At 42.7% G+C, this 280,403-nt stretch overlaps 4 protein-coding genes, 2 non-coding genes and 2 pseudogenes across 14 annotated transcripts; 7 read left to right on the top strand and 1 right to left on the bottom strand.

Moving 5' to 3' along the window:
• The first annotated feature begins 11,875 nt into the window (after nt 1-11,875).
• HAAO (3-hydroxyanthranilate 3,4-dioxygenase) lies at nt 11,876-24,781 on the top strand. The gene is made up of 10 exons (XM_067703136.1): nt 11,876-12,113; nt 13,037-13,115; nt 17,858-17,941; nt 18,237-18,343; nt 20,878-20,967; nt 21,307-21,350; nt 21,636-21,781; nt 23,599-23,667; nt 23,856-23,938; nt 24,037-24,781. Exons 1-10 carry the CDS (start codon nt 12,034-12,036, stop codon nt 24,113-24,115), a joined length of 861 nt encoding a protein of 286 aa, XP_067559237.1. The 5' UTR covers nt 11,876-12,033; the 3' UTR covers nt 24,116-24,781.
• On the bottom strand, nt 23,049-191,987 carry MTA3 (metastasis associated 1 family member 3). 8 transcript variants are annotated; one of them, XM_067703128.1, is made up of 18 exons: nt 191,899-191,987; nt 190,181-190,248; nt 181,083-181,176; nt 144,304-144,430; nt 127,548-127,611; nt 126,405-126,522; nt 114,811-114,913; nt 110,599-110,698; nt 90,332-90,520; nt 76,659-76,733; nt 74,732-74,790; nt 68,755-68,879; nt 66,615-66,766; nt 64,903-65,125; nt 57,191-57,277; nt 54,040-54,186; nt 26,721-26,861; nt 23,049-23,470 (listed from the first exon to the last, which is right to left on the bottom strand). In XM_067703128.1, the coding sequence occupies exons 1-18, from the start codon at nt 191,924-191,926 to the stop codon at nt 23,325-23,327; spliced, it is 2,046 nt and encodes a 681-aa protein (XP_067559229.1). In that variant the 5' UTR covers nt 191,927-191,987; the 3' UTR covers nt 23,049-23,324. The 8 variants fall into 8 exon arrangements, 7 of the variants coding, with proteins under 7 accessions (XP_067559229.1, XP_067559235.1, XP_067559228.1 ...); XM_067703134.1 differs by lacking the exon at nt 23,049-23,470 and adding an exon at nt 25,624-26,538; XR_010934065.1 differs by lacking the exons at nt 23,049-23,470; nt 26,721-26,861 and adding exons at nt 34,556-39,852; nt 40,649-40,722.
• Nucleotides 26,884-28,579, top strand: OXER1 (oxoeicosanoid receptor 1). Its single transcript, XM_067703135.1, is given in 2 exon segments — nt 26,884-27,141; nt 27,144-28,579. Coding segments are annotated over 2 exon segments (1,077 nt in total). The 5' UTR covers nt 26,884-27,032; the 3' UTR covers nt 28,112-28,579.
• LOC137205766 (hepatic leukemia factor pseudogene) lies at nt 45,353-46,051 on the top strand (annotated as a pseudogene).
• LOC137206261 (U6 spliceosomal RNA) lies at nt 115,429-115,538 on the top strand. The gene has a single exon (XR_010934577.1). It is a non-coding gene; the product is annotated as a U6 spliceosomal RNA (small nuclear RNA).
• LOC137205767 (tropomyosin alpha-3 chain pseudogene) lies at nt 182,992-185,101 on the top strand (annotated as a pseudogene).
• Nucleotides 191,988-234,515: 42,528 nt separating the features above from the next.
• Nucleotides 234,516-258,852, top strand: KCNG3 (potassium voltage-gated channel modifier subfamily G member 3). Of its 2 annotated transcripts, none has more exons than XM_067703917.1 (2): nt 234,516-235,811; nt 258,207-258,852. In XM_067703917.1, the coding sequence occupies exons 1-2, from the start codon at nt 235,147-235,149 to the stop codon at nt 258,850-258,852; spliced, it is 1,311 nt and encodes a 436-aa protein (XP_067560018.1). In that variant the 5' UTR covers nt 234,516-235,146. The 2 variants fall into 2 exon arrangements, with proteins under 2 accessions (XP_067560018.1, XP_067560019.1); XM_067703918.1 differs by having other exon boundaries at nt 234,516-235,778.
• Nucleotides 258,853-264,219: 5,367 nt separating this feature from the next.
• On the top strand, nt 264,220-264,323 carry LOC137206278 (U6 spliceosomal RNA). Its single transcript, XR_010934593.1, has one exon. It is a non-coding gene; the product is annotated as a U6 spliceosomal RNA (small nuclear RNA).
• Nucleotides 264,324-280,403: the final 16,080 nt, after the last annotated feature.

Raw genomic sequence — 280,403 nt, forward strand, 5'->3', positions numbered from 1 at the left:
AAAATGTTTAATTTACTTTAATTATGTAAGGGAAAAGCATGCTTTGTTAACAATAACTTTTAAAAGAACATATATCATATTGGTCTTAGGACAAATGTATATTAAAATGTATGAAATTTAATGACTCATTGTAGCATCAAAAATAGACACAAACTGCTTTCCTAAACGAATGTTTAGAATTTGTGCTTTTTGCACTTTAAAAAACTGGTTTATTTTTATTCCTTTCATGGTTTTGTGTCTAAATGATGAGCTAAAACAGAAGGGTTCTGGCTGCTATATGTAAGCACCATTCTGCAAATAACATGAAGAGGGTATGGTTGGTCTTCATCCCTAATAACGAAAGACCAAATTGGATATAATGATCACTATATTTTCTCTTTTGGGCTTTTGTTTCTGACATACAAGATATTTTGATTAGCAGAATGCAATTTGCACGTTTAGTAAATGAATATCATCTTGAACCAAATTTGTAGAATTTTCAGTATATGGTCTTCTTTTACTTTATTTCAGCAAACTTTTTATGTGTTTAGCCAGCGTTCCATTATGGCTGTATATGAAGCAGTATATGACTTTTAAAAGTTGCTGTAGAGGAGTCACAAGTCACCTACGACCCACCTCTTCAGCTGAGTCATACGCACACTTCTTGTATGCAGGGACCACTGCAGGTGCTGGTCAACAGGCACTGAGACGCTCCCCAAGTGATCGCATGTTGATGGGGCAAGAGGTTGTCTGAAGAATTATTTTAATTATTACTTTTCTAAGTAGAAATTGAAAAGATACTCTGCCACCTGTAACAGTGAAGACCGTCTTGAATGTCTTTCAGAACTCCTAGGATTTGGCAGTGTCTAAGATCCCTTCCTATCCTAATAGTCCATGATCCTCACCAGCACCACGTGGAGAAATGACCCTTTATTTTTCCTTAGGAGGAGAAAGATGCGTAGGTCTTAAGGCCCAAACTCTAGGAAAGTATGATGCAGATTTGAACCAATTACACATAGGAGTGGAACATGATGATACTTTGGGAATCACAGATTCCCTTCACTCTGGACTGAAGCTGAAATGAGGACATGGTGAGAGCCTGTCAGAGGAGAAAAAGTCTTAAAGATTGGTAACGTTCAGTGTTGAGGAGAGTGTGAGGAAATGGACACTGTTCAGGGTTTTTGTTTGTTTGTTTTTAAGTCAGTTTAGTAGAATCTATCAAATATATGACCTTTTACCCAGCAGTTCCACTTCTAGGAATCTCTCCTATAGAGACACTGTACGTGGGAACAAGTATACCGTAGGAACAAATAGACTGTATTTCATCAAACCTAAGTGGCCATGACCTGTAAAATGTGCCATCACTTTACGTAGCGATAAGAAAGATGCTGCCGTCTTAACAATGACACTGTGCTTGCATGTCAGACTTACTTTATGCTTATTAAAAGAGCTCTTTTAGACAGACTCAGATGTACATTTTTAAAATCACATATTACCCTTGAGAACTATTGCTTTTGGTTCGGCTCTTTCAGCCTCAGTTTCTGCCACCTCCAAACCGGCCAGCGCTGCAAGGGGGAATCAGGCCGCCACGCTCACCTCAGTGCCCTTGTCTTCTCCCTGAATCTTGTGGCTTCTCCACACCTGGGCTGTCTTCAAGCAAGTTTGTTTGTGTGTATTTATTGTGTCTCTGGCGACTATCCGTGGGAATACTATTGTCTACGTGACCACACACTTCCTCCTCCCAACAGGGACATTTCTGAGAGAGAGGGGCGTAGGGGTGGGTGGCTGTAATAATACGGGCTCAACGGGCACGACTAGTGACTACAGCGGACCGCCGGGAGCACGGGACTGCCCTAACCACAGCCCCCTTCGTACCGCTATCAGCACATGAAACATAAACAGGAACCACTCCCAGTTAAACGTCGTTTAATTATGAGGACGTTGACGGGGTGTGCGCCTGTTGTGAACTTGGTGCTTCTTCAGCTCCAAGTACACCGTCTCTGCCCTGCCCTGCGATCGTGCCAGCCAGCACCACGCTCGCGCCGCGTCAGGGGGAGGCGTCCGCAGAACACTGAAGGGCCTTCTCCCCCTCTTGCCAGGGCTTTGCTTCCGGCTTCTACTGCACAGCTGCCGCTTCCGGTCAGGCTCGGCCATCACCGTTTCCTGCTCGCCAGCCCCAGCCTGCAGCTCCTCAGCAAACTTCTCCCGCCACGCCCCCACCCATGAGTTCTGAGCCTCAGCTGTGGCAGGGAGCGAGTTTATCCTTCCGTGGGTTTTCTGTGTCACCTCTGGAGGTAGTGGCTGCTCCCTTTATCCGTTATTCCTGTGTCCCTTAGAGTCCCGTTGACCCCTCTTAGTAGGTAGTCCCCGTTAACTGGTTGTCAACAGTTCTTCATGTTGAATTTTCCCTGTTCAAAGTACTGGTGTGGTTTCCGCTTCCTGACTGGATCCTGGCTGGATCCTAATTATTTCTTTCACTTGTCATATGAGAACAAAATCTTTCAAAGAATATGGAGAACATGGGGGTAGGTGGGTAAAAAATAACGCACTTACACAGCACTTACCATGTGCCCAGCACGGTTCTAAGAACTTTACACCTTATTAACTAATTTAATCCTCATGCCAACCCTATGAAGTAAGTAGTAGTAGTATTTTCTTTTACAGATGAGGAAACTGAGGCACAGTGGGGTTACCTAAGTAAGTGGTAGGACCAGTTTTCAAATACAGATGGTAAGACTCAGGAGTCCATGCCCTTCCAGAGTACAGTGCTCAGTTCGCCTTGGAGAAAGAGACCCATGAGGGGTCACCCTCAAGAGAGGCACTAATCAGGGCTCACAGAGACCCCACATGATGGTGGCCAAAGTGTTCTAACTTGAAATATGGGAAAGACCAGATAGAACTACGACCCCTAGAGAGATGAAAACTGGGATCCAGGTATGCTGGGGCACCCAAATAAATGCCCAAAGTCCTCCTGCTGAGAAGATGGGGTACAGGATGACAGGTCTTAGAGACTAAGCACAGATAATGATGGGGTCTTCCCTTTGAGAGGAGGAAGGAAGAGTCTTAGCAGAGGCACCTATGGAACTCTGGAGTTTCAGTAACATTCAGGGCTGTCCTTAGGTCAAACTTTTGGAGTGAGTAGGAAAACTCACCCTGTGCGGTTGAAGAAAGATAAGGAACTGGAGTAAAACAACCTTTGTTCATATCTCTGTTTAGCCAACAACTGACTGAGTGGCTTCAATAATATTTCTTTACATGTATACACCGCAGTTGCTTAGCCGTTCTCCTATTAATGGACATCTTGGGTTATTTCCTGTTTGGAGCTATTATAAACAAAGCTGCTAGGAGCACTCTTTTACAAGTCCTTTTGTTTTAATTTCTTTTCAGTAAATACAGGAGTGGGACTGCTGGGTAGTGCAGCCAAAGAAAAAGTGTACAATTCAGTGGCATTAAGTACATTTATATTGTTGTGCAACTGTTACCACTATCCATCTCTAGAACTTTTTCATCATCCCAAACTGAAAATCAGTACCAATTAAACAATAAACTCTCCATCCCCCTTCCCTCAGCCTCTGGTAACCTTTATTCTACTTTCTGTTTCTACAAGTTTGACTATTCTAGGTACCTCATATAAGTGGAATAATCCAGCATTTATCCTTTTGTGTCTGGCTTATTTCATGTAGCATAATGTTTTCAAGGTTTATCCATGTTGCAGCATGTGTCAAAATTTCATTCCTTTTCTATTGTATGTATACACCACATTTTTTTATCCATTCATCAGTCAATAGACACTTAGGTTGCTTCCGTCTTTTGGCTATTGTGAATTATGCTGCTATGAAGATGGGTGCACAAATATCTGTTCAAGGTCGTGCTTTCACTTCTCTTGGATATATACCCAAAAGTGGATTGCCACATCATATGGTGATTCTGTTTAATTTTTTGAGGAACCATCATACTGCGTTTCACAACAGCTGCACTGTTTTACACTCCCACCAGTAAAGCACAAGGATTCCAATTTATCCACATCTTTACCAACACTTATTTTCAGTTTGTTTGGGGTTCTTTTTAGTAATAGTCATCCTAACAGGTGTGAAGTACTATCTCATTGTGGTTTTTATCTTCATTTTCTTAATAATTAGTGATGTTGAGCATCTTTTCATGTGCTTATTGACCGTTCGTGTATCTTCTTTGGGTAAATGTCTATTCAAAATCTTTTGCCCAATTTTAATTAAGTTGCTTGTTTTTTTGTTGTTGAATTTTATGAGTTCTTTGTATATTCTGAATACTAATCCCTTACTAGATATATTATTTACAAATATTTGACCCATTTTGTGGGTTGCCTTTTCAGTCTCTTGACAGTGTCCTTTGGTGCACAAAAGTTTTTAATTTTGATGAAGTTCTATGTTTAGTTTTGTAAGAAACTGCCAAACCCTTATTTCCAAAGTAGTTTTGCCATTTTATACTCCCACCAGCAATGCTGATCATTCCAATTGCTCTGTATCCTTGTCAACACTTGGTGTTCACAGTCTTTTTAATTTTAGGCATTCTACTGGGTGTGTAATAGTATCTCCTTGTAGGTTTAACTTATATATCCCTGATGACTAACGGTGTTGAGCATTTTTTGACGTGCTTGTTGGCTATCTGTGAATCTTTGTGAAATGTTTGTTCAGATCTTTCACCCATCATTTTGTTGTTTTGTTTTTGTCTTTTTTGTTTTTTGGGTTTTGATCATTTTTTAAATTAAGCTGTAGGAGTGGCTGATATTTCTCAGTTTCCTCATCTGTAGGTAGCAGGTATGAATTCCGCCATGACACCTGGGCTACAAGAAATGCCAAGCTTAGCCACTGTCCACACAGCCCTGGACTCATAAGAGCCCACATATGTCCACTCCTGTCCAAGGCATGTGAGATCCATGCTAGGAAGAATGAGGGGGATGCCACAGGATGTTGGGGGATGCGGTAAGAGGGCAGTGGAAGTGTCTAACAGAGTGATTTGAAGGGAAGTAGCATTCATGGCCCCTGGCAAAGAGGGAAAAGAAGACCAGCAAGCTAAAGAATATTATCTCCACGGGAGGAAGGAGGGAGGGAAGGGAGGGGGGAGAGCTCACTGGCCCTGGAGCCAGAAAAAAATGGAAATGTAGCAGACATATAAGCCAAACTGAAAGCTCATAGCAGAGCTGGCCTGTGAATGTCTCCCTGAGGACTTTCCACCTGTGAGGTGACAGGGAGACATAAACTTCCTGCTCTATTTGCAGAGAGCCCTGAAAAGCTGACAGTGACCAGCATGCAGTTGCAGGGCGTTCTTCTCAGCTGCCCTGCCCTGCCCTGTCCAGTGGGGTCTTAGCTGCAGTTACTGGCTCCATCCCAGGGCCAACAGCCAACTATGATCACATTAGAGAAGTAGTATATTGGAGGGTATATCCGTTTTATTATTTGATGCCCCGATTTTAGAACCTAACCCTCCCTGAGTTGCAAATCACAACCATAAAGAAATCTTTTAATACAGAGAATTAAGCTTATAAAAGTATATTAGGAGACAGAAATCATGCCAGTTGTTTAACAAAGAGAATGTAATACAGAGAACTGTTAACTAGGTTTAAAGTTGTTAACTAGTAACTGAAAAGTCAGAAAAAAAATCTGCAGTATCACAGAAGTAGCAACTGTAAGAAGCAGTTATACCCGCTAGGGCTGAGGGAACCAAAGAAGAAGGTGAATTACTAAACCTTGGAAAGTGGAGGATGACTTCTGCAGAATTGAAACTCAGACCTCTGACAGGGCATGCCAGCTTTTGGAACTGGTAACTCTGATGGGGTCACTTTAAAGCTGATTCTGCGAGAACTGGAAAAATTGCAAATTGGATTTAGAAATTGCCAGGGGAAGAAGCCAAGGTGATGAGCCCAGGAGCCACAGGCAGCCAGGAGACAGGAAGCAACCAGGAAAGAGCAAGTCCCCTCTCCTTTCTCCATCCCTGCAGTCTCCCTCTATTACCTCCACTTTGCAGGGGTAACAGAACCAGCTGGCAAAGCATAAATGGAGTTTGCAGAATCCCAGGCCCTGCATTATAATGCAGAGTATAGAAAGTGAGTTTGGAGCTGAGAGACAGTAGCTTAATAATTGGTTAATACATTAGAAAAACATATAAAAACATCTAACTCTTGCCTGTATAAAACTTTTAAATAATAATCTAAACAATATCAACATAGAAGTTGCCAGTAGGGAGTTCCAGCAGGAAGTTAAATCTTGCCCAGATTCTTTTGTCCTTGACTTGTTCTAGGGGTCGATACAGATGCTTATTAACAGTACACATTAGAAATTACAAGTTTACAGACATGCATGTATTTAAAAAATAACCACTAGGACTTTCCTGGTGGTGCAGTGGTTAAGAATGCATCTGCCAATGCAGGGCACACGGGTTCGAGCCCTGGTCCAGGAAGATCCCACATGCCGCAGAACAACTAAGCCCGTGCGCCACAACTACTGAGCCTGCTCTCTAGAGCCTGCGAGCAACAACTATTGAGCCCGCGTGCTCTAGGGCCCTTGTGCCGCAACTACTGAGCCCGTGTGCTGCAACTACTGAAGCCTGCGCACCTACAGCCCATGCTCCGCAACAAAAGAAGCCACCACAATGAGAAGCCCGTGCATCGCAACGAAGAGTAGCCCTTGCTCACCACAGCTAGAGAAAGCCCACGCACAGCAACGAAGACCCAGCACAGGCAAAAATAAATTAAATTAAAAATAAATTAAAAAAATATATACATATATATATAAGGCTTCCCTGGTGGCGCAGTGGTTGAGAGTCCGCCTGCCAATGCAGGGGACACGGGTTCGTGCCCCGGTCCGGGAAGATCCCACATGCCGCGGAGCAGCTGGGCCCGTGAGCCATGGCCGCTGAGCCTGCGCGTCCGGAGCCTGTGCTCCGCAACAGGAGAGGCCACAACAGTGAGAGGCCCGTGTACCGCAAAATAAATAAATAAATAAATAATAACCACTAGACACATAGGACTAGAAGGTAGAGGGGGGAATGGGTCAAAGAAAACTTAGTAAGTCAGGTGTAGTAGACATGGTTCACTACCTTCCAAGCATCATTTCCCACCTCCCAGTCATGAGGCAGAGTTTTATGTGAATATCCCACCCCACCCCCATGGCCACAGACTTTGGGGGAAGCCAACTCTGCCTCCAGTTTCAAGCACAAATCTTAATTTGAATAAATTAATCAGAATATCTCTCCCTTCACTCCAGTAATTGGTTCAGGTTGGGGCATGTGAAACTTGTATTGCCAGTAAACACACCTGGTTCTCACTTGGGGGCAATTTTGCCCCCCAGGGACATTTGGCAATGTCTGGAGACATTTTTGGTTGTCCCAACTCGGGGAGAGATACTGGCATCTAGTGGGGAGAAGCCATGAATGTGCTAAACATCCTACAATGCAAAGGACAGCCCCCTACAAAAATTATCCACCCAAAATGTCAGTGGTGCCAAGGTTGAGAACCCTTCATCTAAAAGAAAAGCTATGGATAGTTTCCATCTCTTGACCCCTCAGGGAATCAGCCTTGGGATGAAGCTGATGCTGCGGTTAGCAGATCTGAGGAACAGAAAGAACCAGGGTCTATTATGACACCACTAGTTCACAAGCTCATTCTTCCTCTGCATATCCAGTTATATAAGTCTTTAACTTTCTCTTGGTTAAGCCATTGTTTAACTGGGGCCTCTGTTATTTGCACCCATGAGCACCTTGATAAACTAAAAAAGAGATAATTTATGTAACACAGCAGGTTAGGCTAACAGAAACCTTTAAAACTACATTCCAAGCAGAGAATACACATTCACAAAAATTGACCATAGACTAAGCTGCAAAGGAAATCTTAACACATCCCCACTGAAAAATAATACACAGACCATCTTCACTCACCACAATGCAATAAAATTAGAAACAATAAACAAAACAAAATGATAGCTGAACAAAAATCAAAACAAAAAAACCCCCTCAAACCAACCGTATGTCTAGAAAATTTAAAACAGACTTGTCAATAATACAAGATAAAGAGATAGCAGGGCCAGAACCCAGATTTCCAAATAACCAGTACAGTTCATGACCTAGCCCTTTTATTCATGTTTGTTCTTAAACATTTGCTTAATTATATGAAAGGGAGGGAAAGCGGGACAGAGAGGCAGACAGAGACAGACCAAGGTGGGCTGGGATAGGGATCGGCTGGAGAAACTAGTTCTGTCCGTTGACAGATTGAAGAGATCAGACTGTTAGCAGCCAGACTCAGCGAAGCCTGGAAGTATCTACTGGCTTTAGTGACCTGGGCAGGCAACCACCATCCAGGGGAGAGCAGAGCCAGGCACCAGCAACCAGGACAGGCTCTGATGAGCTTTGGTCCTCGGGCAGCGACTGCTTCTTGCTCCACGTTGCACATGAGCTCCTGTGTGCAGAGAGGAGAGCTGGCTGCTGTGAGTTGGTAAGAGCCAGAAACTAGAAGGAGCCCATGGGTCAATAACTGGAAGGAGTCCGGGTGGCTGTGACTAAACAATGCCAGCACACCCAGAGAGAATTCGAATTGTTGACTTTCTGAACATTGGAGTCAAATGGTGCCCAGCATCTTTTCATATGTCTCTTGGCCATCTGTATGTCTTCTTTGGAGAAATGTCTATTTAGGTCTTCTGCCCATGTTTGGATTGGGTTGTTTGTTTTGATGATCTTAAGCTGCATGAGCTGTTTGTAAATTTTGGAGATGGTTAGCAGGGTGGAAGGGTGGGGGGCAGGGATAGTTAGGGAGTTTGGGATTGACATGTACACACTGCTATATTTAAAATGGATAACCAAATAACCCAATCAAAAAGTGGGGGGAAGATCTAAATAGACATTTCTCCAAAGAAGACATACAGATGGCCAACAAACACATGAAAAGATGCTTAACATCTCTAATTATTAGAGAAATGCAAATCAAAACTGCAATGAGGTACCACCTCACACTGGTCAGAATGGCCATCATCAAAAAATCTACAGGGCTGGGCTTCCCTGGTGGCGCAGTGGTTGAGAGTCCACCTGCCAATGCAGGGGACACGGGTTCGTGCCCCGGTCCAGGAGGATCCCACATGCCGCGGAGCGGCTGGGCCCGTGAGCCATGGCCGCTGAGCCTGTGCGTCCGGAGCCTGTGCTCCGCAACGGGAGAGGCCACAACAGTGAAAGGCCCGCGTACCGCAAAAAAAAAAAAAAAAAAAAAAAAAAAAAAATGTACAAACAATAAACACTGGAGAGGGTGTGGAGAAAAGGGAACCTTCCTACACTGTTGGTGGGAATGTAAATTGGTGCAGCCACTGTGGAGAACAGTAGGGAGGTTCCTTAAAAAACTAAAAATAGAGCTACCATATGCCCCAGTAACCCCACACCTAGGCAGAGATCTGGAGAAAACCATAATTCGAAAAGATACATGCACCTGATGTTCACTGCAGCACTGATTACAATACCAGGACATGGAAGCAACCTAAACGTCCATCGACAGAGGAACGGATAAAGAAAATGTGGTACATGTATACAATGGAATATTAGCCATAAAAAGGAACGAAGTATGCCATTTGCAGAGACGTGGATGGACCTAGAGATTGTCATACAGAGTGAAATAAGTCAGAAAGAGAAAAGCAAAGATCTTATAATATTGCATTTGTGGAATCTAGAAAAGTGGTACAGATGAACTTATTGGCAAAGGAGAAATAGAGTCACAGATGTAGAGAACAAACTTATGGTTATCAAGGGGGGAAGGTGGAGGGGTGGGACAAATTGGGAGATTGGGATTGACATATACACACTATTATGTATAAAACAGATAACTAATGAGAACCTATTGTTTAGCACAGGGAACCCTACTCAATGATCTGTGGTGACCTAAATGGGAAGGAAATCTAAAGAAGAGTGGATATATGTATACGTATAACTGATTCACTTTGCTATACAGCAGAAACTAACACAACATTGTAAAGCAACTATATTCCAATAAAAATTAATTTAAAAAATAAAAATAAAATGGATAACCAACAAGGACCTACTGTATAGCACAGGGAACTCTGCTCAATATTATGCAACAACCTAAACGGGAAAAGAATTTTAAAAAGAAGAGATACATGTATATGTGTAGCTGAATCGCTTTGCTGTACACCTGAAACTAACACAACATTGTTAATCAACTATACTCCAATATAAAATAAAAAGTTTAAAAAAATAAAAAGTAAAATGCAGGGTAACTGTCATTCTTTTCTTTGAACTGCATATCAGAACATCTGTTGGGCTGAAATCATGGAGGTTTTTTTTCCTTGTAGTGGGAAGTCATTCATGCCTTTATCCACCCACCCACCCATCCATCCATTTAACAAACATCCAATCATCTCCTCTGATTACTTGTAGATGAGAAAGACAAAGAATATGGTTTGAGTTATTTTGGTGCCAAACAAGATTCTAGAAAGAAATTGCTCAGAAAAAAAAAAAAAACTAAATAAATACCCAAAAAGAAAAAGGAGAGAGAAGCGGGGAGGGGAGGGGTATGTGAAGAGGAAACAGGAGGATCCCAGCAGGGGAGGGCAGGAGTCTTGTTTGCTATCAGACTGGGGTTTTTTTGTTTTTGTTTTCCAAGCTAAAAAATTTATTTTTTCAAAAAAATATATATTTATTACAGAAAATTTAGAAAATACAGATAAGCAGAAATATGAAGAAATCATAACTCAAAGATGACTTGCCAAAATTTTGGCACTTCCAGATTTTTTTCTATGAAAAAATATCTTTAATTCAAACTGCAAGTATTATCTTCAAATACAGTTTTTACTTAATAAAAGTAATTCGTCTGACTGGGTTTTGATTTGCACAAGGAGCCCCTGTGTCTGAGGGTGCTGAGAAAACCCGCCCACCCCAGGCAGCAGGGAGTGGCCAAGATGGGATGGGGACAGGAGTCGGAGGAGTTTCGAGTTTCTTAAGCTCTACAGTCTGGATGCTGGTGTCTGAGCTATGTTCCTTCTCCCCCACCCTCACCTCCCTCCTCCAACACACAGGCGCAATCTTCCTAAGAATTCTGAGTCGGGAAGAAAGCAGGTGTCCAATCGTCCTTCCCCCTCCTCCGCACCCACACAGGCAAGCATCGGGTCTCCCTGCGCCCCGAGGGTCCCGGGTTAGCGCCTCTCACCCCAGGCTGGAATCGTTAGCCCATTAGGTTTGTCCGCCCTCCGCACCCCGGATCCCAGATTCCTGAGGTCCGAGTGCCCGGTTCTTCATCTGTAAAACTCCTCATAAATTGTGGTGTGACTTGAATATGCCCCCAAGACACGAAAGGAGCTGAGAACAGTGCCAGGCACCTTGTCGGTGCTTTGTCCGCCACCTGCGAACGTAGGTGAATGGACGGCGCCCCCCAGCCCGGCGCAGCGAGTACCTGTCTTGCGTCCGGGGCTCCCAGCATTGCGCCCCCCGCTGCTCCTCCTGTCCTCTCCCGACCCAGCCACAGGTAGAGCCGAGCAAGCAGCCCCCAAGAAATCTGCGGACCCTGGCCCGACCTCTGTCCTCGTGAAAGGATAGGGGACTAACATCAATCGGGGCCTATGGTGGCCGCTATGCAACCCCGAGATGGCTGTGTAGACATTCCCAGTTTTCAGATGCGGAAACTGAGGCCCCAACCCAGTGCCAGCACCGCTGTATTCAGGCGCTCTGGTTTACAAACCCGCCTTCTCCCCCTCATAGGATTTCTTTGGGTTTCTCTGGGGCCCAGGCGGAAAGTCTGGGGACAAGGGACCAGGAAGTTTCTCGATCCTGTGACTTACGCCCGGATCGGGCGCCCTACTCCGGCGCGGGTGGGCGGGGCGCCCAGACTGTGCTGCGAGGCTGGACCAGGCGGCGCGGAGCGCGCGGGGGCTCCAGACCAAAGTCCGAGAGGGGCCACAGCGCGTCACGGGTGGTTGCCCCGCCCTTTGACCCTCGGGACGCTGATTAACCAGGCGGCCAATAGGCGGTCGGGCAGAGGCGCGCCCCTCCGACGGCGCGGAACACACGGCTCTGGAGCGCGGCTCCTGGGGGACCATGGAGAGCCCCGTGAGAGTGAAGGCTTGGGTGCAGGAGAACCGCGCCTCCTTCCTGCCCCCGGTCTGCAACCAGCTCCTGTGAGTCCCACGCACGCCCCCACCCTCCTGCCCTCTGTCCTCACCCCCTTCTCCTCCATCTGCACCCCTCAACCTCCAGCTCGGAGTTCGTCAACCCAGAAGCTTACAGAAAGGGGGATGCCATTCTCGTGATGTTCAGGGAAGGGTGAGGACGGGCTGTCCCGGGTTTCACCACCTTCGTCTGTTCCTCTTTCTGGTGACTGCGTGATGCCTTGACGTCTGAGGATGGCTGGGTGACGGAGACTAAAGAGATGCCGATGCCAGACGGCAGCCCTGTCCCCCTGGGCTGAGAAACAGCGCTCCAACCCCCACTGAAATTGGGGGGTGGGGAGGATACCCCAGAATCAATTGTAGAACGGAGGCCTGGGGACAGCCCAGTCGTACACGCACACTCCGTTCAGGAAGCTGCAGGCAGAGGGCGAAGTCAGAGGGTCAGCTCCTGCGGGGGGATCTCCACTTGGTGCTCTTCCCAGGCCCCGCTTTGCAGCTGGGCGCTCACAGACCCCCACCAGGCCCTCCCTGGCCACCTCTGCCCCAGCACCCAACAGGGCTGACCGTCTTCCTCCGGCAGACCTCTGAGGCCCTCCGCTGTGGACCCTTCACCTCCTTCCCCCTCATTCGCCTGGGTGGCCCTGCCTCGTGTGCGCCCCAGCTCCGGGTTCACAGTCCTGAGTTTGCTGGGTCCGCTGAACATCTCCAGCATGGCGGCTCCTCAAACCACACAGCTCCAATCACTAACACCTTGACAAGCCCGAGACTGCCAAGTGTTTTCACATCCTCTCATTTAATTCTCCAGTAGCCCCATGAGGTGGGATTTTTTTTTCATATCTTTATTGGAGCATAATCGCTTTACAAGGTTGTGTTAGTTTCTGGTTGTACAACCACGAGCTGGTTCAGGACCTCTCCCCTCTCATCCACTGCAGGCACCAGAAGCAGCTCAAAATCATGTTCGTCGGGGGTCCCAACACCAGGAAGGACTACCACATCGAGGAGGGTGAGGAGGTAGGCCGCAGACTGCCCCCCTCCCCCCCAACCCCGCACCGACCCAGCCTGGGGGGAGGGGACACTTCCCCTGCCAGGGCCAGAGCCTGTGGATGAGAGAGGCGGGTGGTCAGATGACCGATGGGTGAAGGGCGCACAACTGAAACCACAGGGTAAAACTGCTGCCTCCAAGTTGTGGGCATCCAGTGACACCCTTGACAACTCGGGAAAGAGTCCAGCCTCTGCGGGTGTGAGAGGCTCCAGCTGTTGGGCATCAGCCCCCAGGCACAGAGGCCGTCCATGCTCCGGGGGAGGATGCCCTGGCCCCTCACCCCCAAACCTGAGTAATGCAAGATTGGCCTCCAAAGTGAGACCCCCTCCTTATCTAGAGGGCTGGGAGGCCCCCTCCTTATCTAGAGGGCACAAGACACATCAGTTGCTAGGAGCGATTTGATGGAGGGGTGGGCAGGTGGGAGGGGGAATTTGTACTAAATACCCTTCTGTACCTTGAATTTTGAACTGTATTTCTGTGCTATCAACCCCAAGGTAAACAAACAAAAGTAAACTCAAAAAAAAAAGATGGGCCCCTTTGAGAGACACAGATGGGTTCCCAGCTATCAGAATCTCTGGTGGCAAAGGTTCAGTATGGGGGGCCTAATGCTGGGGTTCAAGGTCCGGGGTTCAGCTTGGTCACCAGCCTCCACCCCCCACCACTGGTGTCTCAGCCGCAGCCGGGGACTGGAGGGAACATAGGAGAATCACTCGCTTAACAAGCATTTGCCAAGCACCTAAGGCATGGGTGAGGACAGAGCGGGGAGGACCCCAGGCCAGCCAGCCCCTCACCTCTTCCCGTCCTAGGCCCCGCCCCTCTCCCGCCACCCACTTCTCACAACACACCTCACTGGAGGCCATTTTCCTCTGGAAAAAGTCAGCAGGAAAATCAAAACTACAGAGAGAAGATGGGATTGGATTGGGAGTGGCCCCAGTGGGGGAGATGAGGCCGGTCACAGGGTCTTTCCTGCCTGCCTCAGTCAGCCTCAGGACCCCCATCTTGTCTTCCAGGGGCTTCCACCCTGTGAGCCCAGGTCTCAGTGCCCACCTCTCCCGTCTCCCTCCCTCCTTCCTCCCCTTCTTGCCCCCTACCACCTCTGTCCCAGCCCCACCTCAAGGTCTCCCCAAGTGGATGGTATCCACTTAGGGGCCGAAACCAAACCCTGACTCAGCTGGGTCGCTGGCGGGTGAGGAGGGCTGGCTTGAGCAGGTGTCCCCACTCTGGAGGGACCCTCAGGTGGTTGGGAGGAATTTGGGAATTCCCATCAATCTGTGATGGCTTGGTCCTACCTGCGGCAGGGGAGAGTGCCAGCCACAGGCCCTGGCAGCCACAGGGCTGAGGGTCAACATCCTCTCTGTCCCTGCCTGTCCTTGAATCTGAGGAGAGTCCAGGGGCCAGGCTCCTCCCTGGTGAGGGAAGGGAGTCACTGAGCCAAATTCTCCTCCTGGCTGAACTGAGGCCTCTGCGACAGCCTTTCAGGTGCCCGGGCTCTACCCACCACACACACTCCAGTCACCTGACTCCTTCCCTTGGGGCACACAGGTGCGAGGGAGCCTGGGCTGGGAGTCAGCTGGACCCGGAGTCTGCCTCTTACCAACCATGTGATTTGGCAGGGCCCATCACATCACCTCTCTGAGACTGTTTCCTCGCAGCTCACGGGGGACACCGGCCCCTGGCCGGTGGAAGGTTGCAGTATGGGTAGGGTATGTGCACAGAGCCTGGCACAGGGTTTAGGTGCTTAATACACGTGGGTTCTCTGCACCCTCAGCCCCTCTCTGCCCTCGCCTGCCTGTAAGGCCTTTCCAGGCTGCGGAGGCCAGATTCGATTCAACAGCCAGTACGGTTCATCTTCTAGTTAGCCACAGGCCCCAAACATCATTTACTTCCAAACAGAGCATCATTCCTTTTGGATTGCCCGTGGCTGTTTGGGATTTTCTGCTGTTCAGGATCTGCACCTCTGCTCCAGGCTAGGCCTGTCCCTCATCACAGGACAGGCCTCTAAAATTCCACTTTCTAAGATTTCTTTCTAAGTTGTTGAATGGCCACTAACACCTTGTAGCCTGCCCAGAAAGGGCTTGACTTTGGCCCAGACCATCACTCCAGCCCTGCTGCCCACTCCAGCTTTCCCTGATATTTGTGGGGCCTAAGGGGTATGGCCCCCTCCCTAGAATTCTCTAGGCCTTTCCTCCTCTCCCCATAACCATGGAAGGACACCTCCCACATCTACAAACACATAGGGGCTTCCTCCCAGCTGAGGAGGGTTTGGGGGTAGTTTGCAGAATTGCTCCCTAGAAGAGCCTGATAAGTTTTTTCTTATTTGTTTTAAATAACTTGCATGAATTATTTTTAATAATAAAAGTAAATATTGTTTATTGTAGAAAACGTGCAGAATATAGGAAAGACAAACGTAAATGTATACCTCATTCATAATCCCACCACTCAGGGATGCCATGGTGAACACTGCCTGGATTATACATGTATGGCTACATAATTAGAAACCTGCTGGGTGTAGCTCTGAATCTTGCTTTCATATGATAACTTTAGTATTTTCCCATTTTATTAACGGTTATTCAGAGACATCGTTTTTAATGGCTGCATAATGTTCTCTACTTTGTCTCTATCATAAAATAGTGCCATTTCTCCTACTGCTATTATTAGCATTATTTTTGCTATCCCTTCCATCACTAATATTAATAGCTAGTAATAGCTAATATTAATAACTAAGTGCTGGGTACCTTTGTGTACAGCATCCTGGGCACACTTCACAGCAACATTCTGAGTAGATACTGTCATTTTATAAATGAGGAAATGAGGCACAGAAAGGCTAACTGAATTGGCCAAAAGTACACGGTGACCTGGCCGAGCTGAGGGCCAGGTGACACTGGATGCTATGCCTTTAATTACCATGTGCTGTGATAAAACAGCCATGTACGTCGGCCATGAGGCACGTGCATTTCTTAAGATTTTTTTTTTATGTGGACCATTTTTTTTAAAGTCTTTATTGAATTTGTTACAATATTGCTTCTGTTTTTATGTTTTGGTTTTTTGGCCGCAAGGCATGTGGGATCTTAGCTCCCCGACCAGGGATCGAACCCCCGCACTCCCTGCATTGGAAGGCAAAGTCTTAACCACTGGACCACCAGGGAAGTTCCGAGCCAGGTGCATTTCTGATTCACTGCAGCCACTTTCCTAGAGATGGAATGACTAGGACAAGCTGTAAGGTGGCCAACTGTCCTGGTTTTCCCTGGACTTTGACAGTTTCAGCGTGGAAGGTCCTGCATCCCAAGAAACCCTTACAGGGGTGTGAGCTGTGAAGGCTCTTCCTGCCCTTTGCCACATTGCCCTTCAGAGGGGTTGTGTCAGCTTGTCCTCATGTCAGACTGTAAAGCCACATTTCTCTAGTTTCCCTGAGCTCACTTGATTTCTTTTAGTAGACTCTGGGACAAGAACCTCTATCTCCTCTAACTCCTTACACGATAGTAATAATTATTACTAATAACACCTCTTCAGCTATTGGCTGGGGCTCTTAACACCCGTGCAATGTGTGACTGGTAAAGAGAAAATGTGTCTTCCTCCCCCTCCTCCCAGTGCCATGGGTAATCTCAGTAAACACGTTAATTAGGGACTTAGGATGGAATAAGAAAATGCGGTAGGAGCCCTGCGGCACCCGCTCCCCACCCCAGGGAGACAGCAGGGGGCGAGTGCTTCCATCCCCAGAGCCCCCAACTCATCCCAGCTTCCAGCATCAAGTCCACCATTTACATGGCCATTTATGTGTCCAGTCGACCCCCAGAGGGATTTGGACCAGCATAGCCCCATTCCAGGGCATCACTGTGGCCAGAGGAGCTAGCACTGGCTCCAGAGCTACACTCAGACTCAGGTCCAAACTGCTGCTCCAGGACTAACTGTGTGACTTTAGGCAAGTTGCTTCACTCTCTGAGCCTCAGTTTCCCTTTTTTCTTTTCTGCAGAATGGGGCTCATAATATTTTTGGAGGTTGTTACAAAGATTTCTGATAATGTACAGGCATACCTAAGAGATATTGCAGGTTCGGTTCCAGACCACTGAAAGAGAGCAAATATTGCAATAAAGTGAGTCACATGAATTTTTTGGTTTCCCACTACATGTAAAAGTTATGTTTACACTATACTGTAGTCTATTAAGTGTGCAATAGCATTATGTCTAAAAACAGTATACATACCTTAACTTAGAAATAATACTGTTGGGAAAATGGCACCAATAGATTTGCTCAATGCAGGGTTGCCACAAACCTTCAATTAAAAAAAGAAACGCAGTATCTGGAAAGCGCAATAAAGCGCAGCACAATAAAACACAGCCTGTCCGTATAGGAAAGTGCTCGCCCAGCCCCTAGGATGCAGTGAATGGGTAGTTCTCCTTACCTGGCTGATGGGTCCCTGAATTGTCCGCTAAGCATCTCAGCCAGCCTCCTGCCCTCAAGCCAGACACCAACTGTTACGTCCTGGGTACTTTGGTCATCACTTTAATGTCAAGGTATGATTCTCATGTGTCCCCAGCCCTTTTATCTGTGGCCTGTGTCAGGGGAGGCTGGGGCCTCATGCGAGAGTGACCAAGGTGCTCATGAACCCTGAGGCCTTCAGGAAGTTCCTCAGGTTTCCTGGTCAGAACTCAGGCCAAAGACCTGGAAGAGGGACTGGGGAGGGTCCAAGCCTGTCTGCTGTCCTTTGCCACAGGTGTTTTACCAGCTGGAAGGCGACATGCTTCTCCAAGTCCTGGAGCAAGGGAGACACCGGGATGTGGTCATTCGGCAGGGAGAGGTAAGGCTGGGCCCCAGAACAGGACCCCAGCATGCCCCCTCTCCTGGCTTTTGTGGTGGTCTTGTGCTCCCAGCCTCTTCCTGCCCTCCTACCTGCCCAGCCTGCCTCGGCCCCGTCCTCAGGCACTTCCTCCTCAAGGCTGTCCATCTCAGCACAGCCTGACATCTCCTCTAGTTCCCGGGTGGAGGCTTGGAAGAGAGGGGGCTGGGCTGGACTGTGGTCAGCTGGGGAGGCCTGGGACGTTGCAGCACTGAGGCCTCCGTGGGGGGCTGGCACCTTGTCCCCACCCCTGCAGATCTTCCTCCTGCCCGCTGGGGTCCCCCACTCTCCACAGAGGTTTGCCAACACAGTGGGGCTAGTGATTGAGCGGAGGCGGCTGAAAACGGAGCTAGATGCACTCAGGTAAATGGGCCTGGTCTGGGGGTCTGGCGCAGAGATGGGAGGGAAGCAGCAGGATCCTAGATAGACCCAAGAAAGCCACTCAGCCACCGAGAGGGTTGGTGGCAATGGGGATCCTGCATTTGCTGGCTGATGGGGAGGGATTGGGGTAGGTGGGAGGGTGGGTCTGATGATGCCGGGGAGGCGGGGTGTCCTCTGTGACCGCCTGGGAGCCCATCAGCCTGACACCTTCTGGCTGGGCCCAGAACATGTGGGATCTTAGTTCCCCGACCAGGAATTGAACCCACGCCCCCTGCAGTGGAAGCGTGGAGTCTTAACCACTGGACCGCCAGGGAAGACCCAGAACCTGTGCTTTCTGCACTGAGGTCTGCTGGGGAAGGGCAGGGGGATGGATGCCAAAGTCAAACCCACCTGGCCCAGGGCAGCCCGGAACAGTGCCTCCCACCCCAGAGCTGAGTCTCTGCCAGTGCGCCCCTCTTCTTGTTTCTCTACCCCAGCTCATTCCACACCCAGCACTGACATTTGAATAACACTTACTGTGTGCTGGGCACTGCTTTATGTGTATTTATTCCTTTAACTCTCACAATGATCCTATCCGGTGGGTACCGTTATGTACTTTACAGATGAAGAAACTGGGCCCAGGAAAGTTGAGTTTGCTAGAAAGTGGCCGAGCTGGCATTATAGAGAAATATGAAGTTAGGGCCGGGATAGCCTAGATGGGAGTGTGAGTAAACCAAGGAGGGGACGAATATGGGTGCAGAGATGGGTGCTCTGTTTCTATAGCAGATTTCTAGAACAGAGTTCCCATCGTGTTCCATTCAGTCACCCGATTATTATCCTCTGAAAGGAGGACTCAGCCTGTGGTTCAGGGGGACGCAGATTTTTCCAAAAGCTAAGCTATTTTTTATATTTTTTAACTAAGAAAATTAAAATTTCCCAGCAAGTTACTGAAATCAGAAAACTTTGTTATAATGGACATTTTAAAAATGTCCACATCTTGTGTTATAATGGACATTTTAAAAATTCTTCCCTTTTTTTCTAATTACCAAAGTCATACATGATCAATCTTGAAATCTAGAAAAGTACAAGAAAGCAAAATGAACAAAATTAAAATGACTTGTCAGGTAAAAGGGAAATTTGATAGCATGTGAATGATATCTCAATAAAACAAAATAAAGAGAAAACAAGCAGAAGAAAGTCATCCCGCCAATCAAAGCTAACAAAGCACTTAGACGTCCATCTCATCTTTCTTCTCCGCATATCTACACCTTACAACATTGCAGTCTTATTGCAAGCATGGGTTTCAGTTTTGTTTTTTTTTTTTACATAAAAAAACTCATGAGTATCTCTCATGCTATTCAATGCTTTGCAAAAAAACGCCATGTTAATGACTGCATACTAATCTACTGCAGAATAGTCTGTTGTAGAAATAGCTGCCTGGCCTTAAATTCGAAAATAAATTGTTGACATGGGGCTTTATATGGGGAGTCTTCAGTGATGGAGAGGACGGCGTCTTCAGTAACACTTTTACAGCAAATTCAATAACAGATTTCATCTGGCTGCTTTTGACCTTTAATAAAAGCCAGGGGCTCAACATTAAAATGCCACTCTGAAGGCAGTTCCTGGAGGGCATCGAGGTCCAGTTATGAGGCTTTCCAGTGGCCAGCTCCATCCCAGGATAGAACTTAGGGTGTCAGGCAGGGTGGATGCACTGTGTCTACAAACCATCGCCCATAAGCAGGACCACTTCTCTTTTTCAGGAGGAGCCGAAGAGCAGAGCTGGCCCGGCTCTGGGAGCTAAGCTTGGGGATTAGGCATTCAGTCAGTAGATGTGCTGCATACACAGGGCCCTGAGGCCCAGCCCCGGTCTGCCCCACGCTCCTCAGGCCAGTGGAGCCGCACGCCAGGCCGGGCTGCGGGCCTGGGTGGGCCTCAGGGAGTCTACTAGAGGCTATGTGTACAGGCGTATGGACCTTCCTCCAGAGAAGAGGCCCAGCGCTTTGCTCCAGTTCTCAGAGCCATCCATGACCCCAGAAGAAGGACCCCCTCATCTGGGGGACGTCTTCAGCACGTGCTCTGACCTAGAGTGCCAGCACACTAGGGCCCGGATCCGGGTCAGCCTCAGCTTCCCCTTTTGGAAAAGCATTTGTCACTGATGCTGTGTTTCTAAGACTGTCTCCAGTCTGCCCTGCTTCTGCCACTTAGAGGCTGTGTAATCCCTGCCAAGTTACCCAGCTTCTCCCTGAACCGCGGAGTTCTATCTACTTTGTAAATGGTCAAGTTTGGGGAACCAGTAAGAGCTATGGGAACGGGGTCGGTAATAGCCCACCCACGTTGGGGCCACACGGGGGCTCCTGGGAGAGCCGAGTGTGGGTGAGCGTGCATCGGCCACTAGGTTGCGCTAACAGGATGAAGCAGGCCGTCAGCTCTGTAGGGCCAGCCTGGGCCCGGCCAATCACAAGCAGAGCCAGGCCCGAGGGAGGCTGCCCTGAGGACGTCCAGGTGGGGAGCTGGGTGCCCACTTTTTGTTCTGGCAGGTACTACGTAGGCGACACCACTGACGTCCTGTTTGAGAAGTGGTTCTACTGCGAGGATCTCGGCACACAGTTGGCCCCCATCATCCAGGAGTGAGCCCCCCAGCCCAGCCCCTGCCCCTCGCTCTCCTGAGGCCCCATGCTCTGGCTGGGGAGAGCAGACCCAGCCCAGCAGTGCTCCTCGGCAGTACCTGCCAGCCTGGAACTATCAAGTCCAGGATTTAGGGAGAAAGTCTGCCCCTCCCCAGGGTGGAAAGCCCCCTGGGGAGGGGAGGGAAAGGATGGTGGATATACAACAAATTGTGTGAGGGCACCATGAGTGTGTGTGTGGGCTCCTGCACCCCGGAGTGTATGAGTGTGTGTGTGTGTGTGTGTGTGTGTGTGTGTGCACGCGTCTCACTAGCCACTACTCTTCCCCCTTTGTGCCTGCAGGTTCCTTAGCTCTGAGCAGCACAGAACAGGAAAACCCAACCCTGGTAAGGCGACTAGGAACCATCTTTCTCCCCTTCCCCCTCCCTCCTTTTCCGGAGGAGGGTGGGTCTTGGCTCTGGGTAAGCAGGGAGTCTCCCTTTGAGTGCTCTGCCCTGTACCCCAGGCACAAGAGGATGGCACCAAATAGTACCCCCCATGGCTGCTTGGTCCTTGAGCTGGAGCCAGAGCCCATTCCAGCCATTGGGAGCTGGGACCCCTGGGAACTGGGCCCTCTGGGGCGGGGCTGGTGGGGCCAGAGGACGCTGACCACAGCTGTGCTGTGGGTGCAGACCAGCTGCTCAAGGAACCGCCATTCCCCCTGAGCACACGGTCCATCATGGAGCCCATGTCGCTGGAGGCCTGGCTGGCTGGCCACCGCAAGGAGCTGCACGCTGGCATACCCCTCAGCCTGTTTGGAGACACCTATGAGACCCAGGTAACATAGCCCTGGGCCACCCAGGGCATCTGCCCAGCAGCCCCGGGAGATGGGAACTAATTACACATGGACACACACACACACACACACACTCACATGCCAGTCTTGGAGGTTGTGGACACAAGCATAGGTCTTCTTGTTTCCTCCCTGACTCTGAGAACGATGGCTTTGCTGTGAGTGGAAGCCCATGGAGGTTATGTGGTCCCCAGCAATCTTTCTTTGCCTTCGGAGTAGGGGGTTGCCGCATCCACTGAGAGATTCCTGGGGGTCTGGGGTCATCTCCCTGCCAGGATTTCCTGGGCCTTTGGCCAATCATAGCCTTGGCAGCCAGAAGGGAAAGAGATATTTGGGGGTGAGGGTTCGGTGGAGAGTTGCACAGAGAGAGACCCAAACAAGGCTTGCCTCCTTCCATTCAACATTTATCGAGTGCCTATTATGTTTCAGGCTTTAGTAGGAAAATAAGATAGAGTCACTGTCTCAGAGAGTGTATGGTCTAGTAAATGGAGAAGTTAATCAACAATTGCCACGATCATGTGATACATTCTTTGGTAGAGAAGCTACAGGAAGCCACAGGAGGATAAAGGAAGAACCAAGCTGTGAGGGAAGTCAGGGATGACTTCCTGGAGGAGGTGATATATAGGCTGAGTTTTAAAGCTATTGTAGGAGTTTGCAAAAGGAAGAAAGGGAGATGGAGAGCCCATTCCAGGTGAAGGAGAAGCCTGAGCAAAGGCATGGAGGCTTGAAACAGGCTGACATTGCAAACAGCTGATGTTGGGGAACCAGGACAGGGGAGTGGGGGCAGCAGATACAATTGGTAGATGGCCAAAGTAGCAGGCAGTGCCCACATGCTAGCAGCTCTCCTGGGCTGGGCAAGGTGCAAGGATGAATCCTGGAAACAAGAGAGCTTCACCCAAGTGCTGAAGCGGGGAGCAGGGGGCTGACCAGGCTACAGTGGTGTTTCAGAAAGATCACTGTAGCCTGAGTGAGGACTGGATCAGGAGGGCAAGTGTGGCAACAAGGAGACCTGACAGGAGGCTCACGTTCACTTGTGCTTTACCGTTTGCCACTGGTACATCCCTTGGAGTTTGAATTAGATACCCCCGTGGAGGGATGATCACTGGATGCAAACCTGCCCTAAAAGGCCCAGCCAGCCGAGCTCTGAGCTTACACAGGGCTGTAAGAGCCGGCGCGCCCCACCACGCCCCTCCCACCCCATTCTTTCACACCCGTCCTTCTCCCTGCTTCAGTTCACTCCAGCCAACATCTACTGAGTCCCACCCACTCTGGGCCGCTGGGAGCGTGGCCTGCACAGCAGCTGTGGGTTCCAGCTGATGCAGGTCAGAGTTGCTCGGCCTCCCTCTCGCTCTCATTCATCCTCTCCCACCTCCCTCCTCCTCCTCCTTAGGCCAGACTCCTAACCTCTCACGAGGAAGGGAGGTGGGCATCCTCTGGGGAGTTCATGCGTGTGTGCTACGTGCATCTGCACTGAGCCGTGTACACACACGTGCCTCGTGTGCCCCTGGTAGGCGTGCCTCCACATGGGTCAGCAGTAGTTGTGTCGTGCATCCGAGGGGCCAGAAATGTACGTGGATGTGGAGGGCAGGCACGTGTGATCCCCAACAGCAGGTGGCCAGGGGGCCCTGTGGCCTGGGCAGCCTTCCTCTCCAAGGCCAGCTGTCTGCTCCGCACCTGGAAATGAGGCTGTGTTGCGGGCCCCATCCCTGCCCCACGCAGGCCTGGTGTCTCGGGGCCAGGTTCAAGGCCATCTCCCACGTGGGGCAGGATGTGCCGGAAAGCTCCGTGTCACTTCCCCGCAGGTGATGGTCTGTGGACAAGGCAGCAGCGAAAGCCCGAGACAGGACGTGGACGTGTGGCTGTGGCAGTTGGCAAGTGGGCCCGGGGGTGGGGCGGGAGGGGCACAGCCTCCTGCCTGCCCGTGAGGACCAGGCTGCTCCTGGGGTGTCCACAGCCCGGACCGGCTCCCGGGCCTCCTTGCCAAGGCTGACTCAGGGACGCTCGGACAGGTGCCGCAGCCTGACAGCCTCCATTTGTTTCTCCTATTCCTCTTTCCTAGGAGGGCTCCTCGGTTGTGACGATGGAAGGACAGCGCCTGAGCCTGACCCCCGATGACAGCCTCCTGGTGCCAGCTGGGACCGCGTGAGTACCTGGGGAGGATTTACCCCCAACTGTGGGACTGCCCACCTTTCCCTGGGATCCCAGCCTTGTCTGAGCCCCGCCCACCTGCGTCGCCACAGGTACAGCTGGGAACGCGGGCAAGGCTCCACGGCCCTGTCTGTGACTCAGGACCCTGCCCGCAAGAAGCCCCTGGGGTGACCGATCCTCATGCTGCGGGCCCAGAGCTGCCACAGGTGCCCCCGAGCGCCACCCCTGCCAAGTAACTCTCCCAGCCCCACCGCTCCTACGTGCACTGCTGCCGAGTGACTCAGGGTCTCCTGGGCCGGGTCCTGGACATCACTGTCATCCATCCTCCTCCTGTCCTCTCCAGGACTGCCAGGTTCCTGGGGGCCTAGCTCCCCTTCACCCCTAACAGCCTTCAGCCCACTGCCCTGCAGGGTTCTGCTGGGCGGACTGCTCCCTGAGGCCAGGGTCCTCTCCATCTCTCTGTCCACAGGCTCAGCACAGCACTTGCCTGCTACCCAGAAGGTCCTTAGTAAAGGCTTCCTGACAGACGGGCACCTACGGGTCTGCACACACACAGCCTGTGATCTTTGCCAGACACCTGGTGCTCCCATGACTGTGTGCGTGTGCAGGGGGGAGGGAGATCTGGAGCGCTGGGTGACCGTGGACCTTGTGGAGGGTCTGTGATCGGGTCCCCCTGCTTTTAGAGAAGCCCTCATGCTCTGTGTGTGGCGCCTCCATGCGAGCTCCTATGCCTGTCCTGCGGCACAGCTGATGTCCCTCTGCCTCTTTCTCTTTCTCACTTACTCTTTTTACATAACTTTAAAATATAGCATCTGTTGAGGTTTCTCTCCCCAGTAACTGAAGTGACTTGTGCTCATGGTAGAAAACGTAGAAATACTAAAAACACAAAATCCCCCCAGCTGGAGTTAACCACAGTTAATACAGACATTGTGATGAGCCTTCAGAGGGGCGTAAAGCTGTTCAGGAGCTTGGCAGCAGGGGGGGAGGGCTGTCTGGCCTCCTCCCCCTTCTCCCCCCTGCTATGTACAGGCCCCCGTGGGGTCCAGGAGTGCTGGGAGCCCGGGACGCAGCAATGGGTAGAGACGAATCATGCAACCTGCAGAGGGAGATCTGGGCTCGGTTTCATGGGGCTTCAATGAGAAGTTGGTGAGGGGTCGCACGTGGGGGGAACTGAAGCTGGATCTGGATGAAACAGGTCCCTGGGTAGAGTCAGCGCTTCCTCCAGAAAACCTGGGTCTGAACCCTGCCTCCCCCGCCCCAGCCTGCCGGCTCATTGCTTTGATCCCCTCCACTGACAACGGCAAAGGAGACCCTGACTTTGCTGAAAGGACTTCCGGCCCTGAGGGATGACGGGACCTTCACCCACCTACCGCTCTAGAGGATTTCCTCTCCTACAGGCAATGAAGAAACACCACCAGCCTCCCCCTAAGCTTCCACCAGTTCAGGGCAGTGAGGGCAGAGGCTGGGCGTGTGCTCGGGCTGCAGTGATGTGTTTCTCTGTACAGGAGCTGAGGACAGAACACACGAATGTCTCAGGGAGGCCCCCTGGGCAGGGTGCACGTGGCCACGAGAAGGGCCCCCTAGTGCCAAGCGTGGGCCTAATCCAAGACAGAAAATCACGAAAGTTAGATCTCCCGTTTTTCTGAACACCGACTCTGTGCCAGGGAATTTGCTAGATGTTTTCACATATATGACCTCATTTAATCCTTACAACTCTCCAAGAAGGTGGCAGCACCCCATTTTACAGATGAGGCTCAGAGAGATTTGGAAAGCAGGCAGCTCTGTTTCCAGCCCAGGCTTGTCTGTATTCAAAGCTCAGTCTGGTGGTCCCACCACCCTGCACCCCGTGGTTATGGCCTATCTGCCCTCAGCCTTGGCCAGTGGGAGCCCAGGGCAGTGGAAAGCCCTGGAGGATCTGTGGGAGAGGGGCCAACGGCCACTGCGTCTGAAACCCAGAGACTCAGAGTTGGCAGCACGCAGTGCCCTGCTGACCACAGCCGTTTGGCATGGAGGCAAGGGGGCGGGGCGTGTCAGATCCTGGAGCCTGGAAGCACAGCCTCTTGGTGCTGTCCCAGGTTACCAGGAGCCCCGGGCCCTCATCTCTGCCCGCAGGCCTGGTGCCATGGGCTCATGAGAACACCACGCAGAGGGGAGCAGGACTCGTACCTTATCTGAAGCCAGCCACAGCTCCCCACTCCCCTCTCCGCAGGGAGTACTGGGTGATGGCCGGCTAAGCGGGGTGGACAGTGGCAGGGAACCTTGAGGACTCTCAGGATTGTTCTGTTTGTGGGAGAAGCCCCCATGTCCCCAGACCATGGCAGTAGAAACTTGGCAGGGGAGCCCTCTGCCTGTGGGATGTACTTCATCACGGCTGTGGACTCGGGACCATCACAGACTTTGGAAGCATCAGGAATCTGGGAATAACGACAGCAGGCTGGCGGACGTACAGCAGGCTGTTCTCACCAGGCTGTGAGCACGACGGTCAGGGTGTTGACTGGACTCCCGCCTCCCTCTCCCAGGACGATGTCTTGTTGGCTCCACAGTCTCTGCTGCCAGAGCTGGTGGGGGCAGGGAGGCAGCCACCCAGTCTGCGTCTATGATGGGGTGGGAGGGGTCCAGGGTGGTCTGCATGAACTGGAGGGCTCTGAGTTGCCAGGACAAGCTCCTGCCTTCAGGCAGGCCAATGCCTGACCACTCAGGGCTGTGAACACTCTCCCCAACCTCACCCCAGCTGGGCCTTCCTCCCACTTCAGGGTTTCTCTGAGCCTCCACTCACCCTGATGAGCCCTGCATCCTCCTCTGCCAGGGGCAATGCAGATTCCAACGGAGGCCGAGCTTAGAGACCTCACATGCAGGCCACTCGGTATGCGGGGGAGGCGGGGAGGGAGGGAGGGCAGGCTGCAGGGTTCCACTTTGCCTGCAAATAGGAACACAGCATTTCTCAGTGGCTGCGAGGATGCTGAGGAAAACCCCAGGATACTGAGTCATCGCGGTGGCCGGCTGATAGCAAGCACTAATCCTTGAACACTCTCGTGCAGGGGTAGGATGACGGTAGAAACGTCTCTCAGACCCACGGCGCAAGCAGCCCATGGAATTTCATAACCTGAGCTCTCCCTCTCCCCTTCCTTCCCTCTCTCCCTCCTCATTCCCTCCCTCCTCCTCGCCCTCTGCCTTCACCACTGCCTTGGGGTCACCTGGAGAGGCCCCGGCTCCTCCCTGATGGTGTCTGCCTTCCCAGCACCAGTCCTGAGCGTGGAATTTGTCCTGGGCCTGGTGGGGAACAGCCTGGCCTTCTTCCTCTGCTGCTTCCACGCGCGACCCTGGACATCCAACACTGTGTTCCTGGTCAGCCTGGTGGTGGCCGACTTTCTCCTGATCGTCAACCGGCCTCTTCGCGTGGACTACTACTTCCTCCACGAGACCTGGCGCTTCGGGGCCACTGCCTGCAAAGTCAACCTCTTCATGATCGCCACCAACCGCTCAGCGAGCACGGTCTCCATCGCGGCCGTCTCACTCGACCGCTACCTGAAGGTGGTGCGGCTTCAGCACGTGCTGAACCGGGCCTCCGTGTGGGCAGCCGCCCGGGGGGCCGGGTGACTCTGGGGGGGCATCCTGCTCCTCAACGGGCACCTGTTCCCGACCACCGATTCCAGCCACTCCTGCCTCAGTTACCAGCTGGGCACGAGCCCCTCGGCCTCACTCCCCTGGCACCAGGCCCTGTTCGTGCTGGAATTCTTCCTGCCGCTGGCGCTCATCCTCTTTGCCATCATGAACATCATGCTCACCACCTGGCGAGGCCCGGACGTGCGGGCGGGCCCGCGGAGGGCCGTGCGCGTGCTGGCCGCGGTCGTGGCCATCTATGCAGTCTGCATCTTGTGCAGTATCATCTTCGGCAAAGCTTCCATCGTGGCCTTCCGCCTGCACGCCTGCTGCACCCTGGACATCTGCTCGCAGCTCTTCCATGGCTCCCTGGCCTTCACCTACCTCAACAGTGCCCTGGACCCCATGCTCTACTGCTTTTCCAACCCCAACTTCCTCTGCCAGGGCCGGGCCCTGCTGGGCCTCACCCAGGGCTGGCAGGCCTCCGCCAGCGACGAGAGCACCTACCAGCCCTCTGCCTGGCGCCGTGTGCCCTCTGGGAAGGTGGTGGCCGCAGAGAGGCTGTAGGCAGAGGGGTCGCTGGAGATCTCAGAGGAGGGCTGACCAGGAAGGCCCTCTCAGGACGGGGGCCCTGCTGCGGTACCACAGGAGGGAAGACTGCCAGGCTCTGGGCTGGAGGGACAGGGTCACTCCTTGGACTCTTGCCAGCACAGGGTCCCTCAACCAACCGGACAAGGGACATCTGCAGGAGCCAGGTGGGTGGCAGGGAGAGAAAAGCGTCTTGGCTTGGAGTCGTGTGTCCCAGATGATGTCCCCAAAGCACAGAGCATGATGGCAGGTGGAGACAGGCAGGGGCTCCGGGACTCCAGCTCAGGCAGAGGGCCACACAGCTGCCCTGGCCCGGGCCGGAGCTGGAGGACTGTGAGAGCAGAAGTCTTGCTTTAGAAATTAGACAGCTGCATTTTCTGTCATCTCCAGTTTGTCTTTTTCAATACTAACAAACTTCCTTTTGAAAATGCAAGGCTGCCTCAGCTGTTCTAAGGAAAACCAGTAAGTTACCTTTGGGTCCATCTGGCTCTGGCATCAGGAGGGTTCAAAGCGAGTTCCCCAAGATGAAGGGACACTCTGGGGACAGAAGCAAGAACAGAAGCTCCCACATTGAGCCTGGAGCCCTGGTGTGCCCTTAAAGTCAGAACGCTTCCCTGGGAGAGGTCCTCAGGCTCACGGGATGGGCTGCCCACCTGGATCCCTGGGAGGCCCCTGACTTACTCTCCTGCGGGACCACGTGAGGATCTTCAGCCTGGGAAGTTACCACCTCCATCCAGTTCAGGCTCCTGGCTCGGCTTGGACCCCCTCCCCTGGCTTTCCTCAGCCCCAAGTACCCTTCTCTGGCCCTGGAACCTGTGGTGGCTGCCACCCCACCAGGATAGGATGCTGGATGGGGGCAGGGGTCTCCAGGTCACCAGAGCAAGCTCACCACCCTCCCCCAGGCCCAAAGCCATCTTGCCCATCTCTCCCCCTTCTGTTCTGTTCAATACGCCTTTGTCAGTGTCTGAGACCACCTGGGCTAACACATCTGTTGACCTGGGGCCCCCAGGCACAAGGCGTGCACTGGGCATGAATCAGGGGTTTCTTTGGCGGGGAGAGTGGTTGGCCCTGTTGTCCACAGCCGAAGTCATTGGGGGTGCGTGGCCTTCAAGGCTTCCGAAGGGCTACACAGAAGCCACTAAAGCCCCAAATATGCACCTCCTGAACGCCATGTGTCCCCAGCCCTAGCCGCCTCAGGAGAATGAACATCTGCCCCCAGTAGACATACGTCCTCCCTGCTGCAGGGGACAGAAGGGCCTGGGACTGGTTCCCTACTCATCACCCCAGCCACAGGCCTCTAGGCCTCAGATGCAGGGTCTGACGATGGGGGCCAAAGCCCCTCCCCCCAACTGTTTTAATCCTCTTAGTCCAACCCTCTGATATTGTGGACAGGGATGCCCTCCCTCTGTTAAAAGTCCTCAGGAGCGGTGGCCAAGGCCCAGGAGGGTCACCCACATCCCGGGAGGGAGGCAGATGGGTGCCGTGTGGATGCTGAGGTGGGAGACAGAACATATCAGGCAGAGGGAGGTGGCCTGGGGGACAGGTTGGATGGGTATTAAAACCTGGTGTGTCTCCGGCCATCTTCCCTTTTCTGAAAACTCACCAGCCGCTGTCAGAAACCCACAGAAATACTGAGAACCCAAACCAAGTGATGGAAATGGGTGTGCCGCCCAGGCCCCTCCAAGGGGGCTCCCCAGGTGTCTCTGCCCCACATGGCCCCCTGCTCCAGTCCTCCACTCCGCTGCCGCCTTTTTCTCGCTGGTAGAGCCACTCCTAGGAACTCCCCGCCTCGCCACCCCCTGCTGCCACAGAGGGGAGCGGGCCAATCCTGCGCCAGCCGGACCTGAGATTTGTCATTTCTAAGTCAGACATTCTTATGAGAGGTCCAAGCGCTCCTGGAGGCGGGGCGCTGAGCCCTTTCTCGCGGAGCACCCCCTTCAAGGGGCACTAACGTGTGTGCTGAATGAACACCAGGCACCTTCCCTCTGATACCATCTCTCCCCACGTTTGTACCTGCCTGGCTTCCGAGCAGCTGTAGGGGCAAATGGGGCTCCACGTACCATTTCCTTGGTCCTCCCTTCCCTGGGCCCTTCCCCTCAACACCGCCACCCCCTGCCCTCTCAGGAGCCGGGCTCACTCTCCCGACCTGACGTCAGGGAAATGACCAGATGGTCCCCGTGGCCTATGTGCACTGCTGTCTCTCCCCCTCGAGAAGTCCCAGGTAGAGGCTGGTCACAGGCTTTGGGCCCACACTCCTAACCCTCCCCGGGATCCTTCTTGCCCCTCAGCTCTCCCCACTGACAAGGCACTCTCTAAAGGGGGTCTGGGTGTCCCCTCACGGGAGAGAAGCGGGGCTTCAGGCTGCCTCCACACTCTCCTTGCATGGAAGGACCGCCTGGTCCTAACCTTGGTCCCAACCCACTGTACCCCTCCCAGGACTTGTTCTCCATGTGTGAAATGGGAACAGTAACCCTGGCCCTTGCTTAACTCCAGGGGTTAGAGATGGAAATAACTGATAAGCCAGAGCACTGAGTGAGGAAGGTAGTTATTACGGGGAGGGGGAGAGGACAAGGGGTGAGCGAGGATGGGGGGGGAGGGGAGAGGGCAAACTGTTGAAGCGCAGCGTTTTCTACTGGCGGGAGGGTACGGGCTGTGGTGGCACGAGGTGAGTGGGAGGCGGTTCAAGGCTGAGCAGAGACCCTATTCCCTGCATTTGGCGTCTACATAGCACTTTGGTCCCTGGGACGGGCTGCACTATTCGGTGAACATGTTGGGCAGCACCTCTCTCCCCTTCCTAATGTGACCCGCTGTCCCCTTGAGGGGTGAAAACCCGGCTTCCATGACTTTAACCCAGGGACTCGTGTGCAAGGGGTAGGCAGGCAGGGCTGGGCTGACAGGCCTGAAGCCACCAATCATCCAGCATTTGCTGGGCACACACCACGGCCCAGACCCTAAGCCACAGAGTCAGACGATAGGTCTCTGACCTTGAGCGCCGTCAGGCCAAGCCTGGGAGAGACAGACCTGCAAACGGATCAAATGCAGCCCAAGCCAGTGGGATTGCGAGGTAGTAACGCACCGATGACAGCACAAGAGCACAGGGGTTGGAGGGGGGGTGACAGGGGGCGATGCATGTGAGCCGAGTCTTGGAGGATGAGGAATGTAGCAAAGGGAACGGCATCCCTGGCATAGGGAAGGGCATGAACAAGGGCACAGAGCTGTGAGAAGACTCGGTGTGCAGGGAAGGGTGAGGAGATCACGGAGGCAAGGGAGGAGGAGGCCTAGGGACAGAGTTAGGAGACAGGCAGGAAAGACAGGCTGGGCCCTGCAATCTCAGGAGCCTGGGAGGGTCCTGCAGACAACCCCATAAGGCAGGAAAGGGAGTGTGTGTGAGGTTTTTAAGAAGCCGAGGATGATCTGTCTTGCATTGTGATCAGTTACTCTGGGAACAGTGTGGACAGACTGGTGAGGGGTGTGGGAGATGACCTGAGTAGGACCTGAGTAGGAAACGGTCTGTATTCCAAGCAAGGGCAGTGGCAGTCTGCAAAGGTACAGACAGAGAGGCACAGCCCACGTCAAGGAGAGAGGCAACTTTGTGGATGATGGGTGGACACTGACGCATTAAAGAAACAGGTGGTAGAGCAGGTTCATAGGAAAAGATACAGAGTTAAGACAAGTTGGAGGGGCTTGGAGGATGTGCGGGTAAACACGTGCAGCACCACACTTAGGGCTGGAGACTGGATTTCAGAATCTCCCTCTTACTGATAAGAGCTGACCTTATGGGGATGGATGGGGTCACCTGCGGGAGAATGAAGAGGACCAAGAACCATCCTTTAAAAAATCCCCACAAGTAAGGGACACACAAAAGAAGACCCAGTGAAGTGCCCAGAAGAAACCTTTAAGTAGGAAGAAAACCAGGAATGCAACAATAAAAAAGAGCATGGAAGTAAAAAAAAAAAAAAAAATTAAAAAGAGCCGTCTTTTATGAGGGTGAAAGCCGAACATAAAATACCCAGACAGGGGCCTCCCTGGTGGTGCAGTGGTTGAGAGTCCGCCTGCCGATGCAGGGGACACGGGTTCGTACCCCAGTCCGGGAAGATCCCACATGCCGTGGAGCGGCTGGGCCCGTGAGCCAGGGCCGCTGAGCCTGTGCGCCCGGAGACTGTGCTCCGCAACGGGAGAGGCCACAACAGTGAGAGGCTCGCGTACTGCAAAAAAAAAAAAAAAAAAAAAAACACCTAGACAGACTGCAGAGTGCCCCATGCAAGAATAAAGCATTCTCAAAAGTCCTAATTGCATGCTGAAGAAAGCTGATGTGAGAACCAAAGTATGTGTCTGACACTGTCTGGTCAAGCATCCTGGACCGACACCCTGGATTAACACTGCATGGTCTGTGCTATTAAAAACAGCTTTTCGGGGACTTCCCTGGTGGCGAAGTGGTTAAGAATCCACCTGCCAATGCAGGGGACACGGGTTCGAGCCCTGGTCCGGGAAGATCCCACATGCCACGGAGCAACTAAGCCTGTGTGCCACAACGACTGAGCCTGCGCTCTAGAGCCTGCGAGCCACAACTACTGAGCCCACGTGCTGCAACTACTGAAGCCCGCGTGCCTGGAGCCCGTGTTCCGCAACAAGAGAAGCCACCACAATGAGAAGCCCGCGCACCGCAGCAAAGAGTAGCCCCCGCTGGACGCAACCTGTGAAAACCCGCGCACAGCAACAAAGACCCAACGCAGCCAAAAATAAATAAATAAATTTATAAAATTTAAAAAAAACCCAGCTTTTCAAGAAGTCATAGATTGTTGTTTGTATAAAATTTAATTATATGCAAAACATGTTCTGTATTGGTTGTGGATTCATACATTTGTATTAATTGTATAAAATCATGCGTTGGGATGAGAAACACCAAATTAAGGAACGTGCTTACTTCTGAAATGGAGGGACACGGAAAGGGGGTATGCAGGTGACTACTACTGTATCTGAAATTCATCCCTGTAAAATATCTGGGAAAATGGCTGTAATATCTGAATGTTACTTAGCATTGCTCTGGGTAGAGAATAAAGGGGTCAATGTAATGAAGAGTACAAAGAAAAGTAACATGGGGACAACCGTGTCAAGCGCTCAAGAAAGCTCAAAGAGGATGACCAAAAGTCGTGCTGGCTTTGGCATTTAGGAGGTCTCTGGTGACCCTGTGATGGCAATCTCAGTGAGAGGTTGGGGTGGGGGCAGAAGGGAAGCCATATAACCCACTATAATGGGTGGAGGAATTAATGAGATTTGAAGGAATGGAGACAACTCTTCCCTCTTTCAACAGATTTGCTAGTAAAGGGAGATAAGGCTAGCTTCAGATGAAGCTGAGTAGAAGACAGATGTGGTGGTGGTTTGACGGTTCTGTGATGTTGACTGGACGGAGAAGTGTAACAGTATGAGGAGAAGGGAGAGAGGGTGAAGATGAGGAGGGAGGGGAGAGAATGATGACAGAGCAATCATAAACACTCTGTCCCAGGCCCCATGCTAAGCACTTCACACACACTAACTTATTTAGTCCTGTAAGGTAGATACTATGATTCCCATCTTACAAATGAAAAAAACTGAGGCACAGAGAGGTTGAATATCTTGCCCAAGGTCATCCAGTAGTAAGTGGCAGTCTGGCCTGAGTCAGGACACTCTACTGCAAGCTCCTAAGGAGGGTGGGGAGAGGAATGGATCCAACATGTGGGTACCAGGAGGGTCCTCTAGAGGCCGAGGGGCACAAGGGGAAGAAAGGTGAAGGGATCCTTGGAAGGCTTGGCTCTCAGGAGGTGAAAGCTTCAGGAGTAACAAAGGATTGGAACAGCTGGTTCTGGAAATAAGAAAACAAGCTCCTGAAGAACATATAAGTGGGCTGCTCAGTAAGAAGCCCAAGAGGCCTGGCGAGGTGGGTGCTCACAGCTCTACGGTAGCAACAGTGCCTGCAGGTTGGATGGTTTCCTCCAGCAACTCCCTGTAGTCCAGGCGCAAGATCAGAACAAATGGAAGATAAAACTTATCAGGAAGAAACCTCTTAAGAAGCTGGACCAAGGACTTCCCTGGCTGTCCAGTGGTAAAGAATCTGCCTTCCAGTGCAGGGGACGTGGGTTCGATCCCTGGTCAGGGAACTAAGATCCCACATGCCGCAGGGCAACGAAGTCTGTGCGCCACAACTACTGAGCTCAGCTGCCCCAACGAGAGAGCCCACGTGCCACAACTAGAGAGAAGCCCGCATGCCACAACGAAGACCCAAGCAGCCAAAAAAATAAAGAAAATATTTTTTTAAAAATGTTTGACCATAAAAACCCAGTCCTGAAGATGGATCTTAAGGCTGGTACACCTTGAGAGATAGTGCATGTGACACTCTATAGGTGAGCTTCCAGAAAGAGGGAGATATTTGGGTCAGGATAAAAAGTCTTTTTTTTTTTTTTAAGATTTATATATTATTTATTTCTTTATTTTATTTTTGCTTGAGTCGGGGCTGCGTTGCAGCACGTGGGATATTCGTTGAGGCATGCATGATCTTTCATTGTAGCACGTGGGCCCTTCATTGCAGCGCACGGGCTTCTCTCTACTTGTGGCATGCAGGCTCCAGGGCACGTGGGCTCTGTAGTTTGCGGCACGCGAGCTCCGTAGTTGTGGCACGCGGGCTTAGTCGCCCCATGGCATGTGGGATCTTAGTTCCCTGACCAGGGATTGAATCTGCGTCCCCTGCATTGTAAGGTGGATTCTTTACTACTGGACCACCAGGGAAGACCCAAAAGTCTTAATAAAAAGACACTAAGAACCACGACGATAGGGATTTCACGGAGGGAGCTGCTGTGTTCTGCCTTGAGGGTCCCTCTGCGTCCACAAAACCTTCCATGACCACTAGTCCAGCCTTGCTGAGCCCTCTCTCCTGGGACTCCTCCAAGTACCAGCACAGCCTTGCCTTACCTACAACCTTTTCTATTGTCCAGTAAACTCGCGTGTGTATGTCTTGCTTCTCTAGTAAAGCTCTTGAAAGAAACTTGGTGTATCTTTTTAAAAACACCTCTCACAAATGCCAGCAAACAAGGGTTGCAAACAGGCATACCTCACAAACAAAGGCTGGAGGGGTCCCAAGGGCGCCTATGATGGCCCTAGCACAGCAACTGAGGCACAGTCTACACTGCAGTCAAAAAGGCTGGAAACAACAAAATACTCAACAGAGAATAATTTCTACCAAGCGAGTTTCAGGGCCGGGCATTTAGATCAGCCTCCTGATAGCTTTTAAGTCAACTCAGACATGTTCGTTTCTGACTTTCAGAGCTGAGGAGGGTGAGATGCAGAAGAGGGTGCTGGGCTTCATCTGTGTGACATGCAGCTCCTGCGTCCACCTCACTGGCATGGGAGCCTTACTGGCAAAGCCCCAGGTGGGAGCACAGCACGCTCCCTCAGCTCACCACAGGAGCGGCCTGGCACACGTCCTCCGCCTGGCTCTAGGCACAGCAGCGCAAGAGTGAGAGATGGGGCAAGGTCTGCCTGTTGCTTCTCATACCTCCAGGCCTTGGGGACACGGTCAAAAGCCACCTGCTGGGGCAGCCTGGCCACATGAAACCTCCATGTCCTCGGGATGTGGTTTATGAGACAGCAGAAGAAAGTGCGGACCCTGGGGAAAGGCCTCTGAGCGGCTGGGGGGACATCAGATTAACCTGCCTGGCCTCAGAGCTACACAGGGGAGGAAGCAACTGATGCTGAGGGCTGGGGGCCTGCCCCTGCACCCAGCCTTATAGCTGAGCCACTGTCCCAGCAAAGGGCAGCATAAAACCAGATAGAATTTCCAGAAATTTATTGGAAACAGGATACAAATTGATTAGTAGATGGCATCTACTTACAGACAGACGGTCCACACTGTTAATATCACGCTCTGAGTGAATTATCCTGGGTAAATACTCATGACCACTGATGCATGGTCTGGGCTGGTGTTCTCTGGCAGGGAAAACCAGAGATTAGGGGAAGAGGAATGGGGAGGGGTAGGCAGAAAACTGGGATGCAGCTTTCCTGAGGGGAATGGTGAGGTGGGGCTGCTAAGTGGCTAAACCCCCCCAATGGAAAACTGGGACAAGTGTTAAGAATAAAGCCCCCCTGCCTCCCCAAAGTGCTTTCCTGCCTAGGCAGAGCGGAAGAGAAGCTACAAGACACATCTACCCTCACCAGGGTCTCAGGACAGCATGGGACATAAACACCAGGCTTGGACATGACACAGAGAGGACCAAGGCCATGCACGTCCTGGGCCTGTTTGCCCTCTGACCTGTGCCCCCACCCTCCCCTGCTCTGCTCTGAGTGGTGGGGGGCTGACCACAGGTTGCCTGTCCCCAGCTCCCAGGTCAGCTGGCTTCCAGCTGGGTTTAGCTAGCAAGAGGCAGCTGCAGAAATCTGGAGAGCACGAGGAAGTGAGAAGCCAGGCTATTTCTGCTCCCTCTCTGCTTGGGGGGGACCAGGCAGGGACCTGTTTCTGGCATGGACCATGCCTCTTCATGGCTCCAGCTCCCACCACATTGGCCCTCTGTGGTCCCAGGCCCCCACCAGTGGCTGTGACTCCCGAGATCCAGTAACATGGTCTCTCCCCTCTGTCCTACCAGCTGTGGTTCCCCATCTCAGCGTTGCCCCTCACTCCCCTGTCTGGCATCTCAGCTCTTCTTGTTTCTGTATTAAATGATTCCCTGGATTAAAACCCCTCTGGTTTTTTTTAAAATTTATTTTATTTATTTTTGGCTGTGTTGGGTCTTTACTGCTGCCTGCCGGCTTTCTCTAGTTGCGGTGAGTGGGGGCTACTCTTCGTTGTGGTGCGTGGGCTTCTCACTGCGGTGGCTTCTCTTGTTGCGGAGCACGGGCTCTAGGTGCGCGGGCTTCAGTAGTTGTGGCGCACCGGCTTGGTTGCTCCGCGGCACGTGGGATCTTCCCGGACCAGGGCTCCAACCCGTGTCCCCTGCACTGGCAGGCGGATTCTTAACCACTGTGCCACCAGGGAAGTCCCCAAACCCCTGTTTTAAATACACAGACTGATTCTGTTTTCCTGGCTGGAGGCTGATAGAAACCAGGCTGGGGACTGGGCACAGTTGTGAGAGGCAAAGCTGAAAACTGCTACGTCCCCCTCCCTTGCACCACCTTGGGGATGCAGGGGGGCGGGCGATGACGGGGGGAGAGGGAAGATGGCTTGCGGGCTTCTGCATCCCTGTCCTAGGGAGCACAGACCAGGCTCAGCACAGCACTCCTGTGCACGTCTGCTGGGAGCTGTGCAGACAGGTTCTGCATGTCACCCCACAAGCTCACTGCTCACAGTGGTGACACGCCACCGACGCCGACAATGGTGACACTGTGGCCCCAAGAAAGGGGGTGGCTGGGAAACCCTCTCCACGCCAACTGCTCAGGTGACAAAGGCAGATACTAGCGGCTCCTTGGTGCCCCTCGTCCATTCCCTGGAGGTTCAACGCTGGGGGACTTTCCAGAGGTGCAGTGAGAGCGCGAGATCTTCAGCATCCTCCCTGAAGGAGGACGGGCTGCGGAACCAGGGGCTTTTACTACACGGCGAAGGAAGAACTTCATGTGGCTCAAAATGAGCTGCACTTGTCCCACAGCTGAACATGAACTGGAACCGGGCTAGGCCTCCCTCTTCTTCCTTCAGACCCGGCCTGGCCCCGGTCTCCAAATCTCCTGGCCTGGGGAAGGAGGGCCTCCCCGCGACAAGCTGACAGCAGAGTCACGGGCGGCTAATTGCTCCTTTAACCACGAGTCACCATTTCATGTGGGTCAGGAGAGGAAAGGGAAAGGGTGAGGGAGTCATTCCACCTTCTATTGTCCATGTGCACAACAAGTCCAGGGCAGGGCACAGGGACACAGCTTTGCCGTGTCTCTTTCTTTAGAGGAGAACGTGGCACATGACAAGTGATGCGAGAGCTGGTTGCCTTCTGTCCCTGGGTCTTTTCAGAAAGAGCTTCTCTGTGGGACCCCGAGGGCAATGCCTGCCACCCTGCCCGGCTCGCCGAGCACCTCTGACACATGCCCACCCACGGGGCCCCAAGCCAAGAGCCGGAACAGCTCCAGGAGCTGGCAGTGGTGAGAATGTCCTCAGGGTCACCCCGCCAAAGCCTAAGATGAGAACCGACCCCTCCTGGGAAGAGGAGCCACGATGACCGCAAGGCTGGAAAGGGAAAAGGCAGCTCCAGCTCCGAGAGTCGCCCTCAGCCATCACACATCACATCCTCTCTGCTGAGCTGAACCCACGCTCTGAGGATCTAGGCATCTAGAGGGTCATCGTCATTTTAGGGATACCACACTCTGCTTGGGTGGCGGTGGGGTGTTCAGCGCAATTGGAGCCACTCTGTCCTGCAACCACCTGGCCGTGCGGGGCACCTACTACCAGCCACCCAGCTGTCTCCCAGCTGAGGACTCCAGGGATGCCTGGGAGGTCAAACTCCAGCTGTCTTTCACGCTGCTGGGACCCTGTGCCCTGCAGCCAGAACCTGCAAACAGAGGCAGGGGCGTGGCCAGACTCACACCTGCTCAGGGAGCCAATGGGGCACTAAGTTACTCCTGTCCCCGTGGCTGTGTACACAGAGCCGCAGAGCACTCTGCCTGTGATGCCAGCAGGGCCAGTGCCGAGCGCAGACAGTAGAAACCAGGTCGCAGGCAGGTCTCCCGGGACCTAGGCACAGGGGCTCACAGGTATGTTTGGGTTGGAAGGGTTGGTCGGGGGGGCTCATGGTGTCATACACACAGACTCACCTGCAGACACAGTTCTCTCACTTCACCCTCTAGGCCACACAGACTCCACCTGCTTAAAGTCTACCTGGGTGAATGCGACTCACAGAAGGGCCGACCTGGCTGCAGCTGCCCGTCAGCTGCTCTGGCTGTGAAGGAACAGGGCAGGACACGATGGCTGGTCACAGTGATACCCACACTCAGCTCAGGTTAACACCTGCTCTTGCTGGAGGTGCATGGAACCGAGCAGAATGCCAACTGCTCTCCAAAGACAAAGTACAGAGGACATAAAGAGTGCACAGGCTTCCCAAAGACGACTTTCTTATGTTTTGTCAGAACCGTAGGTAATTCTGTACCTTGGCGGGGGGGGGGGGTCAAATACAGGACGCCTGGGGTGAAGGACAAAATTTCCCCATTAAAAAAATGGGGAATGAAGCCTATTGAGGTCAAAGCTGAGTGACAGTGACAGCAAGGATGTGGGGAAATATCATGAACTGCATAAACACTGGCACATTTCTTAAGAAAAATCCATTCAGAAAGATGCCGTGTCCCTCGTGTACACATCCACACAGCTGATGACAGAGCTGAGCTGGCACATGCAGGGCAGCAGCGGCTCTGAGCCCGCAGCAGCCCCACTGCCCCAGGAGCCGCAGTGCCCAGGGTGCGGAGCGCCGGAGAAGCGGGGACGTGGAGTGGCTCCCTGAGCCCCTCGATTCCCCAGGCAGGTCCCCCCTGGGGCAGCGAGGTCTCTGAGAGGAAAGCAAGGTGACACTGATTCACACGAGGAGACACAGCCTTGGGGATGTACACTCCTGCAGTCTCTTCCCCTGCCCCATTGAGTCTCCATGGGGCGCGTGGAGGTCTCCCACTGAAATGCTCTGGGGAGGGGGCTGCCTCGTGGCACGGCCGTAAACATCAGCAGAACAGAGTAGCAAGTCTTGGATTATAGGATTAAACAGGGATAGCTCAGTCTGACACGCAGCATGTGAATTCTGGAAAAGGAAAGAAACAGGGTCGAAGTTAAACAGGTTCCGACGGCGGAGGCAAGGTAAGAGGAAGGGCGGATCAGGCCTCCCACCACCACCATGACAACCTTCAAGGAAAGGAGGTCGGGCATTGATTCAAATGAGAGCTCGCAATGTCGTTTAGGGGTGGACATAAGGAAAGTTTAATTGAGGCCAAGAAGATATGTGAATGACACTGAAGTACCTTTGAAGCTGGGATTTGGATGGGCAGGTGTAGTGGTTACCGGCAAGGCGCTGCAACACACCAGGCAAGTGCTGACATGCGTATCAGAGCAACATCACGGAACCTCTCTGACTGGATGCTGAGAAATGGGGAACACACCTGGCCTGCAGGAGGCACACCCTGATCCGAGGTAACCACAACTAATCATATGATGTGGGCACTCGGAGGCTAGGGACATATTTTTCTGCAGAAGGGGAGTGAACTCAAACACCCACAGTGTCACAGTGTCTGTCGTTCCCACCCCCTCCACTTGCCCCCAAACCTTCAACTCTCCTGTCCCAGAGCTGGGCATCCAGACACTCTCAAGAGAAACAAGTAAATGAAAAGGAGAAGTGCTGGCAAACTACGTCACCATCTGGTGTTACACAGTATGTTGTGAAAACTTCTGCTCGGTTATCAGGAAAGTGGCTAGGAGGGAAGTGGGGGGTGTCTGCTGAGATGGGATCAGCTGCTCGGGCCAAGGCAGGGCTCAGATACTCTCTCTCATCACACGCTCTGCAACCAGGAGAGGACACAGGGTTAGGACACAGGGACGCTCACCTTCACAGCCTCCCGCCATCCTGAGGAAGGTCTGCAGGATAGAGCAGAGCTGCACCTTCACTTCATGAGCCTTTCTAGAATAGGGGAGATATATGCACACAGCCTGGTATTTGATAGGGCTCAGCACATACGTGTTAAATTAAAACCCAGACAATTCAGTTCAGGACTGGGCTAACTTGCTTTATTGATAGGTTACGGAACTGCTTTATTTAACTTTCACCAGAACCTTGTGAGAGTCAGAAAGGTTAGGAAATTGCTCAAGGTCACAGGGCGAGTAAGTTGAGGAGTCAGGATTTGAACGCAGATCTTCTTAATTCAGGTAAAGTTTTTCCTACTACTCCAAGCCGCCCCATTCTCCATCCAACCCAGTAAGAGCATACTGCCCTCTTCAGTGTCTAAATTAAGGGTTATGTGTGTGTCAGTATCTCCAGTATCTCTCAGAAGCCTCTCTCTTTTTGTCCACCCCCCTATGGAATTAAGCCATCTGCCAGAAGAGTCGCTTGTAAATAGCTTTCCAAGCTTCCGACCTGCCATGGTAAATTACGCTTTCTTCTATCTGTGCTAAACTTACCTGCTCCAGGTTCAAAAGCAACCCTCTCCTCCCAGCAGCTCGGGATCTGGCGTCACACCTGCCTTCTCCACACTGGCCATGGTTTTAAGTTGAAATATGTCACCTCTTTGCATTCTGGGCTGAAGAACCCCAGTGCTTACCACCTGCCCTTGTACCGCTTCACGTCTCCCTGCTCAAAGCTTCCTCAGCCCCACTGTGCTTCCTTGAAGCAACGAACCAGAGCCACATGCAGGGTCCCAGATACATAGGCCCCCAACATGGCAGAGGGCCCCAGGAAAAGATCTATACCCATTCTCAGGTCTCCTTCCTAGATGATGTAGCCCAAATCATCTCCCTTTATGCTTATAAATAAATTCTCAAATGTATCAATCTACATATGCTACTTTGGTCTATACTATCCCTGATTCATAAGCACTTTTTTTTCCTTTTTTTTTACAAAATTCTCCCTTTTGGTTTGACTATTCAGAAGTACATAAAGTCCATGGCCTTGGAGATTCTGCACTCTATCTAACCAACTGATGCAATGGCAACAACCTTTTTTAAGGTTTCCAGCTACTGGCGTCTGAGTTAATTTCCCTCCCTTCTAAAACCCAGAGGAGAAACCATTATCAGGATTTTGGAGCCCAGAAAGCAGATAAACAAGTGACAACAGACTATGTACTCAAGAATTCCAAGGCTGAAGCTGGCAGTGTGAAAAGCTGAGAACCCAGTTTATACAAAGGAACTGACACCAGACACCTCTGGAAGTGGGGGAGGGAGACTGCAGTAAGGGTTAGTTGAAGGCTGTTTGAGAAGCTCTCCTGACTCCATACCCCTAGGCAACTGCCCACCTCCCATAAGTCTGGATGTTTATTCTCTAAAGAGGACCAAACAGAGGGTCTCAGGCCTAAGGGACACAAGGCACCAAGCGCAGTTGAGGGCAGAGCTACCAATCCCCAAACTGAGGGATCAAGTGAACACATGCCTACTGAATGGTGAGACCACCAGCCTTCTTCCCCTTGAGTTCCCAGAAAGCTGATGGCCAAAACTTTATTCTCTGGAAAACAGACTGCGCTGTGGTCTGAATGTCTGTGTCCCACAAAATTCCTATGTTGAAATCCTAATGCCCAGTATGATGGTATTAGAAGGTAGAGCCTTTGGGAAGTGCTTAGGTCATGAGGGTATAACCCTCATGAATGGGATTAATGCTCTTATAAAAGAGACCCCACATGTCCCCTAGCTCCTTTCATCATGTGATGACACAGCAAGAAGATGGCAGTCTGCAACCTGGAGCAGGGCCTTCGCCAGAACCCAGCCATGCTGGCACCCCGATCTTAGATGTCCCTGCCCCTAGAACTGTGACAAATCCCTGTTGTTTATAAGCCACCCACTGTAATATTTTGTTACAGCAGCCTGAATGGACTCAGATAGATGGGAAGAATCTTCTCTGGGAAACTTGACCAGTCTGTAGAAAAAGACCTGAAGATATTGGCATTGGGGCCACCCAGCAAACAGCTCGGCCTGATCACCATACTGTGAAGTGCACTATAGGCTCAAGCACAGAGATTTCATCTTATTTTAGTCTCCTACTCTTAAACATTATTACACAACCAAAGGTCATCAGGAAGAAACCTCTAACACAAATATTAGAGACAAAAACACACAAAGAGAAGAACACAAATTGGAAGACATAGATTACTCATGGAGAAGAAAACTCAAGAAACGAAAAACACTATCATTAATATCCTCAAAGAAGTAAGGAAAGATACAGTCTCCACAAAACACAAACAGCATACTATTAAAAATAGCTTTATAGGGTTTTTAAAATCTGTGCTGAAACAACATGTGCTGGCTTTAGAGATGTGATAAGAATCATTTTATTTTGAGTTTAATAAAAATAGAAAAATTCATTTATAAAACTAAAAACAGGGCTTCCCTGGTGGTGCAGTGGTTGAGGGTCCACCTGCCGATGTAGGGGACGTGAGTTCGTGCCCCGGTCCGGGAGGATCCCACATGCCATGGAGCGGCTGGGCCTGTGAGCCATGGCCGCTGAGCCTGCGTGTCTGGAGCCTGTGCTCCGCGGCGGGAGAGGCCACAACAGTGAGAGGCCCGCGTACCGCAAAAACAAACAAACAAACAAAAAACCTAAAAACAGATTGGGACTGACATATACACAATACTATATATAAAACAGATAACTTGTAAGAACCTGCTGTATAGCACAGGGAACTTTACTCAATACTCTGTAATGGCCTATATGGGAAAAGAATCTAAAAAGAATGGATATATATATATATATATATATATATATATATATATATATATAAAACAGATTTACTTTGCTGTACACCTGAAACTAACACAATATTGTAAATCAACTATAATCCAATAAAACTTTTAAAAAAAATCTTATTGTTTTCCAAATTATATATGAGGAGCAGCATAAAAAGGGAATTCTAGTAATTATGTATTTTCAGACTCAGTTCTAAAATAAAATGTAAACTTTTCTCTCCATAAAAAAATGCATACATACATACATGTACGTGTGTGTATGTCTGTGTGTGTCTGTGTATATGAAAAATAAAAGGCTATTTTTAAACCTTTAAAAAAGACTAAAAACAGGAGAAAAAGAAAACTGGTGTGTTCATATTAATATCAGACAAAATAGATGAATTTAACAGAAATAAAAAGGATCATTTCATAGTGATAAAAAGGTCAAAAAGACATAAAAATTCTAACTACATACTCAATAACATAATTTCAAAATTACATGAAGTAAAAATTGGCAGACTTAAAGGGAGAAATTAGACAAATCTGGTTTGAATATAAAGTTGAGTAAAGTAGTACTCTCCAGAAAGTAGAGAAAAAAGCTGCAGGGAAAGAAAACTGGAGAGAAACAAGAAGAAAATCGGAAGAGCAATGCAGGAGGCCCAACATTTTGCTCCTTTTTTCTGCTGTCTGGTCCCAGATGCCTTAAATGTAATCAGCCCTGTTTCCCCAGGACTCGCTCTTGGCCCAGCTCACTGACTGCCCCAGAGGGGTTCCTGTAGGCGCTCAGTGCCGCTGCAATCAGACCATCACGGAAAGGGTCTTCTCAGATATCTTCTTAGGAAGCTCCATCTAATAAAAAAGCTGCCTTCAAGCTTGCTCTTCAGTTTTACATTAATTACTTTTCATATTCATGGATATGTAAATAGTCGCTGATAAAAATAAATATTTGGTTGAGGGAGGAACACGCATAAATTATAACTCATGTTTTCTGAGCTTAAAGAGTGCTCAGTCATCTGGAAGGGAAAACAGGAAACACTGAAGGAAAATAATGAGCAAGGTTGGGAAGCTTAAAATAAACCCAGTGGGAGTCTCCAGATCAACTAGGCTGTGACAAATCCTTCCATTTTCATTGCCCCTGGGGCTCTGCAGATTCGGAAGACTTCTGCTCACTTCTTTACTGGGATCTAGAGACTGTGGGCGGCGGGGCCGGAGGAGCAGCGGCCCCCGGCGCAGGGAGGGAGGGGGGTGGGAGGGGGAGGGGGAGGGGGAGGGGGTGGGAGGGGGAGGGGGAGGGGGTGGGAGGGGGAGGGGGAGGGGTGGGAGGGGTGGGAGGGGTGGGAGGGGAGGGGGGAGGGGTGGGAGGGGGAGGGGGAGGAGTGGGAGGGGGAGGGGGGAGGGGGTGGGAGGGGGGAGGGGTGGGAGGGGGGAGGGGGGAGGGGTGGGGAGGGGGAGGGGGAGGGGTGGGAGGGGGAGGGGGAGGGGTGGGAGGGCCCGATGCGGCCGGTTGGTGCGGTGCCTTCCGCCCTCTGCAGCCGTCTGCGTCTTTTTTTTTTCCTTTTCGCAATTTTGAACATTTTACAAGACGAGGGGTTCGAGGCAAATGAGAGCATCCTGCACGTCGTCAAGGAGCCCACGGGCACTTGGCGCGCTCCCTGGGGACTGCACTGGGAACCTGAAAGTTTTTTGTTTTTATGCAGATATATTTATATTTTTATGCAGATGCATTTATAAAGACATAGGTAATTCTTTTTTCCTCCCTTGTCTCCACCGCCTTGAAAGCGAGAACTTTTGGCAAAGGACGGAGGAAGAAGCTCAGCAACATTTTGGGGGGAGGTTGGGGTGGGTTTTTCTTTAAGAAAAAAAAAAAAATTGAGTGCATAGCGATGGAGAAAATGTCCCGACCACTCCCACTGAATCCCACCTTTATCCCACCTCCCTACGGCGTGCTCGGGTCCTTGCTGGAGAACCCGCTGAAGCTCCCCGTTCATCACGAAGACGCATTTAGTAAAGATAAAGGAAAAGAAGCTGGATGATGAGAGTAAGAGCCCGACGGTCCCCCAGTCAGCATTCTTGGGACCCACCTTATGGGACAAAACCCTTCCCTATGACGGAGATACTTTCCAGGTGGAATACATGGACCTGGAGGAGTTTTTGTCGGAAAATGGCATCCCCCCAGCCCGTCTCAGCATGACCACAGCCCTCACCCTCCCGAGCCGCAGCCGGCTTCCTCAGCTGCCCCCTCCGTCATGGACCTCAGCAGTCGGACCTCTGCACGCATTCACTCTGGCATCCCATCCCCAAACTGCATGCAAAGCCCCATCAGACCAGACCAGCTGTTGCCAGCCAACCGCAATACTCCGAGCCCCATTGACCCTGACACCATCCAGGTCCCGGTGGGCTATGAGCCAGACCCGGCCGACCCTGCCCTCTCCAGCATCCCCGGGCAGGAAATGTTTGACCCTCGCAAACCCAAGTTCTCTGAGGAAGAACTGAAGCCACAGCCCGTGATTAAGAAAGCTCGCAAAGTCTTCATCCCAGATGATCTGAAGAGCACTGGAGGAAAAAGTACCCAGCAGATTTAAGTCACTGCTGTCATCCAATACCTCAGATTACCTTCAGTGATGGAGAATCATAAAATGTCCAGGTTTGGGGACTTCCCTGGTGGCGCAATGATTAAGAATCCACCTGCAGGGACTTCCCTGCTGGCGCAGTGGTTAAGAATCTGTCAGCCAATGCAGGGAACACGGGTTCAAGCCCTGGTCCGGTAAGGTCCCACATGCTGCAGAGCAACTAAGCCTGTGCGCCAGAACTACTGAGCCTGTGCTCTGGAACCCGCAAGCCACAACTACTGAGCCCGTGCGCCCGAGAGCCCATGCTCTGCAACAAGAGAAGCCACCGCAATGAGAAGCCTGCACACCGCAAAGAAGAGTACTAGCCCCTGCTCGCTGTGACTAGAAAAGTCTGAGCGCAGCAACAAAGACCCAACGCAGCCAAAAAAAAAAAAAAAAGAATCCGCCTGCCAATGCAGGGGACACAGGTTCAGGCCCTGGCTGGGGAAGATCCCACATGCCACAGAGCAACTAATAAGCCCGTGTGCCACAACTACTGAGCCTGCGCTCTAGAGCCTGCAAACCACAACTACTGAAGCCCGCGTGCCTACAGCCTATGCTCTGCAATGAGAGAAGCCACCACAATGAGAAGCCCCCTCACCGCACAGAAGAGACCCCTGCTCACCGCAACTAGAGAAAGCCCATGCACAGCAACAAAGACACAATGCAGCCGAAAATAAATAAATTTATTTTAAAAATAAAATAAAATAAATAAAAAATAAAGAGACTGTGTAGGGAGATGCCTAAATCAATTGGTTTCTGGAGTTGGTCTTTATTCCCCTGGGGCATCAAGATCTAATGCTGATGTCCCAATAGCTTTCTCAGACATTTGTGCCTGCTCTTTGGATGAATGAGTCAAACCTCTGCTGAGGAAGAACTGTTTCTCAGGGACCCAATTCCCTCCCTCTGCTGTCTTCCCTTTCCTTTTCCAAGCATCTACCCTTCCTGCCAAAATTGGGACCCAGCTATCAAGTCAGAGGTTCACTTTCTTTCTCAGAGGTTCACCTTCTACGTCACTGAGAATGGGAATACACAGGGATAGGTTGGTTAAAAAGGTTTCCTGTAATGACCCTTGCAGGTAAACAGAGACACTTATTGAGGAGGCCAGGGCTGGCTCTCACAGTTGACGGCCCTTGCGTAACTACCACGGACTTCAGTCACTCTTCTAAGACCTCCATATTGCTGAGAGGGTCTCAAACCTAGACCTCTTACAGGCTCACACACTAGCATTTTCCTCAGGGGTCAGGACAAGACTATTCTCCGGAAGAAACTGTGATATTTATTAGTAAACCCAGCAATGGTCCCAGGGGTGGCCCATTTGGCATCCTTCCAGAATGTGTCAAAACACCAAGGTGTTGATTATTCACACCTAAGGTACTTGGGTCTGTCTTCCTCTACAACCCCCGCTCCTATGGCTTCACAGTGTGAGAGAACATCCGCAGCCCTCAGAAGATGCTTCAGCAGTCCTTAAACTCTCCAGATACATTAGATAAGCTTCTATAATTGCTTCACATTCAACAAACTCTGGGCCATAACGATCCATTATAAAAACTGAAAAAAACTTGAAAGGGGCTTTCCCTGGTGGCGCAGTGGTTACGCATCTGCCTGCCAATGCAGGGGACACAGGTTCGAGCCCTGGTCCGGGAAGCTCCCACATGCCGCAGAGCAACTAAGCCTGTGTGCCTAGAGCCCGTGCTCCACAACAAGAGAAGCCACCGCAATGAGAAGCCCACGCACCGCAACGAAGAGGAGCCCCCGCTCCCGCAACTAGAGAAAGCCTGCGTGCAGCAACAAAGACCCAACACAGCCAAAAATAAAAAAAATAATAATAAATAAATTTATTAAAAAAAACAAAACTCCAAGGTACTTTGATATATTTAATCAGGTTATAACATTATACCTTGGGACACGAGACCAGAGGTGAGTCCAGGGGCACTCAATGTTCTTCCATAAAAAATGGTTTAGTCTTCTGAAATGACATAAAAATTTTGACAGAAGGCAGCCTGGGCCGAAGCATGCCGAGAAGCACCGTCAGCCGCTCCTGGAAGTCTATTTTTATTGGGATTTGTGAAGACAGCAGATGCATTCCCAGAGCTCTCTCACTGGTACAATGGCCCTCACCACCACCCATTTCCCAGGGTGGGAAACAAACAGTTGGAGCTGCTGAATCACTGATTTCAGAAACAAGTCATCAAAAGGACAGTCTTCACACACCAGATCATAATATTATACTTAGAGGCATCCACATTAGATACCCTCTTCATGGTATAAAGACATTGAGAAATGATGTTACTCAATGCAGAAAACGAATAAGAAAAATAACGATCTGCAGTATACTCACGTACCGCAGGGGAAATAAGCCAGAGGAGAGCAGATTAAAAAGAAGTTTATTGTACAATTCATCAACTTCCTCGCTCAGATGACCTGACTCTGTCCCACTGAAAACTCACCTCTCTTCTGAACCTGTTCCTTTGGTTTTCCTGACACACTGAGTCCTGCTTCAGCAGTACCCTTGGAACAAAAGCCATGCCATCTCAGAGAAAGGTTAAGAGCACCCCCAGCTGATGCTCCCTTGGTCTGTTATCACTACACAGCAGAAGCTATTCTCAAGGGTCCCCATCTGATAAAGATGGAGACATAGCAGGAAGTCCCCTCGTCCCTGTGCAGTGCAATGGAAGATCTGCTGATTGACCAACACTCAAGCATCTTGACAGCGGGTGGGGAGGGGATCCCAGGCATCTCCTTAGGGGGTCAGGACAGGGTGAGAGATGCCTGTACAGCCCCTCTGCCCCTCTCATCTCTGGAGTCTTTTCTGACCCAGGCTTCACTCTGAAAAAGATTTCGCTGCCTCAGGTGGATGGTGTTCCATCCCCTTTGCCGTAGGGTCTCTCATCACAGGAACCTGCAGGAAGTTGAATGAGCCCTCTTTAGAAACCTAATTTTGTCTTTAATACTCTTCTAAATAACTTAAGGGCAATTTTTCTTTATAGATACTGTCCCCTTTTATGTGCAAATATACATTGGAACATGCCGATTTACTTTCAAGCAAATCCAAGAGTCATTTTTTTGAGAATCATACCTTTAGGCAAGAAATCAATGTAACTATAAGGAAAGTATTGACATTTTATTTATATACAATTCACATATGACTAGAAAAACTTTGGTTGATATTGTAACAATTTTCAAAATAGAACATTAACAACAGTTCTTCTTTAAAGGAGGGGATGGAATCTTAACACTTAATGAACACCTACTATGTGTCAGAGTCAATGCTGGGAATATCATATAATTTAATTGAAACACATCTCACCTTTAAGTGATTGTGGCTTTTCTCTATTACTTTTTTCTCCCCTCTCTCTGACACTAATATAGCTCCTATCCCCTAAGTTCCAGAAAAAGGAGGGGGTACGATATGGGCAGAGGAGCTTCACAGAGGCAGGAGATGGAGGTGACGGCTTTGATTAGACAATAATGGCTTAAATTCGCAGTCTGAGCAAAGAAAAGTTGCTCTACATTCCTCTCTATACTTGCAGACACAAACCCATCTCCGATACACAGAAAACAGAAACATCTCCCAGGTACATGCTGTACTCAACACACAGATCAGGGATGCTTATTTACCCAGTGGAAACAACCTTAGACTTGGAGTTTATATCTCATCTCTGCTACTTGCTAGCAGTGTGACTTTGGGCAAATCCCTTCATCTCTTTGAGCTTCAGATTTTTTCATTATTAAAATGCAGGTTATAACACCTACCTCATAAAGTGTTTGGAAGATCAAGTGGTGTAAAGTAGGTGAAAATTTTTAATCATTATAACAACACCGTTAAGGCAAATGAAATCTGTACTTTACGGAAGAGGGGGAAAAAAAAGGTTAAGGAAACCAAGTGATTTACCCAAAGCCACATAGGAAATGATCAGAGAAGCCAGCAATTAATCCCTTCTGACTCTGAACAGTCAGATGTGCTTTCTTCCATGGCACAGACAAATTCCACCTCCCCTGCTGCCCTCCCTTTTGGGCTCTCAGACATGGAAAGTAATGCCTCTTCTATCCCCACTGATCTCAGGGCCTTCTCTCTTCACAGCCACCTGGTGTTAGCCAAAGTCAGCCAAATGTGGTAGATACTTGGTTGGCTGGCATTAGGAATGTCATCAAAGCATCTGTAAGTCAGAAAAGGAGACAGGATTTGGAAAGCATGTGGCACACCACTGGACCTACAGCCTGACAGGAAAGGCTGAAAGTTGGGGGACTGATACAGATCTGGGTAAGTCTACACTGACTCCAAAAAATGAGGCTTCTTGTGTATGCAGGTTTTGTTTTTTACCCTTGGAATTTAAGCTCCATTCACAGAGGCCTGTGTGTGGCTGGGTGCCACAGGTTCAGAGGACACAGAGTGCTGACTTCCAGCCCCCAGTCATACCAGGGCCTTTAAAGGACCAGGGCCAGGGCCAGGTGAAAGACAGTGAGTTTCAGGAGATAAGAAGGAGCTGTCCATCTTTTTTTTTTTTTAAATGTCAGGTAAAATCCTTTCTACCAGCAGAAATCCAGAGACTCTCTTCCCATTATGAAGAACCTCCAACTGAGGGTGGAGGCTGAGCAAAGGGGGCAAGCTGCTAAGGGGACAGGAAGCCCTAAAGCTGAGAGACCTGGATATTTCAGTACAATCAGGCTTTGCTTCCAGTTAGATTAGTTCTGCCCACCAACATCCTGTTTGGTGTGCTCATCTGTCTGACATGACAGCAGTGCTAACTGATTTTATTATTGGATCACACAGGGCAAAGCTCTTCCATGAATTTGTACCTATCAATTCCAGTGTATAATGGTATTAACTCTCCCATGAAAACTCACTATTAGCCTAACATTTTTTTCTAGTACTTTGAGTTCACCTTGGAAACTCACGTTAGTCAGGATCTTATATCCTGAGGAAACAAGAAACAAATGAATTATCCCAAGGAAAAGGTCCACAGGGAATACAAAAATGGGGACATTTTCTAAAATATGTGTTTCTGTTCCACTTCTGCCTCTCAGCTCCACGTCCGTCCACTTAAACTCAGCTTTGCGATTCTGGGTGGGGTTGGGACTCCGTAAATCCATTTCAGGTCTGCCATCCAGATCCCTGTTGCACCAGCAGGGGGTGCCCGAGGGCACCTACAAGGCAAGAGGCCTGCTCCTTCCTGCTCCTGCCAGCATCACCCCGAGGAGCAGCAGCAGTGTGTGTCAGTCCCCAGCTTGTCTTCACACTCCCAGAAGCAGCCGCATCACACTTTCTGAGTGATGCCAGCACCGACAGAGCAGCGCCCTTTCCTCAAGGGTCTGAGTTCCAGCTCCTTGGGCTTCTAGCTGTGATAACCCCAACTTGTCCCTGTTGCTCTCGCAGCTCTAGTGATGGTGGCTGTTTCCTGTCCCCCAGCCCATGCTCCCCATTTACCTATTCTGTCCTTCAATATCTGTCATATTGATTTCTGATATTACAAGAGCTGTTAAAATAACTTATGTAGTTTCTACCTTGCTGACTAATACAGCACGTTTGAGAGCCTCAACTTCATTTATAACAGTGGTTAAAAGAGCAGACTCTGGGGCTTCCCTGGTGGAGCAGTGGTTGAGAATCTGCCTGCCAATGCAGGGGACACGGGTTCGAGCCCTGGTCTGGGAAGATCCCACATGCCACGGAGCAACTAGGCCTGTGAGCCACAACTACTGAGCCTGCGTGTCTGGAGCTTGTGCTCCGCAACAAGAGAGGCCGCCACAGTGAGAGGCCCGCGCACCGCGATGAAGAGTGGCCCCCGCTCGCTGCAACTAGAGAAAGCCCTCGCACAGAAATGAAGACCCAACACAGTCAAAAATAAATAAATTAAAAAAAAAAAAAAAAGAGCAGACTCTGAAATCAGTCACACCTGGATGGGAACCCCAACCCATTTGCGGAGTACTTGGTAACTCTGGAAGAGTTAATTCACCTCTCTGGGTCTCATTTTTCTTAATCACTTTCATTTATTCAACTAACATTTACTGAGCACCCCCCAAGTTCCAGGCACTGTGCCAGGCAGTAGAGATACCATGTTATGCAAAACAGTTAAGTCCCCTGACCTGAAACCTTCTGTCAACGGAATCAGATGAGATAATGCAGGTAAGGCACATGTCATCAGCCTTCCTCTCTGTACCATGACAGGGTTTTGAAAAAAGTGTAACATCTAGGTCTCTTCAGAAAATGAGACAAGTGTCTGTTCCTCAACAAGGCTGAAGGATTCAGTCAACATAACACCAGGGATTCGTTGTGTGCCCTGTCCATTCCTCCTGTTCAGAGCAGAGAAGCAATGACCTTGCAAAAGTATTCATTCAGAAGGAAATGGGACAAACAGCCCTAGAGAGGAAACACTACATAATGGCATTTTTTAGAAATTCCAAAGAGACAGGTTCCTGTGATACAATGAAAGAACAAAAGGAGCTGCAATGCAGGAGTAGGACTGGGGCCCAGAATGACCATGACCATGGGGTGTGAGTGGAGAAAGAGAGTAGAAAGCTGCGTTCCAGCATCAGTCACAGCGAGAGTCTTTTTACCATAAAGAATATATAAATATCAAATAAACCAGAACTTACTTTCTGCAGTAGGACTATATACCTAGACAGTCCAGGGAGGTGATAAGATGGAAAAGAAAGATTCTTTATTCCATTTAAGCCTGAACCTAAAGGTCCCACGCTGTGGGCAAGGAAAAGCTGGAAAGAAATCCAATCTCCACAGTTTGACACAATCCTTCCTTGGACTTCTTCTGACTAGACATCAGGCATATTGAGGCAAGGATGGCCGATGTTCTCATTAGCGAGGAAGTATTTCTGCAAAACTACTGTGTAGCTAAATTCTTGAAAGCACAGTGCCTGGAACTTGGTGGGTGCTCAATAAACGTTGGTTGAATAAATGAAAGTGATTAAGAAAAATGAGACCTAGAGAGGAGAATTAAATCTACACCACATTGATATCCTATAAATGCAAACTAAACTCTTCACCCTCAATTTTTTATTCATTTTGACATCACCATAACTATCAAAAGTCATACGGAAGGAAAATAACGATGGGAAGTTATTACTAGAAGGTCTATTCCACATCCTTGCTCCAGGGCCTCGTTATAAATAATTTACTGTCAATGAAGGAATTTAGAGTCCCACAAGGCATGAAAAGCCTGGAGACAGTTTTATTCATAAATAAATGCCAACATTTAAACAATCAAGACATCTTCAAACTCCAGGAGTTGAAATCAATATTGAATATTGAGATCAACAATATATACTGCCTGGATGATTTGTTACACTTGTGTTTATAGTCTGAATGGGAAGATAATTCAGTTCCACCTGAAGAGCCATTATATGGCCAAGCCCAAGAGAAGCACTTTGCATAAGAGGTGATATCTCTCAGTTTTTCCATTTCAAACAAATTATTCTCTCTGTATTTAAGACATCAACCATGCAATTCTTTTCATGACTTGTAGTACTCTTGAGCAATTAAGAACATTTATAAGGTGAAAGAAGTCAGGGACAAATGCCAAATTTAAAATGATCCACAGAACACTGAAGAACCCCCAGACAGCACTGCTGTCTCAGACATAAGGCGAAATAATCCCTTCTGCTCAAGAAAACATATATGAGCAGTGAGTGTGCATCACAGCAAGAGCATTATCGCCCAGAAGAGGCAACTGCTAAATACAGACTTCATTTTCAAACAAGCCTCCTAACAGGAAATGTGAACCAAAAGGTCCCTTCTGAGGAGATGGAGAAATGTCACTTGGCAACATGTCTTCCCTGTGGCCCATGGCAGCCTTCCCTCATATCCCCCTTCCCACACAGTTCAATCAGGGCGTAGAAGAACCTGTTTGTTACACATTCCTGGACGTGGCAGACAACAGTCGGGAGCAGGCAAGGGCAGAGAAGCCCTGCCTACGGGATCAGCCCCCAGAATTCCTGGGCTTACATACCATCCAGGCCATTGTGATGACTGTAGTTTCTTTTCCCCAAAATGCTCAGAGACGTGTGATTCGGGGTGGTGAGCATCCGCTTGGTAGCTGGGGTTTGTAGGCTTGGTGTAGATCGAATTACATTAGGTTTCTTCGAAGGATGGATCTCTGACAGGGGGAAGAAAGGTTTCTCAACTCAGAACATGGTATTAAAAATCTGTGTGCACTTACATCGGCTAATAGGCACACATCTTATTCTTATTTCTTAATGAGCTAAGAGCCAGTTCCTTATGAACCAGCTTATTTTCCCAAGTACTTGCATAATGAATCAACTTCAAGTGCTGTTACCATGGCTTTATTTATCAAAAGGGAGCTGGTTCTGCCCCTGCTAGCTGAAGCTCTGAGCTTCACGTTGTTGAGTACAAGAAAAAAAAAAAAGAAAAAAGCCACTTCAGAAGGTCACTTAAACATGAGATTTATGAGGGGAATAAGGCATCTGACTCTTCAAGGAATTAGAAATTCAAAGGCTATCTGGAGAGGTAGCCTTAAAGAAAACTACCCTTGTGCTCCATCAAACCAGGAACATAGATAGCATGTAGCACATCTGGTGTGTGAGAGCTTTCTGAAAAAACAGGATTCCTCCTCTGGCTCTGCAACTAGGATACAGGACCAGGGTCAATCATTGCCAGCGAAAAACAATTTGATATAGATGAAATCTGACACCAAACTCCAAATACTAGAGTTAAGAAGTAGCAGACGATGGGACTTCGCTGGTGGTCCAGTGATTTAAGACTCTGCACTTCCACTGCTGGGCCGTGGGTTTGATCCCTGGTCAGGGAACTAAGGTCCCGCGTGGCATGGCCAAAAAAAAAAAAAAAGCAGAAGAAGAAAACTTTGACAGAGGATATATCACAAAACTGTAATATGCATATGGTACATGTGTGTTTATGTGAAGTATGTAGTTGTCAGTAGATGGACAGAAATTGCAACACTGTAGCAATTGGATTTAAGGACCTCAGTCTACCAGGCAACCTCTTCTCTAAAGCTAAACCTGCTCACTGATTCTGAGTCACTACCCAACATGCCAATCATGTACAAGCCACCCTGTCTTCCCAGGTGAGGGCCAGGATATCAGCCTTATTTACTGAAATTTAGGAAGGGCTGTTAGGAGTATTGGTCTGGTCAAAATCCTACACTTGCTGAAATTTAGGAATGGATCAGGTACTAACCAAAATACAGTGATTTTTTTTTCAACATGGTATTGAAGGTTTGCCAACCTCATATTTCATCACAACCTCCATACGCTATGCTCCATCAGGACCAGAAAACCTGCCTTCCTTGATCCGATTTTCAAGCACCTTTGTTCATCTAGTTCTCGTGGCCTCATAAGGGGAAAAACATTCTATCTATTCAAATACTACCTATTTTTCAAGCTTGAGATCAACTATTACTTTCTTCACATAAGTTGCCCTAACTCCCATCAGAAATAACTATCCCTTCCTCCAAGTGCCCAATGCTTATTACCTGTAATTCGTTTATAGGATCTAATCCTTTGCTCAATTGTTCTTACCTGTGTGCCTTCCCTGCTAGTTGAAGATTTTTGAGGGCAAGGTTGTATTCATCTTGGTGTTCCCCAAATCACTTAGTGAAGTGTCTTGTACATAGTAAATACTCAGAAATATGTTATATAGGGAAGTGGTTCAGTTAGTAAGGACAGCACTGCTTTGGGCTTATCTGGTAGAGACAAACCAATTTGCCCATAGCAGGAACACATAATTACCTATGGAAATGCTGACTAATATGCAATTATATTCTATTTTTTATGATCATAAACTTTCCCTTGCAAGGTGGGAGGGGCTTCTACAATTAGGCCCTGCAAGGGAACACAGATAGCAAACTTCAAGGATTTGATCACCATGAGCTAGGTCGTGCCTGTGATAACCATGTGATATTTTGGGGGGCTATCAAAGCAACTCTTTAGGCCCTGAGGAATAAAACAGGAAAAAAGGTGGCAAAATAACATCAAAGAAGGAGCTATGCACTTCTGACTCCTAGGATGCTCTGATGAGGACCAGATAATATACCAACTTTAAGGCTACACTTTGATTTTTAAAAGACTGGATGTCTTAAGTCTGAACGCTTCACAAATATAAATCTTTCTTTTTTTAAAAGACTGGATGTCTTAAGTCTGAACACTTCACAAATATAAATCTTTCACAAATATAAGTAATAAGGTTCAATGCAACTCTGAGAACATACTTCACTTTTACTGAGAAGATGAAAAAGCAAGAATATCAGAAGCATAAAAACATGCCATTATAGCTTCTAGGTATAGTAGGAACCATTTTAGCAGTCATTATTTTGTAAATTATTTATCTTAAAACTTTCCAAAAAAAAAGGTTATTGCCTAGTAATTTTATACTATTCCTAATTATATTTCAAAATGTAAATGGAACCATCATGTTTGGCGACTTCCAAGTTAAATAACATGATAAAAACCAGAAAGCAATACTAATGCTTTCCTTTCAAGTAACCTTAATTGGCACATTAAAGCTATAAATATTGTTTAAAGGTGGGTTAAAAGCCAGTTTTATCTGTTTTTTTTTTTTAAAAAAGTAAATAAACCAATCTTTCTCTATTTAAGGGGAGGGGTGAGGTGGGTTTGAAATAGTGGAAGGATCTAAATAAAAATATTAAGAATATTCATCGTTAATTTTATAATAACCTAGAATGGTGACAGATGGTAATTAGAATTATCACGGTGATCATCCTGTAATGTGTACAAATGGCAGATCACTATGTGGTGATCCTGAAACTAATATAACATTGTAAGTCAATTATACTTCAGTTAAAAAAAAAAATTCATCCTCTAATAATTCAGTGATTCTTATTTTCCTCTTTTTGCTTAATCTGTATTTATATCCATAAATATACATTACATTTTTATTCAATGATATTTTCAGAAAAAGTAAACCTATCTATATCTCTGTATGTTTTGTGTGTTTTGGTAATAAAAATAAGTTTCTGAAATAAAATAAACTGACTATATATATGAAGGTATCCAATTGCAGCTACTTGAAAGGCTTGCATTTAATTTAGGTATGTCAATTTTGAATAGCCGATTATAAGATACAGAAATTGTTGAGCTTTTCTTCTGTTAGGAAATACCCACCTAAATACCCAATGATACATGCCAGAGGTTTCCTAGTGCTTTTGCTTTTCAGTGGACTTCCAGATAGGTCCGCATGTCTGTCTGCATCTGAGGAGAAAGAGAAACACGGAGACAACCAATGAGGCTGATTTCTCTGCCTATGCTACATACACCGCAGAAATAAAATGTGCAAGTGGAAAACAGTGCAAAAAATCTGCCAGATTCCTCCATAATTTCCTTTGGGGCTTAAGAAAACCGTTTTCAGTTCTGGTTCAAATTACTGAATGGGATTTTACCTGGAGAATACTCACTTTAAAGTCCCTTATGAATGTAGCTAACACACATCTTACATGCACATGCTTTCTTTCTGTGCATGCTCATCTGTAAAATAGCCATGGCATTTCTACATTATAGTAGAAAAGCTTCCATAAAGTATGAGGTGTTATCAGTCCTAATGGAGGATAAATCTGGCATGGAAGACAAAAATGACAAAGGCAACACACTTGACCATCCCTGACCTAGATGGAGTGGGTCTCTATGGAGGAGTCTTCATCTATCGCGATTAAATTCAATTCCATTAGATTAGAGCTTCCCAAAAGTAAAAATGGGTCATTTGGTTTTATCACTAGTATTCTATCCTTCATATCCTACTATGATGTCATTAGTGCTGAGATTTAAAAGGTTACCTGTATGCAGACAGGTATTTCATCCAATAGTCAGAATAGTAAAGTACTGTGATGGATGTTAGTTCATAGAGGTCACATCACATTCCTCATACCCTACCATAAAACAGTTCAGAGAAAAATAAAGCACACAACACAAACACTCTCTGCGTTTTAATTTTTAAGCTCTCATTAGATGGAAGAGTAGATGTGAAACATGGCTGCCTCTCATACCAAAGAGTTAAGCAGTGGAGTCTGAAGCAACAAAAACAATGTGTATTGAAATGTTTTTTAAATTTGCAGATACTGTCATAAAGCTTAACAGAGTAGCTTTAGCAGATATGATTCTGCTATGTTTATGCCTTTTCCCACCTTCACATTTTTGACAAAAATGTCCTATAGATTTTCTGTGGCTGAGACCACATTTCTAGGCCTACATACAGGAAATTTTCTTTGACATCCACAGGGATTCTCTGCACTATTAGCGTTAAAATGTATAATTCAATCTGGAACCTCAAATGATTTAAAATTAAAAATTAACTTTTTCATTAGCTCTAGCCCTCTCAACAAGGAAACTCTTTTCCAATAACTATTAAACAGGAAAAGGTGGGAAAGCAGCATTTAAAAATATTGAAATAGACAAAGCACAAACTGCAGACAGCCTGGAATCTGAATATATATCCCAAGCACTGGCTAATTACTATGCAACCACTTGACAACTATAAATGGTCCAGTTTCTTTTCCTCCTACTCAGCTGATTTCCTTTGAGCAAAAAAAAATTACTAAGCTATTATGAAGCTTTTCACCTGTTACTGAATAATAGTGAAGATACAGTCAGAAATATAATAAGCGTATTTTGGAGGAGTAATCTAAACAAACATTAAAAAGCAGCCCAAACCCTGCAAGGATCAAACACCTGTCAAATCACTGTGTGCTAACAGTAATAATTCCTTCCTAGTATTACTAATTCACCAAAAATTCAAGTTCTGCTTAGGAAGAGGACAAGAGAAGAAATTTATTTTCTATTAATAAAATAAAGCTTGAATGAATCATCTTAGAATTTGCTCAATGTTTTGGACAAAAACCATTACTGTATTACTAGTAGTAAGATTAACTTTGCTCTTTATTCCAGTCTATAAGGCCCAAAGGAAAACTGCCAATGTGACTTCAAGTGATGAACTCCCACATGACTGTCACCTTGACAATAATCAACATACCCATCAAAGGAGTCACCAACACAATACCCACAGACATTTCACTTTATATTAATCAGCTTTTAATTTCTCACTAAATTAGTAGGATTAATTATGTAATGTTCCAAGTGAGAATTTACAGAGCACCTGAGTGGGAGATCAAAGCTTTTTAGAAGGATCCATATTTCATCAATCTTCATTATATTTTATAGGAAGTAGTTGGTGGCAAGAACTATCAGTCTCAACTGTGAATAAATTAGGATGAAAGGTGGGTGCTAAGACTACCGCATGACTGTTTAACATAAAAATTGCATCCATTCAGTGATTATACCGAATATAAATAGAAAAAAATAGTTTCTGTCCAGAAGAAATGATCATAAACATAGATGATCAGGTCCACATTTGAGTTGCTTAAAAAGAATCCTGGTCTGTACTCAAGACCAGGCTAGTGGTACCTTGCTCTCAAATTATTCATCTAACTATATTTAAAGAGATAATTAATTAGTACCCATTAAAAGCACACAGGTAAAGAAAGCAACCTGAGAAATGCCCGAAGAAACCAGAAGGAATCAAAATCTGGCCAGAGGGAGAGCATTTTCACCTCACTCAAATGGCTTGACTGAGCACGAGGCATATTTCCCTGGCTTCCTAGAGGATGAGCTATACCTCCCTGAGGTAAACCTGGAAAAAGTTATCTTTTTTTTGCAACTCATGGCTATCTTTCTAAAATGTTTTGGAAATATTAGAAGGGAAAATAAAACAGAAAATTTGCAGAAAGTACATACTGAATTAAAATTCACAAAAATATCTCACATGGGTCTTCAAAACTGCTATCAAAGTAAAACCATCCATAGAATTTTCTTACAGGAATTATAAAGGCATTTCTAAACAAGACATAAAACGCATGTGCCATTAAAAAAATTTTTTTAAAAAGATAAATTCAGCTACCTAAAAAAATCTGCTTGGCAAATACGTCAACAAAATCAAAGACAAAATGGGGGAAATATTTGTATTACAGATCAAGAGCTAACTTCCTTAAAATATAAAAAGTTCCCATGAGTCAGTAAGACTTTTAATAGAAAACAGGCCAGGGGCAAAAACAGTTGACAAAAAGGGAAATACAAATGGTTGTCAAATATATGCAAAATTTTCCACCTCATTCAAAATGAGAAATGCAAGCTAATATAACTTACATGTCACCCGTCAACTAGTTAAGGGTTTCAGAGATGGATAACACTGCTGGCAAGGTTCTAGAGAAACAGGCACTCTCTAGACACTGGTGGGAGTGTAAATCATAGTTTTTCTGAGGGCAACTGGGCAGCAACTATCAAAATTCAGAATGGAAGTTGCTTGACACAGATGTTTTACTCAGGGATTTAACCTGTAAGCAGCTACATGCACATTTCACACATCATTTTTTTTTTCTGCGGTACGTGGGCCTCTCACTGTTGTGGCCTCTCCTGTTGCAGAGCACAGGCTCCGGACGCGCAGGCTCAGCGGCCATGGCCCACGGGCCCAGCCGCTCCGCGGCATGTGGGATCTTCCCGGACCGGGGCACGAACCCGTGTCCCCTGCATTGGCAGGCGGACTCTCAACCACTGCGCCACCAGGGAAGCCCCATACATCAGTCTTAAATGATATCTGTATATTTGTTGCAACACTACTTGTAACAGAAAGGGATTGGAAACAACCTAATTTTTTTTTAAGTAGGAGAAGTACTGGCTCAAGTACAAAATAGACTATTATGCAGCTGATAAAAAAAGGAGGTGGGACTTCCCTGGCAGTCCAGTGGTTAAGACTGCACTTCCAATGCAGGGAGCACAGGTTCAATCCCTGGTTGGGGAACTAAGATCCTGCATGCCGCGTGGCCAAAAATAAATAAATACACTTTAAAGAAAAAAGAAAGAAAATCACCCCCCCCACACACAAAAAAGAGGATGTAGTTCTCAATGTACTGGTATGGCCTCCAAGATATGTTAAGTAAAAAAGGCAAGGTGCAGAACAATGTAGACATTAACATCTGTACAAAAACAAAAAATACACCTACTTAGTTTCTTAGAGATACACAGGATGTCTCTGGATACTTCAGACACTGATGACAATGGTTACCTCTAAAAGAGGTAGGAACGGGAATGGCGTTAAGATCTGTAACTACTTTCGTACCTTTAAAAAAATTTTAAGTATCCAAAGACAAATTTTTATTAAAATAATAAACTACCAAAATAAACAAGCCAAAACTGTTCTCCTAATGTTAGAACTTAAAATTTCACAAAACTTTATACAATTATTAACAGTAACTTTCACTGAGAAACCTCTAGAAATCTCATAAAATATATAACAAGTTTCTTCTTCTGAATATGGGCCCTTGGGATAATACTTCTGAAGTTGATTTAGCATCTTCAAACAGAAAAAAAGGGCTCCACGTATCCCTTGAAAACATTCATACTGGGAAATGGTGCTGTCATTCAAGTCTCGTGTGTTATCAACCCAGAAAATACTTAATTATCCATGCAAGCTACAGATGGGGCAGTTAAGTCATTTGGATCCATTTCTCTGGGGACTTTTGCTTCATCTCTGAAAGGCTGCTAATATACTACTTCTACTTAACCTTAGTCTCTGGATCCTGAGTCTCAAATAGAAGCCCTGTGCTCATCAGGTGTTGGGTGATTTTACAGATCTTTGACAAGTCAGTCATCCAGTAACTCAGTGGTAAAGTCTCATGATAGTAACAAAGGAGGAAAACCATCATCATTATATTATGGCTTTTTTTAATGAGGGGAGGGGTGTCAAGGGGAAGCAGGGGCAGGCTGTCTGAAACTTGATGCTGTTACAACCATGCAGTTGGTCTGCAAATCTTGTCAAGGACATCGTACTTTTCTTTATGCAACGTTTTGGGTTTTGGTCTAGCAATCCATTTTTCTTAAGCACTACCTACACGGTAGAACTGGCTCAGGCACTGTACTGATGTTAGCAATTTTTCGCGTGGACTTACATATTTACATACAAAGGTATACCATTCAAACAAATAGGTATTTGGGATTTGGTTTTAACAGTCATTTTTTACATCTATATCTATAAAACACATGTTGGTCATAGTGTATAGTTATTTCAAGTTTTAAAAAAAATTTTAATAGGAAATATATTCCCATGACTTTTTAATAGGAAATATATTCCTATGACTCAAAATCGAAAAGTTTCGAAGGATGAATAGTGGTAAGTCTCCTTCCCACCCTTTTCCCTCAGCCTCCCAGTTTCCCTTCCCAAAGGTATTACTTCTTACATTTTCCTGCGATGCTTTATGGACATGCAAAGATTCCCCTGCTCACTATACTGCATTCCTTAACACCAGTTTCTTAGTGAAAATAAAGGCCAGAGAGCACTGCTGTAACAAATTAAAAAAAAAAAAAAACTTCCTCTAAACAAGGATTAACTTGTAAGTCGAGATCTGAAAGTTATGACTGCTCTCCCCCATGTAACTGAGAATTTATCTCCTCAGTTCCCCACTTCTTCACTCTTCTGTAGTCTGATACCCCATCAACTCTGGCTGTGATACTGGCTGTGGTGTTGCTGCCAAGGCCAGGAGCCATGGAAGGGGTCAACTTCTATACTTCTTATAAGAGGAAGATTCCCAAGTTCACAGGCAAAACTAGTTTCCTTTTCCAATATTATAAAGAATTATTCTAAATGCATTAATTGGAGCTCTTGATCCATCAATATCTTTAGAATTACAAACTTTCACCTGATCTCAAAGTCATTCACCATCACGGAGGTTGTTAACTTTTTGGGGGAGGGACAGGGTCACCACTGCCTTTGAGAAACCAAGGAAAGCTTACCAAAAAAACCAAAAAAACAAATACAGCTTTAACCTCCCCCTGGACCATAAACATGGTTGCATACAGACATCGGGTTATTAACACCTAATCTTGCTAACAAGCCAAGATCAAGGAATCTGCTAAAGAGGTTGTGACAAGGTACAAATATAAGAAGGGAGAAGATAATGCAAGAAGCAATTAGATGCTAGGAAAAGAGTTCATTAGCTGCTTGCTGGGTGAGGGGACTGGGACTGAGTAGGTGGCTGCTGAAACTTTAATAAAGTTTTAAATTTCGAGGTAAAATTATTCTGAGAATCTGATTCTATGTGTAACTTGACCAATGAAGCTAAATACAAAATAAAATATGCTCCTTGACTCTCATCACAACAAAGGAGTCTGTTCTTTTATTACCATTATTATTATAGATATATGTTTGTAGAAATAAAATACAGGTAATTTAATCTCGACTCTTTTATAGTAGCATGGCCTTTTAACTGAGAAAAATTAAAATAAGGTGACACAAAAACATACTTCATTGAAGAATCATCAAAATAAAGACAATGTGCAAATTAACTGAGAAATTAACAGAAGCTTAATGAGAAACAGAAGCTTCCTCAGAAGCCAATTTAGTTGGTGACAGTTTCCTTTCCACTCATAGCAACAAAGATGATCCTGGAGCCTGGCCAATTTTAATGGAAGAATTTCATTCACTTTCTTTCTCATGTGTTTTTTATTTTTTATATTTAATAAATTATATATAAACGTATATGTTTTAAATCAGCTAAGCCGTATATTCATGGACATAAATATTTTCTAGTTCCTTAAAATGGTAAGAAAGTGATAACATAAATCCATGAACTCAGAAATGCTAGCACAAAACCTCAATATACATGCCTAAGTTCTCACATATACATGAGTTTCATGTAGCTAAGTTTCCCCTCCATGGGACGCAGAGATTACTTCCAATTTCTACTCACTTTACAAAGCACTTTTCTTCTTCTCATAAAGCTTTTACCTGTAAGTTTTAAAGCCTTTCAACTGTTCTGTTGAAAATTATCTTTAGGAACAAAAAACACTTTTCAATCATCACTCCTTTTACAGATACCCTCTTTAAATCAAAACGGAACATCTCATAATAAGAAATTTCTTATCTCACAGATAGAGTTATCTACTGAATGTCTTTAAGATTTCCTACCTGTTAAGCCAGACAGCAAGTTTTCTCATCCCATAGGGAAAAAAAGTTTCATGGCTCTAACATGCTAAACAGGAATGTAACTAAAAGTAGCAAGACTTAGAATCAGAGTTCACACACAAATTATGGACACATTTAGGGGTACATGGTAATAACAGAACAACCTGCAATTCATCGGTACATATGACCTTTGTTCTAACAACAACAAAAAAACATAAGCAAGACTGAATGTGTTGATAATGAGTAATAAAGTCATGTAAATGTTATGTAGTAATGTATATGGTATATGATTATGAAATGGAAACCAAACTGGACAAATAGAAAGAATGCTCAACCACAAATTCAGACACTAGCTTGTAAAAATTAAATGTGTTTTTCAGAAAATTCACCCAAAAAACTTTAAAATTCATTTATAATTTGCTAAATCTTCTAATTTGTTATGAAACACTGTGAATTTCCAGAATATTGTATGATAATTGTAAAAGGTTTGTGGGAAATTGAGAAGTTTACAAAGACATACAATTTCTCATTAGTGTAAATTGGCAAATTTTATTCTACCTTATAGGTAAAAATCCCTCTTCAATAAGGGCTTTCAGGTAATTCCATCACAAAACCCCACTGGATAGGATCACCTCCCACCAATCTTTTGCTGAGCACTGCTTTCTCACAAAGACTGCAGAAGTTTCAATGTTTTCAGGTTGGCATTATACAAATGGCAGCAGACAAAACAATGTTAAAAAAAAATAAACCAAATAAAAGGCTGTACACAAGAACTTATGTTTATTGCAAACAAAAACAAAAAGAGAGAGAGAGGGAAAGAGAGGAAATGGTCAGAAGCACAACATATAAGGTTAAGAATTTAAAAGCATCTTACATTCTGCCCTAATGGCAGCATAATTAATAGGAACAAACGGCCGTCTTGCTGCCTGCCGCAGCCGGAGGGTATTTTTGCAGACCTGACGAGCAAATTTTGTGAAATATGTAGTGTGAAGGAAGAAAGCTTGACGGGTCTTCACTGCAGACTTTGGGCTCCCAGTGTTTCGGACCGGCATCCCCTGCATGGCCTGGCGAGACATGTGACTTCGAACTCGAGGGTCCTATAAAATCAGACACCAACAAACATGTAAAGAACATACTTGTCAAAATATAATACTCCTCCCGGAGATGGAAACAACCTAAGTGTCCATCATCGGATGAATGGATAAAGAAGATGTGGCACATATATACAATGGAATATTACTCAGCCATAAAAAGAAACGAAATTTGTGATGAGGTGGACAGACCTAGAGTCTGTCATACAGAGTGAAGTAAGTCAGAAAGAGAAAGACAAATACCATATGCTAACACATATATATGGAATTTAAGAAAAAAAAATGTCATGAAGAACCTAGGGGTAAGACAAGAATAAAGACACAGACCTACTAGAGAATGGACTTGAGGATATGGGGAGGGGGAAGGGTAAGCTGTGACAAAGCGAGAGAGAGGCATGGACATATGTACACTACCAAACGTAAGGTAGATAGCTAGTGGGAAGCAGCCGCATAGCACAGGGAGATCAGCTCGGTGCTTTGTGACCACCTAGAGGGGTGGGATAGGGAGGGTGGGAGGGAGGGAGATGCAAGAGGGAAGAGATATGGGAACATATGTATATGTATAACTGATTCACTTTGTTATAAAGCAGAAACTAACACATGATTGTAAAGCAATTATACTCCAATAAAGATGTAAAACAAAAAAAAAGAATACATTTTTAGGGAAGCATAAAAAAAAAAAAAACTCCTTGCATCCTGTTCAAAGAAAAGCGCAGTTTTTAAGTCTTTCACTGAAGAATCTATAACTTATTACGGGGGAGAGAATTTAAAAGTACGTACTTTGGAGTAGGAGGTGGGGAGTAGAGAAGGAAACTGGGTGGAAGTAAGGGTGTCTGTGATCCTATATATTTTTTCTCCTAAATTGACCTTAACAATCCAAAATCACATTCACAACAGTAAAAAATTGCCAGAGGAGAGACTATTTTTTAAAAAAAAAATATCGAAGGGGGTCCTTAAATCTTGCTAGCTCTCAAAAAAGAACAACCTCCCTCTGGTAGACATAGGTGCTTGATACCTGCCATCTATGAGAATTTTACCAAAATCATATTTTAACTGTTGTTCACCTCAAGATTGAGCCCATGCCTTCTTGTCCCTCCTACGGTAGCCCAGGGACAGAAAGAATGCTCAGTTTGTATTTATTACTTTATGCAATAAAACACATTTTCAACAGTACCGAAAGGTTGCAAACTGTTTCCAAAAAAGCCATTAAAACCAGTATTTAATTTGTAAGCTCTCTACTCATGCTAACACCTCCCACACACATTGTTCTTCTTTTGAGTAATCTCTCAAGACCGATACTTTGAATACCTGAAAAAACTGGATTTGTCCCTGCCCCTATCTCCATACCCACCCTCAACGTTTCAGTACTACATTTAGCTATAATAGCTTTGTTTGTTTTTAACTTATCCTATACTGTACTTCTGTTTCCAAGGAATGATCCAGGCGCTGAAAAACACTACATTTCTCAACACTAAAAAGACTATTGCTTGTGTACCTCTGTAGCTGGGCTGGGAGGTAACTTCTCCTCTTCCGACTGGGTGGGCATTTTTAGGCCTCCGTATTTTTTCCAATAGAGCCAACAGGTTGCACATAACCTACACTGCATATTAGGTGGGCCCCAAGAATACCACTGATGAGACTGTGTAGCTAAAGACGGAGGAAAAATAAGAAAAAACAAAGAATGCAACATAACTTGTAATATCAATACACATATGGTCAAATATTTAAAAAAAATTCCAAAGCCATCTTTAGTTTACAATGTTATTTTTCTTCTTCCAGTATACCCGACAAACAGGAAAGTCTAATACATGTATGTATTTTTCAAGTGAGAATTCATTAAACCATTTATTTCTATAGATATCAAGTGCCTGTGGCCCTTACTAAGAGGGGCCATTAGGTGAAGAGCCCTATATTATACATTGTGCTGCTGAAGGAGTTTTTGTTGGTTCATTAAAAACATTTTGTACAATATTAAATATTAAAAATATTGTGTAAATTTCTAGAAATAAGTTATCAGAAAGGTATTATTAAACTAAATCCAGGTTTTCAAACCTGTGGTTCAGAAACTACCTCAGGCTTTAAAGTGCTTAGAGGGACCCCTCAGATAAAGGTAGAAGTCTGGCAGAAACAGGTATCTGTTTTCCATTCCTTTATTTTAATCAATAGATAAAATAATTATTTTACTCTCTCTCTTTAAAAACAGAATCCTTTTCCAGACTGTAAGTCCCTGTCAACTGAGCATGCGTAGCCAAGATCACGGCATGCTTAAGACCTGAGAGCTCGACTGATTCATTCCTGAGCGAAACACTACACACCTGTGTTGTTTTGCTCTGAAGTTTAAAATACTGCCATATAACATTTAAAGTATTCCCACAATGGATCTGAAGTTTAAGACAGAAAACACTGATGATGAACACTAAGTTAATAAGGTACATAAAATTATGATTCTGTAAGTTTGCCTAGGAATATCCTTCCCTTGATCTGTAAGTTACCTTTATCAGCTCAAAACGTTCAAACAGCACATCAGGGTGTCAACTAACACTTCATAAACCAATGTCAAAAAGAGAAGATACAGTGATCATTACAGTCAAACTCTTAGTTTGTTGAAAATGATACTGTGAACCCATCATGTATTATTTTGGGAGGACTCCTTGCAAATAGCAGCCTAAAAACCTTTCCTCTTGTAATTTAAAAACAAATAGTAAAATAAGTTGATTTTTTTTAAAACACAAATTTTAAGAATCCTAAACATTAGGCATGGGCCTATTTTGGATTCTGAACATAAAATTTCACTCATATTTAAATATTTATTTTCACCCAAATTAATCATGACATGTCATTTTAGTATGTCAACAAATGCCTTTCTCTTTATATAATTAACTCAAATTCAATGAAAGTGACAAACAGAAAACACCAAATTCTATCTTTCTATAAAGATAAAACTTATATGTATATTATAGTAAGATACATTTTATAATAGATTATTTAATACATGGACCTAAAATTAAAATTGCTTATTTGTCACGCACACATAAAAATGGTGAAATAATTATTTAAAGGGATATGTGAGACTACATATAACATGAAAGGGGTTTGTAAGGCAAAAATAAGACACATTAAGCCACTACCACTTGTCTGCAGGATTCTTCTTATTTTCATTTAAATATAAATGAAGTTCAAAATCTAATTGCCAACTCAAAAACAGTTACGCAATCCATGTAAAATTTTGACCAAAAGAATCTAATTTTCAGGCTTCCCTGGCGGCACAGTAGTTATGAATCCGCCTGCCAATGCAGGGGACACGGATTCGAGCCCTGGTCCGGGAAGATCCCACATGCCGCAGAGCAACTAAGCCCCATGCGCCACAACTACTGAGCTTAGCACACAGCTTAGCACACACTGCTCAACAAACCCAGGACACCACAGAAGCAAATCAAAGGAAACCCAATACCTAAACTCAGTGTCCAGGTGGAAGGTAAGGATGGGCACCTGTCCACTCTGAGGCTACATTATTCTGCCCTCTGCGCAGTGCTGACCTCTCGCACCTCCTGCCCGGCAGTGCCAGCACAATTCCCTGCCCTTCACCCACAACAGGCATCAGAGGAGCTGGGGAAGCCCTACTGGAGAAAACTTACCATAGCAGCTCTCACAGGCTCGCCCTAGGAGAGGGTTCTGCGGCTGGAATGCGGATCCCACGGCTCCATTCACAGCACCAGGTTTGCCATTGCTGGTGGATATTTGGTTGGGATTTGGTTTGCTGCTTTCAATGAAATATAAAGTGAAGTGATAAAAATGACTTGCATAACAAGGTAAAAGGCTCTACATTTCATTATTGATTTACCTTAACTACACATAAATAAACATTTGAATGTTTGGTGAAGAAGAAATAAACTGGTAAAAGTAAGGTGTTAAAATGAACCCAAACCACTTATCTTTACAAACCAACGTCATGTAAAAACTAATCTCTTGGGCTTCCCTGGTGGCGCAGTGTTTGAGTGTCCGCCTGCTGATGCAGGGGACACGGGTTCGTGCCCGGGTTTCGGGAAGATCCCACATACCACGGAGCGGCTGGGCCCGTGAGCCATGGCCGCTGAGCCTGCGCGTCTGGAGCCTGTGCTCCGCAACGGGAGAGGCCACAGCAGTGAGAGGCCCGCGTACCGAAAAAAAAAAAAACAATCTCTTAAGCCTGACACTCACAAAATAAATACACCGTATCTCTTCTCCACCCAAACACAATTTCCTTAGGACACCCTCTGATAAATTTGAAAGATACAATTTATTAAACTTTATCACCTATCATAAATTCTCCTGAGAATATAATTTTTGGATTAAATAATTGAGCCAAGGGTAGTGTGCTGTGTTTAGAGAAAACCACTGTCCCATTCCTGCTGCTGGTGTGACAGCTGCTGACTCCACGCATTGGCTCTCAAGGGAACTACACGAAAGCCACATGCCCAACAGAGACACTGTGGATATCAGCAAGGCATGTCTCGAGAGGTAAAAGTTAGCATTTCAGGAGATTGTGACCACCCGTGATTTCTATCATGTTTGAATATTTATGACGAAGATTAAGTAGCACTTGAAATTAGAAAAACCAATAAATGTATTTGAGGCATTTCTTTTTAAGAGGAAAAAGATATATCTATCAGATTTCCAGAGGCCGTAATTCCTCACAAACACGTAACCCAGATTGTCTTGGTACTTACTGAGCAAACATGGCTCACTTTTTCCCATCTGGGGTAGCCTAACTCCCCTGCTTATCAGCCATGCCTAAGAATACTGTACAGGTGTACATAGTGTGTCCTCAATACACGCATAACTCATTTAACATATATTTATTCAGCGCCCAGTAAACAAAAGTGCCAACAGCAAGGAGCTTGCATTCCAGAGGAGCTTTCATGTCTATTTGCCGGGCTAAAAATAAGCAAAGTAAATTAGCGAATTATTTGTTAGTAATGAATGCTGAATGACTAAATGCAGACCATACTCTATCTTCCTGTGGCTTGTGAAGTAATGAGAGTTCACAACTATTAAGACACCTGGAGTTTCAGCACAGAGTAGGCTTGTGAGTTCCCTTTTTGCTGTTTCTCATTCCCACACTTACATTTACCAGTGAAAGCCTAATATGTAAACTTGGCCTGATGACAAATTAAGATTTCTTTCTGGGCTTCCCTGGTGGTGCAGTGGTTAAGAATCCACCTGCCAATGCAGGGGACACGGGTTTGATCCCTGGTCCGGGAAGATTCCACATGCCGCGGAGCAGCTAAGCCCGTGCGCCACAACTACCGAGCCTGCGCTCTAGAGCTCGCGAGCCACAACTATTGAGCCCGCGTGCCACAACTACTGAGCTCACGTGCCACAACTACTGAAGCCCACACGCCTAGAGCCCATGCTTCGCAACAAGAGAAGCCAACGCAATGAGAAGCTCGTGCACCACAACGAAGATTAGCCCCCACTTGCTGCAACTAGAGAAAGCCCGTGTGCAGCAACAAAGACCCAACACAGCCAAAAATGATAAAAATAAATAAATTTTTTAAAAAAATAAGATTTCTTTCTGGCACTGTTACTGTAATTCTTAGCTGACGCCCCATCACCACCCCAGAAGAAATCATTTAACCTCTGTGTGCACTGAGGGCCCTATTCTATAAACAGGGCTATTATTTACACTTCAAATCTGTTCCAGCAATGTATTTTGAAGACAAATTGGTTTCAAAGACACATTTTAAACCAGACAGAACGTATTTCTCCTCTTACAGTTTTCAGTTGGAAAAGTACAAAATTAAAAGTGGTGATTCAGAATGACTAAGATTTCCAAGGGTATGTAAAAATATTTCTGATTTTTAAAATCTACTATACATAGAAAGAAGTGGTAGCCCCTTGAAGTCAAATGGCTGATAATGTCAGAAGGCTTCCTCCAAATAGGAACATTTCTGACATTTTACACAGGGCAAAATATATGTGTTAAGAGACCTAATACAAATTTACAGTTGAGCGGCCTGAAAAAAGAATGAGAGTAAACACAACTTCAGTTGTTCAACTGAATCTAGAATGTTACTTGACTGAATAAACCACTGACCTTAATTCTAATAATCACAAAAGGAAAATGAGCGTGCAAAGATGGAATATAGACAGGTGAACCAATCAAAACATGTTTTGCAAAACCAAGTACCTACAGGTTACTTCTCGGGGGACAAATGGTTAACGTCAATGTGACCATTTGAATAAAGACAAACATTTTTTTTTTAAGTTTTTAAAGCTGCATTATATGAAACTGCCCTTCCTTTATCTAATGCCCAAACCTTTCCTCCCTTCATCTATGCTCCAGATTGCAGCCCTCCTGCCCTCTGGAGAACTTTGTACACTTGATTCTCTTTCCTGGACCCTCCTCATTACCATGGAAACAGATTTCTCCATTTCTCCATATTTAAAAAACTCCCCCATTACTCTATCCAAACTCACCCCTCAATGCCAAGAACTCTCAACTGCCTTTTCCAGCCAGTTTTCCTGAGAGCTGCTAATCTTCACTGTCTGCAGCCCTTAGCACTCTATTAAAGATTACCATCGACCTCCATGTTGCTCAATTCCCTGGCTATTTTTCATTAGCATTTGACACCGTTAACCTCTTTCCCTCCTTGAAAGACACTCCTCTCTCAGGTTGTGTGATAATGCACTCACCTGGCTATCCTTTTTCAGCTATCATACTCTATCTGATATATTGAACAGATTTCCTCAAGTTTGGTCCAAGGCTCTTTTTTCTTATTACTCTAAGAAGTCTCATCCACAGTTTCAAGCACAATATTATCTGCTGATGAAGCTCACATACGGACCTCTAGCCCAGAACTTTCTCTTGAGTTTAAGACCAATATGTCTGACAGCATATTCAACACCTCTTTTTGGAGAAAACAAACTCAAAATGACCCAACCTGGTTCTCTGCCGCAGTTTCTCATCATGGTGAACAGCACGGCAATCCACCTAGTTAATTGAGCTAGCCAGAAACCTGGGACTCAGCTTGACATCTCCCCTCTATCTCTCCATACAAGTCAATCACCTCTAAGTAGCATACCATTTCCAGGCCACAGCTCCAGGTCAAGCTACTATCATCTTTCTTCTCCAAGAACTTTCATAATTGGTGTTCTTACATCCACTCCCCTGTTTCCCCATACCATTTTCCAAAATGTAGCCAGTAATCTTAAAGTACGTAGAAATTTAATCATGATACTTACTTGTTTACAATCCAATTCCACTGTTTATCAGATGGCTAACTCCTGGCCCTTGCCTACCGTATTGGCCTCCCATGGCTCACCACTCTCTTCATACCAGCCACACTGCCTTTCTCTCACCTCTGTAACTCTGTTCTGCCCCTTCCCATCTCACAATCCCATTGGCCTGGAAAGCCTCCATCACCTGAATGATCCCTCCTCTACAGTTCACTCAAACTCACCTCCACAAGGAATCTTTCCTGACAGCATCACCTGAGTGTGGTCCCCAGAACAAACTGTCACACCATCTCTTCTTCATCATCAGAGTACTCAACACACTGGGTGACTAGCTGTTGGGCATCTGTCTCCCCCACAATAGAACGTAGGCTCCAGAAGACAACGTGTCTTCTTAACTGATCTACCTCTAGTAGTGAACAGAGTGCTTTGCATATATATAGGAGACTGCCAGTCTCAAAAGAATGACAGTATAAAATAATTCTTGGGGATTCTCTGGTGGTCCAGTGGTTAGGACTTTGTGCTTTCACTGCCATGGACCTGGATTTGATCCCTGGTCAGGGAACTAAGATCCCACAAGCCATGTAGCACAGCATCCCCTCCCCCAAAGAACTTAATCTATTATTTGTTTTAAAATAATATTTCAGAGTTAATTGGGAAATTCTTCAAAGAACTCAGATTCTTATCCAACTCAACAGTACAGATTCATAACAGAATTTATTATGAATAATAAATTCATAATAAATAGAATTCATATATTCTATTTATATACATGATTTATATAACATTTTTTTAAAGTATGATTAGAAACTCTGTCTTGATCTTCAAAAGTCATTCACTTGGATCAGGGATTGGCAGAGTAAATGTTTTAAGCTTTGTGGGTATTATAATTTCTGTCGCAACCATTGAGCGCTGTCATTGTAGCACAAAAGCAGACAGAGACAATACATAAATGAATGAACATGGCTGTATTCCATAACACTTTATTTACAAAAACCGGTGGCAGGTCAGATTTGGCCCACATACTGGTCTTTGACTTAGTCTTTGACTTAGATCAAGGCTTAGATCAAGACTCCAAAGTCAATGCAAAACAGAATAGCAACAATTATCTGGGTTATTTGCTGAAAACTGGCTTAATGTACTTTTCCTTTGATGTGACAGCACTGCAAAGTATAAGAAAGCTGGTATGCTTGTTTTTGAAAATCTAAGACACATGAATCACCGCAGTGTTTTCTTTGGGGAGTTGTTCTTTTATAGATTAGTCAAATAAAACATATAATTTTCTAAAATATTAGAAACCACTCTGCAGGAAGGACATTACAGCTCTGAATAAAAATTATGGACCCTGTAAATTACATGTTATCTATCTTGAGATAAAAGATTCATAAGAAATATAACAATTCAGTGTCTATGAGGCCTCCTGTATATAAAAATATATCAAAATTCAGTAAACAAAAGGGGAGGTATAAAACAACTGTACTGAGCTCAGAGAGTGAAAAGGCTCGAATCAGTACACAGAACGCTGTAGTAAATTGCATTTTAATCCCCAAAGAACGTAGGATAGCACTATATACATGGTGCTCAATAAATTTTCCTGAACAAATGAACTGTCAAACTCATGACCTCAAAAAAAGATAATTCATTTAAAATGTAGCAAATGAAAAGAAAATTGGCATTCATTTTGATATGACAATGATTTCTAAACCAAAAGGACAATAATGATAGAATGCTAGGCATCTGAAACAACTGAAACCTATTCATTATTTATCCAATGATTTACAAAGTTTGGTTCTAATTACGTCCCCTAACCCTTTCCCCAAGCAAACAATGTAAAATTCTCAACCAAATAAACGACATACCTCAAAAGGGCAACACACATTACCCAAACAAAATACATTAAACAATACAGAAGTTTCAAAAGTTGCTAGCTTTCTGAAACACATTTGCTTCAAATAATATTTTCATAGGTTAGTTTTCTAACACTTTCCCTGAAGCTTTTTATTAATTTAAATTTTTTTTTTTTTTTTTTTTTTTGCCACGCTGTGTAGCATGTGGGATCTTAATTCCTGACTAGGGATCGAACATGCACCCCCGTGCAGTGGAAGCGTGGAGTGTTAACCACTGGACCACCAGGGAAATCCTCCCTGAAGCTTTGATGGCATGTTTCCTCTGGTCCTTTTGTTAGCTGACTTGGGGTTTCCCCCACCAGCCATTTTTACTTTCTAAAAAAGGTCATTTAAGTGGCACTAAAATGGAAAGCAAACAGTGCTTTGTAGTGGAAGAAAATAAGATACATAAAGAAATTCAAATTTGGCTGAAACTGACCAAAATGTACATATTTTGTTTTGAAGAGAATTAATACCATGGCAAATATTTTAATAGATTTCCATTACTTACTAAGTTGGGATATACACTTGTTTCAGCTTACTCTCAGCTTCTGCTGCTTTTAGACGTTTCTAATTCAAAAGATAGATAAAATATTTTACACATGATGTCGAATAATTATTACCACTTCATCTGCCTTAAAAAATTCACAGGAAAATAAAACATTGAAGTATACTTCAAAAATTGCCTTTTTAAGATGAGCTTTTCTTTCATGCACGTAAACTGCAATGGTTTGTAAGAAAAGATCACTAGATTCTGAGGTACAGAACTACAAGTATTAAAAACATTTTAGACACAAATTTTAAAAGTAAATCAATGAACAACTGTTTCCTATTCCTCCATGAGTAGATAAACAGGACTTATAAGTAACCATTTTTACTTTTCACAGTTTCTATTTTTTTCTTTTTTGACTTTCTCAGAGGGAAAAAAAATACATAACCTTTGCTTTTAGAAAATTATTCAGAGATGATTAGTTTCCAAAGTCCATGAAAGAGAAGGAGACAGTAACTAATCTAAGTCCAATTAAATACGCATGTACCCTCAAATGTTGGGAGACATGCAGTAAACTTTAAAGCTTGGCTGAACTCATGTCAGATTCTTAGGAACCAATTAGGAGCCAAATGCAGGGAAAGGAATGGGGAAAAGATTATAAAATCACATCCAGAGAGTGATCAACACAATAATAAATGCAAATAGGGAAGGAAAATAATGTATGGTAGATACTCAAAATGAAGACAAATCAGAATATAAGACAGCCCTCCATTTGCTCAATGAGAAGAAAACAAAAACATTTAAGGAGACAACTTAAGACTTTTAAAGAAGGAGTCCAAATTTGGGGAAATAATTTTTATCCAAATACTTTCAACCATCCTTGATGCCATCATCGCTACCATCTATCTTTAGGGACTCTTTTCACTTTGAATAACACAGGTTTTCCAGAGCACATGGTCTTCATGCTACCTAAGTTGTTTGAAGTAAGTATTTGGGGTGGTGGGGGGGTGGTGGTGGGGGAACAACTTTATTAGGAAAGCCAACAGGCGAGAAGATGGCAGACTAATGTCCTAAAGAACCATCTTGCCTGGATTTGGATGCTAGTTTGAAATGAGCACTTTCTGAATTATATATGATGTGATGCTGGGAATTTTTCAACAAGCCATGGGTATTTATTCACTATTCACAACCTCAACGACTCACTATGGTAATTTTTAAAGTGATCTTTAAATTGTATTTTTATAGCATCTAACACTTGCCACTGGGTGATCATATACTTAGGAAAAATAATGTCTGTGTTAAATATACTTGCCCCTTTACCAGTTCTGACATGTTAACTAGAAGAATATAATATACTGACTGAGGTCACTTGAGGAAAATGTACCTTTCCCCAAAAAGTAGTATTACTCAAAACAGGTAACTGAGAGAATTACCTCAATTTGGGACATTTGGGGAGAATTTACAAAATAAGTGATTCCCTGCTTTTAGAGATAATTTTGGAAAAAAAAGTTGCGTGCTTATGTACGAAGTATCAAACTAGCAAAGACTAACTACTACAGTTAAGGTCAAAGACTTAGGGGGTATAACCACAAAAATGTCTAGGAGGGTTCAGAAGATCTTTTACACAGTTTAAGTCACTCCTGTCAACTATACTCACAAAGAGATGAAGCACCAGGCACCTGCAAGGAAAATAACACCTCTCTATTGGTATCTTTCCCTGCTGTCTGTCCAAAATATTTATCATAATGGAATCGGAAGTAAAGAAAATACGAGACTAAAATCTTAAAATAATATGTTAAAGATATGAAATCATGTACTTTAAAATGGTCTAGAAAAGATAAAGCAAACAAAACAAATTTAAAACTAAGCATATTGCTAAGAAATATTAATGTATAAATAGAAAGTTCATTTTAATGCAATTGTATTGGTAGCAATATGAAAAAATTACCTGCTGCACATATCTGTCAGTAGTTTTCCACATGTAATAATATTCAATGATGCTAGTCAATGATTTCCAAGGGAGCTGAAAAAAAATTTAACATGATAATGAAAACAAGCTACCGTAGAAACTCTTTTCCTTTAAAACCACTTCTTAAAAATAAGGAGGTAATAATCCACATGGAAGATGCATTCTAGAAGAAATGTTTGAAAAACTGAAATTAATTCTGAGCAAAAGGGTCCCCAAACAAGTTCTATTCAGCTAGAGATGCACATTCCATTTCTCAACTCCCATTCTGTTAAAAATTATAAACCTTACGACTGAAAATATTTCATGACTTACTCAGTTTTTCTCGGGCTATAGGTGGGGTGGAAGTACAATTTTTAGAAATGATATTTTAAAGAATCTGGACTGAGTTCTTCAACTTCCAAAGATGCCACCTACAACTGGGGGTCATTGGTCTCTGGTATAATATTTCTCATCCTTTCCAAAACTGCTCTATTCTGATCTATTTTGTTGTAAATAAAATGAAAACCTAAATCTCTGAAAAAGAACATAGCCAAGTGTGGTACATACTAGAAAAATAGGAAGCTTGTCTGCTATGTTCCATAATTATTCAAAATGGCCAAATGAGCCTTTACTTATGAGACCCACAATGAAAGAATATATTTAATATGTCCCTCTGTAAAGGGAGATCTGTTAGTCTTCCAAGATGCAAATCAGGGCAGATCAAACAAAATGACTGATAACATTCGATTTTTAGCTGTCGTGGCAGATTTTACTGATCGATGACTCAGCACCCTCTGACTCCCAGCTTGCCCTAATGCACCACTGGGTTTAGAGTTAAAATAGTTCTTCCCAGACCCCAGTGCAGCTAGGGGTCTGTTTATGACCCACATGTACAACAACCATGCAATTCCTGTCATCTTCACATTTAACTCACCTGTTTGGTCTGAAGAGAAAAATAAATGGAGTTTAGAAAAAGGACGTTATTTTAAAACTTAACTGGGTGGCAACTTCAACAAATGTGGTCTCCTTACAGGAACAGATCGGCACAGCTGGCATTTGGATTGCAGTTAAAGCAAACATAATTTTCTCCCATTTAACAAGCAATCTAATGGAGCTGAAAGTGTCTGAGGGATGGCGTTAAGGAGCCAACTACAGCAACACCTCACAGGACAGCTGAGGCATAGTCTCCCAGGGTTTTAAGCAAGCCAAAACCTCTTATCCCCTTAATTATTCTTCTTCTGGGAAATAGGCCCGGGCATGCAATTTACCTGGAAGCCTGAGAAAAGAAAACCAAGTGACCCTGTAACCTGAGCTTCCTCACGAGCCAGATTTTATCCAAGCCATAAAGTCCTAATCAGCTGGACTCGGCACCAGCACACGCTCATCCAGGAGCAGTGTAGGTCACACTCCTGAGGTAGCATCCTTTCTCCCTCAACCCTCACTCAGCTTCCATGGGAGTTCTAACACGTCAACTGAAGAGGAAAAAATCCGAATGTGGCAGATGGCTCCGCATGATGTAGGGGCACCGACTGGAATTATACTGCTGCAGCATTTCAGCCCCAGGCAGGAGTGACTGTGAAGCCCAGTGAAGAAGGAGATCCTTTTGGAGGGCAGAACATTAGAGTGGACATCTGGTTTTCTACTTTGAGTTGCAAGAGAGATGGCCAGAGGTACTAATCCATACCCATCCATGGACAATGGTTATTTACTTGTCACAATGATCAGGGACTTGAAAGGAATGAGATTAGAGGACTGGTAACAATGATGCTTATAAAAGAGGTTTGTGGGTCAGACATCTGAGGGTGGGCCTGGCTGTGAGGATATTTGAGCCCCCATGGTCACAAAGGCTCCTCTGCAAAGGAGGTTTTTCACTCGTCTGCTGGATAAGATGATCCCTATGGCTATAAGCCAGCCTCTTTCCCTAGCTACCCAATGACTGCTCAAAGGACACGTAAACAAAATGGGCACACCTGTGGATGCCACCACAGGGATGTCCTCTCACCCATTCTGATCTGATTACTCCAACTGTCTAATCTGCAAAGAACAGAGTACACTGGGCCTCCAACATGGCACCATTCCTGGTAACATGTCAGTTAGATTAGACTCTCAGCAGTTACCTGTTTTCATTGAATGGACAATTATTCTAGATATGATTTGCCTTTTCTGTGCTATTGACTAGCAATAGCACACACAGACTTATGAATGACTTACTCCCACAAAACACTTCTTGTAACCCAGGGCCCACAACCTGCAAGAATGAAGGTTTGGGTCACCCCACCAGACTAAGAACTCTGGTCATCTAAGATACGAACGGGAGAACTGTGTGTGTGTGTGTGTGTGTGTGTGTGTGTGTGTGTGCGCGTGTGTGTGTGTGTGCGTGCGTGTGTGCGTGTGTGCGCGCGCGCGCGTGCGCGCGCTGTTCTATCCTGAATGACAATGAAGGCATCAGGAAGAACGGAAGACTAACGAAGCTATCTGTGTTTTCTTCCTTGCTCAGTGTAATTATTTTCCTTCTGCACCCAATTCCCTTTCTATTTTTTATATACGGTCTGTTGGTGGTGGTGTTTTTACCTTTATAATTTAATGCAGAAGTTACAAGCTATAAAGACAGAGTTGTGGCTAAAACCAGAAGAGGAATAAACAGCAACCAGAGATGGATGCTGTGACGTTAAATTTAAGCCTCCCCATTTAAGGAAATAGTACCATATTTCTAATGATTCAGGGATAATTACTATTGTTGTAAAGTTGATGTCTGGAAAGGAAGCATGTAGAGACGGCAAGGATGGATGTTAAGTGGTCAAAGAAGTGGGTGGTGGCATAAACTGTACACCCATTTCCAAACTACTTCCAGCTTACCTTCCTTGAAGCTCTAAATACATTTTCCCCAGACACTCTTGAACAAGGAATGCAGACATACAGGCCAGGTTTAGCCAAGCTGACAAATGTGAATGACATTTAGGTACAGGAGTTAGCAACATCAGAATAAGGCTGCATGCAGGGAGACTGGATAGTTCGGCAAGAACAATGGCTGGGATACCACGTTCTTCTGGGGCATGTGTGTTGACTTTTCTGCCATCCATGTTTGACATCATGGATTCCAAGCAGCAGAGGGCATGGGTCTTTCCACTGTTTCTGGAAGTGCAGCATCCAAACCTGGTTCTCTAGTCTTCCCAGAGATTTTATGAGAACCTAATATCCTATATGCCTTTCGGTTCAAATTATAGTGAAATCTGTACTTACCAACTAAGAACCCTGACTAATATAACCAAAGTATCTATCCTTTATTCTAAACTAGATGAGGTTGAGTTTCTCTCACTTATAATCAAAAGTACTCTAATACAAAAATTGGTAAAAAGTGAAGTGTTCTAAGAATAGACCCTAGATACGTGGCACTTACTGACAGAGTCAAGGTAGAACAGAATCATGCAAGATTGCTGAGTAGAGGTAGCAGCTGCTGTAGTGGGGCTCCTGCTAGAGCACTGCCATTGTGGGGTTAGATACTGCTCTTGGCTTCACAAGTCCTGTCTGTGAAGCATCGAAACGTGGATCCCTGGCTAACGTCTGTTAGCCTTCTGACAGCCTTTAATAAATTTCTGTCTCCTCCTAATAGCTCACTCAAATGGATTCTGTCGTCTCTAATTATGACTTGCTCAGTATCCTTTCCAACTTCCCTCTAGTTCACTTGCTTATGCTACAAAGGCCAGAAATCCAACGTTATATTTCCAAGACCCCCTTGGATTTATCTCTGCCAATCAGATGTATGTGTATAAGACAAATTCAGAAGTGAATTAAGCAGGCATAGAGTGGATGGTGCACAAGGGATCCATTTTGCTGCAGCAGAAGTAGGAGGCACAAAATTGTTCTAGAGCCAATGACGCTGCTAGAGGTTTCCTGATCTCAAGATCACGGCTAAAGTAGTGTGATCCTGGCCCAGAAGTTAACCCAGCAGCTTCTCAATTTCCATATGGGGCAGAGGTTAAGAGCTCACTTGTGGAACCATTTCTGTGGGACTATTCTGAGGTCCAGCTTGAGCCTACTTCTCCAACCCTATCAATGATTTTAAGCATCTAATTTCTAAAGTTAAATCCCATTCTGTTTAAAACAGCTCCAATATTTTTGTCATCTGCAACTGAAGTCTAAATGATACAACAGCCAGGAAATGCCCTTTGCTAAAAGAGTTTCTATGGCAAAGGACTCACTCCACTGTATGAAGAGGGAAGGACTTTGCTGTTTTGCACTTCGAATTTTCCAGGTTCCTCTGCATATTTCAGGTTCTGTTTAGGATGTAGAAATCCACAAGAGAATGTCATCCCCACTCCAAAGATGAGGAAAGAAACAGATAATTTATAAAACCACACCAACTCTTTAGTCCATCAGAGAGCTAAGATTACAAGACAATCAACTGAACTAAATTCCCAAGTCACTCCAAGGACAGACAGGACTCTAAGTATTTTTACTTTGGCAGAGCATAAAAGAAACAGGTGATGAACAACAAAAAAGTTACCAGATTATTAAAGGTCAACAGTGGGCTAGGACAACTGTTTAGCATCTGTGGAAGCTCTAGACACAAGCGGAATCCAAACACATTTGCCAGAGATCTCTATCAGGTGTCCATCAGAAAGAACTGAGCCAGTGGAGGAGACCTGAGAAATCCATAGGTGGGGGTGGAAATTTGAATGTACACAAAGAAATGAAGAGGGGCAGAAATGGTAATTTTTAAAAAATAAGTAACAATAAGTAAATAAACATGGGGGGGATTAAACTTTTTAAAAGATCACTGATTGCCTAAAGCAAGAAACATTAATAATGCACTGTGGGGCTTAGAACATGTACAGAAATAAAATGTATGACTACAAAAGCACAAGAATGGGAAGGAAGAACTAGAAGTGTACTGTTTCATGGTTCTTATAATCTATGTGATCTAAGCAGAATTTGATTGAAGGTAAACTGTGGTACATTAAAGATATATATTGTAAACCACTAAACAAAAGTTTAGTTAGTAAGCCACCAGGAGAGATGAAATGAGCATCATAAAAAATTAATCAAGAAAGGGGGTGGGGGGCTTCCCTGGTGGTGCAGTGGTTGAGAGTCTGCCTGCCGATGCAGGTGACACGGGTGCGTGCCCTGGTCCGGGAAGATCCCACATGCCGCGGAGCGGCTGGGCCCGTGAGCCATGGCCGCTGAGCCTGCGCGTCCGGAGCCTGTGCTCCGCAACGGGAGAGGCCACAACAGTGAGAGGCCCGCGTACCGCCAAAAAAAAAAAAGGAAAAAAAAAGAAAGGGGGAAGAGGGGCTTCCCTGGTGACGCAGTGGTTAAGAATCCACCTGCCAAGGCAGGGGACACAAGTTTGAGCCCTGGTCCGGGAAGATCCCACATGCCGCGGAGCAACTAAGCCCGTGTGCCACAACTACTGAGCCTGCGCTCTAGAGCCTGCAAGCCACAACTACTGAGCCTGCCTGCCACAACTACTGAGTCCGCGTGCCACAACTACTGAAGCCCGTATACCTAGAGCCCATGCTCCGCAACGAGAAGCCACCGCAATGAGAAGCCCGCGCACCACAACAAAGAGTAGCCCCTGTGCAGCAATGAAGACGCAACGCAGCCAAAAAAATAAATAAATTTTTTTAAAAAGTGTGGGGGGAGGAATAAAGGACAATGGGACAAATGGAAAACTCAGGGTAAAATGATGGATTTAAACTGATAATTATATTATTAATGATTATATTAAAGGCAAGTGGTCTAAACACTCTAAGTAAAAGGCAGAGATTGTTAGATTGGTTGGGGGTGAAAAGAAAATTCAACTGTATTCTGTTTACAAAAAGCCCACTTTGGAAATAAATAAAAGTAAAAGGATGGAAACAAAATATATCATGTAAACAATAAATCCGGAGTGGTCATATTAATAGGAGAAAAATTAGACTTTGTCACAAGGTATATTACCCATGGATAAAGAAGCATGATGTGAAGATAAAAAGGTCGAATCATCACAAGAATATAACAATCCTAAATAGGTATGTGTCCACCAACAGAGATTCAATATATTTAAAGCAAAAACCTAATACAATTGAAAAGAAAAATAGAAAAATCTACAATTATAAGCTAGAGACTTTTAATACTGCTCTCTCAACAAGTAACACAACAAGTGGGCAGAAAATCAGTAAGGCTCCAGAAGACTTGAACAACATTATCAATAAACTTGACCCAAGTAGCATTTATAGAATATTATACCTAACAGCAAAATATCTGTTCTTTTCAAGAGCACATGGTGCATTCACCAAACCAAACCATATACTACAGTAGAATCAATCAAGTCTTCAAAATGTAAAATTTATGTGTGTGTGTATGTGTGTGTGTATTTAACAAAGTATGTTTTCTGAACACAACAGAATTAAACCAGAATTCATAACCAAAAAATATATGGGGAAAAAAACCCTACAAATATGTGGAACTTACTTCTAAATAATCCAAGGATCAAAAAGGAAACCATAAGGAAAAATCAAGGAATGAAAATGAACACACAACTTATCAACCTTGGTAAGAAGATGAAGCTAAATAAAGCAGTGCACAGAGGGCATCGACACACCCCCTTTCCTCCATCAGATGTTCAGCAGAAAGAATTGGGACAGGGCAAGAAACCTGCCCATTGGTGGTGGTGTGGGTGTGCACAACGGTGATCTGCTGCCACTGGGGACCAGGCCAGAAAACCGCTTCCCAGATCCTTCTCTTAGATCCTTCTCTCATACAAAGCAAAAGTGTCTGCCACTGGAGACGGACTAGAAACCATCCCACCCCCAAGTCCCAGGCAAAGTGCGGTGGCCAGTGGAGGGGGACAGGAAATTTGCTCACATCCAAAAAGCCCTGCTAATAAAAGGCTACACAAAGCAGAGACCGGTTGCCACAAGGGAGCTGGGGGAAGAACAGAACTGCTGTGGGAGCTCCACCGCTGAGACTCAGGCACACAAATCCTACCAAAGTCTGGGGCAGGAACAGGACAGCTAAGAAACTCCCTGTGCCCTCACCGTGGACTTGCAACACCATACTACCACGGGGGAAGGGCAAAATGTGGAGACAGGCTCTGCAGTGCAAGGCCTGCTAAGGATGGGACAGGAACACAAGAAAAAGACCCTTCTGCTTTTCAGGCCCTACATTAAGCATAGGTAAGTCTATGAAGTCTGTGGACGTTCAGTTCACCTCCTAGTCATCCCACCAGCGAGGGAGGGACCCGCCCCTCAAGACAGTGGAAGGTGCTCAGACATACGACACATGACACTGGAGACAAACTAGATGAGACTGACAGCAGTTTATTAGTCACTTATACTCACGGTCTGGGGGAAGAGGACACTACACACCATGTAGGGCCACACAGGGGTTGTACTCGGGAATAGTGAGCCCAGTAGGGGCTGTGGAAGTGCGGCTTTGCGTAACAAGAGGGTGCGGTATGCCCTGGTTCCGAAAGAAGGTTCCCACAGGAGGATGTGATTGGCTTGTGAGAATAATTCCGCCTGCTGGCAAGGGAAGTGAAACCCATTAGGTTCAAGGCTGGGTGGGGGTGTAGGTGAATTAGCCAGGCGGGAAAGGATTTTGCATCTCCGGCAAAAATGGGGAGATTCAGTTAAGCTTTGGGGGCCCTGTGAGGCTCAAAGATATAAAGGTCATACATGAAATATTAAGCCTTCCAGTACAGTGGTACACTGAAGGTAACCAGAACAACAATGAGATCCAAACCTGGCCAACTAGAGACTATATTAATATACTAAAGGATCTAGTTGAAAAGGCAGACCGTGCACATGAATAGATGGGAAATTTATACAGAGATAAAAAGCATAAAAATAAAATATGACTGTTAGGAAAATATACCCTATTTGAAGAATTCCTTTAACAAGTTTATTGGTATACTGGACATAGCCAAGAAAAGAGTTAGTGCACTAGAAGACAGATCAATACCAATTATACAAACTAACACATAAACAACAAATCTCAGCTCTAGGAGACTCAGTGAACTACAAGTAGAATAATTATAAAGAAAAGCCTGCCAGGGCTTTTGGTTTACTACTACAGGTTCATACTGTAGTAGTAAAACAAAAGTAAAGGGAAAATCTTGAGCACAAAGAAAAAGAAACATTTACATACATAGGAACTTCTCATCAGAAACTACGTAAGCCAGAGAGACAGACATCTTTAGAATACTCAAAGAGGAAAAAAATTTTTAGCGAATTCTATAAAGAATGAAATCTCTCTTCAAAGGGGACAGTAAAGTTTTTCGGACAAGGCAGAAGTCATTCTCAGTCAAAAGCTGAATTCATTGTCAGCCAAGAGTATTAACAATAAATGGTTACATGAGATGCAAAGTTTCAAATTAATGATCTAAGCTCCAACCTTAAAAAAATACTAGGAAAAGATAAAAGCACAGAAGCTCAGAGCAAGCTGAAGGAAAGAAATAATAAACATAAAAGCAGAAATCAATGGAATAGAAAACAGAAAAATCAATCAAATCAAAAACTGGTTCTTGGGATTTCCCTGGTGGCGTAGTGGTTAAGAATCCGTTTGCCAACGCAGGGGACACAGGTTCGATCCCTGGTCCGGGAAGGTCTCACATGCCGTGGAGCAACTAGGCCTGTGCGCCACAACTACTGAGCATGTGTGCAACAACTACTGAAGCCCACGCGCCTAGAGCCCGCCCTCCGCAACAAGAGAAGCCCCCGCTCACCACAACTAGAGAAAGCCTACGCATAGCAACGAAGACCCAATGCAGCCAAAAATTAATTAATTAGTTATTTTTAAAAAACTGGTTCTTTGCAAAGGTCAATAAAATTGATAAACCCTTAGCCAGACTAATGAGGAAAAAAGAAAAGCTAAATTACCAGTATCAGGAATATCTGAGGGGATATCACTACAAATCCATCCCACAGAACTTAAAAGTATAATGAGACTATGAATAACTTTATGACAACAAACTAGACAAAATGGACAGGAAGAGATACGCCAGCAAGAGGAGGACATACCAGCCTTTGAAACCCCACAAAAAACGATAATTAGATAGCTATCAACAAATGAAAATTGCCCTGGGAAGATGCAAGAGTCAAAGAAGAACCTACAGCAACACAGTGCAGCAAAAAATGGAGAATAACTGCACAGAGAGTACACAGAGAGGATCACCGAGGAGATGGACTTTAGCTGAGACATCTGGAAACTGCTAAGAACAACGAAGGGTGGAGGCCATCAGTATAAGCCACACACTGGATACCACTGCAGTCACCAGTGGCCTGCTCTGCAGAGAAGCCTGGCAGCCCTGGTCACGGAGGACCTCAGGAGCACCCAAGACAGCTGCTGAGGAATCCCTACAGCTTGTACAGTAGGACTCTGTAGTGTTTGTTGGAGTGGACCTCAGCAGGCTCCTGTGCAGAAGAAACCGGCAGCTCCTGCCGCCGAGGTAATCAAGAGCCACTGCTGCTGCTGGCCTCCTAGAGAAGGAGACGCTGCTGTACTCCTTCCAGAAGATGTGCACACCCCAGACCCCAGAGCCCTGGCTGCTCGACATGCACTCGCTTCACAGGCACCAGATCATATGCTTCAGTCACTCTGTGAGCACACACACTCCACTCCCGGCTCAGGGGCTGACCCAAGCATGCCCACACCTCAGGCACCACTGCCACCATGAGGGCACTCCAAGCCAGACCCAGAGCCAAGAGACATCCCCTCGCCAATGACATACGCTGTGGGAGAAAGAGAGATCAGGAGGTCCCCAGCAGCCTTTGCCATTGAAGACCCCAACAGCCCTCTCTGTTGCAGCAGACACCTGCACCCTTGGCCGTTGCAATCTTTACTGACACTGACCTCAGCTGATAAAGCTGAATGCGCACTATGCCAATGGGCCTTCCCAGGAGCTAGAACCAATGCACCCCACTTGCCTGGTACCCTTGCACCCACCTGCAGGTGAAGGTCTTTCCCCACTAAGACCAGTCTGTAATGTCTGCTCAGTCAAATGCACAGAAATTAACATGAGGTTATGAGAAACATGGAAAATTAAAGAAACATGACACCCGCAAAGGAACACAGTAATTTTCCAGGAACTGATCCCACAGAAATAGAGATCTAGGATTTCCCAGACAAAGAATTCAGAATAATTGTTTTAACGAAGTTGAGTGAGCTACAAGAAAATGCAGATAGAAAACTCAATGAAATTAGGAAAACAATATACAAACAAAACAAGAAGTTCAACAGAGAGAAATCATTTTAGAAAACCCAAACAAATTCTAGAGCTGAAGAATACAATGAATTAAATGAAAAATACAAGGCAGATCATCAACAACAGACTTGATCAAGCAGAAAAATCTGTGAACTCAAAGACAGGTCCTTAGACATTATCCAGTCAGAGGAGGAAAGGATAAACAAAGACTGAAAAGAGAGTGATTCCAATTGGCAGAAAAAGAAGATCACAGCAGAAATAAATGAAGTAGAAACAAGGAAAACAACAGAAAAGATCTATAGACTAAGAGCCGGTTTTTTGAAAAGATAAGCAAAATTGACAAACCACTGGCTATACTAAGAAAAAAGAGAGAAGACTGAAATAAATAAAATCAGAAGTGAAAGAAGAGACATCACAAACGATATCGCAGAAATATAAAAGGATCCTAAGAGACTGCTATGAACAATTACATGCCAACAAATTGGATAATCTAGAAAAAATGGATAAATTCCTAGAAATATATAACCTATCCAGACTGAATCATGAAGAAATAGAAACTGTGAACAGAAGACTGAATCAGTAATCAAAAACCTTCCAACAAAGAAAAGCCCAGGACAAGATGACTTCACCAAACATTTAAAGAAGAATTAATGACAATGCTTCTCCACATCCTCACCAACGTCTGTTATCTCTCATTTTTAAAAAAATAATAGCCATCCTAAGAGGTATGAGGCAATATCTCATGGTGGTTTTCCCTGATGATTAGTGATGTTGAACACCTTTCTTGTTTGTTTGTTTTGACCACACCACACAGCATACAGGACCTTAGTTCCCTGACCAGGGATCAAACCCACGCCCCCCGCAGTGGAAGCAAGGAGTCTTAACACTGGACCACCAGGGAAGTCCCTTGAACACCTTTTCATGTACCTGCTTTTCACCAATGAGGATGATGTTAGCTGTAGGCTTAGCAGAAATTAACACTGTAAATCAACTATATTTCAATAAAAATAAATAAATAAATAAACAAACAAAACAAAGCCTAAGGATCTCAAAAAACAAACAAACACTCAAAACTACACAAAACACAAACCCTCTGAAGCGTTAGCCTCCTGATGGTCTATCTAAGCTTTTTGACACTGGCGGCCAATACCAAGCTCCAAAATACAACAAACCTAATGTGGACTGGCTCATCAACAAGCATTCTAACCACCTTCAGAAAAACTTGATCATGCCACAGATTTACAAGAATTTTGTTAGATCATGAAGGTAACAAAAAACCATTTAACAGCATTATTGCTGTGATACTCGTTTTCACACCGTTATTTTACCTTCTATGAATGCCAGCCTCTATGTCCAAGTATATTGCACCAAGCTACTGTTCAGAGTTATTTCCTAGTCCTGTATTAAGTGCCCAGGAAGGCTGTCTAAAAGTTTCACAGCTCAGTGTATACCCGTCAATCTGCTGTTCTCTCTCGTTACCAGATGAAATGGTCCAGATGAAATGCCAGTTAACTCCGTGAAGACACTCCTGAGTTGACTGGCACAACTAACAGTTCCCTTCCCACCACTTCCATAATACTCATTCTTACTACTGACAGAAGTAATTACAGTATATTTTATTTGAGGGCTTATCTTTCAATCTCTTGATCTTCACTATGAATCATTCCCTAAAGTAAGGACCACATTACATTTCTGATGCATGTCTAGTGCACACTTAAGGGCCTGGTATGTTGCAGGTGCTTAATAAACATTTGTTGAATTGAACTGAGTTCAGAATGATGATCAGGACATAAAATGAGCATGTCACACTCAGTGCAGGGAAAACTAGTTTCACTTTAGTACTTCTCATCTTCTACTCTTTTATCAGGCCTGCAGCCTTTGCTCTTTAGGGGGTTTTGTTTTTGCGGTTTCTATTTAGTGGTGTAGCTATATTAGTAGCATTGCACTGCTGTGTTATTCTGACCACCTGAAGCTAAATGCCACCAATGCATTTTAAATTCCCAGCTGCACACCCTGTAAATTGAAACCATGACATATAACAACCTGGGTGTCAGTAAAGTTTTGCCAAAACAAATGCCAGTGACACTAACAACTTTAATGATCATGTTTAGGATTTAGTATATCAACTCATATAGATAAGTAAAATTGTCCTTCAGAAATAATTTTAAAAAGATGCAACAACATAAAAGGCAGGATCCTAGCTCACATTAAATACTTCATAGGCTATAATGAGTCTATTTTCATAATTTTTAAAAAAGAATGGCTGCTGGGACTTCCCTGGTGGTCCGGTGGTTAAGAATCGGCCTTGCAATGCAGGGGATGCTGGTTTGATCCCAGGTCGGGGAACTAAGATCCTGCATGCCATGGGACAACTAAGCCGTGTGCTCTAGAGCCCGCTTGCCACAACTAGAGAGCCCATGTGCCAGAACCACTGAGCCCGCATGCTCTAGAGCCCATGCGCTGCAACTACTAAGCCCGTGCGCCACCAGAGAGAAGCCTGTGCACCGCAACAGAGAGCCTGCGTGCCGCAACTAAGATCTCACATGCCTCAACTAAGATCCTATGCACCACAATTAAGACCTAAGGCAGCCAAATAAATAAATGAATGAATAAATAAATATTTTTGAAAAAAAAGAATGGCTGTTATAGAAAGCTATTTATGAACTTCTCAAAAAGAAATTTCCCCATTTCAAAGAGACTGTAAGGTTAATTAAAGACAGCAATTCCATAAATACAAAGACAAAGGAAGTACATAATAGTAGACAAGATTACCTAGTATTTAAAATGCAAGTAAGATCCTGCATATCATCAAGAAGAGTAAAGATCAAAAACCCATAAAGCAAATTCTTCTGCTCTGCTTGATACAGGTCGTTTCTATAATAGAGGTCTGTATCAAATTCCAGCTCAATGATTGGTAAGATAACTAGAAAAATACCGAAGTTCTAAAAGACAGCAACAAGCTTAAAAAGCAGAGATCAGGGGGCTTCCCTGGTGGCACAGTGGTTGAGAGTCCGCCTGCCGATGCAGGGGACATGGGTTCGTGCCCCGGTCCGGGAAGATCCCACATGCCGCGAAGCGGCTGGGCCGGAGCCTGTGCTCCGCAACGGGAGAGGCCACAACAGTGAGAGGCCTGTGTACCGCAAAAAAAAAAAAAAAAAAAAGCAGAGATCAGAAATATTTAGTGCAAATGGTTAGAAAAGCTGTGCATATTTTTAACTTGGAACTCAGAGAGAGGTGAAGAGGATTAATTCATATTGCCAAGGTTTACAGCAAGAACTCAGGGCCTCCTGACCCTGGGTCTTACAATTACTGCTCAAGACAAACGTCAATTTCTCCCTCCACAACACTGGCCTGCATTCTACGTTGAGCAGATGAAAATTACTACGTCAGAGGCTTGCTAGATGAATAGTTTAAGATTTGCCAAATTTTTAAAACAGATAAAATATTCCCACCCCAACTTTTATTTAATTCACAATTTTCTACTTACAAAGTCTTGACGTATGTCGTTGAAGTCTTTGCCATATTTTTCCAGTGCCTCTTCAAATAAACTAGCTTCAGAGGCCGACCATTCTTCCATTTCATCTCTGCATAAAACAGGTCCCCCAAGTGGTACTAAGACACTAATTGCACTGCTCAAATCATAGCTGTGCCTATACAACGTATCCATAGCATGAAACTAAAAAAACAAAGAAAATGGAGAGAAAAGATCAGCCAGAAATGCAAACTTGCTAGATTATTTAAGAACAGAAATATTAAAATGCATGATGCACTTAATTAGCAACAATATACTTAGTATTTACTTTTTTAATAACACACAAAAAAAATTTTAAACAATGGATTTATGCAGTTATTTAAAACACCACGTATTGCTTTTAAGAACATGTTGATTTGTACCTTTTAAGGTTTTTCTTTTTTTTTAGAAGATGTTGGGGGTAGGAGTTTATTAATTAATTAATTTATTTTTGCTGTGTTGGGTCTTCGTTTCTGTGCGAGGGCTTTCTCTAGTTGTGGCAAGCGGGGGCCACTCTTCATCGTGGTGCACGGGCCTCTCACTATCACGGCCTCTCTTGTCGCGGAGCACAGGCTCCAGACGCGCAGGCTCAGTAGTTGTGGTTCACGGGCCTAGTTGCTCCGCGGCATGTGGGATCCTCCCAGACCAGGACTCGAACCCGTGTCCCCTGCATTAGCAGGCAGATTCTCAACCACTGTGCCACCAGGGAAGCCCTGTATTTTTTTTTAAATGCATTTGTTTGTTACAGCAACCTAACTATGAAGATCTAGGACCTCCAGGAATTAAAATGCGAACCCAGAAAGTTCCATCATCCTTTTGGTTAAAAGTGCCAGAGTCACTTCAGCTATTGTATAAGGTTGGCACAGCCTTCCTTGACAAGGGAAAAATATGTAGACAGAGGATGTATCAGAGTGAGAAAAAATATTCTCAGGTTGGAGCAAGAGAATGATATACTAAGAACAAGAGAAAAAACAATGAAACTGAGAATGGTGAAGACAAAATTACACATCCATGTTAAACAAAACAAAACAAACAAAATTATATATCCACGTAAAAACAGTAACTTGGTTGAAACTCTGTAAGACCAAGAATAGATGACCGGGCTTGCTTGGAACAGCTACCTGGGCCAGTGTGGATTTCATATATATTTCAAGGGTGAGTGATTTGAAAGGAGGAAAGATAGATTAGAATAATATAAGTGGCTTTTTTCAGAAGTACCTTGGGTCTAGCTTATTTTAAAAAGATCTATTCATAATATGCATGCGTATTTGTATGTGTAGCAGGAAAACTGATGAACAGGACAGTCAGTTGTGTCTGGATAAGCATATAGGTGTGGTACAGATTTGGTTGGTGATCAAATCCTTGCCAAGTGAGAACTAGTTCTGTTCAAACTTTCTAACATGTGAAAGCCAAGTTTTACACCTTTTACACAAAGTGTCTTCTGATAATTATTAAAAATTTCATAAATGAGGATAGAGTCACATCTATGTTTCTTAAAAATTTAGCTTATAAATGATCCCAAAATATCTGGTAGGGGACAGTGGACAGTTCCCCACTGGTACAAAAGCATAAAATAAGCTCCAATATCAACTAACATCTGTTAAAGAGAAAAAAATTATTAGCTAAAATACACATTAAAAGTATGTATTTATACTGTGATACATAAAGATGCTGAATATGAATTTGTTGACAGAGCTAAAGGCAGTAACTAACTGCTTTAACAAGGGCTGACATCTCCCCTAAAATAAATCATTGGATTCCATAAAACAAAAGCAAGTAAGGATTTCATTATCAATTTCCTAGTTATAATCACAGCTAAGACCATACTGACCATGTGCGGTCTTATGCTATATGTGTCACAGTCATGGAATAATAACTTCAACTTTCAAGTGAATTTCTTCTCACCCTTCTGCAGCAGGGGTTACAAAAATGTTAGAATTGATCTTGATTCTTCCTTTATGCTCTGCAAACTTCAGAATCAACTAAATTCCACGTCTGTAGCTAACCTCTCACTTGACAGATTCAGCAGTTTTAACTGTATGTTACAGTTACACACTCTTAACACCATCCCTGAAACTAAAAAACTATTGTTTCTAGATAACTGATCTATAAAAATGAACAGATCAACAGCATTGAGGGGTCCCTTCAAATAATAATGTATTTCCATAAACAACTATTTTTAAAACTCCTAAATTTACACTGGATAACTAAAAAAACAAAAGTATTCAAAATCAATAATTATACAAATTAACTGCTGCTGAGATTCCTCAGGAGATACAAGTAATTTTTATATTGAACAGGTGCTCTGAAACCAAAAGTCACAGAATTAAATGAGCTTTTCTCAGCTGTTATTATACCAACCACTCAAAGCGTGAATGGATTTTCAGTCTTTTGTTCATGGCAGATGAATGCAAATGCCTTCCTTATAGGCACTTTTTAAAATGACGATGGGCTGTTATCTAATGAGGCTTTGGTACTTATTATCTAATAAGTACCAAAGTAATATCCTAGCCTCTATAAGTGACTGTAATCAAAATCCCAAGTGATCAGGTTGTTTTTAAAGGTTCTGTTCTTTACAGAGTGTGTTTGTGTTACTGAACACTGAAGTAAGCATTTGCTTTTGAAAACTAGCTCCTGCATTGTGTCACAGATCAAATGGAAAGAGTGAGTCGGACTAAGGCTGACCACAGCTATGAAACCTCCATAGCCCTCACACTTAGACCGCAGCCCAGGGGAGAGTGCAGTAATGATCAGTATGTGTAGAAAATAAACATCCCAGGAGACACAGGTACTGTGGAATGCCTAAGGAATAATCCTGTTAAAAATCAATGGCCAGGTTTACAAAGGAAACCAGAGGATCACATTATTTGCTAGCAGTCCATATTAACTCTGTCTTTCTGACATACATAGAAGCTTCTTCTGAACGAACTTTTGTACAGTCTAATCCAACCACAAAAAGCTAATAAGTAAAACACAAAATATAGTTTCTAAAACAAAAGAGACAACATCCAGTGAAGACTCACAGAAATAAGCTAAGAAAAGACGTAGGAGTTTGACAATGTAACCAACAACTTACAGTTTATCAGTTAAGATAAAAACTCAAAGAGCTAGACATATAAGAGAACATACTGGCTGATTCCATTTTTATGAATTTTGAGAAAAATAACAATTAATTTACGATGAGAGAAGTCAGAATAATGATTACCTCAGAAGAGGGGATCATTGACTGGGAAGAAGCATGAGGGAACCCTGTTCGTCATCTACATCTGGGTGGTGGTTATATGGATGTAGACATATGTAAAAATTTATAAGCTGTGCACCTAAGTGTACTTAATACACTTTATTATATGTATACCTCAATTTAAAATAAGATAAAGAACTTGAAACTGAAAATCCTCCCTCCAGATAAATACTTTGCAAAGATATCATCTTTTCAATAGAGATATAGATACACATAAATCCATTCAAATCTAAATTTTGAAAATCATAAGAACTCAGCACAAGCTGTTCTCTCTGCCAAATAGTGGTGAAGGTGTTGTCACATTTCATCTCATTCAAAACAGATGGAGATGACAAACAGAAGTATTTTAGGAGAAAGAGTGACAATGAAATCTTGGCAGTGGAATTCTTATCTTTTGTTCATTAAGCAGAATCACACTTTGGTAAACTGGACTATTGTTTGGCAAAAATTCACTCCCTCTCCTGGACCTCCAAGGGAGCATATTCTTCCACTCTGCTGAGGTTGGGCCTGGCCATGTGACTTGTGTGGCCAACTGGCTCTTAAGATGTGTGACATAACAGAGCCTTGACATGAGCCTGTGCATTTGGACTTGTGCTACTGACTTCTGTCAACAGAGGATGAGAGATACATGCATCAGATGTGGACCTAACCTGCAGCTTCTCACCCGAATCAGCACAGTACAGTTCAGCAGAATCCTAGACAATCTGTACAGGGGTGCATGAGAAATTAATGTTTGTTGTTTATAAGCCAATGAAATTCTGGGCACTGTAATAGATACTGCATTTTCCCTTTTGAGAATTAAGAGCTTATTCACCCAATGCTTAGAAGTGCTGTGAGCAAACAGCCTACAGCGCTGCTCCTCTTTGGAATGATCTCAAATTCAGAAAGGTTCATCACCCAAGGTCATGCCCTCTTCCTGGGGCAGCCAGCATCCAATGATGCAGGAGGGTAAAGGGTGAGGTTTTCATTCACACTGTATCAGAGCCTACCTTCTCCCTCTGTTCAATCCTGCCTCCTTCCCTTCTCTTCCACAGGTGTTGATCCCAAGAGTACTCCCTAATAAACTTCCAGCATGCAAATCTCATCTCAGAATGTGTTTCCCAGGAACCCAATCTGTAACATGTGACATTATTTTTGGCAATGGCTAACTGATTCCCATATATATTCAATACTATTGATTTGCTCAGTTAAGAGTTTTACAAAAATTTTACATGTATAACTCCAGCACAAATTATAGCATTCAGACCATCAAATCTATTTTAAAATTAATGAGCATATGGTTTTTTCCAAGTAGAAATAGAAACTCTCATGAGTAAATCTCAAACCACGAGCAAGGCAAAAATTTTTATATATGAGAAGTATGCCATCCAGTCAATTTTTGCTTCAATGCACAGTACTCAAAGCAAAATCCCTCACTCATAATCAGATTTGTTGACTTGGTTGTCATTCACTAAAATCAATCTATAAGACACCCAAGAGCTATGTTCTTATGTGTACTCATACCTTTTGATTATTATCACGAGAAAGCTCCAGGGGCAGCAGGCCATAGTAGCCCCATGGCCCTAATGTCACTTCCAAACCTACCCTGAGCATAACTGTGGGTTCTTCCCCCCCAGCTCTGATTCCGGACACAAACCAGGCAAATATGAAATACAGCTATGTGGAGACACTGGAGAACAAGCAATGCAGGCAAGAAGGAGAGGCTAAGATAGTTCAGGAAGAGGAAGTATGAGAGATGCGCTTCCACACTGACCCGAGCTTTAACTTTGAGGTATTTTCTAAACTGCTACAAGAGAGAACAGACCAAACAGAAAGTTAGCTGTGACTAGGCTGAGGTGAAAGCGGGCAAGGCCTAGGCAGCACAGTCCTCAGGAGGATTATATTCCAGGCCCTAAAGGAAATCACGATATGTTAAAATAATTGGTATCATACATGCTCTCTGATCACAACCCCCAAAGCAATTAAGATAGATTTATTAATTTAGACAGAACCACATTTCCTTGGAAATTAACTCTCAATCAAATGCAAAATTATAAAGTAAATTAGGAAATACTTAGAACCAAGTGGTAAAGAAAATACTACATATAAAAATATGAGATACAGAGGGACATTTATAATCTTACTTACTAATAACAGAAAAGTAGATAAATGAAATTAATGGGCTAAAAATTGGTCTTGTAAAGCTGGTATAGTTAATATCAGGGTAAAGCCAAAGAAAAGTAGAAGGAAGAAAATAATAAAGAGCAAAAATAAACAGAAAACAGACATACAATAAAGGAGATCAACTAAACTAAAATTTCATTCTTTTAGACAGTAAAAGAGAAATTTCTGGCAAAACTATCAAGGAAAAAAATGGGAAATGACACATAAACAATAACAGGAATAAAAAGTTATTTATAACTACAGGCATCAAAAAATTTCCTAATTAAGAAATACTATCGCGGAATTCCCTGGTGGTCCAGTGGTCAGGACTCTGCGCTTTCACTGCTGGAGCCCAGGTTCAATCCCTGGTCAGGGAACTAAGATCCCACAAGCTGCACCATGTGGCCAAAAAAAAAAAAAACACCTATGAAAAATTGGAAAACCTAAGGAAAAATGGAAAATCTCCTGATGTAACTGACCAAAAGGAACTTTAATAGAATAAAAACTTACTCTAATTATTAATCAAATTATAACCACAACCCAAATGGAGGGACATGGTACAAAATAAATGGCCTGTGCTCTTCAAAATGCCACAAAAGAGAGAAAGAATGGTCACAAAAGAGAGAAAGAATGAAGAACCGTTCAGGATTGAAGGAAATTAAAGAGATATGACAAGTAAATGCAGTAAGTGATTCTCAAGTAGATCCTGGATGAGAAAAAAGAATTTTTTTCTCTTATTCTAAAGGATGTTACTGAGACAACTACGAATCTGACTAAAGCCAGATTTATAGTACTATATTGTTAGTGATATTAAATCGTTATAGTACTATTGTTATAGTACTATAACAATGTTCACTTCCTGAATCTGCAAATTGTATTGTGGTTCAGTGAGAAAATATCCTTGTTCTTTTAGGAAATACCTCCTCAAATAATACTTGGCAATAAAGGGACATCCATTTTGTAACTTACTCTCAAACTGTTCAGAAATAATAATAATATGTATACAGAGAAAGAATGATAAAGGAAACGTGGTAGATGTAAACATTTGGGGAATCTGGGTGAAGGGAATACAGGAAGTCTTAGTACTATTTTTGTATTATCTCAAAATACAAAAATAACAAGTTTTAAGAAATTATAACAATAAGCCTTCATTAACTCACACTTGTAAAATCCAAATCTCTTCACCCTAGACAAAGAAGTTAAAACAATTTTCATTGTATTTCTCCATAGTTCAATTCTATGGTGACTTTCTAATGTTTCTTATATTAGTTGTCAAATGCATGGGAGAAAAGTAAAGTAAAAGGCAACATACACCCAAAACAAAAAATAAAACAAAAACAAATTTAAGCTTAAATTTAAAAGAAAGAGATGGATAAACAGACCTTAACACAAGCAAACAATTCCCCCTAAGACAGTCTGCAGTGTCTCTAAGTCCATTTAATATCATTTTAAAATTCTTATCTGCAATACATCATCAGACAAAAAGGAAATGTGCCTAATGTAGAATATTATTGCCTTAATGATGTATTTAGAAGGAAGGAAAATTTCACGTTTCATACTTTTTACTGCAGTGGTAGTCCATTAGTTCAAATTCTAATTTTACAGTCTTGGAAACATGGATAGTACTCATAAGTTTTAGCAAACTGTGGTTTTTGTTTGTTTGTTTTGCAGTATGCGGGTCTCTCACTGCTGTGGGCTCTCCCGTTGCGGAGCACAGGCTCCGAACGTGCAGGCTCAGCGGCCATGGCTCACGGGCCCAGCTACTCCGCCGCATGTGGGATCTTCCCGGATCGGGGCACAAACCCGTGCTCCCTGCATCAGCAGGCGGACTCTCAACCACTGCGCCACCAGGGAAGCCCAGCAAACTGAGTTTTAAAAATTATGTGAATTCTCATTTAATCAATTTTACATTCATTTTGAAGACTAGATTTTTTTTATGTAAGCTGATGCCTAAAATGTTAATCAAAAGATTCATATATTCTGCTGAGTACAATTTATATAAACGATGTAATGACTATGATTTCCAAACTGTTCTAAATTCCTCAAAGCCCTAAATGAAGTGTGTGATTTGAATAGGAATCACAAAGAGATTGTGAAGTGCATGGTCAACAGCTGGCATTTTTACAAAGAATATCTGAAGAATAAAACTATTGTTGGTTAAATCAACTTTCTCTTATCAGAAGAATAAGTTAATTATCTTTTCTAAGGTCTTCTTGATGGGAAAATTTTTATTGTAAAAAGTATAGCTTGTTTTAAGCAGAAGATTTTAAACTGTACAGTGATTTCCTTGTAACAATTATATTAATATGTATGGTTAATTATAGCCTAATGACCATATTCAAACTTGATAACCTACTACAATGAGAATAAATATGGCATGAAAAAACCACTTTCAGACAATCGATAATGCTATAAAATCAGAAGAAAGTAAATGAGACTCAACAAAGACGGGGGAGAGGGGAATGCATCATTGTCATCAGCTCAACAATAACAACTAATATTTACTGAGCTCTTACATTGTGCCAGATACTGTTCCAAATGATCTCCAACTATTACCTTGTTTAATCCTCAAGTTGATATCAAAAGGTAAGTCAGAGACAGCCTTTCCCAGAGGCTGGAGGGGGACACTGAGGCACCACCTACTTTCTCTCCTAGTGAGGACAGGGCCTCAAGAGCCAGAAGAGCCCAGTGTTTGTAAACATTGCCTTCAATGAAGGTGCATAAACTGCTGAACGTAATTTCTTCTAGAATTTTGATGGAAGCTCAAAAAGACTTGTGACGTAGCAATAAATCAGTTGTCTGCCACCCAACCTGGACAGCCAATGGCACAGGGAGCTCTACGCTGCTCCAGAGAACGCAGGGGCCCAGGCCCAAGGCATGCTCTGGGGAGCCAATGCAGTTCCACCAAGTTCTATATGCTTGGATACATGTATCAGCAACTTATAGGGGTATGTCTGCATACCCTCTTCTTGTCAGTCCATAACCTCAGGGCAAATAGATTTTATTTCCACTGCAGATGAGGAAACTCAGACACAGGGAGGTTAAGTAACTTGCATAAGGCTATATGGATCAAAAGCTATAGCTCTAAGGGGAAAAACAGAATCATAAAAGTAAATCCATTGGTACACCAAGGTCCATAGCAGCATTATTCACAATAGCCAAAAGGTAGAAGCAACCCAAGTTTCTACTGACAGACGAATGGATAAACAAAATGTAATATACACATACAAGGGATTATTATTCAGCCTTAAAAAGAAAGGAAATGCCGACATACGCTACAACATGGACAGCCTTTGAAGATGTTGTGCTGAGTGAAATAAGCAAGCCACAAAGGGGCAAATATTTTATGGTTCCACTTCTATGAGGTACCTAGAGTAGTCAAATTCAGAGAGATGTAAAGTAGAATGGTGACTGCCAAGGCCTGGGGACTGTTTTAAGGATCTGGTTTTTTAAGGATCTTAGGTTTGTGCCCTAAGTGCAACTGAAAGCCACTAAGAGGATATAAGATAGGGGACAGCAAAATCAGAATTGCATTTTTAAAAGACCAGATATAATATGGAATTAGAGACGTTCCAGCATGCAATTTCCTCCCTACTAAATCAACATAGCCTGACCTTTCTTAGAACCAGAATTTAGCATGAGGAAACCTAAGTTTCTAGTCTTATAAGTTACTTAACCATTATCTCTAATATAGTCTATCCCAGAAGATTTCTAAGGCCCCCAAAAACTCAAAAAGCTTTTATCTAGAATCGTACCCTCCAACCTGCTTTAGTCCTCAGAGTCCAGACAAAAGAGAAATCCAGTATCTCTGCAATTACCTATTCTTTGAGAGAGAGGCTTTGTTCCAGCAATAGCTCCCTAACAGTGCACACGGCACTTGGCCCTTCCAGCCATGAACAGGAAGTAACAGGCTAGAAAGTCCAAGAACTACTCTTAAGTAACTACTTCAGGGTTTACTCTGTTCTAAGTAATTTTGTATCCATAATGCAGGGGGACAGGGGAGTGAATGTAAGGATTACTGAACACTAATTTCTTTTTCTTTGCAAATTGCACTAAGTATACTTCCCATTTTACTGAAACAAAGGTGAAATCTATGAAGCCTCTGTGGCTTTAATGTTTTAACAATTATAAATCTCATTATATGTCTTAGACTAGCCGTGTTTGAAATTCACAGCCCAGCTACCTGAAAATGAGGAAGTTATATCCAACAATCCTGCAGGCAGCTTAATTACCTGCTCCCAAAATATTAGTGGTGATTTGATAAGTAGCATATATTGTCTTGGATAAACAGATATGTCAGATAGGAATGCTGAAAGCCGACTGCAGTCCTCACAGGACAAGACACAGGGAAAATCACCTGTACAAGCTACCCAGGACCCAGCAGTTCCACAGCCCTGCCCTCTCCATGGTCTCCAGATCCATGGTCTGGTCACCTGATAGAGAAAGGTACTAACCTGACCTGTGCAGGCATGTGAACACTGAGAGAAAAATAAGACCCCAATTCTTCAAATTCAACTAAACAATGAATCCATTTTCATTTAATGGCACAAAACAACTTAGCAGCCTTTCATATGTTCTTCTTGGAAAACAATCTGCAAAACTCATCAACATATTACTAATTTTTAACCACTCCCATTCAGTTTTACAGAAATGCCTCAATATCTTATATTTTAACATCAAAGTAGAAGGCATGATATCACCAGGCAAACAGGATTAAAGGTGTAGGTCATGGCATCTGAAATAACAAGAGACAATGACTTCTTCCTGCTTTTGACTTCTAAAAGATGTCAATTTTATGCAACTGAAAATAATATAATCTCAACACAATAACATACAGAAAGAGTCCAAGTGAAGTTGAACCTAGAATAGTTAGAGCAGGAAACCAAGACCCATAAATGGTGACTCCCCTGGTGGCACAGTGGATAAGATTCCACACTCCCAATGCAGGGGGCCTGGATTCAATTCCTGGTAAGGGAACTAGATCCCACATGCATGCTGCAACTAAGAGTTCACATACCACAATTGAGGAGCCCATCTGCCACAACTAAGAGCTGGTGCAAACAAATAAATAATATTTTTAAAAAGACACATAAATTTTGCAGACAAAAGAAGAAATCTTGTGGACTTCCCCGGCAGGCCAGTGGTTAAAAATCCACACTTCCACTGCAGGAGGTGTGGGTTCAATCCCTGGTCAGGGAACTAAGATCCTGCGTGCCGTGCGGCGTGGCCAAAATAAAATAAAATAAAATGAATTTTTAAAAAAGAATAACGGGATTAGGAACCAAGACAGCAGAGTAGAAGGACGAGCTCTCACTCCCTCTTGAGAGAACACTAGAATCACAACTAGCTGCTGGATAATCATGGACAGGAAGACACTGGAACTCACCAAAAACGATACCCCACATCCAAAGACAAAGGAGAAGCCACAGTAAGATTGTACAAGGGGCGCAATCACAGTAAAATCAAATCCCATAACTGCTGGGTGGGTGACTCACAGAATGGAGAACACTTATACCACATAAGTCCACCCACTGGAGTGAAGGTTCTGAGCCCCACGTCAGGCTTCCCAACCGAGGGGTCCAGCAACGGGAGGAGGAATTCCTAGAGAATCAGACTTTGAAGCCTAATGGGATTCAACTGCAGGACTTCGATGGGACTGGGGGAAACAGAGACTCCACTCTTGGAGGGCACACACAAAGTAGTTTGTGCATCGGGAGCCAGGTGAAGGAGCAGTGGCCCCACAGGAGACTGAACCAGACTTACCTGCTAGTGTTGGAGGGTCACCTGCAGAGGCAGGGGGTGGCTGTGGCTCACCGTGGGGACAAGGACACTGGCAGCAGAAGTTCTGGGAAGTACTCCTTAGTGTGAGCCCTCCCAGAGTCCGCCATTAGCCCCATAAAAGAGCCCAGGTAGGCTCCGGTGTTGGGTCGCCTCAGGCCAAACAAGCAACAGGGAGGGAACGCAGCCCCACCCATCAGCAGACAAGTGGATTAAAGTATTACTGAGCTCTGCCCACCAAAGCAACAGTCAGCTCTACCCACCACCAGTCCCTCCAATCAGGAAACTTGCACAAGCCTCTTAGATAGCCTCATCCACCAGAGGGCAGAGAGCAGAAGCAAGAACTACAACCCTGCAGCCTTTGGAACAAAAACCACATTCACAGAAAGATAGACAAGATGAAAAGGCAGAGGGCTATGTACCAGATGAAGGAACAAGATAAAACCTCAGGAGAACAACTAAATGAAGTGGAGATATGCAACCTTCCAGAAAAAGAATTCAGAATAATGATAGTCAAGATGATCCAGGACCTCGGAAAAAGAATGGAGGCAAAGATCGAGAAGATGCAAGAAATGCTTAACAAAGACCTAGAAGAATTAAAGAACAAACAGAGATGAATACAATAACTGAAATGAAAACTACACTAGAAAGAATCAATAGCAGAATAACTGAGGCAGAAGAACGGATAAGTGACCTGGAGGACAGAATGGTGGAATTCATTGCTGTGGAACGGGTTAAAGAAAAAAGAATGAAAAGAAATGAAGACAGCCTAAGAGACCTCTGGGACAACATTAAACGCAACAACATTCGCATTATAGGGGTCCCAGAAGGAGAAGAGAGAAAGAGGACCAGAGAAAATATTTAAAGAGATTATAGTTGAAAACTTCCCTAACATGGGAAAGGAAATAGCCACCCAAGTCCAGGAAGTGCAGAGAGTCCCATACAGGATAAACCCAAGGAGAAACACGCCAAGACACATAGTAATCAAACTGTAAAAAATTAAAGACAAGAAAAATTATTGAAAGCAGCAAGGGAAAAATGACAAATAACATACAAGGGAACTCCCATTAGGTTAACAACTGATTTCTCAGCAGAAACTCTACAAGCCAGAAGGGAGTGGCATGATATACTTAAAGTGATGAAAGGGAAGAACCTACAACCAGGATTACTCTACCCGGCAAGTATCTCATTCAGATTCGATGAAGAAATCAAAAGCTTTACAGACAAGCAAAAGCTAAGAGAATTCAGCACCACCAAACCAGCTCTACAACAAATGCAAAAGGAACTTCTCTAAGTGGGAAACACAAGAGAAGAAAAGGACCTACAAAAACAAACCCGAAACAATTAAGAAAATGGTCATAGGAACATACATATCAAGAATTACCTTAAACATGAATGGATTAAATGCTCCGACCAAAAGACACAGGCTTGCTAAATGGATACAAAAACAAGACCCATCTATATGCTGCCTACAAGAGACCCACTTCAGACCTAGGGACACATACAGACTGAAAGTGAGGGCATGGAAAAAGATATTCCATGCAAATGGAAATCAAAAGAAAGCGGAGTAGCAATACTCATATCAGATAAAATAGACTTTAAAATAAAGAATGTTACAAGAGACAAGGAAGGACACTACATAATGATCAATGGATCAATCCAAGAAGAAGATATAACATTTATAACTATACATGCACCCAACATAGGAGCACCTCAATAAATAAGGCAACTGCTAACAGCTATAAAAGAGGAAATCGACAGTAACACAATAATAGTTGGGGACTTTAACACCTCATTCACACCAATGGACAGATCATCCAAAATAAAAATAAGTAAGGACACAGAAGCTTTAAATGACACAATAGACCAGACAGATTTAATTGATATTTATAGGACATTCCATCCAAAAACAGCAGATTACACTTTCTTCTCAAGTGCACACGGAACATCCTCCAGGATAGATCACATCTTGGGTCACAAATCAAGTCACAGTAAATTTACGAAAACTGAAATCATATCAAGCATCTTTTCTGACCACAACACTATGAGATTAGAAATGAATTACACGGAAAAAAACGTAAAAAACACAAACACGTGAGGGCTAAACAATACGTTACTAAATAACCAAGAGATCACTGAGGAAATCAAAAACTACCTGGAGACAAATGACAATGAAAACATGATGATCCAAAACCTATGGGATGCAGCAAAAGCAGTTCTAAGAGGGAAGTTTATAGCTATAGAAGCCTACTTCAAGAAACAAGAAAAATCTCAAATAAACAATCTAACCTTACACCTAAAGGAACTAGAGAAAGAAGAACAAACAAAACCCAAAGTTAGCAGAAGGAAAGAAATCATAAAGAGCAGAGCAGAAATAAATGAAATAGAAACAAAGAAAACAATAGCAAAGATCAATAAAACTAAAAGCTGGTTCTTTGAGAAGATAAACAAAATTGATAAACCATTAGCCAGACTCATCAAGAAAAAGAGGGAGAGGACTCAAATCAATAAAATTAGGAATGAAAAAGGAGAAGTTACAACAGACACCACAGAAATACAAAGCATCCTAAGAGACTACTGCAAGCAACTCTATGCCAATAAAACGGACAACCTGGAAGAAATGGACAAATTCCTAGAAAGGTATAACCTTCCAAGACTTAACCAGGAAGAAATACAAAATAAGATCAGACCAATCACAAGTAATGAAATTGAAACTGTGATTAAAAATCTTCCAACAGGGCTTCCCTGGTGGTGCAGTGGTTGAGAGTCTGCCTGCCAATGCAGGGGACACGGGTTCGTGCCCCGGTCCGGGAAGATCCCACATGCTGCAGAGCGGCTGGGCCTGTGAGCTGTGGCTGCTGAGCCTGCGTGTCCAGAGCCTGTGCTCCGCAATGGGAGAGGCCACAACAGTGAGAAGCCCGCGTACCGCAAAAAAAAAACCAAACAAAAAAACAAACAAAAAAATCTTCCAACAAACAAAGGTCCAGGACCAGATGGCTTCACAGGTGAATTCTATCAAACATTTAGAGAAGAACTAACACCCATCCTTCTCAAACACTTGCAAAAAATTGTGGAGGAAGGAACACTCTCAAACTCATTCTATGAGGCCACCATCATCCTGATACCAAAACCACAGAAAGATACTACAAAAAAAGAAAATTACAGACCAATATCACTGATGAATATAGATGCAAAAATCCTCAACAAAATATTAGCAAACAGAATCCAACAACACATTAAAAGGATCATACACCATGATCAAGTGGGATTTATCCCAGGGACGCAAGGATTCTTCAATATACACAAATCAATCAATGCGATAAACCATAATAACAAACTGGAGAATAAAAACCATATGATCATCTCAATAGATGCAGATAAAGCTTATGACAAAATTTAACACCCATTTATGATAAAAACTCTCCAGAAAGTGGGCATAGAGGGAACTCACCTCAACATAATAAAGGCCATATACAACAAACCCACAGCAAGCATCATTCTCAATGGTGAAAAACTGAAACCACTTCCTCTAAGATCAGGAACAAGACAAGGATGTCCACTCTCACCACTATCATTCAACATAGTTTTGGGAGTCCTAGCCACGGCAATCAGAGAAGAAAAAGAAATAAAAGGAATACAAGTTGGAAAAGAAGAAGTAAAACTGTCACTGTTTGCAGATGACATGATACTATACATAGAGAATCCTAAAGATGCCACCAGAAAACTACTAGAGCTAATCAATGAGTTTGGTAGAGTTGCAGGATACAAAATTAATGCACAGAAATCTCTTGCATTCCTATACACTAATGATGAAAAATCTGAAAGAGAAATTAAGGAAACACTCCCATTTACCACTGCAACCAAAAAAATAAAATACCTAGGAATAAACCTACCTAGGGAGACAAAAGACCTGTAATGCAGAAAACTATAAGACGCTGATGAAAGAAAGTAAAGATGATACCAATAGATGGAGAGATATACCACATTCCTGGATTGGAAGAATCAATATTGTGAAAATGACTATACTACCCAAAGCAATCTACAGATTCAATGCAATCCCTATCAAATTTCCAATGGCATTTTTTACAGAACTAGAGCAAAAAATCTTAAAATTTGTATGGAGACTCAAAAGACCCCAAATAGCCAAAGCAATTTTGAGGGAAAAAAACAGAGCTGGAGGAATCAGACTCCCTGACTTCAGACTATACTACAAAGCTACAGTAATTAAGACAATATGGTAGTGGCACAAAAACAGAAACATAGATCAATGGAACAAGATAGAAAGCCCAGAGATAAACCCACGCACCTATGGTCAACTAATCTATAACAAAGAAGGCAAGGATATACAATGGAGAAAAGACACCCTTTTCAATAAGTGGTGCATGGAAAACTGGACAGTTACATATAAACGAATGAAATTAGAACACTCCCTAACACCATACACAAAAATAAACTCAAAATGGATTAGAGACCTAAATGTAAGACCAGACACTATAAAACTCTTAGAGGAAAACATAGGAAGAACAGTCTTTGACATAGATCACAGCAAGATCTTATTTGATCCACCTCCTAGAGTAATGGAAATAAAAACAAAAATAAACAAATGGGACCTAATGAAACGTCAAAGCTTCTGCACAGCAAAGGAAACCATAAACAAGATGAAAAGACAACCCTCAGAACGGGAGAAAATATTTGCCAACAAATCAACAGAAAATCTCCAAAATATATAAACAGCTAATGTAGCTCAATATTAAAAAAAACAAACAACCCAATCCTAAAATGGGCAGAAGACCTAAATAGACATTTCTCCAAAGAAGACATACAGATGGCCAAGAAGAACATGAAAAGCTGCTCAACATCACTAATTATTAGAGAAATGCAAATCAAAACTACAATGAGGTATCACCTCACACCAGTTAGAATGGGCATCACCAGAAAATCTACAAACAACAAATGCTGGAGAGGGTGTGGAGAAAAGGGAACTCTCTTGCACTATTGGTGGGAATGTAAATTGATACAGCCACTATGGAGAACAGTATGGAGGTTCCTTAAAAAACTAAAAATAGAATTACCATATGATCCACCAATCCCATTACTGGGCATATACCCAGAGAAAACCATAATTCAAAAAGACACATGCACCCCAATGTTCATTCCAGCACTATTTAGAATAGCCAGGTCATGGAAGCAACCTAAATGCCCACTGACAGACAAATGGATAAAGAAGATGTGGTACATATATACAATGGAACATTACTCAGCCATAAAAAGGAACAAAACTGGGTCATCTGTAGAGACGTGGATGGATCTAGAGACTGTCATACAGAGTGAGGTACGTCAGAAAGAGAAAAACAAATACCGTATATTAACACATATATGTGGAATCTAGAAAAATGGTGCAGATGAAGTGGTTTGCAAGGCAGAAATAGAGACACAAATGTAGAGAACAAACGTGTGGACACCAAGGGGGGAAAGCAGCGGGTGGGTGGGGGTGGCAGTGTGATGAATTGGGCGATTGGGATTGACATGTATACACTGACGTGTATAAAATGGATGACTAAAAAGAACCTGCTGTATAAAAAAATAAATTAAATTAAAGAAAAAAAGAATAAGGGACTTCCCTGGTGGTCTGGTGGGTAAGACTCTGTGCTCCCAATGCAGGGGGACCGGGTTCAATCCCTGGTTGGGGAACTAGATCCCACGTGCATGCCGCAACTAAGAGTTCTCATGTGACATGCTGCAACTAAGAAGCCTGCATGCCACAACTAAAGATCCCGTATGCCTCAACTAAGACCCGGCACAACCAAAGTAAATAAATAAATAAATATTTAAAAAACAAAAATAAATTAAAAAAACAAATCTTCAGTGCTGCCTGATCCACGACAGACAACAATGATACTTAAACCCAAGCCATTTTAACAAGAATAAAACGGAAGAGGTAATCTAGTGGAGAAAACTCCTCAGCAGGAGTTAAGATCCAAATCCTATCTCTGAAACCAGGTTTACAAACAAGACAAAACAAAATTTCCTAAACCTGAGTATATTTTGGCTTAAAAAAATTTATAGTATAGTAAATAATTTAAGATAATGTAATTAAAAAGTGACTCCAAATTGCTAAGTATTAAAGGAACTAAAACAGAAGAGACGGAAACACTGGAGGGTGTGAAAGTACTAGAAGGAGCATAATAGGCAAGTATTACAAACAACACACACAAAATGATATTTAAACCAATTAAGGTATAAAGGTTGTATGCCCTTTAAAATGTTTCTTTCAGGGCTTCCCTGGTGGCGCAGTGGTTGAGAGTCCGCCTGCCGATGCAGGGGATACAGGTTCGTGCCCCAGTCCGGGAAGATCCCACATGCCCCGGAGCGGCTGGGCCCGTGAGCCATGGCCGCTGAGCCTGCGCATCCGGAGCCTGTGCTCCGCAACGGGAGAGGCCACAACAGTGAGAGACCCGCATACGGAAAAAAAAAAAAAAAAAGTTTCTTTTATAGTGGCCTTCACTAACAAAAACAAACACTGCTTCTTGAAGACTCTGCCCTCTTCCAAAAGAAATTCATCTGCCGTCCCAGCAGTCACCAGCAGTGGGAAGCAGAGAGTCGCTGCAGCTGTGAACCAAGAGCAAACACACCTGGCTCTTCACCTGTCAGACCCATCTTCAGGCAAATCCCAGCCCCAATTGTCACAAGAGCTCTATCCCATCTCAGGAACAGGCTTTGCACTCTACCTCCTCAGTGTAGAGGGAATTCGCTGGACTACAACAGAGATAGTACCCCCCTTTATAATCTGGGAAGCATTATCTCTTAAGAACGGTGTTAAGTCACAAGACACTGGCTACATAAGTAACAAGATCATGCAACATCATGCAACACTAGAAAAAAACTTTGCAGATTTTTATATGAAAGAGTGTTTATGTTATACTGTTAGGAAAAACATGGGGTAGAGGGGAGACAAAATATAAAACTCTATTTTAAATAACTTCAACTATATATTAAAAATAAAGTGACGTGGAACTTGTCTTACCAGCTATCGGAATTTATTATACTGTGGTGCTTTCACAGGGACAAACAGATCAATGAAACAGAAGAGAATAGATTAAGAATCCTAAGCATATCTAGGACCATGAAATAAGATAGAAGGGGCATTACAAAATCATGAGGAAACAACAAATTCAATAAAAGGTGCTGGAATAATTAATTTTCCATATGGAGAAAAACAAAATTAGACCCCTACCTCACTCCATTCTTAAAAATAAAGTCCAGATATATTTACAGTCTGAAATATGAATAAAACTTTAAAACTATTAGACAAAAATAGAATAATAATGTAAGTGAAGAATGGACAAAGGATACATGAATCTAAACTACAAAGACGAAAAAATCTGAAGAGCCAATATGAAAATATGCTTAGCCTCATTAAGTAATCAGGGAAATACAAATTAAAATGAGGCAGCAACAGAGGCCACAACAGTGAGAGGCCCGTGTACCGCAAAGAAAAAAAAAAAAAAAATATATATATATATAGTGGTTGAAAATCTGTTTAATCCAAAGAACTAAAATGTTAACATCTGCTTTAGGTGGCATTGCATACTATTTTATTATATCATCTTCTGTACTATTCTGTAATTTGCTAGTATATTATTTGCAATGCACAAAAAGTGGCTGAAAGGAAACATAAAATGGTAAGAATATTCTACTCTGGGTGATGAGGACAAAACTTTTTTTTTTTGGCTGCTGCTGTACTTTACTTTTTAAATTCTTAGTGTATAAGAATACACTAATTTTAGAATTGGAAAAAAATTTTTTAAACAGGTAGTGATTAGATTCCATGTAGTTCTGGTTCACATAAGTATCTGTTGACAGGATTTAAGGTTGTTACAAAGTGACACGTGTACTCTTGCATCTTCAAAAAAAAACACTCAAAGTGCTAAACAACCAAAATACAAACCTATTTTGAAATCCCTAAACTTTCATAAAATTTTAATGTACCAACGGAGAGAACAAAACTTGTTTCTATAAACAACATTCTAGTCTTTGAGAAAGGATAGAGAAAAGGGTTCCTTAAAGGCTATAGACTATTAATGCTTTCATCATCATCTATAACTGTACAAAAATACAAGAAAGAATTATATGAAACAAATTTGTTGTGCATTCTACTACAAGTTTTTACACTGTCATGATAAATATTCTGTGGAAAACATTTCAAATTGGAATATAATGAGAAAGTAATAAAACCTATCATTGTATTCCATTCCATCAGAAAACAAAATGCTAACTTTTATTACGTGTAATGAATATCAAACAACTTAACCTTGCCATACATCAGTTTCCTCATTTGTAAAATGAGCATCCTACCATGCCTATCTCAGAGGGAGTGGCAATCAATACAGTTAAGGAACTTCAACAGGCAAAAACATGCATGTCTGCTTTGCTGGAGGGTGCAGAGAAGGAAGCAAGTGCCAAGCCCGATGCCCAGCCACAGCAGGCATCAGTGGTATAATTAAGCTGAACGTGGGAAGCCTCATTTGATCACCAAGGGAAGAAAGGAAATAGCCTTAAAAGATAGCAACCATAATACAATGAAATAATTTAAGAAAACAGAACCTCTTTCTAATGAACAGACAAAAAAAAAAACTTTAAATATTTAATACTGACTAATGGCATGATAACAGAATAACTATAGCAATGGTTTCAAGAGATGGCTACTTTCACTTAAAAAAACTGTAGAGCACTATGTGTGAGCTACAACTATTTATGTAGTTTGGTGTAGATGGAATATAGCAAAAAAGCACCAAAGTGAAAACAGATGAATCAGAATATTGAATTGTTTTCCCCAAAATATTTTTTTATCATTTTGTACCTACTCTGTGATAGTCATTCTTACTTGTCCCAGCTCACAAACACAAGGGGTGACTTAGGAGTGAGACACTGCAGTTAATCAACCAGACAAGCCGAATCAACCTAACGGTCAGCAGAGCTTAGAGCCAGGAAGTCCTCACGTCTACAACATTGCTATATTGGCTTTTAAATTAAACAAGTAGCAGAAGAAATAATAACCCCCGAATTTCAAAAAGCATCTTACCAGGGTGATGTCTCGAGAAGCTGCAGCTGCACTCATATGCAAACTAGGCTGCCGTACAGAACTGCTGCAATCAAGGGCTCGGGCGAATGTCCCGACGGCACTGGATAAACCACACAAACAAAGAGGAAAGATTAAGGCACTGTTGTTTTTTTATCTTTACAAAAAACACATTTGGGTAGCAAATGAACAGTTGTAAAAGTCAAGCAAGTTCTTTGATGTTTAAGAATCAAATATCAGACAAAAAGTATTTTCTTTACGATTTAAGAATTGACAAGCCAATTCACTACACATATGTGTCATTACAATTAAATTAAGAAAAAGAGGGACTTCCCTGGCAGTCCAGTGGGTAAGACTCCATGCTCCCAATGCAGGGGGCCTGGGTTCGATCCCTGGTCGGGGAACTAGATCCTGCATACATGCCGCAACTAAGAGTTCGCATGCCGCAACTAAGAAGTCCGCATGCCACAACTAACACCACTGCAGCCAAAATAAATAAATAAATATATTTTCTAAAACAATTAAGAAAAAGAGGCTTGTGTGGCATAAAGAAGGGAAAGATCTATAATGAAATGCCATGGAATAAAGAAGCTGGTTTCCAAATGTGCTTAAAAAATGAGAAATAAATTTGATGCAGAATTTCACTATTATTGCAAAGCAAGTTCTGACCACTTTTTTAGCCCAAACGGTGAAATCCCAATAACATTTTTTCCTTGAAATGAGATATCATCAACTGCAGCAACCTCTTCTTTCAAGGACTCAATATATAACAGATTTCCAAAAAAAAACCCAAAAAACAATTACCACAACACTGATTTTCATTTAATGATTTAGAAGGCCTTTCCATACACAGAGAACCCTCACTTCAAGAAATAAAGTGTGGCCTCCGCTGGTGGCGCAGTGGTTAAGAATCCACCTGCCAATGCAGGGGACATGGGTTCGAGCCCTGGTCTGGGAAGATCCCACATGCCGTGGAGCAACTAAGTCCATGAGCCACAACTACCAAGGCTGCACTCTAGAGCCCGTGAGCCACAGCTACTGAGCCCACGTGCCACAACTACTGAAGCCCACGTGCCTAGAGCCTGTGCTCCGCAACAAGAGGAGCCATCGTGATGAGAAGCCCGCGCACCGCAACGAACAGTAGCCCCCACTCGCCGCAACTAGAGCAAGTCCGTGTGCAGCAACGAAGACCCAACGCAGCCAAAAATAAAATAAAATAAATAAATTAATTAAAAAGAAATAAAGCGTGAAATGAAGGTAAGGCTTCCCGCTTGTTGTCTGGGTTTTAAACATGTTAGCTGAGGAAGAGATTTTTTTTTAAGGTTTTAATTAAAATATAAAAACACATGCAAAAAGCACACATTGTACAGCTATTCAGTTACCACAAAGTCAATGCATCCATGCCACCAGCATCCAGGTCAAGACACAGATCGTGACAGCACCCAGAAGACTCTTCGGGTTCCTTCCCAATCACTACTTCCTAGTGGAAGGGAACCAGCATCCCAGATTCTAACATCAAAGATTAGTTTTGCTCAATTGAAAACTTAAACAGAATCACATGCTATGCACACTTTTCATATCCAGTTTCTTTTATTCAAAACTATGTCTGTGGATTCACCCGTGCTGCCTGCTGTGAATGAGCTGCGTTCGTTCATTTCCTTGCTGTGAGCATTACTTTGCACGATGCCCCACCCCCACCCTATTGTTGATGGACATGTGTTTCCAAGCTGGGGCAACTATGGATAGTGCCATTACTGCCATCTGTATATGTATCTTTTTGGCACACAGGTGTATGCATTTCTGCTGCATATATATTTAGGAGTGAAACTTAAGGGATATGTGTGTTAGATGACAGCAAACAGTTTTCTAAAGCAGCTGTACCAACTTGCACTACAACCAGCAGAATATGAGAGTGCTGGTTGTCCCACATCTTCACCAGTGCTTGGCACTGTCAGCCTTTTAAATTTTTTTTTTAATGTATTTATTTTTATTATTTATTTTATTTTTGGCTGCGTTGGGTCTTCGCTGCTGCACGTGGGCTTCTCACCACAGTCGCTTCTTGTTGCAGAGCATGGGATCTAGGCGTATGGGCTTCAGTAGTTGTGGCATGCAGGCTCAGTAGCTGTGGCTCACAGGCTCTAGAGCACAGGCTCAGCAGCTGTGGCACATGGGGCTTAGTTGCTCAGAGGCATGTGGGATCTTCCCGGACCAGGGCTCGAACCTGTGTCCCCTGCACTGGCAGGCGGATTCGTAACCACTGTGCCACCAGGGAAGCCCAGTCTTTTAAATTTTAACCATTCTGGTGGGATGTGCAGTGGTGCTTAACTGGGTTTAATTTGTATTTAGATTTTTTTTAAAAAAACAAAAATTGAAAAAGATACTAGGTGCTTCTCATTGGTGCCTCTCATGCTGGCTTCAAGAAAAAAGAAAACATGGCCCGTCGTAATCAGGAAAAGGAAAAAAACAATGAAAATCAAATCTGAAACTGCAAAATCTACTAAATAATACAAAATCCAGATAACCTGTCTGGAGTCTCTAGGGCAGCAGTTCCACCAGTGATTCATTTCCACTCCCAAATCTTCAGTCTCCTCTATTCCACTGACTGGCTCCTCCCCAACAATGTATATATATATCAAGTCTCTTCATCTAAGCAGTTAGTGGCTAGGCGTGTGGGCTCTGTAGTCTAAATGCCTACCCACCGATACAATGTATGACTTCCATGGTGACTGGCACTATGAACAGTGCTAAGGATGGGCTAAGACCCTTTTGTCCTTTGTATTATAAAAAACATTCGACAAAAAATTAGAGAATATAATGAAGATGCTTGTAATCATGTCCAAATCTACCTCATTCTAATATTTTGCCATGTTTGAAGCAACAAGTATATATTGTACAGCACAGGGCAATATAGCCATTATTTTGTAATAACTTTAAATGGAGTATAATCTATAAAAATACTGAATCACATTTTGCCACATTTGTTTTTTTCTTTTTTTTTTTTGGCTGCATCAGATCTTAGTTGCGGCACAAGGGATCTTTTGTTGCGGCTCACAGGCTATTTGTTGCGGTGCACGGACTTCTCTCTAGCTGTGGCACATGGCTCCAGAGCACACGGGCTCTGTAGTTTGCGGCACGCAGGCTCTCTAGTTGAGGTGCATGGGCTCATTAGTTGTGGGGCGTTCGGGCTTAGCTGCCCTGTGGCATGCGGGATCTCAGTTCCCCGAGCAGGATCAAACCCACGTCCCTTGCATGGGAAGGCGCATTCTTTACCACTGGACCCAGGAAGTCTCTTGGTTCATTTTTTTAAGGAAATAAATTTTATCAATACACATTCCCAGAACTCATACATATATGTATAATATGCATATGCATACATATGCCCATTAATGAAATAAGACAATTGTTTGCACATTGTAAAATGTTTTTATCAGTGACCATACTGTATGTATTCTTACTCAACACTGTTTTTGAGGTTTATCTCTTTGCTACATATAGCCCTAATTCATTCATTTTCATTGTAAAGTAATACTCCATTACTAAATATACCTCAATTCATTCATCAACTGCTTGCTGATGTACTTTTAGGTTTTTTCCAATTTTTCTGCTATTACAATGCTATGATAATCTCACTTACTTTGCAGCAATTCCCCCATGAACATGACTTACTTTTATAATTCAAAAAATAAAAATAAACTTCTGTCCACTCATTTTCTCAAGAAAAGGGGTTGGGGGGGGTGAGGGGGTGGGCAAGGCAGCTAGGGAGCCAGGCTTAGAACTCTCAAAGGACAGACTTACACCTAGCCAACAGACATTACTCACACGTGGGTGCAATTAGAGGAGCACAATATTACTGACACCTGAATAATCCCTGACTAGCTTAAAGGAGATCACTGCTTTAATTAAAGATATGTGATTTCGGGTGTTGAGTTTCTACTTTATACTTTTCTGTAGTGCTTACATTTTTACAAGGAGCATTTATTTTCTTAATCAGTAAAAATTAATAAATCTATTTTCATTTTTAAAACAGAAACTAATGATAATAAACCATATTATTTAGGAAGAGGTGTGATATATATTCGACTTTCTTACACAGTTAGAAAAAGAAAAATACAACCAATGAAAAATAGAACACAAAAAAAGGAAAATTCATAAAATTTCTATAAATTCTTTTATAAAAAGAAAAGACATCTCTTGACTCCACAGTGCCATACTCACCGTGCTACAACTAAAAATTGGTCAATCTGTCGATCTGTAAGTGGGCTATTTGGGTCCCAAACTTTCACTTCCAATTTTGACTGTTCCCTCTCATCTGATTCTCCTGTCCAAGAACAAAGAAAATGGAGTCTTGTTACTCACAAGGCACATACATTGTCACATATGATTGATGACTGAGGTCACCAAAGCATTAAAAGTATAAGGTAAATGTACATGGTTTGCATACATTCTATCAGACAGCAGATGTAGAACACTCTGTAAAGTGAACGCTGATGATAACACAGCCAAACCGACCATATGATGTCTTCACTTAGTCATTAACATGTCTTTCCTGTGTATTTGTATGCGTGAGGCCCCAAGCCTCACTAAGGGATACAGAGACAGAAAAGAAAGATGCTCAAGTTATGATAAAACTTACTCATAAATAACTATGATACACATGAAAAGAAACAGATGTCACAGAGACGTATAGATATGACCATAAGATCCTGAAGATTAGAGAAATCATTTCAGGCTAGTTAGGGAAGGATGTCATGCACGAGGTGGCATTCCTGCTAAGAACTGAAGGGTATGAATGCACTGGCAGGGGGAGAGAACTTAAAGTAAGAAATGAGAATGGTGCTCGCTTTGGCAGCACATATACTAAAATTGGAATGATACAGAGAAGATTAGCATGGCCCCTGCGCAAGGATGACAACACGCAAATTCGTGAAGCGTTCCATATTTTTTTGTGACCACCTAGAGGGGTGGGATAAGGAGGGTGGGAGGGAGGGAGACGCAAGAGGGAAGAGATATGGGGACATATTTATATGTATAACTGATTCACTTTGTTATAAAGCAGAAATTAACACACCATTGTAAAGCAATTATACTGCAATAAAGATGTTAAAAAAAAGAATATATCAGAACAAATTTGGCAGAAATTATCAAAAGACTGTTGTAAATAATAAAAGAATTGATTAAAATTTAAAAAAAAAGAAATGAGAATGTGAACAAAGTCATGGGGCTTTAAGATGTGGTAGAAAAGTAGCTAATTTTGTCAGGAGTACATCAAGGGGAATGAGAATAGATAGCTAAAAGAAGTGGGTTATGAAAATATTACTGAAGATTCTGCACAGATTTTCTGAATAGATTTTTATTTGGAGGTAATAAGCCCTTGCCTTTTTAGCAGTAGAGTGACAAAATCAGAAACAAATTTCACATCCAACACTTAGCAATGGAATAATTTTCTCTACAGAGATACATGATACAGACAGGGAGACATGGTATTGACAGTGACAATAAAGAGCTAAGAGAGAATATTTAGAAATGACAGTGACAGACTGGTATAATGGGTAGGTTTCCAGTCTTGAGAACTACATAGATAGTGTTGGCATTAACAGAAAGAAGGAAACAATCGAGAGGTTGAGGAAAAGACTGAGGATAATACAGGATGCTTTGTTTTAGGAACGTCTCAAGAGGAGATATAACCATCAGGCAAGACTCAATGTTAGGATAAAAGATGGTAATGGAAAACAGACTTGGGAGTTGATTGGATTCCAATTTACAGCTATGAATTTCCTATCAGGCTAGGAATTGGTTTGGGCTATGTTTTGGTTTTGATCACTGCATCTATAATATCAGGCAGAGAGTCTTGCACTGACTGACATACTAGGAGGCTGAACATCCCTTGGTGACTGATGAATCCAGGCTATAGGCTTATTAATGTGTTCCCTCCTAGAATGGGAGCAAGCAGGTACTGAGGCTCAAAAGGAGAAAGCGGGAGGGCAGAACCGGCCAGCCCAACTGCAGTCTCCTAAGTCAGCCACTGCCGTCAGGTAGGGGGCCTGCCCATCCTGCTCCTTGTTCAAAGACAGGTAGGTAACGAAAAAGTCAACTGCCACCCCCAACATAAAGAAGCACAAGCAGCCCAGAGTGAGTACTAGTCCAAAGACATATCAAGTGTTTAAAAGGATTTCGTTTTCCATTGTTTTTGCTTACAATGCATGTGACCACCTAGAGGGGTGGGATAGGGAGGATGGGAGGGAGACGCAAGAGGGAGGAGATATGGGGATATATGTATATGTATAGCTGATTCACTTTGTTATACAGCAGAAACTAACACACCATTGTAAAGCAGATATACTCCAATAAAGATGTTAAAAAAAAGATTCAATTGGTTCATTTTTAAAAACCATTTACAAACCCAAACGTTTGTAAACTGCATGAAACTTTTGAAAGGAAAATGACACAATTATACTCCCCAGTATCTCCAAGAAATACATGTTAAGTAGGATAAATAGTAAAATAGAAAAGAAATATAATAATAATTATCTGCATTTTTAAATAATACAAGATGAAATGATGATGCTATTCAGTATTAAGCCCCTTCTATTATATATTCTAGAATGTAAGGGTAAAACTGATATTTACTTTTCAAATTTAAGTCAGTTAAATTGATAAACTTCAATCCTATCCATACATTCTGCAGCATACAGAGGAAAGATAATTCAGTATAAGAATGCTAAATAAATTTGCTATAAACAATAAAACACTCCTGAATGCATTTCTACTAACAACTAAAACATACAATATCATGGGATGAGAACAAAAATAACAAGAACATAAAAAGAATACAGAATGTTCTATTCAAACAGTCACTCTAGGGAATTCCCCATTTTGGATTCATCATATCATATAATTACATTTATATCAATTTAATCACTTTTTCACAAGGGAAAAACTTTTAAGAAGCTCTGGAATCTGTATAATGCAAGCCTCAACTAAGCTGTCAGCACTCTGTAGAATGGTCTTGGGAAATGTATGAGCCAGAGACTGAACCAAGAAGAATTCTAGGCTCTGGTCATGTTCATTCCAGTCACTGCAATAATCTCACTTTCCTCCTCCATTTATGATAATCTGGGCAATTACAATCTGCTCTAGTCCCACACCAGCCCATGAAGCTCTCTCTCTCTGTGAATTCCTACCAAATGTATTTACCAACTACTTACACGATTATATATAGCATCCAATTTTTTGCTTCATACGTTCCTCTTCATCATTTTGAAGAAATGTAGATTCAACAATGATTTTATATGTGTTAGCCCTAATCCTTCAGCTATACTTTAAGATTTCTAGAAAATAATGGCAAAGTACTTCTTCAGTATACCCTCAAAGAGCACAGACCATTGTTCAAAGACTGAAGAACTAGGGCTGGATGGATCTGTCATCCTATAGACCCTTTGCTGGACAACTAGAAATATTCTTTGTTCTAAATATAATTCATTTTCTCTGTAACAACCATCAGAGTATATTATATTTAATTCAGAAACACAGAAGGCTGCCATTTATCACCATTTTTATTAATGTTCTGAAAGTTCTGGGCAATGTTTTAAGTGATGCATCAAAGGATAATAGGTTACAAGAAACAAATACTGTATGATATCACTTTATGTGGAATCTTAAAAAGCCAAACTCATTAAAACAGAGTAGAATGGTGGTTACCAGGGGCTGGAAAGGGGGTGGGGTGGAGGGGGATGGGGAGAGGTTGTTTAAGGGTTGCTCCAACTGCTAGGTAAGTAAGTTCTGGAGATCTAATGCACGGCACAGTGATTACAGACAATACTGTTATTATAAACTTCAAAGTTGATAAGAGACTAGATCTTTGTTCCCACCACAATAAAGAAGTGATAATTATGACACGATAGATAGCTAATGCTATGGTGGTAACCAACCTGCAATACCTAAATGTAATCAAATCAACAAATTAAACATACACAGTGTTATATGGCAATTATATCTCAATAAAAATAGATTTTAAAAATAAATTACAAGCAAGGCACAATAAAAAATGAATATATAAAACCCAATGGCATTCCAAAGAGAATGAAAACAAAAATGTAAAAAAAAAAAATCACATATATTATGGCAACAAAAATATAAAATACTAAGAAACAAAATTGGAAGTATGTTTATATAAAGAAATTACAAAACTTTCAGAGAACATAACATGACTTAAATAAAGAAGATTTTAAAATCTTAAGGCTGTCATTTTTGTACAAGTACTTGAAGTTAAATTTAACAAAATTTAGTTCTGAAAGCCCACAAAATAATTCAAATATTAATCTCTACAAATCAAAGAATATTACCATTATTAAAAGAGTAATATAAGAGGATCCTCCAAACTGGGTGGGATTATAATATATAGCAACAGTAATCAAACAATGTGGTACTGGCACAAAAATAAACAGAATCAAAACCACAGAAATAGACCAGGTAATATAATTCATATTTGAAAATTTAAATATTACTATAACTATGTAAATATTAACTAACATTTATTTAGTGCTTACTATGTCCCCAAAACCCTTTACAGTAGGGTTCCTCTCTACACAGTGTGCACTGTTGACACTTTGGGCCAACAACTCCTTGTCATGGGGGCTGTCCTGTGCATTGTACTATGCTCAGCAGCAGTCCTGATCTCCACCCACTAGAAGCCAGTAGCATCTCCCGCTCCACCCAGGTGTGGCAACCAAAAATGTCTACAGACATTGTCTAATGTCCCACGGAAGACAAAACTGCCCTGGGTTATGAACTACTGCGCTCACATGGTTGCAGCCGATATCTGCTTACACTTACTTGTTATGGTCTGGTGTTTTTAAGTTAATTAACATCTACCACATTGCGGAAAACACATTCTGCAAAATTACACACTTGAAAATAATAGTGTCTACGGAAAAACAGGACAAAAATTTTTAAAACCTAAGAACCAGAGCACTTAAAAAAAAAAAAAAGTAACAATCATAACAAAAATACCAACACAGTTAAATCTCCACTGACATTTGCACCAAGCACAAAGGTCAGTCAATCCTTTATCTTCTAAAACCCTGGACTTATGCTTCCTCCACCGAGATGTAGGTCATTGTGTAGTTTCAACAAAATAAAAAATAAAATCTAGGGTATAGGCTTTTATAAACACTGGGGAAGATATTTTTCATTCCTTTATCTGTAACTCTAAGATGCGCCATATACTGTTTTTTTTTTTCTTAAACGCTCTTCATCTGTGAGAATAACTGCTTAGAAAAGCCTCAGATGAACTGACAATTTCCACACTATACTGACATTTTTCTATTGACTGTATATGAGCTAATTCAAGTTTAAAAGGCATGTATTTTAGCATAAGAGACTATTCTAATTTAATTCTTTAACTTTCAAAGAGAGACACACCCTAAATTCCCAAATACAGACAGGAGTTACTTAATTAGGAGCAGTAGACAGTTGGTGGCCCGGGAGAAGCAACTGTAATAGCGAACACTGAGCAGCAGGTGCTGTGCTAAATGCTTTACAAGGGCTTCCCTGGTGGCACAGTGGTTAAGAATCCCCCTACCAATGCAGGGGACACAGGTTTGATCCCTGGTCTGGGAAGATCCCACATTGCACGAAGCAACTAAGCCCGTGCGCCACAACTACTGAGCCTCCACTATAGAGCCCGCGAGCCACAACTACTGAGCCTGTGTGCCATAACTACTGAAGCCTGCCGCGTGCCTAGAGCCTGTGCTCCACAACAAGAGAAGCCACTGCAATGAGAAGCATGCACACTGCAATGAAGAGTAGGCCCCGCTCGCCGCAACTAGAGACAGCCCGCGTGTAGCAACGAAGACCCAACATAGGCAAAAATAAATAAATAAAAATAAAATAAATTTTAAAAAATAAAAAATGCTTTAAAAGAATTACTTCATTTGATCATCACAACACTATGATGTATGCACATACATTATTACTCACTTTTTAAAGAGGAAGAAATGGGAACTTGGAGAGGTTAAATAATTTTCCCAAGGTAACTGAGCTAAAACATAGTACAGCCAGATTTTACCCAAAACTGTGAATCCAAAGTCATTTTTGTTTAATAATTTTTTTTTTTTTTTTTTTTTTTTTTGCGGTACGCGGGCCTCTCACTGCTGTGGCCTCTCCCGTTGTGGAGCACAGGCTCCAGACGCGCAGGCCCAGCGGCCATGGTTCACGGGCCCAGCCGCTCCATGGCACGTGGGATCCTCCCGGACCGGGGCACAAACCCGTTTCCCCTGCATCAGCAGGCGGACTCTCAACCACTGCGCCACCAGGGAAGCTCCCTTGTTTAATAATTTAATGTTATAATACTTTTAACAGTTACAAAGTTTAATATGTAAATAATTTCTTAAAATTCCAATTTTACAATACAGCTAAATAATAATTCAAAACTTACTACATATGACATCTTTTTTCTATGGAAAATTCTCTAGGTAGTTATTCAAACTCAAAAAAGATTTAAAATCTAAAAAACAAACCTTCACCTTCGCTTGCAAGCTACATACTGATCTTTCCAGATCTCAAGAGTTTGCTAGATGGTGGGTAGCCATAAATGAATTTTAAAATTCTAAAGCCACGAAAAAGAAATATTCACCAGCAAGACAAATGCCACAACAATGTCTTAAATTCATCAGGACACATTCACAAAGAAAGCAAGACTGTAATATATTCTGGCATGGAGCTGATGCTTCCACCTACTCAGGATATTAATTCAAGTTCTACATCCCATGCCAATGCAAATTGGAGTGGGGACTGGTCTAAACGTACCCACTCAAGAGTATCAAAAGGGTTAGTAAGCACAGACTGCATCAAGTCCTAAATATCTGTTCTTGAATATGATGTTTTCTATGATTTAATTCCCCAGCAAACAGGTACTGGCTGTGTATGAAAGTTTCTATGATGGCAGTGTCTGTGTTTTTCAAGTGTGGTTTAACTGCTGGAGTACGTATCTGCCACCCTACTCCTTCTTCCCAGAAAATATACTAATTAGAAGAAGGGGTTCTTTAAATCTTGCATCTAGTTGGTTTCCTGATTACAAGTGAAAAAAACATTTTGGATACGCTAAATGCTTTAAGTTGAAATAAGAGCCCAAAGTGACTTTCATTTATGTTGAAAAACACAATGTTTTTCATTGCTAAAGATGAACACGTATAAATAAACCTAACAAGTTATAAACTTGGGATTTCCCTGGTGGTGCAGTGGTTAAGAATCCGCCCGCCAGTGCAGGGGACACGGGTACGATCCTGGGAGGATCCCATATGCCGCGGAGCAACTAAGCCCATGTAGCACAACTACTGAGCCTGCGTTCTAGAGCCCGCGTGCCACAACTACTGAGCCCACGTGCTGCAACTACTGAAGCCCGTGCACCTAGAGCCTGTGCTCTGCAACGAGAAGCCACCACAATGAGAAGCCCACGCACAACAAAGAGTAGTCCTTGCTCGTCGCAACTAAAGAAAGCCTGCACACAGCAACTAAGACCCAAAGCAGCCAGAAAAAAAATAATTAAATAAAATAAACTTAACAAGAAATATATAAAATCTGTATTAAAACAAAACAAACAAACAAAAAACTTCCACAAGACCCAAAAGTAGCCTTGAACAAAGAGAAAGAATCCCTTGTGTCTGGATAGGATGTTTCAAAATCATCAATATGTCTGTCTAACTTAAAAATTAACTGCATCCCCAATAAAAACAGGAAGGAAGATTTTTTTTTTCTGGTGTTAGTCAAGCTTGGAAAAATAAGAGGGGAACTAGCCTCACCAGATATTAACACATACTACAAAGCCTCTATAATTAAAACATGGGTTACTAGAGCATGAACAGACAGACAGACCAGGGGAATAGAACAGAAACCTCAGAAGCAGACCCAATATTATAAAATAATCAATCACCTCCCAAAGTAATCTTAATATTAATACAATTTCAATCAGAATCCTAATGAAATCTGGAAAGGAAGACATTGACAAATTGATGATAAACTTTGACAGTAAGAAAAAAAAATCTCATCGACATGAGAACCCTGCCACAACCAAGAAATTTTAAAGAACAACTGAGGGGAAACTTACCCGACCATTAAACACATAAATAGATAAAATAAACGTGGATCTATCACACAATGGAATACTACAGAACATAATTTCGTGGATCTCTATACATATTTATATAACAAACACTCTGGGAGAACATGTTAAATTAATAACAGTGGTTAATAGTGGGTTCGAAGGGATGATCTGAGGGACTACTACTTTTTGTTTCCAATATAATTACATTTTCTATCACAATTCATACTGTTTGCAATAAAATAAATTTTAAGATTTAAAAAATGGGAAAAGGCAAAGGGAAAACAGTAGAGCCCCTTCGTTATACTATGTTACAAAGGGACTTCATCATAAGCGCTTCTAACTGCAAGGACTGGGGGTTTTGACTGTGCAATGAAGAGACAGGATTCTAATTGGCACAGTGGCCTTCAAGTTGATTCTCTGAATCCTAAGGTTCAGTAAGGTACCTCAAGAGACTCAACAGGGCCTTCTCTTCCACTTCACCCACAACAACCTGACTTTCTTATTTAAGGTCATACTGCGTAATAAGAAAGGGTTCTACTGCCTAAATAAAGTTTGTAAACCACCCACCCGGAAGACTACTAAGAGAATCGCAATGTTAAAGGCAATTAATACTTGTTAATGAATTATAAGATCTATTATATTAATGAATATTTAGTCACAACTGATGTAACTGCCCAAATGCCACAAGCTGTTAAGAATCTTTCCTTTTACCTGGAAGAAGAACCTCAAGGTTCTTACCCTCAAGAATTCAAATCCTTATTGAGAAGTACTGTAGAATAAATTATTGCATTTTATATATGATTTCGTTTCCTAAAATAATTTCGTAAATTCTAAGCTAGGTAGATATGCTTTCCAAATTACTAACTCTAACCAGCTTTATGCTTTTCAGGGGCAATATCATACGTAAAAGTTTTGCAGATAAGTGGGAACTCATGAGATTCCATGATCTGATTTTTATGCGCCCCCATTACTTGAAATATCCCAACTTTATTACTTGGTTCAGCATTTATCTTTACATGAGCAATACACAAAATTTTCTAGGCTTTCTATACACCTAGGTTTATGTCAGTGCTCAAGAAAGAACCAAACATAAAAAAAATAAATTAGGGAGTTCCCCGGTGGTCTAGTGGTTAGGACTTGGAGCTTTCACTGCCATGGCCCAGGTTCAATTCCTGGTCAGGGAACTGAGATCGTGCAAGCCACGGCGCACCCAAAATAAAAATAAATAAATTAAAATTAAAAAATAAATTAAAATACTTCAATAAAATATATATATAAATTTAAAAATCAAAAAAATTAAAAAGCACAACATTGTAAATCAACTATACTTCAATAAAATATATTTATATATATATATAAATTTTTTTCTTATGAAAAAGAGAGAGAGGACCACACAATCAACAGCTCAGGCAGTCCAAAATTTTAAAAGTCAAATAATAAAAATAGCACACAAGATTACATGAACGACACAGTCTGCAGAGTTTGACAAGGGGAGAGATCAAAGTTCAGGGAGGAGTTAACAAAGGGCTGCTTAGGGGATGTAGAACTTGGGTCAGGCGACAAGCACACATGAGCACCAGGGTCACTCCTGGCTTTTGACCTGTGCATAGATGAACTTGCTGAACTATCTCACTAAGAGTGTATACATCTGCCCCAAACTCAAAGAACTGTCACAAAAGAGGGTGAAATGTACTACATATAAATTATACCTTAATTAAAACAAGGAAAAAAGACACCTGTAAATAATTACTTGGAAGACAATTACCATTTTGTATAAAATTTCAGAAACACATGCCTTATGACTTAGTAATTTCATTTCTGGGAACATATTTTCCAGTTATATCCAGAGTACAAAATTATGCATTATATAAAGGATACAATGCAGCACTATTTGTAAAACTTAAAAATCAAGTGTTTTTAAAAATAAAACAATAAATATTTAGTGAACACTTACATGTAGTGATAAAAGTCTAAGATCAAACATTACGGACTATAAAACATCCAAAATTATTTCTGGAAGAAAAGATGGTTTGTACAGAACAGAATGCTAATAAACGCAATCTCTCAGCCTATAATAAACCGAGTCACTACTTACAATTTCTTCAAAAAAAACTTCTAAACACAGATGAGTGCAGACGTGGCATTCTGTTCTCAAAGCTTAGTCGTTACTGACTGACCTTTCCTTGTAATGAATTCATGAAAATGCAGAAGTCTGCAACCTGTTATTATTCACAGCCACCTCACCTACCCACCACTGACAATGACAACACAACTCTATCCTGAGTTGATTTAACTTTTCTGCATATACTTCCTATAGGTAAGGCAAGGTAAAGAATGCTAATTATATAAACCTTAAGGGATAAATTCTAAACTTCTGTATGACAAAAATTCTCAATTTCTGTATAACAAAAATAAATAAAACAAATTTAAAATCATTAACATTTTTTAAGTGAGGAGGCAGACAAAGGGCAAATACTTTTATATTTGTTTACCTTTAATATGCAAAATACTCTTGCCAATACATATAAATAACCAAATAGAAAATACACAAGAAATTTACAGAAGAGCAGTAACGGAAAGCATAAGTAACTTTTAAAAATTAAAGAAAAAGAAAAAAAAACAACAAAAAAAATGAAAAGCCAAGACAACAGTATCACAAAATGGGCAAGGGGGGTTCTTTAATAATCTAGTGGTGGAAGCATTTGGTTCACTCATATGAAAATTAACAGCCTTTTTGAAGGGCAAAGAAGCATTTTCAATATCTTCCAGGGAGCTATGCTTGAAAAATATTTACACAGCGTAAGTATATGTAAAGCTTTTCTAGAAGCATCATTTGTAATATCAAAAAATGTAAACACCTGAAAGTCTGTCAATAGGGTACTGGTAAAGGAAATAAATTGTGGCACATCCATGCAGACTTAAGAACTCTACAGTCACTGAAAAGAATAAAGCCACTCTGCTCATCAGGAAAGATGCTAAAGATACACTATTAACTGAAAGAAGCAACTGCAGAGCAACGTGCAACTTGCCATCCCACAAAGACCACACCTGAATGGGTTACGAGCCAGAGACTGTACCAAAAAAAAAAAAAAAAAAATACCCTGAGCAATATTAGTAATTAAATATGGGTTTGGAAAGAAGGAAAGGGGGTGGTGTTCATTTTCTATATTACACGTTTCTTTGTGTTTTATTTTTTAATGGTAAGAATGTCTTACTTTTGAAATCAGAAAATAAAGGTTTTAAGTATATAATTATGACAGAAGAAAGAAAAGTCTTGCTAGGAAGATCTGTGTTTAAAATGCAAAGCTCTGAATCTCTCTGGTATAGAAACTACGCAGATCTGCCAAAATTCCCACCAAAATGTAAATGTTCACTAGATTGCAAGGCTACCATAGAGAGATGACATGAAGGCACTCAGGATCTCAAGGCGTGAGCGTGTCACATTGAAACACAAGTTCAACAACACTAACATTCTTAAAGTTGTATTTAAAAGAAAAACACAGGCAGAAAACTCATGAAAGTGTGAAATAAAAAATGAATAACTGATCGATTAAATTATTTTTCATTGCCGTTTGTTGTATTTCTAAATTTGGAAGAGCCCGTTACTTTTAAACTTTAGCCTGAAAGTTGTTTCTTCCATATGAGGAAAATATTTGAGTTTCAAGGTACATTTGTTTTCATAGGATTTGCAACCCAAAGGAAAACATACCTTCTAAGAGCATTTCTGGAATGTCTGCTTGATATCTAGGTCCCACTCTGATTTCACCTTTGTCAGCTAACAGTGTTTTCACTGAGGGATCATAGACCAATGAGTAGAAAAAAGTATCCTGGAAAAAAAAGAAAAGACAGAAAATACCTAGGTAAACATAATTCCTTCTACTTTTTATAAAGCAATAAATCCAATGTCACAATAATGAAACCATAAAACTACAGAGTAGGGCTTCCCTGGTGGCACAGTGGTTGAGAGTCCACCTGCCGATGCAGGGGACACGGGTTCGTGCCCCGGTCTGGGAAGATCCCACGTGCCGCGCAGCGGCTGGGCCCGTGAGCCATGGCCGCTGAGCCTGCGCGTCTGGAGCCTGTGCTCCGCAATGGGAGAGGCCACAACAGTGAGAGGCCCGCGTACCGCAAACAAACAAAAAAAAAGAAAAAATGTCCCTTTAATTCTGTAAAAAAAAAAAAACCTATGTGTAATAAAGATTTTGGGAAAACAAACACTATGTAATTATAAAGCTTAAATACTGAAACATTATCAACAGTAAAATATTTTCCCCACAACACAAATGATAAAAGTCACATAAAACTACAAAATGTGGAATAGCCTTGCTTACAAGAATTTCCTCCCTTCAATGAAGTGCTTGCTCTAATTCAACTTGTTAAAAATGTTTAAAATGTTTCTTGAAGTTTACAGAAAAAAATATTTTTAGTTGACAAAGTTTATTAGGATTCCAAGGAAGAAAGCAGACCACCAATGGTAAAATCTCATCTGCAAACAGTCTAAAAGAAATGCTATTTATTTAAAAAGAAAAAAAAAGGGAGGAGGACCAAGTATACTGAAATCATTTATTTCATAAAGCCAAAAATAGTTCTTCCACTACCAACTAAATCACGTGCTATACTTTACAAGCTTTTCATTACCAAGCAAAAGAGACAGACAGACATGGGAGTTTTTGCCAACTTTTATCTCAGTTAACCAGAAAAATAAAATTAACTGAATGCAGTCTAGTCATTATACTTTTACCATAATACTGCTATCATTGTGCAATAATTTGTTAGAAGAAGAAATAATACAAAAGTATGGGCTTCTTATGAAATAGAGGGAAAACCAAAAACAAGTATAATTGTGAATTACCTCTTTATCAAGATATGACAATACAGACTCTGTCTCATTCAGAAGGGCAACACTGCATTTCCCCCTGTTGAAAGAGGAGAAAAGTGAATAAATAAAGGCCACCTCACCCTCACAGTGATGATATATACAAAGTTAAGAATATTCAAAATGTAAAGGTGGTATTAAGAAACTAGATGGCTTTTAGGAAAATCTATGTATGTATATACTTGGACTCTCTACCATCTTGGTTTTGTGTAACCTAAAAAATAAGGCTGTGTTTGCAGACATTTATTGAGAGGCTAATCTGGGGAAGGAACAATGTTAGGCAGTAAATCCTTGTAACATAAAACACTTTATAGGTATTTCCTAATTTTTCAAGAAAAAAAAGAAGAGTACAATGCAATATTCAGAATAAGAGCTAGTTTCTGAATCTGTAAAGAGTTAATATGAGGTAATTTTATACAAGGGATTTTCAAAGACAACACCATGCAAACCAATGCCTGAAATAACCTTCAAATTTTTAAAGTAGCCACTGCATATGAGAACCTAAAATAATATACATTCACATCAGGATTAAGTAACTTACCTTTATTGAAACTGTTCTAAAGACTAGTTAAAATTTAAATACAAGAAACTCCTGTAGAGCAAGGGGCAAATAAGATTCATGGACCTTGAAGTCTCATGGCATTTACCTTTGATAATAGCTGGGTGTATGCTTGGAAAAGAAATGTCTATTTTAAAAAAGGCTTACAGGACATGGAAGCAACCTAAGTGTCCATCGACAGATGAATGGATAAAGATGTGGCACCTATATACAATGGAATATTACTCAGCCATAAAAAGAAACGAAATTGAGTTATTTGTAGTGAGGTGGATGAACCTAGAGAGTCATACAGAGTGAAGTAAGGTCAGAGAGAGAAAAACAAATACCGTATGCTAACACATATATATGAAATGTAAAAAAAACCAAAAAAAGTTCTGAAGAACCTAGGGGCAGGACAGGAATAAAGATGCAGACGTAGAGAATGGACTTGAGGACACGGGGAGGCAGAAGGGTAAGCTGGGACGAAGTGAGAGAGTGGCATGGACATATATACACTACCAAATGTAAAATAGCTAGCTAGTGGGAAGCAGCTGCATAGCACAGGGAGATCAGCTCGGTGCTCTGTGACCACCTAGAGGGGTGGGATAGGGAGGGTGGGAGGGACATGCAAGAGGGAGGAGCTAAGGGGATATATGTATATGTATAACTGATTCACTTTGTTATAAAGCAGAAACTAACACAACACTGTAAAGCAAGTATACTCCAATAAAGATGTATGTATGTATGTATGAATAAATAAATAAATAAATAAATTTTTAAAAAAGAGGTAAAAAAGGCTTATCTAGACCTGAGAAAAATCAGGGTTATTCAGGTAGTTGTATTTATTACCACTTTTAAAATTATCCTCCCAGCTTGAAAACTTCAATATAGCTACAAATTTGACAGGAGAATTTTGATAGACTATTCAAGTTACAGATATTGGTCAGGGCTCACAAAATATTTTTTAAATGTCATAATATCATTTGATTTTCTAAACAAAAGTCACTACTTGCTCCCCATGAAATAGCCTGCAAAACAAATGCATCAAATATACATTAAATAGGAAGCTTGTTGTTAGATTATCAGAGTGAAATACAATTCAAAGGAAAAAATTACCAAAAGCAAAACTTTTGCAAAAGTAAAATATTAATACATAAGTAAAAAATTATAGTTTACTAAAAAAAAAAAATTATAGTTTACTAAACATTTTGCAACTCTATATTCCTTAAATCTAAAAAAAGATTTCCTCTCATCAAAACATCTTTCTCTGTTAATCATCTTAGGCTGTTACCACTTCAAAAGATTTCTCTCAGGGACTTCCCTGGTGGCGCCGTGGTTAAGAATTCACCTGCCAATGCAGGGGACATGGGTTCGAGCCTTGGTCCAGGAAGATCCCACAGGCTGCAGAGCAGCTAAGCCCGTGCACCACAACTACTGAGCCTGCGCTCTGGAGCCTGCGAGCCACAACTACTGAGCCCCGCGCCTAGAGTCCGTGCTCCGCAACAAGAGAAGCCACCACAATGAGAAGATCCTGCACCACAACGAAGAGTAGCCCCCGCTCACCACAACTAGAGAAAGCCCGCTTGCAGCAAAGAAGACTCAATGCAGCCAAAAATAAATAAATAAATTTATTTTTTAAAAAAATAAGATTTCTCTGTGAGCATGTGGTATTTCCATATTATCCTGTCAAATCTCTAATTTGATTACCATATTATCCTGTCAAATCTCTAATTTGATTACCAGGAGCTATTACCAAGGTTTTCTGCTTTTCTAATGTATTTTATTCATGCATATTACTGAAGCAGAAAAATTAACATTATTACTTCAATGCATATGTAAAGTCAACAATTACATGACAAGCTCTTACAAAGGACAGAATTACGAGCAGGGAAATTGCTCTGTTGCTGTTACCGCATCTACAGCTGCCATAGAAGAACCTCTTATGACCTGTGAATACATGCTCATACATGCAAGAGTGCTTAAGCAACAAACGGGATTTCCAAAAATAGTTTCATTTACTTCTCTTGCCTCAATAACTGCTGACAAAGCAGTATTTCTAACATTTAATACTTAATCACCTAGAAAAAATATTTTTTTAAGTTCTCTAAAGTCAGGTTTGTTTTTTTTTAAATGGAGAGGAGCAGATGCTGTAAATGTTATTCTAATAGATATCACTTGAATTTTATAGGATAACAGACACTGAAAATTCATTAAAAGAATATAGCATAGGGCTTCCTTGGTGGCGCAGTGGTTGAGAGTCCGCCTGCCGATGCAGGGGACACAGGTTTGTGCCCCGGGTCCGGGAAGATCCCACATGCCACGGAGCAGCTGGGCCCATGAGTCATGGCCACTGAGCCTGCGCGTCCGGAGCCTGTGCTCCACAACGGGAGAGGCCACAACAGTGAGAGGCCTGCGTACCGCAAAAAAAACCCAAAAAACAAACAAAAAAAACCAATATAGCATAAAGTTGCCTCCATACTGTCTGAAATGACAAAAGAATTTAATAACTAAACCATTATTTTCATATTTATATCAGGAGATAAGGAAACACTGATTATACTGTTTTAGAGGCACAACATGATTACAAAACCAATAGAAGGATAGATATCCTAACCAATCTAAAATATAAGTTATTTTTGGAAATGCAGATTTTATGCAAAGAGGAAAGGATAATAGGTAATTTTAGTACTTAATTTTTCTTTAATGTAGTATATTGTACCTTTTCCCCCATTAAAAATGAAAATGTGACACTTAAATTTTCATGTACATATATTAACAGCTAACAAAGTAAAAGGTTCAGTCAGAATTATTTTATGAAGTAAATATGAATATGTAATTAACACATGTACCACCACGCCAAGAGTTGTTGATAAAAGTAGTTTAAAAAGAGATTTAAAGTGTTGGCTTCCTTTATGCTGAACAAATCTTGGCTCACAGGAAAAAGCATGATAAATTTTAAGCTAACAGCAAACTAAAGGAACTATTATCAACTTCTGAATATAGATAACCCAATTGTTTTACCCTGAACCTCAAGCAATGAACCTAATTGTAACTTTGTACGGGGACAGATGATTACTAGACTTATTGTGATCATTTCATAATGTATGCAAATGTCAAATAACTATTTAGTACACCTGAAACTAACATAATGTTGTATGTCAACTATATTTCGATTTTTAACATATGCAAAAACAAACTATTTGCCAGTGTGGCGGGGGGAAGATGCTCAACATTCTCAGCCATTAGGAAAACGCAAACTCAAAACCACAGTGAGATACACGTCACAGAAAACCACAAGGATGCCTACAATGAAAAACACAGACAATAACTAGTGTTGACGTGGATGTGGAGAAACTGGAACCCTAATACTTTGCTGGTGAGGATATAAAACTGTGCAGTCACTTCTGAAATCAGTTTGGCCGTTCCTCAAAATGTTAAACAGAGTTGCCCTCTGACCCGGCAATTCCACTCCTAAGCGTGATACCAGAAAAGAAAACATACATCCACACAAAAACCTGTGCACGGATGTTCACAGCAGCATTATTCATAACAGCCAAGAAGTGGAAACAACCCAAACTTCCATCAGCTGATGAATGGGTAAACAAAACGTGTAGTTCTGGTCCAAGTCCAAAGGCCTGAGAACCAGGAGTGCTGATGCTGTAAATCCCAGTCCGAGGGCAGGAGACCGAGGTCGCAGCTTACTCAGTCACACAGGGAGAGAAGTCTCCCTTCCTCTACCTTTTTGCTCTTTTCAGATCTTCAACAGATTAAAAGAGGTTTCCCCCACACGGGGGGTGGGGGGTGGGTGTGCGCGGGGGGGGGGGGCAATCTGCTTTACTCAGTCTACTGATTCTAATAATCTCTTCCGGAAACATCCTCACGGACACACCCAGAATGCTTAACCAGATATCTGGGCCTCACATAGCCCCAGTCAAGTTGACACATGAAATTAACCATCACAATATCTCAATAATTATTAAAAATATATATAATATATATATATTATGCTTCAAAACTGTCAAGGTCATGAAAAACAAGGAAAGACTGGGATACACACCAGAGGAAACTATGGAGACATGATACCTAAATGAAATGTCAGAGTAAATCGTGAAACAAAAAAAGGACATCAGAAAAAGAATGGTACTATCTGAATAAAGTCTGGAGCTTAGTCAATAGTAATACATCTATGTCAATTTCTTGGCTTTGATAAAGATGTAATGATTCTATAAATCATCAACATTAGGGGAAACTGAGTGAAGAGTACACGGGAACTCTCTATACCATCCTTGCAGCTTTGTTTGTAACTCTAAAAGTATCCCAAAATAAAATGCTTATTTTTTTAAGACGCCCCCCAAAACAGGGGCATTTGTGTCATTGGTCTTATGAGTCTTATATTAGCCACAAACTGAATTCTGAGCATTTTTTCGTGTAAAGAACCATGCCTGGTTCTGTGACTGGAAATTCAGCAAACAGTTTTATACAGCATTTAATCCACGGAATACAATGAACAAATTTTTAAAAACTTAATGAAGTTCAAAGATCCAAAATGCTTTCATAAGATTACATTTCTCAACAGCAGCAATGTAAGATAGGTCAAATGAAAAGATTCAAAATTCTGAGGGAAATTATTTCCAAACCAGAAATATATGCCTAAACAAACATCAGTCAAGTGTGACAAACATTTTCAGATAAGCAAGAACTAAAATTTTTTACATTTTAGAAGACTAATCAAAAGGAAAGGCAAAACAATTATTAACTCCAAGGAAAACATGAGATTGTACAACAATGAATTATGTGAGGAATATTTATGCGTTCATAAAATACAGATTATTAAGTTAAATAAAATTGTGATATACTGGAAATACAAAGGAAAGGAAATGGAGAAGAGAAAGTGAAGAGAGATTTCTAAAATTTTTAGAAATGAACAGTAGCAGTATCAGAGTAGTATAAATGCCAAGGTCAATGTCAGAGAAGTTGCGTGAGTAGGTAAGACAGGAATGAAATGCCAAGAAGAGAAGTTTGAGCTTAATGTGATAGCTCAATGGATTTTGTGAAGAAGCATGACAAGCAGTGCTTTGGAAAGCCCCTTCCGTCTGTGGCACGTGGAAGAAAGCAAAGCAACAAGTTATTAACCCATGATCCTGGAGATCTGGTAACAAACATGAAAGAAACTATCAAAGAGGAATTCAAGGGGGAAAAAAATCCTCTCTTGGTGCCACCTTTCCCTTTTATAACTAGGAGAAAGTAGAATGTTCAAAAGAAGGTGCTAGGATTAGGAAGCTCCTCTTCTCCAAGACAGGATGACAAACAAATTGTTTTGATTACTAGGAAAATCTCACAAGCATTTCTTTCCACAACCATGTGGAACACCAGTACTCGGGACAATATGTAGGCTATCCTGTGATACAGCCCAATGCATTTCTTTCTTTTTTTTTTTAGTCTTTAAATTTATTTATTTATTTATGTCTGTGTTGGATCTTCGTTTCTGTGCGAGGGCCTTCTCTAGTTGTGGCAAGCGGGGGCCACTCTTCATCGCGGTGCGCGGGCCTCTCACTATCGCGGCCTCTCTTGTTGCGAAGCACAGGCTCCAGACACCCAGGCTCAGTAGTTGTGGCTCACAGGGCCCAGTTGCTCCGCGGCATGTGGGATCCTCCCAGACCAGGGCTCGAACACGTGTCCGCTGCACTGACAGATTCTCAACCACTGCGCCACCAGGGAAGCCCCAGCCCAATGCATTTCTGCATTATGACTTTAGTTGGAGAAGAAAACACTTCAACCCACAGGGTTGATCATTTCAAAGGAAAGATTATATAGTATAAACACAACATTCAAGAAAAGGTGTGCTAAACATGTAGACTTTAAAATGTTAAATTGTGATATGATTTTTCCCATTTCTATGTTCTTCCTCTAGTCCTCCTCTTCCTTAGCAATCCTAAGAGCCTAAGCGTACTAAGAAAATAACTATCTTTATGTTACATTCATCTCTTAAGCAGCACTACTTATAGTCTCAATAGCACTCTTCTGGCTAACTTAAATTTTGTTTACAGATACCAAGAAAATTGCAAAAATCTAACATCTTAAAATAAAAATACTGACACAATGAAATGTACAGGAAGAAAACTGCCTTTGTTTGAATTTTGTTTTAAAGATTCCAAGTAAGTTTCTTTAACGTTAGTAGCCAAACTGGAGAGAGACTGCTAATCCACAGTGGAGTTCTATTTTATTACTTGTATACTTAAAACTTAGCATTACTACTTATTTATCAATAAACATAAATCTGTAAAAATTGGTTTTCTCTGAAGATTTTTAAAAGGCCTCAACACAGACTTCCCTGGTGGTCTAGTGGGTAAGACTCCGTGCTCCCAATGCAGGGCCCGTCCCCCCCCCGCCCCCCCACCCCGTTTGATCCCCAGTCTGGGAACTAGATCCTGCAAGCATGCCACAACTAAGAAGCCTTCAGGAAGTGAGGGGGGAAGGGAGAGGGGAGGGAGGGAGGAAAGAAGGGAGGGAGGAATAAATATTTTTTTTAACCTTTAAGCTTTAAAAATAAATAAATAAAATAGAATAAAATGATCTACCAAATATCCTCACCATTGAGGCATCCCTGAAATTTCAGGATACAATGGATAAGAGAATTCTAAGATTTAAAAGCTGGAAAAAAACAGGTAATATGCAGAGTATGGAGAATCTATGTGATATAAAACTACTTTCAATGACAATAGATGTTTGAGGACAATGGGGTTAGTTATCTTCAACCCAAAATTAAATTCCAAGCCAAACTATGTATCACATGTGTAGTAATAAATTATCTATGAATTTCATTCCAGAAAAGCATAGGAAGTATTAAAAAATATGTAAAAGAGAGGCTGAGTCTGATAAAGTTGATAGCCTCTGCTGTAAGTTGTTATACACTAAAACATAAAACTAAAATTAAGAGTCATAACCAAAAAACACAGAAGCCTTCCAACTAGTATATGAAGAACAGTATAATTAGAATATCACCACTCTATAACTGTGATTAATGGAACTCCAGGCAATAAGCATCAAATAAATGCCAGTAACATCCAGAAATGAGAGATTATGTACCTCCTAATGTACAACACCGCCTATGAAGAAGTTTTTGTCTCTTGTACTTCACTCTTCCCCAAGGCAGGGCAGGAGGAATGAAGGAAACCACGTCCTCTATTACCAATTCACAAGAAATATGAGGGAGAGGGGAACGTGGTTGAACACAGGGGGATACAATCAGCAAAATCCAAACGGTGAGAAACAAAATCCTCAATTCATCAACAAAAAAATAGCGGGGGGGGGGGGGAGGAGGGGAGAGAGAGATAGGGAGAGACAAAGGGAAGCCTTCATTTATTTTCCCCTAGGGCCCCAACTGATTTGGCACCATATACTGAAAAGACCACCCTTTCTCCACAACACTGCAAAGGCACCTTCATCAAATATCAAGTTGTACTATATATGCGGGTCTGTTCTGGCTTTTCTATTCTGTTCCACTGGTTTATTTCACAATCCACTTACCTGTACTACCCTACATTAATTACTGTAGCTATACAAGTGTCTTAATATCGAATGATATAAACCTCTAACATTTTTGTTCTTCAAGACTGACTTTATCAATGGTTCTCAAACTTTTTGGTCTCAAAATCTTTATTTTTTTTTATTTATTTAGGCTGCATTGGGTCTTTGCTGCTGGGCGCGGGCTTTCTCTAGCTGCAGTGAGCGGGGGCTACCCTTCATTGTGGTGCGCGGGCCTCCCATTGCAGTGGCCTCCCTTGTTGCACAGTGCAGGCTCTAGGGTGCTCGGGCTTCACTAGTGGTGGCATGCGGGCTCAGCGGCTGTGGCTCACGGGCTCCAGAGTGCAGGCTCAGCAGCTGTGGAGCACAGGCTTAGCTGCTCCGCGGCACGTGGAATCCTCCCGGACCAGGGCTCAAACCCGTGTCCCCTGCACTGCCAGGTGGACTCGTAGCCACTGCACCACCAGGGAAGCCCCCTCAAGATCTCTTTTAAGTTCCTAAAAATTACTGAGAACCTCAATGAACTTTTGCCTTTGTGGGTTACATCTATCAATATTTACCATGATAGAAATTAAAACTAAAAATTTAACATTAATTAATTTAAAATAAAAATAAACATATTAGCAAATATTTGTTATTAATAATTACTATATTCCCCCCCCAAAATTAATGAGAACAGTGGCGTTATTTTACATTTTTACAAATCTCTTCAATGTCTGGCTTAACAGACAACTAGGTTTTCACATAAGTAACTAGTTTACTTCATTTTCAAAGAACATCCATCAAATACTCATGTCTCAATAACCACAGTTCGGGCTTCCCTGGTGGCGCAGTGGTTGAGAGTCCGCCTGCCGATGCAGGGGACGCGGGTTCGTGCCCCGGTCCGGGAAGATCCCACATGCCGCGGAGCGGCTGGGCCCGTGAGCCGCAGTCGCTGAGCCTGCACGTCCGGAACCTGTGCTTCGCAATGGGAGAGGCCACAACAGTGAGAGGCCCGTGTACCGCAAAAAAAATAATTAATTAATTAAAAAAAAATAACCACAGTTCATCTCTCAGTGGTTATTTCAGGCAAAAATGGTGTTCCATGAAAAAGGTAGCTAGTTTAGCTCATATTTCAAACAAGCCCATGAGTTTTTTCTCAAAATGATCATCACACTTTCATATGCAGCAGAAACGATTTATGCATGCTTCCCTTTTCAGCACATGGAACATTAAAAAGATGTGTAATCTCTTTTTTCTTCCAGTTTTATTGAGGTATAATTGACATACAGCACCATGTAAGTTTAAGGGGTACAGCATAATGATTTGACTTACATACGTCGGAAAATGAAGATGTATAATCTCTTGAAATAAGGGAGAGGTGATGGTTGCACAACGTTGTCAGTATACTGAATTTTTTATACTGAATGCCACTGAATTGTACCCTGTATACTGTACAGTGGTTAACATGTGTGAATTTTTCCTCAATTTTTAAAAAAAGGCATTTGAGACTTATTAAAATTAATAAATGGTACTGTTTTGCCAAGAACATTCTTAAGTGGAACTTGTCTTTTTTTTTTCTTTTCTTAATTGCAAATGCATACAGTACAGTGACGAATATAGCACAGTTTGGTGACACTGACGTGATTCCTGCTGACTTGGTGCCAGCAGTTTACCCACCACTGCTTTTGCACATGATTTTGCTTTTGCAAAATCAACATGGAGAAAAGGCAAATAACATCTTACTGTTGTTATGAGAATAGTTTTGATCTCAAAAAGGCCCTCTTGAATGGGTCTACAGGGACATCCAGAAGTACAAGAACCATGATTTGAAATGTTCTTGGTCCTTTTGATTCCCAGAGATTTTGGACTCAGCTTCTCAATTTATACACACATACACATACACAGACACACACACACATACACACACAACCCTGCTAAGCTTTTCTTTGGAATTACATTGAATCTTTGGATCAATTAGGGAAAAACAGACTTACTGTCATTTATTTACTTAATCTTTAATTCCTTTAGCAATACTCTAATTTCTGTGTGGAGTTTTTACACATCTTTCCCTTTTTTTAGACATCTTTTTTTTTTTTAATTTATTTTTATCTTATTTTTGGCTGCGTTGGGGCTTCGTTGCAGCATGCAAGCTTCTCACTGAGGTGGCTTCTCTTGTTGCGGAGCACGGGCTCTAGGCATGTGGGCTTCAGTCGTTGTGGGATGCAGGCTCAGTAGTTGTGGCACACAGGCTTAGTTGCTCCACGGCATATGAGATCTTCCCGGACCAGGGCTCGAACCCGTTTCCCCTGCGTTGGCAGGCGGATTCTTAACCACTGTGCCACCAGTGAAGCCCTGGACGTCTTTCTTTAGATTTATTCCTAGGTGTTTGATATTGTTTGATGATACTGTAAGCAGTTATCTTTTTAAACTTAATTTTCTAACTGACCTCTCTTCACACCATATGCATAAAACAGACCTAAATATAAAAGGTGGGATAGTAAAACTTCAAGAAAACATAGAAGAATATCTTCATGACCTTAATTAAGAAATCTCTGCCCATTATAAGATCGTGACACTTGGATTGGTTTTTGAATAAGCACTCTTTCTGAGTAACAAAATATTAATTTTTTGGTTTTTTGTTTGTTTTTCGCAGCTTACGGGATCTTAAGTCCTGTCCCATCCCCCTCCCCCCGTTCCCCCCCCCCCCCCCCGTCTCCCTACAGTGAAAGCATCGAGTCCTAACCACTGGACTGCCAGGGAGTTCCCCAAAGTATTCTTACTCTAGATTCATTCTGCTCCTTCATATATATCAAACCTATCAGGCATGTCTATTAATGTCTCAAGAATGGAATTTTTCCAGCCTTTATTTAACTGTCCTCCTCCCCTCCTCCTGCTGTTCCATCATTCATTTTCCTACCAAATTTCTCACATATTTAAAAACAAACCAACCAACCTAGAAAGAGCAAAGATGACAATAGCAGTACTGAAGAATAAGCATTGCTTAACGACAGGAAGCTGCACACAAGGAATGTAGCTCCTCTGCCATTGAGTAAACTCCAACAATGTGCAGCCCAAATCCAAAGAATACACATAAGATTAGGAATGAAAATGCACTGAAGATACACCAAAATGTCAGTGCTGCTTGGTGGAGGGATTACAGGGGTGTGTGTGTCTTTTTTGTGTGTTTTTCCCATTTCAACAATAAATTATAATTCTTCCATTATCATAAAATAAACAATAAAAGTTTACTTTTAAATTTTAATATGCAGTGATGGTGAGGAAACAGCAAAATGGGCATATTCATAATATACTGTGGTGGGAATATAAACCGACAGAATAATTCTTGAAGGAAACAGCATTTTGCAACAAAAACATTTGGAAAATGTACCCCTAAATTAGAAACAGGTCTGCTATCAAACAGTAACAGTAGCTAATGTTTCTATTGTACTTTACTACTACTGGGGAAGGGAGAATAAAGATGAGTTTAGTTTTTAGTAGATTCCCATCTATTCTGTCTTCATCAAAAACAGCCAGGTTGCCACGCAAGGCAGAGGATTAAAATGGATGCAAAACGGCATTTCCCCTCTCTAATGTCCAAATGTACAAACTTTTTTTTTTTCTCTAACATCTCTATTGGAGTATAATTGCTCCACAATGGTGTGCTAGTTTCTGCTTTACAACAAAATGAATTAGTTATATATATACATATGTTCCCATATCTCTTCCCTCTTGCGTCTCCCTCCCTCCCTCCCATCCTCCCTATCCCACCCCTCCAGGCGGTCACAAAGCACCGAGCTGATCTCCCTGTGCTATGCACTGAACTCCCTGTGCTATGCCGCTGCTTCCCGCTAGCTATCTACCTTACGTTTGGTAGTGTATATATGTCCATGCCTCTCTCTCGCTTTGTCACAGCTTACCCTTCTGCCTCCCCATATCCTCAAGTCCATTCTCTAGTAGGTCTGTGTCTTTATTCCTGTCTTACCCCTAGGCTCTTCATGACATTTTTTTTTCTTAAATTCCATATATATGTGTTAGCATACGGTATTTGTCTCTCTCTTTCTGACTTACTTCACTCTGTATGACAGACTCTAGGTCTATCCACCTCATTACAAATAGTTCAATTTCGTTTCTTTTTATGGCTGAGTAATATTCCACTGTATGTATGTGCCACATCTTCTTTATCCATTCATCCGATGATGGGCACTTAGGTTGTTTCCATCTCTGGGCTATTGTAACTAGAGCTGCAATGAACATTCTGGTACATGATTCTTTTTGAATTATGGTTTTCTCAGGGTATATGCCCAGTAGTGGGATTGCTGGGTCATATGGTAGTTCTATTTGTAGTTTTTTAAGGAACCTCCATACTGTTCTCCACAGTGGCTGTACCAATTCACATTCCCACCAGCAGTGCAAGAGGGTTCCCTTTTCTCCACACCCTTTCCAGCATTTATTGTTTCTAGATTTTTTGATGATGGCCATTCTGACTGGTGTGAGATGATATCTCATTGTAGTTTTGATTTGCATTTCTCTAATGATTAGTGATGTTGAGCATTTTTTCATGTGTTTGTTGGCAGTCCGTATATTTTCTTTAGAGAAATGTCTATTTAGATCTTCTGCCCATTTTTGGATTGGGTTGTTTGTTTTTTTGTTATTAAGCTGCATGAGCTGCTTATAAATTTTGGAGATTAATCCTTTGTCAGTTGCTTCATTTGCAAATATTTTCTCCCATTCTGAGGGTTGTCTTTTGGTCTTGTTTATGGTTTCCTTTGCTGTGCAAAAGCTTTGCAGTTTCATTAGGTCCCATTTATTTTTGTTTTTATTTCCATTCCTCTAGGAGGTGGGTCAAAAAGGATCTTCCTGTGATTTATGTCATAGAGTGTCCTGCCTATGTTTTCCTCTAAGACAAACTTTTAAATAATACTTTTTCCATCATATATCTAATGTGCTTTCATTTCAGAGAAAAGTAGAAATATAGAAAAGAATAAATATGAAAGTTGCTTGCATTTTCTGATAGTAGTGCAATCCTGAAATCTATCAAATACCAAGTTCCTACTTACATTTGTGATGCTGACTCCTATCTATGAATGAAAATGACCTCATTTATTTGCAAAAAAATCTTTAACTAAAAAAATAAAACAAAACAATTCTGCAATAAACATATCAGTATATATATTTCTACACACTTGCATGAGAACCTCTGTTAGATAAAATCAAAAAAGTGGAATTGCCAGGTCAAAGGATATTCACACATTAAAGTTTGATTTCTCTGATTATATTAACATTCGAATATAGAAGAGTTATCTATTTCCCCACCCTCATCAACACTGAGTGTTAAGACAAGAACTTCAGTATTCCATCCCCCAAATACCTCTTGTTGGCTAGAAACTTTTCCGTTTCTCCCTTTCTCATGGTTGCTATATATGCTTTATAAATTCATTTCGTTTGGTGACAAAAAATATGTACACAAAACAGATTTCCTATCCTCTGCTTAGCCCTCCATGTGAAAGTTTGATGTTGACTCTGCTTAGCCCTCCATGTGAAAGCTTGATATATCATAATATTGTATATTTGCCCCCACGTGATCTGAATTCAAGATCTGAATCTGCCATTTAAAAGCCGTGAGACTGACAACTTAACCTTTTTGCTTCAGTTTCCTCATCCGTAAAATGAGGATAATAAGAGGACCTACATTACAAAGTCATTGGGAAGATCAAATAAAATACATGTAAAGCAACTGAAATAACACCTATCACAAAGGTTCAATAAATGTTAGAATTTTTAAAAGCCAAGTTCAATAAACATGGGCTCTATATAACTGAACACAGTATTCTACACACACAAACACACACACACACACACACACACACACAAAGTGACAGGTCTAGCACCTGGCATAACAATAAATTTTATAGTGCTTTATAGCCCATGCAGCATATAATCTATTATTAATGACCTAAGGCACTGTGCAAGAAGCATGCTGTCTCTCCCCTTCACCCCAAAAAGTGTTCCAAAGGAATTCTCATGTTCAAATCCTATCTATCCTAACAAGATAGATACAAACAAATCCTCAACAAGAGCTGAATCACTAACTCTACACAGAAAAGTCCTGGTCCTATTCATTCTCTTCCAATGAAATCAGAAGGAAGGAAGAGTTGCCTCCCTGCCACTTTGGGAAGCTTGTAGCACCCAGTTAGTATTATAGCTCACAAACTACAAAGGACCTCAGGAATGCCTCGGTCAGGTTTTCTCCTCTGTTCCATACAGCACCAAGGAAATTCTGGGCACTTAATAATGCCCCTAAGAATAAAAAGCCAGTATTCATCAAATTACCCCTCTTTGCTGCCAAAGAACAATGGGACTTCAGTAATTTTCTCCTGTTAAAGCACAGATAAATAGGGCATGACTTCAACGTTAGCAAAATGTCAAGATCACTCCAATGTGCACTTGTTCTACATCAGCATGAGGGCTGGTTAGCACAGCTTTGTGCTTTGGCTGGAGACTGCCCCTAAATCCATTCAGCTGTTTGAAAATGAGAGCCATAAATGAGAAAATATGCCTCCACACTACTCCCTCTCAGCTTGGAGAACAAAAAAATGTAAAAAAACAAATGCTTCAAATGTCTATATCTCTTCCTCATAATTCAAAATAATTGCCACCAGGTAAACTCCTTAAGTTTACAAGCTGGGGAAACTTGTCTTATTTATCAAGCAGTTAGCAAGCTCCCTAATTGAGAATATACTCAGGAAATGTGTGCAACATGACTGAATGATTGTATATTCTATGTAATTTCTATGTTCAACAAAGGGGTGTCTTGATAATTACATTTCAATATACTCTCTCAGTCCTTATGAAACATGAAAAATACTTCACTAGTTTTTCCATTCCAAGCAATCTGTTAAAGGAAACCAACATTACTTATAAACAGATTCCAAGCTATCAGGAGGGTAAATTAAAAATATACTTGCGTGTTTTGGATACATTTTTAAAACCATTTGTCAGATTCCTGTTCTGGCAAGAGTCTTATGACTGGCCACATAACTTCTTGAGCTTAAAATGAATCTTTATATTCTAGCTTCTTCCAATTAAATGATAAATGCATATGGCTCTTCAGCATTTATTAGTTACCTATATCTTTAAAACAATTTTCTTATTTCTTGAAATACCCCTATTTTTAGGTTAAATACTATTCCCACATTATCTGGCCTGATTATCTTTTCTAACACAGGATGTAAGTCACACAGAACATACTAACTCTAGCCAATCTAAACACAGTGTCCCCATTTTTACATACTTTCTTGAATTTGATTATTTTCTAGTTATCAACATACAACAGAATTTTTCTGTAACAACAGAAATCTAATATTCTGTTGTAGTTGCTGTATCATAATACATTTAACCAATTCCCTACTAATGGACATTTACTTTCAATTTTATACTACTAAAGGCAATTCTGAAACAAAGATAAACACAGTGTCCCCCAAAAAACCTAAATAAAGCAATGATATGATGTTAACTACTGAGGAAGATCAAGTTATCTCTGAAAAGATTTGGAGAAAAGTGATTCTGGTATCTTTGTGATACACTTCCTGCCTTAGAAGATCTCTGTGTCCATTTCTGAAAAGAGAAGTATAAGAATACACAAAGGTCCAGGGAGTTGCAGCATGTGTGCTTGTGTTACAAAGACCAAACTGGAGCTTCAGGAAGTCTCCAAACATGTCTGAGCCCAAAAAAGACAGACTTAGATACAATACCGACATTCACGGCTAAAGAAGAGGGGCCAATTTTTTTTAATAAACAGTTAATACATTTTATTTCCATATATAAACAGTTTTTAAGACAATAATAACTAGTGAGGAGTTGAATAAAAGAAGTAAAGATTGTGAACAACAGTTGAAGGAATTCCTTTAACGTTAGGGGATAAAAACACTGCATCCTGGACACAGGCTGTTCCCTGCACACACCCATGCTTACCTGTTCCCTTTACCTGAAACATGCCCCCCAATCTCTCGAAGGCTGAGTAGATGCCAACTCCTTCTGAAGTTTTTGAGTTCAGAAAGAGCTCAATTGTATCTATGCTTAAATCTTACCACTACCGGATCAAAAAGACCACCACCATTCTCCCAAAACTACAAACCAGGGACTAGATTTCACTTTTACATCCCATCATTACACAGATCAGATACAAGTGAGTGAGTAATAAAGAATATAAAGTTTTCATCCCAGAGGACCTCAAAAATAAATAAATAAATCAAAAGTCTTGTATCCTACAAGGTCAAGAGACAAGTGCCGGGAACCAGATCTAGAACCAGGTTCTAGTTCTTGGACTCCAATGACTATATTATTTTCTGGGAATCGGGAGAAGACCAGCATTTCCCAAAATGGTATCTGCTGGACACTGTTCTGCAAGATGCTAATACATACTTAAATAAACTGGAAAAGTCTGGACTAAAACAAAGCTAACACGGTTACTTTACTACAGAACATATGCAGGGCTTTAAAATGCTAATATACACTATAAATTTCCAAGATAAGATTACATAATGAAGCCTTTAGTGAACTAATTTGAGCAAGATTGTTGGGGAGAGTTTGAAAAATGCTTCAAAAAGGTTGTTTTAGTTTGTTTGTTTGTTTTTCCCAATTGTCACAATATTACTGAGTACTTCAGATCAACTTCTAGAAAGTTCTTACCTGATATGTGTTGCAGGCAGAGATTCGTATTGGCGAGACAAAAAGAGCTCCCTATGTTTCAACTGATGTTTCTGTTTATCCGTCAAGTCAGCCTCAATTGTTGTTTCAGATTCTTCCTCAATTTCTTCTACACAAATAAAATTCAAAAAATGCATTATTACAAAGTACATTACCTATTTGGTTATTAAGATAAGACTTAATCAGCCTTTCTTTCATTCAATATTTTTTTCAAACGAACTGATTTTAAATTTAACTTGTCATTTGAATTACAACCATAAAATTAAGCTACCCAGGCCTCAAAAGAAGAACTCCAATTTTAAGATGGCAGATGGAACATATGCATCTATCTCCTCTTCTCCCATGAAACTACACCAAAATATCAATGAAAATGTATTAACATTTCAATTACAATAAAAAATGAAGCAACAGGGCTTCCCTGGTGGCACAGTGGTTGAAAGTCCACCTGCCGATGCAGGGGACATGGGTTTGTGCCCGGGTCTGGGAGGATCCCACATGCCGTGGAGCAGCTGGGCCCGTGAGCCATGTCTGCTGAGTCTGCGCGTCCGGAGGCTGTGCTCCGCAATGGGAGAGGCCACAACAGTGAGAGGCCCGTGTACCGCAAAAATAAAAAAAAGCAACAATGGAAGAAAGATTTTCAAAAACAACAACAAAAGATGGAAAATAGATTAAAATAAAAAGGAAAAGTACACACTTAGTCAAGAGAAGGAAGTGAAAATCTATGTGCGTACAGAGAGGGATGCCACAGAGAAGGTGGGCACAGGGCGAGTACTGACTTATCCCTTGAAGCTACCAAGTATTATGAGAAAGAAAGTAGGGTGAGAGCAAAAAAGCAGGAGACACGGGTTGAAAGTCTATCTATAACACAATAACTTAATCCCAGAATACTCCAGTTAAAAAGAGTACAATCAGAAACAAATAGTATAACACATTTCAAATTTGATAACACAAATAAAAAACTAATAGAAGGATTAGAGGATAATGTTAATGAAATCTCCTAGAAATTAAAACAAAGAGATAACTGAAAACCAAAAGATTAAAATAGTAAAGAAGAATGCATGAGGTCCAACATCCCACTAACAAAAGTTCCATAAAGAAACAACAGAGAAAACAGATTCTTTTACCTCTTTGTTTGTTTGTTTTGGGGGCAGGGGGGGATGAGGGAAGACCTATCAAAGAGACGATTCAAGAAAATTTCCCCTTACTAAGTGTCCAGTGAGACTGAATGTCCCGATTGAATTCGTGTCATACTTAACTTTTTTTTTTAAGTGACAGCATGAGAAGATTGCAACCATTTACAGGAAAGAAGTGTAGGCACAAGCAAAGAAACCAGAATCCGAGTGGAATCACAGATGAACAGCAACATTCTGTGCTAAGACAGCACAGCAATGCCATCCAAGAGGAAAAATGACATTCAACCTAGAATTGCATAGTCAACTATCAAGTCTTAAAAGAGAATAAGGACAAACTTTTTGCATTCATTCAACCAAGATTTACAGTTCACCCTTGAACAATGTGAGTTTGAACTGCACGGGTCCACTTATATGTGAATTTTTTCAATAAATACAGTACATTGGAAAATTTTTTAGAGGTTTGCAACAATTTGAAAAACTTCACAAATGCGGACTTCCCTGCCAGTCCAGTAGTTAAGACTCTGTGCTTCCAATGGAGGGGGCGCAAGTTCGAACTCTGGTTAGGGAACTGAGATCCCACATGCTACACGGCACCCCCCCCCAAAAAAAAAAAAAAAAAAAAAGAAAGGAAAAGAATTCACAGATGAACCACGTAGCTTAGAAATATCAAAAAAATTAAGAAAAAGGTATGTTGGGACTTCCCTGGTGGCACAGTGGTTAAGAATCCGCCTGCCAATGCAGGGGACATGGGTTCAATCTCTGGTCTGGGAAGATCCCACATGCTGCGGAGCACCTAAGCCTGTGCACCACAACTACTGAGCCTGTGCTCTAGAGCCCGCGAACCACAACTACTGAAGCCCACACGCCTAGAACCCATGCTCCGCAACAAGAGAAGCCTCCACAATGAGAAGCCCACACACCGCAAGGAAGAGTAGTCCCTGCTTGCCACAACTAGAGAAAGCCCACGCGCAGCAACGAAGACCCAACGCAGCCAAAAATAAATAAATAAAATAAATTTATTTAAAAAGGGATTTTTCACTTAAATGTTTATTAAAAAAAAAGGTATGTCATGAATTCATAAAACATGTGGATAGTAGTCTATCCTTATATAGGCATAAGGTTAATGATATTTAATAAAAACTACTGTTAATTTTCTTACTGTTTTATAATTTTCCTTTCAAAGAATTACATTACCATTCATTATATTAAATTGCCTCTCTCTCTAGTAACTGGAAAAACTGCTTATCAGCATATTATCACAGGTAGGTGGGGTTTTTTTAAAAATTGTATCAATGTTTCCAATAGTGTACTAGGAATATAACTGTAATACTCTATGCCATAAAACTTTTTAAATGATTCATTCATTATCGTATAGGCTAGGCAACTGTGAAGCAATCATATCAATTACACTAGGCTACCATAAAGAATCATATTGCTGGGCTTCCTTGGTGGCGCAGTGGTTAAGAATCCGCCTGCCAATGGAGGGGACACGGGTTCGAGCCCTGGTCTGGGAAGATCCCACATGCTGTGGAGCAACTAAGCCTGTGCGCCACAACTACTGAGCCTGCGCTCTAGAGCCTGAGAGCCACAACTACCGAGCCCACGTGCCACAACTACTGAAGCCTGCGCGCCAGAGCCCATGCTCCGCAACAAGAGAAGCCACTCCAATGAGAAGCCCGCGCACCACAACAGAGATAGCCCCCACTCGCCAAAACTAGAGAATGCCCGCGTGCAACAACAAAGACCCAACAGAGCCAAAAATAAATAAATAAATTTATTTACTTATTTAAAAAAAAAAAGAATCATACTGCTGATTCTTCATTATCAATGAAGATCACTATAGCACGGATCACTATACCTGTAAATAAATATGAAATTCTTTTCACATTTTTTTTTCCTTTTTAATGTCTAGTGTTAGTAACACACATAACATCTACAGTGTTTTGTATTGTGTAAGACAATACTGATGTAGGTACTGACAGACGATTCATCTTATAATTAGATTTATGGTATCAATAAATACAGCATAGTACTGTAAGTATATTTTCTCTTCCTTGTGATTTTCCTAACATTTTCTTTTCTCTGGCTTACTTTAAGAATACAGTATATATTCTGTATGACATACAAAATATGTGTTAATCAACTGTTTATGTTACGTATAAGGCTTCCAGTCAACAGTAGGCTATCAGTTAAGTTTTGGGGGGAGTCAAAAGTTTTATGAAGATTTTCAACTGTGCAGGGGGTTGGTGTCCCTAACTCCTGCATTACTCAAGGGTCAACTGTATTAGGCACCAAAATCAGGCACTAATCAAGGTGCTGGAGGCAATCAGTGAGCAAAAAAGTTGCTACTATGAAGAAATTATTCAAAGTGTTTGCCTCTGGGAAACAGAGCTGGAAGAAAAGGATGGAAAGGGAAGACAAAGTTTTGCCTGAGATTTTTTTTTAATGCTGTATTTAATATTCTTTTTAAAGAAAAAAATTACTAGATGTCATTTACAGATACAATTCCAAATAATTTTAGATATAAAGTTTTTAAAAATATAATACCTGTAGAGGCTCACAGATCCTCTGCAGCCTTACCTGGACCGGACCAGAAGAGACTGTGTAGCTATGGGAATAGCAGGAGTACTGAGAACTCAGAGTCAGGGAGGGGGTGACTGGATTCTCACACAAGAAGTAAAGCCCAAGGTTAGGCCTCAGAGCCTTCATTTCTGGACAGTGACAAAACAGACACACACACGCACACAGCAACACATTTCTGTTCCTCAAAATTGTCTCTTATAAATTTCTTACGTACGGACCCAGGACCACAAGAGATTTTATCATATGTGACCCCCTAGTTGTAGTTCTTCTGAGTTGTATGAGGGCAATTAATAGGCTAAGTATCAAATCTTTTCTACCTTCAAACTTTTAAAACTCTGAATTGAAAATGGACCTGTAAAAATTAGAAACTGATTTAGAAAAACATGCATCTAGCTCCAAAACAGAATAATGTGATTTAAAATTCTTTGATTGTTCTTTATAATGAACTACTCAAAGAGAAATGAAGCAATAAAAGAGCCATTTACTTGCAAGTCTAATAACATCTCACCAGTGGAAATCAATGAAGTTACTGCTGCATTGGCACTATTAGCACCAGCAAATATCACATACAAAATTATACTCTTTACCTAATTAGGATTTGATAAATTGTTGTTCCATAAAACACAGCTAACTGAATTCTAACGTGTACCCTATAGAGCTAAAACACCAACAAGCTCTAAAAATAATGGTAACAACAGCAAATCTTATTTTCTTGTACAATCTCTTGATACTGGGTGAAAAGGAATAAAATCTCTCAAGTTCAATCTAACCAAACACAGAAATCACCACAACAGCATCTGAAACTCATTTTTTCAAATTTACAAGTTAATTTCATTTACATATTTGTATAAATTTCTACTGGCTTCTGAACAAGAAATGATTCCCATGCCATTAACATCCTAAAAACATTAAACAACCGCAATGGCAAGAATTGGCATTTAGACAATGAAAAATTTAAAAGAATAGAACCATCATCAAAAATAACGGGGCTTCCCTGGTGGCACAGTGGTTAAGAATCTGCCTGCCAATGCAGGGGACATGGGTTCAAGCCCTGGTCCGGGAAGATCCCACATGCTGCGGAGCAACTAAGCCCGTGCGCCACAACTACTGAGCCTGCGCTCTAGAGCCCGCACACCACAACTACTGAGCCAGCGTGCCACAACTACTGAAGCCCACACACCTAGAGCCTGTGCTCCGCAACAAGAGAAGCCACCACAATGAGTAGCCCCCTCACCACAACTAGAGACAGCCCACGTGCAGCAACGAAGACCCAACACCACCAAAAATAAAAATAAAAATAATTTTTTTAATAAAATAAAATTAAAAGGGCTTCCCTGGTGGCGCAGTGGTTGGGAATCTGCCTGCTAATGCAGAGGACACGGGTTCGAGCCCTGTTCTGGGAAGATCCCACATGCTGCGGAGCAACTAGGCCTGTGAGCCACAACTACTGAGCCTGCGCATCTGGAGCCTGTGCTCCGCAACAAGAGAGGCCACAATAGTGAAGAGGCCCACGCACCGCGATGAAGCGTTGCTTGCCGCAACTAGAGAAAGCCCTCGCACAGAAACGAAGACCCAACACAGCCAAAAATAAATATATAAATAAATAAATAAATAAAAGATTACTATTAATTAAAGAAATAAATAAAATTTTAAAAAAAGAAATTAAAGAAGACTTAAGTAAACAGGAAAACTATGTTCACAGATTAGAAGATTTAACATTGTTAAGATGGCAGTACTGCCTAAGTTGATCAACAGATTCAATGCAACCCCTACCAAAATTCCAACTGTCTTTTTCACAAAAATTAGCAAACTATCCCAAAATTCATATGGACATGTAAGCAACCCAGAATAGCCAAAATAATTTGAAAAAGAACAAATTTAAGAGTACTCACACTTCCAGATTTCAAAGCATTCTTCAAAGCTACAACACTTAAGACGGTGGTACTGGCATAAGGATAGGCATAGATTAATTAGAATATAACTGGGAGTCCAGAAATAAGCCCATACATTTATGTTAAATGATTTTGGATAAGGATGCCAAGACAATTCACTGGGGGAATGAATAGTCTTTTCTACAAATGGTGCTGAGAACAACTGGACATCCACATACAATGAATAAAGCTGGGCCCTCACACCACATACAAAAATTAATTCAAAATGGATCAAAGACCTAAATGTAAGACCTAAAACTTTTATAAAACACTTAGAATAAAACACAAGTGTAAATCTTCATGACCTTAGACTAGGCAATAGTTTCTTCACTATGGCACCCTAAATAAATCACAAGCAACCAAAGAAAAAACAGGTAAATTAGAATTAGTATTAAAATTTTTGTGCTTAAAAAGTACTCTCAAGAAAGCAAAGAGACAACCCATAGAATGGGAGAAAATGTTTGCAAATCATGTAACTCATAAGGTTCTAGTATCCAGAATATATAAAGAACTCTTATAACAATAAAAAGACAACCCAGGGCTTCCCTGGTGGCGCAGTGGTTAAGAATTCGCCTGCCAATGCAGGGGACATGGGTTCGAGCCCTGGTCTGGGAAGATCGCACATGCCGTGGAACAACTAAGTCCATGCGCCACAACTACTGAGCCTGCACTCTAGAGCCCGTGAGCCACAACTACTGAGCCCACGTGCTGCAACTACTGAAGCCTGCGCACCTAGAGCCTGTGCTCCGCAACAAGAGAAGCCACCACAGTGAGAAGCCCGTGCACCACAAGGAAAAGTAGCCCCTGCTCGCCAAAACTAGAGAAAGCCCGCACACAGCAACAAAGACCCAACGCAGCCAGAAACAAAATAAACTAAAATAAATAAATTTTTAAAAAACCATTCACAAAAAAAAAAGAAGACAACCCAAGACAACCCAATTAAATAATTGGCAAAGGATCTGAATACATTTCTCCAAAAGATATACAAAGAGCCAATTAGTACATGAAAAGATGTTCAACATCATTAGTTACTAGGGAAATGCAAATCAAAATTACCATGAGAGGACTTCCCTGGTGGTGCAGTGGTTTGAGCCCTGGTGAGGGAAGATCCCACATGCTGCAGAGTAACAAGTCCCGTGCACCACAGCCCGTGTGCCACAACTACTGAGCCTGTGCTCTAGAGCCCATGTGCCCCAACTACTGAAGCCCACGTGCCTAGAACCCATTCTCCGCAGGAAGAGAAGCCACCGCAATGAGAAGCCCACGCGCTGCAACGAAGAGTAGCCCCTGCTCACTGCAACTAGAGAAAGCCCACGCGCAGCAGTAAAGACCCAATGCAGCCAAAAATAAAAATGAAATAAATTTTTTTAATTTTAAAATTAATTATTTAATTATTTAAAAACTACTATGAGATATTTCACATTGACCAGAATGACTATAATCAAAAAGATAACAAGCAAAAATGTGGAGAAATTGTAATCTTTGTACATTATCAGTAGAAATGTCAGATGGTGCAGCTGCATTGTAAAACAGTTCAACAGTTCCTCAAATTGCTGAACAGAGTTGCCATGCAACCAAGCAATTCCATTCCTAGGTGTATACCCAGGAGAACAGAAAACATGTCAATACAAAACCTGTACATGAATGTTTATACAGCATTATTCATAACTGCCAAAAAGTGGAAGCAATCCAAATGTTTGATAAATGGATAAATAAATGTAGTATATCCATACAATGGGATATTTACCATTTAGCCATAAAGAGGAATGAAGTGCGGATTCATGCTACAACGTGGATGAACCTTGAGACATTGTATTAGGCTGTATTAGTTTGAACAAAGAAACTTTTTGGCCAACCCCATACTAAATGAAATATTACAAAAGTGAAAGACACAAAAGGTCACGTATTATAGGATGCCATTTATATGAAAAATACAGAATAGACAAATCCACAGAGACAGGAAGTAGCTTGGTGGTTGCCAGAGGATTAGTGGAGGGAAATACAGGGACGGCTAATGGGTACGGGGTTTCTTTTTGGAGTGATAAAAATGTCCTGGAATCAAATAATAGTTATAGTTGCATAAATTTATGAATATACTAAAAACCACTGAATTGTACACCTTTTAAAGTGGTAAGTTATATATGGCATGTAAATTATATCAAAAAGAGAACAAGCTAAACCTTAAAAAGGGCGGGGGGGTGCAAATGAAATGCAAAAAGTCAAAAGAACAATGGATAAATTTCAGCATAGTCATGGAATGGGATTCTACTCAATAGCTAAAAGTTAATGAGTGAATACATATATCAATATGGACAGATCACAAAAACTTGATATTGAGCGAGAAAGCAATCTGTAGAAGGACACATATGTAAAACACCATTTTTTAAGGTGCAAAAACAATGCTCTAAATACATACATATGTAACAAAACTATAAATACACGAATGGGAAAAAAAAAAAACCACACACTAAAGTTGAGATAGCAATTCACCTATGGGGAAACCAGGAAAGCAATGGAGTTGGGAAGGGATGCACACAGCACTAAAAGAATCTGAAGCAAATATGTATGTCACAATAAGGGAGGACAAAGTTGGTTGGTTCGTTCATAATTAGCACATTATTCTCTCTTTTCTGCTTCCTAAAAATACCTCAAAAAGTGAATAGGACTCAAGAGAAGGAAAACTGTAACTAAACTTTAATCCATGTTAAACTGTTTTTTTCCTTAATGAGACAACCACCACAGTTGATCATTTTTATGTTTTAATTTTTTATTATTTATTTATTTTTTGGCTGCATTGGGACTTCATTGCTGTGCGTGGGCTTTCTCTAGTTGCGGCTAGCAGGTGCTACTCTTTCATTGCAGTGCACGGGCTTCTCATTGCAGTGGCTTCCCTTGTTGTGGAGCACGGGCTCTAGGTGCACAGGTTTCAGTAGTTGTGGCACGTGGGCTCAGTAGTTGTGGCTCACAGGCTCTAGAGCGCAGGCTCAGTAGTTGTGGCACATGGGCTCTGTGGCATGTGGGATCTTCCCGGACCAGGGCTCAAACCCGTGTCCCCTGCATTGGCAGGCGGATTCTTAACCACTGCACCACCAGGGAAGTCCCGATAATCATTTATTTACCTATGTCTTCCTTCTCTCCATATCTTTGTATCATCTTGCCAAAATATTAATTTCAACTGGCATTCTGTATAACGTTAATTTCCGAAATATATACAAATAAATATACATAATTATAACTATACAACTAAATTTTGGGTTTGAAGATTAAAAAAGGAAGGGAACAAAATAGAAATGTGGCCCATCTTGGGAGATCAAAAACAGGTAAGCACCAAGAGTTGACTGCTTCTATAAAGAAATGCATGAGATAAACAGGGAGAATACTGGAGTGGATGAAAAGTTAATAGAAGTAAGAAGATCACATGTAAAGTTGAAAGGAGTCTCTGAGGTTCTGGTACCTAATCCATGAGACTTTCACCAACCTCCAGGTGGAGGAGTCCCCTCCTCTTTGCTATAAAGCAGCACCCACATAAGCTTAAGGTACTTACTTGTCACAGTATGCTTTGTGCAACAGTCATCTGATTCACAGAGTCCCTTGAGAACAAAGATGGGTCATTTATCTTTGTATCAATGCTGATTTTCTCATGGGGTAGAAGAGACAGAACCTCAAGAAATGTTCACAGCAGACCAGGTAAAAATTATCAGTAACACTCAAATCAGCTGCTGCGACGACAGACTCACAGAGTTATGACATAAAACACCGCAAAGAGTAACCATCAAAAGGTTACTGTTCAGGCTTCCCCAGTGGCGCAGCTGTTGAGAGTCCACCTGCCGATGCAGGGGACACGGGTTCGTGCCTTGGTCCGGGAAGATACCACATGCCGCGGAGCGGCTACGCCCGTGAGCCATGGCCGCTGAGCCTGCGCGTCCGGAGCCTGTGCTCCGCAATGGGAGAGGCCACAACAGTGAGAGGCCCGCATAACGAAAAAAAAAAAAAGGTTACTGTTCAAGGGCTCTGTCACATCTCATCCCAGTGCTTTCCACAATTCTTCCCAGATCTAACACAAGGTGGATGGGATACCAGGCTTCAGAGTCACACTTGAAATCAAAGTCTAGTTCCATCCGTTCCTAGTTGGGGGCAAAATTATTTACTCTCTGTAATCCTCAGTTTCACATCTGTAAAACGTGGACATAATTTCTCCCTTATAAGGTTATTGTGAGAATTAAGATAGTGCACATAATTTGCTTAGCACAGTGCCTAACACAGTGCTAAATTTTAAAATTTGCTATTACAATTTTTTAATGAATTCATATAATTTTCTTTGACATTTGGGAAACAATTCTTATCTCCTAAGACAATGGTTCCTAATTAAGAAAGCAAATCATGTTAAAATTAAAACAAATTAAAAATTGCTTTCACTTTTTGTAAACAACCAAAAACAGATATCCAGACCCCACCCCTGGAAATACTGATTTAAAACTTCTAGGGTACAGTCACACCAGTTAAGCCTCAGTTAAGAATCATTATTATAAAGCACTAATTTGAAAACATTTTTCTGGCAGAACACCTATGCCAGCAATTCTCAAGCTTTTTAGTCTCAGGACCCCTTATATTCTTCAATTCTATCAGGAGTTTCAAAGAAGTTTTGTTTTCATTGGTAACACATCTACCAATATTGTGTTAGAAATTAAAACAAATAAATTTTGAAAATACTGGAAATCACAAGCACACAATGCATTATCATGAGTGATGAAGTCATCACATGTCATAAAGCCTGGAAAAACTCTGCTATACACTCCTGAGAGAATCAGAAAGACAATTAAATAACAGCTTAGTATTATCAAGAAAATTTTCACCACAGACACCCTGAAAGATATTCAGGAAAAACTGACTTATGCAAAAGAAATATTAACTCGAAGTCTAATTTGAACAGAAAAACAAGAACTGGCTAAAGCAAGGTTTTTTTTACTCTATTGGGTTTAAGAAACCTGTCACAGAAATTTTATCTTCACATTGTGAGATACAATGACTCATAAGTTGTTATATAGCAAGTTAGGATCCCATCAGAAATTTAAGCTATTTCTGCTTTACATTTATTTATTCAAAGAACACTGCATCTGGCAAAGGCTGCCCAATCTTATAATATATTCAAAGTCCATCTGGAATTTTATGCAGCCTTAACATGCCACCATGCATTTTTCCGTTTGCTGTCAATTTCAAAACTTAAGAAACAAAACGATTTACAAGCAACCATATTTTCCGGCACCACAAGACCACCACCCTTCTCCCATTCATTTCAGACACAGCAGCCAGCATCTTCCCACAATGCAACTCATTTCTCTTGCTTTGATTAATAAAGAGTCTCATGGTTTATAAATCTTCTAATGATCTGCCCTGCCATATGTTTTACCTACTTCCCCCACAACTACACCCCATTCCCAGGGCAAAAAAGAAGAGCGGCCCCCGCTCGCCACAACTAGAGAAAGCCCGCGCACAGCAATGAAGACCCAAAGCCGCCAAAGTAAACAAATAAATTTATTTTAAAGAAAAGAATATAGCCCGGGACTTCCCTGGTGGTCCAGTTGTTGAGAATCCACCTTCCAATGCAGGGGAACTGGGTTAGAGCCCTGGCCGGGGAAACTAGGATCCCACATGCTGCAGGGCAACTAAGCCCATGCGCCACAACAAAAGATCCTGCGTGCTGCAACTAGGACCCAATGCAGCCGAATAAACAAATAAAATAAATAAATATTTTTTTTAAAAAAAAAGAATACAGCCCGACCAGAATTCACATAAATTGACAGAGGAAGCGAAAATTGGTCAACCACTGTGGAAATCTCTTTGCAATATTCTACTAAAGTATATTTATACCCACCCCATAAACCAACAATTCCCAATCCTTGGTATTTATCCAAGAGGAATGAGAGCTTAAGTATACCAAAAGAATGTTCTCAGCAATTTTATTCACAGGAGCCCAAACTGGAAACCATTTGAATGTCCATCAACAGGAGAATAATACTGCTGGGCCAGAAAAAAGAACAAGTGATACAAGCAATAACATAGACGGATCCCACAGACACGGTGCTGACAAGCAATAACATAGACGAATCCCACAAACATGGTGCTGAGTGAAAAAAGTCAGACAAAAGGGTAAATACAATAGGTACTCCACTGTGATGAAGTCAGAAACCAGGCAAAACTAACGGGTGGTAGTAGACATCGGAGCAGTGGTTATCTGGGGAGGGGGGAGGAAGAGGGTACTAATGGGCACAAAGGAATCTGCTGAGGTATTAGAAAGTTTTTCTATCTTAATCTGAGTGGTAGTAATAGAAATGTATACGTCTGTGAAAATCTCTTGACCTGCACACTTTACCTATTACACTGTATTTTATACCTTGATTTTTAGATATTTTGTAAAAGGATTATGATTTCTCCTTCTAGACAATGTAATAGGGATCAGATCTACCCACCCGTATGAAACCACCAAAATTTACAAATTTTGGTTTTTACAAATTTACCCCCCAAAATCAAAACTTAATAAGTAAGTTTAAAAGCAGAAAAAAATACATGAAGCATCAGGCCACGGGCACATCAGGCAATGAAGAACAGTGATCCCTGAGAGACGGAAAACAAACAAGGTGAGCCCTAACACTGGCCCTTACTTATTGCCGTGGCAGAGTTTCCAGGCAACAGTGAAGGAGGGGAAACTGAGGCAGAGCCTGGCAGACTCCCAGAGGTGAGGAGACGAAGGTGAGAGACCAGGGAGACCAAGGCAACTAGAGTTCAAAAGATAGAGTACCAGAGTACCAGAGTGAGAAAACCTGGAGATCACAGACGGTGATCCTCGAGCACAGCACCCATCAGTGAATGCATGTGAGGAAACTGCCATAAAACAGGGGAAGAATCAGCGGGAACAGTGCACAGTGCTCACACGGGGCCACGAACAGTGTTTGTTTGCAAACAACCACACTGGTAAAACTGATAATTCACAGTGTATTGGGTAGAGTTCACAGAAAGGTCTTGCCTAAATAATTGGGAACAATTAAAGCCCTAGACTGAGCACTGACTGCTCTGTGCCCACTTAACCAATGTACATTAAGTCATAAACGCAACAACCAAAAGGACCAATCTGTTTCCAAGTAACTTAAGTGCATCACAAGGGTCAAGAAGATTTACAGGAGCATAAAAATACCCAGGACACAAGAAGGTAAAATTTACAATGACGGCTACATACCTATTAGGAGGCCTAAAATTAAAAAGACTTACCTTATGAAGTGCTGGCAATGATGTGAGGAAACCAGAACTCCCCTACACTGCAGATTAGAATGTAAAATGGTACAATCACTTTCGCAAACAGTTGCAGTTTCCTAAAAGGCTAAAAATATCCAGACCATATGATAAGGCTATGCCAGTACAAACCAAGAAGAAATGTATGTCTGTACAAAGACCGGCACCAACTGTTCAAAGCAACTTTGTCTGTAATAGCCCCAAACTGCGAACAACTGAAATATCCATCAACAGATGAGTAGACAAATTGTGATACATCCACACAAAGGGATACAATAAAAAGGAAGAAACCAGTGATCTATGTATTCAAGGATTAGAAGACTCAGTATTGTGAAGATGTCAATTCTGCCCCAAATTGATCAATGGATTTAATGCAATCCCAATCAAAATCCAAGCAGACTTTTTGTAAAAACTGACAAGCTGATTCTAAAATTTATATAAAAATGCATAAGATCTAGAATAGCCAAAACAACTCTAACAAAGAGAAATCAAAGTTGGAGGGCTAACATTACTTGATTTCAAGAAGTATTAGAAAGCTAAAATAATCCAAAGTGTGTTGATGGTGAAAAGAGTAACAGGTGGATCAAAGGAACAGAACAGAAAGGCCAGAATAGAGCCACACATATATGACCAACTGATCTGACAAAGGCAAAAAAGCAATGCAATGGAGAAAGGATAGTCTTTTCAACAAACAGTGCTGCAGCAACTGAATATGCATGCACCCCCCCAAAGGAACTTAGCATGGACACCTTGTACCATAACACAAAAAGTAACTAAAGGCTTCCCTGGTGGCGCAGTGGTTGAGAGTCCGCCTGCCGATGCAGGGGACACGGGTTCGTGCCCCGGTGCGGGAGAATCCCACATGCCACGGAGTGGCTGGGCCCGTGAGCCATGGCCGCTGGGCCTGCGTGTCCGGAGCCTGTGCTCCGCAATGGGAGAGGCCACAGCAGTGAGAGGTGTGCGTACCACAAAAAAAAAAAACAAAAAAACTTCTACAAGAAAATATAGAAGACTAAATGATAGCAAAGTATGAAAGTAAAATGATTCATACTTTCTGGAAGACTCTTTAGGAACACTTGTTAAAAATCTTAAAAACTGTACATGCACTCTGATCTAATTCCACTAAGAAAAGACAGATAAATTCATGAAAATGTATTTGCTACACAGTAACTGAAGCATTTTTCTAATTTTTTCCTGTAAACTACTAAATAATCTAAAATAATTCTACAATGGTACATGCTATTTAAAGTTGTGAATTATGTGATATATGAATTACCAATATAAGAAACATGGGCCACCTCATACTACAGGATATCATATTTTTCAAAGCTTGGAACACTGAGGAAACCAAGGGTCAGAAAATTTATAGTCTAGCATGGACAAAACAGAAATAAGAATGAATCACAGAATACAGGATTACAACAACATTTCTTACACACATTTTCTGCAGTATCTTCACTCTTAAGAGCCTTACACTAATGAGCTTCATAATTTCTAACAATTTCATTTAATTCTGTCATCCTTTGCTGTCCTGTTTATAGTAATTTATATGAAAAGGTATACAACACTGAGCAAGTTTTTAAAAAGTCTTTTCAAATAGGGAAGAATATGGAAAATATTTCTCCAACTGTAGAGGACTGAGTAATCTGAAAACAACCTCAACAAAAGAAAAAATGGATTTGCTCCTTGAACTATGAAAACGCAACAAAGGAGTCAACCATATTACACCTTAAAGGCAAAAACAATTATTAAAAAAAAACAGGAAATAAAATCTTTTATTTATTATCACAAGAGATGTCTTTCTAACACACAACCTTCAATAACTTTCTACCAGGTTGAAATTAATTCCTCTCAGGAGTTGCAGTTTCACCCTCATGAATTACCGATACTCTTAAATATAAAGCAAGTTGGGCTAACCAGCTATTTTTACAGCCTTGCCACACAAAGACTCACAAATCTCCACAATGTGAAAATATTCATGCAGCTTTAAAGACTATTGTAGGACTTCCCTGGTGGCCCAGCAGTTAAGAATCCACCTGCCGGGACTTCCCTGGTGGCGCAGTGATTAAGAAGCCGCCAACCAATACAGTGGACACAGGTTCAAGCCCTGGTCCGGGAATATCCCACATGCCACAGAGCAACTGCGCCCATGCGCCACAACTACTGAGCCGGCGCTCTGGAGCCCGTGAGGCACAACTACTGAAGCCCGCACGCCTAGAGCCCGTGCTCTGCGACAAGAGAAGCCACAGCAATGAGAAGGCCGCACACCGCAATGAGGAGTAGCCTCCGCTTGCCGCAACTAGAGAAAGCCTGCATGCAGCAACGAAGACCCAATGCAGCCAAAAATAATATAAATAAATAAATAAATTTTTAAAATAAATAAATTTAAAATAAAGACTATTATAAGTATTATACACTGGGTCCATGAGGGGGAAAAAACACAAGACAAAGCAAGAGATCATGGGGAAAAAAACTATGTTAAGAAAGATGAATTTGGGACTTCCCTGGTGGCGCAGTGGTTAAGAATCTGCCTGCCAAAGCAGGGGACACGGGTTCAAGCCCTGGTACAGGAAGATCCCACATACCACGGAACAACTAAGTCCGTGCGCCACAACTACTGAGCCTGCATGCCACAACTACTGAAGCCTGCGCGCCTAGAGTCCGTGCTCCTCAACAAGAGAAGCCACTGCAATGAGAAGCCTGTGCACCGCAACGAAGAGTAGCCCCCGCTCGCCGCAACCAGAGAAAGCCCAGGCACAGCTACAAAGACCCAACGCAGCCAAAAATAAAAATAAAAAATAAATAAACTTATAAAGTCCCCTATTATGATGGTGTTACTGTCAATTTCCCCTTTTATGGCTGTTAGTATTTGCCTTATGTATTGAGGTGCTCCTATGTTGTGTGCACAAATATTTACAATTGTTATCTCTTCTTCTTGGATTGATCCCTTGATCATTATGTAGTGTCCTTCTTTGTCTCTTCTAATAGTCTTTATTTTAAAGTCTATTTTGTCTGATATGAGAATTGCTACTCCAGCTTTCTTTTGATTTCCATTTGCATGGAATATCTTTTTCCATCCCCTCACTTCCAGTCTGTATGCATCCGTAGGTCTGAAGTGGGTCTCTTGTAGACAGCACATAGATGGGTCTTGTTTTTGTATCCATTCAACCAGTCTATGTCTTTTGGTTGGAGCATTTAATCCATTTACATTTAAGGTAATTATCAATATGTATGTTCCTATTCCCATTTCTTAATTGTTTTGGGTTTGTTATTATAGGTCTTTTTCTTCTCTGTGTTTCCTGCCTAGAGAAGTTCCTTTAGCATTTGTTGTACAGCTGGTTTGGTGGTGCTGAATTCTCTTAGCTTTTGCTTGTCTGTAAAGGTTTTTTTTGTTTGTTTGTTTGTTTTCATTTTATTTTTTTTAACATCTTTATTGGGGTATAATGCTACACAATGGTGTGTTAGTTTCTGCTTTATAACAAAGTGAATCAGTTATACATATACATATGTTCCCATATCTCTTCCCTCTTGCATCTTCCTCCCTCCCACCCTCCCTATCCCACCCCTCCAGGCGGTCACAAAGCACCGAGCTGATATCCCTGTGCTATGCGGCTGCTTCTCATTAGCTATCTACCTTACGTTTTGTAGTGTATATATGTCCATGCCTCTCTCTCACTTTGTCACAGCTCACCCTTTCCCCTCCCCATATCCTCAAGTCCATTCTCCAGTAGGTCTGTGTCTTTATTCCTGTCTTACCCCTAGGTTATTTTTTCTTAAATTCCATATATATGTGTTAGCATACGGTATTTGTTTTTCTCTTTCTGACTTACTTCACTCTGTATGACAGACTCTAGGTCTATCCACCTCATTACAAATAGCTCAATTTCATTTCTTTTTATGGCTGAGTAATATTCCATTGTATATATGTGCCACATCTTCTTTATCCATTCATCCGATGATGGGCACTTAGGTTGTTTCCATCTCTGGGCTATTGTAAATAGAGCTGCAATGAACATTCTGGTACATGATTCTTTTTGAATTATGGTTTTCTCAGGGTATATGCCCAGTAGTGGGATTGCTGGGTCATATGGTAGTTCTATTTGTAGTTTTTTAAGGAACCTCCATACTGTTCTCCATAGTGGCTGTACCAATTCACATTCCCACCAGCAGTGCAGGAGTGTTCCCTTTTCTCCACACCCTCTCCAGCATTTATTGTTTCTAGATTTTTTGATGATGGCCATTCTGGCTGGTGTGAGATGATACCTCATTGTAGTTTTGATTTGCATTTCCCTAATGATTAATGATGTTGAGCATTCTTTCACGTGTTTGTTGGCAGTCTGTATATCTTCTTTGGAGAAATGTCTATTTAGATCTTCTGCCCATTTTTGGATTGGGTTGTTTGTTTTTTTGTTATGGAGCTGAGTCTGTAAAGGTTTTAATTTCTCCGTCAAATCTGAATGAGATCCTTGCTGGGTAGAGTAATCTTGGTTGTAGGTCTTTCCCTTTCATCACCTGAATATGTCCTGCCACTCCCTTCTACCTTACAGAGTTTCTACTGAAAGATCAGCTGTTAACCTTATGGGGATTCCCTAACCTTATGGGGATTCCCTTGTATGTTATTTGTTGCTCTTCCCTTGCTGTTCTTAATATTTTTTCTTTGTATTTAATTTTTGATAGTTTGATTAATATGTGTCTTGGCACGTTTCTCCTTGGATTTATCCTGCCTGGGACACTGTGCTTCCTGGACTTGATTAACTATTTCCTTTCCCATATTAGGGAAGTTTTCAACTATAATCTCTTCAAATATTTTCTCAGTCCCTTTCTTTTCTTCTTCTTCTTCTGGGACCCACATAATTCAAATGCTGGTGCGTTTAATATTGTCCCAGAAGTCTCTGAGACTGCCCTCAATTCTGTTCATTCTTTTTTCTTTATTCTGCTCTGCGGTAGTTATTTCCACTATTTTATCTTCCAGGTCACTTATCTGTTCTTCTGCCTCCACTATTCTCCTATTGGTTCCTTCTACAGAATTTTTATTTCATTTATTGTGTTGTTCATCATTGTTTGCTCTTCAGTTCTTCTAGGTCCTTGTTAGACGTTTCTTGTATTTTCTCCATTCTATTTCCAAGATTTTGGATCACCTTTACTATCATTATTCTGAATTCCTTTTCGGGTAGACTACCTATTTCCTCTGCATTTGTTTGGTCTGGTGGGTTTTTACCTTGCTCCTTCATCTGCTGAGTATTTCTCTGTCTTCTGATTTTGCTTAATTTACTGTGTTTGGGGTCTTCCTTTTCGCAGGCTGCAGGTTCATAGTTCCCATTGTTTTTGGTGTCTGCCCCCAGTGGGTAAGGTTGGTTCAGTGGGTTGTGTAGGCTTCCTGGTGGAGGAGACTGGTGCCTGTGTTCTGGTGGATAAGGCTGGATCTTGTCTTTCTAGTGGGCAGGACCGCGTCCGGTGGTGTGTTTCGGGGTATCTATGATCTTATCCTGATTTTAGGCAGCCTCTCTGCTAACGGGTGGGGTTGTGTTCCTATCTTGCTAGTTGTTTGGCATGGGGTGTCCGGCACTGGAGCTTGCTGGTCATTGAGTGGAGCTGGGTCTTAGCATTGACACAGAGATCTCTGGGAGATCTCTCACCGACTGGTATTACGTGGAGCTGGGAGGTCTCTGGTGGACCAATGTCCTGAACTCGGCTCTCCCACCTCAGAGGCTCAGGCCTGACACCCAGCCAGAGCACCAAGATCCTGTGAGCCACATACGTGCAGAGTTTCTTCCCTTTTGGGAAGAAACGTGCAGAGTTTCTTCCCTTTTGGGAAGTCTGAGGTCTTCTGCCTTCAGTAGGTATTCTGTAGGAGTTGTTCCACATGTAGATGTATTTTTGATGTATTTGTGAGGAGGAAGGTGATCTCCACGTCTTACTCCTCCGCCATCTTGAAGGTCTCCACTTGCAGTTCTTTTGACCCTGAGTTTAGTTATAGGAGTTGAAATCTTCTTTGCAGTTTCTGTGATTACTTCTCCTAGAGGTTTCCAGATTTGAAATGTGTAGCAACCTGCAAATCCAAGAGCTGCAATACCCAGCCCCACAGCTATAGAACCCCTTGCCAGTCCCTGGTCAATGTCAGCGTCCACCCACTTGGTCGGGGGCGGCGAGTACTCAGCGTAGCGCAGGCCCTCACTGGCGGTGGAAGAGTTCATATTCTAATTCCACTAAATGTTGCTATGACTTTTGGTAAGTTACTGACTTCTCTTTGGGCCACTGTAGAAATAGAGCTAATAACAACCTAAATTAACAAATTCTAGTAGTGACAATTAAAAGAACAAAATGAATATGTGTCTAGTGTACCATCTGAAACACAGAGTTCAAAATTGTTAGTTTTCAGGACTTCCCTTGTGGTCCAGTGGTTAAGAATCCACCTTCCAATGCAGGGGATGTGGGTTCGATCCCTGGTCAGGGAACTAAGATCCCACGTGTCATGGAGCAACTAAGCCTGCACGCCATAACTAGAGAGCCCACACGTCACAACTGCTGAGCCCACATGCCACACCTAGAGAGCCTGCGCACTGCAACTACTGAGCCCGTGTGCTCTGGAGCCCATGTGCCACACTACAGAGAAGCCCGCACGCTGCAATTAGAGAAACCTGCGTGCCACAATGAAGAGCCCATGCGCTGTAATGAAAGATCCCGTGTTGCAACGAATATACCATGAGCAGCAACTAAGGCCCAACGCAGCCTAATTAATTAATTAATTAATTTTTTTAAATGTATTAAAAAACTGGGGGCTTCCCTGGTGGCGCAGTGGTTGAGAATCCGCCTGCCAATGCAGGGGACACGGGTTCGATCCCTGGTCCAGGAAGGTCCCACATGCCATGGAGCAACTAAGCCTGTGCACCACAACTACTGAGTCCACGTGCCACAACTAGTGAAGCCCGTGCACCTAGAGCCTGTGCTCCACAACAGGAGAAGCCACCGCAGTGAGAGTCCCACGCACCGAAGCGAAGAGTGGCCCCCGCTCACCACAACCAGAGAAAGCCCGCGCACAGCAACCAAGACCCAACGCAGCCATAAATAAGTAAATAAATAAACAATTTTTAAGAAAAATGTTAGTTTTCCTTCCTTCTCAAAGATAAAGTATTGATGGGTTGAAAGTGTTAAAATCTCTTTTGGTATACAATATAGGTTATTATCACATTTACTGAAAAGCAAAGTCTGTGAACAAAAGGCCAGATAAAATAATACTGATTTACAACCAACAGAGCAAAGATATCTTAATTAAGCTTAAAGACTGCACAAAATTAGAACTACATTCAACATCCTGTAATAAACCATAATGGAAAAGAATGTGAAAAAGAATATAACATATATAACAATCATTTTGCTGTACACCAGAAACTAACACAACACTGTAAATCAACTATACTTCAGCAAAATAAATTTTTAAAAAAATTTAAAAGACTGCACAAAATTAAAATCAAACAAAACACTGTAAAAAAATGTACATTTATTAATGCTAAGAAAAATGGAAAATGAACAAATAAGGCCCTTTTCAGTGCCTTAAATTTTTGTTTATTACTTTTTATCCTATACGTGCAGTAAACACATAGAATAAATGTAAGGAGCCCCTTCTCACATCTTGGACAAAGAAACTGAAGATAATAGGGGAAAGGGTTAGAGAACATCTGAACATCTGAACATCTGGAGTGTAGGCCTAGAGTGTGAGTTATGCTATGGGTGCCTGCTTGAATCTCCAGGGAAGGAATATGGCCCCTGGAAGCCCTCCAGGTGAAGATGAAAAACAGGTGATGGAGGGGGCCATCAAAGATGCCTCCTACCTCAGCTCCACAACAAAACTGGCCAGATCCAAGAGGATGTTCTCCTCTTAAGTATCCTCTCCATCTCTTTACAAGAAGAATTTCCCATCTACACTGTCCTGTTATTACCAAAACTTGTTATGAAAACAGTTCTCTTTACTCTTTTATAAAATGTATAGGCAATTGGGGTACTTTAACTTGTGAATGATCACTTCCTAAAATGATCTGGTGTCACTTTAGAAGCCCCCCTGCTAGGGGTCAGGAGTCCTTCCTGGGTATGTCACCTCTACCACAGCATTTACTACGCTGCAGTAAAACAGCCTACATCTGTAACCTACAGGACTCAGCCTTTCTGAGAGCAGGGACGGTGTCTGGTCATTGTAAACATTCAGAGCATCCAGAACAGCCATCTGCTCATACTGAGACGCTCAGTGAATTACTTACTTAACGAATAAAGAATAAGATATTAGAGGGAGTATAGCCCACTGAAAAGAACTGTATTTGGAATTTCCAGTTCTAGTTCTAGAATATCACTCACTTGATATATAATTCTGAATGAGGTATACTGAACCCAGCAATAATAATCCTTATCCACCACCATCACTACTATCCAGCTTAATACCACTACAGTAAATATTTGGATTTTCTCAACCTCCTTCCTTCCCTTTGCAGAGATCAGAAAGCTTAAAATTAGCTCCCAGCTTCCCAAGCACCCCGAGTTGTGCATGGGAACTGGCACGCAATGGACTGGGAGGCTATGAGACAGGGGCCATCTTCCTGAGACTATTAGCCATTAGCAAAGTTGAAAGTGAGGCTTTTATGCAGCAATGTCCATTCTCCAAGTTCCTAGGTGTCAAGAATGCGGCAGGCATCAGCAGCTTCTTGATATGACCTCTAAAAACCTGGACTGAGGCTTCAGGTGACCATTTTCCAACTTCCTGGCTGTGAGGGGCAACCAAAAAAGCATGGTGCTTGCTAGCTTGGCTCCAGAGGGACCAACTTCCCACGTGGGTCAGTTCTTTGTACTGTTATGGGAGTCTTCCAGAGGCCCAGCCTAGGATATGTTCCTTCAACCATTCCACCATTTGGGAAGCACTTAATTCCCAGTAATAGACCAAATCCAGATTGGTTTCTGTTTCTTTCAGTGACACTGATTCAAAAAGCTACCATTTTCTGTACACCTCATGATCTGCCAGACACTTTATTCATTTAATTCCTACAACAACTCTCAAGACAGGGAGGGTAATAGGTAGAAAGTATTATTAAGCCCCTTGTAAAGATGAAGAAACTAAGGCTCAGCAAGGTTAACTAATGTGCCCAAGGCTACTAAATGACAGAACCAGCATTAATATCCAGGTCCGACTCCAAAACTCCTTTTTTCACAAGGCCAAATTGGACAAACATAAAATGAAGTACAGTCATATTTATCTCCTCCAAAATAAATTTTAGAGATAAATAAAAGAAAGTGTAGAAAAACAGGAATCAGAGGATAGATCATTAGTCCAGCTAGGTAACCTTGGGTCAAGAACTCAGCTATAGGGTTTCCCTGGTGGCGCAGTGGTTGAGAGTCCGCCTGCCGATGCAGGGGACACAGGTTCGTGCCCCGGTCCGGGAAGATCCCACATGCCGCGGAGTGGCTGGGCCCGTGAGCCATGGCCGCTGAGCCTGCGTGTCCGGAGGCTGTGCGCCCCAACAGGAGAGGCCACAACAGTGAGAGGCCCGTGTACCGCAAAAAAAAAAAAAAAAAAAGAACTCAGCTATAAAACAGAGAGTTTAAACAGATTATGTATAGGGTCCTTCCAGATTTAAAATTCTAGAGTCCGAAATGCTAATGAAAACATCCTTTGGGCTATTCTAAATAAAGACAATATGTAAATGTAAAAGCACTAGCAGAAACAGGTAGTAGTAGGAAGCTACAGAATTCAATATCTATACTATACTTCAATGGAAAGATTTTTTTAATGATAACCTGTGGAAAATTTTAGATAAGCTACTCTGACTACAAAAATGATATTCATTCAACCAGTCATATGAAAATATAAAACATGAAGTCTATATCGTTCCATCCCACAAATTAAGTAAAGCTAACACAAAGCCTTTAGAGAAGCTTAAGAATATCTAATTATTGGAATGCCTCATTTAATAATCAAAAAGCAATGTGACATCAATTTTAAAGTAGTAATATAGTACTTGCTTTGTTTAAAAAGATAATAGCAATCATTAACATTCAAAGTAACAGATCAATAAGAAAATGTGTATCATAAAACATAATTAACTTGCCAAATAATAAACCTCTGTAATATTTACAGTTGATAATAATCAGGTTAATAAGACATAAACTTGCCATAACTACTAACTATAAAATGTCATTCACAAAAATAAAAACATTATAAAATAGCAAGAGAAAAATGTCCTTATAAATGAATGTTTATTACTTTTTTTTTTTTTTGCGGTACACAGGCCTCTCACTGTTATGGCCTCTCCCGTTGTGGAGCACAGGCTCCAGACGCACAGGCTCAGCGGCCATGGCTCACGGGCCCAGCCGCTCCACGGCATGTGGGATCTTCCTGGACCGGGGCACGAACCCGTGTTTCCTGCATCGGCAGGCGGACTCTCAACCACTTCACCACCAGGGAAGCCCAATGTTTATTACTTTTAATGCAGTGACAGAAAATAGATCTTTGTGCCAACTCCAATCAACTGGTAGTAGATGCCTGGAAAAGACTGAGAAGTTTCTCCAGGGGCAGAGTTAGGGCTCAGTGTCTCAGATTAGCCACATTTGGACCTGGATTCAAAAAAAGGAAAGTGTTGGGACTTCCCTGGCAGTCTAGTGGTTAAAACTCCACGCTTCTACTGCAAAGGGCGTGGGTTTGCTCCCTGGATGGTGAACTAAGATCCCACGTGCTGTGCAGTGCAGCCAGAAAATAAAATAAATAAATTGTTAAAAATAAAATAGAGAGAGAGAGAAAGGCTGAGGTCTATGCGCCTAAATACTTTATAGACTAAGATACAACAGATCTATGGGCTATGTTCTCATAATGTCAAAGTTCAGAAGAATACACAACAGATATCTAGAAATCAAATATGTTTAGCCTTATCCCTGCTAATAAAATTTGTGGTCAAAGCACAAAAAAAGGTTCTTCAAATACCAGGGTAACTTTCTGTTGTTGTTTGTGTTTCCCCTTCTCTGTTTAGTATTACTCTTGGAAGTGTTACGGTTTCAACAACTGAGCTGAATAAATTCAGAATAGATACAGCTGTTGATCAAATAAGTGAGCTGGAGTATTAAATCAAAGAATTCTTCCAGTAAGCTACATAAAAGGCCTAAGAAATGAAAAGAATGAGATCAGTTAACAGAAGTCACAACTTTTGTTACTAGGAATTCCAGAAAGAGAGACAATAGAGGGACAACGAAGAAATAGAAATCCTAGAAGAAAACATCCCTGAACTGAAAACAAATTACAGGTCTTCCCTCACTCCAACACATTCACCAAAAACACATAGAATGGTTTACTGAAGTAAGTGCAACATGCAGACAATATTCTGGCATATTCTGGCAAGATTTCAGAATGCCAAATCTAAAGCTGTGTTTTTCCAGAGGGAAAAACATGTTAAGAATAAGAAGAGTTACAAGAATAAGAATTATATTGACATCAGAGTTGTTATCAACAACACTGGATTCCAGAAGACAATGGAGTTAATTGTTTCAAAGTTCTGAGAGGAAACTATTTTGAACCTAGAATTCTATAAAGAGACCAACTAGCATTAAGTATGACGGTAAGATTTAGAAAGCTCACCACCCACAGACACTTTGTGAAAAAAATTTAGATAAGGGCAAAGCAAAACATAAATGTAGTCCAAAAATAAAGAGAGCTTGGATTCCAAAAAAACAAACAAACAAACAAAACCGTATTTATTGAGTTAACTGAAGATTTTTTCCACTACACATTAATTTAGCAGAAGTTACTCAATATAAAAAAGGCAAATGATATAAACAGTTCACAGAAAAGGAAACAAAAGTGGCTTTTATAAGAAAGCCACATTTTCATAAGAAATGTAAAATAAAACTATATCAAGGTATCATTTTTTACCTATTAGGTTAAGTAAAGATCAAAGGCCTGATAGTAAACTATATTGGTACAGGTGGGAGGGAATAGACACTTATTTGTTGCTGATAGGTCTAAACTGACACCCTGGCTGAGGCAGGCAATCTGGCAATATCTATCAAGATTACAGGGCTTCCCTGGTGGCGCAGTGGTTGACAGTCTGCCTGCCGATGCAGGGGACACGGGTTCGTGCCCCAGTCCGGGAAGATCCCACATGCCACGGAGCGGCTGGGCCCGTGAGCCATGGCTGCTGAGGCTGCGCGTCCAGAGCCTGTGCTTCGCAATGGGAGAGGCCACAACAGTGAGAGGCCCGCGTACCGAAAAAAATAATAATAATAATAATAAAATAATAATTTAAAAAATTACAATGCATAATCTTTTGATCCCACAACTGCAATTCTAGGAATCTATCCTAAATATAGATGCTGTGCTCATAACATGTGCTAAATGATAATGTACTCTGCAGAACTATTTGACAGCAAAAGATAAAAAACGCAATCCTCCACCAGTACAGACTGGTTAAATTATAGTAAAAACATCAGACTGTGGAATACAATGCAGCCATTAAAGTACATACAGATATGGAAGGATCTCCAAGATAAGAAAAAAGCAAGGCCCAGGAAAACTGGTATAGTGTTAACAGAAGTCTTCAAAAGGTGAGCCTGAACACTTCTAAGGGTACAGAAGACACTGTAAGGGATACACAGAAACACAGGTTTAAGGAAATCAACTTTTAGATCAAATTCCACATGTACTAGCCTGAGAACTAGCACAGGATCCTTCTCTTCTCATCTCCACCACTCTTTTCTTACCTCTCCACCACTCTAAATCTTACAGTACAGCACAGCCCAAGGGAGTAAAAACCACCAGAGCACCAAACAAGGAGACCACTGGTGACAAAACGGACACGATAAAGATATCAGAAATTCGCAGAATACAGTTTTGTGTCTTACACATACTTTAGTCACAGCAAAGTGTGGTAATAGAATTGGGGTATTTTGGCCAACGTTAGCATGTTATGAATTCAGAAATATTTGAGACTATGGCATCAGATATCTACCTGTTGATCAACTGATAGATATACGAACAATTTATACTTAAAGACTTCACTTTTTCCAACCCCTGGATGGTAATAAAAAAATACACCACTCCTGGGCTTCCCTGGTGGCACAGTGGTTAAGAATCCGCCTGCCAATGCAGGGAACACGGGTTCAAGCCCTGGTCCAGGAAGATCCCACATGCTGCGGAGCAATTAAGCCCGTGGGCCACAACTACTGAGCCTGTGCTCTAGAGCCCGTGAGCCACAACTACTGAAGCCCGCGCGCCTAGATCCCATGCTCCGCAACGAGAAGCCACTGCAATGAGAAGCCCATGCACTGCAGTGAAGAGTAGCCCCTGCTCACCACAACTAGAGAAAGCCCACGTGCAGCAACGAAGACCCAACGCAGTCAAAAATAAAATAAATTTATTAAAAAAAAAAAAAAAACACTCCTGAACAGTCCCAAGATAAAAAAAAAAACAGAGTCTGCAAAAAATGCTGATGGCCTTAGTCCATCACAGCAAGGCTCTGAGCATTATCCAGGAATCTATCTTAGAATTCAGAAGGAGATGGTTGCCTTGGGGATGCACAGTACTCATTTATTAAAATTGGAAAAAGACTGACAGAAAGTATGATTTAGCTGCCTGGTTTTTGTCAATAAGGACTGGCTTTGTCATTAAAGTTTTACTGTTAGTCATTTTCCATTGAATAAATGAAATCCACAGTTCCAACAATCTGATGTACAGATATTTAAATACAGTTCATATTATACTTTATATATCAATTTACATGTCATATATATTTAAATATATAAGTACACAAATGGTATAAGATCCAAACATTTTATCAGACTTAAATTTAAAATGCAAAGGTTTATTTTTATATTTTTGGCTATGTTGGGTCTTCGCTGTGGTGTGCGGGGTTCTCATTGTGGTGGCTTCTCCTGTTGCAGAGCATGGGCTCTAGGTGTGTCGGCTTCAGTAGCTGTGGCTCGCGGGCTCTAGAGCACAGGCTCAGTAGTTGTGGTGCATGGGTTTAGCTGCTCCGCGGCATGTGGGATCTTCCCGGACCAGGGCTCGAACCCCTGTCCCCTCCATTGGCAAGCGGATTCTTACCCACTGCGCCACCAGGGAAGTTCCCCAAAGGTATATTTAAATGAACATTATTTCAACTTTCCCAAACCTTTCTGAGTATACTGGTTTAAATAAGGTCCCTATGATGGTTAGTTTTATGTGTCAAACTGGCTAGGCTATAGTCCCTAGTTATTCAAATATTAACTAGGTGTTGCTGTGAAAGTATTTTGTAGATGGGATTACCATCAGCTGACTCTGAATAAAGGAGATTATCCTCAATAATCTGGGTGGGTCTCATCCAATCAAATGAAAGATCTCAGGAGCAAAACTGAGATTCCCCTGGGCTTCCCTGGTGGCACAGTGGTTGAGAGTGTCAGCCTGCTGATGCAGGGGACACGGGTTCGTGCCCCGGTCCGGGAAGATCCCACATGCCGCGGAGCGGCTGGGCCCGTGAGCCATGGCCGCTGAGCCTGAGCGTCCAGAGCCTGTGCTCCGTGGCGGGAGAGGCCACAAGAGTGAGACGCCCAGCGTATCGCAAAAAACAAAAACAAACAAACAAAAAAAACCTGAGATTTCCCTGAGGAATAAGAAATCCCACCTGGCCAGACCCACAATAATTTATTCGTTTTGCAATAAATAAATCTCTTTATATATTTATACAAACCAGTTGGAGATTACATATGTGTACAGGATATTATGTATTTATATATACACAAAATCTCCAACTAGTTGTTCATCTGGTAGACCCCTAAGTGATACAATCTATGTAGGTCAAAGAGTAGGAAGTAAAATTAACAGTCATTTGTTAGGTCTTGGTAAAGTCTTTTTATTCTGCTTCTCAAAAAATGAGATCATGAATGACTAATGACTGGGTAACAAACCTCTTCCAACTCTGGTGGTTTCAAATTCTCTGCTTTCAACAAGACTGAAGTAGGACATAATTGAATTGTCAGCTGCTAAATCATTAAAAATCACTTTTGATGAAAAACTGCTATATGATTTTTCACATACAACTCAGAAGAACAAAGAGACACTTGTAAACTCTGAGGGCAGGGACTTCTGCTTGTTCAGTGCTTATCACCAGAACTTAGAGGAGTCTCATAACACAGGAGGAGCTCAAAATATATTTGATAAACGAATAAATGAGGAAAACATCACCATTCTCATCTACTTAGATGAAAAAATTTTGTCAGAAACTACACCTATAAACACAAAAATCAGGAACAGAATCAATACCAAACCCTCTCATTCTAGCAACGAGTTACATTAATGCAAGAATTTGTTAACTAAATGAGGTGAGAAGAATCCCCATCCATCTTGTTAAGAGATGACTTCCAGTAAAAATGTATTTTTATGTTTAGTAATTATCAAACTTTTTACAGTAATTGTACTATAATTATAATAAATCCAAAAGAAATTAAGACTGAGCCTTATAAAGTCAAGAAATACAAAGTGTTTTAAAATTTTAATTTATGTTGAATTTTTGTTGCAGAGAGTTAATATGATGATAAACAAAACTTTTCAAGCATAAAATACATTTAGGCTAGAATACTGCAGAGAAAGCAAAATGGAAAAGAGCTCAAGGAGAGAAAGGGATCGCGTAAAATTTCAAACTGTTCAACAGGAGCTTGTTCACGCTTTTTTTTTAACCTGTGATGGTAGGCAAATTGTTACAGTATTTCTTTTTTTTTTCTGGCTGTACTGCACCAAGCAGCTTTCTGGATCTTAGTTCCCTGACCAGGGATGAACCCCGGCTCCCAGTAGTGGAAACGCGGAGTCCTAACCACTGGATGGCCAAGGAATTCCATAGCCATTTATTTATTTTTAATTTTTGAATTTTATTTTATTTACTTTTTTATACAGTAGGTTCTTGTTAGTCATCAATTTTAAACACATCAGTGTATACACGTCAATCCCAATCGCCCAATTCATCACACCACCATCCCCACCCCCCGCCATTTTCCCCCTTGGTGTCCATACATTTGTTCTCTACAGGGAAGCCCACAACTATTTAAATTTTTGATGAAAAATTTTAGATGTCAACTTTCAAATGTATAAGGAAGGGACTTCCCTGGTGGCGCAGTGGTTAACAATCCGCCTGACAATGCAGGTGACATCGGTTCGATCCCTGGTCCGGGAAGATCCCACATGCCGCGGAGCAACTAGGCCTGTGTGCCACAGCTACTAAGCCTGCTCTCTAGAGCCCACGAGACTCAACTACTGAGCCCGTGTCCCCTGCATTGGCAGGCAGATCCCACATGCCGTGGAGCAACGAATCCTGTGCGTCACAACTACTGAAGCCCATGTGCCACAACTACTGAAGCCCGTGCACCTAGAGCCGGTGCTCCACAAGAGAAGCCACTGCAATAAGTCCACGCACTGCAATGAGGAGTAGTACCCGCTCGCCACAACTAGAGAAAGCCCGCATGCAGCAACAAAAACCCAACGCAGCCAAAAATAGACTTAATTAATTAATTTTTTTTAAAAGCCCGTATCAATCCTAGCTGAATATAAATAACTTTTAACTTTTTTATTACTTGCAACTTTAATCTCTAATTTGGAGGAGTTAGGTAAACTATTAAGAGTTTTTTTTTTTGTTTAATTTGTACATACCGAGTAACTTCCATGTTCCCAAAGTTACAGTGAATGGCAGCAAATGTGTTAGTCAACAATACAGACATAGTTTTTGTTTTATTATACTGCATTTAGTGCCCTGGTTCTTAAATGGGTACTAGTCTACACCCCAAGGACTCCTTTGGAAAGGGTGAGGTGGTGGCAGTACTACCACAATGGGAGCAGTATTAACATTTCATAGATGGAAGACAAGGATGTTAGATATCCCATAGATATATAGGTAGACAGCAGAGGACAGTCCATGATTCATATGACTTTGAAATGTCCCTCTGGACATTTATGTAAGTGAAAAACATGATTCTGTTACCTGAGACTAGAACTAATTCCATTCTATGTATGAGAACACAAAATGGTTTTAATATAACTGACTTTTCCAGCAATGTAGCCATCATATAAAAAGAGAAAAGACTGTATTTTGTTTTGTTCAAAACTTACCAATAGTACCATTTTGAAAAAAAATCTCAGGAAATATTAGAGTTCCTAGTACAAACTATCAGTCTAATTTATAACCGCTGTATTGCTAGTGATTCTATGCATATATGCAAACATTCCACAATTTCGTTACAGCTTCCACTATTGTCATGCCTCAGCATTTACACATACTGAAATACAGTATATATGATCCTATTATATATATTATAAACTTTTTCTCTTTTATATTGCAGTCAGAACATAATACTGAGTTTTAATTTTGTTTTTACATTATACGTATAAGTTATACTATCAATAAATTTCACTTCAGAATAATAAAGAGGGCATTTTTCCTGACTTGTGCTCAAAGTGACCAAAAATCATTTATAAGGAGTAAGGCATTGGGGCAAAAATCTCTTCATTTAATCAGTCTGTCAAAAGAAAATGAAGTTTACTTAAAGAAAACTAATAGTTCATTAAATACTTTTAGTTGGCAGTCATAAGCTTAAATATTGATTTTAAACTGTCACTGAAAATATCCCATTACAGAAAAACCTATTATGATCCTATTCCAGTTGTATCGTCTACTGTTGAGTTACAAATCATCCCAAAACTTAGTGGCACAAAACAAACATTCTACTTTGCTGATTCAGTGGGTAAGGAATTCAGACAGGGCACAGCACAGAACTCTTGTCTTTGCTTCACAATAACTGGGGCCTCAAGAGGAACTCAAATGGCTGAGCCTGGATCAGCTGGTGGCTCGTTCAGGCATATGTCTGGCACCTGGGCTCACATAGGACAGACCATCAACCTTAGCACCTACAAAGGGCCTCACCACGTAGCCTGGTTTTCTCACAGTATAGTGGCTGAGTTCCAAGGAGAACTATCCTGAGAGCAAACATTCCAAGAAAACCAGGTAGAAGCTTCATGGCCTTTTCTGACCTAGCCTTGAAGAGTCAGACAGCATTACTTCCACAACACTGTTCTGGTCACAGCCCCACCCAGATCCAAGCGGAGAAGACATGGACTTCATCTATCAACGGAAGGAATGTCGAAGAAGTTGAGGACCATGTTTTAAAACACCACAGATAGAGAGAGAGATAGACAGACAGACAGACAGACAGACACAGATAGATAGATAGATAGATAGACAGATAGATAAACACCACAGACTCTTTTCAGCCAACCAAGATGCTAAAACAAAACAACTGGTAGCCTGGCTGTTCTTCAAATTTGTTCCATTGGTAAATTTAAAGCTACAAACACTTGTGGAGCAAATATATATATATAATGAACAAGATACACGAAAGCTGTAAAGATGATCAAAGCCATCGTTAAAGAACTTAACACTGGGCTTCCCTGGTGGTGCAGTGGCTAAGAATCCACCTGCCAGTGCAGGGGACACGGATTCAAGCCCTGGTCCGGGAAGATCCCACGTGCTACGGAGCAACTAACCCCATGTGCCAGAACTACTGAGCCTGTACACTAAAGCCTGTGAGCCACAACTACTGAGCCCGCGTGCCTAGAGACCATGCGCGGCAACAAGAGAAGCCACCACAATGAGAAGCCTGCGCACCGCAACAGAGTAGCCCCCGCTCGCCGCAACTGGAGAAAGCCCACGCGCAGCAACAAAGACCCAACGCAGCCAAAAATAAACAAACTAAATTTAAAAAAAAAATTTTTAATAATAAAATAAATAAATAGAGAAACAGGCAATGATACATTACAGACCTCATGACAGAAGTACACAATGCTACCCATGAAGTGATCTTGTACCCACACCCCAGAAAAATAAACCTAGATTCGATCCTCTAGAATCTGTATCTAACTATCCATCTACAGAGAAGCATGGTAAAGGACACAAGAGAGATGCAATGAACAAACTCCAAGCCAAAAGAAACTCAACAGGATTAACCACCTGCTATCTTCAACAAAATACTGAGAGAGAGAATATGAAATAATATGTATCCAAAGATTAAAAGACTGGGCTTCCCTGGTGGCGCAGTGGCTGAGAGTCCGCCTGCCGATGCAGGGGACACGGGTTCGTGCCCCGGTCCGGGAAGATCCCACACGCCGCGGAGCGGCTGGGCCCGTGAGCCATGGCCGCTGAGCCTGCGCGTCCAGAACCTTGTGCTCCGCAACGGGGGAGGCCACGGCAGTAAGAGGCCCGCGTACCACAAAAAAAAAAAAAAAAAAGAAAAAATATTCTAAAAGAAAAAATGTGAAAACTAGATATTCAAGGACAGTAATGTTTACACAGAATCCTAAATGATCAATGGATGCTAAAACAAGTGCATTAATGTTTGACCAAAAACAAGATGTTTACATAGTTGCCAGGTACCTCCCCCAAAATAACTTACTGGATACAAAGGAACACCACCTTTACCAAGTCATCAAACCTAACATCACCATTATTAAGACAAACCCAATTACATGGGTTTGTCCTAACGGATTCTGAAGGACACATCATCACCTCTATGGCATCCCTACAAAAAATACATAACCTGAATCTAATTATGAGGAAACACAAACTGAGCCACATTCAACAAAATAAATGGCCTGTTTTCTTCAAAAACGTTAAGGTCAAAAAACACCAAGGGGGGCTTCCCTGGTAGTGCAGTGGTTGAGAGTCCACCTGCCAATGCAGGGGATGCGGGTTTGTGCCCCAGTCCGGGAAGATCCCACATGCCGCGGAGCGGCTGGGCCCGTGAGCCATGGCCACTGGGCCTGCGCGTCCAGAGCCTGTGCTCTGCAACGGGAGAGGCCACAGCAGTGAGAGGCCGCGGGGGTGAAAAAGAAAAACAAAAACAAAACACAAAGGGATTTTCCTGGCAGTCCAGTCGTTAAGACTCCACTCTTCCACTGCAGGGGGCACGGGTTTGATCCCTGGTCGGGGGAACTAATCCCGCATGCCGCATGGCGCGGCCAAAAAAAAAAAAAACAAACACAAAGACTGAGCTGGTTCCTTATCAAGGATACATGACAATAAAATACAATGTGTGGGGACTTTCCTTGTGGTGCAGTGGTTAAGAATCCACCTGCCAATACAGGGGACACGGGTTCGAGCCCTGGACCGGGAAGATCCCACATGCCATGAGCAGCTAAGCCCATGCACCACAACTACTGAGCCCGAGCTCTAGAGCTCGCGAGCCACAACTACTGAGCCTGCGTGCTGCAACTACTAAAACCTGCGTTCCTAGAGCCCGTGCTCCGTGACAAAAGAAGCCACCACAACGAGAAGCCCGCGCACTGCAACAAAGAGGAGCCTCTGCTGGCCACAAATAGAGAACGCCCACGTGCAGCAATGAAGACCCAACGCAGCCAAAAATAAATAAATAAATTAATTAAAATAAAATACAACATGTGATTCTGGATTTTATCCTAGACTAAGGAAAAAATACATAGCTACGCAGAACACTGCTGAGACACGAAATTTGAATAAGGATTGCGAATGAGACAATAGCTTTGTGTAAATATTAGGGTTCCTGAGATGTTTACTACACTGTGGTTATGTAAGAGAATTTTCGTACATTTAGGAAAAACACTCTAAAGTCTCCAATTTACTCTCCAATGGTTCAGGAAAAATATATATATAATAAAGAATATATATATTATATATATAAAAAATGACAAAATGTTAATTGTTGAATCTGGGTAAAGGGCATACTGGAGTTCCTTGTATATTCTTGGCATTTCCTGTAAGTCTGAATGAGGCCATATCTTTCAGAAATACATTGTGAAATATTTACAAATGAAAAAGTAAGATTTCTCTGATGTGCTTCAAAATAATGGGACAAGTAGGGGTCTAGAGGAAATAATTGGTCATGTGGTAATAACTGTTAAAGTAGAATAATGGAAACATCAGGTGTATTATACTATTCTCTGTACTTTTCTCTGTTTGAAATTTTCTGCAATAAAAAGTTTTAAAGAAGTCCACAATGAGGGACATCCCTGGTGGCACAGTGGTTGAGAATCCGCCTGCCAATGCAGGGGACACGGGTTCTAGCCCTGGTCCGAAATATCCCACATGCCGCGGAGCAACTAAGCCCATGCGCCACAACTACTGAGCCTGCGCTCTAGAGCCCAAGAGACACAAATACTGAGCCCGTGAGCCACAACTACTGAGGCTACTGAAGCCCACATACATAGAGCCCATGCTTCGCAACGAGAAGCCACCTCAATGAGAAGCCCACGCTCCGCAACGAAGAGTAGCCCCCGCTCACTGCAACTAGAGAAAGCCCACACACAGCAACGAAGACTCAATGCAGCCAAAAATAAAAAGATAAAATAAATTTATTAAAAAAAAAAAGAGGCACCCACATCCAGGACTCTAGTTTTGAAATGTTTCTAATATATGACACTCTCTCCATTAATCCCCCTTAAAACCTCTTTATAAAGCATGAACCATTCAGGCAATTTTATTTGCCCCATGTGAAGTTTTATTCAATACAAAAACAGAAATACAGTTGATACCTCTAACTCTACTGTATATGGACATATAGTTACCGTTGAGAGTAAAATCAATAAATAATGGAAGAAAACAGGTAAATGTAGATAGAAGTAATCCACCCAAAGAGATGATCTACAAATCACAGAGAGAGAAAAACCAACTGACATTTGTTAAGCACCCATTATAAGCCATTCCTTAGGTCATTTAAGCTTCACATCAATGCTGGCATAATTTTTCCCTTAATTTTGTTTTTAATTTTTTTCCTTAAAGTATACAATTTTAGATTTTTAAAAAAAAAAAAATTTTGGCCATGCTTCGTGGCCTGTGGGTTCTTAGTTCCCTGACCAGGGATCAAACCTGTGCCCTTGGTAGTGAACGCACAGAGTCCTAACCACTGGACCACCAGGGAATTCCCACCCTTAATTTTTTTTAACTGTGGTAAAATATATATGATTCAAAATGGGGACTTCCCTGGTGGTCCAGGGGGTAAGACTCCACGCTCCCAATGCAGGGAGCCCGGGTTCGATCCCTGGTTGGGAAACTAGATCCTGCACGCATGCTGCAATTAAGAAGCCCACATGCTGCAACTAAGAAGTCCGCACGTCCTGCACGTCACAACTAAAAAAGATACCGCATGCCGCAACGAAGATCCCACGTGCCACAACTAAGACCCAGCGCAGCCAAAATGAATAAATGAATAAATAATAAATAAATAAATATTTACTTTAAAAAAGAGGTGATTTTTTTCAACCTCATTTTACAAATGAGGAAAATGCAGATGAGTGAGAAGTTAAGACATTTTCCTAAGGCAAGCAGCAAGTCACCAACCAGAATCTGAACCCAGGTCTTTCTTTAAACTGCATGACTGCCATTATATAATTTCACTGGTTCTTAAGTTTCTTAAAATTTCATTTCTCTGAGTCAATACTAAGAGCCTCATTAATTCTAAAAAGCCTGATTTTCTACATTTACAAGCCTAAAATAGACAGCACCAAAAAAGGCAGCCATGCTGAGACCCTCCATGAACAGTCAACAGACGCCCAACCATCTTTACACCTCACTACCTTTGCAACAACAACTTTAGAAGCTATGTTAGAAGCTAAATTAAATCCAAAAGTACATGAATATAAATGAGACATTTTATCTTTAAGTTTATGTTGTAAATGGTGAATAAAATCCAAATAATTTTGCATAGATACTTTAGTAACACACTGAATTTCTAGATTTCAGGTATAGCTAAAATAACTGATTAGTATGTCATTTTAAAAAGCAATACTTTGGTCTCATACATGAGGAGCAAATATGATTACCCTGAATCTGTGAATATACAATTTGTAAATACTACAGAATAACCCATATCATAATTAACACTTTCTCTACAAAAATGGAAAGAAACTGAAAAACTCTAGGAACTACAGCAGAAAATATAGTAGGAATTTAACTTATGAGACAGACATCCAGTGGGGAAATCATTCTCAGGCAGACAAAGAACAAACCTGTGCGCCAACAGCCTCCCTTCCCCCATTACCAAAACATTTCAAAAGCTTCAGGAACCCCAAGACCAGAGTTTGAGACACTACGGTATTAAACTGAAAAATACATTTACATATGGTGCTAGTCTCATTACATATTTTGTAGGACAAAAATGGCTTTCAAAATAAAGTATTTATACTTCTTTCTTAAAATTTAGATCACTTTTTTATTGATTGTTTAAAAAAAAAATCAAAGGGGCTAAAATATGTCAAAGCTGTTGACTGCAGAGGGAGAAGCACACAATGAAGATTAAACTACAAAGAAATGCTCAGAGTTGCTATCTGCAGGAATTTTTTTCCATATCTATCACATTGCGCTTCTTTCTTTAGCAAACTTTTTTTTCCACACATACCTAATACTATAAATATATAATAAATACTCAGAATTTTAAAAACTGTAAATACAACCCAGTTGTTTTAGAGGAGGGAAAAAGAAGTCCTCCAAAATACCAGTGAAGTAAAAATTTCCTCATATTCAAACCTTCAAACCGCCATGGAAAATTGGAGATGGCAAAACACTGCTCCAATTGTCCACTAAAGCCTATGTGCAAAGACTTCTATTTCAACATTTCGACTAACTAATAAACATATGTTGCATCCTAAAAAATATATACTAAAACCAAGAACCACCCAAAAACCTACTCCCATCTAAACTAAGAGGAAGACAAATGAGAAACCAAAAAGCTACAGGTAACATAAAGTACTTTTCCTCATATCATGGAAAACAAAAGGCTCAAAACACATTTTAATTTTCCAAGAAAAAGACAATTAACTTACTAGCATGCTTGTCTGCAAGCATTATAAGCGTGTTGGAAATATCTCGTCGTCTATAAAAGCACACTACTTTTGCTTCCACGTTGCCAGTTGCAGTCTAAGAAATAAAAAAAATAAAAGTCATCTATACTGAATATTAGATTCAAGTAGTTTATAAAACAAAACTAGAGACAGCATAATTGTAAGATCACTGTCATTTATTGTGCCAACCACAACTGCAGGGTAATCAGAGAGCTTAAAAATTCAAATCAGGACGAGTAACGTTTGTAAAAGTGCCAAGTGAAACAAATGTCAAACATAAAATAACTCATTGGCATCAATTAAAAATTAAACTAAAGTGATCAGAGAGCTTTAATGACTAAAACCATACTTAACTATGATTAACCTTAAGAAACTAATCCCCAAAATTTAAAAAGCCACAACATAACTTAAAAGACAGTTAAACATAGTCCTCCAAACCCTCTTCCTGAGGCACAGGCTAAGTGCAAAATCACCCAGCCCCATCCTAAACACCCTCACGTTCGACTGATGGTGAAGCTCTGCAGGTGCAGGGCAGTCAACATGTGAGGTGGACCAGATAACTTGGAAATGCATTCTCAGCCCAAGGGAGTCCATGAATCCATAACGGTCAACATTCTTAGTAGTACTTACTTTACCTTCACATATGAAAGTATTAAAAACCTTGAGTTATGAACACTGAAGCTCTTATTTCTTTTTGACTACAGTCTAGAATACGATCAATATTCAGTTAGGCTGTAATTTACTGCAGCTGGGGCCCAGGCTCCTACCCTCCTATTCTTTATGAATTCTGAGAGATTTCAAGGTCAATTGTTCACTAGAGTTCATTGTAAAAACACAAAGATTACAATAAAATGCTATTGTCATTTCCAATTTCAAACAAATTTGAGAACATATTTTCAAAATTTCTCTGGGCTTACAGATACACTCAGAGAAAAAGAAATAAGTATATGTGCTGCAGTAAAGTTGTCAGTTTTATGAAGTTCAGCGGCAGTATTTTAAAGTGAGAAATAGTCTTGTAGAAATATTACCCCTTAAAACTGAAATCATATTACATCCTAACCAAAGTGCTTCTATATTTCACAATACTGTGATCAAATACATCCTCCAGAAGTAATGATCCAGCAATCTGCTAAATGAACAGTCCAATATTCATATGTAAATAAAATCTATCAATGACTTCAATTATCAGTGCTTTATCATTTTTGTCTTCTTGAGACAAAAGCATGTTAATGGACGACTAATAAGAAAATAAATAAATAAACATTTAAAAAAAAAATAAAAGCATGTTAAAAACCCAAAGCAAGAGTTTTAAGGCATACGTGTTTTTTTTCTACCTTACTGGTGAGTTCCTCCAATAGGGATACTCTGTAAAGCTAATTAAATTCTTATTTGAACCTGCTTGGGGTGGAGGGGCATAGTTCAAAATAAATATTCTCTTCTGAACCACGCACACACTTGGCTATTAGGCAGTGTACAGTATTACTCTTCTTCTCTACTGTACACACACACACCCTCCCTTCGAACATTCCTCTAAAGTTGAGCTACTAAAATTGTGGTCCAAGGCCCAGTCCACAGCTGTTACTATGTAATGAAATGAGTACAGAAATTAAATGAATTACAGTATTTGAGAGTTAATTTTATATCTATTGAATCTAATAATGAAAAATGGGGCTTGCATTTTTATAAGCCTACTTTAAATTTCATTTTTCTGTCATTTTTAAATTTTACAAAAGCAGTCTAAGATACTGAAAATTCTTAAAATCCTCCACCACAAATAATTTAAGAAGTATAGCTCTGAAGACCTAAGTTAAATATTTTGTATATATAAAGTCACCAAATTTCTTGTGTGCGCTTCCTATGTGCCCCTGCACAAGCTAAGCACCACGGATGCATGGTGTCTGCCCTCACCGAGCCTCTGCTCCAGCAAAGATGCCTGTCCACGTGTCATCTCGTCTCCAACCTTCCAAAGCCCAGCTGTAATCATGTCCCTCACCCAGAAACCTTCACCGGTTCCCCACAACTGAAGCATAAGAGTAAAACATTCCTGACAAATTCCCAGCACTATTGTCTTTACTCCTTTCATTTCCCCTCCAGACTTCACTTCTCACTCATGGAGGCAGGAAGTAGCACCTGTTGAGGGAAGAACAGAAAAAGCTTCAAGGAGGAGGAAAGGGGGCAGAAGGTCCCTAGCTAGCTAGGAAAGAAGGAAAGGAGTCCAACAGGTGAAGCCTGGAGGACTGAGTAGTCTTAAGAAAAAAGAAGGACCTGAACAAAACCCACAGGTGGGAAAAGTGGAGACAGGTATAAAGAAGAACCTACAATGAACAGCAATTTCTTTCCTGTGTTCTTTTCTCCATTTAGGTTGCAGCCTCTTAAATCTCTATTCTGTCAGACACGTTTAGTTAAACATCCTTCAGCAATAAGGGGCTTTTAGTCAACCTCATACTCACGCCCATTTCTAACCCAGACTTAGAAAGTACATTATTAAAAAACAAAAAAACCAAACGCTTTCCATTTTGGAAAGTCTTATGGTCTGCTCGAACTAAAGAACAGATGGAAAAGAACTTCCTTTTCCCAATTTCTGTCCTTCCCAACAGATCCTAAACGTCAGGAGGGGTCTTAACTTGGGTTCTATAAAAGGGCTTTGAAGGGATCTCCTGAAATTATATGCAAAATCTTGTATGTGCAAATATAGATTGGGGTGGGGGACAAGATTAGATGCTCAAAGAAGTTAGTGGCTCCCTTCTCCCCACCAAAAGACCCAAAACATTAAAATGAATTTCAGAGCAAATTGTATGGCTAATAAAACATACAGAATATGAAGAAACATATAAATTATACAACATAACACACCAAAAAAAAAATCAATAGCAAATAACATTAAATTTATCCATAAGCATAACTTCCAAAACTTCCTGAGACTGTATCCTCATTATTATGTGCACAAAGCCTTCTTCCAACATGTGTGCAGACGAAATCTTTAGAAGAGCAACACCCAAGCTAGACAGTGACTAAATAAAATTTACCGTGAAGTTGTTTTCTATTTTAACTTTATATTCTTCCTCCAAAAGATCATCATCACTGTATCTGAGTACAGTTTAGAGGAGAGGAAAAGAGGGTATGTAGATAAACAATGTCAGTGAGAAGCGGCTGCAGCTCTGGGCAGAGGGGGCAGGAACCCGAAGGCGAGCAGGGGCCGGGTGGGCACCACGGCCGGGGTCACCACCACGAAGGCGGTGAAGCGCTGAGACCCAGGTTCCGCAGCTGCAGGCCAGTGACGCGGAGGAGAGGGCCGAGTGCCTCCCGCGGAAGTGGAGGGAGAAAGGCGGCCCGGGAACAGGCTCAAGCTGACGCGGCCTCCTTGAACCGCAGGATGCAGCTGGTTGAAAAGGAGCTGGACAGTGCCCAAGAGCACCTGGCCACTGCCCTGCAAAAGCTAGAGGAAGCTGAGAAAGCTGCTGATGACAGCGAGAGAGGTCTGAAGGTTATTGAAAACCAATCCTTAAAAGAGGAAGAAAAAATGGAGCTCCAGGAAATCCAACTCAAAGAAGCTAAGCACACTGCAGAAGAGGCAGGTAGGAAGTACGAAGAGGTGGCTCTTAGGTTGGTGATTATTGAGGGAGACTTGGAAGGCAGAGGAGCGAGCTGAGCTGGCAGAGTCCCATTGCCGAGAGACGGATGAGCAGGTCAGACTGATGGACCAGAAGCTGAAGTGTCTGAGTGCTGCTGAAGAAAAGTACTCTCAAAAAGAAGACATATGAGGAAGAAAGATTCTTACTGATAAACTCAAGGAGGCAGAGACCCGTGCTGAGTTTGCTGAGAGATGGGCAGCCACGCTGGAAAAGACAACTGATGATTTGGAAGATGAACTGAAATGCACCAAAGAGGAGCACCTCTGTACACAAAGGATGCTGGACCAGACTCTGCTTGACCTGGATGAGATGCAGAGCGCCCCAGTCCCGCCCTGCGCTGACCCCGACTCCGCTGAGGCCAGAAGCTGACCTTTAAACTGACGGCTGATCTTTAACTGGAAGGCTGCCTTCTCCTTTCGCCACGTCTCCCACCCCCACCCCTGTGTCCTTTTTGCCAAACTGTCTCTGCCTCTCTCCAGAGATTCCATTTGGGCTAGAGGCTGAGCATCTTTGGGAACAACGTTTAAGGGAATGTGAGCACAATGTTAAGTGTCTTTAAAAGCATGCTGTGATGTACACATTTTGTAATTACCTTTTTTGTTGCTGTTGATGTAGCAGCCATTTGTAAAATATTCCAGATAATTCCATAGTGCTGAAGCAGCAGTCTAATCCCTTTCTCACTTTTGGAAGGTAACTTTTCAGCTTAATGCATACTGCCCTCTCCGTAGAGGAGGGGAAAAGGTATGGGCCTGCCTTCCTGAGAGCCAAACAGCCCAGAGAAGGACTCCATTTTGGGAAGCCTTATTGCTCTGTAAAAAGTACCTGCCAAACCAGAAAGGTGATTCCAGAAGGAGTTAGCCAAAAAAAAAAAAAAAAAAAAAAAGCGCTGTTCAGGTTTTCAGCTTTATGGTATCTTTGGGCAACTTTTTTTTTCCATCAGAAGTGACCAGATGAGATTAAGATGGTGAGACCTCTGAGACCAAATCCTTGTCCCAGCTCTACCCCATTCCCAATCACTCACAGAATGGATCATGTGCCCCTTATTTTGAGGTGACCACTTAATTTGCTCTCCCGCCTCCTTGAAAGAAAGGAAAGAAAATTATGTTCTACCACTGATTTAGCCATATGAAACTCATCTCATCACCCTTTTCTGGGTCTGAAGCTGCTGTCTCTAAAACTGCCATCTCATTGTGTGTTGTAGCAGTTAGTCCTGGAGAAATCTTGAATAGCTTATACACAAAATTGTTTTTAAATTTTATATTACTTTGAAACTTCGCTTCTTTGGGGCTGGGGCACACTGGTCACCCCACCTGGCTGTGACAGCCCTCTACAGTCTGGGCTGGCAGTGTGCTGATCTTTCAGTTTCTTTCCCTACCCAATCTCCCCTTTTTGGTGAGGGCTCAGTGAGGTCAGTTAGGTGTGCATCCTACAGCTTAATTGGCTTAAAATGTACTCCCCTTTGGTGTGGTCTCCTTGGGGGCCAATTGGGGAAAGAAAAAACAATAGTGTAACTGTTTTGATACTGAACATTGATAAATGTCTTTTTGAAATAAAGAACCAGTCCCCCCAAAAAAAAAAAAAAAAAAAGAGATAAAACAATGTCGAACTGTGTTTATCAACCAATATATTCAGTTTTGCACCTAAAAGTTCTGGGGAAGAAAAATTGAGACAAAAGTCTACTTCAGGACTTCCCTAGTGGTCCAATGGTTAAGAATCTGCCTTCCAATGCAGGGGATGTGGGTTCGATCCCCGGTCAGGTAACTAAGATCCCACACGCCACAGGGCAACTAACCCTGCACACTCTAGAGCCTGCGTGCCGCACTACTAAGCCTGTGCGGCACAACTAGAGAGCCCGCTCACTGCAACTACTGAACCCATGCGCACCAGAGCCCACTCGCTGCACTAAAAGATCCCACATGCTGTGGAGCAGCTAAGCCCATGCGCCACAACTACTGAGCCTGCGCTCTAGAACCGGCGAGCCGCAACTACTGAGCCCATGTGCCCCAACTACTGAAGCCCACATGCCTAGAGCCCGTGCTCCACAACAGGAGAGGCCACCGCAATGAGAAGCCCACGCACCGCAGTGAAGGGTAGCCCCTCGTTCACCACTAGAGTAAGCCTGCGTGCAGCAGCAAAGACCCAATGCAGCCAAAAATAAATTAATTAATTTAAAAAAATAATAATATATCAAGTGTTCTTAAATTCATTATTTGGATTTTCTAATCATGTTAAATTTCCCCACTTAGCCAACTTGACCTCTGACCCGCTCAAGGCCTTTCTGGAACTCCTGTGGCCCCTCTTCCTGAGGCTACCTCCTTCTCATCCTTTAGGCCTCAACTTCAATGTCCTTAAAGTCCTTCACTCCCTATCCAAAGGAAGCAACCTCTGTTATTCTCTATGTCAAGGGTCAAGGCCCTTGCTTATTTCCTTTCTAGAAGTTAACACCATTTATCGCTATTTTCTTTACACCTGTTAACTCATCTTTTCATGTGTCTCCCTCATGAGAACGGAGACCCTGTGTGGGCAGAGACCATGTCCATATTGGTCACTGTTGTATCTGAGCCTAGCATAGTGCCTGCTACATAACAAGTGCTCGAGAAATATTTAATTAATTACTTAAAATGAGATCTCTCACATCCCTTTAGAAATAAAGGTCCTATGTAAATATTTAGTAATTAATTAGCCTATTGCAGTTCCTTTTTCTCAATACTCCATCCAAACTGCCACTCTCTGAAATTACAGAGACTCTGATCTCTCACAGTTCAGTCACCCTCAGTCCCCTAAGGACTGCTCGTATATTAACCACTCTTTGAGAAAGCAGAGGCGCAGGGGGAAGGTGAGAATGTGGGGGAGGGGAGGGACTTTTGAAGTGAAGAGTAATATCATGATAAAGAAGTGTGAAATGATCCAGGTTCCAGCTAGATGTGTAACCCAGGCATTTAAGTTACTTAACCACAGCGTGCTTCACAACAATCCATGATCCATCTACCTTAAAGGTTTAAGGTACTGTGAGGCTCAGAAGAGGTGACAAACGTGAATCCCCAGATTATATGCTTCCAGAGCACCATGCTCTGATGTTTGTAAATTTAGCACAGATGCAATTTTCCTTCTGCCTGTGGAATTATTTAGCTGATGTCCACCTCCACTACTAGACCTATCTTGTTCATCTTTCAGTTCCTAAAAGTGCGTATCTAAAAGCAGTAGGTCCCCAGAAATATTTGTAAAATGAACGAATCAAAGTACTTTGTAAACAGTAAAGCCATGTACAAGTATTAACATCAGACATCTGAGAAATTCATTAATTCAAAAACTGTTTACTTAACTATGTGCCAGCCACTACTCTAAGGCACTTCGGATGCATTAGTGAACAGAAAAGATCACTACACACATAGAGCTTACATTCTAGTTTGGGAAAACAGGCAATGAAAATATAGGCACAACTCATTTTATTGCGCTTCGGTTCACTGCACTTCTCAGATATTGTGTTATTTTTTACAAATCAATGGTTTATGGCAACACTCGGTGGAGCAAGTCTACGCCATTTTTCCAATAGCATTTGCTTACTTCGTGTCTATCACATTTTGGTAAATCTTGCGGTATTTCAAACTTTTTCATTATTATGATATTTGTTATGGCAACCTATGATCAGTGATCTTTAATATTATTTTATGAAGGCTCACTGAAGGCTCAGATGATAGCTAGCAATTTTTAGCAATGAAGTATTCTTCAATTAGGCATGTACATCTTTTTTTAGACATAATGTACACTTAATAGACTACAGTATGGTATAAACACAACTTTTATATGCACTGGGAAACTAAAAAATTCATGTGACTCGTTTTACTGCAATATCTGCTTCATTGCAGTGGTCTGAACTGAACCCACAATATCTGAGGTATGCCTGTAAACACATTAATTAAGTATATTTGAAGGTGATAAATGATGTGGGGGAAAACAGCAAGGTATGGGGGGCTGGGAACAACCAGACAGCCCTAAGGTGGGTGCATATGAGAAACAGCCAAGAGGGTCCAGTGGTTAGGACTCGGTGCTTCACCGCCATGGCCCTGGGTTCAATCCCTGGTCAGGGAACTAAGATCCTGCAAGACGGGTGGCGCAGCCAAAAAAAAAAGAGAGAGAGAGAGCAACAGGCAAGAAAGAGCTTACTGCACTTAGAGCCGAATGAACAAAGCAGGGAGCAGCCAGAGAATACAGGTCTCATAGGGCAATATTTCTCCTCGAGTCCTAGTTAAGTTTCCAAGTAAGCTGATGCAGTGAACAGTGTGGAACTGCCTAAATTCTTTTTTTAAGCCTTTTATTTATTTATTTATTTGGCCATGCCGAGCGTGGCTTGCAGGATCTTACTTCCCCAACTAGGGATGGAACCTGGGCCCCAGCAGTGAAAGCACCGACCACTGGACCACCAGGGAATTCCCTGGAATTGCCTAAATTCTTATACCTTACATCAATAACATAAAAGAGAAGCATACCAGGAAGACATCTCAACAGTTCCCACCCGCAGACTGACCTAATCCTGAGGCCATTTTCTTCATTTGGGGGTGGTCTCAAATACTATGGAAATTTTTAAAATGCAAGGTCCCCGGGGTATCCCCAAAAGTGAACCAAGACCTCAACGCTCATAAGCCAGGCATGCCCTTGGCCAATCTGGTTTCCTGGGACTCAAAACGGGACCAGAGTCTCCAGATGGTATTTTGGGGGAAAGGTATTAGCTAGACAGCCCCCAAAATTTTAACAATGTGAATTCTCACCAGCTACACAAGTAACCCTCAACCATCAGAAATCTATGGTCCATGTCATTTATGATTGTTTGAGTGCCTCCACTGTGAAAGCTCAGCTACTGCCAACACATAATGCTTCCGATGTCCTGGACACCTGCGATTAGGGACAAACCTTGATGTAAAAGTTTTATTTACTTGGGCCTAAGGTGCAAAAAGTCACTTTATAATTATACCAAAACTGTCTTCTTATTAGTTAGCCTAGTCTAGAATTTTACAAATTCCCTTAAATATCATATTCCCTAACTTCCTCCTTCTCAAGCTGAAAGAGGAAAAAATTAATTTAAAATTAATTTTTAAAAATTTTAAAAATTAAATTAAATTAATTAAAAGATAACTAAAAAGGGAGAAACACAAATTATGACTTCAAATATAAACAGGGACTGAGTTACAGGAGTGACCTGCTCTGAGAAGCTCAAAGCAATCTGAAGAAATCTTACAGATGTTACATATTCAATATCAACATTTAATATCAGAGGTAATTATAAAAAGCAAAAGAATATTCAGAATCCTGCATAATTCTCTAGTCTGAAATCTCTACTTTCAAAGAGTCTGGAACTTAAAGTAAAATCACCTCTTATGCCCTTTACCCAATTACCCTTCAATGGGCAACAAATATTTCTTAATATTAGAATCAAGAACACTCAGTGTATACCTTGTTGAGTTCTTCTATCCTTCTGATGAGGTACGGATTGCTAGAGGAATTCTCAAAGTAGACATAATCTGTAATTAAAGGAAGTAAAGAGCTTAATCTTTTCAACATAAAGTTCACATTTGTCAATTTATGACTTTTTATATTAGTTAATTCACATTCAAAATGAAGCACGCCCGTAATTCATTTCCTGGTAAAAAGCAAACTGAGTAATGCAGCCTCAATATATTACCTTTCTTATGTGCTTACCATTCACAGACCCTTATTTTCCTGGCATTTTCATTTCAATTAATTCATTAATTCATATTCATTTCAAGTTCTCCTAGACTTCTGTCCCACATGTGTCATTTCTTTAATAATAAACAAAAAGACACCTCTTATCATTGAGTAGTCAGAGCTGACTAAACATGTGTCTTTCATACGATAACTGCTTCCACATCTTTTCACTCCAATCCAATTTGCCCTGGAGTAGGCTTCTCACATAAAACTATTGACCTAAGACAAATTCAGAGCATCTTGAAAGGCTTAGCAGCCCAACGTACATTTCAATCACCAACTTAAAAAAAAATCAGGTGAGCAGAGCAGAAGCACATTGACAAACTTTTTCACAGCTCTTTCTAGGAAGATGAGGGGGCGAAAAAGGTGAGGGGTCCCTTTTTGAGAGGCAGAGCTCTGTGGAGGTGATAACCAGCCTTTCTAATACCATATTTACCATATTTAATCCAGATCCATTTTGGGTCTCGTTATAAAGCAATTGCTGCAGCCTTTCAACAAAAAGGATATAAATTTTCAAGTGTGGTTTTTCCTCTCATCTAATAGGCTCACTGGAAACTTCCCACTGTGTGTTTATTTGAGAGGCTGGGCTGCAGTGTTATTGTCTATCTTAGTGGCTCTTTCCCGTCTCCCTTCTGCAAAGTGGCCTCATTTAGCCAGGCCATTCCCACCACCATCCATCAAGGAGCTCGGCTAATGAGCAGAGAAGAGCCAGTCTTACACACAAACACGTCACTTATCTGAATTATTATTTTACCAGGAAAAGAGGGAGGAGGGCGTCTTGAGCAGGGAGAAAGTTTGTTTGACCTTATTTCTCTCTTCTGCAGAAGGCTGGGAAGGTGGCAGACAGCAGAGCAAACGTCCAGGCAGAGCTCCACTCCCCACCCCAGGCTGCGGCGCCCCGGCCCCTCTAAGCCCCATTCCTGGGGGGGGCTGGACAAGAAACGTAAGGGAGAGGGACGAAGGAGAGGTGCAGGGCCCTGTCCCCGCAAACAGGCCTATCCAGCTGGGCCCCTGGCTGGGCCCCCATCGCCCCCACCCACACCCCCAATGAAGGGGAGCAGTAGAGGAGAGATGTCCCTCCACTCTCTCCAAACCCCCAACGCCTAGAAGCCACGCGAGGAGAGACCACCCTCGTAGGCGGCTCGACGGCCCCTGACCCCCATGGGGGTTTCACGGGTTGAGGTGGGGTGGCATCTGATAATTCATACCCCCAAGTACAGGCCTGGTTAAAACCCTGGTTGGGATGTGGGGGTGTGGATGGGCCCCGGCCCCTTGTGGGCCACGGTGGGGGAGGGGGGGCAGCCCCGGCCCCCTCCGCAGGCCCCCAGCCCCATGAGCCCTCAGCCCGGGCGCCCGTGGCTCCCAGCGGTTAGGGTGAACTCGCCCCTACCCCCCACTCCCGGAGCCCGCTCCCAGACGGGCCGGGTCGGGCCGAGCCTTCCTACCTCCGACCCGGTACATGTTGGCCGCCATGTCCGCCCGCCCGCCCGCGGAGCCCGAGCCGAGCCCCGCCCGCTGCCGCCGCCGCCGCCGCCGCCGCCGCCGCCGCCGCCGCCGCCGCCGCCGCCGCCGCCGCGCCTAGCCGCGGGGGGGAGGGGAGGGAGGGAACAAGGGGAGGGGGAAGTGAAGGGGAGGGGGAAGTGAAGGGGAGGGGACGCCGAGGGGTGGGAGCAGGTGCCCGCCCCCAGCGCCGGGCTAGCGAGGCCGACTTCCCGGCCCCCCGGGAGGCCGGAGCGCTTGGGGCCAGCAGGGAATTGGGGAGGGGGGGCGGCCTGGGGGACCTAACTGGAAGTGGAGGGCGTACCAGCGTACCCCGGCACCTGCCCACCCCGAGACAGGGCTTCCTCCCCGCTTCTGTCCCTGGAGAGACCCAGTCTGTGTGACCTCGAGCACGTGAGCCCCTGTCTCGGTGCAAACACTTGGATGCAAATAAGTGCTCGCAGCAGGGCGCCTTCCTCGTGGTGATGTTAATGCGGCAGGCCTGGAGATGGCAGGCCCTGGAGCCAGGAGGACCCCAGGTGCCTGCAGCTTCTCCGGGCAGAGACTTATCTGGGGACAAGGCTAGAAAAACAGGCCCCTTCCAAGTCTACCGTAACTACGTTGTCAGGTCTATCCGCGTTCACCCCAAAACCGGGCTGAATAAAACCTATTTCCCCACACCTGGAGGCCTTGCCTCTAGACAGGCTTGCAGTGCAGCCCGGCTGGGAGAAGAGACCATTAGAGGAGGGGGGCTTCCTTTGCCCTTACGGGAACAGGGCCCTACAGTTCATCATCACCACAGACCCTCAAAAAAGAGATCGTGCCAATCAGCTTACTGTTGATGGACTGTTAACTGGTTATGTACCTAAAGCTTTTAAAGTTATTATTTTCCCATGCGAATTCTCTAGACAACCCCTGTTTTCTCAGCCTTCATACCCTCACAGAAACAAAGAACCAAGTAGAGTTGAATCTGAGCTGGCTCTCCCCCAAAATGAACACAAACAACTTTCTTTAGAGAAGCCAATCCATTCCAAGCTATTCCCAGACGTTGTTGTAAAATACACATGAAGATGATCCCTTACTGTCCTAGGTTGTTAGGAGTTTCTGGTGCTTTACAGCTGTGTGTTGTTGACTCTGGCTTTGGGGTCTGTGCAGGGATGGGAAGTGTCCCCAGAAAAGAAGATTGTGTTTTGTTTGTCTGGTGATGGCATTTGTGACGGTCCATTATCACAAATTACTGAGGTGAAAAAAATAATTTTCTAGATAGCTGAGGGAAAGTAAAAAATAAAATAAAGTACCTTTGCCTGAATTACCTTGATTGTGTGACCCAAGTTTCTTTAAGTATAAAATGGGGGCACACTAATTCCACTTCACAGATAGGGTAAGGATCAGTTGTGATATCTTAAAATGCTTTGTAAACCATTCAGCACAGAGCACTATGCAAATACAGGTGTCCGTTGCTTTTTTTTAACTCAAGAAAGTTTCAGATTCCCAAAGGTTTTATGCCATGAGTCAAATTGTGATCCTGCATCAGCTCTTTTGACCTAGAGAAAAAAGCAGAAGTGTTTTGTTATGCACACTAAATAATTGTTATTTCTCATAACCCTTTTACGGGAGATCCCACGGAAAACATATTGTGACGTATCTGACATCACCCTCTCCATTTCTGAGCTGACACCTAAATAGGTTGAATAATTTAGCTGGAGTCAAACCATAAACTGGCAGCAGTATTGGGATAATTCAGCCCTTTTCCTTTGGCCTAGAAATCTCTTAGCCAGGAAGAATTTCTCCAAGTGAAAAGGCCACCTGGAAACCATAAACTGCAAAGGAATAATAGATCACAAGCTCTTCTAAGGGGTTTTCCCATTATTTTTGAATAAATGAGCAATTTCTCCCCTTCAAAATATTTGTTTCTGTTAGTTCCTTGTCTCATCTCCACAATTTTGTGCACCTTACCAGGTACTAACCACAATAATTGGGCAAAAAGTGCCAAGAAAACTCCCTCCATCCGTACCTACCTCCTCCCCTTAGGAACAGCCTTATCCAGGATCCCCAACCCCACGCCCTGCATGAAAGGGCTCAGAGTTTGGGGGGAAGGGGATGAGTAGTAGGAGGTAATGATGGTGGCAGAACCCAGGCTCTTCCTTCCTCTAGATTCTGTGTAGTTTTTTTTTTTTTAATTTAATTTATTTATTTTGGGCTGCGTTGGGTCTTTGTTGCTGTGTGTGGGCTTTCTCTAGTTGCGGCGAGCAGGGGCTCCTCTTCGTTGTGGTGCGCAGGACTCTCATTGCGGTGGCTTCTCCTGTTGCAGAGCACGGGCTCTATAGCACAGGCTCAGTAGTTGTGGCACACAGGCTCAGTAGTTGTGACTCACAGGCTCTAGAGCGCAGGCTCAGTAGTTGTGGCACACGGACTTAGTTGCTCTGCGGCATGTGAGATCTTCCCAGACCAGGGCTCAAACCCGTGTCCCCTGCATTGGCAGGCGGATTCTTTTTTTTTTTTTTAATAAATTTGTTTATTTATTTATTTTTAGCTGCATTGGGTCTTCGTTGCTGTGCGTGGTCTTTCTCTAGTGGAGGCGAGCAGGGGCTACTCTTCGTTATGGTGCACAGGCTTCTTGTTTTCGTGGCTTCTCTCGTTGCAGAGCACGGGATCTAGGCGTGTGGGCTTCAGTAGTTGTGGCATGCAGGCTCAGTAGTTGTGGTTCACAGGCTCTAGAGCGCAGGCTCAGTAGTTGTGGCACATGGGCTTAGTTGCTCCACGGCATGTGGGACCTTCCCAGACCAGGGCTCGAACCTGGGTCCCCTGCACTGGCAGGTGGGTTCTTAACCACTGTGCAACCAGGGAAACCCAGATTCTGTGTGTTTAACCTCTTTCATCTCCAGTTCCTGGGCCAGTGTCTTCTACATAATAGGTGCTCAATATCTGAAAGAATAAGTGCCCGTGAACGATGGGCTCAACGTAGAGAACCAGGTGCAGAGTTGAATGCAGGGACTTTGTCTAGGAAACTTTTATACCTCCTAATATCAAAGAGGTATGCACATAAGAGAGTTCAGCAAATGTCTCTAGATTGGAAAAAAAAAACATACAAAGAAGGGTGGAAAAGCCTGAGCCTTCAAAGAAAGCAAAGGCACTTCTACCTCCTCAGGCTGCATGGCTCAGATCACAAACTTGTCATCAATCAGCCCAAACTTCACTCCTAGTTTGACTGTTCAGCTTTAACACCTTGAGCAAGTTGCTTAACCCCTCAGGTCCTCAAGTTCTACAAATCATGACTAGTGATTGACACCTATGGCGAATGCTTATGCTAAAAAGTGAAATATACAATGTGTTGGGCACATGTTAAGCTTCATACTTACATGTCACTTCTCTCTATTCCAGCCATCCTCATTACTAAGACAGAGGGGTCTCTCAGATCATGCCAGAAGCCCCAGGGAAAATCCAGCCTCCGCAAGGGTAAAATTTCCTGGCATGGCCGTTGTGATTAAAGAACCATGATAAGGGATTGCCAAAAGGCCCAGAATCTTCCCTGTGCAGTCCCCAGCATCCCACAGCTTAGCTGAAAAAAAGTGGATGCTGCAAGAAAGCTATAGATAAGACAGAGGGTTGGTTTTTGTCTCAACATCAGGATGGAATTTTTATACATGCAAAAAAAATAAGGGCTGGCCAGAGTCTGGGAACTTTCTGATATTGAACTCAAGAAAGCAGCCTGGGGGTCTAGAATGTAATTAATCTGAAACCAGATGCCAGTCTTTAGATAAGTACCATATCTTGTCCTTTGTGTTTTCTTTGATTTCTCTCTCTCTCTCTCTTTCCCTTTTCTTTCATTAACTTAAGTGTTATTTAGTAAAAATTCTTTTGGAAAAAGGCCAGTCTCTCTCAGCTATTCCAAGGTGGTCCTGGGTTTTACAAGCAGATGACTGTATTCCAGAAGAAAGCAAAAATCAAAGCAATGGAGCCCCTAAGGGAAAGGAAACCAGAGTTGGAGTTTCCTAGCTTCTTTAGCCATGGAGCTTCTCCTTCCATTGATCCCCTGTGCTAAAAACATGAAACCCAGGACCAGTCCCAGATCTTGATTTTTGGAAGTGTGTGTTTTAGGATTGCATGGTTCTCTCATGCCCTCAAAGAGGAGTTAGCTCAGCCATTTGGTTGCATCCACAAGGAGGTTCCTTCTCTAGCGACAACATTGCCTCCAGATACTGGAAAAGGGACTGGAAATCACAACGTAGACAGGGATGAGCCCCTGGAAGGGTAACCTAATTGACCTAAGTGCTCTTATTTTTCTTAATCTATAAAGTGCTGGAGTGCTGTGGATTTGAATTGGCGATGATGACAGCACAGGGTGTGGGGTCAGGAAATAGAATCCTAAAAGGCAGTGGGAAGTGTTGAAGGGATACAACAGGGAGTGTTTGTAGGAATGACTCAGATAGCAGCAAAGAAAGTGGATTGGAGAGGCTGGAGAGTCGAGTCGAGGCTGTGAGATCAGTCGGCAGGTTGGTGCAAAGGGATGATAACCTAGAGTAGAGGCAGTGGGATATGAGAGATGTAGATGGGTTTGAGAGAGACTTAGGGGGTGGGAGCTACAGAATCTGGTGCCTTTGGGGAGGTTTGGAGTAAAAGGGTAACATCTGGTTATCAGCAAGTGGGTGGAGAGAGATGTGATTCAGTGAGTAGAAAGTACAGGAGGGGAGGCAAGTTGTGGGGAAGAGGGATGGTTGACAGGTTCAGTTTTAGACAAGTTGTGTGCAAGGTGCCCTTTGAGCGACTTCCCTGGCGGTTCAGTGGTTAAGACTCCACACTTCCAATGTGCTTCCAATGCAGGGGGCGTGGGTTTGATCCCTGGTCCGGGAACTAAGAACCCACATGCCGTGCGGCACAGCCAACAAAAAAGAGGTGCCGGGCTTCCCTGGTGGCGCAGCGGTTGAGAGTCCGCCTGCCGATGCAGGGGATGCGGGTTCGTGCCCTGGTCCGGGAGGATCCCACGTGCCGTGACTGGGCCCGTGAGCCATGGCCGCTGAGCCTGCGCATCTGGTGCCTGTGCTCCGCAACGGGAGAGGCCACAACAGTGAGAGGCCCGCGTACCGCAAAAAAAAAAAAAAAAAAGAATGAGGTGGATGAACAGACCTGGAGTTTGAGAGATCTGGGCTAGAAATACCCTCTTCTGTGTCACCATCAGCTGAGAACCAGGTCTGTCTTGTCTGAGGAATAAACCAAACCCTGCCCCCAGGGGAAGAAGCAGGTTCCCTGAGTCCTTCAGCTTGGGAGAAAACAGGTTTAGCCGGTCTAGGTCCAGGAGATCAGAGTCCAGGTCCAAATGTGCAAAAAGGCAGGGCACGGGCAAAGAGCCACGCAAGTCACTGACCAAGACAGATGGTGAAGACAAGGGGGAATGCCCAGGGCTGACCTCCCACAGGCAAAATTCTCAGCTGGAGAGAGTTCTGCTCCCAGGATGAAAAAGGCAGCTGGGGTAGGAGGGTGGGAGTGGGGGATGAAAAGAACAGGAAGAGAAGGGAAGGGACACAACCTAATAAAGCAAATCTGCCTATTTCCTAACTTAACCCTCTTGCCTCTAAGATGGTATAGTGGGTTGAATGGTGGTCCCCCAAAATATATGTCCACCTGGAATCTGCGAATGTGACCTTAGTTAGAAAAAAGGTATTTGCAGGTGAAATTAATGATCTGGAGGTAAGATCATCCTGAATTAGGATTGTCCCTATATCCAACGACAAGTGTCCTTGTGTGAAACAGAAGAAGAGAGGACACAGAGTGAAGAGGAGAAGGCGTGTGAAGGTAGAGGCAAAGACTGGTGTTCTGAGCCATAAGCCAAGGCAATGCCAAAGACTGCCAGCAACCAACAGATACTGGAGAAGAGGCGAGGAATAGATTCTCCGTCAAAGCCCCCAGAAAGAACTAAGTTTTCTGGCACCTTCATTTCTGGCTTCTGGCCTTCAGCACCATGAGGGAATAAATATCTGTTGTTTGAAGCCACCCAGGTTGTGGTAGTTTGTTGCGGCAGCCCTAGGAAACTCAAACAGACGGTAACCACCCCTTGATTTTAAGTAAACATAGATTCAGCCAGAAAACACTGAGCACTATATACAGAGACTAAGGGACATACAGAGACTAAGCTGAATAAAAGAGAGAGACATAGAGAGAAGAGGGCCCAGCACCGCTCCACTTAAGTCCTGCTCAGATCCTTTAGACAGAGCTCAATTTATCTCATCTTGGTTTGTCTCTCCTTCTGGCTGACATGGTTGGCTTAGTAGTGCTAAGAGAAAGGAACACCCAGAGGCGACGCCCCTCAACTAAGTGCCAGTGTAAGCATCCCCCCATTTTTTTCTTCCCCAGCACACCTGTGAGCTATCACACATTCCCATGAGCAACAGCAGATTACCAATAAGGTAATGCACCTTTTAACCCCTTAATTGTGTTTGTCAGGAAGCACTCTGGCTCCTCAGATCCCCATCAATGCTTCTATGGTGGGGAGTAGGGTGGAGGCTATCAAGAATAGAAGTCTCGTCTACAAAAGTGCCCTTTTCATTCAACAAGTAGATAATGAGTACTGTTAAAGGCATTGAGGATACACCAGTGAACAAGATAGACAAAGCAAAAAAAAAAAAAAGATACACAAAGCACCTGTCTCCCTGGAGCTTATATTCTAGTGGAGAAGACAGAGAATGACCAAGTAAATCAATCCATAGATATGCTAGTATACAATGATAAATGTCCTACAGAAAGTAAATCTGGATAAAGAAACAAAAAGTTATGATGGTGGTCAGGGAAGGCCTCTTGGACATAAGAACTCAAAAGAGACCTAATGATGGGATGAAGTGAACTACTGGGACATGTGGGGAGCAACATGCCAGGACAAAGGAACAGCAAGTGCCAAGTCCCCAAATCAAGACTCAGCCTGACCTGATCGTGACCTAGGAAGGCCAGTGGAGGTAGGAGATGAGATCAGGGAAGTGAGCAGGGTCCAATCATGTAGGGCCTAGGAGGCCACGGTAAAGTGTTTGAATTTTGTTCTAAGTATAATGGAAAGGTTTTTAACACAGGAGTAACAGGGATCTGATTTATGTTTTAAAAAGATCAACTGGAATATGAAGAACACAAAGTAGAAAGGGGCTAGTCTTGACTTCCAATTCAATAAAGCATGACTGGAGGGCTTCCCTGGTGGTGCAGTGGCTGAGAGTCTGCCTGTCGATGCAGGGGACACGGGTTCGTGCCCCGGTCCGGGAAGATCCCACATGCCGCGGAGTGGCTGGGCCCGTGAGCCGTGGCCGCTGAGCCTGTGCGTCCGGAGCCTGTGCTCCGCAACGGGAGAGGCCACAACAGTGAGAGGCCCACGTACCACAAAAAAAAGAAAAAAAGCATGACTGGGGACTTCCATGATAGTCCAGCGGTTAAGACTCTGCACTTCCACTGCAGGGGGCCCGGGTTGATCCCTGGTCAGGGAACTAAGCTCCCTTGGCCAAAATAACAAAAAAGCATGACTGTGTTCTCTGGAGGCATCAAACCTCCCTGGGCACTAGGAATTCAAAACTTACCAATCCAAAGTTTATATGATGGAAAACCAAAACTCCTCCTGTGTTTCATTTGGCATAATAGTGAGAGAGACCCCATCCAGCTCAAACTGTGGTACTGAGACCTGTACGTAATGGCAACATACACTGGCTACCTTTTAAAATCCTATACCAAATCATATTGGACAACATCTTGTCATGTAGGCTGTACTTAGTTCCCCTTACACCCAATACTGTCACTGAGTTTTTCCTAGGCCATTCACCTTTCTTTCAGCTACAAGAACCAAGTTCTTTTTTTTTTTTTTTTGCGGTACACGGGCCTCTCACTGTTGTGGCCTCTCCCGCCGCGGAGCACAGGCTCCGGACACGCAGGCTCATGGGCCATGGTTCACAGGCCCAGCCGCTCCACGGCACGTGGGATCTTCCCGGACTGGGGCATGAACCCGTGTCCCCTGCATCGGCAGGCGGACCCTCAACCACTGCGCCACCAGGGAAGCCTAAGAACCAAGTTCTGAACCAAGTTCAGACCAAGAACTACATCTTGGTCATGGGGAACATGGTAAGACCAGTGAATTCCATGAATTTGAGCCACTTACTGCATTTTTTCATGTTAAATAAAGTGTCTTGGTTATAAGTGATGCTGCCTATAATATCATGACCTGAAATAAAGCCTCCTGAAAAGTTCACACAAAAAAATAAACCCCAAAGACACCAAACGTCACTTGGGCTGCTGTACAGAGGATGGACTGAGGGGAATGGAAACACAGAGGCTTGTTAGGAGGCTAACATACTTTGAGAGAGAGGTGACAAAGGCTTGGAATAGAATGATAGCCGTCGTGGCTAATAAAGATATAGTTTTAAGATAGAGCCAATAGCCCTGGCTGAAGGGTTGGATGTAGCAGACGAGAGGGCAAAATCCATGAACATTAGTACTTTCAAGTGCTTGTAGATATCTGTTTCGAATAGACAGCTGGGTCTGGGCTCTGGAGCTCAGCAGAGAGGCCCAGGCTAAAAATGCAATCTGGGAGTCACCACTATGTAGAAACTCTGTGAAGCTGGGGACTGGTCAGATCATGTGGGAGAGAGTATAGATGGCAAAGAGCATAGAAGCCTGAACCCTGGGGCAAGCCAGCATTGAGGGCAGAGGTCAATTCTGCACCTTGGCTGCACCAAGGAAACTGCTATTATAATACCCAGGCCCCACCCCAGAGATCCTGATTTAATTAGCTTAGAGTTGACCATGATTTTCAGTTAAGAGAAAAAAAATCCTCAGGTGATTTTTTTAATAAATTTATTTTTTAAAATTTATTTTTTAGTTTTGGCTGCGTTGGGTCTTCATTGCTGCACACAGGCTTTCTCTAGTTGCGGCAAGCAGGGGCTACTCTTCATTGCGGTGCGTGGGCTTCTCCTGTTGCGGAGCACGGGCTCTAGGCACCGGGCTTCAGTAGTTGTGGTGCACGGGCTTAGTTGCTCTGTGGCATGTGGGATCTTCCCGGCCCAAGGCTCGAACCCGTGTTCCCTGCATTGGCAGGCAGATTCTTAACCACTGCACCACCAGGGAAGTCCCACCTCAGGTGATTTTAATGGGCAGCCAAGATTGAGAACTATTCAAGTAGTGATCAGGAGAGGAGAGCCGCAAAGGGGGACTGAGGGAGCAATTAAGGAACTAGGAAAAAAGCCTGACGAGTAGAGTACAGGTTCCAGGAGCCATGTGACAAAGGGAGGGGCCCAACTGTGATAAACCAGAGCAACCAATCGACCACTGGATTTGGCAAGATGGTGGTCTTCAGAGACCGACTCTCCTGCCATCTTTTTTTTGGTGGTTTCTGACTGTCGAAATCCTAGGCAGCTGGAAAAAAATTGGTAGGGTTCTGGCCTTAGACATCCTACGGTGTAGATGACTCCAAAAGCACAGAGGGGGGCTCACGAACCCCCCCCAGACTGAGGGATGGAGACTAGAATTTGCTCCTTTCATCAGCTCCTTTTATCTTTATCCATAGGTTTGTAGCTGCTGCCCTTTCTAAAAGAGACTGAGGGACTTCCCTGGTGGTGCAGTGGTTAAGAGTCCACCTGCCAATGCAGGGGACACAGGTTCGATCCCTGCTCCGGGAAGATCCCACATGCCGCGGAGCAGCTAAGCCCGTGTGCCACAACTACTGAGCCCGTGTGCCACAACTACTGAAGCCCATGTGCCTAGAGCCTGTGCTCCGCAACAAGAGAAGCCATCGCAATGAGAAGCCTGTGCACTGCAACGAAGAGTAGCCCCCCTCGCCGCAACTACAGAAAGCCCACACACAGCAACAAAGACCTAACACAGCCAAACATAAATAAAATAAATAAATTAATTAATTAAAAAAGTAAAATAAAAGAGACTGAGGGAAGTTATCTGCATCTTAATTTCAAAAAGGATAGAAAATGTTGGAGGGCTCAAAGCAAAACTTTGAACTCCCGGATAAATAAATCGTTATTTATGTTTCCTTTCATCTCTGTGAAGTTTTGGAGGAAAAAACATGAGTAATACAGAGTTGCCCCAAGGAGCTTCTTTTACAAAGCCAGGACAGGACCATAGTATTAGTGGCAACTGATGCGATGTTTCCCGTTCAATTGCCCAGATCAGAGCGCTGAGGACCTGGCTCCAAAGAAAGGGCACCTAGAGGCAGTATAAGCTTTTTGAGGTTTTGGCAAAGGATGCCCAGGACCCATCCAGCCAAATCCTATTATTGGTTGTTTTCTGTAAGAGGAGACCAAGTGTCCATCCTCTGGAAGTCCTGACTCCCCTCCATCCCCGACAGGCTTCTGGTTTAGTGGGTGAAATTTAGACTGTGTTCATGGAATAGAGGGTGGAGCCCACATTAGGAGCCAGAATTCTGGAAGCCAAGGGAAGAGAGAAGGCTCCAGCATTTCACAGAGTCTCCTTCCTATGCCCTTGAACCTGGCTGCTTCCTCACGTCAGGTGTCCCCGGTCTCTGCTCCACACTCACACAGAACCTATGTTGGACCCAGGTCAGAGCAACTTCAAAGGCAGAGTCTGAAGACTCTGTGGCCTTGGTGTTCCCACCTCTTCCACTCTCCCCACCAACACACACCCCCTCGCACCTCCACAAGGCCCCTCACATCTGGGCTGGAGTGGGGGCTGCTTGCCTGTCACAATCACTGCCTCCAGGAGAAGATTTGAGGTGAAGCTTTCAAAGCTCCACTGACTTCTGCATGGTAGCCCAGCTTCTCTCAAAGCAGCTGCAGCAGAGGCCAGTCCCTGAGACTTGAGGGATGGAGCGACTCCCAGCCAGTGGCATGTTGCTGGGATCTGATGCATTTTTTATGATGCTGGTGTCAGCGTGGCTCCCAGGCACCAGGGGAAATGGAAAAGGCACTTGGGCCTGTGCTGATTAAACTAAATATTTAAACAGGAATCAGGAATTGAGGCAAAATCCATTTTTCTTCAGTAAAGCAGAGAGCACCACAAATGACTTCAAGGGTGAGGACTTGATAAACACCATGCAGATCATAGGGGAAGGTTGGGCGCCCCTGGTTTATGGCTTTCCTCTGCTGTCAGATCCCAGTTCCCTCTCCAGGGCAGATCTAAAGGGTTTGCAGGGGACTTCGGAGTCGAGAGGGAAAGGGGAGTTGCAGGACCAGAGGAATTGTTCCAGAGCCAATGTGGGAATGAAATTAGGAGACACCAGAACAAACTCTGGCTGGATTCATGCCTCTGGACCCTTTTGCGCCATTCCTGTCTTGCGATATCTGTTCTTCCCGGTCTGGTCTGGAGAGATCTGTGCTACAGCATCTGCCCACAGGATCGCGCTTACCTTTTGATTAGCTGGAAGGAGGATGATGGGAAGTTGGGCAAACATGGACCAACCCTCTTGTCTTGAATCTTCTTATTCCACCTGAGACAGGTCCCAATTAGGAAGCCGTCCTCCACCCGCTGCACACAAACACAGAGGAAACCCTACACAGAGAAGACACAGGGGAACAGGGCCCTCTATTTACAATATCCAGAAATCTCCAGATATGAGGAAAGAAAGATCTCAAAAGGCGATTTCCTGGTGGAAAGAAACAGTTGTCATTTGGCCTGGCTTCTCCCGCTGTGCTTTTTCCTCCCGGTGGTTTCCCTCACTTCTATTTCTACAGCAGTCACCATTCCTGGTTCCCAGGGATGTGCTTTTTCTCAGTCCCTGCATGAACAAACACCCTTACCCTCCTTTCCTCTAAAGATAGCCGAGACGGCTGACATTTTCAAAATTAACTTTTATAAGAACTTAGGCAAGAAAAGGAAGTAATTGCAGGAAGTACAAATGCAGAAGTTCAATTCAGTTCAAAATTTATTGAGAATGTGTGTTTAGTCGATGTGCTATACTCTGGGTTACCTTGGTAGATGAAAATAGATTTCTGATCCTCAAGCAGTTCACTGTCTGATGGAAGAGGCAGGCAATTCGTGTATGATGAGTTACAATCTAATAAAGTAAAAGAAATAATTGCTCAGAATTGGTAGCAATTAATATGGCCTGCTGCAGGGGCAGGGCTGGTCAGAGAAGTCTTTGAGAGAAGGTGTTATTTGATCTGGACCATCAATTAAAATAAAAACTTTGCATGGTAAAGAGTCAAAAAGGACATTCCAGACAGAGGGAAGAGCATATAGGAAGTACATGCATGACATATGAGAACCAACTAGAAACTTGGTTCAAAGCCAGATTGTAAAGGCCTTAAACGCCAGGCTAAGGAGTTTGACCTAATGCTGTAGGGCCTAGAGGCCATGGGGAGCTAACACTGTTATATTTGTATTAAGTAAGAAGGATAGCAGTGGCTAAAATTTAATAAATTGGCATTTTATTTTTATTTATTTATTTTTTGGCCACATTTTGGGGCTTGTGGGATCTTAGCTCCCCGACCAGGGGTTGAACCCATGCCCCCTGCAGTGGACATACAGAGTCCTAACCACTGGATGGCCAGGGAATTCCCAGTAAATTGGCATTTTAGTTTTTGTAACTAACATGTGAGTTAGGTTAGTATAAATACATAAAATTTCTGGGCCTGCAGAGCTGACAATAGAGCACAGGCAGCCATGCTCCCTGTAAGACTTATCTTTAAATTCAACAGAGAAGTATTTGAAAAGACAAGGGGTAAATTAGAGCTCATCGTGTGAGTTCCATTTTCTTTTATCTTGGTATTATGGACTGAATATTTTTGTCCCCGCAAAATTCATATGTTGAAATCCTAACCCACAATGTAAAGGTATTAGGAGGTGGGGCTCTTTGGGAGATAATTAGGTCACAGAGTGGAGCCTTCATGAATGGGATTATGAAAGAGAGAGACCCCAGAGAGCTCTCTAGCCCTCTTCCTGCCATGTGAGTCTACAAGTCTGCAACCCAGAAGAGGGCCCTCACCAGAACCGGTTCCTACTGGCACCATGATCTCAGACTTCCAGTCTCCAGAACTGTGAGGAATAAATTTCAGTTGTTTATAAGATTCCAGTCTATGGTATTCAGTTATAGCAGCACAAACTATCTAAGAAAAATTGGAAAGGTGAAAATGACCCATATATGAGGAGAAATGGTATTATTGCCTGAAAACCCTTCCTATGTGTTGGCTCCCACTTCAAAAAATCCCAGCTGTCTGAGGTCTCAGGAGTCCTGGAGGATGAGGTCACCTATGCCCTGGAGAATTTTTGCGAGGGAGAAGCAAATGAAGGTTTTGGGGCTCCTATGAGAAGTGATTATTTAGGTTTAAGAACTGGAGAGAGGTGGTTATTCAGGCCTGGTGAGACTTCCGACGATAGGAACTTGGAGATGTTTAGGAACCAGGAATCATTCAAATTTGAGAAGTATGTGGACAGAGTTTGCCCAGGCCTTTGGAAAATTAACTGAAGAGATAACAGATGGCAAATTATAACAATTTTAAAAAATGTAAATATTAAGTAACTTGAGAAGAAATGCTGGCTGAGGAGTGACAGACATTTACACTAGTCCCAAGGATATGGCCCTGTGTTCCCTCTGCCATCTCTCTCTGGGCACTAAAGATGGATGAGTTTGTACCTTCAGGTAGAGGGGCCCTGATCCCCTTTCCTGAATCAAGTATAGAAACACACATTTTAAAATTTATTTGTTCACAGAGACAAGGTTGGACATTTCCAAGATAATTTCAATGTCTAAGAAATTTAGGAAAATACCCACTCCCCCCACCAAAAAAAAAAGGTAAGAAATATATAATATTAAGTGAAAAAAAGCAAGCTGGGTTAAAATACATATGGTACAATTGCATTTAGGAAAAAACAAAAATTATATGTTTGTTGTGTAAATACATAGGCAAATGTATAGAAGATTGGCTAGAAAGATCTGCAACCAACAGTAGTTACCTCTGGGGACAGGGTGTGGGAGGCGTGTGAAAATAACTCGATTTTCTTCTGGGTACTTCCATACTGTTCAAAGATTTTTACGATGAGAATGCATTACATTTTCATCAAATACATTTTAAATTTTATTTATTTATTTATGTATTTATTGGCTGCGGGGCATGCGGGATTGAACCCGTGCTCCCTGCATTGCAAGCACAGGTTCTTAACCACTGGACGGCCAGGGAAGTCCTGAAATACATTTTTTTTATTTAACAAAAAAATTTTAAAAACTAAAGACATAGACAGAAAATTATACAGTAGAACTTCCTGAAGCCAAGTTGATTAGTCAGTTCTCTTGGGTGTCCAGCCTGCACCCCTATTCCTTGCACCAAATCGATTTTCCTTTTTTTTTCTTAAATTAACTTAGTTTACGTAAACCAAAAACAAACAAACAAAAAGAAACTACTATAACTAAGAAGATGCCAGATCATGAGTGCCTGTGTACACCAGGCTAAGGTGAAACTTTATTATTATGTAGAGACCACAGGGAACTACCGAAGGGTTTTAAGCAAGGATGTGACAAGCATTTTAAAAATACCTCTCAGAAGCATTAAAGAGGACCAATCTGAGAAGAGCCAGACTGAAGCAAGGAGGCCAGTTACAAAAAGCTTTTTCAGTAGTCCAAGTGAGAGGTGGTTTTAAGACAGGCTTCTTCATAGTCTGCTCTAAACTTGCTGATTGACTTAGATTCACTTGCATTCTGAATTATTCATTGATTTACCCATGAGAGAGAAGGAAAGAATAACTGAATCCCTACAACAGCTATAAGAACTTGCACTATTCTATCAAGGTCTGGGTGTGCATAAAAGTAACCTTCTCTGGTTCTCCAGTCTCTCTACGATCAAGTCCAGACTCCTTAGCACAATATTCAAGGCTAGCCCTTTACAATCTGGTCCCAACTCCCCTTCCTCAGTCTTATGTCCCATCCGTCTTCCCGTACTCCACCACCTTGGAGCCACCCTCAGCCGCTTGAGCAGGGCAGAGGCTTGCCTTGGCTTCAACTTCTGCACCTGTGTTTCCATGACCTGGCCTTCCTTCCTTCTGCTCTGCTGGGCGAACCTCTTAGCTTAAATATAAGCTTCTCCCTAGAGCACTAACACCCCCATAGCACCCCTCTATTATAACTCCCCCATGGTTATTTGGGCCTGTCCCCCCACACTGTACCAATGGGCTCCAATGGCTGATCATCAGAAGCACAAGGCAGTTTGTTTCCTTGTTGTTGTGTTGTTGTTGTTTTTAAATTTATTTTATTGAAGTATAATTGATTTACAATGTTGTGTTAATTTCTGCTGTAGAGCAAAGTCAGTTATACATATATATATACATTCTTTTTCATATTCTTTTCCATTATGGTTTATCACAGGATATTTAACATAGTTCCCTGTGCTATACAGTAGGACCTTGTTGTTTATTTATTCCGTATATAATAGCTTGCATCTGCTAATCCCAAATTCCTAAACCATCCCTCCCCGACCTTCCTCCCGCTTGGCAACCACAAGTCTGTTCTCTATGTCTGTGAGTTTGTTTCCGTTTTGTAGATAAGTTCATTTGTGTCATATTTTAGATTCCACGTATAAGTAATCTCATATCAATTTCTCTTTATGACTTACTTCACTTAGTATGATATTCTCTAGGTCCATCCATGTTGCTATAAATGGCATTATTTCATTCTTTTTTATGGCTGAGTAGTATTCTATTGTCCATTCAACTGTTGATGAACATTCAGGTTGTTTCCATGTCTTGGCTATTGTGAATAGTACTGCTATGAACATAGGGGTGCATGTATCTTTTTGAAGTAGCGTTTTGTCTGGATACATGTCCCAGGAGTAGGATTGCTGGATCATACGGCAACTCACTTTTTAGTTTTTTGAGGAACCTTCATACTGTTTTCCACAGTGGCCGCACCAATTTACATTCTCACCAACAATGTAGGAGGATTCCCTTTTCTTGACACCCTCTCCAGCATTTGTTATCTGTAATTTTTTTTTTTTTTTAGCTGTGCCAAGTGGCACGCGGGATCTTAGTTCCCTGACCAGGGATCAAACCCATGCTCCCTGCATTGGGAGCATGGAGTCTTAACCACTGGACCACCAGGGAATTTCCTGTAGATTTTTTTTTTTTAATTAATTTTGGTTGTGTTGGGTCTTCGTTACTGTGCTCGGGCTTTCTCTAGTTGTGGCGAGCGGGGGCTACCCTTCTGTTGTGGGTGCGCGGGCTTCTCGTTGAGGCAGCTTCTCTTGTTGCGGAGCACAGGCTCTAGGCACCCGGCTTCAGTAATTGTGGCTCCAGGGCTTTAGAGCGCAGGCTCAGTAGTTGCGGTGCACGGGCTTAGTTGCTCTGCGGCATGTGGGATCTTCCCGGACCAGGGCTCGAACCCGTGTCTCCTGCATTGGCAGGCGGATTCTTAACCACTGTGCCACCAGGGAAGTCCCCCTGTAGATTTTTTTTAATGATGACCATTCTGACCTGTGTGAGGGTGGTGTTGTGTTGTTGTTTCTCCGTAGACTTGCAGAGCCCACCCTAGAACTAAAAATTCTGATTCTCTGGGGGAGGAGCCAGAGAATCTGTATTTTTTTTAATTAATTAATTTATTTGGTTGCACCAGATCTTAGTTGCGGCAGGCATAATGGGATCTAGTTCCCCAGCCAGGGATCGAACCCAGGCCCCCTGCATTGGGAGCATGATGTCTTAACCACTGTGCCACCAGGGAAGTCCCAAGAATCTGTATTTTTAAAAAAAGTCCTCCATTGACTGTAGTCATCACTGAGAAGTGTTGGGGGGGGGCGTTGGGGGCATCTCTACAGCTCATAAAACTGTTGACTGAAAAAAATGCACAACCCAAAAGTTGAAAATTATGTTTTATTTGGCAGACAAAACTGAGGCCTGAAGCCCGGGACGCAGCCTCTCAGTTGACAGAACACAACACTGTGAAGCCTCCCAGACCAACCCCACTGGCTCCCATAGCACTTTGCTCCCACTTTTGTACAACTCTTGCTGTGGGATCCACGTGACACGTGCCCCATTCTGCCGTATTGTATATTTCTTTGTCTACCATGTCCCACCCTGATTACATTCTGCCTCCCGTCTTTCCACACAGTCTATCTCCCATCCAAACGTGAGCCTTTGACAGCAGGGAACCCATCAGGTACCACAGATTCCATGCACAAGGATGCTTGGGGAAGACTTGCAATACGCATAAGGAATGAAAGCAGGAAAAACTTCTAAGTACAGTGCAGCCCATGTAAGAAACTACAAATAATTGTTTTCAAGTCTTTCTGGTTTGACTAGGAAAAAAACATGATCAACAGTCTAGTTGCCAAGCTGGACTGTAGGCGTCAGCCACCCCTGGAGTTGATTATATACATTTTACTTAAAACAACAACAACAACAACAAAAAACCCCACAGAGGTCCAGGAAAGTGCAGGCTCTTGCTCCGAGTCACAAAGCTGAGTAGGACAGAGGAACACATTCTAAGTCAGGGCCCGGGACTGCCACAGACTTCTGACCCAAAGTGGGACCAGGCCACACCCTCCACTAACCTCCCTGTGGCCTTTGAGTGAAGCCACTTCGTTAGCATATAACAATGGAGACCACCAAGGTGCCCTCCCATTTCATTTACATTTAAGTGCCCAAAGCAGTCACCAGGTGCCTCTATTATCATTGCTATTAGCTGAAGTTAAAGGGTTTTTATTAAGACTCTAAGACCCTCCTTCTCTCCCTCCCTTCCCCCCACCAGGTTAGCTACAGAATGAATTTCCAAAACAGTCAATCACTAGTACTATTATCATGGTGATCAGCATTATACTGAGCCCTTCTTTTATATCTTGGAATCTTTCTGAGAAGGCAAGTTCAAGATGCCCTGCTTAAAAGAATTTCAAAACCAGAATTTTCAGCTGGAAGTACTTCCAAAGGTGTAGAGGTCTCAGGCAGAAGGCCTGGTCTGGGATCTCAAGCCCACCCACCACTGGCTTGGGGGAGCTGGAACCTCTGGGCCTCCATTTTTATATCTGAAAGCCCTGTGCCCTTGTATTCAACACTTCTGAGGATCGTATGATGCAGTCTCTGGAAAACGGTTTATCAACTTTAAACCCTCTCGAAAATCTGCCAAGCACCAGCCCCAAAACTAGAAGCCTGACATATTTTATCGAATGAGTGAGGAATTATACTATATTCTTATCTTACATATAGGAAGCTAGATTCCTCCTTGACACTCCTCCCCATGCACGAGTTCCCCCCTCCCATTTTTTATTTTTTTCTTTTTTTTTGCGGTACGCAGGCCTCTCACTGCTGTGGCCTCTCCCGTTGCGGAGCACAGGCTCCGGACGCGCAGGCTCAGCGGCTATGGCTCACGGGCCCAGCTGCTCCGCGGCATGTGGGATCTTCCCGGACCGGGTCACGAACCCGTGTCCCCTGCATCGGCAGGCAGACTCTCAACCTCTGCGCCACCAGGGAAGACCTAAAAATCTTGATGGTCTCATGACCAAGCTGTTTTCTGTTGCTGCCATCACTGGGACCTGGAGTGCTAGAGGCCTCTAATCTCTGAGACTTAAAGCATTCTGCTGATCAAAGAACGGGTGGTTCAACGTCAGATATCAGCTGGTCATCAAATACAGGCTGTTGCCAGATAGTTAGGCAAGAAACGGAGGGAGTGGTCCTTGGTATTCAGTGCTACTCTCTTCACACTTGGGGATCTGTAACAGGAAGTTCTCAGGAAGATTCTAACAATGTAAGCCCAAGACCTGCATTCTCTAAGAAGCCACTCACGTTCCCAGCCGCCACACAGAGCTGGGCCATGTTTATCATTTGGGACTCTGTTCCCCTGACCATAGATGACTGACGTAGGGAGAAGAACACTGATTCAAGTGGGCCAGTTACTCAGGAACCTCTGGATGGGACAGGTACTTGGGAGTCGGTGTACTTGATCGAGGAGTACATACACATTTTGGAATAATGGGGTGGGGGGCAACTATTTCCCCCATGAGCACAGAGAAAGTTCATTTGCAGGGAAAGCAGAATAAGGCAGGGGTCATCAGTGTAGAAAGGAAGAAGGGAAGAAAAGAAGAAAGAAAGAAAGAGAGAGAGAGAAAGAGAGAGAGAGAGACAGAGAGAAAGAAAGAAAAAGAAAGAAAAAAGGGAGCACACACTGAAAAACTGAAAAAAATGGCTGCCTTGGCACCTCACAGTTCCCCCATTTCCAGATTTCAATCCCTCCTAAGCCCAGTTTTTATAACTTATGAGTTCTGTCTTCCTTTTTGCCTAAGTTGATCTGAACAGGGTTCTGTTATTTACAAGCAAGGAGCCGTCATTAATTGACAGGTCCTGGGTAAGGGCCTCAGTGGGAGAAGCGACTAGAATAGATATTACTGAGAAGACTTCGGAAATACCTAAATCCTATCAAGAGGCTGAAGTATATCCTTAGGATTGAAATGGATTTAGTGAAAACTGTAACCTAATCAACTGTTACTGTGACCAAAGAAGGGATTCCGAAGGACACAGGAGTCTTGTGCAAAATGAGTGCTTTGCAGTGTTTATTAAATGACTAAAACTAAAAGGCAAACATCAAATTGGGGAAAAAAACTCACAACAAAGGGAAAAGACTTTTTGTACCTATATCATTTTTACCTCTCATTTTAGCAAAGATTTCTACAAAGTTAACACCTAATATTGGCTGTAATATTGTTTTGTCCATCCACAGTTGGACCCCTTTTCCTCCTTCACCAGACTCAACCCTTGATGACTGAATACGGCACGTGATGTACACCAGAGCCCTCCCCTGGTGTTTTTTGTTTTTTTTTTAAATTCCAGCCAGAGAAAGGGAGGAGAGTGGTAGATGTGAGGCTCTGAGGCTGATACGACAGACAAATTTCCAGTTGAGCAGAAGAAGCCATTCCTCAGCAGGAAGCAAAGATGCAGACAATGCAGAGAGAAAGTGGCATTTGAGTATCTGATTCCAGTTGTCTCTGAGGCCAGCTGCCCCTGCCCTTCTCACAGTTTGGTTACATGAGCCAATAAAGCCTCTGGTTGGGACACCTGTGCTCTGGTCAAGCCTGAGCCATGAGGGACCACTATAAATTCCTAATCATCTAATTGCCTCTGAGGCAGAAGTGCTGTAGAGATGGTCTACAACCTGCCCCTGTGCACAGACATGATTCACTCTATGCCCTCTCTATTGTATGAGGCCCAGGGGGAGATCTTTGGAGGGTCAATGCTCCTATGGTTTATCCTTTGTCTACATGCTCATGCTGAAAGCTGCAGGACCACTCTGTGGGTCCTTTCAGAGGGACGCAGATCATCAACATGGACCCAAAAGGTACGAATGTATTGCTCATGCCAACATTTATTTTCTCTTCCTTCTTAGTTGCAGAACTCTGATTTTATTCAAGGCAGCAATTCACCTATCTAAAGGTATTGCCAGGAGGAGGGATAAATCGGGAGATTGGGACTGACATATTCACACCACTATATATAAACTAGATAACTAATAAGGACCTACTGTATAGCACAGGGAACTCTACTCAATACTCTGTAATGGCCTACGTGGGAAAAGAATCTAAAAAAAGAGTCAATATATGTATATGTATAACTGATTCACTTTGCTGTACACCTGAAACTAATGCAACATTGTAAATCAACTATATTCCAATTTAAAAAAAAAGGTATTTCCCATCCTCTCTTGAAGCTAGGTGTACCACGTGACCAAGTTCTGGCCAAAGACATGCAAGTAGAAGTGTTGTACGGTACTTCTGGGGAGTCTCCTTAAAAGGGAGGAAAATGTCTTATTCCCTCCTTTTTCACCTTTCTCCTGCTTCAAATGTGGATTTCTAATACTATCTTGAACCATGAGACAACAAACCAATGATAGCTCCACTACCATCCAGGACCTGGGTTCCTTCTACCTTGCTGTTCACCTTCATTAGCTCATTGTCTCAAGGTCCAAGATGGCTGTAAGAAGTCCATGCAACACCTCCAGTTGCACATAAGAGACAAAGTCAAAAAAAAAAAAATAGTACATAAACAAGATTAAGGTTTGTCTCAAATTTTTTTCCTTAAGAGATAAAGTTCTGGGAATTCCCTGACGGTCCAGTGGTTGGGACTCTGCACTTTCACTGCCAAGGGCCTGGGCTCAACCCCTGGTTGGGGAACTAAGATCCCATTAGCCTCGCCACACAGCGGAAAAAAAAAAAAGAGAGAGAGATATAATGTTCTGTCTTGTTTATGCTGCTGTTATTTTGAGCTTTGTGTGTTATATGCAACTGAACCTAATCCTCCATCAAGTAACCTAGGGTGGGCACTGGAATGTACTGGAGTCAGTGATGGGTCCAGTTCTAGGCTGATGTGAGTAAAGAAGTACTGCCCCATGGGAATCTGCTCCCCACGTTCAGAATCCTCCCAAATTTCCTAGAATCTTCCATCAAGCAAACTGAATAGGTAGACTCCATCTGAGCTCCTGACAGAAAGAAGACAGAGAGATGTTGCTCTTTCTTTAAAATATTTATATTTATTTATTTATGGCTGCGTGGGGTCTTAGTTGTGGCACACGGGATCTTTCGTTGCAGCGCGTGGGCTTAGTTGCCCCGCAGCATGTGGGATCTCAGTTCCCTGACCAGGGACTGAACCCGCGTCTCCTGCATTAGGAAGGCAGACTCTTTTTTTTTTTTTTTTTTTTTAATTAATTAATTTTTGGCTGCGTTGGGTCTTTGTTGCTGCTCATGGGCTTTCTCTAGTTGTGGCGAGCGGGGGCTACTCTTCGTGGCGGTGTGTGGGCTTCTCATTGCGGTGGCTTCTCTTGTTGCGGAGCACAGGCTCTAGGCGCGTGGGCTTCAGTAGTTGTGGTTCGTGGGCTCAGTAGTTGTGGCATGTGGGCTCAGTAGTTGTGGCTCGTGGGCTCTAGAGCGCAGGCTCAGTAGTTGTGGCACATGGGCTTAGTTGCTCTGCAGCATGTGGGACTTTCCCGGCGCAGGGCTCGAACCCATGTCCCCTGAGTTGGCAGGTGGATCCTTAACCACTGTGCCACCAGGGAAGCCCCTGGAAGGTGGATTCTTAATCACCGGATCACCAGGGAAGTCTCCAGGTGTTTCTCTTAAAATTTGTCTCCTTATTGAGGGCAAGACTTCAGATTTCCTATAACAAGGTCCCTGCTTCTTTGTTTCCCCACCTCAGGAGATCTCTCTAGGGCCCAGAGTCTAGACTACCACTACCCAATAATGTGAGCCACATATGCATTTAAAAATTTTCTAGTAGCCACATTAATAGAAGTAAAAAGAGATAGGTAAAATTAATTTTAATACTATACTTATCCTGTATATACAAAATATTACCATTTTCAACATAAGCAATGTAATCAATACAAACAGAATTATTACAATTGTATTGGATCAAATTTAATCACTATAAAAATTATTAATGAGATATTTTACATTCCCTTTTTTGTTCCAAGTCTTTGAAATCCAGTGTATCTTTTACACTTACAGCGCATCTCAATTTGGGCTAGCCACATTTTAAGTGCTCGGCAGTCCCATGTCACTACCATATTGAACGGAGCAAGTCTAGACTCTGCCTCTTCTCTCCTTCCAAGCCAGCCAGTTCCATCTTTTTGTCTCTGGTTGTAATCTCATTGTGAGGTTATTGTCTGTCTGCCTGACTCCTTTGGATTGATGTATTGTTTGGAGTGCCCTTAAACCTTTTAGATCTTCTTTGCCCCCTAGTCCATATAGTCACGGACCAGCCCATCTCCATTCTTCTCCTAGCCTGGACAAGCCCAGTTGTTTGAAAGGGAAGTTCAGAGGGGTGAAGTTCCTTAGGTGCTTCTCAAATACTCAGCTGATCCTTCACATGGGCAGTCTCACACTACTGCTACCTAAATGCCAAGGGTTAAGATCTTGAAAAGGAAACAGAAAGAGTGGGAGGTAAAAATCACCCGATGAGTGAGCTTATTCTTCATGTCAATCACTTGGAAAACTGACAAGTCCTCAGATTGGAAATAAAAACTGGGATACAGGCAAGGTGAAGGCAAAAGGGCTTTCTCTCTTTTGCATATCAGTTGCCCATGGGCAGGTGGTTGTCATATGGCCCTTGGTCCCTAAAGACAGGCGAGGCCCTGGAACATAAAGGCTCAAGACCAGGGGCTGGTGAAGTTGTAATTTCTGTGGGTAGAGCAGTAATCTTCAGGGAATTCCTGGGATGTCCAGTGGTTAGGGCTCTGTGCTTTCGCTGCCAGGGCCTGGGGTTTAATCCCTGGTCGGGGAACAAAGATCCCACAAGCCATGTGGTGCGGCCAAATAAAGAAAAATACAAACAACAAAACACAAGAGCAGTAATTTTCAAACGGTGCCCTGTGAAGTTCCCATTTGCAGAGATCTCTGGGGGCTGCCTGGAAAAGGACACAGCGGGAGAAAAGGGGATGCCTAGTGGGTAGAACTCTGTGCTCTCCAAGCTCCGCCTCAGCCTGACCGGGGCCTCTATTATCTATTTAAACATTAAAGTTTTACATACTCTTCATTTTTTAAATGGCTTCACTACTTAAAAAAGCAAAACAAAACAATCGAAAACGGCTGAGAGGGCTTCCCTGGTGGCACAGTGGTTAAGAATCCGCCTGCCAATGCAGGGGACACGGGTTTGAGCCCTGGTCCAGGAAGATTTCACATGCCACGGAGCAACTGTGCCCGTGCACCACAGCTACCGAGCCTGCACTCTAGAGCCCGTGAGCCACAACTACTGAGCCTGCGTGCCCCAAGTACTGAAGGCTGCGCGCCTAAAGTCTGTGCTCTGCCAAGAGAAGCCACCACAATGAGAAGCCTACACGCTGCAACAAAGAGTAGCCCCCACTCACCACAACCAGAGAAAGCCCGCACACAGCAATGAAGACCAAATGCAGCCAAAAATAAAATAAATAATAATTTTTTTTAAAAAGAAAATGGCTAAGATAGATGAAGAAACGGATGCTCAGAGAGGGTAGGTGATTTTCCTGATATCACACAGCTAATCATAGGGAAAGCCAGGATTCAAATGACCAGGTCTATCTCCTCATACTAAGCTCTTTTCACAAGAGAAATAGGTAATTTCTTTGGCTGGCTGTAAAGATATGTGCTGTCTAGAGAGTCATGGGACCATGGAGAAAGCCCATGCTATCTCATGGAAGGATGGCTCTTTAACATGTAGTGATAGTAACTGGGTATTACAAACTCCTACTGAGAATGTGGCCCTAACAAGAAGAGGAGAGGAAGTCTTGGGACTCCACAAGAGAATACTGACATTTTATTTATCAAGAAACAGCACTTTGGGACTTCTGGTGGTCCAGTGGATAAAACTCCATGCTCCCAGTGTAGGGGGCCAAGGTTCAGTCCCTGGTTGGGGTTCTAGATCCCACATGCATGCCACAACTAAGAGTCCCCAGGCTGCAAGGAAGATCCCTCGTGCTGCAACTAAGAGCTGTGCAGCCAAAATAAATAAATAAACAAACAAATAAATAAATATTTTAAAAATTTGCCTTAAAAGAAAAAAGGCACTTTTTTTTTTTTTTTTTTTGGCTGCACTGTGTGGCATGTGGAATCTTAGTTCCCTGACCAGGGATCGAACATGTGCCCCCTGCAGTGGAAGCCCGGAGTCTTAACAACTGGACTGCCAGGTAAGTCCCAAAAAACAGCACTTTTTTATAAAAAAGAAAAATTGTTTGAAATACGTGAGAAGGTTGAACTTTGAGTTAACGTACCTTCTCTGGGCTCTTCAAGCCTGTATTGTCTCAGTCGACCTACAACACCTTGGAGGTCAAAAGGACTTACGCCTTAAAGGGTTCATAGCTGCACATAAGTGTGGTCTCAGGACCACATCAAGCGGTTCTCCTTCCACTCTGAACATTAAGACACGTTTTCAGTAAAGAAGGGAAGGAAGGAAGAAAGGGAGGGAGAAAGAGAAGAGAGGAAGGGAGGGAGGAAGGGAGGGACAGATGGAATGACCAACAGGAGACATAGTTAAGCAGGTCTCTGTATACCTCCAACACACTAAGCATGTTGCTGCCTCAAGGCCTTTGCACTCCTTCCCTCTTCTCCAGAAATCCTCACACCTTACTCCTTTCCTTCACTGACGTTTCTGCTGAATGCAGAGGCCTGCCTTGACCACCCTAACCAAAAGAGCACCTACCACTGTGCCCCTGCTTTTTCTTCGTAGCACTCATCAGCATCTAACATACTGTATGCTTACGTTAAGAAAATTATTAAGTTTTATTTCACAGTTGTGAGGAGTACTGGCAGGTATTTTGTATGTTTACTTTTTTTTTTTTTTTGGGCTGCACGGCATGGCTTATGAGATCTTAGTTCCCCAACCAGTGATTGAACCTGGGCCCGGGAAGTGAATTGCTGGAGTCCTAACCACTGGACCGCCAGGTAATTCCCTATACTTACTTTTTTTTTTTTTTTTTTTTTTTGCGGTACGCAGGCCTCTTACTGTTGTGGCCTCTCCCGTTGCGGAGCACAGGCTCCGGACGCGCAGGCTCAGCGGCCATGGCTCACGGGCCCAGCCGCCCCACGGCATGTGGGATCTTCCCGGACCGGGGCACGAACCCACGTCCCCTGCATCGGCAGGCGGACTCTCAACCACTGCGCCACCAGGGAAGCCCCTATACTTACTTTTTAATGTATCATTTCCTTTCTCCCCCAGAATGTAAACTCCCAAGCTACAGTAACTTCATTTTGTTCTTTTGTTCAGTGACTTCTTTTTGTTCTATTTTCAGACAATAGAACAGTGCCTAGTACATAGGAATTTCTGAATGAATGTTAAATAGAAGAACGAACAAAATGAACAAATCATCGTCCAGGCATAATGGGGGTTTGGGAACAAATTCTAGCACAGGCCATCTTCCAGGGCGCCCAGAGACGAGGGTGAATACGGCTGTCCTCAGGGTGCCTGTCATTTCTCTGGATTCACATGGCAGAGCACACTGAGTATTGGCAGGGCCAAGAGACATTCCAAGGTATGCATTAGTCATCTTGGCAGGACCCTGGAGGCCTCCAGAGAATAGTGGGACACAGAACCATGAATCCTGGCCTCACCCAGAAGGCGGACAACCAGCTATGGGAGTTGGCAGCCACCCCTGTACCTGCTTTTCTCTGGGGCTGTGTCTGGATGATGGAGCTCCTGGTTATCAGATTGGTGTTGGTTCTGAGCAATGATTTCTAGGTCTGGGTGGGGTTATCTGGCAGTGGACTTCTTCAGGTGGCATTTGGAGTCCTGGGCACTCAGGCTACCTGGGAAAGCATGGACTGACATGGCAGTTCTTTCTCTGTGGCAAAGGAGAGGTTGAAATTGAAATGCAGAAAGAATAGGACTCCATGCACCTGCCATCCCTCACCCTCAAGTGACCCAAGAGGGTTCAGGTTTTGGTAATTCAATTGCATGTCCTAGAGTATTGGGGCCTTCAGGTTGAAAGTTGGCCTTCAGACCTGGAAGGTGGCCTTACTGCAGGTGTCTCTTTTTTTTTTTAATAATAACCAGAAAAAAAATTGTTTTTCTCTTCCACCAGTGCCAAAATACAAGGTTTTAGGGCCTTAGTGCTTGCAGATTCTGAGAGAATGTAGCACCACCTCAAGACTGGATGCATCCATCTTTAGTATAAATCGTGGATGAGGGTGTGTGCAGACAGAAACAGGGCGAAGAGGGTCTTAAACTTCCCAAAATGATGGTTGCAACCATTCCAGGTGAATAGAAAGCTTTTTTTTTTTTTTTCCGGAGACCAATCAAAGGGAAGTTGTCGGAAAGAGAGGAATCAGACCAGTGGTATAGTCTGCAAAACCCAGGAACCGTTCTGTATCTTTGATGCCTTCAAGAGTTTCCAATCTAGAACCATGATCATCTTTGCTAGTCAGCATGACCTGGCTGAGGAAGTACCTCAGGATGGACACCTCAGGCCATGATAACACAGTGTCTCTGTTAATGGAGAGGTGATTGTATTAGTTGTGGGAGAGGGGGTTTCTAAATGACAAGTCGAAAGAGAATCCCCAAATTCCGTGGCTTAAAGATCAAAGAAGCTGATTTCCCTCTTATATAACCTCAGAGATGAGTGTTTACGTCAGCAGGTAACTCTGCCTTTTTTTTTTTTTTTTTTTTTTTTAAGGTAACTCTGCTTCTTGAGGTCATTTAGGGGCCAGGTTATTTCTCCCTGTGGCTCCTCCGTCTCCTCTGGCTTACCTTATCTCCCTGGTTGAAGCAGGGTCTTTCCAGATTCCAGCAGCAGGGAGGGAGGAAAAGACCCTGTCACAGCCCACATTTCTTTTTTCTTTTTTGGCCATACTGAGTGGCTTGCGGGTTCCCTGACCAGCGATTGACCCATGCCCTTGGCTGTGAAAGCGCAGAGTCCTAACCACTGGACTGCCAGGGAATTCCCTTTTTCTTTCTTTCTTCCTTTCCTTTCTTTTTCTTTCTTTCTTCCTTCCTATTTCTTTTTTTTTTTTTTACATTTAGCATTTTGAGGCCAAGTTCAAAGAATATAGGTTGAACTGTGAACCCCTTTAGGGTAAAGACTAATTAAAAACTCATCTTTGTATCCCCAAATTCCCAGAATCTAGCACAGTAACTGTACATAAAGGGTGCCCAATAAATATTTGTTGAAGTTCGTGTTAAGGTTCTTTTGGTTACAAGAAAATATTATTGGGAGCTTAGTGGAAAGCTTCTCTAGAACTGAAATATAGGAGCTAAGTAATCAAGTCTTGGAAAGAATAGGAACTAGCATAGCTACAGGGACCTTGGCAGCGAGAGGTCATGGACACTTTCTCTAGGGCAATACTCTGGTTTCTGCTCCCCAAGCCCTCAGGCTTGATATTGATTCATTGAATGCTCCAGATTTACAGGCAGGAGAACGTGACTGCTCTAGGCTGGACCATCTGTCAAACCCTATCAGCAAGCCCCAGCCTGGAGCAGGGAGGAGAGACACAGAAATGACCCCTGGGTGCCACCCATGTATCGAACCTGTTTCCAGAGAAAGGAAAACTGTCAAATGAATTATTATCCAAATGCCTGACCACATCCTGGTTCAGGAAGCCTTACAAGCTTCAGTTTGTAAAGTGCTGGTGCCCAGCAGGGGAGCTGCAGCAGCCAGGGTAGGACAAGTCACTCAAAGTAGCTGAGCCTCGGAGGTGGTTGTGAGACTGTGGATGAGTTCGGCACACACACTGGGCGGTGGTGATCTTGGCGGAGCCCCAGCTTGCCACTTTTACACCTTACAGCTTTCCCAGGACACTCTGGGAGGCACCTTGAGGGTCTGATAAACCCCAACCAGGGACTTGCAGAGTCCTGACTGCTGGACTGCTGGGGAATTCCCAGTTATCTCAGTTTCTGGGGTCAGGAATATGGGCATAGCTTAGCTGGCTGCCTATGGTCCAGAATCTCTCACAAGGCTGCAGTGTATTTGTTGACTAGGGCTGCAGTCATTACAAGGCTCTACAAGGGGTAGGATCTACCTTCCAGCTCACTCCCATGGCTGTTGACAGACCTCAGGTCCTCTATGACTGTTGGCTAGAGACATCAGTTTCTTGTCATGTGGGCTTCTCTGTAGAACAACTCAGAACAGGACAGCTGACTTCCCTCAGAAGATAGAAGCCATAGTCTTTTTGTAACCTAATCTTGGGAATGACATCCCATCATTTTTGCTGTATTTGATTTGTTAGAAGTGAGTCACTATGCCCAGTCTACACTGAAGGGGAGAGGATTACCCCCAAAAATCATTGGGAATCATCTTCCAGGAAGCCTACCACAGCCAGTCCCAGAGATGTGATGTCAGTAAAGGGTTTGTCACTGGTCTGTCAGTTCTAGGAGATGCCAGGACAGAGGAATGAGATATTTATCGAAGTCAAGGACTGGAGGTCAAAGCTAGGAGCTGAGATTCCTGGGTGGAGGGGCCAGGGAAAAAGGAACCAAAGAATGAGGGAGAGCCAATAATAGAAGTGGCCTGAGATAGGAAAAAGTACAAATGATTCAATGGGGCACTGAGAAACCAGTTTTGGGAAGCCTGCTCATAACACACAGATGTTCTCTTATGCTTATGGGGCAGAATCTTGAGGCATGAGCCTGGGCAGAACAGATGCAGGTGGGTGGTGGTACAGTTACACAAGCTAGGAAATAATGAGGGTCCCTGATTTGTTCTGAGACAAGCTGATTTTGTAGTGCCTACGGAACATCCAGGTGGTGGATTGAAAATTGAACTGGGCAATTGAAAAAGGATGGAAGATCTAGAAAGAGCCTGCACGTGTAGGGTTGGGAACACAGTTAGATATGGGGGCAGAGGCAAGAGCAGTGGCCAGCAAGGTAAACTGAGGAAAAGTCAGATCCTTGGGCAACTACTACTAAAAGTGTCTCTAACACACTTGCCTTCCCCCTTTGAGACCTGTCATGAACCTGCTACTACCCTGATTTGTGTCTACATTTTTCTTGAATTCCACTGCATTTTTTAAAAAAATAAATTTATTTTATTTATTGTTGGCTATGTTGGGTCTTCATTGCTGCACGTGGGCTTTCTCTAGTTGTGGCGGGAAGGGCTATTCTTCGTTGCGGTGTGTGGGTTTCTCATTGCGGTGGCTTCTCTTGTTGCAGACCACGAGCTCTAGGCGTGCAGGCTTCAGTAGTTGTGGCTTGCGGGCTCTAGATCGTAGGCTCAGTAGTTGTGGTCCACAGCATGTGGAATCTTCCTGGACCAGGGCTCAAACCCATGTCCCCTGTATTGGCAGGTGGATTCTTAACCACTGTGCCACCAGGGAAGCCCTCCACTGCATTTTTTTCCCCCACTGCATTTTTTAAAAGAATAAACTTTATTTTTAGAACAGTTTTAGATTTACAGAAACATTGAGAAAGTAGCACAGAAAGTTTCCATATATCCCACACTCAGTTTCTCCTATAATTAACAACTTACATTGGGATGGTACACTTGTTACAATTAATGCACCAATACGATACATTATCATTGACTATAAGTCCATAGTTTATTCAGATTTCCTTAGTTTTTTAACCTAATGTCCTTTTTTCTGGCCCTGGATCCCATCCAGGATACCACATTACATTTAGTTGTCATGCCTCCTTAAGCTCCTTTGGCTGTGACAGTTTCCCAGACTTTCCTTGTTTTTGGTGACCTTGTAGTTTTGAGGAATACTAGTCAGCTATTTTTAGAATGTCCCTCTGTTGGGATTTGTCTGATGTTTTTCTCATGATTAGACTGAGGTTGTGGGTTTTGGAGAGAAAGACCACAAAGGTGAAGTGCTATTCTCATCACCTTGTATCACTGGTGATGTTGACCTTGATCACCAGCTGAACTTGTTTGCCAGTTTCCTCCTCCTGAAGTTACTCTTTTTTTCCACCTTTCTATACTGTACTCTTTGGAAAGACGTCACTATGAGCAACCTACACTTAAGGAATGAGGAGTTATCCTCCACCTCCTTTCAGGGTAGAGCACCTACACAGGTTATTCAGGATTATTCTGCATCGGAGGTTTGTTTTTTCTCCCTATTTAATCAATCATTTATTTATATTAGTATGGCCTTATGGATATTTATTTCATACTCTGGGTTATAATCCCATACTACTTTATTGTTTTACTCAAATTGTTCTAGCTCTGGCCATTGGAAGCTCTTTCAGTTGACTTCTCTGTTGCTTTGACATACCACCATATTGTGATACTTTTTGTTTGTTTTCGCTTTTGTTTTTTATAATAGTACTTCCTTACTTTCTGGCAGTTTACTGTGTATATTTCCTGCCCCAGTAGTAGAATCAGCCATTTCTCCAAGGAGTCCCAGTTGCTTATATTTGAGAATGGTATTAGAAACTAAGATCTGGGCACTGGGTGGGCTCAACTGTATTTTCATCCTTTACTATTCCCTGACTTAAGGTAAAGTGTGCTACACGTTTGCATAAGCCTACTTTTGTTTCCATTTTGGCTTCTAATTTCTTTGTATACTTTGCTACCCATTCTCTCATTTGCTTTCTCTCTACGTTTATTTTATTTTATTTATTTTTAAACTTTTGGCTGAGCTGCATGGCTTTAGGGATCGAACCCGGGCCCCAGCAGTGAAAGCGCCAAGTCCTAACCACTGGACCGCCAGGGAATTCCCATCTGTCTACATTTTAAAGCTGCTCAAATGGGCTTTGGCTAGACTGATATCCATGGGTTGTCACCACTAAATTCTTCAATCACATTTACTGTTTCAAGTCTAGCCATAAGATCCTGAAGCCATTTTCTTCTTCCGAATGTAAAGGTATTGCCATTTTGTAAAATAAAACTCTAACATTTGCCTTGAGTTTGTAAACCTGTAAAAATTAGAATTCTATAAAACCTTTGTTGGGGAAGGAGGGAGGGAGTCATTTGGACACCTAGAGCACTGGGTTGGGTTGGGACCCTCAACTAGAAAAGGCTTGAGTTTCACAAAGATATGTCCATTTTCTGTGCTTAATGAAAAGCCTGGAATGAAGGAAAGGGGAGCAGTATTTATGGTGCTTTTAATAATTTATCTTTGCTGCTGCCACCCTGAAACCGAAGCAAGGCCAAAAATCCCTCTCCCTTCAGTTTTACACAGACTGAGTTTTTACATAGAGCTTTTCAAAATACACACACCCCACACACACACACAAATGAAAATGTAAAAGTATAGATTCTTTACAAATAGCATAGAAATAGAGAGCTAACAGAATACAATTTTTTTAAAAGCACAATGGAAATGTACAACTCTTTTATTTAAAAAATTATAAATTATTAAAGGACATAAAAATGAATAAATCGATAGTTAAATTACACCCATCAATTGATCCAGTATCATGATGGTGCTAATGCTCCCCAAATTACTATGTTCCATTAAATATGTTCATGTCCTATGACCCAATAATACTTCTAGGAACATAACCTATAAAAACTTCCTCGGAGACATGTGCAAGGAAATTTTAGCAGCACTCTTTGTAATACAATTTTCTTATCCTAAGGTAACCATGATTTGCCCAATTGTCATTATTGCAGACCTGGGATTCTCCAAGCTCTCACTTCTGCCTCTCAGCCTGAGGTGGAGGAAGGGGACCAGTGTTGCTGGGTCTGATGGGAGTCTGAGATCCTTCCAGGGCCTTCCTGGGCATGGGTCCCCATTTGCCCCACGGAACAGCCTGGGTACCTGGTCCTCTCCGGTTCTCCTAATTCTCAGCTCTCTGAATCCAGCAGTCATCGTCTGGGCTTCAGGTCAGCTGGGTCTAATTTTCCAAATATCCCTCCTGGTGGCCCTCTTTCTCTGCCCTGGAAGTTCTACCCTTTTCTCTATCCTGTGGTCGCTATCCAAAGAATACTTCTGAAGGTCCTGATAAGCCTGGTTATACTCTTCCTTATTGCTGAGTCTCTGGCTAGCTTTATTTATTTACTTATTTTAAAATATTATTTATTTTATTTTATTATTATTATTATTTTTTGTGGTACGCAGGCCTCTCACTGTTGTGGCCTCTCCCGTTGCGGAGCACAGGCTCTGGACGCACAGGCTCAGTGGCCATGGCTCACGGGCCCAGCCACTCCGCAGTATGTGGGATCTTCCCGGACCGGGGCACAAACCCGTGTCCCCTGCATTGGCAGGCGGACTCCCAACCACTGCGCCACCAGGGAAGCCCCTTGTTTTGTTTTTTAATTTATTATTTTTTTGGCTGTGTTTGGTCTTTGTTGCTGGGCACAGGCTTTCTCTTGTTGTGGCGAGTGGGGGCTACTCTTCGTTGCATTGCACGGGCTTCTCATTGTGTTGGCTTCTCTTGGTGCAGAGCATGGGTTCTAGGCGTGCGGGCTTCAGTAGTTGTGGTATGCGGGCTCAGTAGTTGTGGCTCTTGTGGCCCTCAGGCTTAGTTGCTCCACAGCATGTGGGATCTTCCCTACCCAGGGATCGAACCCGTGTCCCCTGCATTGGCAGGTGGATTCTTAACCATTACGCCACCAGGGAAGTCTCTTTATTTTATTTTTATTTATTTATTTTGGCTGTGCCGTGTCTTAGTTGCGGCATGCGGGATCTTCATTGCAGCATGAGGGCTTCTTAATTGTGGCATGCGAACTCTTAGCTGCAGCATGCATGCAGGATCCAGTTCCCTGACCAGGGATAGAACCCAGGCCCCCTGCACTGGGAGCGCTGAGACCCACCCACTGGACCACCAGGGAAGTCCCTCTGGCTAGCTTTAGGTGTATTGTCACCACTGTTCAGGTGGCCTCTGGAGGCCACTGACTTCTTAACTTGGAGTCCATCCCTTTTCCGGGGTGCTGCCACTGCTCTTTCCTTCCCATGCCTTCTAGTGGCTCTCTCAGGTTCTTTCTTTAGCTTCTGAAATGCTCAGTTCTAATGATATTTGTTAAACCAAGAAGATTGACCTACTCAAGTTCAATGACTACAAATCCTTTCTCAGTCAAATTGTGAATAGGGACCAGGTATTCCAAGTAGTTCTCATTTTATCCCTTAGAATCCCTCCAATCCCAGTTGGTTTTTGCAATATAAATCACTGCAGTTTAACATCAAAAAAATACTTCAAACATCTAACAAGGTGTTTGCTAAGACAGAGATAAAATGGGGTGTCCACTGAAGGGGTAGCTGAAAACACTAGCCTCTCCTATGTGCCTAGTTGATTACTTAGCAGGTGAGAAGTGAGGGCAGAGTGAACATTCTTCTGGGAGATCTCATGGTGACGGAATCAAATTAAGTGGCAAAATTACTTGCATACCTCACATTTTCACCGTCTGAGAGAATTGACTGCTTGCGTGGCACCATTAAAACTAGTTTTCTTAAGGGTTCTATAAGTAAGGGGATGTCTCATCTCAGTAATGTTTAATCTATATAGAATATAAATATCACGCTTGAGCTGGTTACTAGGGTGAAATCACAATGAGCTATAAATTGAAAGTCTTGACTAATATTGATTCAGTGGAAGTTGTATTCACAATTTCTCCCTTTCTATAGTAACTGTCACTATTGAGATAGACCACTAGTTCAGTCATTGACATTGTCCAAGTTAAAGGCGCACTGTGTCTAGAGAAAAGAATGCCTTGTCGGGCTTCCCTGGTGGCGCAGTGGTTGAGAGTCCGCCTACCGATGCAGGGTACATGGGTTCGTGCCCCGGTCCGGGAAGATCCCACATGCTGTGGAGCGCTGGGCCTGTGAGCCATGGCCGCTGAGCCTGTGCTCCGCAACAGGAGAGGGCACAACAGTAAGAGGCCCGTGTACCACAAAAAAAAAAAAAAAAAAAAAAGAATGCCTTATCATCAAAGGAAACCTGGTAAACCTATTTTCTTCTTTCTTTATAGATTTACGTGGACATTTGCTCTGCTGCCATTGTTCTTGTAATTTCATCCATCACAACAGAAGCTAGTGAAAGGATATAAAAAGCTTCTCAGTGTCTTGATACAGAGATTTTTATTTGTGATTACTTTCCTCTGAAAAGGAAAAATCCTACCTGGAAGACCTAAGGTACTAGCAAATCTTAAGCAGAGGGCAAGGTTCCTTGCAAGCAGAGGAAGGTCCTATGGGGACAGGATCTGAGGTTGCACATCCACACGGGCACATGGAGTTAAAGCCAATACTTACTTCAGCATTTTTTGCTGAGCCATAGGCTCTGTTCTCTGACCCAGGCCTGAGACAGGCTTATACCAATCTAATTGCTTTGGCTCCAAACCTTCTTTTAAAACTGCAAGTCTTCCAGATTGCTATACCTCTTAGCTTTCCACTAAGAGCTTATATATATATATATATATATATATATATATATATATATATATATATATTTTTTTTTTTTTGCTACCCTGTGAGAACATGTATCTCAGGGAAAACTGAGGCAAATGCCTGGGGGTCTTGCCATAGTAGGGTAATGGGATCACACACACCAGAATTGAATTATTTTATCTCCAGTTAAGAACTGGAGAAAAAGTCTGTATTTTAAATTGTGTACCTTGGAGAAAAATGCAGTTGCTGTTGAAGAGTAGATCGATTATTAATTGTGGTACCAATGCTATTTTGGTTGCATCTACAATGAGAAGATCATTTCCAGGAATATCATACGCTTCGCTTCAGTCAACCCCAGCCCCAATCCTTCCTCTGAGGCAGAAATAATAGTGCTGAGCATAGAGGGGGAGGAGGGCTGGATTGTGGGGCAGGGAAATAGATGGTTACAGGGACATAAGGATAAAAACAGCAGGTGTTTTTCAAAGCTGACTCCTAAACCAGTTAATTTTGGTTCATTAATGTTGGTAAAGGCAGCTCTCCTCTTTGCAGAATGGATAGAACACAGCAGGGAACTTTCCATTCATTCTGAAAATGTCTTTGATTTTTCTTGTGAGTAGAACCCTCTCTCAGGCTGTTTGAATATGCCCTGTGATGTGATAAGGGGCAGAGTCTGGGAATTCCTCTCTCTCTTACTTGGCTCTCCCACTTCCTTCCCATCTGGGCTCAAGACCTGCTTTGCTGGAAAGCTTCACTTCGTTAACCTTGAGCACCCAATCAAGCACTTGCGTCTCTGAGATGTCCTTCTACCACCAGGGCAACAGCCTTTTAAATTTCTTTCCTTGTTTCCTATAGTTTGTGAGCCAAGACACACAGAACTGCTAGATCCACATCCAGTTCCTTCTGGACAGTTTGTTTTTTTGGAAACAATTTTATTGAGATAGAATTCACAATTAGCCCATTTAAAGTGTTTAATTCAATGGCAGACAGTTCTTCTTTCCTTGCAGCCCCTGCTCTGCTTCCACACTCTCTCCTTCCTCCAGGGACAGGAATGGGTGGATGGTGGAACACAGACATGACTGGAGCTGATTCTTAGAACTTTTCTAACTAAAGCACCTGCTGGGTAAGGAATATAGGGGCACCCACTGACCCAGGGTTGGGGTCACCTAAATGAGTAGGGCTTCCACAGGAAGCTGGCATACACTGTAGTACAGGGGGAAAGCAGCGCCAAGATCTCTGCCAGGATGCCAACCAGTTAACAAAATTGAAGTGGTTTTTCAGAAAGAGCCTGGATTTCTCAACTTGGTCAATTCCTCCCTCACTATATGCACCCACTGATACTGCCAGTTCAGCTCTCAGAGAATATTTATTTATTTATTTATTTATTTTAAATTTATTTATTTTATTTTTGGCTGCATTGGGTCTCTGTTGCTGCGCGCAGGCTTTCTCTAGTTGAGGCAGGCGGGGGCTACTCTTCGTTGCGGTGCACGAGCTTCTCATTGCGGTGGCTTCTCTTGCTGCGGAGCACAGGCTCTAGGCGTGCGGGCTTTGGTAGTTGTGGCACGAGGGCTCAGTAGCTGTGGCTCTTGGGCTCTAGAGTGCAGGCTCAGTAGTTGTGGCGCACGGGCTTAGCTGTTCTGCTGCACGTGGGATCTTCCTGGACTGGGGCTCGAACCTGGGTTGCCTGCATTGGCAGGTGGGTTCTTAACCACTGCACCACCAGGGAAGTCCGCATTTAAAATTTTTAATAGACATGGTCAAATGTACTGCGCTTTTTTATACTCTGGAGAAATTGAAGGGAGTCATCATGACAGATACTATGAAATAGTGCATTCAGGTCCAGTCTGAAGGAATTGTCAACATTCAAAGATAAGCTTAGGGACTTCACTGGTGGTGCAGTGGATAAGACTCGAGCTCCGGAAGCAGGGGGCCCGGGTTCGATCCCCGGTCAGGGAACTAGGTCCCACATGCATGCCGCAACTAAGGAACCTGCCTGCAACCAAGACCCGGCACAACCAACCAAATAAATAAATACATTTTTCTAAAAAAGAAGTTACATTCTAATGAAGAAACAAAAGATTAAAAACAAATGAAGTTCAAGGTTTAAAATAATTTTTTTTAACTTTTTTATTATGGACAATTTCAAATAAATACAAAAGGGGAGAGACTAATATAATGAACCCTATCACCCAGCCTCAACAATTATCAACTCAGGGCCAATCTATTTCATCTATACTTCCAGTCCACTTGCCCCTGCCCTTGGTTATTCTGAAGCAGATAGCAGACATTATATCATCTCCTCCTTAAATATTTCAGGATATGAAAGCGACTTATTGAAGATTAGTTGTCTTGCAGAATGACCCACATTCAAGATTTGTCAGATTGCTTCCTCTCGTATCGCCTAACTTGTTCCTCCCTTCCCAGGGGTGTTTGATGCTGGGTAGAGAGGAGAGTTGGTGGTGAGCCAGCATGCAAAGCAGGAGAGCCTGCAGAGACTTTGGGTTTCAGTACTGGGTCTGGTACTTACTAGGAGCTGTGGGTTCTTGAGCAAGTCTAACATTCTGAAGCCTCATTTCCCCATCTGGAAAATGAGGGTAATAGTAAGAGCCTTTTTGTGGAAAGCTGAGCATGTGGCGCCACATAGAAAGGGCTCTTGGTCACTGTAAGAAGCAAGAGACCTGGAGTGACGGTGGGCAGAAGGGTGGTCACATCATAATGCAATATAGCAGCAGGATGGGGGTGAGAGCTGGGTGAAGGTAAAGGAGAGGGGTCTTTCTGCAATGGCACCAAAACTGTATTTTGCTGTTAATGATGAAGGGTAGAAGAATATCCCACCCTAAAATACGTCACTTTGGCATAAGGATTATTTTGAGCACTTAAAAAACATCAGGTACAAAAAGGGTGCTCTGACCTCCCCCTTTTCTTTCTAAAATCAGGAGATAAAACCCCAATTTGAAAGATGTCTTCCCTGTACCATGAGGAAAGTACCATTCTTATCATCAAGGACAGAAGTTGAAGCTGAGGGAATTCTGTATAAACAGACTTTGTTAAAATAATTCTTATCTTCCTTTAGCCTCCCCATATATTTTAGTTACTTTTCTACAGTTGCCTCTCTTTGTTCAACCTTGTATAAAAGGATTTAGGGGGCTCCCCTGGTGGCACAGTGGTTAAGACTCCGCCTGCCAAGGCAGGGGATGCAGGTTCGAGCCTTGGTCCGGGAAGACCTCACATGCTGCGGAGCAACTAAGCCCGTGCGTCACAACTACTGAGCCCGCGTGCCATGACTACTGAAGCCTATGCACCTAGAGCCTGTGCTCCGCAACAAGAGAAGCCACTGCAATGAGAAGCCTGTGCACCGCAAGGAAGAGTAGCCCCCGCTCACCACAACTAGAGAAAGCCCAAGCACAGCAACGAAGACCCAAAGCAGCCAAAAATAAAAAAATAATTAACAAACAAACAAAAAAAGTGTTTAGAGTTGCTGAAGGACCCTGAACACATCCAGTCGTGCAGTGCAAAGTGATGGAGGAATCCATGTTCAATCCAGACTCAGCAGTACATGGGTCACAAGTTTTCACTGAATTTTTGATGTTTCAGGTTACTTTTTGTGATTGGTCACATTTTTAGATGAATCAATTCACTTGTCTGATTTGTATTTATTTACAACCCAGGAGTGAGAATGAGCATGACCTGCTTGGGCTGGTGGAGGCACACATGAAGTGAGATTTTTTCCAGTGTCATGCATTGAGCCATCACCACCCTTGCATCGTCTCATTCAATCCTCACATCACCCCTTTGATGGAACCATGTTATCTCCATTCTCGGGATGAGAAAATGGAGGCCCAAAGAGGTTAAGGAACTTGTTTGTTCCAAGTCACTTAGCAAATACGTTGTACAGCCAGGATTTGAACCTAGAGACAGCTCTTAGAACCATTGTGGACTTTATTGTAAGGACAATTTGTAATTGTAGATCCTTAGCCACTTTAGGTTCTTGAACTGGGGAACGACTTGATGAAACTGAAGGAAAGGAAGAGCTGTCCAGTGGCATAATACAGGATTCACAGACAGAGGAAAAAACTGGAGTGCAGAGATCAGATAGGAGGTTGTGGCAGCAATGCAGGCCCTGGAGACAGTGATTAGGGTTTGGAACTAGAAAATCTGGTTCTAGCCTTGTCTCTACAGTGATGCTGCTGGTTGGGGAACCTCGGGCAAGTTACAGCCACATCTCTGAAGCCGTGTTAGTCCTCCCCAAAAAATGGGCTTATAAATTGAGACAAGAAAATCTCTTTCAAACTCTAAAATTCTGCCTGATGTCTTTAAAATATAATGCAGTTTAAAGATTTATATTTGAAGACCCTAAATATCATCCAGAATCCAGAAAAGAAATTAAATGTAATAATTCTCAACATAAATATTTTTTTTCAAAGTTCAAAGGAAGAAAATTGTTTTTAAGAATGCTTTTTAAACCAGATTATATTGAGACAAGCCAATCATCTCAGCATCCTATTGTTTTCTTTGTTTAAAAAAAATGACTTGGGGGGACTTCCCTGGTGGCGTAGTAGTTAAGAATCTGCCTACCAATGCAGGGGACACGGGTTCGAGCCCTGGTCCGGGAAGATCCCACCTGCCATGGAGCAACTAAGCCCATGCACCACAACTACTGAGCCTGTCCTCTAGAGCCTGCAAGCCACAGCTACTGAAGCCCACGTGCCACAACTACTGAAGCCCGCGCACCTAGAGCCTGTGCTCCACAACAGGAGAAGCCACCACAATGAGAAGCCTGCACGCCACAACTAGAAAAAGCCCGCACGCAGCAACGAAGACCCAACGCAGCCAAAAATAAATAAATAAATTTACTTTAAAAAAAAAAAGACTTGGGTATTGTTGCAGTAGTGGTTGATATTAAAATCAAATAAGAATATTACTCTTGAAACAAATGAAATGATTTAAACCTATCTAAGATATTTTATGAAAATATACCTAGGAGACACAAACTGTATTGTCATCAAATTAATTTGCTTTCTTTTTTTTTTTTTTAACATCTTTATTGGAGTATAATTGCTTTACAATGGTGTGTTAGTTTCTTCTGTATAACAAAGTGAATCAGCTATACATATACATACATTCCCATATCTCCTCCCTCTTGCATCTCCCTCCCACACTCTCTATTCCATCCCTCTAGGTGGACAAAGCACCGAGCAGATCTCCCTGTGCTATGTGGCTGCTTCCCACTAGCTATCTATTTTACATTTGGTAGTGTATATATGTCCATGCCACTCTCTCACTTCGTTCCAGCTTACCCTTCCCCCTTCTCGTGTCCTCAAGTCCATTCTCTATGTCTGAGTCTTTATTCCTGTCCTGCCCCTAGGTTCATCAGAACCTTTTTTTTTTTTTTCAGATTCCATGTATATGTGTTAGCATACGGTATTTGTTTTTCTCTTTCTGACTTACTTCACTCTGTATGACAGACTCTAGGTCCATCCACCTCACTACAAATAACTCAATTTTGTTTCTTTTTATGGCTGAGTAATATTCCATTGTATATATGAGCCACATCTTCTTTATCCATCCATCTGTCGATGGACATTTAGGTTGCTTCCATGTCCTGGCTATTGTAAATAGAGCTGCAATGAACATTGTGGTACATGATTCTTTTTGAATTATGGTTTTCTCAGGGTATATGCCCAGTAGTGGGATGGCTGGGTCTATGGTAGTTCTATTTTTAGTTTTTTGAGGAACTTCCATACTGTCCTCCATAGTGGCTGTATCATTTTACATTCCCACCAACGGTACAAGAGGGTTTGTTTTCTAAGCTCAAATTTAATTTAAAATATGGTATTTCTTCAGCTGGTTCAATCAACAGATTTTAAAGGGATTTTAGATAGAGAACATAGGAAATAAATATAGTAGCGTTGAAACGAATAATTAACAAAATAGTTGTTCTGTGTTCTGCTGCCTGTGACGCTTCTAGAAGCCAGGCTCTTCACACTGCTAGCAACTGCAAACTTTTCTCCATCCTCATATCCTATAACAAATCCATTTCCAAGCCCTGCTGAGTTCTTGGTCTCAGTGTTTCTCAGAAATAACCCTTCCTCATCTACAAAGATTTAGGGGTGGGGTTCCCATTCCTTGGTTGCAGAAGTGGCCTTCTCCTGAGGGCAAATGGCTCTTCCTGATATAAAGTTGGTTCTATTATTAAAACCTTCAGGGATCCCATTAGCTTGTAGGATGAAATCTAAATTCTACAGTGGAGATCCCCATCCTTTCAGCCGAGCAAATGCATTAGCTTTTTTACACACTTTAGTCCTCCACACCTGAGATTTTGCTACTCAGCAGGCTCTCCTTCTCTCTGCCAGTTTATGACCATCACCTCCTTTGATTCTGTCTTGAAACATTTCATTCAGAATGTTTTCCTGGGTTAGTAGATATTTAGCAAGTAAACAACTTCCGTTTTTGAGTTTTTAATCACATTAAGTGCATTTAAGATAAATTATCCAAGTCTAGGGATAATATCCAAGTCTAGGGGAAAACAACTTATAGAGATTTTCATTCTTTAAGAAATCACCCAACAAGGAAATATATTCAATATCTTGAAAAAACCTTTAATGGAAAATAATCTGAAAAAATTATAGACATATAATCTATCTATATCTATATATAACTGAATCACTTTGCTGTAACTTGGAACATTGTAAATCAACTTTACTTCAGTTAAAAGGAAAAAAGCACACAAAAAAATCACCCAGAGTGATTTTACTTTGTGAGGAGACAGCACTCCAAGTTTTAGGTGTATGCTTTTTCGCTAGGAATCCACATTTGAATCAGAGCAAAACGACTCTTGATGGTGACCTCTAGTGGGCAGGGGACAATCCTACGAAATTATGAAAAGTGAAGGGCAAAGTAAAACCTTTCTCAAGTAACCAGCTGGGTTTACTCTGAGGTCAGAAGACCGCATCCACTCCATCCCACCCCACTCTTATTTTTTCTTCCAGTACTTGTTTTACATTTAACATAGCTTGCCTTACAACTCACCTGTTTCGCCTCTGGCGGGTACTGCGCGGGCAGGGCTGCCTGTATCGGGTGCCGTGTGAATTGCTGGGAGCAATTTAAAATAATCCCTGCCAAATGGAGCCCATTCCCAGAGCATCGAGCAGTGCCCAGGGCAATTCGCTCTGCAGAGCCTTAAAGGGCTTCTTCAAGCTCCGAGGGCCGGTGCTGCAGCCGACTTGGAGGTGCATGGGGGAAATCAAGACATTATGAAAAGGAGGAGGCAGACGAAGGCAATGCGAAATTCTGTTCTTGCCAGTGGCAAGGCAATTCTCCCCAGACTTTCACGCCACTCCGCAGGAAGCGTCACGAGAGGGTCCAGCGGCGCTACACTTCGGCGCTCTTTTAGGACCCGCGCCCCAGAAAGCGTGGGCTCGAGCCGCTCCCCTCCAAGACAGGGCAGGCGGGAAGGCGGCACCGAGACTGGGTGCTGGGATGTGTGGCCGCCTTCGGAGCACGCGGTACGTAAGTCTCCGCGCCGGGAGAGGAAGAACAAAGTCGGCAAGAAAAGAATTGCTGGGGTGCCTTGTCTGAGAAATCCTTTGGGGCGGTCTCAGAAACCGAGCTGGGCTCCGAATAGCTTCTAGAAGAAAAAAGCTCTCCCAACGCCGTCTGTCCCCGCCCCTCATATCCCGCACCCCAGTCCTCACTCCTCCTTACCTTCCTGTCGCCTCCCTTTGGGGGCCGTTAAAAGGGCCCTTGGAGACTCCCCAAGTCATCCCGATGGTCCGGGGCGGGACGCTGGAGCCGAGACCCCGGCCGCGGGGTTTTGCTACCCCTTCCACCCGGGGCTCCAGGTTCAGTGCATCCCTGCTCCGCAGACCCCTCCTGGCCACTGGGGGCGGGAGCGGAGGGGGAGGACGGCGTCACGAGGCGGGGAGCCCGAGGTCCAGGGAGGGGCGCCGGGGAATCCCAGCCCGAGCGAGGTGAGGGCGCGGATGGGAAGAGGAGGGCGGCGCGTGGAGGGAGGTGAGCAGAGCGGAGCCAGGAGGCAAGGAGGGGGAACCGCGAGGAGGCCCCGCCCCCGCCTCTCGGAGCCGGCTCTTCGCCGCCTCCGAACCTGCTCACTTTACCTCTTGCCTCTGGACGGTGGCGGGGCGCTAGCTGGAGCCGCGGCCGGAGGGAGCGCCAGGGACCCGGAGACATCCAGCGCCAGCGCCTCCTCTCGGCACGCACGCCCCCCAGGGGGGAAAGCGCCGCCGCCTTGAAAGGGCACCCCGGCCTCGGAGGGGGTTTCCTCAGACGCGAGGGGCGGCGGCGCTGGCAGCTTCGTTCTCGGCCCGTGGGGCGCAGCGCTGGCGCCAGAGGGGACTCCCCGGCCACCTACAGGTACTGCCGTGCTGAGGGAGCGTCGCTAGCAGCCACACCGGACTGCCGAAGAGGCTAGAGCCGAGGGGCTCCCGGGCCAGCGAAGGGCAGCAGCGGAGCACGGAGGGAGAGCCGGCGGGACAGCCTGCGGGGCCCGACGGCGCGCTCCCCGGTCGGCCAACGGCAGGCAGGCCCCGCGCGGCGGCCGGGGGGGCGGCGGCGGCGCCGTCGGGCTTCGGGGCCTCTGGGCTGCCAGCCATGACCTACAGGCGCAGCGGGGCGGCCTCGGTGGTGCTGAACGTGGGCGGCGCCCGGTACTCGCTATCCCGGGAGCTACTGAAGGACTTCCCGCTGCGCCGCGTGAGCCGGCTGCACGGCTGTCGCTCGGAGCGCGACGTGCTCGAGGTGTGCGACGACTACGACCGCGAGCGCAACGAGTACTTCTTTGACCGGCACTCGGAGGCCTTCGGCTTCATCCTGCTATACGTGCGCGGCCACGGCAAGCTGCGCTTCGCGCCGCGGATGTGCGAGCTCTCCTTCTACAATGAGATGATCTACTGGGGCCTGGAGGGCGCGCACCTCGAGTACTGCTGCCAGCGCCGCCTCGACGACCGCATGTCCGACACCTACACCTTCTACACGGCCGAAGAGCCGGGCGCGCTGGGCCGCGACGAGGCGCGACCCGGCGGTGCCGAGGCGGCTCCCTCCCGGCGCTGGCTGGAGCGCATGCGGCGGACCTTCGAGGAGCCCACGTCGTCCCTGGCCGCGCAGATCCTGGCCAGCGTGTCAGTGGTGTTCGTGATCGTGTCCATGGTGGTGCTGTGCGCCAGCACACTGCCCGACTGGCGCGCCGCGGCGGCCGACAACCGCAGCCTGGATGACCGGAGCAGGTACTCCGCCGGCCCTGGGAGGGAGCCCTCCGGGTAGGACGCACTGCTTCTTTGCCCGTCCTGTCCGTCCTGTCGAGTCTGTCCGTCCCGTCCGTCGGTCCAGTCTCCGTCCTGTTTGCCTCCGGGAGGCCAAGCCAGGCCGGGTTCTGGGCCGAGCGCGGCCACAGGCGCGGCGAGCCAAGGGGTGGGTTGGTCGTCACTACCCCCCACCCCACCCCGCTTTCCCCAGCTCTAGCCGGCTCTGGTACGCCCACTAGACGCCCCTCCTGAGGGCGAATCGCCAGCCTTGGGGAGACGCAGATAGAGATGAACAAGCCTCCCATGTTTGTAGTTTACTTTTGAGCAAATTAGCAACCGGTTAATTAGATTTCTCTAAACTTTTATCGTTAGTATTCAACAATTTAACCTTGGGCTAAGAGCAGTTTGAATTATTTGCCAATTTCTGATGGTGTTTGAAAAGATGAAGTCTTGTTATCATGGTGTGGTCTGCTGTACACTGCCCACACACTCTATATACTCTGCATAACATTAGTTGTAATGGAATTTTTATAAAGGAGATTAATTTAGCGATAGACTCTAAATAATGGTTGTCCGTGCCCTTTTCCTCTTCTTTTCCTACCAAGTATGGAGTTAGCAAAGCACCTGTCCACCGTTTGTTACCAGATTCACACTGTAACTTCCGGAAGATCTTCAGGCTGGGGAGGGAAAAAACCATGGGAAACTGCCCTAAGTTCAGAAACAGTATCCAGTATTTAATGGTTTTTCTTTTCACTTTAGTAGGATGAAAGGAAAATATTTTGATCTTTCCTTTGATAGTGCTTACCTTTCAGTAGTGATAGCATACTTCTGTTTTTAGTACTAGTGAGTTTATTTTGCATATTTGGTGGGAGGAATAAACAGTAAAGTTGGGCTTTCAAGGGAGACAGCCTCTTTGGGCACAAACACAAAATTGTATCATGTGTTTTACCTTGGATCTTCTTTTAAGATTTACTCTCCATTCATTTTAAAAACTTGGTTGCTTGCCTGGTAATCTTTTCCTGATAGACATGTGCATGGTTCCACTGGTGCTATGTGCCCTGATACTGGAGTGGATTACTTCCACATAATATTCTTCCTTTGGAGAGTAAAGATTTTTATTTAAATTTAGGAAGTAAATAAACTATCTGGGACCATGGAGTCCATTACTGATATGCTATCTTGACATGAAATCTAAGACACATGCTTTGAAAGGAAATTAATTAGAAAACTCATTTTGTTTAATGTATTAGTTTCTGAGTTTTCAATTTACAGATAAGAATTGCTTATTTGGTACTCCATCAGTACAATGAAATTAATTTATGTACTTATGAAAGAAATGAGAGACATGAATAATAATTTTAGGGGGAAAGAGAGAAAGAAACCAAAAAGGGAAGAGACAGATGGAAAAGAGGAAGACTGCAAAAGAAGTGAAGGAAGAAGATAAATGTTTAATTTGTGTATATGTATTTTATGTATGTATATAATTATTCACGTCAGAACTGTTTCCTAGATACGCAGATATTTCAGGCAGAGACATGTTTTTCTTGGCTTAATGGCCCAGTTTTAAGCTTCACTCTGAGTGTAGGTATATGAAAACCATTATCTGTAATCCCAAACAGATAAACTGAGGGATGACTGAATGACTTGAGGACGCTGCACATTACAGAGGGAGCCTCCCACAGGCCCCCTCCAACAGACAACTAAGGTGGTACTTTGAGAATAGTGTCTCAAACCCTGTTTGCTTGTGGTTGCTGAAATTAGGCTTTCTTCCTAAAACATCTTTCTGATCATATTCTGATCATCTCCCAAATGAAGTCGGAACTTCTCTCTTGGCCTTCAAGGCTCTTTACCTTTGGTTTGTTTTGTTTTGTCTTGTTTTGTTTAGCCGCGCTGCGTGGCTTATGGGATTTTTAGTTCCCTGACCAGGGATCGAATGCTGGCCCTTGGCAGTGAGAGTGTGGAGTCCTAACCACTGGACGCCAGGGAATTCCCCAAGGCTTTTTAAAAATTTTTTTTTTATTTAATTTATTTATTTTTGGCTGCATTGGGTCTACATTGCTGCACTCAGGCTTTCTCTAGTTGCGGCCAGCGGTGTTTACTCTTTTTTGTGGTGCGCGGGCTTCTCATTGCGGCGGCTTCTGTTGTTGCGGAGCACGGGCTCTAGGCATGCAGGCTTCAGTAGTTGTGGCTTGCGGGCTCTAGAGCACAGGCTCAGCAGTTGTGGCGCCCAGGCTTAGTTGCTCCGTGGCATGTGGACCAGGGCTCGAACCCGTGTCCCCTGCATTGGCAGGCAGATTCTTAACCACTGGGCCACCAGGGAAGTCCCTCCCCAAGGCTTTTTGCCCGTTAACCACAATCTGCCTTTGTTGACTTACCCACTGTAATTTGCAAGCATCTTTTGAGTATCCGCTGTGTTCAAGGTACTCTCGGTATTCCAAATATTGTAACATTTTTGGGTGAGGAAACCGTGTCAAGCTGGCAATTGATGTAGGAATCAGAGGCACAATTGATCAACAATTGGGTTGAGCTGTTCTGGGAAGGTCTCAAGGTGGAAGAGGATGGAAACAAGCTGTCTTTGGAAGGTTGCAGAGGTTGTGCACTGCCCAACACTGGCAGGTGGTATCATTTATGTAAACTACAGTGTTTGAAACCTGTACAACCATGTGTACCCCACCTGGGAACAAAATACGGAGATTTTCCGGGTAATAGGAACATCTAGGGCCTAGGCATGACATTTGTATATTACGTTTAGGGAGTGTGAGTCCAGTGATGGAGTGAGAGATGGAGACAGGGCAATGTTAGAAGGTCTGGAATGAGAGGGAGAATAATTTTATTTTGCAGGCAGTGGTTAGCTGTTGGCAGGTTTGGGGTGAGTGGATCATGAGTATAAGGTAACAAATGTCATGAGTTGTACACCATAAATTGGAAATGGTGGAGACTGGAAATAGGAGGATTAATTTGGAAATTTTTGCAGAGGGAGGGAATGAGAGCTTGGATTGCTTTCAGGTTGGTGAGAATGGAGATGAAATGACAACTCTGGGAGATAGTAGGAAGAATCAAAATAAATCCAGGGCATTGGAAGGATACAGGCTCAGGGACTGAGTAAGTGGATTTCCAGGATCTAGGAGCACTCCCTGCCACCTGCAGGCTCCATTTGTCCAGACCAGCCTGTTCACTTGCTCCTGAACCACCTGGATGTCCCTTACTGTGCAGTCAGTCCCTTTTAGATCATCCATCAAGCCCAACTCTGATTCTGTTTCCCTTTTGAAGCGTTTCCTGACTACCCTAGTAGATGTGATATTTCCTCCTGAGTTTCTTGAGAGACTGCTTACTTGTGTGACTCATTTGGCAGCTGTAATATCCTTCCTAGCATGGTGGTTATTTTTTTATATAACCATGTCTTAGCCACCAAACTAGATGAGATGAAAAGCCCTAGAAGGCATCTAAATTCTCTTATATTGTACTATTTATTATGATAGCATCTTTTAGAAAAAACTATTATTCAGGCACAATAAATATCTATTGTTTATCTACATTTCAAAATATAACCTTCCAGGAATGTATCTTCTCTTGCATAGATTGAAGAGCTCTGTGGGTTAAGGCTGAGGCATTCAGGCGGTAGAACTCTTAGTTGAGGAGAATGGGATCCTGTGCTAGAATGAGAAAAAAGTCTGTTAAGTCAGGGAGTCATTATTTATCAAGTACTTACTGTGCAAAAGGGATAAAGATAAGAATATATGGTTTGGGGACTTCCCTGGCGGTCCAGTGGTTAAGACCTGACCCTTTCACTGCCAGGGTGGGTTCAATCCCTGGTGGGGAGCTAAGATCCGGGAACTAAGACCCGGTAAACCACTCTGCGCAGCCAAAAAACAACAACAGAAAATCCCAAGAACTGCTCAGTTCTTTTATGCAGCTGCATGACGTTCCATTGTATGAATGTCCTATAATTTCTGGACACTTAACATTGTTTCTTGTCTGTAGGGAATGCTGTAGTGAATATCCTTGTACATGTACATTATTTTGCTTTCATGAAAGTATATCCATAGGATAAATGCCTGAAAGTAAGTCATTGGGTCAAAGGACATTTGTACTTGCCTTTTAAAAAATTATATATATATAATTTTTAAAATTTTTATTGAAATATAATTGATTTAGAATGTTGTGTTAGTTTCAGGTATACAGCAAAGTGATTCAGTAACATATATATGTATTCTTTTTTAGATTCTTTTCCTTTGTAGTTATTACAAGATATTGAATATAGTTCCTTATGCTACAGTAGGTCCTTGCTGGTTATCTACTCCATATTTTGTACTTGTCTTTTTCATAGATAATTCCAAATTGCTCTGCAAAAAGTTGTATCAATTTATACTCCCACCAGCAGTGTGTGAGAGACCATGTTTTTTCATACCCTACAAAGCGTTATTAGACTTTTGATTTTTTTTTTTTAGTTATTTCTGAGATACCCATTTTAAAGTAATAACTAGAATTATGACTTATAACATACTTATACTTTTGATTTTTTATCATGCTGGAAGGTGAAAAATGGTGTCTAGTAGTTTTAATTTATTTTATTTTATTTATTTATTTATTTTTGTGGTTCGCGGGCCTCTCACTAATGTGGCCTCTCCCCTTGCGGAGCACAGGCTCCAGACGCGCAGGCTCAGCGGCCATGGCTCACGGGCCGAGCAGCTCCGCGGCATGTGGGATCTTCCAGGACCGGAGCACAAACCCGTGTCCCCTGCATCGGCAGACGGACTCTCAACCACTGCGCCACCAGGGAAGCCCAGTTTTAATTTATTTTTGCCTTGAGTAAAAATGTGCATCTTTACATATACTTAGGACTCACTTATTTTACTTTTCAGTGAGCTGTGTAAATTTTGGCGATGACTTTCTTAGTTGGCGATTTTTAGAAAGAGTTAAGAAATTAGCTCTTTGTTAATGACATAAATTGCAAATATTTTGTTCTCTAATTTAGGACCCCATTCAAAGAAAACTACAGGGACTTCCCTCGAGGCACAGTGGTTAAGCATCCGCCTGCCAATGCAGGGGACACGGGTTCGAGCCCTGGTCCGGGAAGATCCCACATGCCGCGGAGCAACTAAGCACGTGTGCCACAACTACTGAGCCTGCACTCTAGAGCCTGCGAGCCACAACTACTGAGCCCAAGTTCCACAACTACTGAAACCCGCGTGCCTAGAGCCCGTGCTCCACAACAAGAGAAGCCACTGCCACGAGAAGCCCCTGCTCACTGCAACTAGAGAACGCCTGCGCACAGAAACGAAGACCCAACGCAGCCAAAAATAAAATAAATATTTTTTTAAAAAATAAATAAATAAAATAAAGCCTCTGTGCTCCCAATGCAGGGGGCTTGGGTTTAAAAAAATAATAAATAAATAAATTTAAAAAAATAAAACATGGACCATATATAAATAAGTTGTGCCTTTTACTTTTTGGTCCCTCAGTTTTCTCAGCAGCAGTGTTCTCTCTTTTTTTCAAACTTTTAAAAATTAATTAGTTAATTAATTTTATTTTTGGCTGTGTTGGGTCTTGCTGCGCGCGGGCTTTCTCTAGTTGCGGCGAGCAGGGGATACTCTTCGTTGTGGTGCATGGACTTCTCACTGCGGTGGCTTCTCTTGTTGTGGAGCATGGGCTAGGTGTGTGGGCTTTAGTAGTTGCAGCGGGTGGGCTCAATTGTTGTGGCTCACAGGCTCTAGACCGCAGGCTCAGTAGTTGTGGCACACGGCCTTAGTTGCTCCGCGGCATGTAGGATCTTCCCGGACCAGGGCTTGAACCCATGTCCCCTGCATTGGCAGGTAGATTCTTAACCACTGCACCACCAGGGAAGCCCAGCAGTGTTCTCTTTTGAGTTTTAAATCTCTTTAGCATGCAAAGCCTTGCTGTAATTTTAATCTGTTCTTTAGAAATTATTTCTAAAAGTTGCTTTGTGTTGTGAGACTTTGAGATGTAAAGATATTTAAATTTCTTTAGGTGTTATTTTAAGCCCAAGTTTAAAAAATGAAATAAAAATGAAACAGCAGGTGATAGAAATTTAAAACTCAACTGTATTATTTCTATTGCCTTTTAGGTCAATATTATGTAAATTCAATAGGTTTTTTAAAGTACTTTAAAAATAAAAAGCAATATTTGAAACTGAAGATGAAAGTCTCAGTGCTTTTACTTTGCAGATAAGGTGGATATTTTTGGAAACCAGTAATTAATAGATCTCTGATAGGATTGAACATAACCCAGAACCTCAGTTAAAGTCTGTTCTTTCACAGTGGACTGTTTCTTTTAATATGTGTACAGGGTTTTTCTATCTGCTGCCAATTTTAGAATTCAGTGGAAACTTCCTTTTAATACCTTTTCTTTAGTCAAAGTGCTTTTTTTCTCCCTTTTGGTAAGCAAGTTATTTTAAACATTATTCTTTTTTTTTTTCCAAATGAAAACTTTGCTCATTGGAAAAAAGTACGGTTCTAAGTGTTACAGAGTAAAGAGTAAACATGCCTCTTTCTCCTGCATCCTATTACCCAGTTTCTGAGTATTCTTCCAGAAATTTTCTTTGCATATATACAAATATACACACTACATATATATGAGTGTATATATGTGTATATCCACTATCCACATAATTATATATGCATATTATACACATGTCTCTTATTTATTTATATATATATTTATTTATTTGACTGCACCGGGTCTTTGTTGCAGCAGGTGGGCTCCTTAGTTGTGGCATGCAAACTCTTAGTTGCGGCATGCATGTGGGATCTAGTTCCCTGACCAGGGATCAAACCTGGGCCCCCTGCATTGGGAGCATGGAGTCTTATCCATGCATCACCAGGGAAGTCCCTACAGGTGTCTTTTTATTTTTTTAATAAATTTATTTATTTTTTATTTTATTTTTTGGCTGCGTTGGGTCTTTGTTGCTGTGCACGGGCTTTCTTTGGTTGCAGCAAGCGGGGGCTACTCTTTGTTGCAGTGCGCAGGCTTCTCATTGTAGTGGCTTCTCTTGTTGTGGAGCACGGGCTTCTAGGCACACGGCTTCAGTAGTGCAGGCTCAGTAGTTGTGTCGCACGGACTTAGTTGCTCTGTGGCATGTGGGATCTTCCCGGGCCAGGGCTTGAACCCATGTCCTCTGCATTGGCAGGTGAATTCTTTTTTTTTTTTTTTTTTTTTTTTCGGTACGCGGGCCTCTCACTGCCGTGGCCTCTCCCGTTGCGGAGCGCAGGCCCAGCGGCCATGGCTCACGGGCCCAGCCACTCCGTGGCATGTGGGATCTTCCTGGACCGGGGCACAAACCCATGTCCCCTGCATCGGCAGGCGGACTCTCAACCACTGCGCCACCAGGGAAGCCCTAGTAGGTGGATTCTTAACCACTGCACCACCAGGGAAGCCCCCTTACAGGTGTCTTTGAAATTTATAACTGGGATCATTCTATAATCTTGTTTAGCAATTTGCTTTTTTCACTTAACATCTAGGAACTCTTTCCACATCAGTTAATATAAATCTTCCTCCTTCTTTTTAAAATTTGTGTAGTATTCCATTGTATAGATGGGCCACAGTTCATTTACAAGTGTCTGTCCTATCAATTATAGTAATGGCTGTAATAGTCAGTATTTATTGAATACTTATAATGTGCTAGTCACTTGTTAAAGTTTTATAATTATTTTATCATCTAAGCCTCATAATAATCCTACAAGGTAGCACCATTCTTATCCCCATTTTATGACTGAGATTTAGATAGATTAAGTAGGATGTCAGACTCACATAGTGGTTAAGTCGTGACCTGGCATTTGATTCCCAGGTCCCTGCTCTACTCTGCTGTGGAATGGTTAGCTCGACTGTAGTTTTTCAAAAATGCAAACAGGAGTGCAGAACACAGTCTTTTTCATGTTTCTTTGCAAATTGGTATAAGTGCATATGTTGGATAAATTCCAAAGTGGAAAAATAGCTGGGGACTATTATAATAGCTGGTGCTGTGGTTAAGAATCCGCCTGCCAACGCAGGGGACATGGGTTTGATCCCCGATCCAGGAAGATCCCACATGCTGCGGAGCAACTAAGCCCGTGAGCCATAACTACTGAAGCCCGCATGCCACAACTACTGAAGCCTGCATGCCTAGAGCCCCGTGATCCTCAACAAGAGAAGCCACCGCAATGAGAAGCCTGCGCACCACAACGAAAGAGTAGCCCCCGCTCGCTGCAACTAGAGAAAGCCTGCGCACAGGAACGAAGACCCAACGCAACTCAAAATAAATAAATAAATTTATAAACAAACAAAAAAAACAGTACCTTATACAATGGGCTTTTAAAACAAATTGTCCCTATTTCTCATTTAATCTGTATAATTTATTTAAATGGTGGATGTTGGTGCTTTAACATTTCTACAGCAAATGCTCTAAAGAATTATTTTTAACTTAGGAGACTATTGAAAATAAAGCAAACTTTAAGCATTTTTAAAAAATGTGATTTCTTTATGCCAATCAAAATTTGTTTTCTTTGAATACAATTACCAGAAACTTAAAAAGCAGAACAAATCGATCTGTGAAATAAAGGAAATACATGTTTTACGAAGGCAGAAGAAGAAGTTGTGCATAAAACCATCATAAAGTCTTTCAGGCATGTAAAAAAGTATAGATTATAGTACATCGAGCACCTGTGTACCTACCACCCATCTTAAGAAATAAAACATAAAAAGTACAGTTGAAGTCTACTAGGTGCCTTTTCCCCATTGAAATCACTTCCTTTTCCACAGATATAGCCACTTTCCTGACTTTGGTGTTATTATTTTATGCATTTAAAAACACTTTTAGGGAATTCCCTGGCAGTCCAGTGCTTAAGACTCTGCCCGCAATGCAAGGGGTGTGGGTATGATCTCTGATCAGGGAACTAAGATCCTGCATGCACAGAGCGCAGCCAAAACAAACAAACAAACAAAAACACACTTTTTAAAAAATTAATTTATTTTTTGGCTGCTTTGGGTCTTCATTGCTGCGCGGGAGCTTTCTCTAGTTGCAGCGAGCGGGGGCTACTCTTCATTGCGGTGCACGGGCTTCTCATTGCAGTGGCTTCCCTTGTTGCAGAGCATGGGCTATAGGGGCACGGGCTTCAGCAGTTGTGGCACGCGGGCTCAGTAGTTGTGGCTCACAGGATCTAGAGCGCAGGCTCAGTAGTTGTAGCACACTGGCCTAGTTGCTCCGTGGCATGTGGGATCTTCCCGGGCCAGTGCTTGAACCCGTGTCCCCTGCATTGACAGGTGGATTCTTAACCACTGCACCACCAGGGAAGCCCACACTTTTTTTTTAAAAGGAAGCGCGTTTTAATCATTGCTCATAATTGGAATTAATGTAAACATGACAATTCTGAGTACAGTTACAAAAAAGTTCCTTAAGATAGTATGGATTCCCTGAAGAGAGATTTCTAATTGAGAAACCTGTCAGTAATCCAGGAAAGGAGGGACATATGGAATGTTCTGCCCCACAGTCTTCCAGGCTCATCCCAGAGCAAGGTGGGGCCCAGGGGAGGAGTCCAGACAGGCATAACGAGCCCTCCACTGGGATGACCCAGGCCCCAGGCCAGGGCATGTGTTGAAGGGGCGATGTGGGCCAGGCAGAAGGCCATGATTCTTCTTGTTGCCGAGTTCCACAGGGCTTCAAGCCTCTACAGGGTTTCCGCAGCTTCGGGGTGTGGGTTGGGAAGCGGCCTGGGCACTTGGAGGCGATCTGGCCGCGTGTTTTTTGGCCTCCGTTGCTGCTGGCATCTCCTGGCTATTCAGGCCCTATTGTGCCCTGCGGTGTTTGTCTTTGGCCTCTTCTTGACGGGACTGTCGCTCCATCCTGGATTAGCCACTGGCTGTTGGACGTGCGGGTCTCACCAGTGTTTTTGGCCGCTCTCCACCTGGGGACCGTCTGCATGTCCGGTGCAGGAGTGACGTGGCAGCCCATATGCACAGTAGTGCATGTTCCCTCAGAACTGGGGGCTTTGGCAGGAGGGGCGGCTCAGCGCAGGGAAGTTATCCAGAGCCCAGGCCCAGGCTTGTTCTCAGTTCAGGCCCAGTGGCATGTGGGGCTCTGGATGTGCCCTCCTCCAAGACAGCTATTCCAAGGTGTAGTATGCGGGGGCTTCCATGGCTTCAGCCTCCTCACCAGGCAGGGACGCCTAGCAGGTCTAAGCAAAGGGGCAAATCAAAAACACTTTTAATATATGCTTGTACATACATATGTATTTACACATAAAACATAGCATTGTTTTTGCATTTTTAAAACCGTTTTTAGGGACTTTCCTGGTGGTGCAGTAGTTAAGAATCCGCCTGCCAATGCAGGGGACACGGGTTCGAGCCCCGGTCCGGGAAGATCCCACATGCTGCGGAGCAACTAAACCTGTGTGCCACAACTACTGAGCCTGTGCTCTAGAGCCCGTGAGCCACAACTACTGAGCCCACGTGCCACAACTACTGAAGCCCACGTGCCTAGAGCCCGTGCTCTGCAACAAGAGAAGCCACTGCAATGAGAAGCCCGTGCACTGCAACGAAGAGTAGTCCCTGCTTGCTGCAACTAGAGAAACCCCGCATGCAACAACGAAGACCCAACACAGCCCCCAAAAGTAATAATAAATGAATAAATAAATAAATAATTTTTTAAAAAAAGAAAAGAATTGGGGGAGGAAAGGACTTGGGATTAGCAGATGTAAGCTATTTTATATAGGATGGATAAACAAAAAGGTCCTACTATATAGCACAGGGAATTATATTCAATATCCTGTGATAAACCATAATGGAAAAAAATATTTAAAAAAGGAATGTCAGGGCTTCCCTGGTGGCACAGTGGTTGAGAGTCCGCCTGCCGATGCAGGGGACACGGGTTCGTGCCCCGGTCCGGGAAAATCCCACATGCTGCGGAGCGGCTGGGCCTGTGAGCCATGGCCGCTGAGCCTGCGCGTCCAGAGCATGTGCTCTGCAACGGGAGAGGCCACAACGGTGAGAGGCCCGCGTACCGCAAAAAAAAAAAAAAAAGAATGTCAAAAAATAAGTAAAAAAATAGAAAGTAGAAAAAAAAAGAAAAGAATTGGTATCAGTTTTTATAAGATGATCATGTCTGAGGAGGATGGTCTCTTGATATCATTTCTTTTTTAAAAAATTCTTTTACTAATGCACTGCCAATGAAATTTAAAAAAGAAGGAGTAGAACCCATCGGGTAGTTGTATATGAATTGGGAACAGATCAATTCTTGCAGTGAGTTGATCTTCTTGCATCATTATTTAGATGGATTAGTGTCTCTTTGGAGTGGAGGTGAAGGTGCTGGGGGAGATTATTGTACCTGCAGGATGAAGGGCGCCCACCCGGAGTGGAGAACGCTGGTGGCCTGGATGGGCAGGTGTTGATGGGTCTGGGTTTCTGTTGCTCTCATCTCTGGGAAGTTTTTTAGTAGTGAGAACCAGAACCGCAGATTTTGGGTCTCTCCACTTGTTATGTGTAGGTTCACCTAGAACATGGTGGTTTACTGAAAACTCATTCCTCAGCATCTGGTGAAGAAAAGCTGCCCTGGTGTCCCCGACTTTGAGAGCATCTGGTAGAGATACACACAGAAATGTGGATGGTTTCTTCAGAGGCAGCCCAGAGCCAAGTCCTCGATTACAGGGTAATGAACACAAACACTGAAGCATGGTGTTGATGAAATTCTTTTCATAATTTGGCTCTGGAAAGATGATTTCTGTCTTTTCATCTGTTAGGAAAATCAAGAGACTGGTTCACAGTGTCCATCTCTTTTTTGTTTGTTTGTTTTTGTTTTTTTTGTTTTTGTTTTTGCGGTATGCGGGCCTCTCAGTGTTGTGGCCTCTCCCGTTGCGGAGCACAGGCTCCGGACGCGCAGGCTCAGCGGCCATGGCTCACGGGCCCAGCCGCTCCGCGGCATCTGGGATCCTCCCGGACCGGGGCACGAACCCATGTCCCCTGCATCGGCAGGCGGACTCCTAACCACTGTGCCACCAGGGAAGCCCGGCCATCTCTTGTAGTAAGATTTTGCTGGGTGGTTTTCTTTACTTCGCTTGCCTCGAGGCATCTGCCTGGTTCCCTCCGACCCACACATCTCTCCAAGGTCCAGGATGGTGTTGAAGGTCTGCTCAGTCTTGGGCCGTCTGCTCATATCCTTGTAGCTGTAGCTCTTTGTGCCCTTCACAGCCAGCCAGTGGCAGGGTCTTGTTGAAGTCTTCTGCCATCTATTCCCCATTTCATTTCATTGCATTATTTCATTTCATTTCATTCCCGTCATCTGCCAGCTTGGGCCCTCCACCTCTCTTGCCTGTGTCACAGCCTCCTGATTGTTCGCACCCTCCAGTCAGCCCATAAACATCTGCCCGCTGTATATTCCCACAGTACACTTGGCCTCTTCCCAGCTCACAGGCCTGGCAATATGCCCAGCACATGGTAACCTCTTAAGAAATGCTTATTCAACAAATGAATCCACCTGTTGCCAAATCTTTAAGGGGTTCCCTTTGCCTTTAAAGCTATAACTTGACTTTGAAAATCTGTCAGCTTTGCCATAAGGCTTCAGTGTTGCCATAAGGCTTCCAGCCATAAATCCTACAATCACGCCTCTCTCCACTGCACATCTCACTTGGCAGCCCAGTGAGGATCCCTGTTCTCTGCGTACTATGCATTCAGTTGTGAGAATTAAATGAATTAATATGTATACATTTACAGAAAAATGCTTGGTACTTGAGTAAGTACCTAATGTATGTTTTTGTTTATTTTCATTACTGATCTAGAGTACAAGATAAAAATATATGAGTGGTATGGATTTTTTCTTTCTGTAAGGTAATTAAAATACATAAGAAAAAAATCAAGTTTTTTTTTGTTTGATTCCTGCCTTTTTCCCCCATTGAACTTATGGAGAAAACTTTTATAAGGACATGAAAGAGACTGTAGAGAATTTGGTGGACGGTGATGTAGTTTGTTGGAGATTTTTATTACACCATGTATCATCACACTGTATAGCCCTGCTAGAAATGCCTCATACGTTCAAGCCTGAAAGCTTGGGGTAGGAAGGGTGCAACTTTTCTTTTTGTGCTACTCCTGGGGCTGTGCTGGTTGATTCAAGCCACAGACAACTTCATCATGGTGATTGCTCTTCTAGTTGGGCATGCTTTTCACTTTTTCTTTAAAATTTTTCTTAATTGGAAAAATGTGCACATGGTAAATCATTTAACAGCACAAAAGGTAATAAAGTAGAACGTGAGTTTCCATCCTGCGGTCAGGCTCCCTCCCTAGAGGCAGCAACTGATATTAACAGTTTCTTAAATATCCTTCCAATATACGCAGACACACACGCACACACACACGCGCACACACACAATTAGAGCATAATATATGTACTGGTCTGCACCTGTACATCTTGAAGACTGTTTCACATCAAAGCTCAGGAATGCACCTTAACTCTTTTTCGTGGCTACATGGCATAAGGTAGAGTCATAAAATTTCCAATGTCAATTTCATATGGTTCAACCTAATAACTTTAAGAAATACATTTATGTAATCAATCTCCTCTGGAGAGATGTTTATATATTTTTTTATCCTTGGGTATTACAAACAGTGGATCTCATTGTACATATTCTTATGTAAATATGCAAGTGTGTTTGTAGGATAAATTCCTGGAGTAGGTGGCTGGGTTTCACGTGCAGTATAAAGCTTGATAGGTTCTGCCAATTGCTCTTTTAAGTGGTTGTACCGGTTTATGCTACAGCCAGCAGTGTGTGAGAATATAGGCAGAATTCTTGGGAGAAGAGAGAATGAAAGGATGGAGATTTCATTCTTGCCTTCTCTTGCACTCAGGAAAACACTGACATGATCTCCTTTTGAGTGTGAAGGGAAGACTACAAGCCCAGAGATGGTGTGTAATAATGATAATTATAGACACGATTTATTGAGCACTTACCATTATTTCATATTAATTCATTTAATTCTTAAGACAATCTGAGAGATGGGTCTTACTGTTATTCTCATCATTTAACCATTGAGGAAAATTCAGGAAGAGAGATTAAATAGCTTATCCGTGGTTTCACAGCAAGTTACAAGTGGAGAAGGGCTCCTTGCTTCAGGAGCCTCCTGTCTTCTCCCCTTCGTTGGACAGTTTCATGTATGTATTTTTATTTTGGGTAAAAAAATACATAACATAAAATTTACCATCTTGCAATTCTGAAACTGTGTTAAGAACCAGCAGTATGAAAAATGCTACTCTAACACATAAACCATGGAGACTAAGAGATTGACATATTTAATAGTAACAATTAACATTGTCATAAAAATCATTAGCATTTTCAGATGTTCCTTAGTACTTCAAAGCCCAGTAGATCCGTGTTTTATTACCTGTGCCACTGCAATTTCTTAGTTGTGTGATCTTGGAAAAGATGTTTGACTTTTTAACTTCAGTTTTGTAATCTGTAATATGGAGATATTAGGGGAGATACCCGTTAAACAACAACTTGTCCTTTTCCTCTTCCCTCAGCCCCTGGTAACCACCATTCTATTTTCTGCTTCTCTGAATTTTGACTGCTTTAGATACCTCCTATAGGTAGAATCATACAGTCTTTGTCTTTGTGTGTGTGTGAGCCTGGGTATCTTTCACTTAGTATAACGTCCTGAAGGTTCATCCATTTATTAGCATGTGACAGGATTTTCTTCCTTTGTAAGGCTGAATAATATTCCATTGTAAGACTGTGACACATTCTATTTACGGAGTCATTCATTAATGGACATTTGGGTTGCTTCCACCTGTTGGCTATTGTGAATAGTGCTGCTATGAACACAGGTGTGTAAATACCTCTTTAACACCCTGCTTTTAGTTCTTTTGGATATATAACAAGAAGTGGGATTGCTGGATGATATGGAAGCTCTGTTTTTAATTTTTTTTTTTTTTTTTTTTTTGCGATACGCGGGCCTCTCACTGTTGCAGCCTCTCCCGTTGCGGAGCACGGGCTCCGGACGCGCAGGCTCAGCGGCCATGGCTCACGGGCCCAGCCGCTCCGCGTCACGTGGGATCTTCCCGGGCCGGGGCACAAACCCGTGTTCCCTGCATCGGCAGGCGGACTCTCAACCACTGAGCCACCACGGAAGCCCTGTTTTTAATTTTTTGAGGAACCTCCGTACTGTTTTCCACAGCTGCTGCACTATTTTACAATCCTACCAACAGTACACAGAGATTTTAATTTCACCACGTCCTCATCAATACTTGTTTTCTGGTTTTTGTTTCTAATAGTCGGTATTCTGATGTGTGTGAGGTGATACCTTCGGATTGGTTTTGATTGCATTTCTCAGATGATTAGTGATGTTGAGCATCTTTTCAAATGCTTGCCGGCCATTTGTATACCATCTTTGAGAAGTGTCTGTGCAAGTCCTTTGCTCATTTTTAAATTGGGCTATTTGATTCCTTTGTTGTTGAGTTGTAGGGGTTCGATATGTATTCTGGATATTAATCCCTTATCAGATATATGATTTGCAGATATTTTCCCCTATTCTGTAGCTTGCCTTTTCACTCTGTTGATTGTGTCTTTTGAGGCACAAAAACTTTTAAGTTCGATGTAGTCCTACTTGTCTATTTTTGTTTTTGTTGTTTGTTCTTTTGGTGTCATAGCCAAGAAATCGTGGCCAAGTTCAATGTCATGAAGCTTTTCCCCTATGTTTTCTTCTAGGAATTTTTAAAAAACTTGTTTTAGGTCTTACATTTAGGCAGTTAATCCATGTTGAGTTAACTTTTGTACTTGGTGTAAGGTAAGGATCCAACTCAATTCAGCACGATTGTTTGCAAAATAAATTTCTTTTTATTTATTTATTTTTGGCTGCACTGGGTCTTGGTTGCTGCACCTGGGCTTTTGGGCTTTTCTCTAGTTGTGGCGAGCGGGGACCACCCCTCGCCGTGGTGCGCAGGCTTCCCCTTGTGGTGGCTTCTCTTGTTGCGGAGCACGGGTCATGGCACGTGGGCTCAGCAGTTGTGACTTGCGGTCTCTAGAGAGCAGGCTCAGTAGTTGTGGCACACGGGCTTAGTTGCTCCACGGCGTGTGGGATCTTCCTGGACCAGGGCTTGAACCCATGTCCCTTGCATTGACAGGCAGATTCTTTTTTTTTGTGTGTGTGGCTGCGTTGGGTCTTTGTTGCTGCGCACGGGCCTTTCTGTAGTTGCGGCGAGTGGGGGCTACTCTTCGTGTGGTGCGCGGGCTTCTCATTGGGTGGCTTCTCTTGTTGCAGAGCACGGGCTCTAGGCGCACAGGCTTCAGTAGCTGTGGCTCGCGGGCTCTAGAGCGCAGGCTCAGTAGTTGTGGCGTACGGGCTTAGTTGCTCCACGGCATGTGGGATCTTCCCAGACCAGGGATCGAACCCGTGTCCCCTGCATTGGCAGGCAGATTCTTAACCACTGTGCCACCAAGGAAGTCCCCTCAGCACCATTTTTTGATGACAGGCTTCAGTTATCCCTTAAAGCTCCCAGAAGAGCCATTCCAGTCCTTCAAGTTCTGTCAAAGTCACTACATTGTACTGGACAAAAAGCTGTTGAGCACTTGTATGTCTGATGGGAAGTAAGGGCAGGAGATACAAAGATGAATAAGGCAGGGAACTCTCAGGTGATGTGATTGCTCTATGTCTTGATAGGAGTTTCAGTTATAGAGGTTACACATTTGTCAAACCTCAGTGAGTGTGCACATAAGGTTTGTGCATTCCATTGCATGTAAAGTTCAAATCAAAAGAAAGAAATGAAACAAATATTGAACTCTGGTTAATAATATGCACTCTGAATTTTTTAGATGGAAGTGCACCGATATCTGGATTTATTTTAAAATGCATCCAAGAAAGAAAGGTTAATAGATGGATATAGGGGTGAATAGGTGATAAGCAAGTATATTTAAAATATTAATTAATTTGTTCCATGTGTGAAATTTTTCACAATAAAATGTTGAGTGAAAAAGATGAGAAGTTAGCACCCAGAGGGAGACTGATCTTCACCTCATACAACATAGTTAATGGCTTTTTATGTCCTGTCCTAGTCTTTTTTGCAGGCAGGAGGGGATGGTTAGCACTAAAAGCATTTGTTCTCCTGTGGAGCCTGTTTGTAAACCTCTGAGTCATTGCCGGAAGTGCCTTCTGTCATGACGGATCAGTTGGGGGAATTAGAATGACTGATGATTGCCAGCAATTTTTGAGCTCCTCAGTGCCTATGGAAGGGAATACATTTTACATCGTAACTTAGTACACAACTATATGTAACTGAAACAAAAGTTTTATGAAACTATACTTTGATGCACACTAATAATTCTATTTAATTTCCAAAAAAAACCCTCCATCAATTTTGATCCATTAATGGGCTAAGAACCAGCAGTGTGAAAAATGCTGCTCTAATACATCAACCATGGAGACCAAGAGATTGACGTATATAATTTAATATTAACAATGAACATTGTCATAAAAATCATTAGCATTTTCAGATGTTCCTTAGTGCTTCAAAGCCCAATAGATCTGGGTTTCATTAGCTATGCCACTGCAGTTTCTTAGTTGTGTGATCTTAGAAGAGATGTTTAACTTTTCAGCCTCAGTTTTGTCATCTGTAAAATGGGGATATTAGGGGAAGGACACACTCCATAAAGTTCTTGTAAAGGGTTAAATGAAATGATGTCTACAAAGTGCTTAGCACAGTGCTGAACTGAAAGGCCTCTCTCTCTCTCTCTCTCTCTCTCCCTCTCTCTCTCTCTCTCTCTCTATATATATATACATATATATATATATATTTAGCTGTGAATTCATGAGCTTCTATTTGTTTGGGCCTCAAAAGAAATCAGAATGGGCTTCAAAGGATTCTGGTATCCTCAGTATCTTCTTCCGTTCTTTTTCTCAGTTTGTTTTTTATAGAAGTAGCCCTCGGAGTGCCCAGTCATTTGCTGTAGTGCTCAGTAAAACACAGCGCTTAAGTTTTCCAGCAGTTGCTGGAGGTGGCACTGGCAAGAGTGCCATTTGGAAACATGGGGAGTTTTGGCAGGCTTAGTGGTGTTTGTTTTTGGAGAATGCCTTGGCATAATCCTGGGTGAAAGAGGGATGCCTGGGGTTTCTCACTTATTCATCTCCTTAGCGTGGAATTCTGGATAAATTGTGTCTGACTTGGGGGGTGGGCAGGAGGAGCCCCATGGGCCTCATTACAGATGGGTTTACCTCTTTGAAATTCCCTTACTGAGAGATTATTTAGTGTCATTTGGATTTCCTCCTTTTTAATCTGAACAATTTGGCTGCTGGTGGAAGTAATTAGCTGAAAATGTTCTGGTGTTTTTGGCACAATTAAAATTTTTACTCTTCTTGGGCTTCCCTGGTGGCTCAGTGGTTGAGAATCCGCCTGCCAATGCAGGGGACACGGGTTTGATCTCTGGTCCAGGAAGAGCCCACATGCCGCGGAGCAGCTAAGCCCGTGCACCACAGCTACTGAGCCTGCGCTCTAGAGCCCGCGAGCCACAACTACTGAGCCCGCCCCACGACTACTGAAGTGCAGCCAAAAATAAATAAATAAATTTATTTAAAAAAATCTTTTGGCTGTGTTGGGTCTTCGTTGCTGTGCGCAGGCTTTCTCTAGTTGTGGAGAGCGGGGGCTGCTCTTCGTTGCAGTGCACGGGCTTCTCACTGTGGTGGCTTCTCTTGTTGCGGAGCACGGGTTCTAGGCGCACGGGCTTCAGTAGTCGTGGCGTGGGCTCAGTAGTTGTGGCGCACGGGCTTTGTTGCTCCACGGCATGTGGGATCTTCCCGGACCAGGGCTCGAACCCGTGTCCCCTGCATTGGCAGGAGGATTCTCAATCACTGCACCACCAGGGAAGCCCCTACTCTTCTTAATTTAATAGGATCTTAGGACTTTATTGCTGGGAGATCCCTTAGAAGATCAGAGTGAGAAGAGCAGCGGGGCTCCCGGCATCAGGTCTAGTGCTCTTGCTCATGTCTGGCTAGAGAAGAGACAGTACTTTAGCTCGAGAACTGATAAAAACCACAGCCGATCAGAGAACACTATTGCTGTGACTGCTTTGCGCTCTTGCAATCCTTTTTGAGTGTGTATCTTATTACTTACTGAATTTACCAGTTTATTACTTAGGATAGCAACCAACTTAGAAATTCTGGTGGCTTAACACAACAAGGATTTATTGGTTGCTCACATACCATGTCCCATGTCCAATCAGAGTCAGGATGGGGAATGTCTGTCTTTCTTTGAACACATACTCAGTGACTTGAGCTGGTAGGGACCCCACCATCTTGGAGCCACTTAGGACACATGCCTTTCAGGTTGCCGTGGCAGGGAAGAGAATTCACACCTACTCTTCCATGCCTCTGCCCAGAACTGTAGTCATTTTGCCCACAGCTCATAGATCAGAACTGGTCATGTGACCTTGCCTAACTGCAAGGGGCTAGAAATATGGGGGAACATATGGAGTATTTGATGAGCATTACCAGGGAGAAGGGATGCCTTTAATATGTTTATTAAAACTGAATATTGAAAAAATGCAGTCTCCTATCTTCTAGATCTACCAAGTTTCGTTACCCTCCCAGTTTTCTAAGCCTCCAGGTTCATAGAGGTCATTATGGCAGCAGCTTTTACTGATAGCCTGGTGGGGATAGAGAAGCTGCTGCCAACCACAGAGTAATGGGGTCTCTGTGCAGAACGGCAGGTAATACAATAGAGAAAGAAATAGGGGCAGCTGTGACCTCATCTGCTGATCTTCCTCACTGGGCGATAGGTTGGATTACTTTCACTGTGGGCTGTATCTTCTTGCTTAGTTTGTGTGTAGGCTGAAGAATAATCCCTCCCTCCCCACAAAAGATATCAGGTCCTAATCCTTGGGAACCAGTGGATATTACCTTATGTATCAAACGGGATGTTGCAGATATGATTAAATTAAGAATCTTGAGATGGAGGATTGTCCTGGATTATCGCAGGGGCTCTGCATGCTATCATGTGTATCCTTACAAGGTGGAAGCAGAGGGAGATTTGACATGGTGAGCACAGAGGCAGAGATAGGAGTGATGTGGCCTCAAGCCAAGGAATGCCAACCAGGAGCTGGAAGAGGCAAGGAATGGATTCTCCCCTAGAGCCTCCGAAGGGAGTGGGCCCTACTAACACTTGATTTTGGCCCAATGATAATGATTTTGCACTTCTGACCTCTGGGTATGTGAAAAAATAAATTTTTGTTGTCTTAAGCCGCCAAGTTTGTGGTAATTTTTTTGTTGTTGTTGTTTTGTTTGTTTGTTTTTGCGGTACGCGGGCCTCTCACTGTTGTGGCCTCTCCCGTTGCGGAGCACAGGCTCCGGACGCGCAGGCTCAGCGGCCATGGCTCACGGGCCCAGCCGCTCCGCGGCATGTGGGATCCTCCCGGATGGGGGCACGAACCCAAGTCCCCTGCGTCGGCAGGCGGACTCTCAACCACTGCGCCATCAAGGAAGCCCTGTGGTAATTTTTTCAGCAGCCACAGGGAGTTAATATACTCAAGTTACCACTTTCTTGTTGGTCAGTGGTTCTTGCCCTTCTGACCAGTGAGGAATTGGGACTGGAGTGAATACTGGGGTACCAAGTGACTGGGGAATAGGGTGAGAGTGAGAATTTTCTTTCTGTACTCTTTTTTTTTACCTTTGAAATTTAAACCATGTGAATGTACGACCTATTCAAGACATAAATCAAATTAATCTCTATGGCCCTAGGAACCTCCATAGTAGGGGAACATGGTTAATTTTATTTATTCATTTCCCTGAGAAGCATTCAGTGCAATCTGTGTTCTGTGCCATGCACTTTGGGTACTTCTTTTCAAAATGTTGCCCCACAGACCTTACCATCCCACCTGCTACATTTTCTTCTCTCTCCATCATACTTCTCATGTTTGGGTCTAGGTCAATAGTAAGACAGAATTATGTGGAGAAAAATGAATGATGGTATAAGGACAGTAACTTTAAATTTGAATTTTAAAATGTAATTTAATTATAATTTTTTAAATGCCATGTTTAAAACATTTTATTAGTCATATTTGTACTGTACTGTACAGACATGTACTGTAGTGCATTTTCTTTTCTAAAGCTACTGCATGAAATAACTGAAATAAAAATATTTACAAATAAAAAAGTGTAATTTAATTAAAAATTACCTTAGCATTACCTCTCACTCTGGGTCAGGGCTTCCTAACCACTGTGCTGAGGTTTAATTCCTCAGCCTTGGGGAGTGTGGGGCGAGGCTGGTGGCTTCCACTTCAGGAATGCTACCCCTTGACGCCAGTAGGCTATGTAGGTAATATTCTTTTCAACGTGTGCAGTGACATGGAAGGGTTGGTAAATACTGCTCTAGGTTAAATGTGGCCCTATATTTTATTTATCTATTTATTTATGGCTGCGTTGGGTCTTCGTTGCTGTGCACGGGCTTTCTCTAGTTGCGGCGAGCGGGGGCTACTCTTCGCTGTGGTGTGTGGGCTTCACATTGCGGTGGCTTCTCTTGTTGTGGAGCACGGGCTCTAGGCTCTCGGGCTTCAGTAGTTGTGGCATGCGGGCTCAGTAGTTGGGGCTCACGGGCTTAGTTGCTCCACAGCATGTGGGATCTTCCCGGAGCAGGGCTCAAACCTGTGTCCCCTGCATTGACAGGCGGATTCTTAACCACTGCGCCACCAGGGAAGTCCATGGCCCTATATTTTAAAGATACATGTTGAATCAAAATAGCTATGGAAAACAAACAAACAAACTTGTTGGGTCTTAGTGATTGTTTTGCTCCACTGCAGGATTCCTCAGCCTTTTTTCCACTGTAACGCTTGTGATGAGGATGGTCATGACCTGGTGCTCTTCTGGTGAGGGCACTGGCATTCCTGAAAAGCCCAAAAGGCAGGCTTAGATTCAGTGTCTCCCACACAGCCTGTAGGAAAAAAAAAATACAGTAACATTTTCGGAGATGATACTGAGTTCATTCCTATTTACCAAGAAGTAAATCATTGAAAACTTGGGTGTCTCCACTGTCTGTAGGAACCAAGTCCTTCTGACCTACCTAATAACTTACATCACAGTAGAGAACCACTGCCCTCATGGAATAACATTTCATAGTGTGGTGAGCTGAGTATAAGTTAATTTCAAGCCACCAAGTAAGAGAGAGATTTTTTTTTTAAGTATTAGTGACAACAAGCAAACAAATGTTTCTTTCAATGCTATTACATGCCATATATAAATAAGAACTTCATCAAGTTCAGTTTTCACTTGTTGATGTATTTGTTGTTCTGTTGCATCCCGATGAGTCTGATGATGTTGGTAATGCCGTCTGTTCTTTTATGTTTTCTGGAAAGGTAACTGAATGTGTATGTCAGTGTAGTACTATCTGAAGAAATCTGAGAGCTATTAAAATGCTTAAAAATAAAATGATCAATTCTTCTTTTGTTCTCTTGACAGGATAATTGAAGCTATCTGCATAGGTTGGTTCACTGCAGAATGCATTGTGAGGTTCATCGTCTCCAAAAACAAGTGTGAGTTTGTCAAGAGACCCCTGAACATCATTGATTTACTGGCAATCACGCCGTATTACATCTCCGTGTTAATGACAGTATTTACGGGCGAGAACTCTCAACTCCAGAGGGCTGGAGTCACCTTGAGGGTGCTTAGGATGATGAGGATTTTTTGGGTGATTAAGCTTGCCCGTCACTTCATTGGTCTTCAGACACTTGGTTTGACTCTCAAACGATGTTACCGAGAGATGGTTATGTTGCTTGTCTTCATCTGTGTTGCCATGGCAATCTTTAGTGCACTTTCTCAGCTTCTTGAACATGGGTTGGACCTGGAAACATCCAACAAGGACTTCGCCAGCATCCCTGCTGCCTGCTGGTGGGTGATTATCTCTATGACTACAGTTGGCTATGGAGATATGTATCCTATCACAATGCCTGGAAGAATTCTTGGAGGAGTTTGTGTTGTCAGTGGAATCGTCTTATTGGCATTACCTATCACTTTTATCTACCATAGCTTCGTGCAGTGTTATCATGAGCTCAAGTTTAGATCAGCTAGATATAGTAGGAGCCTCTCCGCTGAGTTCCTAAATTAACGCATTGCAAATCAAATCTTGCATACACTTCATTTGATCGAGTTGACGCTACTTCATATTCATGCATTTCTCGTTGGGTGAGCACTGCAGTGGTACTGTCATCACCTTGGTAGAGTAAAAATTGTCCTTCCCAGCTGAAGGGGTAAAGCAGTTTACTTATTATGGAGTAAATATGATTGAGACTGCACAGGAAAAGGAATGACTCCTAGAGTAAATTTTAGGATCCTGTTTTATTTAGACTTGTCTCTTCCTTGCCTTGAACAATTACATGTTTCATGTTTGTTGTAAAGTATATTATTTGAACATTTTAAAACCGAAAGCTACTATTTTCCAAATGTTTTTCCGTCTTGTGAATGCAGAGGAAGCTTGGAAGTTATAGTGTTTTTTGTTGGAGAGTAACATTTTCATTTCTAAATGTTTTATAATCTCTCATATCAATGTCAGAAGTACCCTGGAAACATATGTCAGATGCAGGAAGTGTTTAACAACTACTTTAAAAATTTGGCCACATTTTAAACTGTATAGTGGAGCTAGTAGATACAAGCAAGAATAGTATTTGAGAAACTTCTCCAGCATATTTCTCAATTATCTGATTTGTGTTTGCTTCTGTTATTCACCTTATCATACAGCTTCATATGGAAGATTGAGTGTGTTCTTCCTTTTCCATTTTGGATTTCTTTTTTCTCTGTCCTGATATGACTAAAAAGAGTATTTGTATTGCTTAGCATTTTATTGGAGTTCATTTTATTTGAATTCATTGCTGTTACTAGGTGAGAATTATCCTAAGATTTGGATGTCCAAACAAGATTTCCAACATTAAAATGATAATGGAAATAGTTTGATATTACAACCCATACTTAATCTTCTTCTGCTCTTAATTTTTTTTTGCCAAACACCATGGCTTTAATAAGACTTAAGATGAAAGGATATTTACGTAGCCGTTTTATACCAAAGTCATGCTTAGATGTTGTCACTAGATTATCACAAGAAAAGAAATTATTTCCTTACTCTTGGTTGCTGTGTAGCCAAGCCAGTTTTAAGTCAGCTAAAAACAATGAGTACATAATTATTTGGGCTGATCTTCGCCACTGTCAATTACAGCTATGCCAAAACTTCTTGTAACAATATTGAATAATATGCCATACTAATCTGGCTAGGTTATTAGGACTAGATAATGTAAAACTGATGATTGTTTGCTGCTGAATTTTAGCAATCTGAATTAGAATTTTGCTTTGTTAACCAGTTGCCGTAAAGCCGTCAGTATAGAAACACAAAAAATTAAAGTCATAGATTCATGAATAATTTAATGTTACACACTGTAATTTAGTGGGGGTGGGAGGGGGAGCAGAGGAGTTGGAAAGGGGACCTAGATATATTTATCAAAGAAAGAGTTACCAGACGTGTTCATTAAAGGAATATTAGCCGTCGTCTAGTTCCAGCCTCAAGCAGTATGGGTAGAAAACCAGGGCAAGAGAGGATATGACCGTGAAGGAGTTGGGGCTAAAACCTAGATCTCTAGGAACCTAGCCCAGCAGCTTATTCTTAACACACCTCTGGGTTTTAAGAAAAGCCTTGAGAAACCACACTCTTTGCTGTTGTCACTGCTGAGGTAATAATAGCGAAACCATTCCTTTTCCCTAACTTCCTTTCCTGAATTTAAGTGATATTTTGGCCATTAAGACTGTCGCCCCATCTTGCCTACTATTGCACACTGGTATGTTACTTATTACATACTCAAAATAAGCTCTGTTATTTATTGTATTTTAATATATTTGAAATAAGTAGCATGGATTTATTTTTTCTTACCTATTTTGATTAAGGCTTTGTGATTTATGCAAATAACAGGCAGGTGATAGCACCCCCACATTACTAACAAGAATAAGACAGCCAGCAATTTTTCTGGCACTGAGAACTCTTCATGAGAATGTATGTCTTATCTCCCCAAGTAAAGTATAACTATCTTGAGGGCCGGGGTCCTCTCTCTCACACACACCTTCATGTCCCCACAGCATAGGTGGTAGACATAGACTTGGGCACAAACTGTTGACTGATTTGGGAAGAGAAACTGCTTTTTGAAGAGACAAGGAGAACTGTATACCTGTATGGGTATGTGTAGAGTCACACATGTAAATACACAAGCAGACTTTGAGGCTGCCCTTAAGTAACTAGTAAGAAATCTCTTGTTGGTGATGCCAAAGTTTTCTTAAGACCAGTTCTCATAAAGGAGCATGTTAGATAAATGCTAATGTCAGTTCAGCCACCCGTGTAGTAAGGATGATGATGAGACCTGATAGAATAGTTCATTCATGAGTGAAAAAAATATATATCATGGATGTTGTAGTTTTTTAGGAACAGAGGCATTTTCTTATAGCTTTCCCTGAGTTACTGCCTTAAAAAATAATAATTGAGTAACACTTCTTTCATAGTTGTACTTCTAGAAATTTCTCATAACTCAGTCTTCATGGCAGAAATGCTTTCATTAGGACCTATATTAGTCTCAGTAAGTCAGGTATCTTAAATTAGAATGCCCAAGGAGGAAAGAGGAATCCCGAATGTTTGTTCTCATTGTACCGCCCGTGAGCTTGTGTGACTTGATCTTATTAATATATGACTTGTTTTGTATCCTCTTAAGTGGGATTTTTCAGAATTAAAGGTCCAAAATTAGGAAACATATTTGAAAGTAAATATACTCTAACAATTCAAGGTCTTCTTTATCTTTTATTTATTTAATTAATTTATTTTTGGCTGCATTGGGTCTTCGTTGCTGCGTGCAGGCTTTGTCTAGTTGGAGTGAGCAGGGACTACTCTTCATAGCAGTGCGCTTCACTTGTTGCAGAGCACAGGCTCTTTATGACTCTTTTGTTATTGCTGGTTGCTACAGTTGCATTTGCTTTTCTCCTGGGTTTTGTAGTTACTTGTAAGCACACGTTTCTAAATTCTTACTTTCTTAAAAATGTGGAAATGTATTCTTTCATGGTGGCAGTAAGTCAAAATAATATTTCCTGTTTTTAAACTTTTGTCCAGATGTCCTAGGTCTCCAGTGATCTGGGAGGAGGAGAGATGGGATTAAGTTGGATGTTGGTATTGGAAGAATTTTCTCTGTTGGCTTGATATTTTCTAGAAGCAGCTTATTTTTCCTCTTTACTATAGAAATGAAGAATAAAAAACTGGAAACTCCTAGCTCTGTTTTGCTATTAAGCATATATAACTCCAAATTTAACGCATAGCTTCACAAAATATTTCCAGCACCCTCTGACCCTACATAAAAGTATATTCACTTATGGTATGAAATATACATTCCAATCAAATGTGGTATAAATATGTCATAGGGTCATAGTAAATTACAACTAAAGGGCCCTGGAGACCTTCTGGTTCACCTTGCCCCTTCCTATGTCCTTTATCCCATCTAAATGTTAGCACAGGCCGCTGTGCTCCCACTGGGTTGTGATTTAGCCGTCGTCACCCGTAGGGAGACCAGCTTACCCTGGTTTGCCTGGAACTTTCTTGGTTTTAGCACTAAACGTACCCCCATCCTGGGAAATTCCTTAGTCTCAGGTGGACTGGACACTTGGTCACCCTAGTGTCAGGGCACACCTCAGAAACCTGGTTGTCAGACTTTTGATTCAGTACTCTTTGGACATACTTTTTTTTTTTTGATAACTTCAGAAGGCACGAAGGATTTCTCTTAAAAATATTTTCTTTGGGACTTTGGGGCCCCTTTTTATAGGTCATATAAAAATCAGGGGCTTCCCTGGTGGCACAGTGGTTGAGAGTCCGCCTGCCGATTCAGGGGACATGGGTTTGTGCCCTGGTCCGGGAAGATCCCACATGCCGCGGAGCGGCTGGGTCCGTGAGCCATGACCGCTGAGCCTGCGCGTCCGGAGCCTGTGCTCCGCAACGGGAGAGGCCCGCGTACCGCAAAAAATAAAATAAAATAAATCAGATGTTGCTTTTAGATGCTCTAGATGTCAGGAAGGAGGACTTGGGACCAGTGTATAGGGAACTCAGATTTTCAATAGAGTTTTTTTTTAATTAATTTATTTTATTTTTGGCTGCATTGGGTCTTTGTTGCTGCGCACAGGCTTTCTCTAGTTGCGGCGAGCGGGGAACTACTCTTTGTTGCGGTGTGCGGGCTTCTCATTGCAGTGGCTTCTCTTGTTGTGGAGCACGGGCTCTAGGTGCGTGGGCTTCAGTAGTCGTAGCACATGGACTCAGTAGTTGTGGCTCGCGGGCCCTAGAATGCAGGCTCAGTAGTTGTGGCGCACGGGCTTAGTTGCTCTGCAGCATGTGGGATCTTCCCGGACCAGGGCTTGAACCCATGTCTCCTGCATTGGCAGGCGGATTCTTAACCACTGCGCCACCAGGGAAGCCCTTCAATAGAGTTTTTAAATTGCAAAACTTCACGGTTGTGCATTCATTCACATACATGCAAATAAGTGCAGTTATTTCATAGTTTATCATTGCATTATTTAGAAGGGCCAGGCTGAGAAATGTCATAACTGAAGAGGAAGTAACATGGGTTGAAACTTTAATGGAATGTTCTGGAAAAATTCCATTTTGGTCAGGGAAGGTTTCATACACTTCTCTGTTTGTTCAGCATGCTTTCATATGGTGTTTTGCTTCCTGCCTTTCCAGACCCATCTGTACTTGGAGGACTGGGCATATCAGTTCTGCCCCTGAAAAGTAAACTAATAAATTTGCTGCCCCATGCTGTTGAGCTTTCCATAGACTTGTGAAATGTTATCCACAAGCATGATTATATTGTCCCATTCTGTCATTAACTTTTATTTTTCTTTTAGCAATTCCACACTTATGCCTAAACTTACAGATTTTTCCAATTCTCCCAGACATTCCCAATAAGCACTTAAACTTTTGACTGTTGGTGTAGCTCAATTGTGAGTTTATTATTTGTTACGGAATTGAATTGGATAATCTGCATTTATGCTATAGTTTGAACAAATTAATTTTATGTAGCTTTGATGAGCATCCTTTGATTTATATTTTAAACTATCAACACTATACCAATATACACTTAGTGGATGAAAGCCAGAGGGAGTATATATTATTTGGAGTTCACCTACCAGGACTAAGTAATGCTATATCATTTATGTCTGGGGTAGTGCTTTTACTTAATTTATGCAATGTTGTATTGAAACTAAAACTAAAATTTACCATGACTTTGTACTTGGTAGGTTTTCCCCTCCTACACTTCAATTTAATTGTTTTGAAATAATTTTATAATTCTGCCCATGACAGAGTGGAGGCCATTTGTAGTGTTTAATGTTATAAAATGTTTTTTTTTTTTCCATTAGAGAAAAGAAGTGTTAGTAATGACAGGTGTTTTGCTGTATTAAAATACAGGGATTTTTGCTCGCTTCAGCAGCACATATACTAAAATTGGAGCAATACAGAGATTAGCATGGCCACTGCGCGAGGATGACACGTAAATTCATGAAGAGTTCCATATTTTATTTTATTTATTTTTTTTTTTTCGCGGTATGCGGGCCTCTCACTGTTGTGGCCTCTCCTGTTGCAGAGCACAGGCTCCGGACGCGCAGGCTCAGCGGCCATGGCTCACGGGCCCAGCCGCTCCGTGGCATGTGGGATCTTCCCGGACCGGGGCACGAACCCGTGTCCCCGGCAACGGCAGGCGGACTCTCAACCACTGCGCCACCTGGGAAGCCCCGAAGCGTTCCATATTTTAAAAAATAAAATAAAATACAGGGATTTATTCAACTTAACATATTGCTTTTTAACTGTATGTTACAAACTTGATCTTGGAGCCCCAACGGAATTGCATGCTTTCCTTCTCTACAATGCAGAGGGCAGGAGAATTTTACTTCCTTAGTGGAGAGCTGTATTTGAGTTTAAATCCTCGACTCTGATACAAGAGAATTGTGTGTGTGGCCATAGCTGTGCATATTTTTTTTTCCTCATTTTTTTAGCCATAGCCACTCTTTCATATGAAACATTTGGAAGTAAAATGCAAAATTATGAAATCAATATAAGGCTTAGCTTTCAGGTCCATGTGAAAGGCTGTTTATTTTTGTTCATTGAACAGAAGTGGAAAGTTTAGATTTTTTTTGTTTTGAGATAAACTGCCTAACTTCTTACCTGTATTTTTTTCTCTTTTTTTCTTACCTGTATTTTTATTCATTCGATAATCTTTACCATTGGAAGGTTTTTTTAAAAAAATAATAATAATACAAATTATATAAGTATAGTATAGTTTTAAAATTAGAATAATGGGTCATCGTCCCCTTCTTGAGAGCTTTGGCTTACATAAGGGAAATCACCTTTAATTAGCTCTTCCAGTCACTCAGTGTAAAAAGGTCGGAAAGTAATCGAGCATCTGTATGTTTGTGTCTTTTTATTAAATACAGTTTTTATTTATGCACTTTTCTGTGCTGCAGTGCATGGCAGAGATAGGAGCATTGTAGCATGCAAGAAATAATTAGGTGCATCCCCTTTTTGTAATAAATAGGTTTCCAAACATTAGTATGAAATTTTTTTTTGTAAATTTCATCATATTTCATATACACCATATGGATGTGTATAGGAATTCGGTTAGGGAATCCTTTTAACCTGTGAGTCATCCTTCTGTTGTGTTATTGTCCCCTGAACTATATGTTTTTTAGATTTTACTTTTCATGTATGTAAGAATGAGGTCTCTTGTGAAGAACATACTTGCATGGGGATCAGACTCATATCAAATTATGGAAAAGCTGCTATGTGTGAAATAAGATTTGAGGAATTAGAACATTTAACTTAATGAGAATTGTTATCAGCTAATTTTTATTAGCTTTTGGATGTGATTTCCTGATCCCCTCAAAAGTTTTCTAAGGGGTAGCTGGGGATGAAAGGGTGGATACCTTCTTTTTATTGCCTCTTCTAAATCTTTTCTGCCTTTCCCTTTCTCAGTTTAGTAATTCACATCTTATTCTGTTTAAAACCACACAAGTGAGGTTAAACATGTCTTCACCATGCCAAGAGGCAAGTGAGTGGCTAGGGAGGGGAGTGAGAAGTAGTAACTAGATATTTGACTAAATTGAGGGATCAATTGTAAGCATTGTGGTTTTGTTGATAAGCTTTAGGTGATTTTGGAAGGCTAGTTAGGAGAGTTAAAAAGTGGAACTAAATAAATATGAGGTGGTCTTAACAGTATATTTATGTATTTTTTACAAATTGAGATATAATTCACATACCATGAAATGTATCATTTTAAAGTATATAAATCTGTGGGTTTTAGTATACTCACAGAGCTATGTAACCATCACCACTAAATGTGCTAATTCTAGAACATTTTCATGTACCCCATACTCATTTGCAGTAACTCCTCATTCCTCCCTTACCCATCTCCTGACAACCATTAATCTCCTTTCTGTCTCTAGGGATTTGCCTATTCTGGACATTTTGTGTAAATGGAAACATGTGGCCCTTGTGTCCATCTTCTTTCACTTAGCATAATTTTTCAAGGTTCATCTGTAGTGTAGCATGGATCAATACTTCATTCTTTTTATTGCTGAATAATATTCTATTGTATGGATGTACCACATTTTGTTTATCTATTTCTCTTTTGATGGACATATGTGTTATTTTTACTTTTTGACTGTTGTGAACAATGCTGTTATGAACATTCATGTACAAGTTTTTGTGTGAACATAGGTTTTTCATTTTCTCGGGTATATACCTAGGAATGAAATTCCTGGTCATATGGTAACACCATGTTTAACTTTTTGAGGAACTGTCATACTATTTTTCAAAGCAGGTGAACCATTTAGTATTCCCACTGGCAATATATAAAGGTTCCAATCTCTTCACATCCTCCCCAACAATTATTCCTTGTCCTTTTTTTTTTTTTTTAAATAATAGCATCCTGGTCGGTGTGAGTTAATATCTCACTGTGATTTTGATTTGCATTTTCCTAATGACTGATGATGTTGAGCATCTTTTCATGTGCTTATTGATTATTTATATACCCTCTAGGGAGAAAGGTCTATTCAAATCCTTTGACCATTTTTAAAAAATGGATTTTTTTAATTGTTGAATTTTAAGAGTTCTTTATATATTATGGATACTGAACTTTATCAGATATATGATTTGCAAATATTTTCTCTCAGATGAAGGGGTTGTCTTTTCATTTTCTTAATGATATCATTTGCAGCATACAAGTTTTAACTTTTGATGTAGTCCATTTTATTTTTTCTCTCGTTTTTTGTGCTTTCAGTATTGTATCTTAAAGAACTCAAGGTAATGAAGATTTACTCTTCTGTTTCTTTCTAAAATTTTTATTGTATTAGCTCTTACTTTCAGGTCTCTGATCCATTTTGAGTTAATTTTTTATATATGGTGTGAGGTAGGGGTCCAACTTCATTCTTTGGGAGGTGGATATACAGTTGTCCCTGTATCATTTGTGGAAAAGACCATTCTTCCCACCATTGAGTGGTATTGGCATACTTGTCAAAAACTGGATGACCATAGATTTGTGGGTTTATCTGGATTCTCAGTTCTTTTCCATTGATCTACATGTGTACTCTTATGCCAAAACCACATAGAAGACTGTAGCTTTATAGTAAGTTTAGAGATCAGGAAATATGAGTTCCTCTTCTTTTACAAGACTGTTTTGGCTATCTGGGTTTCTTGCATTTCCATATGAATTTTAGGATCAGCTTGTCCATTTCTGCAAAAAAGGCAGTTGGAATTTTGATAGAGATTGCATTGAATCTGTAGATCAATTAGGGGAGTTTTTGCATCTTGACAGTACTAAGTCTTCCGATCCATGGACACAGGATGTCTTTCCATTTATTTAAGTCTTCTTTAATTTCTTCCAATGTTTTATAGCTTTCAGTGTACAAGTCTTGTGCTTCTTTGATTTAATTTACTCTTAAGTGTTTATTCTTTTTGATGTTAATAAGTGGAATTGTGTTAATTTCTTTTTCAGAGTGTTCATTGCTAGTGTATAGAAATACAACTGATTTTTGTATATTGATCTTGTATCCTATAACCTTGCCGAACTTGTTTGTTAGTTCTAATCGATTTTTGAGGATTTTTTAAATTGTTTTCTATATATAAGATAATGTCATCTGCAAAGAGAGATAGTTTTACTTTTTACTTCCTTTTCTTTCGTCTCTTGCCTAATTACCTTGGCTAGAACTTCTAGTACAATGTCAAATAGGAGTTGTGAGAATGGACATCCTTTTCTTATTCCTGATCTTAGAGGGAAAACTTCTAGTCTTCCGCTATTAAGTATAATGTTAACTGTGGGTTTTTCGTAGATGCCTGCGATCAGGTTGAGGAACTTGTATACCTAGTTTGTTGAGTGTTTTTATCATGAAAGGGTGTTGGATTCTAACAATGTGTTTTAATGAAGAGATGGGCAGATTTTCTTGTGAGTTGAGTTCTTGTACTATCTGTGTCAGGAAATAATTTTCTTTTTTCTTTTTTTTTCTGTACGCGGTCCTCTCACTTGTTGTGGCCTCTTCCATTGCGGAGCACAGGCTCCGGACGCGCAGGCTCAGCGGCCATGGCTCACGGGCCCAGCCGCTCCGCGGCATGTGGGATCTTCCCGGACCGGGGCATGAACCTGTGTCCCCTGCATCGGCAGGCGGACTCTCAACCACTGCGCCACCAGGGAAGCCTAAGTCTGACTATCTTTTAATGGACAGAGCTCCACTGGCATTTTTTTTCATGAGTAATATTGCTAATGTAGTATTTGACTGAATACTACAGTTCTCTAATTTTGTACATATGCCCCAAGGGCCTTTGGTTAATGGCTACATTTTTAATAAATCTCAAGAATGTGCTGGGTGAATATTAATAATCTTCAATGGAAATGCAAATATCAAACCTAGTGGAGTTATGATCCTAGATTTTGGGCATGCTACATCTGTAATGTTACATGTTTACTAAAGATGTTTGGGGAAAAAAGGTTTCAAAGAGGTGTACTTTCCTACAAATGTATTCAGTACTATTCTTAACAACTGTTCTTAGAAATAATAGGATTTCCAATTACTAGTCATCGAATGCTTGAATAATAGCCACAATTCCTAAAATTTATAGAGCAATGTAAATTATGACAACTTTTTCTTAAGAAATAATGTACTGATGTTTCATAATTCTTTTATTTTTGCTTAGTACTTTTATTAAGTATTCTGAAAATAAATCTCTGACCCTAGTTGGTCATCCCAAGAAACAAAATTTGCTAAGAGAAAAAAAAAAGTATAACTAGCAGTATATACAGGGAAGCACGCAGGGCACCAACGTAGTAGGTATTAATTGTAAAGATGCAGCAGCAGCTGCCTGACCAAGTCTGGCAGTTCTGATGTCTCTCCTCCTGCCTCTCAGGGTTGGCATCACTCTCAGCAGTGTGGCATCTCTGCACCTCTTCCAGTATCTTCTCTGCTTGTTGATTTCCACTGGTTGAATCTATTCTCTTTTCCCTGTTCAAATTCCAGAGTAGTATTAGCTTAGCCTTACCATCACACAGGTTGGAGAGTGGTCTTCCAAGCTTGGGGACAGCAGTCTTTTTGAGGTGGAGATGTTGCTGTGGGCAGGGCAGCTATAGGAAGAACCATGATATGGTCCGCAGAGCCGCTGCACAGAACCACTCCCTGGGCCACCACGTTTATGGTTTTGCTGATTGGATGTGATGAGCAGGCAGTAGCAGGCACTTAGTGATTGGCCTTGTCTGGTGTGCTCAAAGGAGAAAGCTCAGCCAGAGCTCCAGGTGCGGTTGTGATTAGCCACAGGTACAAGAGTGAATGGTCCTGTGGACAGAAGCAGTGGCTGGTTGAGGTGTTAGGAGAGCAGGGAGCAGTGGGCTGAGTTGGGGGTGGGACTGAAAAAAAAAAGAAGCAGTGGCTGGTTTGTGGCTGTCTCTAGAGGTGCTGCAAGTGTTTGAAGTCAGTGGTATGTTGGGTTAACTACTAAATAAGCAGGTTTCTAGATCCCTTCCAACAAAGGAGCGCTTAACTTGGTATTTACACTTACCACTCCTTTCCTCCCACCCTCTGCTGTTAACCAATGTCAGGACAGTTTTGCAAAGAATCGAAAACTTGAGGGTGCTTTGTGCCTGTTCCTGTAGGAATTGACAGGAGGCTTCACAACCAGGTGATGCCTGACATCACTGTGGAAGTGGAATTCAGTGGTTGTGAATCTTTCTGGTTACTCTGTGTATTCCTCTTTTGATGGAAACTTCCATTTTCCCATCCACAATCTTAAATTCCTTTTGTTCATATGCCATCAAGGATGAGGTTACCAAAATGTTTTGCTCTTAAATTTTCCAAATTCGGGATATTATTTGTCATTATTGTTATTATTTATTCAGTTACATGGTCTAATTTTTTTGAACCCCATTTTGTTTTTCTTATGTTGATCTAATATGGAAATGTAATAAGCAATTCCTGCTGAACTTCCTTTAGAACAGTATTTTTCTAGAGTATTTGATTAAAGTATTCGGTGAAAATAATTAGAATATTTTTTCTTGTTAATATCATCGGGACTTAGAGGAAATGAATGCTGTCATTGTCAAACTTAAAAAAAAATTTTACCTTGTCATTCGTTTACCTTTGTATTTAAGCATAATGAATACTGTCAATTTGCATTTTAAGGAAAACATTTTAATGTGAATACAGTTAGTAATCAGATTTTTCACTGAATGTCATTGCATCAAACTATTCAATAATTAAAAATACTTTAAGTTTTTGGACTGTAAGACTAAGTTTTTGGACTAGAGCAGAAATCTGGGGTATATTTTTTCCACTTTATGTAGTATTAATCATTTTTTCTCTTTTAGGGCCCCAAACTGATGGCTTACATGTAAATGCACTGAATGGCCTATGACAGATTTGTATTATCTCTCATTTTATACAGCCATTGACTGGAAATATCCAAAGATAAACGGTTACACTGTTTCTAACTTGAAAGTAAAGAATAGATCTACTTTTGTAAAGGTCATAGAATGTAGATTTTTAAAAATATATATACCAAGTTATGGATTATATTCCATTTAAATTATTATGTAAAGGGGTGTCTGTTTTGCCCTAAAAAGTACCTTACGCATTCAGTCTTTTTTTTTTTTAACTTGCTTATTTATTTATTTATTTATTTATATTTGGCTGTGTTGGGTCTTGTTTCTGTGCGAGGGCTTTCTCTAGTTGCGGCAAGCGGGGGGCCACTCTTCATTGCGGTGCGCGGGCCTCTCACTATCGCAGCCTCTCTTGTTGTGGAGCACAGGCTCCAGACGCGCAGGCTCAGTAGTTGTGGCTCACGGGCCTAGTTGCTCCGCGGCATGTGGGATCTTCCCAGACCAGGGCTCGAACCCGTGTCCCCTGCATTGGCAGGCAGATTCTCAACCACTGCGCCACCAGGGAAGCCCACATTCAGTCATTTTTATATCACAATAGTTTAGCTTTATGTTAAAAAAATGATAGGAAAACTTTTTATTTGATGTATTTTAAAAATTTGCTTTTTCCTAAATTTAATTTTGCTCAGTAAGCTCATCACCTCACTATCCCTCATGAAACCAAGTCCTCTCTCTTTAGTTAAGAATAGCTCGAATTTTGGTGCACATTTTTGCTATTTTCAGACCAAGTTTGAAGTAGCCTTATATCAAAGGTAGCCTTATGTGGAGAGCCTTATTGCAAAGATTTTAGAGTATTTAATTTCTAGTATTTTTTCTAGAATTCAGAATCTTGGGTATTTCTGGCCATATAAGAACTTTGAGAAGAGTTCTCTATTTAGTTTTTGGTGAAATATGTTAAGCACTTTGAGAATGTCCTTACACTTTCTGACAATTGTATTTATGTTAAGTAAAGTTATACCTCAGTTTTTCTGTTGAATTTTGTACTGTCATATGATAAAGTTCACCAATGAATAAATTGTTATGTATGTACGTGATAAAGATACTTGCCTTAAAATAGAGCACTCCTGTTTTGCAAACAGTCTACAGTCAAATCGTCTTTCCAGTTACTAATATTTCTGTGCGCCTGGTGAATGCAGGCCTGATTAAGTCCATGGAGGTAGGAAAGAAGATGGATATCTTTTCATTGTTAATAATCTGAACCTGGATTAAAAAGTATCTTGGACATGTAAAGATTTTATGGAAAAAGTAATATGAGTGTTGTGTGGCGTTTACTCCTAAAGATAGCAAATGACTGAACAGATAAAATGCCCGTTGGTTTTAATCATTATTTTCATTGACCCTATTCTCAGTAGGAGCAGTGATTCAAAAATGTGTATGTCAGTTGTACCGTATGGTCTATACTTCTGCTGTGTATACATAACTACTGCTAATTGTCATCGTTAATGGCCACTGCCTTTATCATAGGGGGACCAGCCAATAGAGAGGGTAATTTGGATAGTAAAGATTGTATCATAGTTTGGGATTTAAGGTAATAATAATTTTATTGTTTAGAAGCTCTTTTAGGAATGTTGGTTTAAATGGACATCACTTTTATCTTCTAATAAAAAGATTCTTAAAATCAGCTCAATTTATGTGGCATAATTTTGTTTTCTACTTTAATATGGGATTAGTAAAGTATGCAATCATATGGGTCTTAGCTTTTCTGATTCGGCTATGTGACTTACATACTTATGTCAAATCTTCAATAGTACCTATAAACGTGCATCAAATATTTAATTAATTAGTGGTTCCTTTAGTCCCTAAGGAAATATTTTATTTAAAAATAACTTTGTTATGATATACATATGTTGTATGTACATCTGAAAAAAATCTGTACACCTTGACCATTTGAATAGTTAATAAATTTTGACTTTGAGAACCACCTACAGCTGATACTAAATACATGTTCCTGCCTGGTGTGTTGACTTCACTGATTAGTGTAATTCATTCTTGGTAGACTTATTTCCTTTTGTTCTGAACCTAAACTTCACTTTGCAATAGACCAATAGTGGATGAAGCACAAAAGGTGTCTCCTGGCTGTGATGGTGCCTCTCATGGTCGTGAGGCTGTGAATCGATCACTTGATCTTCTGACCTGCTTTCACATTCTCTCTTTCTCCCTTTTAACTACTCTTCTCTGTGGTAAGAACATAAGTAATTATGTGAGGTAAGTTTCCAGTCGATGATGATGGGTACCTGTAGGCACGTAATATGTGTTGAGTTGAATAAAAAGTCTTGGACATTGAACCTTCTAAATGCCATACTTGTTTAGAGTATGTTCCCAGTGATACAGATACCTGCCAGACCCTTTCAGTTTTCCTAGTGAAAAGGCCACATGACCCTCTCCAACTCCCCTCTTACCCCATGTCTCTCTCCTCTGTGTGATCCCTGCCCACACCCCACACCCACAACTTCCAGGAGAAAAGGGAGTCCAGATTTGACCTTCTTGTACTCCAGTGGCCCCTTTGACTTGGGTGATGCTCTAGCCCCACTGGCAGAAGCACTTTGCTCTGGTATCGCCAACAGCTTGGTGGAGTCATCCCCAGGATGGAGGCCAGCCAAGACTCAGGCCAGGATTTTCTGAGGGTGGAGGCCCTGCTTGTCCTGATTTTCTCAGCAGGCTCTAGCAATGGGCTTCATTGTGAAGTTTACCCCTCCGGGAGCCAGATGCAAGGACTTCTGAGGGTAGAGAAATAGGTACCTTCCTGGACAGCTCTTGAGCCTGGTTTGAACACATCATTCCATGGTCTCTGTTGACTGAGAGGGGAAACAGTCTAGTCAGCCTGAGTGCTGAGGTGAGGTTTCTTTTGCTTTATTGCTATTAAAGTTATTGCTTCAAGAGCTGGACATAAACTATAAAAACAGTGGGGATCACGAAAAATTTGTTGATAATTGCATCTGAGATAAGAATCCATTCATCAGGTAACACTTATGTGTTGTTAATCAGAGTGATGATTTCTGAGCCACAGGGTTTGCTTCTCAACTGAGCCTTTATGTTTTATTTTTGGAACTAATCAGGTTTTTGTTTTCTTCTAAGGGAAAATAATAGCAAATGTCAGACTGAACATTATATCGTTGGCTTATTCCTCACAAATTTAAAAGAATTACAAGCCAGTGTGTATGGTTGAAAGTTTAGATATCTGTCTGAGAAGACAATGTTTCAGAAGAATTTCCAGAGTTTTTTTTTTCTTCCCTGTCTTTCGTTGATGTCTCAAGTTGACAAGTTGGTGGATATATCACTCAGAAGTTCCATCATCTCCATCCTCTTTACATCTTAGGCAGGGTCTGTGAATGTACCTCTTCATTTGTGCTAGGCTGTGCATACAGTGAGGGTGTGATGAATTTTTGGCCAAAAATGGGTTTTGGCACTCTGCTATTAGAGCAATTTAACCTTTTCAAGGCCAAGGAATTTATGTGTGTGTGGGTGGTCCTTCTGTCTGCTGAAAATGTTGAAGTAAGTGTTTCTGCTTTGCTCAGTTCTGAAGAATTTGTGGAGCTTGAGGTCTTGAGCCAGAGGGATCTGAGGAAAGACAAACTTTACTTAGGCAGCAGGATCTCTTATTGGAGCTCTGTAGGAGAGATTGGACACATCTTAAAAAGGACCTGATTTTTAAAAAAATGTATAGAAACAGTATAATCCACATACTAGAACACATAGGAAACTGGAAGAGAAGACATAAGCACATGGTTCCCTATCAGTGTAACAAATCATTGTCATTTCTTGGCTTTATTTTCTTCTTTTTGCCTCGTTTCTCTCTGCGCTCTGCTCTAGACACACATGTAGGAGACGTGCCCCAGCCTTGAGGAGCTCCCAGTGGGGAAAGTGACCAGTAATAAACCATTAAAGAGGTCTGGGGATAGGATCAAGGTTATGAAATAGCTGCTGTGGGTCCTGGAGGATGGTCACCTCATTCAGCTCAGGAGTCTAGGAAGGTTTCCTGGAGGGGTGATTCTTAAATTCAGTTCAGGAAGACAGGCCCTTAAGGATTTGCAACACTTAGAGGGTTTAGAACGCACCAAAGCTAGAGAACGTGGCTTGTTCTGGCCATTTCACTCGGTCAGCTAGCGCACAGAGAAGTGTGTGAGGGGTGCAGTTGGGTGGGTAGAGGCCAGGTTAGGAAAGTCTTTATGTGCCAGCCAAGGAGGTGAGCTTTACCCTACAGGCACAGAGCCATTGAAGGATGTAAGTCAGGGGAATGGCATGGCAAGGTTTGTCCTTAAGGAGGATCGCTGGGAATTCCCTGGTGGTCCAGTGGTTAGGACTCTGAGCTCTCACTGCTGAGCGCCCGGGTTTAGTCCCTGGACAGGGGAACTAAAATCCCACAAGTGCAGCGGGGGGGGGGGGGGAAGGAGGATCGCTGTTTCAGGTAAGTCAAGGGTGGAGAGAGACTGGGAACAGTAGGACCAATTAGGAAACTATTGTGCTCATCATCCAGGCAGGGAGGAGGTGATGAGAGAGGACCCAGTAGCAAAGACGAGAGGCGCAGGGCAAGAGTGAGTAGCTTTTGATGGGAATACAGGAAGTAACCTGGATTCTGCTCCTGGAGACTGACAAATGGGGCAAGAGGAAGAAAGGACGTTGAGGGGCCCAGCAGGGAGGTGGGGATGTTAAATGACTCCCAACAGTCAGGTGAGTGGAGAACTGAAAAGTAGTCATTGGATTCAGCAACTCGGAGCCCTAGGTGGCTCAGCTGAAATTTAATCCTAGGTCTTCTCAGACTAAATCCTCATGTTATATAGATTGCCCCACGGTAGTGAGGGGATCTCCAGTTACTACTGACCAGCAGCCTGAGCTCTTAGGAGTTGAGCTGGCTTTGAAATCACTGCTGGGATTTAGCCCCGAAGCACAGGATTGCTGTCTGGTCTTTTCGGTGCCATCGTTGGTTAGTTGTGAGTAGTTATTTATTCTATTGCAGCTGCATCCAACAAGCCCAGCACGTGAACTAAATGGGAGATCTTCCTGCTAGTCAAAGGGCTGAAAGTGTAAGTTGCATTGAGTAGAAGATGGAGGTAGTTGGGCACTAAGCCCAGGCTTTCCAACTCTGATTCAGCAAACCTTTGATTCAAAGTTTCCATTTCCCTGAGCCTAACCTTTTCCAAGATATCAGGAAGCACCATTTGAACTTTATTCTAATCACCTGGGAAATTACAGCACATGAGAATGTCCTGTGGGCCTGTCAGGAGCAATGTTAACACAGTTTGAACAGCGGAAACCACAGTAGCATTTTCAGTTAAAACACAAAGGGCAGTTCCACACGGGTGGCATTTTACTACAAATGATGCAGCTGGAACTGAGTATATTCTTAATCACATTTAGACTCTGGGAGTGTCGTACTATAATAAGCTTCAGCTTTGTTCAAAAGGGACTGTTATTACTAATAATCATTAATCATTATGAGCCATAAAATCTGATCCAGAAGAATACGAGGAAAAAAGTGATAGTATTATGTGCAAGAGTCTCATTTAGTGATATACAGTTTCCAGCAGTGTGATTTTAATTTTTAATCAATGCGCCTCTTCATTTATGGATGTTCTGCGGCTGACCGACTAGTGGAACCACCCTAAGCTTGTACTAATAATTTTTAAAAACACATTTGCAGTGATTCGTTAGGTTTCTTGTGAATCCCCCTTCTGATCAAAAGGAACTATTTGTTTTTTAAAACCCTTATTAGTTTTTTAAATTGCATAAAAATTATTGTAACTAAATAATTTTGGAATATAAAAAATGAAGAGTAAAGGTTTTCTCTATTCCATATTGAACCCAACAGGCACCACGTGATAGTGGTTTTGGTGTAATATTTCAGGCTTTTTTCTATTATAGCATGTTTTTGGCTGCTACTAGATCAAAAAACACAGTGACAATAGCCATAAAGATGGACACAACTCAAATGTCCATCAGCAGATAAATGGATAAACAAAATGTGGGGTATATACACACAGAGAGACGCACACAAATGGAATATTACTGAGGCTTAAAAAGGAATGAAATTCTGATATATGCTACAACATAGATGAACCTTGAAAACATTATACTAATTGAAGTAAGCCAGATGCAAAAGGACACGTATTGTATGGTTCCACTTATGTGAGGTACCTGGAATACACAAATTCATAGAGACAGAAAATAGAGCAGAGGTTACCAGGAGCTGGGGGTGGAAGAATGGGGAATTATTGTTTAATGGGTATAGATCTGTTTCTGTTTGGAATGATGAAAAAAGTTCTGGAAATAAATAGTGGTGATGACTGTACAACATTTTTTTTTTTTAACATCTTTATTGGGGTATAATTGCTTTACAATGGTGTGTTAGTTTCTGCTTTATAACAAAGTGAATCAGTCATACATAAACATATGTTCCCATATGTCTTCCCTCTTGTGTCTCCCTCCCTCCCACCCTCCTGTACAACATTTTGAATGTACTTAATGCCACTGAATTGTACACTTAAAAAATGGTTCAAATGGTAAATTGTATTTTACTGTGGTAAAAAAGAAAAGCACAGTGACTATGTAATTTTTGCATCTACTCTAAACACTTAGAAGTTATTTAAAATGTGATACAACATATTTTTAAAATGTGGTTTTACTTGACAACTTGAAGTCTGTATCCGTCACCTTGGACTAAGTTATGCAGTGATAACCAACACCCCCAAATCTTAATTTCTTACCACTACAAAGGCTTGTTTTTTGCTCATGTTGCATGCTTTTCACAGGTTGGCTACGATTCTATGCCATAACCTCTTCATTTCAGGATCCAGGATGAAGGCATGGTCCCTGCCTGGGATGTTGTATTCTTGAGTCAGAGGACAAAGAGAAGATGGTGGAAGCACTCAGACCCTTAGAGGGTCTACTCAGAAGTGTCACACTTCATTTTTTTTTTTTGCGGTACGCGGGCCTCTCTCTCACTGCTGTGGCCTCTCCTGTTTCGGAGCACAGGCTCCAGATGTGCAGGCTCAGTGGCCATGGCTCATGGGCCCAGCCACTCCACAGCATGTGGGATCTTCCCGGACCGGGGCACGAACCTGTGTCCCCTGCATCGGCAGGCGGACTCTCAACCACTGCGTCACCAGGGAAGCCCAGTCACACTTCATTTTAGTCCACATTTTTACTGACAAAGCTAGTCACTTGACCCAGCCTGACATTATTGGGGTGAGAAAATATAATCCTCCTATAGGGAGGGGCAGTGAATATTTGGGAGCAATAATACAATTACCTTAGGTTTGTAACTAGAAATATGACATTTGTCTGTGGCCATGGGAGGAACGGAAGGCATCTGTACATGTGAGACCTCACTGAGCTGGTGAAGGGTCTGGAATCACACTATCCAAATGGGGCAAAAGCCCTGAGCCCTAATGCAAGGTCTAGCTCGGATCTCTGTACCTGCTTAGGCTAGATCATAGCACCAGAGAAACCAGTTGACAGGAAGGGGCACAGCAGGATAAAATTCCCAAGATAAGCTCTCAAACATAAATTACAAAGCGCTTGTGGTCCAACCCTATGGAAGAGAATCAACAATTCCAAGAAATGGGAGAATTTCTATCAGGAAATAGAAATAATAGGCCAATTCAAAAGATTTTAAAATAAGTATATTTTAAAATGCTTAGATATAACAGAGGGATAATTCAGTGGAGTAAGATCTAGAGGCAATGAGACAAGAACAGGTATATGTAAAAAATATAGCCATCAAAATGAAAAACTACTAGACTGGACACATTCAAAGGAGAATTAGTAAAATGGAAAATGGAACTGAGAAAACCTCTTAAAGTTCCAGAAGGAGAGACTAGATAGAATGACAAAGAGGCAATATTTGAAGACAAAACAGGTGAGAATTTTTCAAGATTTAAGGAGGACTCAAGTTATCAGATTGAAAACACTTACCGAATGCCGAGACAGATTACTAAAATATAAAGAAGAACAAAACAAAAGAAAAAAAAAGTAAACAAACTACACTTAGAACATTGCAGTTAAACTACAAAATATTAGGAGTAAAGAGTCATCTTAAAAGCTACCAGAGGGAAAGAACAGATTATCTGGAAAGGAATGACAATCAGAATAACAGTATGCTTCTTCTTAGCACAAATAGTTGCTGAAAGACAATGAAATAACACCTTCAAAGTACTGAGGGAAAATAATTTGGATGTAGAATTCTATACTCAGCTAACCTATCAATAGTGTGTGTAATATAGAGATCTTTTAAGACATGAAAAGGCTGAGAGAACTTACTACCAAGACTAGAAGAATTCACAGACCCTCACTAGAAAGACAGCTAAAAACTATGCTTCAGCAGGAATAAAAATGAATCAGAAAAAGAAAGGGCATGATCCCAGAAGTAAAGGAGAAAAAAAAGAAATTGGTAAACCATGTTGGCGAACTTTGAATGGAATAATTATTATTATAGCAACAGGTTTGTGTGTGTGTGTTTAAAGGCAAGCAGTTCTTCACTGGAAGAATAGAAATGGAATATAGCTTCTTAATCACTAGAAGAAGAAAAGTGGAATAAAAATTTTATCAGTTCAATAGACAGCAGGAGAGAGAGAGAAAAACAAAGAAAAAGTATAGTAAATAGAATAAAAACAAGATGGCAAATATACACCCAAATATATCAGTAATCATAATTAATATGATAAGGTTAAATTCCTCTATTAAAAGCAGAGATTCTTTTTTTGGATTTTGAAAAATCCAGCTACATACTGTTTATAAGAAGTACTTCTAAAAAACTTGATATGGAAAGGTTAAAAATAAAGGAATGGAAAAAGACATTCCAGATTCCACTGAGGGAGAGAACTGGGTAACTGGTAGCTTCCACGGATGGAAGACATCACTGGATAACCTATTAAATTTTGGAACGATATGAATGTTTTGCTTTCTTCAAAAAAAAAAAAAAAAAAGGCAAAACCCCTCAATTAGTAGGCTAAAGAAAGTTGGCATATAACAATATAATATTATATGTAACAAATATAATAATAATATCAGACCAAAGGAATTAAAGTGCGCAAAGGTTATTTTATGCTATTGAAAGAAACAATCTACCAAGAAATTATAAGAACCATATATTTTACACCTTACAAAAGAATATTAAAATATTTAAAGCAAACCTACTAGAATTCGCCAAATTTACAATCATAATGGGAGATTTAAACGTAGCTATCTAAAGAATTGATAGATCTTTGTGTGTACAAACACAAACAGGAGATATAATTCCAGAAGAAGACCTTATTATTCAATAGTCACACAAAAGATAAAATACTGAATCAGGGTTCCATTCAGGAAACCAAAACCACTCCCAAATATTTCAAAGCACAAAGGAATACAAGGAATTAGGAGCTTCCAAAATCATTGCCAGGGCTGGAAGTAGTGTAAGTAATAACAGATATAATTTTAAAAATTTGCGTATACCAGCTTCTGGCAGATGGTATGTGCTATATGAGTGTTTATTAGATAAAATTTGAAAAGATATATGAAGTTGAGGGCTGTCAGGGGATTAACGATTTCAAAGTCAGATCGTCATAGCCGTAATTCAGAGGTCAGGTAGCTGTTGCTGCTTCTGCCACCACAATTTACTCATGTCCTTACAGGTGGTGACAAGATACGGGAATATCAAGTCCAGGGACTGGAAACACTCGTGTCAGTCCAGCCTTACATCCAGCCACCACAG

Source organism: Pseudorca crassidens, chromosome 14 (assembly GCF_039906515.1).
Source record: "Pseudorca crassidens isolate mPseCra1 chromosome 14, mPseCra1.hap1, whole genome shotgun sequence".
Classification (NCBI taxonomy): domain Eukaryota; kingdom Metazoa; phylum Chordata; class Mammalia; order Artiodactyla; family Delphinidae; genus Pseudorca; species Pseudorca crassidens.

Excerpts from the sequence above, each read along its gene's own strand:
- MTA3 (XM_067703134.1), bottom strand. The coding sequence starts at position 191,926 with ATGGCGGCCAACATGTACCGGGTCGGAG. Across the intron at positions 114,914-126,404 it reads TCCAGAAATGCTCTTAGAAG|GAGAATCAGATGAGAGGGAA; the intron begins GTATGTTTTCCT and ends GTTCTTGGACAG. Across the intron at positions 26,539-26,720 it reads AGGATGCAGGGCTCATCAGG|ACGCAGACTGGGTGGCTGCC; the intron begins GTGAGTGGAGGC and ends ACCCCATCATAG.
- KCNG3 (XM_067703917.1), top strand. The coding sequence starts at position 235,147 with ATGACCTACAGGCGCAGCGGGGCGGCCTCGGTGGTGCTGAACGTGGGC. Across the intron at positions 235,812-258,206 it reads CCTGGGAGGGAGCCCTCCGG|GATAATTGAAGCTATCTGCA; the intron begins GTAGGACGCACT and ends TTCTCTTGACAG.
- HAAO (XM_067703136.1), top strand. The coding sequence starts at position 12,034 with ATGGAGAGCCCCGTGAGAGTGAAGGCTTGGGTGCAGGAGAACCGCGCC. Across the intron at positions 17,942-18,236 it reads TGGTCATTCGGCAGGGAGAG|ATCTTCCTCCTGCCCGCTGG; the intron begins GTAAGGCTGGGC and ends CCACCCCTGCAG. Across the intron at positions 23,668-23,855 it reads ACGTGTGGCTGTGGCAGTTG|GAGGGCTCCTCGGTTGTGAC; the intron begins GCAAGTGGGCCC and ends CCTCTTTCCTAG.